Raw genomic sequence first — 260,116 nt, 5'->3', positions numbered from 1 at the left:
CCTGGGGAAACAAAATTAAAATGAATCTTGTGATGCTAAATGTGAATACAGGCCCTATTAACGTCATTATTAAGGCAAAACAACGTGAAATGGGAGAACATTAAACAGGAACTTACTGCAGAGACAAACCAATTCTCTGATGCAGGAGTCCAGACTTAAGGGACAAAGCCTTCAAATTATAGCTAGACAATTCAGATGTGAAAAATGTCCGTTGTGATCTCGCTGATGGTAATACTGGACAGACCAGATTCCAACATGAAACCTGGTTTGTTAGACACCTTTGTTGCTTGTTTACCACAATGGGCAGTCACTGAACATATTCACAAAGTACTTTTAAGAAAATAAACATAAAAAATGAACTATATTACACTATGCAAGGACTACTTGATATAGTCTTACTACTAATATCAGAAATAAAAATGAACTCTATAGCCATCAATAGTAATCTTCCAGATATTCAAACCTCAGTGATGGGTCATCCTGACCCCAACTTAAAATTCCTTAGTCAATTGAAACAGCCCTATTTGATTTCTGGAGCTTTCTTATTGCCAAATTCTAAACCATTCAAGTTTGTTTTCTGCTGCCCTGACTATTTTGGAGACTGCCAAACAGCTCTGCACCTGTTCACAGGCCTTTTCTCACTGAATGACCTGCATCTTTTTGAAATCACCCTGTACCACCTTTCCAAATTAACTGGTTTCTGCTCCTGTTTCCATTTATCATCAGACATCCTTGGTTCTAGGCAACAGCCATTTGTTCTCGCGAACATAATTGTTTCTAATGCACTTAAAAATGCATGTATCAATAAATCTTAGACAACCCTTCAGACAACAAAAAATAAATCTAAAACAAGACTAAACTAATGTCCTCTCCTCTTAACATCATAGAATATAGAAGCAGAATTAGGGCATTTGGCCCAATGAGTTTGTTCTGCCAATCGATCATAGTTGATATTTTTTCTCAATTCCATTCTCTTGCCTTCTCCCCAACTCTTGACCCCCTTACTAATCAAGAAGCCATCTTGGTCTTAAATACAATCAGAGACTTGGACTCCACAGCTTTCTGTGGCAATGTGTTCCACAGATTCACCACCCTCTGACTGAAGAAATTCCTCTCAACTCAGCTCTAAAGGGTCATCCCTTCACTCTGAGGCTCTCCCCTGGGGTCCTATTCTCTCCTACTGGTGGAAACATCTTCTTCACATTCAATCTATCCAGGCTTCTCAATATTCTGTAAATTTCAATGAAATCACCCCCTCATTTGTCTAGACTCCTTCAAGTACAAAGCCAAAGTCTTCAACCACTCATCTTATGTCAAGCCTTTCATCCCCGGGATTATTCTCGTGAACCTCCTCAGGACACTCTCCAACACCAGCACATCTCTCCATTGATACAAGGCCCAAAATTGCTCACAATATTCCAAATGTGGTCTGAGCAGACCCTTATACTACCTCATCAGTACATTCTTGCTCTTGTATTCGGGTCCCCTTGAAATGAATGCTAGCACAGCATTTGCCTTCCTAACTGCCAACTAAACCTGCACGTTGACCTTATGATAATCCTGAATTAGGACTCCTAAGTCTCTTTATGCTTCAATTTCTGAAGCCTTTCCTCATTTAGAATGTGCCACTATTCTTCCTACCAAAGTGCATAACCTCACACTTCTGCACATTGCGTTTCATTTATCATTTGTTTGCCCGTTCTTCTAGCCTGTCCAAGTTCTTTGTAGCCTCACCACTTCCTCAAGACTGCCTATCCCTCCATCTATCTTTGTGTCAACTGGAAACTTAGCAACAATACCCTTGGTTCCTTTATCCAGATTATTAATGTATAATATTACAATATAAAACACACAATACAGAATACAGATCAAATCTAAAGCTATATCTGGTTTTTCAACATTCAAACCCAAATTTCCAAATAATAATACCAATATATCGTATATACTCATGTAAAAGTCAAGTTTTTTGGGCTATCTTTAAGGGTTCATGGGCACTAGCTTTGAGGGGCTGAAATTCATGCTGCAGTTCAAAATACCATATTATTAGCAGAAGTCGATTTGATTGCTCAACTAATCCCGAGTAACGAAGAAAAACACAATGAATTACAGTAAAAGTAATTACCAGATAAAACCAAGAGAAACAGGAATGAATTACTGCGAGTAAATTTTATTTATACATACCGACACAAAAATTTAACATGTCAAAAATTCATTGAAATCCTGCAAAATCACACTGTTTAGCATAGTCATGGCTTGATATAATGGCACACTTAAAATGAAACACTTATTAAGTTCTGAACGTAAAAGTGTCTTGAACTTTCTCACCAAATTCTTCTGTTTCCCTTCCATTTACTCTTGTATGTAATGAACCTCAACAACATTAACAAACCTGTCAAAGAATTAAAGATATATGTTGCAAATATATCTCACTTTTATTCAGATATAATAACACGATTAAAATAATTAACTTTTTAACAATACTAATTTTTGGATGTAGAGTGAACAAAGTGCGATATATACCGATAGACTTAGTCCTGGTCTGAATGAATGAATAAATCAAAGCGTGCTGTAGTAAATCGAGTGGGCTAAGTAGAGTTATGAATGAATAAATGAGTGAATGAATACAGATGCAATATAGTAAACAAAGAACGATGAGTAGAGTTACTGGTATGAATGAATGCGATTTCGTTTAAGTGGGTTAATGGGAACATGCAGTTTCCTTTGTAAGAGTTTATAATGTGATATAGTATAGTCGACTTCGACATTGGATATAGAGAAAATACAAGCTTTTTTGGCCAAAAATAAGGGGTTGACTTTTACACGAGATCAACTTTTACACAAGTAAATATGGTATTATTAACATTTATCACAATTATTTCACACAAAGATAAGGTTAAATTTATATCTCTCACCCCACTAAAATGCTGCTGACGTTAGGTCATTTGAAAACTAAAATTGGAATATGTAATTTTTTGCCACATGAAAACATTAAAGGTTAAGAAATCAAAGCAGGTATATGGGAGTTTGTATTGCTGAAGTAAGATTTTATCAAATCCTTCCATTTTGTACTCATCAGGACAATGCAAAAGAAATACCCAAACAATGGGATAACCACATTTATACCATATGAGAACAAAATGCTGACTGGTTAGTAAGTGAACATTGATTAGCAGAGGCATTACCATGGAGTGTGCATTAGTTAATGATGACTGACAATCAACTGCCAAGCTTTGTTTACATTTTGGACAAAATAAATTGACTCTGATTGGGCAAGGCTTTAGCCTGAGAAATGAACCAGAGAATGGGTGCCACTTATTTTGTTGAAATGGAGCAGTTTCAATGTCTACATGTCCTTTCTGTCTGAAAAGTACAAGATTCTGTACATCAATATATGTACCTTTCAATACACACAAATACAACTACCCTGAGAGCCCAAAATCAACTAGGAGAAAGTGAGGACTGCAGATGCTGGAATCAGAATTGAGAGTGTGGTGCCTGAAAAGCACAGCAAGTCAGGCAGCATCCGAGGAGCAGGAGAATCAGGCATAAGCCTCATCTTCTGTCTTGGAACCCTCCTACCATATGGCTTCAATGTGGATTTCACGAGTTTCCTCATTTCCCCTCCCCCCACCTTATCCCAGTCCCAAGCTTCCAACTCGGCACCACTCTCTTGACCTGTCCATCTTCTTTCCCACGTATCCGCTCCACCCTCCTTTCTGACATATCACATTCAACCCCACCTTCATTTACCTATCACATTGTCAGCTACCTTCCCCCCACCCCCCTCCCATTTGTCTCTCAGCCCCACTGGCCCAGAAGCCTCATTCCTGATGAAGGGCTTAGGACTGAAACATTGATTCTCCTGCTCCCTGGATGCTGCCTGACCTATGCTGAGAGCCCAACATATAATCCTAAATTAGTTATCAGCATAATTATTTGTGTATTCTGGATTATTAGAGATATTGCCCAATTACAGAATCATATCTAATGTTTTATACTGTGTTGCTAATTTTGTAAACATGAGCTAATTGTGTATGGTAAAACTCTTGCTTATTGCAAACAATTGAATGGATCTGCTGTTTGATTGCAATGAAAGCAAGCATGCAGGTACAGCAGGCAGTGAAGAAAGCTAATAGCATGCTGGCCTTCATAACAAGAGGAATTGAGTATAGAAGCAAAGAGGTCCTTCTGCAGCTGTACAGGGCCCTGGTGAGATCGCACCTGGAATATTGTGTGCAGTTTTGGTCTCCAAATTTGAGGAAAGATATTCTGGCTATTGAGGGAGTACAGCGTAGGTTCACGAGGTCAATTCCTGGAATGGCGGGACTATCTTACGCTGAAAGATTGGAGCGGCTGGGCTTGTATACCCTTGAGTTTAGAAGGCTGAGAGGGCATCTGATTGAGACATATAAGATTATTAAAGGATTGGACACTCTAGAGGCCGGAAGCATGTTTCCGCTGATGGGTGAGTCCCGAACCAGAGGACACTGTTTAAAAATAAGGGGTAGGCCACTTAGAACAGAGTTGAGGAGAAACTTCTTCACCCAGAGAGTGGTGAGTGTATGGAATGCTCTGCCCCAGAAGGCTGTGGAGGCCAAATCGCTGGATACTTTCAAGAAAGAATTGGATTGAGCTCTTAAGGATAGTGGAATCAAGGGTTATGGGGATAAGGCAGGAACAGGATACTGATTGAGGATGATCAGCCATGATCATAATGAATGGTGGTGCTAGCTCGAAGGGCAGGATGGCCTACTCCTGCACCAATTGTTTATTGTCTATTGATTGAATTTGTTAATATTTAGTCTACATACTTACCATCAGACTGGCACTAAATTTCACATATCACATTCTTTTTTGGTGTATCAGGTAGAATGTCTTTTTGCTTGATGGTAGCAGCCTACTGATGGCGAACACCAATTCATGTTGCTCCTGCATAGTAGCGGCATCAAACAACTAGTTTCATCTGTTGCTAACATACACGGTAGCAATGAGATACAAGTTATACTGGCGTGATGACATTGTTACAGAATATAAGGAAGGTCAGACGATAGATCTTACTCCATTCAGACCCTAAGTTGTCTTCCTGCAAAGTCCACATAATGTCATCATGAAGACATTCCTCAATAGTAGCTCCTCCAGACCCTTACACCCTAGACAAGACTGAGTATGATTAATTTTAAAACACTGCGTGGAGGCATTTGTTACTTAATATCTCAGGGTAAATCTTTAGGACACAGGCAGGAATAGAGACAAGCAGAGAATGTTATGCCATTGACCATGTGCCAACTCCCCAAGTCCATCCCACCCTCAGGCCATTTTGCTGGAGGCAGAATGGGGAATACTGCAGGAAACAGGTAACTAATTCACCAATTAATGGCCATTTAGGCATATTGTTCATGTCCCTGGAAGCGTTGGGGAATCGGGCAGGTGACTGGACATGGGCTCCGAATGGTGGACCATGGGATCTGCACAGAGACAAGCTTAAGGACCCCTCCCTGTCTGCCTGACCACAGCTGAAGCCATAGGCTACTATGAAGAGGTTCACCCAACAGCAAAATGGCTGAAAAGGGTTTTTCCATTAAAAAGTTAAAGGCATTGGAGAGAGGGTAACATTCTCTATCCCCTAACTTAAAAGGCATACTACTTCTTCTTCTTCTGAAAGCTCATGCACCGTCTTTCACCGGAAAACAGTTGGCCAATTTGAGGAGCATTACAGATGAGTCACTGTTCCCCACACAAGGTAGGCTTCTAATCCTATTTGAAGCTAAAATGCAATCCTAAACACTGCCTGAGAATCTTGCCCTCCAAGTCTATGCCATAAACCTTGGATTATTTCAAAGCTGAGTAATGTGGGCATGAGTCTTCTCATTTGTTGACTCTTTAGAAGTCCCACTCATCTCATTCATTCAGTACTGATTTTTTGGGGAAAATGGTGACATCATATTTGACATATTGACATAATAAGTAATAATACTAAATAAATGAAAACAGTGATGCTAATATGACATGACTGAACTAACTAGGACACTGCAAATACATGAACAAAGTGCAGACTGTGTTGTAACCAAAGCAGAAATATTTTAAAATTGATCACAATTAAATTAACCAATATTTAAATCTCATTCTTCAGCAGCTGTTAAATACCAATTAGTTTAACTATCAATTTTGCACTAATTTACTATTGAATTTAATTCAGCACTATAAAGAGTATATTACAATCCAGCTGTCCTTTTCATGTGCTAACTTGCATTCTTGGCAAAAAAAAGAGCTTTCTCAGAAAAGAAAAATTATGTATCAGTTACATCAGTTATAGATTAAGGTTTATAATGGGTTGACGACAGTGGCTTTCAATGGCCACTAATTTGACTCTTCTTTATAGCTTTTATCATTGATTTAGCTGGATAAGCTTCATTAAGTAAAATCCAGTTGTGTGAACATTTAAGTAGTTCCCATTAATGGTTACAACTGTAGTCATTACTTTCATTCTCAGCATCACTATGTAGTGCTGGGCCATGGTAACCTCATTAGAATATGTGTAACATAGTGAAAACTTGATATCACACCAGGAATAATAATCTTGACATATCGGTATGTTATCAAAAAAAATCTGATTTTATGCTGTGACCATCAATAACAGGAAATAAAAAAGCTAAAAATGCTTTTAATGACCAATTCTCAAGATTTTCATAGCATTTTAATAAACCAATCATTGAGGCAGCTCCTCTAGATACAAAGGCCTCACTGATATTCAAAAGATGGAGTCTGATGCATCATTCAGAATCTGGCTGCCATGTTTGTGATTAATGTCAATCTTACTGGAAGTATGAGGCACAAAGCAGGAGAAAAACCACAAGATATTCTGAAAATAGGCTGAGTTTCCCTTCCTTGCATGACCAACTAACCCACTAATGCTTATCCATCTCTAGTGGGCATATCTGATAAGAGATTGCCCTTTGACATTCAGTGGCATTACTGTCACTAAAACACATATTATCAACATCCTGCGGCTTACCATTGACCAGAAACTTGCTGGTCTTGAAATATACACAAAGTGCTCACAAACAGCACATCAGAGGCTAGGAATACTGTGGCGAGTATTTCAACTCCTGACTCCCCAAAGCCTGTCTACCACCTGCAAGGCACAACTCAGGAGTGTAATGGAATATTCCTCATTTGTCTAAATGAATGCAGCCTTCAGCAACACTCATGAAGCATATTTAATTGGCACCACATCCATAAGCAACCACTCTATCCACCATCTGACACTGACTTACAGTGTGTACTATCTACACGAGGCACTGGAGAAATTCACCAAAGATCCTTAGACATACCTTCTAAACCCACAACCACTTCTATCTAGGAAAAGGGCAGCAGATATATGGGAACACTACCACTTGGAAATTCCATTCCCAATCACTCACCATCCTGATTGGAAATATATTGCCGTTCCTTCACTATCGCTGGAATTCCCTCCCAATGCATTGTGGGTCTCCATCGTTCGCATACACAGCAACGATTCAAGAGGCAGATCACTATCACCTTCTCAAAAGCAACTAGGAATGGGCAATAAATGCTTGCCAGCCAGTAATACCCATGTCCCATGAGTGAATAAAGAATGCCAACTTATCCCAGATATGTTTTGGTGCAGCAGGAAAATTTTAGCTTAGAAGATTGCTTAAATTACTTGATGTTGAGGACATTTTAACTCATCACTGCATTATGGGAACGTAAAATACTGTGTGGCAATTTATAATGTGACCAAAGTCATTTATTCATCTCCAATCATAATAAACATGCCATAGTTCAGCTTGAAGTAGCTCTTTTCAACACTAAGTTCGAGGTGTATCCACTACCTTCTACTGATAACAAATAAATTCAGTGGAAGAAAAGCAACTTTGAATGAATCTCAGATTAAGAGATGGTAATACTCTGACCTGTTTGGTTATCAGTTTCAAGTCATTCAACAGGTCTGGTGTTATGCCATACTGAGCTCTTTTATCAGCTTACGATTGATGATATGTCACAGCCCTAGGAGTGTGAGATGCTTAGCATTTGCAGAGAGGTCAAGCCCAGTTATACATCAGAAACTAAGGTACCCAACAAACAACTATTTGTTCTAAGGGAAAAGTAAGCTGCTTCTTCTTTCCTACACCAAAGCACGACTGATATGCTGAATGGAGGACGTCAGGTTTACATCACTGAAATGTATTTGACCTTAGAATTGAAGTAGCAGATACAGGATGACAACCCTCAATGGTATGAAAGCCAGTGTGTGTGCTTACGTTCATGACTCGCAGACTCAGTTGATTGGAACTTTCAAAATTAGAGAATGTGAGAAATCTTTCAAAATCTGACCAGCCCAGGAGTTTACTGCATTCTGCAGTTATTTAGGATCTAGCTCTATGCCAATTAGGTTTGGTAATGGGTAGTTGGCATGCAAGTCTGGTTGCATGTCCAGGCAATAATTTGAAAACATACTCCTCCACATAATGATTTAAAAAATTACTTGATAATTCATCTCGCTGCATTGTGTACAGATATACAACTCAACACTAAAAATCTCGCATGTTTTTACACAACCTGCCAACATAATCATAAAGTCATACAGCATGGAAACAAACCCTTCGGTCTAACTTGTCTGCACTGACCACAGGTCCCAATCTGACCTAATCCCATTTGCCAGCATTTGGTCCCTATCCCTCTAAATCCCTCGTATTCATATTCCCAGCCAGGTGCCTTATTTATGTCGGAATTGGACCAGTCTCCACCATTTCCCCTGGCAGCTCATTCCACATATGCGCAACCCTCTATGCGAAAATGTTACCCCTCATTTTACTAACAATCAGCTAAGCGTTAATTTTGTGAGCTTCATGGAGGATTTCTCTCTGTGAGTTCATCTCATACAATTCTCCATTATGTGTCCACCAAGCCTTCATGGCATTGTGCTACTGTGCACTCACCAAGGGTAGGAGTTCACATCCCTGCTAAGACCTTCTGGGATTTGCCTCACTGTTCGAAATATAAAGATCAGTTATGCACCAGATCAATCACAGCCAGCCAGGAATAGTTCATCACAGTAGACATAGTAGGTGGGAAAAGAAAATGAATGGCTTCTGAAGAAATATAGGTAGCATTAATGACACTTCATTGGAAATAGAATCTCACACTTGTAAATGTATTGTCACTTTATAACAGCATCTGTCTGATTGACTTCATTGTAACTGCAGCTACATCATGAATGTAGCTGCAAATGCTAACCATTCTTAGTTCAGTACCTTGAAGTGGGGGGTCTATAATTTCTCTGACCCCCACATAGCATCACATCTTGTCATTGTTGAATCTAGGAGCATAATGTGTTTTAAAGAATTCAAACAGTTGTTAATGTTGGCTGAATTTTAACAGAAACCTATGGAGTATGAGTTTCATTTGAGGAGGGTTTCTGTCAGTGAGCCCCAGCATGTTAACTCATGCAATTCTCCACTGATCACCTTACTGCTTATGCACTACGTCTCTAAAATGCTCCTCTCATCTGATACTAGCCAGATTCTTGTCACTGCCAGGATATTTTGACCCCCATCCACGCATCCGGTAAAGTGCTGGAATACTGGAGTTGACATTCATTGTTAACCTAGTAGCACAGTTGTCACAAACCAAACACATCATATCGGTGGCATGGCTGACACTTCCTTGCTCACATAACTTCACATTCATAGGCCAGTCACTGCTTAAGCATGAGGCCACACAGTTTACCTTTCCTTAGCCATACCCATCTTACAATTCCCTCTCTAAGTCAACATTATTCTTTCCCCAGTGCACACTGTAGTCTAGCCTTTGTTTTCATTGCTTAATGTGGGTCATTCACATACTAGGGAGGATTCATATAGTTCAAAACATTTACCTTTATTCACCAACAGCAAAGAGAACAGAAATTAAACAAACCGAAGTTCCATTTGACTCTTGGGACAGAAGCAAACTGCCTGTATGTTCAGCACCAACAGTTTTCCAGTTAACAAACGGTCATTGCACTCAGTTCTTACCTACTGGAACTGGGTATCTATTAAGACCTGCCTGGCCTGTTGTACATGATGCTGCTGTGCTCAATTATACTGAAGGTTATATTCTTCAAGCTCAAAGTCCTCCTTGAAAGATTGCTACCAGTCTCCCAGCTCTTCAGCATCCATCACATGTGCAGAAAACAGCATGCTACGATGATATAATACTCGATGGTCAACCCCCTCACAGGCTAAACAATCAGTGGAAAGCTCATTCTCAAGAGGCCTAACATTTGCTTTGGCCATGGTCAAAACATGCACAATATTGTATCTATGTTCTACTTCAATCAGGAGATGATATAACAGAGTCATCAGCCATGACTGCAGTGGGTAGCCCCTGTATCTGGTAACCATCCTTGTAAGCTATCTTGTCCCTCAAACACAGCAGGAATATATGAGTTATCAAGGTTATATACATCATGACAATCCCAAGGTACTGAGCGCAAACTTCTAAGTAGTAGTACCAATGATACAGATCACTTGCACATGGATGGAATGAAATCCCTCCTCGTTGTTGAATTCAGCACAATGTGTATGCACTTCATGATGCTCTGCACATGAGGGACACCGGCTAAGTTGCTGACACCTACTGCCTGGGCTGCAACACTGACTGTGTCCCAGGGAAACAAGATGAAGAACTGTGATTTGGGACAAAAAGCATCGGGCTTAATACATTTGGTTGATTTGAGGCAGGGCGGTGGATGTTGTCTATATAGACTTTAGCAAGGCCTTTGACAAGGTCTCTCATGTCAGGCTGATACAAAAGGTGAAATCACATGGGATCCATGGTGAGCTGATCAGATGGATGTAGAACCAGCTTTTTAATAGAAGACAGACAGCAGGAGTGTAAGGATATTTTTCTGACTAGGGATCTGTGGTCACCGGTGATTTGCAGGATCAGTGCTGGGATCCATGTTGTTTGTAATACATATATAAAAGATTTGGAGAAAAATGCAAGTTGTCTGATTACTAAGTTTGTAGATGACGCAAAGATTGGATGAGATACAACTAGTGCAGAGGATTTCTAGAAGCTACAGCAGAATATAGATAGACTGGAGACTTGGGTAGAAAAATGGCAGATGGTGTTAAATCTGGACAAATGCTAGGTGATACGTTTTGGAAGATCTAATGCAGGAAGAAAGGATAGGACAGATTAGAAACCTTAGTAGCATCAACATACACTGGGATCTGGGCATACAGGTCCATACTTCCCTGAAAGTGGCAACACAAGTGGATAAAGTGGTCAAGAAGGCATATGAAATGCTTGTTTTCGTAGGTCAGGGAACACAGAGTATAAAATTAGCAAGCCATGCTGCTGTACAGAACTTTGGTTAGACCACATTTGGAATGTTGCATAAATTCTGGACACAACACTACCAGAAGGATATGGAGGCTTTGGAGCGGTACAGAAACAATTTTCCAGGATGGTGTTTCATGTGGAGGGTATTAGCTGTGAGCAGAGTTTGGACAAACTTGGCTTGTTTTCACGTGAGCATTGAAGGATGAGGGGCAACCTGGTCAAAGTTTACAAAATTGACAGGCATGGAGAGAGTGCATTATCTGAGACTTTTTTCCAAGGGTAGAAATGTCATTATTAGGCGATATAGGTTTAAGGAAAAAGGGGCTAAGTTTAAAGGAGATATGAGAGACAGGTTTTTTTTACACAGGGTGGGGCAAGTCCTTGGAGTGTGCTGCCAGAGGAGATGGTGGAGGCAGATACAATAGCAATGTTTAAGAGGTATCTTGATAGATATATAAATAGGCAGGGAATAGAGGGAAATGGACAGCATAGAGGCAAAAAGTTTTTAGTTTAGAAAGGCATCATATGTCAGTGCAGTTAAAGTGGGCTGAAGGGCCTGTTCCTGTGTTGTATTGTTCTCCTTCATTTGGAGGTGAATGTTTGAGAGCTAAACATTGGCCTCAGCAGCTCTTTCAGAGGAGCCAGTCACATAAATTTCAATAATGAAAATGTAAAATGAAAACGTGGAACTCAAAAGGTCCAGCAGCATCTGTGAAGAGAGAAACATATTGAGTCCAACGACACTTCTTTGGAAGTGTGCAGCGGGACATGGAGCACTCTGATACTCCGCCTGACACCCCACCAGAGTCCAATCCAAGCATTGGAATCTTACCTTCAGGAAGTCAAAGCTACACTCCATAATATTCCTAATGAAGCAATGAACCATATTTTATCTGCACGGCCTCACAACAGGGGTTGAGCAATGAAATCATCAGGCTTAGTTGCATAGAGTAGTCCTTGTCCCGCAAGTAACCACCCTTGAACAACACCCAGCACTTGAAATGAAACAGGAACCTGAGAGTTCTCAAGGATATGGGCAGCATGGCAGCTTCCAGGATATCTGCTGCAGACATCTAAGATGTGATTTTTATGATCACAGATGACTCATACTTTGATGGAATGGAACCCTTGTTGTTGAAGCCAGCTGTGTTGTGACATGGCACCCCACTGCATTGTGTGGACAATCTGTAGCATCCTTCGCCCATGGAAAACCAGCTGTGTTGTTAAGGCTTACTAGCTGGGCTGCAGCTAAGATTTCGACACGAGGAAATAAGGTGAAGCAGTGATCTGATACAAATGGCACCAGTAACAGTCTTGAGGCATTTGTAGGTTAAAGATTGAAAGATCCTACACAGGTCTCCATTGGATCCTTGAAAGCAGGAGAAAGTGAGGACTGCAGATGCTGAAGACCAGAGTTGAGAGTGTGGTGCTGGAAAAGCACAGCAGGTCAGGCAGCATCCTAGGAGCAGGAGAATCACGTTTTGGACATAATGAAGGGCTTATGCACAAGGTCGATTCTCCTGCTCCTCGGATGCTGCCTGACCTGCTGTGCTTTTCCAGCACCACACTCTTGATCCTTGAAAGCAGCCAGTTGCATAAAAATTAGCAGTTGCTGTCACCTTGGTGGCCTCCAGGATGGTATTATTTTTTCCTGTCTGAGGAAGCAGGCTGTACTTGTGAGCAATGTGAAGCCGTTCAAGAGGCATTTATATTAATCAGGCACTTACTCAGTATAAGTTACAGATCACATGTCCTACTCCAAAAGATGACAGAGTCCTGTGACAATGTCTTAGGAACTCCTCCATCTGTGATAACACTACTGCCACTCATCTGGAGGAAATGACTTTGAAGTTGTTTGACTTTGAACCTCCTGTACCTCCTAGAAATTCTGAGGGCAATCTTCAGTTGCAATACCTTCATGTGGAGGCTGTTCAGGTTGTGGCTGATCCTATACCTGTTGGTGCATTTGCTCCTCCACAATTTCTCTCTGTCTTCATTGTCACTACAGTCACTTCTTAATAATCTCTGCTGTGACTGGATCTATTGGTCACAGGCCAATGAATCCATATGGAAAATAATCAGAGACAAAATATTTCCTTGTGAATGTGAGCAGTAGTGTTGTGCACACCACATGTGACTTGAGAGTTTACCATGGTTCTCAGACAGTGGACAAGGAGGATTCTAACAAATAGGATCATGGAATGCCTCTCCACGGACCCTTAACACATGGATCTTATTCTAATGTATGTAACACAGGCTACATCTGACAAATACTGCAGAGTATTGTAAATTCCAGTAAGATTATTGAAATCTTGAGTCTCCAACCCCAACCCTCCCACTTCCCCATTCTCCACCCTCCCTCACATAATCACCCAAGAAAGGCAATATTGCACAGACAATCGTGTTTTTAAATACTTAAAAGTTCAAGATGAGAGGAAATCCACTCTACACCCATGTGCAGCCTTGGAGACCTTGGAGTATTTTCATGAATTGCGACCAGTAGGTGCTACTTTTAAAGGCACCTGTGATTATTTCTGTTTTGCAGAGATAATGATCAATGTATAATGACCAATGACATGGTCAAGATCATTTGTGCCCAGAATTTGTATTTGACATAGTTAGTATGTGGTTCACATGCAAAGTTCTGTGATTGTAGGTATCATTAACCTGTAGTATGTAAGCGCCTGATTAATACAAATGCCTCTTTATTGAATTCACATTGCTCAGAAGCACAGCTCGCTTCCTAAGACAGGAAACAATAAATACGTTCTTCACCTACCCTGGGTATTGGAACTGTAATTTATTCATTTCCACTGCATCTTTGGGATTTGGATAAAAGTGGAAGGAAACAGAAGTAGCTCTTCACAGAATAATACACAACCTTAGTCTATCAATTGAGATAACCCCCAATTCTTTTCCATTTTTTTCTTCCTTGCATTGCCATCAGATGAATTTCCCAAACATTCCTACCCAATTAATTCAGGCAAGTCTTCATCTCACCACTTTAGCCCTATTCTCATCTCATTATTAAAATCTTGGGTGGATAATCACATTTTCTCCCTTGATGTTGAAACTCTAACTTTTCTATTCTCACCAAGTTTTACCAATGGATTCGCCAGTGCTTATCTCATTCAGGGCTTGGCAAATTCTGTCCATTTATAATGGAAACTATCATTCTGGCTCTCAAATTACACTCATTTCATAGTTGGAGTCCTTATGTGTCATCACTGGTATAACAATGGAATTTAGTGCAACAATTTACTTCATTGGCTCAAAACCAGATAAGGACTTATTACAGGAAGATAAATAGTAATAAAAATAAAATCAAAAGATATAATGCAATACTTTAAAATGAGGACTGAATTACATTTAGTTAAATTATCACCAATTTGTTTATCATTATAGAATGGTAAAACTGAAGGGGACATCATGTCTTTAGATTTGCGCCTGGACATACACTCCAAAGATGGGAAACTGTCTGGAGTGGTGCAATTGTCTGGGAGGGATGGAATAGACCTGTGCTATAGAGCCAGGGCCAGTGCCTCCAGAAGGAGATCAAACCAAGTGCCAAAGTGGGCTGTTGTAATGGCTTGACTCTGGGACTTTTTCCAGCTTTCATGCCACAACCCCACACTCATATTCCTCTGTCAGCACCTCACATGCCCCCACATAATTGCAGCCACCCTCCGTGTCTCTTCTAGCCGCAATGCCAACCAATATCCTGACCCATCAACCTATGCCCTTTCAGCCTCCATGGCAATCTACTCAGTATCCATGAGTGAACTTCAGAAGCCCTGCTGAGGTGAACAAAATAGCTCTACATACCTTCAATGTGAGAATCGAAATTAGTTACTGCTAACAGCACTCATCACACAATGTGTTTATAGTTTTCCAGATACTCAGTTAATTTTCAGACATACAGAGACTATAATTGCTGAATGTCTTACACAATATGATTCACATTAATTATACAAGAGTTTTGCAAGAATGAATCAAAAGAAATGCACATTACGAATGTCCTTTTTTATTCCAAAATTATGCGCAGTCCATTTATACACCCATAATTTTACTTGTTAGAAATAAAAAGATACAAAAGTTAAAAGTCATCACAGTGTTAACAGCTTTATTCACAACAAAATTCTGCAGAACAGCCATGTGTAAAGATATTTTGATCTTCTGCATCATTTGCCACAAACAAAATTTTTGGTTTATCTTCAGTACAATGTAATTAAAATCTGGTGTGTTTTTTTAAGGTCTTCTTCAAATTAAATTTCCTCTTCAGTGCTATCATATGGAATACATTTTACATAATAAGAATGTGCCTTTAGAATTCATGGCATGTTGCTAAGAGTGTGAAAGGAATTCACATTTCAGATTACAAAACACATTCTTGTGGAAATTTCAAAACAATGTTTAATTTGTGTTATACTTTTTAAAACAAAATCATAAGTTGTAAATGTACTTATTGACTTGCATTTCTGTTTAGAATCCTATAAATATCAGCAGCCTGACCTTTGATTTACCACTACTTTTCTGATGAGATGTTGTTTTAATGTGCACTAATGCAAATGCAGTAGCAGAATTAACTTGACTCATGAGAAAACTGGAAGTCCAGAGCTGTGCAAACTTCATGAATTAACTCGAGTTGAAAAATTTCCTGCAAATTTTCAAAAACTATTTCTGAATGAGTTTAATGTTAAACGGAAATGAATGGTCCACATTTTTAACAGTAAATGTTGTGATGAGAAAGGCTAATTCTGCAATTTTTAATACAATGACAACACAAAATTGTGTGCGCCAAAAAAGGAAATAAACATAAAGAATAAACGACTTTTCAATACACCATCTAGTGGAATATAAATTTAATACCTTCTCTAACTCAAATAATTCTGGTGAGTTATAAGCTTAAGCTGAATTATTTCAGGTCAGTTATTAGTAGATATTGTATTACATGAATCACAGAAGTACACAGACACACATCCATTGTGACCAGACTTAAACAATCCTATGTCCACTACACTTTATGTTTTCAAAATCATTTGTGTTGCTCAAAAGACCAGTACTTTGTGATACAATCCTTCAAATTGCTTTACTCTACCACTGAAACTAAATGCTTATATTTCACAAACTTGCTTTTCTCATCCACAATCTTATGGTCAGGATAATAGTAAGTAACGTGACTCATGAAGAAAGGGATGTATCTCCTGATTAAGAAGTAACTAGTGTGGCCTAGATGTATTTGTAAGTCATAGGGGTGTTACAGGAATAATGTTTGAGAGCTTGATCAGGCAGTAGAAGACGTCCTCTACAGGGATATTCTCCATAGAAACCAAACAGCGAAGTTTGAGTATATAAGAATTCAGCATTTGTCACCTCCACCAAATCCCATCCCACTGGAGAACAAGGCTATGGCCTCTATCCCACAGATTCTATTAAGTGTATTGTGCTACATAAATTATTACATATGAATAAAAGTACAGTGTAAAATATTTTGCCATATGAAGCTTGTAGTGTTGGGAAGGAATTAGTTTAACTTTTCATGCTCTAGGGAAATGGAGTAGAAGAGCAGTTCAATTGCAGTTATTCTATTTTCTGCTTTGTTCCCACCAATCCCTGATTTTACCATTACCAATAATGATGCTGAAAGAGGTATATATTGGATTCAGACAGAAACTACCTGTATAAATAATAACCAGGGTCTTATAAGGTGAGCAAGATTCTGAAGGCATTTAAAGTGTGGCTTATGTAAGGAAGCAGCTTTCACAGCAAGTGGAAGCCCCAGAAGGGCAGTTATGATTTTCAAAGTTCATGTTTTAAGTCCAGTGACCCTTCTTCAGACTTGGTCCTCTCCAAAGATGCTGCAGACCTGCTAAATTTTTCTAGCAATTTGTTTTTTTTTCAGCTTTCCAGCAACAGCAGTTCTTTGTTTTACATTATCATGGTTTTCAAAGTTGCCGTCTCTGCCCTCTTCCTTTCCGTAGACCTTAATGGAATCACCTTGTTGCTGTATACCTGCAAACATTTCTGTATCTGACAGCAGCCTAATCTTCTAATGCATCCAACATCCATCCCACCATATCTTCCAAATTTTTCACATATTTATTATCTCTTTCCTGCACTTAAAGATGCAATGTGTTTGCCAATGTTATTCGAATTTGCAGAACAAATTGAGTCAATAAGCACATGTAACCTCAGGCAAGTAAAATTAGCATAACAAAAGTGTACACTAAGAGAATGACACTTTGCAATTTTAACAGAAAATCTCAAAGAAAATTGAGTGAGAAATTAGTCGGTCAACCAGAGCACAATCCGTGTGTGAACAAAATGTACTGGAACCGTTTGGCCCAAAGATTGTGAATCTTGGGCCTCATTTAATTGTTGTGCCAAGGTTAAATGCCTGACAAGCCTCCAGACACAGTAAACTGGTCACTGTACGGAAAGTTTGGGTCTCCAGTGAACCTTTCGAATGGAAGAAGACAATGCAAGAGTAAGTTTAAAATGATTGACCTAACTTTTTGCCAATAGTCTCCAGCAGTACCTTTAATGGCCAATGGTTAAACGCATGAGAGAATTTCCAGCAGAACTGGCCCAATTTTTGAATTGTTGAATGGTGACAGGTTTCATGGAAATGTGCATGAAATAGTTTGTGGGTATCTCACCAGAACAGTCAAGGAGCGAACACATTTTAAAATTCAAAATAATATTTCTGGGTCTCACAGAAAGCTGTGCCCCAAAATGATTTTTATTTGCCCACAAAAGCTGCCTGGATGACAGGACAGACCTCTCCCTCAATAAGTTGTTGTGACATGAAACAGTTTTTACAATTCAGTTTTGGATTTTGCCAACTTATGAAAACACACATTGGGCAGATGAAATTGTATTTCTCACCACCTGTCTACCTCCACATTGATCAGTGCTGAACATGTGGCAAGTGACAACCCAACACAACCCGACCGTGAAGTCACGATCAATCTTTTAAACGTTTGCTGAATTGAGAATTTCCTAGATATTGATATTCTCAGTGAGGTGGGTCAGATTGTGAGCCTTTGTAAAACAAATTAGATCAGTTCGGTTGAGTGTCTTAGAGAAGCCCGTGGTGAAGTTGGGAACCATTTGATAATATGTTCAACAGCTTTTGACAACTTCAAATGTACTAATGTAATGATGCATGAAATGTATGTATATTTTTATTGCAGTGATTTTTCCTAGGGCTCTCTCTTTAATGGGGATGTGACAGCATTCAGATGTTTTCAAGCAAATTGTCCAGTAACTAGAATACCCTTTTACAGTCAAAATTACTGGAAATTGGATTTTAATGTGTCATCTGGACAATGTGCTATATATTTATATTGACTTAAAGTTGAGACATTTGTTGAGTATTTGAAATAGGTGAACAGACTTCTTTGATTGGAACATTGAAGCGTTTGAAAAAAAATGAGTAAATCACTGGCATCTGCTCAGGTGACTTCAAAGAACCAACTGTTTTGAGCTGTGGAATTTTTGTTTATTCAGTTGTCCAATAGAATCTCAATATGGCTGAGCTCCAATCCATAGTAAATAGACTTAGGCTCAGCAGAAGTTGTTTACATAGCTGTGAAGAGGGCTTGGGACTTTTTTTAACTGACAATTTTTGGACAGATTAAAAAAAAAGCTTTCAAAAATATTTATGCCAACAGATTCATCAGCATTTTAGAGTAGAGAGTATTTTCAGGACAAATTATAATTCCTGTTTAGAGTCTGAATGGATTTTCTTTCGAATTTCATAATCATTTTAAAGACTTTCCAGTGTTATTAGAAGGCTTATCGGTTGTGTCAATAGTAGAAACAGTGGGAGCATGAAGCAGGCATGAGAGATATTGGAGGGTGCATGAAGTGTTGGTGAGAGTGGATGGTGAGCAAAGGCTGTAACGCCTTTTGGGTGTCCATAGATTGAGCTAATATTCAGTGAATGAAGATGACCTTTGATTATGTCTCTGTCCCTACCCAGGACTGCAAAGGATTGCAGTGGTCCTGACTCCAGTCCTCATCCAACTCGTCCCCAACTCCACAGGAAGAAATAATAGATGTGAGGACATTCACTTAGACTTCAGGAACACAATATCAGCAAACTGCTGAACATGATTCCAAAGCCAATGACAAAAATCTAGCCCATTAAGCCAGAAAAATCAGTAACTCCTTGTAAACCTACTATTATACATTATACTTGCATCAATTCCATCCAAAGTTTATGAAAGAAGAATTGAAGATTAGGAGGTGGGACACATGAATAAGTACGGTCTTCTTTGATAAACCCCATTTTGGCATGAGAAAACTGTTGATTACAAAATGAAAAATTTGAAGCCATTGGGTTATCAAAGTTGTGCAATAAACAAATAGCTGAAACGGACAGTGCAAATGGTTTATATTATATCAAAACTCATCTTCCAGGAGTATAATGGAGAGAACTTATTTCCCAAAGAAAATGCCCTTCAAACAAAATCCTTAAGACATTTTTAAAGTTACTTTACAATCACCTTGGCACAGATATATACTCTCCCTCTTCACAAGCAGGATGGAGGATAAATGTTGCACAATGATCCATTATTCCATACTGCATTAACTCATTTGTTGAAATATAAAAGATTTTAAAGTTTATCAAAATTTACACTGAATATAAAGATGTTATATTTGAATAATTTACTAAAATAATGCAATAATCAGATTGCTGTGAAATACAATGGCCAAAAGAAAAGATGTTGAGACAGAAGTCACAGAATTTCATGCACTTTGTATGTTCAACAGGATAAAGCCCAAATAATGCAAAGAAAAGTCCCGCAACAAGCTTTGAGTTAGCAGTTGTATCAGCAACAGAAATTCTTGCTTTCTCCTTTAGCCAATTTAGGGAGCAAGACTCACAAGCCCCCTCCACTGCGGTGCACAGGAATAGGCTCTTCATTAACCAGATTCTCTTCCGCAGCTTTCATCAAAATATCCAACCTGTTTCCAGATATTGCGCCATTCTGGATTGCACTCATCAACTAAAACAAAAAGGAATTGAGGGAAATCTTTTAACAAAAATTCAAATTACTGATCACATAGTTTATTAATTTATTAACTGATAAGGTATGCAAACACAAAATCTTGTATTCTTGCTGAAATTAAGTTGAATTGTTAGGACTGCATTCTTTGGTAATAAATCCATATTTGTTAATAGAACCAGACATTTGGCCCATTTATCCTTCCCTGCCATTAAATAAGATGGTAATTTAGTTCTGACCTTAACTCCACTCTTGTGTCCATCCACATCAATAATCTTTGATTCTCTTGTACATCAAAAGTCTGTCTAACCCAGTATGCATATATTCATTGATGTTGCCTTTACAGCCCTCAACAGAAGAAAAACCCCAAGACTAATGTCACTGAGAGAAAAAAACTTCCTCATCTTTGTCTTACATGAGAAACTACTTATTTTTCAAACTATATTCTTAGTTCTTGACTCCCCAAAGAGAACAAACATCCTCTCAGCATCTACCTCATCAAGTCCCCTTTGAATCTTATCTTTCACTAGATCACCTCACAATTTTCTATGAATACAGACCCAACTAGCTCACCATTTCTCATAGGAAACCGTTCATCAATGGAATCAGTCTAGTGAACCTTCCAAAATGTTTCTTTAAGATTTATTCTTTTTAGACAAAGGTATAGTGCCGTAAGACGATCTCTGGTATGCAGACATCATGCTTAACAGCAAGGAATCTTACTTTAAATTTGATTCAGGGATATATTTGTCCATTCTTTTGGACTCTACACTGATTAAGGTCTGTCTCCCATTCAACTTCAGGGTGGAGGAGGTATTCAAATTAGAGTGGGAGGGAAAATGCAAGCTTTTTCTCAGCAAAATGGGAGCGAGATCATTGATACTTTGTATGGTACTAATAATCAATACTCTCCTTTATCAAACAGAAATGCTTGTGTTGTTTGGAATCTTTTCATGGTGTGCTGAATGAATTGCTACTGCAGAAACTTTATCCCTAGGACCACAAGATGATCATGCAGATCCTTCATTTCTCTTATAAATGACCAGAAGCAGTGGGGCAAAATGCCACCAAGAATGAAGGTGACTTACCTTAGGAGAATATTCTTAGGAGAGCAAACTCCTTGGGTCGTCAGTCATGCATGAAAGAGGTCTCAGAGCTTTGAAGACTCATGAGCATTAACTGTTTGGGTCGTATGGATAATCTCCTATCTCTACTGGCAGAAATTAACTAAAGCTTACAGCAATGAACAAGGAACATCAAGATCAACTTGACACTTTCAAAGAAAATCCTCAAACTGTGTAAACATTCCATTGAAAGGTACCTCAACAACTGAAAGCAGCTAATGAAAGCTATCCAAGGAGAATGAGATTAATTCAAAAGTGGATCAAGTCAATTTTTAAAGGTCAGAGGTTATTTATCTGTAGAAATGTAAACTGCAGTCTAGAAATGAGTAAAGAATAAGATGCCAAAACTGCAGAACTTGTAGATTTGAGGAGTGGCTTATAAAAATGTAAAGTTGTGCATCAAAGGAGCCCAAAAGTAGTAAACTTAAACAAGAGTTGGAGAAATGTCATTACTTCAAAGAGACTGCTGAACGAAAAAACTATGTACTGGCAGTCACACAATTCTATAAAGACACACAGAGGGATTCACACATTGAAACTGGTACAACAAAAGACAGTGAGACCATGTTACCATAAGGTGATAAGAAATAGGAGTAGGCCATTCAGCCCTTTGAGCCTGCTCTACCATTCAATAGGATCATGGCTGATCTAACATTCCTTGCATTCACTTTTGTGCCTTTTCTCCATAACTCTTGATTCCCCAACTTAAGGCATCTCAGCCTTAAATATATACAAGGTCTCTGTTCCACAGCTCTGTATAGCAAGGAGTTCCAAAGACACCCACTCCTTGAATAAAATAAATTCCTCCTCATCTCAGTCTTAAATTGGTGTCCCTTTATTCTGAAACTCTGTCCTCTAGTCAAAATCTTTCTGATGAGGGAAAACATCCTCTCAGCATTTACCCTGTCAAGTCCCTTAAGAATCCCAAACTTCAGTGAGTAGTGTCCTAAACTTAGCCTTTGTTCATAAGACAATCTCTCCATACAGGGACCATCCTTGTGAACCTTCTCTGAACTGCGAGATTAAATGATATCTTTTTTTGAATAAGGGGACCAAAACTATGCACAGTATTTGAGATGTGTTCTCACCGGATTGTTGTATAGCTGTAGTACAAGAATGCACATTTACTATACCACATCTGGCAAATGTGAATTAGAATCCCTACTGTGTGGGAACAGGCTCTTCGGCCCAACAAGTCCACACCGATCCTCTGAAGAGTATCCCACCCAAACCCATTCCCCTATATTTATCCCTGACTCATGCACCTAACCTATACATCCCTGAACACTATGGGCAATTTAGCACAGCTAATTCACCTAACTTCCACATCTTTGGATTGTGGGAAGAAACCCACAGAGACACAGGGAGAATATGTAAACTCCACGCAGTCATCCGAGGCTGAAATCGAATCTGGGTCCCTGGTGCTATGAGGCAGCAGTGCTAACTACTGAGCCACCATGCGGCTCCAAAGGGTGGATACAGATCAACTACCATATATACTCGTATATAGGTCAAACTTTGAAGACCATGTTTTTAAACTGAAATTAGGGGGTCAACTAATAGACAAGGTATTGTAGTTGAGGGGACGAAATTCATGCTTGGTATGAGTCAAAACATTGACAAACAAGTGCCAGATCTTTATATAAAATAATAAACAGCAAAAGGAAAAAAAATGGTCATTATTGAATATTTATCTACAAAATAACTGTCTCCATTTTGCCTGCTATGGTAGAATGGTACTGTCATACCATATTCCAGTTACTAATACCGTAAAGTGCATGTAGGTCTACACATATGTACATACATTAATAGGCAAACCAACACGTGGTCAGGCCATCTACTGGGGGTATTTGTACAACACACAATTCATGACATAAAAGAGGAGCAGTAAAAACAACAAAAAAGACTGATAGCATCTTAATGAAAAAACTGCATGAAACTGTTAAGATACGGTAAAAACTACATCAAAAACTGTTATTCACAGCAAAAATCTCTTCTCACTATATATCAATTATTATGGGATAGCTGCTTAAAATAAAAGTTAAATGCAAAAGTCCATTAGGATCCTTCAAATTCACTGTCCTCATCAGTTGCACTACTGAATAATTAATTCCACTCGTCTGGGTCAAGCATATTGCCGTATGGATCATCCTCATCTGCAGTCTCAAGGGGATCATCAATTGATTTGTCATCACTTCCATCTGACCATAAACAGTCATCCTCTGTACCATCTGAAGCATTAGAAATTCCACATTTTTGAAGGCTTTCACAATAATTTCAGTTTTCATCTCCTTCTAGGACTGAACAATCCACTTACATACAGTTGCAAGTAATGGCGCATACATGTTGCCACCCTTTGTGAAGCTTTTTTCTCCTTCTTGCATCCAAATGTCCCAATTCTTCCGTACTGAGTCCTTAAAAGGTTTATTGATGCTAACATCTAGTGGCTGCATTATGCTTGTACAGCCTCCAGGAATCATTGCAATGTCAGTATTGTTAGCTCAAAGTTCACTGACAACACTTTTCACTATGTGTGATCTGAACACATCCCAAACCAGAAAGCTTTTTTTCCTTTCTAAGTTCACCTGGTCGCATATTCTAGCCCTCCCTAATCCAATTAATGCAGCCACCTTCATCCATCCGCCCTTTTTCATCGATGAGGACAACAATGCCTTTTGGAAATTTCTGTTTGGGCAGATTTTCTGCTTAAATATCACCATTGGCTTTAACTTTGTTCCATCTGCCATACAACCAAGTACCAAAGTGAATTGACTCCTTTCATGACCAGTAGTCTTAACCAAAATTGTTTTTGCTCCAATCTTGTCCACAGTTCTGTTCCCTGGTGTATCAAAGTTCATTGAGGTTTTGTCCATATTGCCAACGCATGCGAACCTTTACCCATTTTTCTTCCAGCTTCTGGATCGATGACTCAGAGATCGGTGTTGGGACTACAATTATTTACAATTTATATACATGATTTGGAGTTGGGGACCACGAGTACAGTGTCAAAATTTGCCGATGACACTAAGATGAGTGGCAGAGCAAAGTATGCACTGTGAAACTTTGCAGAGGAACATATATACATTGAGTGAGTGGGCAAAGGTCTGGCAGATGGAAGACAATGTTAGTAAATGTAAAGTCACACATTTTGGTAGGAATAACAGCAAAATAGATTACATGAATGGTAAAAAGTTGCAGCATGCTGATTTGCAGAAGGACCTGGGTATCCTTGTGCATGAATCATAGAAGGTTGGTCTGCAGGTACAACAAGTAATTAGGAAGGCAAATGGAATTTTGTCCTTCATTGCAAAAGAGGTTGAGGTTAAAAGCAGAGAGTAATGTTACAGCTATACAAGGTGCTGGTGAGGCCACACCTGGAGGACTGTGTGTAGATTTGGTCTCCTTACTAAAGAAAAGGATATACTGGCACTGGATTGGGTGCAGAGGAGGTTCATTAGTTGATTCTGGAGTTAAGGGGGTTGGCTTATGAGGAGAGACTGAGTAGATTGGGATTACATTCAATGGAATTCAGAAGAATGGGGGTGGACATTATAGAAACATATAAACATATGAAGAGAATCCATAAAATGGAAATAGATAGGATATTTCCACTGGTGGGCGAGACTAAGACAAGAGGGCATGGCCTCAAGATTAGAGGAAGCAGGTTTAGAATTGAACTGAGAAGGAATTTCTTCACCCAGAGGATTGTTACTCAATGGAATTCCTTGGCCAGGGAAGTAGTTGATGCTACTTCAGTAATCGCTTTTAAAGCTAAGGGAGATACTTTTTTGAAAAATAAAGGAATTAAGGGATATAGTCAGAATGTGGGTAAGTGGAGCTGAGTCCACAAAAAGATTGGCCATGATCTTATTGAATGGCAGTGCAGACCCGAAGGGCCAAACTGCTTACTCCTGCTTCTGGTTCTTCTGTTCTTATGTTCTGATTACAAAGCGTTGGAACTCTATTGACTTGTCATTACATTCTAATGGTAGACATTGAGCAATCTTGGCTTTCTGTCTAAGCACTAAATCATACCTTTTCGTAAACCTACTGTGCCATCCAGCACTTGCTTTGAAATCAATGAATCCATTTTTTTTGCTTCTTTTCTGGTGCACATACTTATACATTGTCAAGTCACTATGCTCCCGTTCTGACGATACTGAATTTCCCAGTCAGCAAACCTTGTGGCCACTTGTTCAACTTTCCTCAGTTGGCATACTTCTGTTTTGGCATAGCCTTTAACTGTGTAGCTTTTTTCCTCCAATTTTGAACAAGTTTTCTAGAAACAAAGAACTCCCTTGTAGCCACGCTATTGTTGTTCTTCTCTGCACCTTCAATAACTTTTAGTTTAAAGTGCGCTGTTTACTTGTTTCTTCATGATGCTACTTTATCAGAAAAAAATTGGGGGAGTTTTACAATAACTTCACAGCACAACTGTACGTGACATCTACTTTTAAGAAAGTGAGGAAACAGCAGGAAGACAAGGTTGAAGGCTGCCATAAGGTACCGTAGATATTTGCGTTTGCAGGTCAAATATATGTACGTAAATATTACATAAATAAATATATACTTATCGACATTCAATTTAACGATTTGAAAATCACGTTGCACAAATATACTGGTGCGTATAACATGTGATGACACAGGTATTGCATTTGAATCAAAAAATGTGCAAATCATGCCCTTTAAGGCTACATACATGGTCAGGAAGAGAGCCCTGAAAACTAGGGTCAATTTATACATGAGGTATATGAAAAATACAAGTTTTTTTGGCCAAAAAGGAATTGATTTATTTAAGAGATCAACCTATACACGAGTATATATGGTATCCGAAGAATTACTTACAATAGCTATTTCTTCCCATTGCCAAAGGGACTTCTCTAAAGAAACTGCCAGATGCTAATGCTGAACTTGTAAGCAAGTCTGCAGATCTTTATGGATTACTCCAGAAACCATATTCACTCCCTTAAAGTAAAACCCCATTGTACTGTTTGTTTGAATCCAAAACTTTGTACAACCATGAAGAAAAATGAGGATAATGCGAGATTATCATCAGCACTGTGTAGGAAATAAAGACAGAGTGAATGTGAGACATTTGCGAAGCATTAACACTTATGAACTATAACTACATACAGAAATGTGACAGAGCAGGTATCAATCTGTGTGATCATAGCTCCTTATGTACATTCTCAGTAGCTATTGTCAGAGTATTGCTTCAGTTTACCCTTTGTTCTACATCTCCCCGCACGTTTGATCTTCCCACAAATCGTTCAACACGATCTATTTTCAGCTTCCATCTAATTCCTACAATCCACTCCTACCATTTCTTTCACACAATAGAATCAATCTCCACAGTCTTCTGGAGGACATGTAGCAAGTATGTTCTCCCTGATCATCTATTCAGAAGGAAAAACAGTGGTTTCACTGGGATAGCAGCTTCACAAAACAGCTGGATCCTATGCAGTGACACTGAGGATGACCTGCTTGCAAGGATAATGAAAATCAATTTAGGAAAGTTAGTTCTAGAGATGAATCTGCAGGACTCAAACAATTACAATCTCATGAAGAGAAAGCCAACAAAGCAAAATGCTCATTCACATGTTCTTCCACGCTGCACACTGGGGAAGGGTTAAAGCATTAGCTTGAGAAAATAAAACTCGTATCAAGAACCTTGCCTTGACAATGAAAAAGCTATTCAAAACCATCTCCAGGAATAAATCAGTTGATGAAAAGATCACGAAAGGAGATAAAGAGATGAGTTCTTTACTTAGTTTAGAGCAAGGAATTCTCTTTCTATAGGTAGTGCTAATATTGCCATATTTGCATTAGCTTATGGCTTCTCCTTTGTTGACAATTACATCCCCAGGAACTTCATCAGAAAATAGGATTGTACCATCATTACCAGCTGAACAAGCTTGAAGATTTGAGGGCAGTAGGACCCTTATGGATGCCTGTAAAAGGTTTGGGACATGTAGAAAGTTGGTGCATCCTACTTTGCTGATTCCTACTGACAATGATGACTGTGTGTGTGTGCACTAAAGAGCATATCAATACAGCAATACTGATAGTCTCTGGCTCTGGCTGAAATGCCAATGTGTTGACATGCACAGCAAGGCAATGAAGGAAGGCTGTAAACACACAGTAGGTGCTAAGTGAGTGAGCAGGAAGAGAGCAAGTGAGCATCCCTGAGATTTCACATGGTCCAATAGAGGAGCTGGGTGCCTGTACCTGAGCAAAGTGTCTGTTGCAACCTTTCAATGCTAGATGCTACAGCACCATATAATACAGATCTGGGTTTCCTAAGCAGCCTGCAAGTGAATTGAAGAGATGCCATGCTAATCATGAGGGACTGGCAAATGCCAGGTGCCAATGTCTGTGGATGAGGATTGAAAACAGAAACCAACTAACGAAGAAGAAATACTTGCAGAACACAACGGGGTGGTACGCTGTTTCTGGAAACAGCAATCTCTGTGTGTGCAGAACATAAGAAACCAGTTTTCGCAGGATTGTTTTGTACACATCATCCAGACTAACAAAATTGCTGACAGGGGCAAAAGGGGCAGACAGTGTGAGATGCTAGTGGACATGGGAGCCTCCATATCTATTAATGACCTACTCCTGCCCACAACTAAAAAAAATGATTTTTGTGAAGGGGATTAATGGACAATGAACCCCTGCGTACTTGAGTGAGACCACTCTTGTAAAAATAATAAAGGAACTATTATGGGAAATGATTGAATGAAGGAGTACAAAGTTCTTATAGATTTTGGAAAGGGTGAATTAATCTGGCCTTGACCCGATGGGAGAAAGGAAAAAATGGGGACTTATGTGAGCCACTTGAGCACTGTCCAAGCTGCCTCCTCTATGGGACACGATTGGCAGCTAGACAATAATAGCTTTGGTGCCATGTACACCTCTGTCCCAGGGGAATGGGCGAAGACTAAGTTAGATACAGGCTTGATTAAAATCTACCCCATGGCCGTGGAGGGTCCAGAACACAAACTGCACCACCAATACCCCATAAAACCTTAAGCCAGAAGGGCGGTTGTGGAAATTGTGAAAAGATTAGTGGACAGGGGAATTCTGCAAGACACTACGAGCATTACTAATTCCCCCACATGGCCGGTCAGTAAACCTGACAGAAGTTACCACCTCACAATTGGTTATACAGCCCTAAACAGGGTCGTTCCAAAATTACACCATGGCATTTCCCATATGGGGCGTGATGTTATGATAACCAGCATCAGGAAGGAATGGTGATGGAAGGGCACGAACAAAGACATAGCTTGATTCTGTCACCGCTGTGTGACATGTCCCCAGCAGAACCCAGGCAGGCCGATTAAAATTAGAATGGGGCACCAGCCACACCCAAAGGAGCCCGAGGAACATGTACAGATAGATTTTATGGGACCTCTTCCCCAAACACATGGGAAGACATATAGCTTTGTGATTACTGACCAAATCACCACATGGGTTAAGGCCTACTCTACCCAGAACAGCTCAGCTAACACTGTGGCAAGGATTTTAGCTGAGGAGGTGATTCCCAGGTGGGGCGTGCCATCCCAGATTGACTCTGACCAGGGGACCATTATACTGGATGAGTTGGAAAAACCATATGTCAACTGATGGGCATTAAACAGAAATTCCACATTCTGGCATGGTGGAGCAAATGAACAGAACTCTTAAACCTTCCTTGCTAAGGCCATGCAGGACTCTGACAAACACCAGACTGTGGTTCTGCCTGCTATACTCATGCAACTCTAGTCCACCACCAGCTGGGCGTCTGGTTTGACCCCTTATGAGTCGATGACAGGAACGGCAACGTAACTGCCCAGGTCCATCATCATGGGGGATGCCGATGTTGACCCTCACCTTGATAGCAACATATTCTATGTGCTCGAACTGAGCACCCAGTTGAAGGAAATGCAGAAAACAGGGACAAACAGGAGGGGCAGGATGAACACAGGCAATTGGAGGATTGTCCAGAGGTCCTGTCGGTGGACAGTAAAGTTATGGTTAAGACTCTACCCATTAAACCTGGCTTCATCCCTAAGTGGAATACTCCCTGTGAAGTTATCATTAGCGGTGACACATGCACCTGTATTGACACACGGGGGTCAGGGGTCTGGAAACACTGGTCACAACTGAAGAAATATACAGACATTGTTTGATGATCCTCACCCTTTGCTTTCATTTCAGCCTGACTCCTCTTGAGGCCTGCTGACATTGTTTGTGTGCGCGCGGTTGTTGTGAATGGACCAAGAGTGTGGGCTGTTGCATGCGGACGGTACAGCCTTTGGACTATTGTATAGCTCCATTCGGTAAGCTCCAAGATGTTTCTGTTCATTTTTGCCTGTGCCTAGTACCCACTGGGGCAGAGCACTGAAGGAATTGTGCGACCTAGGTACTGTTCACCGGAGTAGGTACAGGTTACATGTTAATACTTACCTATATGCACACGCAGCAAAATAATATCTCTAAATGATGGGTCTGTACTTGAATCCCCTCACACTCTAGTCGGGGGATTCCCCTGAGACCCTTTCCGTTTAATAAATTAGGAATGGTGGTTAGACCAGGACCAATCCTCACAATTATCCATTTGTTGGGGGGGTCTGACAGAGAATCTCACAAGTCATTCGTGCAAGACCCTGACCATTTAGGCCAATGATAAGGTCACCTGGGAGACTGTAGGTTATAACATGCAAAACTATAAAGCCTGGTTCCTGCCTCACTACAACCTTTCACATACACCCCCAGCTCTGTCCTTCACAAACATCACAAGTGAACGAATGCCCACGGGGACTATTTGTTTTAAATGTAATCATACATCAGGGTGGAATGCTGGACCCGGTAAATGTTCCCATTCCCTGCTCCTTACCATGTCCGGCCACCGATCATTTCTTTCTGGAAGGATTCTGAGCCTTGAAGTTGCCAATATGACAACAGGTAAAATTACCTGAGGACTTACAATGGTACTTATTTTGTCCGTTTGATCTCAAGGCCTACCCTTGCCTCCCTCCAAATTGGTCTGCATACCTTGCTATCTGGTCCCTTTTGTTCTCCATTACAGTTCCCTTCGCCTTCATGACCAATATACACCTACTTCAATCCAAATGGTCCATCACTGAGACTGAGCAATTCTTTATGATCACCTTCCCGCCTGTGGGACTGCTAAGGCTGCTAGGGAACTGATCAATATGGCCTCGACCTTGGAAAGGCTGGCTAATGAGATTGCCAATGGCTTTGCAGCTGTTAGCATGGCCATCTCCGAAGTGTCGGCTGAGGTTATTGCCACCCATACTGTTGTCTTGCAGAACCGTTTGGCCTTTGACAATTTGTTAACTGCACAAGGTGGCACCTGTGCTGTTATTAGCCCTGAGTGCTGCACGTACATTCTGGACACCTTGGACAAAATAACTAACTGAGTGGATCACATCTGCCTAGGAGCTGAAAAAATCCAGAAGGAAGGGAAACAGTTTCATGATTATGATCCCCCAGAGTGGCTGGGATGGCTACAAGGCGGATCTTGGGGCTCGTACCTTTTGCATGCCTTCATCATGTTCATTGTTATTGTAATCGTTTGTTGTGTGGTTATGGCTGTTTTTAACTCATGTTGTAAAGTTTTGACAGCGAGAATTATGCTGGGTGCTAGCCTCCACGTTGAGTTGCCTGGGAATTACCCTCTTTCTGGTCCCACTGATAATTACTGGATGTAGGTGATCTGATCATTATGCTTCCGCATGTCTCAGACCGCAAGGGGGGACTGAAAACAGAAACTAACTAAAGAAGAAATACTTGCAGAACACCATTCCCGGAAACAGTAATCTCTGTGTGCGTATGTGCACGCACAGAACACACGTTTCTGGAAATAGCAATCACTGCATGCGTATGCGCATGCGCAGAATACAATGGCGTAGTACGCCATTCCTGGAAACAGCAATCATTGTGTGCACATGCGCAAAACACAAGAAACCAACTTGTGCAGGCTTTTTTTGTACACGTCATCCAGACTATAAAAACTGCTGTTCCTGTTGTTCTGGGAGAGACAGTGCGGTCAAGTCCCGCGGTTAGGCTCAGAAACATGCTGCCCCTCCCAAAAGCTTTTGATCTAATAAATTTGATTGACTTGCTTCTAAATTTGAGTTTTATTAATTTTACTGCAACAAGGATTGAATCGTGTTAGTGCCCATCGATCTTGGCCTGAGATGCATTTTGATCAGATACTACATGGAAGTCCTTAGGGTGGAGCAGTGAGCTGAATCTGCCAGGTACCCACTCTGACTTCCACGCAAGTTTTCTCAACATCAGTTTGGTTGGCACATTTGGTAAGAACTGAAAATGTGTTGCTGGAAAAGCGCAGCAGGTCAGGCAGCATCCAAGGAGCAGGAGAATCGATGTTTCGAGCCCTTCTTCAGGAATGAGGAAGGTATGCCAAGCAGGCTAAGATAAAAGGTAGGGAGGAGGGACTTGGGGGAGGGGCGTTGGAAATGCGATAGGTGGAAGGAGGTAAAGGTGAGGGTGATAGGCCGGAGTGGGGGTGGGGGCGGAGAGGTCAGGAAGAAGATTGCAGGTTAGGAAGGTAGCGCTGAGTTCGAGGTTTGGGACTGAGACAAGGTGGGGGAAGGGGAAATGAGGAAACTGGAGAAATCTGAGCTCATCCCTTGTGGTTGGAGGGTTCCTAGGCGGAAGATGAGGCGCTCTTCCTCCAGCCGTCATGTGAGCAGTCATCTTACATTTGGTAAGGAAAGAATGCTGAATATTACTAAGGAAAGTTGGGCTGTTAACAAGGGCTTTAAGAAACGATAATTCCCTTTAAGATGCAAATCATTGCTACCTAGCAAGAAACTGACTGCGCCGCATATCAAGAGGATAAAAGATGGAGTGATATTCTCCAGATGTAGAGAAGGGCCTGTCTGGACCTCTTATCCAATTCTGCCACAAATCCTGCTCATCACTTAGACCCACATTAAATTCCACCTTCTGTTCTAAAGTATCTATTAAGACAACTACAATCGTAGCATTACACAACTTCCATTGCAGAAGGATATTGATGTTGCTATCAGTGAATTAAAACATCAAACGTTAAGTCTCATCAACAATGAGGAGATTTAAAGTTAAATATTCTGTTTCTAGACTTTTAATGTGTAGGTTTTAATTTTTTGACCACTAAACTTAAATTAGTGTTTGAATTGGACAAATAATTAATAACTATGTTTATCCTGAACATTAATATTCTGATTTTAACACATGGACATCATCATCACATTCCTGTGCACATCAATTTCTATTTATTGAAACTACAATTTAATGATTACATTCTATAATCTGTATAACTGCCTGGCAGAAGAAATAAATTACAACAGTTTATTTACACATTTGAGATACTCACTATTATTACATTCAAATAAACATTAATTAAAAAATCAGGCTGGATGCAAAAGGTAAAATATCTGCAGTGTTCTACCACAATGCCGTTATCTACAACTCATCTGAAGAAGGACAATTACCATTTCCTTTGCCTTGATCTTGTTTGTTTAAATTGACACAGCGAAGAAAGACCTGACATTGATCAAAATCCCTTGCAATAATTTATCTTATGTTCTGCATTCATCACTGTCACCATAAAGGAAAGACCTGGCAGATATTTGAAATACCTATCCAGGACAAGATCTACAAAAATAAACTCTACTTTCAGAGGAAAAATAAACTCAAATGCTCGAGGACAAAGTTAAATAAGCAGACCGAGAATCTCAATTTTATCTTCCACACAAAATAAATTAATGCCAAAAAAAAACTGAACAGTCCTCTTTATTCAAAGGGGAAATCTTGGTAAATAATCTAAGCAATTTAAATGATTTCCAAATTACACCATCATTCCCTTTAAGGTTTATGGGAAAGATAGATACCAACCTGTAAGAATTCAATTAGTTCTACCTGCCCATTCTTATTTATGTCAACTTCATGTAAGATTTCATAGAGAGTCTGTTCATGCACCTGATAACCAATACTCTAGATAAAAGACAAACAAAAATCAAATAGTTTGTTATTTTAAATTGCATCATTGTTACCAAAGTATAAACTACTTTGCTGTGAATATAAAGGGTTTATCTCATTGTTGCATGAGCTTTTCTGCTATGCAGTGATAACAGTTTCTACTGGGATTAAATATTTATTGTAAGAGGTCTGTTATAACAGTTTGAAGTTACATATTATTTTTCGTTACTTAATTAAGTGGAACAGTTAAAAATGTGCTGAAATAAATGATGAAATATGACTGCTTTCATAATTTCTGTAAATAATTCTACTTGGAAAAAAAGTGCGAGACTAACTTTTAATTACAACAGTGGTGGTTAAGAATTGCCTTACCTCTAATACACGTTGAACATCAGGCATTGTGATAAAACCCTTCTGACCCTCATCAAATTTCTGAAACCTTTTTGTGTACCTGGAAAAGCAAGTACACCAACTTGAAGAAGCCAACATTTAAAAACAAAAACTCAAGTAGCAGAACGAGGACAGTGTGGAGGAGAAAAAGTAAAATGTAAAGAAAATATATTTTACTTATCCACTTCTAAAGGTGACAGGCTTATTTCTGTGTTTTTTAGTTGATCAAATCGAGCCTTGTAGCCCATTTCATGGTACAGAAAGTCTTGAACAGCCGCCAATTCATCCTAAATATTTGCAATGAGAACTAAGTTCAGTGTGTTAGAAATAAACAATATAATAGAATAATAAATAGGACTTAAATTATAAAAGAAGTCATATTTATCACTTTATATGATGAAAAGTTCAAATCAAATCAAATCTATACCATGTAACTTAAATATTGTTTAAAATCCATGGTGCAATTTAATGAGTAGTTAACAATTATAAAAGGAAGCTTTTTGAAAAACCTACAGACAGGTCTTAAACAAGCACTGTTTAAGTGATATTATGTGAGAAAATAGAACTGCAAATGAATATTAATTTAGCAAGATATCTGTATTTCCTTAGTTTGTTTTCCCATTAAAAGAAATCCTGTATCTTCAGTATAATTCAAGAATAAATCCATTAAACAAACATTTTCTGCAGATAATAGAACCATTATTTCCATAGTAGTCAGGTCAATTTCAATGAAGAAAAGTCCAGTCAGTCAATTCCTAACTTTTGCAACCCAGCACTGAAATTCCCACTTGGTTCATTTGATTCAATGGATTTAGACCTACTTTGAATAAAACTATTATTAAAAGTGTATTGATACAGGCTCTTCTATTTATTTTCAAATCCATAATTCATTCAATAAAACAAGGGCTTCTTTACAGCAAATGTTCAGAAGGGCAGATATTTGGTTTGTGTGGATGCAGTTATTATATTCAGCTTGCTGTAAAAAATGAAGGAACAATGCAAAAGAAATCTATGGGTGTCATCTGAAATTATTAGCATTTTGTTTGGCTACAGTCATCTAATAATATAGAATTTACAAATTAAAATATGAAGTAGTTTACCTGCATCCGTTTCTCACTCCAGTTTAATTCTGCAGCCATTATTTCTATGATCCGTGGAAGGGCCTCTTCAGCAGCCTGCACATTCACAAATGCAAGACGTGTACGGCGGGCGAGGATATCAATAGCTGTACATGCATACTCTTTCAGAGCATATTTGACCTACACAGAAGGCACTGAATTTTATTTTAGATTCGAGAGACATTAAAACTTTTCCGACATCTCCACCTGGCATTCTATTGATGACCTTACACTGCTGGTTTGGGAAAGTGGCAGGGAGAACGGTAAGGTAAGCCTTGATGCATGCTGAACTCCAGTAGAAAAGCCTGTTGATGAAAATCCTCTTTATCCTTCCTGTTCATTAATCAATCCTCTCTCTGAGCTAATATTTCACCGAAGCCCTCATCTTTTGTGTTGCTGGTTCGTACAGTATTTTGTTAAATGCCTTTTGGAAATCCCAAGTACATTATTAGTTCCATTTATCTATCCTGTTGGTTAGATTCCCTTCACAGATTGCCATTGAAGGAGCTGAATTAGTTTCTTTAAGTTAAGTGTTAATTTTTTATGCAGAGATGTAAAATGTAATGTTTTTCAGTAAAAGCGATTGGACAAAATTGAAGAACCGAAAAGGTACACACAGCAGAGCAAGGCCAGGAATGTAGGGCGCTGCACTATCAAAAAAGACAAACACAACCTTTGATGGAATAAAAACAATGCCATGCATAGCTGTGTGTATGATCAATTGGTTGAAGGTGGGTTGTCAGTTTCCATCTGGAGAGGAAGTCCTGTCTCAGAAAGCTGCTGCCAATCTGACTGGTTGGCAATTCTCAAAGACCCCCTCCACCACTGAGATTGGTGGGCTGCCACCCATTTTTCATCCAAGGCCCAAGCAGATTTAACTTGTCAGGCACACTCAAACTGTGACCACCTCCTCATGACCTAAATATTGTGGCTGGGTGGGAAGTGGTCGTTAGTTAGCCAAGTAGGGTAAGAATGGGAGGACTGCCCTAGGTCTCACCTGTCTGCTTCTTACAGTCATTGCCAGGGCAGGGTAGGCAGATAAATGAGAGCAAGTACATCCTCATAATGTTATGGGGCGCCAAAGCCTGCAATCCAAGCAAAGGACCTAAAACTATTCTTTTGAGATTTTGGGGAGCCTTCAATCAGGGTCTACTGTGTTGGGTATATTGTCCTTGAGCATAGGGCACTCTGATCGAAGACCCACACAAAAAGTACGTCTAAAATCCATGGTCATGCCATTCTATCTCCTGACAACACGTGAAAATGGTGAAAAGCAGTTTCTTAATTGTTCCTGATTCCATAGATGGCAACATTTTTTCCAGTTGTTTCAAAGTCAGTACTTCAACAAAACCTGAACTTTGAAGTCTGTGAACTCAACTGTGTTCTAATTTGGCAAATGATGCAACCCTAACCAAGCTAGAGTGCAAGCCTGATGTAACTGCTAAACATTTTGCCACACTGTGTCAATCATCTTGATGTACCACTTTGGGGGTGTGTGTGTCTTTTGCGACAGTCAATTCCATTGGACGACATTGGATGTTTAGAATGACATGCCCCTGATGAATGCTCCAATTTCTGGTCTGCTCAGAACTTCACTGCTTCAATGAGAAAACTACTCGAGATTTTACATACCTCAGTAATCACATCCCTAAATAAGAGCTCTCTCTTAATTAGAATCGTAAAATCATAGAATCCCCACAGTGTGGAAACAGGCCCTTCGGCCCAACAAGTCCACATTGACCCTCCGAAGAGCAACCCACCCTGACCCATTGCCCCACCCTATATTTACCCCCAACTAATGCACCTAACCTATATATCCCTAAACACTATGGGCAATTTAGCATGGCCAATTCACCTAACCTGGACACCTTTGTGATTGTGGGAGAAAACTGGAGCACCCGGAGGAAACCCATGCAGAAAAAGAGACAGTGTGCAGTCATGGGGTGATTGTTGTACAGTTATCAAGGGTTATTTCAAATCTATTCATTAATCAATGTGAACATTAGCAAAATAATATTTCATACCTCTGCTTCAATATATGGGAACTCAGCCACCAAACGCTTGCCAACTATAGGCCACCTCTTTCCAGTAACTTGAGCCAATCTGGCAACCTGAAATGCTTTGTCCCCATAAGTAGAAGCAAGATGTTGAGCAACCTAAAGAATGAGAGCGTTATTTTAAAAAACAGTTAAAATGTACAATGTATTTTTGTGTTAAGTGCCTTTTGTTCACAAAATTCTTTCATATGCACACAATTATCTGGGACATTCTACTTAATGCTATGTGGTTCTGGAGCTTTCTTTTCCCTTAGGTTCTGATTCTAGATAAATAACAAACATACATACTTGTGAACAATGTTTTGTGGGAGCATATGGAGTATGTGAGTGACAATGTGAGATTGTGAATGAGATTGGGTGTGGGAATTTGTGAAAGATTGTGAGGAATTGCACATGAGACTGAGTGAGATTGTAAGTCAAAATGTGACTTAAAATGTGTCATAGGGAAAGAGAATGAACGTGAGAAAAACTTGAGAGTAAGAGAGAGTGAGTGAGTGACAGGGTCAAAGAGTATAAAAGAAAAAGAAAAGTGCTCGTTTGAGAAACTATATGAGAAAGGGGAGGGAGAAAGAGAATATATGAATGGAACACCATATAGGAGAGGGATTGAATGAGTATACTTGAGAGAAAGAGAGATAGAGAGAAAAGAGAGTATGTTATGAGAGAGATTATGATGGAGATTTCAAGCTACAATCAAATATCCATAGGCATTTAAGGAACTTTTTCTTTGTAGAGGTTTATGAGAAATATGTGGAGTGGGACTAATTAAAAGTAGTTAATTGAGGGGACAGATATGTTGCTGCTTTGTGATTGTACAATAATTTTACTGAAACATTTTTGTCCTGCTGGACAATTACAGTGGAAATTATTGCTTATATAAATTTTCTTCTCTCCACACACATGCACGCTTCAACCAGCTTTTCTATATTATATATATGTGTGCATGCGTGTGGAGGATATGACAAAGAGACAAAAAAATGAAAAGCTCTGCCTCTGATAAAATTTAAGAATTTAACAAGAAGCAATGTTTCTTGGAGATGAACTAGGATGTGCAAACATTTTCTAATGGACCTCTGGATTTACATGATTTATGTAATATTTAACTTAACTATTTTTTTAAATAACAGCTTGAATAGTGTCTCTTTGCTGACTTTCATGATTGCACACATTATGCTGATGCACAAGGTTCCAGTTCTGTCTGGACAAGGTGTGCCACACCATCCCAATGATTGTGCTCTGCACAATTGGAGTAGGCAATGAGACTATGTACTGGATGCAGAAAATCTGGGGCAACGGCAGCAGTCTTTGACGATGAGGACGAGGACTCTGGGGTGAAAAGAAAGTTGCCGTTGTCCATGACAGAATTCAGATGTGCCCAGGACTATGAGCCAGAGAAAATTCAACTGTATGCAACTTACAATCTTTCTCTGTTATTCTGTCATGATGACCAAATCTGGTTGCCATTATGGGGCAAAGTTCAAAATCTGTTAGCTTCATTTCAATTCCTTTTTCTTTTCTGTAAATAAAGGCTCACATTTGTTTTGTGAACAGTGTGATTGTTTTCCTGTGTGATGCTCCCCCTCACCTGGCTTTCGAATACACAAGTAGGGATGTCTTGCTGCAAATGTGCAGGGCCTAGGTAAGTCCACACCTAGAATATTGTGTACTTTGGTTGCTTTATCTGAGGAAGGATGGTCTGGCTATGGAAGGAGTGAAACAAATGTCTATCAGACTGATTTCTGCGATGGGAGGACGATGTATGAAGAGAGATTGGATGAGTTGTAACTATATTCACGAGAGTTTAGAAGAATAAGGGGAGGATCTCATAGAAACTTTAAAAATTTGAACAGGACTACACAGAATAAGTGTAGGAAGGATGTTTCTGGTGATGATGGGGTCCAGAGCTGGGATCACAGTCTAAGGATACAGGGTAAGTTATTTAGGAATGACATATGGAGAAATTTCTTACCCAGAGAGTGGTGGGTCAGTGGAAGTTTGTACCAAATTGAGGTCAAAGCATTGCATATTTTCAAGGAGGAGTTAGATATTAGTCTTAGAAAGTGGAAAGAGGGTTTGGAATTGCATGATCAACCATGATCATATTGAATGGCAATGCAGGCTCGAAGGGCCAAATGGCCTACTCCAGTTCCTATTTTCTATGTTTCTATGAATGATGTCAAACTACAGGGCTACAGAGGATAATGGGAAAAAGTAACAGTGACTCAGAGGGTATTCGTATGGGATACAGTTATTGACAGATAAAGTGATGACCTGGTATTTAAACAGTGACAAGGGTGAAGTACAGCATTCTATGTGCAAAGTAGTAACACCCATTTTGCCTACATGCCATGGGCAGCATGGCTTTGTGGCAGTTGTGTGATTACATTGCTAGTGAGGAACAACACCAGATTGTAACACTTGTCCAATTGCACTGTGGTCTTTCAAAACTGATGTTGGCAGAAGGGATGACATTGTTTCAGCAGATAATTACTGAGTGGCGAATTATTGTGGGAAGGACGCATGGTAAGATGAGGTCAAATCGGATGAGAGATACATCATAGGACAGGGTAGGTAATTAATGAGTCAAGTTTAGTAAGATACGGTGAAAACACTTGCTAGGTTTAGCAGCAAGAAGCCTCCTATAAACTCTAAGCAACTTAGATTTAGCCAAAGAAAAGGATTCAGCTCTACGACTCCATCTGAGATGCATCAGACAGCTGAAATAGATGGATTAGCAAATTATTCAAGAATTCCAAATGACACTACTTAAGAAAAGTTTACTTTACCCTTCAGTGCTGCATTTTGTAAAGTCAGCAGAAAAGGGTCTTTTGTTTAAAACCAACTAAGTTGTTAATCCATTAACCACTTGACATTGCTTACCTCAGATCCTAGACCATAGTATTGTACCAAAGCAATGTAAAGAGTAGGAGTCCACTTATGGGATCCTTCTAGTAGAAGTCCAACTGTCTTGCATGGTTCTGCAAAATCCAGGTTACAAGCTTTGACAGCAACATCTATCGTGTCTTCTGCCATTTTACGATAAGTGGTCCATTTACCACCTATAAAATACATTTGTGGAGCTGTAACTCCATTTTGTCAGAGACAACAGGATTGCTACTTTTCTCACTAAGAAGGTCATCAGGTATTAGCTGGCAGCATCCTTCTCATCTTTTTTGTGTGATCATTAGACATCTATCATTTCTCCTTTTCCTGTACTCACTAGTATACATTATGCTGCTAACCACTCTTCCTTATTCCTGATTAAACCCAAGCCAATTTCCATACACGAAGATCTCTATATTTATTTCACACTATTCCATACATTCCCTTTGTCTATAACTTGAAACATATGGCAATTCATAAAATGAAATGTTCTTTGCTAATAAAAAGGAGTAAACAAAAGAGAAACAATGCATTGAAAAATATGAAGATTGATATGTCACATGTCAGATAAATGTAAGGGGAAGCTAAATGTAAATGAAGAAAGGAATTGTGCAATTCAACAATTTCAAAACTGGCTTGAAAAATTCATATTTATTGACTTCAACCAATAATAAAATCAAAGTACCGTGGATTCAAATAATACCTGCAATAGTCACCAGTCTGCTGTCAGTCACTGTCACAACATGATTGCGAGAGATAGACTGGGTATTCTTTGAGTTGGGATCAGATACCAGCGGACGAATGCCACTCCAAGCTGCAAGTACATCTCCTCTTCTTACTGTGCATAGCAACAGATCATGACCAAAGGTTATTATGTAGTGACCATTCTCTATCAAGACTTTTTTTTTTGTAAGGAAGTTGTGAGAAACTTCAAGGAAGACAGACAAATCCAGTATACAATATAATTCCCTGTCTTAGAATGAAAATGCCTCAGTCTGGATGCCATCTCTGCTTCAGAAACTGAATGCATTGATTTGCACCGTTACACATTTTGTACTGGGACATAAAATATTTTGATTACCTTCATCAACCTTTAACAGTTTAAGATAATTTTAGGGAGGCACAATGAATCTCTCTCCTCAGTTTCGTACGGGCATGGATACTAGTGTCCTTGATGACTCAATAATTATGTACCTAGATCAACTTCCTTGATGACAAACTCTCATTAATTGGGAAACTGAATTCAATAAATCTGGTACTTTAATGAATTAAACTCTTGGGAAATCAAAGTCATTGTCTTCACTTCTTGCCATAAACTCTACTGATTTCAGGCTGAAGACAGATAGTTTGCAAACTCTGTAACAAATTTGGACTGATCCCGTAGCTATTTCACCCCATTTTAAAATTACCAAAATACTTTTCAATTTAAGCTCAAACTTGGAGCAGAACTCTACTATTTAGAGAATGCACTACATCAACTTACCAAGGCTCCTTCAATGGAGCCTACCAAACCAACACCGTCCACCACCTAGATGCACAAGGGCTGCAGATGCACAGGACTACCACCAACTCCGAGTTTCCATTCAAGCCACACACCATCCTGACTTGAAGTTATAATTGTTCCTTCAGTATTGTTGGATCAAAGTCCTGGAACTCACTTTCTAACATTACTGGCAGTGTCTCTCAAGCACATGGACTGCAGCAGTTCACAGACAGTGCCATCACCTACTGTGGGGAAACAGACCCTTCGGCCCAACAAGTCCACACCGACCCTCCGAAGAGTATCCCACCCAGACCCATTCCTCTTTATTTACCCCTGACTCATGCACCTATACATCCCTGAACACTGTGGGCAATTTAGCATGGCTAATTCACCCAACCTGCACATTTTTGGATTGTAGAAGGAAACCGGAGCACCTGGAGGAAACCCACACAGACATGGGGAGAATGTGCAAGCTCCACACAGACAGAAAGTCACCTGAGGCTGGAATCGAACCCAGGTCCCTGGTACTGTGAGGCAGCAGTGCTAACCGTTGAGTCACGTGCTACCCCAAAGGACAATTAAGGATGTACAGCAACTGCTACTGGCTTAGCCATCAGTGCTCACATACTGTGAAGTATTTTTTAAAAAATCAGCCCTCATATTCTTTACTTGACCATACCAATAGTCACCAGTGCCACCCTTTTCTGAACATTCCATTTGCATATTAATTCAGCAATACAACATTCTCCTATAATACAAACTCCAAAATAAGTACAAGCTATCACTTTCTATCATTATATCTTCCTTCAATTCATAGAGCTTTACATTGCTAGAGGTGGCCAGTTCTTACTTTTCCAAAATTCTTGTAGAACTGAGGTGATCCTTTTTGTTGTGGCATTTCTCCAGGAGGCAGCTGTTGCTGACTAGCGCTCTGGAGCCAATGTCAAACAGCCTGGCATCATTGCCAAAGTTTTTTAATTTGATCTTGGAATGTAAGCACTTCTTGCCTTCCTAGCATTTGTTCCCAATCCCCAACTCGCCTTGAGAAGTTTGTGTGAGCCAGCTTGTTGAATATATTCCTTTTCCCACAGAGGACAGGCTCCTGAATAGAAATACATGAAGCTTCTAACTAGCATAAATAAGCCTCACTGCAAGTCTCACTAATAGCAAGTCTCACTGATAATCTTAAATTGGTTGTTTCTGTAATTGTTGTTTGACAGCAAGTGCTGTCCAGGTGCAAATCAAATCGAACGCTATCCTTTATATTTTCAGTTTTGAAGATATGAGCTTGCTGCCTTAGAACTTTGTCTATTGTGAACAGATGTGGGGAAGTGCTATATCCTCCATCTCTCAGTGTTATGTTTATCTGTTATACCTACATTTCAGGGCATTTGTAATAGGATTAGGGTTAGAGTTAGGCTCAAAGCCTAGAGTGCTCAAGGAATAAAAGGAATAATGGTCGCTGTGCTACCTTGTAGCTTTGTCAGATTAATGAAGATCTTGATTTGCTGATTTGTAGTTCTGGAGTGAGAGGGTGTCATATAATACTAGCTGCCTACAGTGGACAGAGAAACATTTCTTTGAGGTTCCTCTCCCTATGACATAAACTGAGCAGTCAAATTCACCTCTCTTCAAACTCAAGGAGTTCTTCTGCTCCTCCCGAAAGAGATTTATTGTTTCTTCTATCAACAATCGAGTGTTTTTTACCAATAGTGAACTCAAGTGGCCCAAATACTTTCTGGTTTACTTGTTGCACCAGTCTCAAAGAAAAAAAGTGAGATTGAATGCTTCTAAAGGGCATTCTCCAATATTTTGGTATCCCATCACATTATTCTCTTTTTACATGGAATTGACAACTGGATATCCTTTAATGGCCCAGGAAATTACAGCTAATAAAGCACTGATTACTAGACAAAGCCCCAGCTCTGTTGGTAAATCCAGGGTAACTCACTTTAGAGACTTCCAGCTGCCATGTCACAATAAAATTTTCTTGAATTAGCAATGTCACAGTTCAGTGAGAAGGTAGTATCTAATATGCTCTCAACAGCAATCAACCAGAACACTCAGCTGCGTTAGAATATTCCTTACTGCATTAGAATAGTATTTTCATATGCCAAATCAGCCAGCACAATGCATTATGGTTTCTCTAAGTTAAGATGATAAACTGGTTCCAAGAACTCAAGTCTTCTATCCTGCATTTAAGAATCGCCAAAAAACCCCATGATATTATATTTTTAATTGTTCATGCAAACATTTCCTTTGAAAACAAACTCTGTTAATAGTGTTTTTCATGCTGTTAGATGACAGCATAAAGAGAGTTTTTAATTTTTCCACAGTCCCTTGTAGATTAAGCATTTCCTACTGCACACAGCGCTGAATGGAAGAACAGACTGGATTTCAATGATGGCTACAAAAACATTAGTTGAAATGTATTAAATATTTATAACTTAAATCTTTGCATTCTAAACTTGCAGATGAGTGTGAGAATCAAATTTCAAGACATATTCTGAAAAAGAAACCAGAAACGGGCAGAAAATAAGATGAAAGAATAATAACATAAAAAGAAAAATAAAGCATGATATAAATTATTACAAATTTTCCCCAAAAATGAAAACAATGTATCACAAACCATGACAAAAAATTCAAATGCTTGACTTTTATCAAATTGCCCGTCATGGAACTTCAGGAATTGCCTTACGCTAAGACAAACAAATGCTGCAAAGCCAGTCAAATTTAACAAACAAAACATTACTGGCGCTGGAAGCTGTTCAAAAGAGATTCATTAAGCAGATTCTTTGGATGAAGGGGTTGACTTACTGAGAATAGCTAAATAAGTTAGGCTTTTATTCCTTAGGTGTTAGAAGAATGAGAAATTATCTGATTGAACCATAAAAATTTGAGGGGTCATGACAGGGTAGATGCTATGATGCTTTCACTAGTGGGGGAATTTCGACTCAGAGGACATAGTTACGGAATAAGAGACATTCATTTAAAATTGAAATGCAGTCTCTACCCGAGACAGCTGTGGAGGCTAGATCACTAAGTATTTACAGAGGAGGCAAATAGATCTTTGAAATGTCACTGAGTTGAGGGCCATGCAGAGCTGGCATGAAAGAGGAGTTTAGGCCGGGGGTAGACCAGCCACGATCGTGTTAAATGGCAGCACAGACTTGAGGAGCCAAATGGCATACTCCTGCTCCTGTTACTCATGGTTTAGTAAGAAAGTTTGAAATGGAAATGCAGATACAAAGCTTATCTCAGTAAACAAATGCACAGAATATATTATGTTGCAATATTTTAGTAGCATAATGCTACAAGGAAATGGAAAGCACAGATTATGCACAAACGTTTATCTGCTGAAAAAATGATCACATCTCATTTTGTAGTTGGCTAGGTTACTAAACTGCTTCTGCATTCCAAATCAAATTTTACAAGCTTTGTTGAGCTATCAACATTTATATTCTGCTATATGAAGCAAACTATCTAAAAACTGTTGATGTTTTTATAAAATTGGAATATTACATTTTTGAATATTTTAGAAAAGAAAATTCAAAGTTTTCAACAACCTTGATTTTAGATCACAACACCCACAAATCATGCATAAAGTCAGCTACATTTTGCTTTCATTGCATGAAAGTAAGTCTTGGAGCACTCGTAACTGACAGATCCTGACATCCACTTGTATTCCAAATACAATTACTCTATTTACCCATAAATAAAGGTAAAACTTCCAAATAGTATGTTTCCAAATTCTTTACATGGTTTAACTGAGAAACAGTCAAGAAACACTACCCCCAACTTTTGCAACTAGAGAAAATCTAAAATGAACAGAGGTGCCACTCGACAACTGATATATATTGCTAAAAAGAGATATATTGTCAAAGCTTTTCATCTTGCATTCGTCAATGCAAATTTAACAATGTCAAATTTCACAATTTAAACTTTAAGAGAAAAGGGTGTTAACTGGACAGCAAATTGACTCTGATTGGCCATGGGGAAAGCAGTGGAAAACTATGGTTACAAAGCTCTCTTGTAATTCAAATAGGTACAAGGCTTAAATACATTCATTTTCTTTGCACGAAAGGCTTAAACGAATGTAGGTCGTTTCTAGCAAGTGTAATTAGCCATGCTATGAGTTTGACTGATTACCTTAAAATTGATTTGTAGTGTAGCGATTAGAGCACTTGGGATCACTCAGAACCTTTTAATCCATTGTTTAAATTATAGTGCCGTTTTTAAAGTTTGGTATTCTTGAAGGTTTGTCATGAATACAAGCCAAACAACTCTGTCAAGATATCTCTCTTTTCAACAAGCTTTAAGTTTGTATGACCAAAAAGAGCAAGAAATCAATGTGATTTTACATTGAGACAGAGTACAAAAAGGATGGAGTAGTTTCCAAACCAATTGGCTTTTAATGGAGGCTTTTAAAAATGAAAAGAGGATGAGTAGGGAGCTTAAGGGCAAGAATTATAAGGTAGTAGGGGGTGGCACTGAGCAAGCGATAGCCAAAGGTCCTGCACAAACAAAGGACCAGAGTTACAATACTGCAATGCATGCGGCAAGTAATTCCACAGATAGGAAGAAGCACAGGACATGGAATAATTTGATGACTAGGAAATCAACACCAAGTGGGGAATTGATTGAAATGGGCAAATACAGCAAAATAGATGGACGGGAATTTTTGTTGTCAAGTGGTACTGGAATTGGCAAAGTTTATACTGAGTTGAGATTGAGAGCTTTGCAAAGTGGGCACTGTCTACGAGTGATGAAGGCATAACTGTTTCCAAACAGAGGAAGTGAGTTACACAGGGAATGTTGCTGTGAATATGAAATAAGACAAATCTGGTAAAAAGCTGGATACAAAGTTGAAAGACTAGGCTCAAAACAAGCATTACATTTATAATGAAAGGTCTATAATATAGCTTCATTATCATTTTTGGAATTTGTATTTCAAAATAGAGACATATAAGTATGAACAGTGACTAAATCTACCATTTATCAGAAAGTAGGTCAATGCAGACCCATTGTCTTAATGATGGAAAGAAGTTTATACTTCTGGGTTTATGGCAGGTTTCTTTTTAAAAGATTCTAGGATTGAACAAGTTTTTGTGTTGTTCAGTTAGCTGACAGTTCAGGTGAGAAGCAAGTCAGTTTCTCTTCCAAGACTTCAGGGAACAAGTCTGCTCAACAAAAAGGTTAAATTGGTGAAACTTCCAAAAGGGTTTGGTTAGAAATCAGCAGGTTATTAGCACTGAGAAATCGCAGGTTCTTAGGATTGTGGAAAGTTCATGTCGGCAGACTTGGAAAGGGCTCACCACCAAATTGCAGAGACAAAAACTGTAAGGAGTCAGTTTAACAAGAAACCAAAAGCAGTGAGATAGGGGTGTTGTTTGAACATGAGTTTCTGTAACAAATAGTAGGAAAAAAAGAATGTCTAGGACTTGTCTAGAACTACAATCAGTTGGCATTATAACTCAGTGAAGTTGCATACTATCAGTGTGAACAAGAGAAAATCATTAATGGAAGTAAGGGCTAGATGTGGAATTTCTCACAGGCACTGAGCTAGATAACAACGTCTTGCTACTGTTGAACTACAAGCATTTCTTGATCACCTATTACTGAATAATGATGAGACAGTTGGACAGCGTGACACAAATTTTGAAATCAAAAATGGATAATAAAGGTTGGTATGGCCAGCATGTACATGAAAGTTGTTCTTTCGTTTGTGGGTAATGCCACTGTGGGGCAATATACAGATAAAGAGGGAAATTTAGGATGGCATCTTCAGTCACCTTTCAGATGGCCATCTGTGGTCACTGGAGAAGAGATGATTCCTGAAGGTGCGCTAGCTATACTGCGACAAAAATGACAAAAATGACTAGAAACATTGATAAGCTAATGCTAGAGAAATGTTGTTAATCACTTTGTTATTGGTGGAAAGGGAGGGTATAATAAAAAAAAGTATGATATTTTAAGCAGAAAGTAACAAAGTCGAAACTGATGCTATGCCAACAGCAGCTACAGTGCTAGTAAAAAGACCATGGTCAAAGTGATGTCATTTGTAATTAGACATAAAATAAAAAAGATATTTATATTCAGTTCATTAGTGATTAATGATTCACCAGATCATATGTTTGGATGGACTAATGCAGCAACATTGGTGTACACTCCAAATCTTTTTTTGTTGGATGATGTGACACATCAGATTACGTTTATTTAATGTGATATGAAATGATCAGTCACTTTTTAAAAATGTACAGTCGGACAGATGTAAGCAAGTTGTATTGTGAGATAATGGGATAAGAGGATTAATTCCACATGGAATGACATATTAGGCAACATTGACACATTTGAAGTAACAAGTTCTATGTTTGATTTGATTTGATTTATCACTGTCGCATGTACTGAGTTACAGTGAAAAGTGTTGTCTTCCATGCTTTACAGGCAGATCATACTATGCAAATGCATCAGGGTAACAGAACAGAGTGCAGGATACAATGTTCCAGTGGTTGAAAATGCAGAGAGAGATCAACATTAACATCAAAGAGGTCCATTCAAAAGTCTAATGATAGCTGGGAAGAAGCTGTTCTTAAATCTGTTTGTACCAGTATACAAACTTTTATATTATATTTCCTGCCAAATGGAAGAGGGTGTAAGAGAATATAAGGGTGGTGGGGTGGGGGGGGGGGGGGGGGGGGGGGGGGTGGAAGGGGCCTTTGATTACATTAGTTGCTTTCCCAATGCAATGGGAAGTATCCATGAAGTCAATGGATGGGAAATTGGTTTGCAACAATACTAGTTTCTTTCGGTCTTGGAAAGAGCAGTTGCCATACCATGTGAATTATTAACATCAACTAAGGAAATAATTTTCATAGATACAAATAAATGATACACAAAAAACATTCATGTGAACCTTTCTGAACTCAATTCTTTTCGGTTATATTTGTTTCATATTTAATAAGAAAGCATTGCTAGTAATGTATTTGTATCAGGAACTAGTGATTTATTGCAGAGTCAATAAATTGAATTGGAAAGCATAAAAGACAATATGCTTTTACATAGCTCCTTATCACATTAAAACATCTCAAAGTGCTCTTCACAATGAATTACTTCTGACATTGTTATGTAGGCACATTTGATCCAGAAGACAAACTAAAAACTGTCAAGCTAACATGATTTACAGCACCACTATTTTAAACCTGACATTATTAACAGGTTGCTAAGTTGAATAACAAATGCTGACTTTGTTGAGACACACTTAAATGCTTAAGTGATTCCTAATTCAAAACAATAAGAGGGATGCAGATTGAATAGTCACAGAAGATGAATTCTTTCTCGTTTACAAAGGCAATAAAAGGGAAATCGTCATGATCTGAATAACTTCATGGAGGTATATTTTTCGTGTATTTGAAAGTTCTCAACTGTTGGTTAAACTAATGACCCACAACTTGGATTCCATGCAGGTCAGTTGGTCGCGTACAAAAAAGGAAATTTTGGCACGATTGTTGGGTTGGATTTATATGCTAACGTACACAAGTGTGCCAAAGTCCAGGAAGATCAACATTTAAAAATGTCACACTTAAAAGATATTCCATTTTTCTATTCTTATTACCAAAGTACACAATAACTCACATAATACTCCATCTGCTACGTGTTACCCACTCACTTAATCTGCCATTGACAGCCATATTGAAACAGTGTGCAAGCTTTACAGCAACTGAAGAATAAGTAGAAGTGTCCAGGGTAGGGTCATTTTTCATTTCACAAATGCAGGTCTTGCCATGCAAATAGAGGCTGTTGAAGAAAGAAGGGAGATTCTCTTTCTGGAAGATGATAGGAGGAGACCATCCATCCAAACAAAAGTAGTTGAAAATGCAAGCAGCAAAAGTATAATTCAGAGGAACTGGATGCGTGCCACAAGATGTTTAATGACCTTCTGTGCTCTGGTAAAGTGACTTAAATCTGAGAGCCTGATGACAAGGCTCTCTGTATACAACCTCGAGCAGACAAACTAGCTGAAGAGTCTGAGGACGCATGTTGCTACTGAACAGGAGAAAAGTGAACCCATCGAACTTACTGACCTCTCAACAATGCTCACAGCCTCAGCTCTATTGAGAATCTGACAGCTCTGATGTATGCAGTTTATGTTAATTAGTCACTGGCTTTTATCAGAAAGGTCAGCATCTCTCTTTGATTTATCGTAACTCTTGAGGGAGGGTTCGTACTGAGAGATTGGCTGACATGGAGGAAACAGCGACAGTTCGCCACACTGCAGATCAAAGTGAAGGACAGAGAGACAGGAACATATGGAGGAGATGGTAAAAAAGATGCTGAAAACTGTACATGAAGGAGTCAGTGTGCTCTCCTTCCTATCTGAAAGTGCTAAAATCTCTGCTACACTGGGCAGTCCCAGCCCTGCAGAATGTGCAACAACCACCAGCTAATTCTCAACATCTGCTTCTTGTGCAGTCCACAGAGTCAATCATGGATGATAAATGGCTAAGCACAGCGACGTCACTAGAGGCAGCATTGCCACATCATAAAGCGCTCCCTTTACCAGTGTATAAACTCACATCAACAGGACTTTGTGTACTGTATACTTATATCAAGTGACACTGGGTGAACAGTGCGGCACTAGTGAAAAGGAAGAAATGAGAGATGCTGAAGAAGCTGTGTCCATTTCCCCTCTAATCACCAGGAAAAGACATAGAGTTGCTCAGCTGAGCAAAGAGTCTTTGGAGTCACAAGGCCATAAGACCATAAGAAATAGGAGCAGGACTAGGCTGTGCGGCCCCTTGAGCCTGTTCGGCCATTCAATAGGATCATGGCTGATCTAACATTCCTCACTTAAACTGGTTTGTTTTTTAACCTGTTCCCAGTAATCCTTGATTCTACTATTGATCAGGAAACTAACACAGCCTTAAGTATACTCTGTCCCCACAGCTCTCTGGGGCAAGTAGTTCCAAAGACTCTCAAACCCCAATGAAGAAATTCCTCCATATCTCAGTCTTAAATTTTCCTTTTATTCTGAGATTATGCCCTCCAGTCCAAGACTCTTCCTTGACGGGAAACATTCTCTCAGCATTTACCCTGTCAAGCTCCCTTAAGAATTTCTATGTTTCAATAAGATCACTTCTCCTTCTTCTAAATTCAAGTGAGGTCAATCCCAACCTGTTTAGCCTTTGCTCATTCAGGCATTTTCTTCCATACCAGGGATCAACCTAGTGAACCTTTTCTGAACTGTGTCCAACAAAAGTTACCTTACTTTGACCAGCAATGACAGATGTACTGATACAGGAAGTGTCGAGAGTGTGGTGCTGGAAAAGCACAGCACGTCAGGTAGCATCCGAGGAGCAGGACAATCAATGTTTCGGACATAAGCCCTTCATCATGAAGCAAGGGCTTCCTGATGAAGGGCTTATGCACAAAATGTCGATTCACCTGCTCCTCAGATGCTGCCTGACCTGCTGTGCTTTTTCAGCACCACACTCTCGACTCTATCTCCAGCACCTGCAGTCCTCACTTTTTCCCGATATAGGCAGTGGTTGCAATGTAGTCAGGAAAAACATTACAGCCTCAGCAAGCAGTCCGTAGCCTGATAAATGAAGGGCCCTCCCACCCTGTTAAAGATTCTGGGCTGTGGGATCTTGTTTCTACAGTCAGAGGGTCAACCACAGGAGAAACTGGAGGCAAAATGCTACACTTTTCTTTTATAAGGATATGTTTAGATTTACTTATTCTAACAGTGATTTAATTTATCAATGTAAGATTTTAGTAATTTAAAATGCTGACGACACAGGTATAATGTTGTAATGCTTTTCTCTGCTAGGTAAGGCACTATTGAACTTAGCTCCAGTTTTAACATTGATTCTGATGGGACCAATGCAAACACTAAATCCTGTTCCCAGCAGCCTAATGGTGTGCTTGATGGTGGCCCTGGAGAGCCAATGGCTTTGCTTGCACTGCCTGTATGACTCTTGTAAAAATTGTGTCTTTTCATTCTTGTGTTTTTTAAAGCAAGGACTAAAACAAGAGTGAACTGTTTTGAAACCCAAGGAGTTGCAAGGATGACTGCATTTATTGAAATCAAGGCTTTTGCTACATTTTTGCAAACCTGTTAGTGTAGCTGCAGGTTCCAGCAATGTACAGGCAAACTGGATCTAAGGAGCTGTTTACAAGTGAACCTGATTGATTCATAGACCAGTTATGGATAATAAAGGTCTTTTGTCTGCCAACAACCCCATGTAATTGGTTGTTAGGAAGTTGAATAGTTTGGACTATGAATGAGACAGAGAGAAGCTTGTCAGGCCAGAAATCACCAGGTCTGCAGCAGCCAAATAACTCTGTCTTACAGTTCTCAGCAGTAAACCACTTTAAACCAGCAGAAAACCAACTTATCTTTCCTTTAGCTAATTATTTAATTACCTCTGATAAATAGTGATTCTCAATATGTACAATACAGAAACCTAGTCTGTGCTTTCTATCAACATTTCTCTAATAATTGGGTAGTTTAGGATTTTATATATTTCTTTAAAGAAAAACTTTAAGTTGTGTGATGATTCCACAAATAGTGAGAACTGGTTTCCAATGCACTACCCCAGTGGGTCACGACTCTCTGTCTTGGCTCTTTTAAAGGTGAGAGTAGCCATTTCTTCAAGGGATATCCCAAATTCTTTCATGAAATCTGGGTTTTCAGATAAAGAATTGTGACAATCTGGGCTGGTAAAAGATGAAGGCATCATGTTAGGTGCCAGGACATTAAGTTGTTACAGATCAGCTAAGCATTAAAAGAGTAAAAGCCTTTTCAGTTGAAGATTCTGACTAGCCACTCACTCAATGCCCGAGATGGTCATGTGGTTGCAAATGAAAGTATCCCACACATTTGAGGATCCATCAGAGGAGTTGTTCCCTGTGCCTTCTGCTTTAAATTGTTTATACTACTCACTCACACACTTTACCTGCATGGTAACATGGTGTGCTTCTGTTTGTAACACTCTAGCAAGGTCCACTGCTGATTCTTAGAAGGGACCAGAGGTGAAGATGTCAATGCCACTGTGACTTTGACAGCCCAATGTCCTAGTAAGCAGGATTATGAACAAGGGAAGACACTTGAAGGTCTTCTGCACCAAGGACACAAATCTCAGTTCCAATTTGCCTAGATTTTCACAGTCTTCTGCAGTACAGATTCAGAATCATGTCTCTTCTTCTTTGGCAGTTACCCACAATGCTGGAGGAATGTCTTCAGTTGTCATCCTGACCTATGACCTGCTCTTTTTCCTACTTCATGCCCAAGTCTTGGCTTCTGTGCCTGAGGATGGTGATACTCATCATTATTCAGTTAAATCTCTGAAAAACTTAATCCTGTGTTCGGCCATTGCCTTGCACAGCACTCAGTTGTATTGTCCCACAATCCTTGGAGGATTACAACCCTTCTAATGAATGAGCACATGGACAGTACTTGCTCTGATATCACTGCTGGCCAGCCAGGTTTCCCTTTAATGAGCCCACCTAATTTCTGGCTCCCTGTGCTGCCACATCCTTGCAGCTGTGGTGTCCATAATGTATTATATAACCTGCCTCTGATAACATTAGAAATTGAGTTTTGATGAGTTGACAAGCTTGTTATCAAGCTCAACTTTCCACTCCTCCGAAACAGATCTACTGCTGGAACTCATCCTTCTGTCCTGAGAAAACTGTTGACAGCAGAAACAACATGTCAAACTGGCTGGTAATGCTAATTTTCATATCCATCTCCGTCCTCCCAACCCCATCCAGACCTAAAAACCTAGCATGGCATATCCCAGGGATTTGTCCTCCAGTCTTAATCTTTCATCATATCTTTGTTAAAGGTTGATGAAGGACAAAGAGTTGTAAGACAGAGCTGTATGTTAAATTTTGCACTTATATAAAGCTAGGAGGCTCTGTAGGTTGTGCTGATGAGAATAAAAAGTTACGAAGGGAATAGACAGGCTCACAGGGCAAAACTATGGCAGACAAACTTCAACATGAATGAGTAAATTATTTGTTTACTTCTGAGCAAGTTAAATCAGAACGCTTCTTTTTAACTATTCCAGACTAAGCAGGAGCAAAGGGACCTAGGTACACAAATCACAAAATATGGTCCAAAACACAATCAAAAAGGTTAATGCAAGGTTCACTTCCATCTAAAGATGACAATAGTTCAAAATTGTAAGAGTGAGCTCGGTTCTAATCTCAGAATGCCGTTGATGCCTATTACTGGAAGCGTCTGATTTGGGCACGAAGGAATTTAGGCTCTATAATCCTGTCAGTTCTCTCTGTGGCTGATGCTGTCTGACCTCCTGATTAAAAGCTTATTTCTAAAGTCAAAAACACTATGAATTTCACATTTGCTCCATTAAGTCATAAAATTGAGCTACAAATTCTAACTTGTACATTTAGAGAGGTAGAACATTAACTGTATATGCTACAGCTGCATTTTTAATTAAAACTATTCACATCACTCCACCTTCTATGAAGTGGGAATATGAAAATGACAGTAGGTCATTCAATGAACATTTACAACATATTGATTTATGTTTTTAATGTCCTGTTCAATATAAATACCACAGCACATACTGTTAGAAAAACTTGGACTACATTTCAAATGCAACTGGTCAGTCTACCTAAAATGAGGCATTTATCATATCATGAGAGTACTGAACTCCATTTATAAACCATGCCACCAGAAATAGCAGCTCTTGTCATACTATAATTAAACAGCTGGAATGTGTCCAAGTCTCCAGAAGTGGATATGCCTAGAATAAACATTTGCAGAATCTGAAGCAGATTGATATGACCAGCAGAGTTTGTTGAAATAATATACGCCTATTTATAAATGTTGTTAATTGCTGAGGCTTAAACACTCTTGACTGTCCGAAAAGACTCTTACAATGCAGAACCTTTGACTCCATAGCAAATTCAGACACTACCCCACTCATGTTTGAAACTTTCAAGTGAACCTCAGATGTGAAAACTCTGAAAAGTGTCATCCAGCAATAACTAATTGATACTTTGATAGGGTTTTCTGTTACTTACAACATGCTGTACCCAGGATAACACATCACCAATGACCATATCAATCATCACTTGCATTGCTCTTGCTATTGAGGCGAGACACTGATCAATTACAACCAGCTTCAGTTCGCACAGAAAATATGAACACCGATCATCCTTTCAGGCTGACTGGAGGCAGTCAACAAATGCTGACCTTGCTAGTGATTTCCAAACGCAGATTAAAAAATAAAAGTGCCTGCACTCAGAATTCGAATACATGGAGGACACACTGACATGCTTAGTCCCAATATTATCCTGAAAATAATATCCCAAAACTCAAGAGTTCAACCAAAGAGTAGAGTGAGACTTGTGCTTGCAGCAAGGGCAGAACCTGTGCAAGCGGTAGCATGAGACAGAAGGACCCTTTCCATCCTTTGCTTCCCCCACTTGCAATGTCCAAATGGAACCTGGTAATGGGGCTTAACTAAGGATCTTTTGCAAAGCAAATCCTGTTAATGTGCTCGAATGTTAATCAACTGGGTAACAAACACTTGTTCAAAATAAGACTGTAAATATGCAATCTACTGTTAGAAAATTTCATTCTAATTTTTTGACAAAATTTGCTTTTGAATGCATTGATATTGCATTTATTATCAATGCCGTTTGTTTTTTTAATTTAGAAATTATAAGATTGTTTAAATACACAAAATTACCTTCAACGTCAGAGCTCAGATAATTCCGTATTTCTCGAAGAATAAAATTAATCTCCTCCTCATGGGGTATGGGCTTAGATGTAATCTCTGTCGGAGTGTCAGTGGTTCCTGCAATGACCACTTTCTCCCATGGTAAGAAAAATATAACTCTGCCATCACTAGTTGCTGGGTCAAGCAGTCCCATGGCTTCAGGGCTGTAAGGGTAAAAGTTACATTTATTTTCATAATCTACTGCCCGCAATCAACTTACTCAATATATGCACTGTGAAAAGCATTGGGTCTAATTAGCTCTCAAACAGCACAATAAAAACTAAAAATGCAACCAACTGGCAACTTTTACGAAACTGTTCAGAAAATAATTAAATCAGAGAGTCAGCTGCCTTACAGACAGATATTATTGTTCAAGGGCAACAATTTTCATTTTTTAGAACATAGTTCTTTTCCCCTTTCTTTTCCACTTTCGTTTTTGCATAACAACAAATGTCCAAGAAATACATACACTACAACACAACCAAATTATGCTTATCTTAATTAAGTAGCAAGTCGCTTCCAGTACTAAGGAAAACATCATCTCCTCATTACTTGGAGATGCCGGTGTTGGACTGGGGTGTACAAAGTTAAAAAATCACACAACACCAGGTTATAGTGCAACAGGTTTAAGTGGAAGCTCCAGCTTTCGGAGCACCGCTCCTTCATCAGGTAGTTGTCCACAACCACCTGATGAAGGAGCAGCGCTCCGAAAGATAGTGTGCTTCCAATTAAACTTGTTGGACTATAACCTGGTGTTGTGTGATTTTTAACTCTCCTTATTACAGCATTCAGCTTCTTCTTAAATGATTTTCCTGCCTTCAACCACCCTTTCTATACCCATTCTGGTTGTTATTCACCTGCTGCATAAATAAATATTTCCTGATTGCCATCTTAAACTTTCTCAATCCTGAACCTCTGTCCTCTTAAAAAAAACTAATTCTCAAAAAGAGCAGTGAATCACTAATTATCTGACATTACTATCATTCTAGTAGATTTTAATGGAGAATTTTCAGACATATTGCATTACACCATAGCGGTAAAGATTCGATGGCTCTATTGCCCTGTATGATCCTACGATTCTATAATTCTGAGTTGTGGCAAGATTTGATTAAAATCCAAAGCCACTCATTTTGTTTCCCATCATTACTATATAACTACAGCAGCAAATTGTTACATATCTCATTAGATAAACTGAATGCTTGAATATAAGATATGAAAATGACAGATTTTGTACAAACTGCTTTTATAACATAAATTGTTCAGTATTGTCTCATGCACCTCTTTCAATAATGTTTGACAGTTACATCTCAAATTAAAATTAAGATAACAATATGAAATAATTAACGTAGAGTCATAGAGATGTACAACACAGAAACAGACCCTTCGGTCCAACCCGTCCATGCCGAACAGATATCCCAACCCAATCTAGTCCCACCTGCCAGCACCCAGCCCATAACCCTCCAAACCCTTCCTACTCATATACCCATCCAAATGCCTTTTAAATGTTACAACTATACCAGCCTCCACCACTTCCTCTGGCAGCTCATTCCATACAAGTATGACGCTCTGGGTGAAAAAGTTGCCCCTTAGGTCTCTTTTATATCTTTCCACCCTAAACCTATGCCCTCTAGTTCTGGACTCCCCGACCCCAGGGATAAGTCTTTGTCTATTTATCCTATCCATGCCTCTCATAATTTTGTAAACCTCTATAAGGTCACCCCTCAGCCTCCAACACTCCAAGGAAAACAGCCCCAGCCTATTCAGATTCTCTTTATAACTCAAATCCTCCAACCCTGGCAACATCCGTGTAAATCTTTTCTGAACCCTTTCAAGTTTCACAATGTCTTTCCGATAGGAAGGAGACCAGAACTGCACACAATATTCCAACAGTGGCCTAACCAATGTCCTGTACAGCTGCAACGTGACCTCCCACCTCCTGTATTCAATACATTACCTTTAATAAATCAGTTACTTTCAACTGAATGTTCCTTGAAGGTTTTTGCTACAAAACATTTTACGTATTCCTGTATAAATTTCTAAGGAGAAATGGAACAAAACTTGAAAAGCTGCAAGTTGATTGCTATAAGTTAGGTAAAATCAATGGGATTTATTTCATAGATGAAACCTGAAAATAAACTGAATTACACTACCTAAAAATAACAAAGTAAGCCATTTCAACCACACAGTAATTATCTTTGTGAACATTACTTTTATTTAGATTAAATGATTAACCACTTTATGCACTGTTAGATGATTTCTACATTCTAAATCTTCCATGTCCATCTCCACAATAAACACTGATGCAAAATACTTATTTAGTATCTCCCCCATCTCCTGTGGTTCCATACATAGGCTGCCTTGCTGATCTTTGAGGGGCCCTATCTCTCCCGATTTATCCATTTTGGGGCTTTGACAATTAGCTTTTTAGTTGCCTCTAGTAATGTATTTAGTTACCTATAATAACCAGGCAAGACAATATGCACTCCAGAACTAGGCTGACAAATTTTTTCCACGTTCTCATCATCCATTTTACGCAATGAATCTGTGAAAGGTCCTGTAGCATTGATAACACATTTGGCTTTCACATCAAACAGTTCCCCTGCAATAGAAAAGAATATTAATGAGGGAAGTATCTGTCCTGTCAAACTCATAGTTCTGGATTTTTAACTTCATGGTGAACAAATCTTCACAATGAAGTGGAAAAATGTGTGACTTACTAGCTTATTTACCAACTCACCAGTCAAGGAAGCTATAGACATTTATTCTGCAGCTCCATATCATGACAACCTAGATACACCACCTTTGTGTCAATTGGTATTCATTGACGTTATGACAGTTTGTAACAGTTGTGTTTAGCCTTAATAACAACATGTATAGACAGTGCCACCATGGGATCCCTACTCCACTGAGTTCTGGGAAACATCATTTTTGGGTTCCATGAAAACGTATCCTTGATAGAATGACACCTTAATTCCCACCCCTTATATATTATTTAAAATGCAGGTGACACATGGACTAGATTTGAATCGAACGTGTAAGAAATTCCTTCCATGTCTTAATGGGTCCCATCTTGTGCTAAACTTCACCACTGTAATGAAGCAGTCAAACTAACTCCTCTTTCTTGAAGTCCTGCTTGAGAAATCAGCAAACCCATGAATGAGCAGTTTACCCCAGACTGAAGGATAAGTAACTCAAAGGTTTGAGCAATAGCTGAAGCCAGCTGTTTCACTATGTTATTATGTAGTAGAAACACAAGTGATGAACGCCTCTAACAGGATGCTACCATCAAGCTAAAAGACAGTTCACCAATCACCTAAATGAGTAATGTGGTCTAAGAATTTCAGTGCCTGTGTGATACATGGTTTGTAAGAAGAATAGAAAGACTGGCAGATCATATCAGACAGCATATGTTTTGACTATTTGCAACAAGCAAGGTACTGACTCCACCCAGCCAGCCCATGCTTAGAGAACTCAAAACAGCGTCCAACATTAGATGTGATTATGTGATTGGAAAGCATTTGCTAAATAATTAACCAATAACGGCCTGACAACCAGGGTTCGCAATGTAGTGCAATTACCAGTTCATTAATTATTACATCGGGCCTTGCTCCTTCTGTCACAAAGTACATGTGTACACATTGTGCCTGCTTCAACTTATAAAATAGTTGACAACCATTTTCCAGGGTAATGTGTTGACCAACCAGAGTCAGAGTCAATCTGCTTGGTTTAAAATTTAATCAAAGCAATTAACTGGAATAATCGAACCAGGAAGTTCTCCATGGAAACCGCTATCCAGAGACCATTGGCTAACCTATCATAACTCACTTTACATATAATGTAAAACATTGTTTTGCCCTTACAATGGTATTCTTGTGAAATTGCTCTGATGACGGCTAGGTGAAAAGCTTCACAAAATGTGTCTTTTTTCAGCAATACAGAACTTCTGTACCAGCAAACAACTATTTAAAACTGTTGAAGAATCATGTCCAAGTATTGAATTGATTACTGGCGACTGTATCTTGAGATGCTGAACTTCATGAATAATCAGTAAATATATCCTATAACCCTTAGAGATTTTTATACTAATGATATAACCATAAAGTTACTGAAGCAATCTCCAACCGTGCATTATTAATAATATTTTATTAATAATCAACCTCAGGCTATCAACATGTATTCAGGCAACTAGGTAGTTCCCATAGCTTTGTCAGAGTTGTGCTATTCAAGTGGCTGGGCAAAAATGTCAGCGTCAAGGGCAAATTTCCACGTAAATATTAATCTGAATTTAACAAGCAGCACTGCAAAATCTCAGAGCAAGGTGATTGAGTGACTGAAGAAAGTCAATCTGCCCATCTGGAAAATTTACTTTGTGGGTTGTTCTATTTAGTGTAGAGATCAACAACATTTATAGAGAAATTTGAACTTCCAGTTTGAGCTGAAAGAATGACATCAAGATTTTACATTTTCAAACATTTACTGTAACAAATGACTAAAGACACTGTTATCACTGGAAGCTCATACACACGGGGAAAGCTTGCAACCGTGGAGAATCCTACTGCCTTGGTTTCTTGATGCTCTTTGACACAGGAAAAGGATGGGACAATGAGGTTGTGAAACCCATCAGCCATGATTGAATGGCAGAGCAGAATCGATGGGTTGAATGGCCTAATTTCTGCTCTTATGTCTTATGGCTTTATGTAATCTAGAAAACTGGAAAACCATGCTTCAGAGTTGCCACATGCGCATGCAAGTAAGCAAGTACGCCCTGAACGTTTATGCATCAGCTATTTTCAAGGGCAACCAAGTGTGGAATCTCCCAATCTTCGATCCACGAATGCATCTAGGATGTCATTGATGCCATTTTCTCTAGATTACATCTCTTCCTGTGACAAGAAATCTGGGCAGTGGTATTCTTCATCATCACTGGCTTCCCCTATGTGCAGACTGCTACAGACTGCTTTGAGATTGCCCAACCACAATCTTGCAGAATTCTTCAAAAGAAAATACTTCCAGTCCATTACGTTCAACTTACCTGTGAACACTGCTACCAGATTTTGGAGGTCTGTGTCAAGTATCCTGGGAGCTGCCAGCATGCATGCATACTAGAGAACTCACAGGTTCCTATCTCCTTCCAATGTCCTCATGCAACATAGGGATGGCTGCTGGTAGACAAGGGCTACTCCTCACAACAGCTCATGACACCTTCATGAAATATCAGTGTGATGCAGCATGAAGACACAATGGTGCTTAAGCTTCCTTCAGAGCCACAGTAGAACAGACCATAGGTTCTCTTAAGAGGGGTTTTGATGTCTGGGTTGCTCTGGCAGACCCGTGCAGTATAGCCCCGAAAGGGGGTGCCACATGATTGTGGCATACTGTGCCCTTCATAACTGGAGCTGTCAAATTGAATGGAGAGGGGGTGGATGCAGAGATAATGGGAGATCAACATCAAACTTCTGAGAATGAAGATGAGGATCAGGACATTGATTGGGCAGGACATCCAAAAGAGCAATGCATTATTGAGTGCAAAAAGCTGGAGAGATCCTAATTGACTCAGCTACGTTTCAACTTCCTTTAACTGTGAAACTTTGTTGGTTATTTGGCATGTAGTCCCTTCTCAGTATAAAGGACACATGGACTCAGTTATTTTCACAGTCCTTGATCTTTAATGTTGTTGTTCACTTTAGAGGTCCTGTAAAGGTTAAAGCAGCAGTCAGTAAGACAGGGCACTAACATTATGTGGCACTAAAGCAATGCAGATTTTAAGGCTTCAGTTAGCACATGTGATATCCTCATGCTATGCAGTGAAGTCTCTTGTGATAGACAGCAGATTGAGAAGAATCCTGAGGCACCTTCTATTGACCATTCTATCATTGGTTAGCGTTCAATGTTTCATGAGTTGCTGGAAAAGCTCAGCAGGTCTGACAGCATCTGTGAAGAGAAATCAGAGTTAATGTTTTGAGTCTGGAGACCCTTCCTCAGAACCGTGAAGTATAGCCCAGAAAGGGTGTGCCACATGATTGAGGAAGCTCTGTGGAAGGGTCACTGGACCCAAAATGGTAACTGATTTCTCTTCACAGAAGCTGTCAGATTTGCTGAGCTTTTCCAGCAACTTCTATTCAGTTTCTGATTTACAGCATCTGCAGTTCTTTCAGTCTTAATTTTGTATTCAACATTTCAGAGTTTGTGCAGATTGCTAAGTTGTCCTGAAATAATTAAGTATTTTTTAGGACAAAGTTTAACCGGAGAGAGGCAGTAGTTTGTGTAGCTTCTGTCGGCTGACTATTATATCATGAGGGAGAATGGAAATGTGAACCATCCACTGCACACCTCCCAGCTTTGAATGGCAGTGTGTCCCCTTGAGAAGCTTCTAGATAGAAGAACCTTTGGCTCTTGAAACGCATGTAATCTTCACTGATCCTGTGCACTCATTCACAAGGTGAATTTAACTGTGGAAGGTATTGCAGCCCCTTTTAGCCTTGGTGTTGTCCAAATTAAAGCACAATATTTCAGTTGTCGTTACCAACGCAACAGTTTCAGGATCTGTGATGTCTGATGGTATCTGCAGTCAAGGAATTGTCTGTTTGTGAGAGATAGGCAGTGATTGGTCATTACAAAGTCTTTCATCTTAGGATGTCTGAACTTGTCAAATGAGAGCAACTTCATTAGATCTGACAAAGACACTACAGCAAGATTTTTATGGGTATAAGTGTGCATATACTAGCAAAATTGCAAGAGACTTTTCAATATGTTACCCATGGCACCAATGTGCCCTTAGTTTTTTCCTTCTGTTCATTTCTACTACCTCTATGTACCATTCCAATGCCCACAGTTGGAATGGTGAGAGGCTGCCCTGTCATTGACTGTGTTGGTCCTGAAGACTTGGCCAGTCATCCCAGAAGGCATTTGGACCTACAAAGTCAGGACTTCGAGAGTGTCTTGTCCACATGAAAGGCTAACCCTCCTTGGCTTGGCCATTTGGCTTCATGGGTAAGGTGGAGGTGGAAGGGGTGGAAATGACAGAAAGCTTCTGGGGGTCCTCTGTGTAGCTTACCCTCCCTCTGGGTCCCTGTCTCCCAGAAGGGAGGCACCTGCAGGGAAGTCAAGGTCTCTCATCCCTCTGCTGTTTAATCACTGATAGTTAGATGAAGGAGTGCATGTCCATGAGCATATCCAGTAGATGGTGAGTGTACTGGATCAGAGTCTCCACAGCAGAAGCCATCCTGTGCATGGAGGCAGCCAGATGCACACATGCTGAAGGTTAAAATCAACTCGGCGAAAATGAGTACTGCAGATGCTGGAGATTATCTCTCCACCCAAGGCTCCCAGCCTCATTCCTGATGAAGGGCTTTTCCCCAAAATGTCGAATTTCCTGCTCCTCGGATGCTGCCTGACCTGCTGTGCTTTTCCAGCACCACTCTAATCTTGGCACACATGCTGAAGTCTGCACAGTATTGATAACATTGGTTGACTCCTCCATCCTTCAGTCCAGATTACCAATCGCCTCTGACAAACCTGCCACCTATTCCTGTGGCTTTATTTCAGGTTGTCAAAGCCATTAATGGCCAAAAACATAGGAAAGTCCTCTGCCTGGGGATGAGAAAGCATCTGGTCTCTGTCAGTGCTGTGTGTCTGAGGTCTGTGGCATTTCTTTCTCAACAGCTATGGAGGCATCAGCGACGTGCTCACCAGAGCGTTCTCAAGTCTAATCTAGAAAGTGTACTCACTGTAGAAAAAGTCTCTCAGCTGCTACATTATACAGATGGAAGCCTTGCCTGGGAATCTGCTGATGGCCCAGTGGTTGCTTCCTCAGAGATGGAGATGGAGCTGAGGTTCACTGAGTGTCATTAGTGCCTGCATAGTTGTGTATAAGGGATAAATAATTGTACAGGTTGAGAAAATGGGAGAACAGCTCCTCACAGCACAATGGAGCTCTTCACCTTTCTAAATGAATGCATGTGTTCTTGTTCAGCTAAATCAAACATCTTTTCTTTCTATGGCATGGGGACCCTTATGTCCATCACCCACTGTGTGTTTGCACTCTCTCAGGACAGTTCCGAAATATTTTTCTTGCAGTGACACAAAGACAGGGTTGAGTACAATCAAAGTGTATGGGTGAGTCATTAGTACTGATGCAGGGGCAGCAGAAGTGGTGAGGTTTGCCCAGTGAGTAGGAAGCACAGAGGGCAGGAAAGGTGAGTGGTTGAGGAGAACAAGAGGGTGGGAACCTGTGCAATAATAAGAGAGACTAGGGCAGAAGGGCACAGCATCAGAGTGAAGGGAGAACACTTTACGACAGATGAGAAGGAATTTTTTCAGACAGAGGGTGGTTAATCTGTGGAACGCATTGCCACAGACAGCTATGGAGGCTGTCATTGAGTGTGTTTAAAACAGAGATAGATAGAGTCTTGATTAGTAAGGTGAACAAGGGTGACAGAGAAAAGACAGTTGAAGTTGAAAAACATATCAGCTATGATCAAATGACAGAGCAGTCTCAATGGACTGAATGTCCTAATTCTGTTCCTATATCTATGTTCTTATATAATAATGAGAGTTGTTGATATGAGCCTCGGAGAGGTGCATGTGCAGTGGCAGAGTTAGACTGTGTGGTGGCTCTGACAGTGTGAGTTAACACAGAGAAGATATGGCACTTAATATTGTGATCAATATCATGCAGATCAATATTGTCCTTCCCATTGTGCCATCCAATGTGCTTCATCTGGGACACTGCTCTGACCCGGGCCACTATCTTAATCCACACTTGCTGAATCTATTGGTGTGGCATCCTTTGCCAGTCAGCCAGAAAAACACTGCCTTCCTTCTCACCACCCTAGCCATTAGCACCTCCATGTCCCTGCTGGTGAAGTGAGAAGTTACTTTCTCCTTGTGAACCTTTTCCTTCAGGATAATGGTGCAGGAATACAGTGTAAATGATAAGTCCTGCCTTGCAGTATCTTCGCTCGGTGCTTACGGTGTGAAGACACCAATTCCCAGCAGTGGTGAGCAATTTCACTTCACCTGCTCCACCATTCCAGGAAACAGCTGAAGAGACTGGCTGCAGAATCAATGAGATGAACAGCAGATGACTGCATCAGAAAAAAAAGTCACCAGGGGCCATGGACAACTGGCCACCACAATCTTGATTGAAAAACGTTCTGTTGAAAAATGGGCAAACTCAGCCCAAAATCATGAATCAAACAGTCTTTTCTAGGGTAACTGTGCCAAGCACTTAGCACTAATCAAGGAATGAAGGCTTCATTCTCTTGGGTATGTGCACAGTTTAGAAGGTGATGGCATCCCCAGAGACATGGCATATTGGAAGACAGCCCATGCCAAGAGACTATCAGGACCTCCAAAGCTCCAATACAACAATGATGTCAAAAGAGACATGAAAGCCCTCAACATTGTGATGAAAGGTGAGACAATCCTTTCAATGTAAATCGCAACATGAACTGTGGGGCAGGAGCTCGCCACCACAATGGCACCAAGCTTCAGAAACTTTAAAGCAGCCAGCATCCTTGCAAACAAATTGTCAGCAAAAATTGCCCTCCCTAGCCTACACCTGTTAGTTAAAAGTCTATTAAACTTTGAGGTAAGCAGCCTCATTAATACAACTAAATTAGCAAGTTTTGAGAAGATTTATAGCTCAGGTTGAGGTTCTGGATATAAGTTTGCTCACTGAGCTAGAAGGTTCATTTTCAGATGTTTTGTCCGCATACTAGGTTAACATCTTCAGTGAGCCTCTGGACGAAGCACTGCTGATAGTTCCTGCTTTTTATTTATATGTTTGGGTTTCTTTGGTTGGTGATGTCATTTCCTGTCGCAGTGGCTAGTAAATGGGGTACAAATCAATGTGTTTGTTAATGGAGTTCTGGTTCAAATGCTATGCTTCCATGAATTCTCATGCATGTCTCTGTTTGACTTGTCCTAGGATGGCTGTGTTGTCCCAGTCGAAGTGGTGTCCTTCCTCATCGGTCTGTAAAGATATTAGTGAGAGAGGCTCATGTCATTTCGTGGCTAGTTGATGTTCATGTATCCTGGTAGCGAGTTTTCTGCCTGTTTGTCCAATGTAGTGTTTGTTACAGTTCTTGCACAGTATTTTGTAAATGACGTTAGTTTTGTTTGTTGTCTGTATAGGGTCTTTCAAGTTCATTAGCTGCTGTTTTAGTGTGTTGGTGGGTTTGTGGGCTACAATGATGTCAAAGGGTCTGGCAGTCATTTCAGAGACATCATTGATGTAGGGGAGAGTGCTAGGGTTTTTGGACGCGTTTTGTCTGCTTGTTTGAGTTTGTTGCTGAGAAATCGGCGGACTGTGTTCATTGGGTACCCATTCTTTATGGTACCCAAAAAATGACATCACCAACCCAAAGAAACCCAAACATATAAATAGAGAGCAGGAACTATCAGCAGTCCTTCATCTGGAGGCCTACCTAGTATGGTGATGAAATGTCTGAAAATGAACCTTCCAGCTCAGCAAACAAACCTACATCCACAACTAAATTATCAGCTAGCCATATCTTGAGAGCAAGCATCCATCTGCATAAAACACCTTTGATATAAACTGGAATTATCCAAATGGAGGCAAGTTTGAGTTTCCCCCTCACCCCACCCCAATAGTTGATGTGGTTTTGAAAACAACACTGTTCAAAATACGTAGAATATGTAGTGGGTTGGATGGATCTAATATGCTACACAGGTGAAATAGGTAAAAATGGATCAGAATTCATCCTAACAGTCCAGGATTTCTGAATGGCACCTGAAATAGAGGGTTTATCTTTTCACCATGACAATTACATAACATTAGACTTTACTCACTTTACACTCACAGTGAGGAAACCTCATTAATCTTTTCTGACGTTTCAGCAAAGATGTAATTAAGTTTAATGGTTATCGATTTATTCTGCCAGCTTTCCTTCCTCCCATCGCTCCTGAACCATCAGTCTCTGGGTCATGCTTCCCTAGGTACCCTGAGGTACTTTGCCCAAGTGTCCACTCTAAATATCCAAAGCAAATGTGTGAGCATATGACGATGAAGAACTTTGTTACCAAACTGGGTTCTCATCACAGTCAATACCACTCGTCTACGCTATTCGGCTAAGGTTGCTGGATAGCAATCAGAAGTAGGAACCAGGGTGCTTCTGCTATCACCAAGTATACAAGTGGCAAAACTTAGACATGGTATATTAACTCTCCCACTGAGGCAGGAACAGAAAGGACAAGTGGTGAAAACAGCACAGTTCCATTTCCCACACTGTTGCTGCCCAAGACCAGCACACCAGTGTTGGAGCCAGATAAGGTACATCCTCGATTCAGCCAAGAGGTTCATGTACAATTCTAATCAGGGTTCTATGATATCAACAGGACCTTGACAGTATTTTAACTGGGTCCCACATTAGGAAGCCACCATGGCTTTCATTTCAGACTGAAATTAATTTGTAGACAATAGAAGGACAAGTGAAACAAACATCCTTTGTGGGATCAATAGGATCAATAACTTAATTTCTTGGATACAAAATAACTTGATACTTGAAGTGTTTTACAAAGACAAATTCTTTCTATGTATACACCTATTGTCATGTTTACAACACAATTCAAATTGGATAGCTCTTTTTTACCTCCCAAGTAGTAATGTCATACTTGAATAGAGCTCCAATTTCAGACAAACATTTCTGCCAGGGCAAGTTCAAATTTTAGTGAGAATGAAAATAGCAACTTGTGCAATAAATCATTTACAGTTTTAAATGCCTTCATCTATGGAGTGCATTTGGATTAAATGGACGAAATAAAACTTGAATTAACTGCACTTAAAATTACCCCTCTATATCAAAAAGTAAAGTAACAATACTGGCATTGAAGCAATTAATATTCTTTAAGGTGACACATACGTACCTGTTTCAACATTCCTGCACCTAGCTCCACATACGTACTCTTTATCGGTGTCTGGGTCTCTGGTTTTCAGTAGGCTCACAGCTTCAACGTAATTGGCTATGGCAGCACCGTACCTGGCAGCAGTCAGAGCGATAGTAAGGTTCATTCGTGCATCGTTGTGTTGTCCTGCAGCAGTGGACAGATTCCGAGAGAGGACATGAGTCACCTCAAGCCACTGACTTGTGGTATAGAATAGTGTCAGAACAGATCTGTCACATCTGTCCCTGTCATTTTTAATATGTCTCATTTTTAACTAAGACCTAGAATAATAATTTTAAGACTAATTTACAGCACTCACTACTTTAAAGGCCCCAACAGTGTCAATTAATATTCCCTGTAAGCTACACAACATGAAAGGATTTTGCTAAGAAGTATTTTGGTGCTGTGATTCATGTATAATTCCTTAAACTGTTTTAGAAAACTAGATGTGATCTATCTTCTAAGTCAAAGGTCATAAGTGCTTTAAATTGAAGAAAAGAATTTGAGAAGATGGAAATGAACAAAGCCTAATTAAATTAGCCAGTCATTCTTATGTATATCATTAAAGATTTAGTTCAGAAAATTCCCTGGCATAAGAAAAGGGAGAACAGAGATGATTAATCACATTTAATGTCGGTGTCTTGGGGGATATCTTCTATTTATTATTACGACTAAATTTAAAATCATGAATGTTGTGCTGTGAGCAAAATTGTTCTGCATTGCAGGGGTACAGACTCGGTGTGCCCTGAATTGATAATAACTAGGGGCAAGGTAACTGGTAGTAAGGTTAATGTTACCACAAGTGAACAGAATATTTACCAACCATCTCATGAAAGATATTGGGCAGTTTTTGTAATCACTGCCAGCAATACTGAATTTTGCCCATATTTGGTTAGCATGCAGCGCATTGTATTATTTGCATGATTACTAATTCAGAACAGAAAGAAATATTTAATTGGACTACACATATTTTGCATGACCCAATTTTTCTGTTAAACCAGTTGCAATTTGTTGGACAATTTTTCTCATGTTCACTCAAGTTATTCATAACCCTTTCTGCTACAAAGGAGAGAAGGCATATGTGTGAACTAAATGTAAGACAACATATGTGTGCTGTTAAACCTTCTTAACATCTGCTCAGTGAAACAATTACTGTAAAGTCACTTTATTCTTCAATGCTGAAATTGCAAGCATGCTCAGTAACTCATAAGCGATTCTCACTCATACTATTGAAATAAAATCACAACTATTTCTTTCTCATTTTACACTTCCACCCAATTAAAATAATAAACTTTGAAGCCTGTGTACTTTGTTGTTTTTTAGAAAATACAAATTGTTAACCTCTGATCATACTTCAAATTCTAACTATTCGAATAAGTAATCTTGTTAAATAAATAAAGCTAAGGATATTTTAAAGGTTCAGCACACCAGATAACAAAGATTTCTCGGGTAGCATTCTAACAAAATATATAATGCAGTTATGCACATAACCATCAAGTCAGTGAGCAAAGCCAATTTAATCTGTGGCTCCCCCTGAGGTAAGTATAGTACAGTGTCCTGCCCCCACCCCAACCTCAGCCATAATCCCTATTTCCTTAAGGAAGAGTGTGCATTGAAGTGAAGAAAATTCTTCACTGGAATAAAACGATCTAAAATGACAGGGACAATAATGACAATGAATTTCATGTCTCCAAGTCATGAGTTTGCAATGCTTGACTGGGCTGACTTGTCCAATTAAATTGTTGCAGGTACAGCGGGAGACACTGTTATCATCTGCATGCTTGTGGGGATGGCTCCTCTGGGCTAGTGAACTGTTGTGGAATGCAAAGCGCTCCTGCTTTCTTACAAGAAGACAACCTAAAGACCTGAATGCACATATCTAAGCACAGGAATATACTTCCTGACAAACACAAGAAGACTGTCTTGTAAGATTGTTTAAGCTCCGCATCATACAATGCGTAAATAACTGATCCACCAAGAAAAGCGCATCCAAATACCAGGAAACCTTGCCATGGCTTCCAAACAATGTGTCTTCTTCAATATTTCTTCAGCTACATGAATGATTCTGACAGATCACTGCTCAGATTTCAGTCACATTCCATAAAAAAAATATGTTGCCTTTTTGCCTTCCAAGAGAATCCAGATATCAACAAATGCTAAATGAAGTCTGACAAGTACCCCAAAGAAACAACGTAGTAAGTTTGCGGCTACAGCGGAAACCTTGAATAAATGGGACATGCTGTATACACCCAGGCTAACAACTAACATATGCTTTGCTTTTCTTATGCCAATATAGAGCACATCTACCCTGCAGTAAAGTAGATTCTTTCATTACTCTCTAGCCTGTGAATGTTGCAGCTTGAATGTGAAATTTTCAATGAAAGCTTGAATAAATCCAGGTGCTATAGATTAGCTATTGGTTCTTCACGCCTGGTACTGGAGTTCAAATCTAGTTGGGACTAAAATGGTGGTGGAGGGAATTTCTTCCAGGCACCATGAATCACTAGGGCACATTAGACAATTGGGTTGGTCAGAACACACACCTAAAATGGCATCTATCCAATTTTGTTTCCTCTGTTTTTATCCATAACCTGTCTGACTTTTTGTTCGCTGCTGCTCTTAGGAAATCCTGGGTGCAAGTGTAATAGATAAGAGCCCATGCAGATAGAGGTAGAATATTAGCACAGGTAGAAGATTGGCTAACAAATAGAAAACCAAAAAAAACCAAAATAGCTGTCGATGCTGGAAATCTAAAACAAAAACAGAAATCTCAGCAGGTCTCCAAAGAAGGGTCATTGGACATGAAACGTTAACTCTGATGCGCTGATGTTGGAAGGAGTGCAGAGAAGGCTCACTAGATTGATCCTTGGTATAGAGGGACTGTCTTATGAGGAGAGTTTCAGGAGGTTAGACATGTACTCGATATCTAAAAGTATGAGAGACGACATTATTGAAACATACAAAGTTCTTAAGGACTTGACAGTGCAGATACAGAAAGGTTGTTTCCCCTTGTGGGACAGTCTGTGACCAGAGGGCAGAATTTCAAAGAAAGTGGTTGCCAATTTAAGATGGAGATGAAGATGAATGTCTTCTCTCACAGGGTAATGAATCTCTAGAGTTTGTTACTAAAAAGGGCTGTCGACATTCAGTACTCGATCTGTAGAACTTCCGCCCAAATAAATTCTGGCAAGAGTGTGACCATGATCGTCAGCTTCTGCTCCTGACTCAGATTCCCAGCTGCAGGTACCATTTTTCTTGCTGATGCACAACTAAAAGCCTCAAGGTAAGCTACTAATCACATATCCACACCAAGACCACCTATTTCCACCTCTGAAATATTGCATGATGTTATTTCAGCTTCACCTCATCCCCTACTATTGAATTTTTTTCTTGTCTCTTGACTTAATTATTCAAGCATATGCATGACCCCTCTTCTCCATTCTGGTCTCAGTAAATTTGGGGTCATGCAAAGCTCTGCTACCTGTCTCCTTATTGCACCAAGTCCCATTCTCCTTGCCCCTATGATCTCTGACTTACTTAAGTTAAGCAGTGCATTGATTTTAACCTTCTCAGCTTTGTTTCCAAAAGCTTCCAAGGCTTTGGTTTTCTTATCTCTAATATCCTCCACCCTACAAGCTAACCAGACATAACAGCTAAATATAAAGGAACAGAAATAGGCCATTTGCCCATTGAGTCAGCACCACCAGTCAATGAGATCATAGCTCATCTGATAAATCGCAACTCCATTTGGCTGCCTTATCCTCATAATGCTTGTTCCCCTTACCAATTAGAAATCTGTCTATCTCCGCCTTGAACATAGCTCAAATATAACTTAATAACTCAGTCTCTACAGTCCTCTGCAGCAAAAGAATTCCACAGATTCATGACTCAGATTTTTAAAAATGCTCCTCTTGGTCATAAATGGATGACCTCTTCTCAGCGATGATGTTGTCTAGTCCTAGACTCCCCCACAAGGGGAAATAACCTTTTTGCATCTATGTTGTCAAGTCTCTTAAGAATATGACATATTCAAATGAGTACAAGCTCAATCTACCCATTAGAAAATCCCTCCATACCCAGAATCAATTCAGTGAATCTCAATGGATTCTTCTAATACCAGTATTTCTTTTCTTAGATAAGGGGCTCAAAACTATTCATAGTATTCCATTTGTAGTCTGCCTACTCTTTGTATAATTTTAGCTGCTTTTATTTTATACTTCATTCCCTTTGAAATATAGGCCAACAGTTAATTTGCCTTTCCTATAACCTGCTGAACTTGTGTGCATGATTTTTGTGGTTAATGCACAAAGTCTACAGATTAAATTACTTACAGTGTGGACACAGGCCCTTCGGCCCAACAAGTCCACACCGACCCACAACCCACACAGACCCAATCACTTAACACTACGGGCAATTTAGCATGGCCAGTTCACCTAACCTGCACATTTTTGGATTGTGGGAGGAAACCGGAGGAAACCCACGCAGAATATGCAAACTCCACACAGAGTCGCCTGAGGCAGGAATTGAACCTGGGTCTCTTGCGCTGTGAGGCAGCAGTGCCACCGGGCTGCCCACTCTTTGAGTATCTTTGAGTAGCTTTGATTATCTTTATTTAAATGATATTCAGCTCTCTATTTTTGCAGGTAATGTGCATAACCTCACATTTTCCCACATTCTACTTCATCTGCCAAGATTCTGCCCAGTCACTTAATCTATGACATCTCTGTGAGTCATCCCTACAATTCACCTTCCCACTTATTTTTTATGTCATCTGCAAACTTGGTGATGGTACTTCAGTAAGGTCTTTGACAAGAGCCCCTGGGATCCAAGGCAAGTTAACAAACTGGATCCAATATTGACTTCCAGCTAGGAGGTAAAGGGTGATGGTGGAGGATTGGTTTTGTGATTGGGAGCCTGTAATCAGCAGTGTGTCACAGGGATCGATGTGGAGACCCTTGCAGTTTGTCACTTACAATAAAAACTTGGATGTGAATGTAGAATGTATAAATAGTGAGCTTGCAGATAATACAAACGGTGGCGTTCTTGAGAGTGAGGAAGAACGTGTCAAACTACAGTCTGATCTGTATTGACTGGTAAATTATAAGAGCAATGGCAGATAGAATTTACTCTTGATAAGTGCAAGGTGATGTATTTTGGAAGATCTAATCAGGAAATGATATACACGATGAATGGTTGTACCCTAGGGAGTATGGAAGAACAAAAGGACTTTGATGTACAAGTTTATAAATCCCTGATGGTGTCCATGAAGGTGGACAGGGTGGTGGAGAGATATGGGATGCTTGCCTTCATTAGCCAAGGTATAAAATACAGGTGCAAGAAAGTCTTGTTACAACTTTATAAACAATTTGTTAGGCCACAGCTAGAATTCTGTCTGGAGTTTTGGTAACAGCACCAACAGGAGCGTGTGATCGCATTGGAGATGGTGTAGAAGAGATTCACCAGGAGTCTCAATTATGAGGAGAAATTTGATAGGCTGGGTTTAGTTTACTTAGAGCAGAAGATGCTGAGGGAGATCTGACTGCAGCATACAAAATGAGGGTGCAGACAGGATAGATCGTGAGAATCTTTTCCTCATGGCAGACCATTTAAGGTGAGCAGTAAGTAGTTAGGAGGAGATCTGAGGAAAATGTTTTTATCCAAAGGGTGGTAGGATTTTTTGATTCAGTATGTGGATGTAACTATCAGAAAAGGAGCAAAACCTGACCTACTCTTGGGAAATAAGGCAGGGCAAGTGACTGATGTGTCAGTGGGGGAGCACTTTGGGGCAAGTGATCATAATTCTATTAGTTTTGAGATGGTAATGGAAGACGATAGACCTGATCTAAAAGTTAAAATTTGAAATTGGAGGAAGGCCAATGTTGACAGTATTAGGCAAGAAATTTCAAAAATTGACTGGGGGCATATGTTCGCAGGTAAAGGAACAGCTGGAAAGAGGGAAGCCTTCAGGAATAAGATAATGAGAGTCCAGATATGGTGTGTTCCTGTTAGGGTGAAGGGCAAGGCTGCTAGGTGTAGAGAATGCTGGATGATTAGAGAACTTGAGTTCAAGAGAAAGGAAACTTATGTCAGGTTTAAACAGCAGGGATCAGGTGAATCCCTAGAGGAGTATAAGGGTAGTAGGAGTATAATTAAGAGGGTAATCAGGAGGGCAAAAATGGGACAAGAGATGGCTTTGGAAAATAGGGTTAAGGAGAATCAAAAGAATTTTACAAATACAATAATGACAAAAGAGTAACTAGGGAAGAGAATAGGACCCTTGAAAGATTAGCAAAGCCAACTATGTGTGGAACCACAGGAGATGGATGAGATAATAAATGAGTATTTGCATCAGTGTTTAATCTAGAGAAGAATAAGGAAGCTAGAGAACTTGAGGAAATAAATAGTGATATCTTGAAAAGTGTCCATATTACAAAGGAGGAGGTGGTGAACGTTTTAAAATCAATAAAGGTGGATAAATCTCTGGGACCAAATCAGGTGTAGCCTAGAATTTTGTGGAAAGCTAAGGAAGTGATTGCTGGACCCCTTGCTGAGATATTTGTATCATTGATAACCACAGGTGAGGTGCTAGAAGACTGGAGTTGCTAATGTGGTGCCACTATTTAAGAAAGGTGGTAAGGAAAAGCCAGGGAACTATCGACCGATGAGCCTGAAATCAATGGTGGGCAAGTTTTAGGAGGTGATTCTGAGGGACAGGATTTATATGTATTTAGACTGATTAGCCATAGTCAACATGGCTTTGTGCAAGAGAAATCGTGTCTCACTAACTTAATTGAGTTTTTTGAAGAAGTGATGAAAAGGATTGATTAAGGCATAATGATGGAGATTGTCAACATGGACTTCAGTAAAGTGTTTAACAAGGTTCTGCATGGTTTAACAAGGTTAGATTACATGGAATACAGGGAGAGCTAGGAATTTAGATACAAAATTGGCTCGAATGTAGAAGGCAGAGGGTGGTGGTGGAGGGTTGCTTTTCAGACTGGAGGCCTGTGCCACAAGGATCTATGCTGGGTCCTTTGTTTTATGTCATTTATATAAACGATTCGGATGTGAACATAGGAACTATGGTTACTGAGTTTGCAGATGACACCAAAATTGTTGGTTTAGTGGACAGCAAAGATGGTTCCCTCAGAGTACAATGGGACCTCGATTAGATGGGCCAATGAGTAGCAGATGAAGCTTAATTTAGATAGACATGAGGTGCTACATTTTGGTAGGGCAATTCAGGTCAGGACTTAAATGGTAAAGACCTGGGGAGTGTTGCTGAACAAAAAGACCTTGGAGTGCAGGTTCATAGTTCCTTGAAAGTAAGTCGCAGGTAGATAGGATAGTGAAGAAGGTGCTTGGTAAGTTTGGCTTTGTCACTCAGTGCATTGAGTATAGGAGTTGGGAAGTCACGTTGCAGCTGTACAGGATGGTGGTTAGGCCACTTTTGGAATATTGCGTTCAATTCTGGTCTCCTTATTATTGGAAAGATCTTGTGAAACTTAAAAGGGTTGAGAAAAGATTAGCAAGGATGTGTTTATCCAAAGATGTGCAGGTTAGGTGAATTGGCCATACTAAATTGCCCATAGTCTTCAGGGATGTGTTAGTTAGGGGTAAATGTAGAGTAATAGGGTAGGGAAATGGGTTTGTGTGGGGTACTCATCAGAGGTTTGATGTGTACTTGTTGGGCTGAAGGGCCTGTTTCCACACTGTAGGGCAAGATTTAAAAGAGACCTAAGCAGCAACATTTTCATGCAGAGGGTGTTTTGTATATGGAATGAGCTGCCAGAAGAAGTGGTGGAGACTGGAAAAAAATAAAAAGGCATCTGGAAGGGTAAATGCACATGAAGGGTTGAGAGGAATATGGGCCAAATGGTGGCAAATGGGACTAGGATATCTGGTCGGCATGGACAATTTTGGATTGAAGGGTCTATTCTGTGTTGTAATGTCTTTATGACTCTATTTATGGAACGCACAGCTTGAAAAGGTGGTGAAGACAAGTTCTCTCACGATATCTGAGAAGCATCTGGATGAGCACTTAAAATGCCTGGGCAGAGTAGGCTATGGGACCAACTGAAGATAAATCAGATTAGTTTTGTTTGATGTTTGTTGGTTGGCATAGATATGGTGGGCCAAAGGGTCTATTTCAATGCTGTATGATTATTATTGGAGGAATGTTTAAATAGGGTAGACTACTGGACAAGGCAGAAACATTCCTGGCTCTTCTAACCCATGGTCAGCACTTCTCATCTCCCTATGGTTCCCCAAGACTATGGAAACATGGCTAACGAGTATAAAATTGCTTTTGTGACAGCTAAGATTCAGCGCTGAGAGTTTACACATTCTGCTGGGTATTTGTATCCTTTCATGTCTTGAACACAGAAAAATGATTCTTTCACATACTTTTCAGGGCCAATGGATTTTAACATAGATTAACTGGAGGACCTGAAAGTATTTGCCTTGAGCATTTCAAAATGAATAGATAATTTTAAAAGGTATCTCAGCTATGCAAAGAGAGTCCAGATTGATTCTCTGTCTTACTTTTAAAATTATTCACACAGAAGAAATTTAAAATAGTTACCATCATAGTAAACAATAGCTCCTATAAGCTTATCTTTTTTCAGCATGGGGAAAAGTTCCAGAGCTCTCGACTTGGTAAGGACATAACTGTTTGTCAAACATTGACGTCCAGCCACAAAATCATACATCTTTATCCCAGCCCAGTAATAAGGAAGCTGCCACCACCTATTAGAGAAAAACAAAGACAGTGTGATGAGTTAGAGTTCAAATGTTTTAAGCATACAAATTTTAATGTACATTGTAAAAATACTATTGCACTGCTTCAATGGTTCAGTGCCTGCTGAAACAAAACATATCCATATGATCAAAACTAGTATAGAGATATCATGTTTCTCAGTCTTTTTGTAACATTAAAAGTTTAGAAAATTTCCTTCCATCTTCAGAATTGCTTTTTAAGTAAAGGCAGATTTCTTTCAGTATAAAATTATGTAAGGTGAGTGATTTAACAGATTTGTTTTATAGATTAGTTTACACCATAGTAATAAACTGGGTCGCTCTATGCCTTGATGGTGGTATAACACACCAGATCATCAACGCCACACTCACAGGAATCCGATTCACTAGAGAGGAAGAAAAGGACAACCAACTCCCATTCCTAGACGTGATGGTACAGAGAACACCGAACGGAGAATTCACCACAAAGGTTTACAGGAAAGCCACACACACAGACTAAGTCCTAAACTATGAAAGCAACCATCCCAACACACACAAACGAAGTTGCATCAGGACACTATTCAAAAAGGGCCACAACACACTGCAGCACAGCAGAACTACAAAAAGAGGAAGAGGAACACCTATACAAGGTATTCGCCAAAAACGGATACCCTCGCAATTTCATCAACAGATGCCTAAGGGAGAGACAACGGAACGAGGACATGCCGCAACCCAAAGGACTAGCCACACTACCATACATCAAGAACATTTCTGAACTGACAGCCAGACTACTGTGACCACTAGGACTCATAACAGCACACAAACCAACAGCCACGCTCAGACAACAACTCACCAGAACGAAGGACCCAATACCTAACATGAGCAAAACTAATGTAGTGTACAAAATCCCATGCAAGGACTGCACAAAACACTACATCGGACAAACAGGAAGACAGATAACGATCCGTATACATGAACACCAACTAGCCACGAAACGACACGACCAGCTATCCTTAGTAGCCACACACACAGATGACAAGCAACATGAATTCGACTACGACAACACTACCATTATAGGACAAGCCAAACAGAGAACAGCCAGGGAATTCCTAGAGGCATGGCACTCATTCACAGACTCTATCAACAAACACATCGACCTGGACCCAATATAGCGGCCACTACAGCGGACAGCTCGAACTGACAACCGGAAGCGGCAGAGACAGGCCACTATAAATGCCGGAGGAAACAGCACAGAAGCGCTTCACAGGAGACTCCCAAGCACTGAGGATGTCACCTAGACAGGGGACGAAACGTTTGCAAGACAAATTCCCAGCTCGGCGAACAGAACCACAACAACGAGCACTCGAGCTACAAATCTTCTCCCAAACTTTGAATAACACAAATAGGCACCAGAAATAAACCAGAAACAAATTGATTTCATATACATATGCAGCATCATGTGATTATTCTTCCTGTAGTTAAGGATCATGGTTATTCAATTCTTTTGCTTACATTCCATTTCCATTCACGTAAACACAAATTAATTTTAAAGGTTTATAATGGAACAACACCAATAGAAGGAGTTCACTTCCTGCACTGGCTGAAGTTACCATGAAGGTTTTCTCAACCTCATCTTTTGACAGAGGTGAGGTGACCTTCAGGTTAAAACCCCTCAACAGTCATCTCTCCCTAATGAGACAGCAGTCCTATCGCCCTCTCGGACTATGGTGACTTGGCGTAATTTAAAATGCATTTATTGGAATCAATCCCTAGTGTGACATATGTGGCCTAAAGATATCTGGCCTCACTGCTTGAATTCCAAGACCTCAAATTAATTCAGCGAGTGTTTCCCAGAATTCATATTTATTACATATTCTAATATAATAAAATGAGCAAATATATCATCACCTCCAATTCAAATCTTCCACTTACTGTTAGAATTTATTTTTAAAATCTACAACAAACTTTCTGTCGACCTTACATTACCTATGCAGTAAAAATGCAAGGCCATTTAAGCACTGTGAACTACAGCATCAGCACTATTGCAGAAAAATCAGCAAACCAGCAGCTATCTGACCTCTCCTAGTTAGTGATATTACGAAATAAAATTAATGAAAGATCAAGATTAGGCAGTAGCTGAATACATTTTTAAACTACATATCAGTTCTGCAAAATGTTCATAAAAAAAGCAAATAGTTTAAAAAGCCTATACACTAAAAGGCCCTGCAAGTTTCCACCAATTCTTGAGCTAGTCCAGTTAGTTAGTGGAAGGCAGACCACACAGAGGGAAGAAAAATTTCTTGTGCGAGCCTCAACTCCAGCAAGTCACGGGGCTGCTCAGATTTCTTACAGGACTGAATTTATGCAAACAGATCAGCGGGCTAAACTTTTTATCCCACAATAATCAGAAATCTAGATTTTCCGATCAAGATTACAGCAAATCTGGTGTTAATCAGTTTCAAATAATTAATGTAGCTGTCAAGGCATTCTCAACTCGAAAATTAATATTTAACATTCCACTAGCTATGCAAGTCCATCTTTATTAAATATATATGTATACTGTACAAATTAGGGACTGCCTATTCTATTAGCATGAGAAAACAAAGCCTAAGGAGCAGGTTTCATCACAGAATGAATATAACATGGTACAGTCTAGTAACCAATTTTGAAGCAACATATCTGCTATATCCATGTGAGTGAAGTCAACACAGACATCAGTGCGCATGCTCCACTGAAATATAAATCTAGACTAGACTTACTAACATTAGTTTGGGAACATGTTCAGAGACTCAACAGCTTACAGAAAATAGGCACATGCTCAGATATAAAACAGGAAGAAAATTTTGTAATTAAATCACATTCTGTTTGCTTGCATTTTACACTTAGAATTGAAAAGGTTTGATTACCACCTTACCATTGAAATATGTGCAGATTTTTTTCAAATAATAAATTACCATATAAATAAATCAGATTTATTTAAGACAATATTTCCATTTCCTTTTGTTATAATATATAAGGTTTTAACACAGTTCTAATGAAAGGTCGTCTACCTAAAATACTTTTTTTTTCCACAGATGCAACCTGACTTGCTGAGTACTTCCAGAATTTTCTATTTTTATTTCAGATTGTCGGCATCCACAAGCACTTTAGTTTTAAAAAATTAAATCTTCACTGTGTCATGTTAACCTATCTTACACTCTCCTGTTCAAAATGGAAATTTAAGATAGCCTCTAGAGCAGATATAATATTTACATTGTTTCATCACTGTGTTCCACTCAACATGCTTTTGAGATTAGTCTACAGTCTACATCCATCTCAATACCTTAAAGTTTCAGAAGGTAATAGTGCCTAAGACAACTCCCTGAAGCAGCACTCATCTTTTACTGAGAAAGTTCCTTTAGGCTTCTGCACTTGAGCCAGCTTTGGTGTCATTTATTGGTTTTGAAATCCCATCTGTGCCAAAATGAAGGACAAGTAATTGCTGTTTTCTTGGAAGAAATAAATGTCAATGCTGTTGAAGTCATTCACATACGTGACAATGGCAAAGAGAAAAATCATAGCTATTCATTGATGGGACTGAGTTTTGCCAGTCACTGTTCTAGACTGAAATAAGGTGCCCAAGGCTAAACTATTATGAAAATCAATAAAAAATGAGAAGTAACTAGTATAAGGAAGGAAAACCATTAGATTTTGACATTATGAATAGCTATTTCAAATATTCCTCTTCATAATAAGTATCTAGAGAGCACATGCAAAATATGGAAAGGTGCTGGTGTGATTGTGCTGACCTGGATAAGTCCTGTTACAATTGAGTTTTATATTAATACAACCAATCTATATGATACTTTATTCAGGCAAACCACCAAAAATTGGGCTACAACAGATGAAAAACACACTCATCGAGATTCTATTCAATTGTGCTTTTTTATTCAGCACTATTTCCCCAATATCAATCTACCCAGTCCAAAGACTGCATTAACAGAAGCTGTAATGACATTGTCAACTAGAAAGTTAATGTTTAATGTTTCACCAGCTACACAAGTCCACCTTTAGAGTAAATTATCATTAACCTTATGCACAACATGAGTTTCTATCAACTTTTCTGATAGTCTTAAAGGCATCAGGTTAGAACCATAGGTAATTGCTACTAATTGTGCACTTTTGCAGGCTTTTGAAGAGGGTTTGAAATTAAGCTGGAACTTCTAAGTTCAATAACAACAATGCATTGACATTGGTAAAGGCGAAACCATCTCTGTAAAGACCATCTCTGTAAAGAGTCACGAACTAATGACATGAGCACACTGACTGTGGCAAGGCTTACACAACATAATAAGCGAAGTCGAATAGAATCACTGAAAACAGTGCATGCCTCCCTGATGGGCTTAATGTATTTTATGCTTGTTTTGAACAGAAGTCAGTGAAATGATGTCACTCGCCCAGACAGCCTTGTGTGTACCTGTACCTACAGTCATCACTGCAGAAATAAGTTCGACATTCTTGACAGTGAACTCACGGAAAGCAACTGGACCAGATGGAGTCCCCGGCTGTGCACTCATTTCCTGTGCGGACCAGCTGGCGAGAGTATTTGCAGACATCTTTAACCTCTCCTTACCACAATGTTGTCTTTCCTTGTCAGTTGGGAGATGAGCCACAGTTAGTCCTGGGGCTCTGATCACTGAAAGGCAAGGATGGGGACATCATCAGGGGCCACTGACGTGCTGGGTAAGTTGGGGCAAGTCAATTGTGGGGATTTGAGGCAGCATGCTGGATTACAGAGAGGTTAGTAATTGAGAACAGGGCCATATCATCATAAGAAGGGAGACATTGGGAGGACAGAAGGGCAAGGGGTACTGAGGGAGGAGGATCATTGATCGTCCCAACCACAGTTGATTCATTGGGTGGGACAATTCAAAATTATGTTTGTTATAACTAAGCTGTATGCCTGGGGCTCAGTAAGTCAAGAGGGGAAAATGAGCAATTAAATAATAAAGATTTGGATGGGATTGAAGGGAAGATCGAAACTGATCGGGTTGGCAAGGGATTCAAATCATGACAAACCTTCATACTAGTATGGGTGCTTGGAAAGAATGGCTATCGTTCAGACAGGGTGGCATTAAGGATGGCTAGTCTCTCCTCCTTCATCCTTGTAGCTGCAGCTAAAATTAATTGCAGAGTTGATGATACAAACTGAACATATATTTAAAAATATGATGACACAATTAGGATCAAGTTTCAGTTGTACCATTTGTGTCCTCAGGTTTTCTTTTATCTTTCCTTCCCACTGTTAAGATGCAGTCCTAGGGTCTGCAGCTAAGCTGGAGGATGCCTGCCCTGTTGGCCTTGGAGTTTGGGGTGGCAGATTCTCAGGGCTATTTTGGGCAGAGGGCCCAATCATGTCAAAAATGTCCTGGCCAGATGTAGGTTCACCCTTCACACAGTTTGGATTCCCACTGGGTTGGAGATTGTAAACGAGGTGGAAGAGACTTCTGGAGGGCCTGTATGAGGTGCTTTCTCCTACTGTTCACCCTGTCTCACAGTGAGGAAGGGACATTTTGAGTGAGATCAAGGACCTTCATTTCCCTGTCACCTTGCTGTTGGCTGAAAAATGTGTTGCTGGAAAAGCACAGCAGGTCGGGCAGCATCCAAGGAGCAGGAGAATCGCTCCTTTTGGGCATAAGCCCTTCTTCAGGAATGAGGAGGGTGTGCCAAGCAGGCTAACATAAAAGGTAGGGAGGAGGGACTTGGGGGAGGGGCGTTGGGAATGCGATAGGTGGAACGCTTTTCCAGCAAAACATTTTTCAGCTCTGTTCTCCAGCATCTGCAGTCCTCACTTTCACCTTGCTGTTGGTGCTGACCAAGTGCAGTTCTTCACATTTATCAAGTAGATATCGAGTGTGCTGGACCTGGGACTCCATGGCAGTATCCAACGTGTCCAGAGAAAAGGACAATCCACATATGCCTGAGCTAGCACCTTGCAGATAGTGTTGATTGACTCCTCTAAGTGTCTCTGAAAAGCTTGCTTGCTGTTCCTGTGCCTGCTTGTGCATTTATGTGAAGTTATGCCCACCCAGCACCTTGAGGTCTTCCTCTCCATGGGTCTGAGCAGGTGGCCTGGTCTCCCACAGTCCTGAGATCTTCAATCTTCACCTGAGTTCGAAATTATGTATCACAATGTTCTCCAATCCTTCAATGGAAACCTTAAAGTTCCATCCCCTTATCTTTGTCATCCTTCAGTGCTCACTTGAACTGGAAATAACACACATTTTAATACCCATTTGTTTTTCATACCTCCTAACATTGATAGCAGTATTAGAATACCGTCAGGCCTTACAGCACTAATACAAGGTACACTCTGAGACAATCCTGACTAACTTAGAATTAAAGATAAAAGAAGGCTGACTTTGGAGGCGCCTTAAAGGCATGATGTGGTGGCTAGAGCAGTTCAGGATTCAGTGCTACACAGCTGGACACTAATAATGTTCCCTCTCATTTCCTTCTGTTGTGTGTTGCCCACTCCTTGCTCATTGTAAAAGTTATGGGAGGTCTTATTGTCCACTGTGTAGGCTGTAAGGGAATGTTGGTTAGCTGGACAGCACCCTGGCAGAATTTGAGAAAAGTCTTCAGCTTCATGTGGTTTCTCTTCGAGACATAATCATGAACCAGCCATAGGCAGAATTGCTTTCTGAATGCACGCATTAATATTCTCATCAATCATGGCATCCTTAGAAAGAACACAAACCAAGGTATGCAAACTTGAGACTGATGATGTCAACCAATTATATCTGTGTTTCACAGTGTGTGCCAGGTGCTGACTGAAAGATAACTTCAGTTTCAAGGAAGGGAAAACATATTGGCTGCACTTCAGGATTTGGATATCACTGTGAAGATGTCTTCCTTGTTGTGAGCAGCCAGGGCATAAGATCAGCCATCATTACACCTGTAGACCTGTCTCTAATTGCAGTCTTAAGCAAAAGAATGGCAAATTATGGCAAAGAAGAGATTCAAGAGCTGGGGAACAATGACATTTCATTGATTTAAGGACATTACGCTAAAGACAATGAATATCTCACCACAAGCTCAAATACATTGAACTATGTCATTATCCAGTAGGTACAGGCTTTTGGCAAACATGTTTATACAGCATAGCTGGGACAGCAAGTTGCATGGATCACATCTCCTCACACTGCCAAAGAGGTACTTCATTCTGTGAACAAGAAGAGTAAATCTTGATGTGGCCCTCAGCATTATTCTTTGTAGCTTCAAATAGCATATGTGAGTGTCTTTTCTCCAACTGAAAGATGACTTACTCCTTGGTAATTATTGTATATATTTTAGATCCTTTCTGCTCCCAGATACTGACAATGTTAGCTTCCAGGTTTGTAAAGTAACTCTATTGTGCTTCCAAATCTCTGATGGAATGCTGTCTGGGCCAGTGTTTATTTGTTCATCTTTATCACCTTTCCAGTGAAACGAGGAAGTGGCATGCTTTCTTTCTTAGGCAGCTGCTGAATTTGATGTAGAGAACCTGCTGAGGTGAGAGTCTGTTGAGGAGTTCAGTGAAATTCTCACACCATTTCAGCAATCTATTACAACTGCCTTCCCAGAGATCAATTTATTTCCATCAGCTATTAGTTAGACGCCAAGGTTGTGGTGGTGGGCCATATACAGTTTTCAGCATGCAGTAAAAATATGGTTCATGCTTTTCAGCAAGATCTTGCAACTCATCAGCCTTTACAGTCCACCAGTCATTCTGTATTTTGCTTAAAGCATCCTTCATGGTCTCAAGAGTCACATTCCTGGGTCACTAAACAGATGGTGATAGTCTCCACCAAATACAGGGGGGAGAAGGTTGATGAGATTTTGAGAACAAAACGACCAGAAAATAAAGAATAAAAATTAGAACACTGGTCAGCATGGTTGTATAGTATTCTAAACTCATCACAGATGTTGTCAATGTATTTACCCCATTGTATCAACTGCTCAAAGATGAATTTGGTAAGGAGTGATCTGCAGGGTGACAGGAAGCAATTGAAGAAGAAAGAAAGGATTGTCTGGTGATACTGTTTCAGTTCACTATGTTCGGAAGAAGCACCCATTTTAATGTATGATGCCTCATCGTAAATGGTGTAATGAGCTAGACAAGTACAATATCTGAGAGGAAATTAGGCTTATCATCAAGATTAACCTCTATATAACACAGGTTAACGGTCATAAATATTTGACTGTTTTCTACTGTAAGTTGAAGAAAGTATTTGAATAGTGAAGCATTAATAGATCTATCACATGCTATTTCAAATATATTAAGAGATGCTTACCTATAAAGAGGGAGCATGATCGGTAACTGTTTTGCAATATGTGGGGCAATCTCGAGTAGGTTGGCACGTTCCACGAGTGCTTCCTTTACTAGTTTATACTATAAAAGGAAAACAGTTGGAAGCTTTAATTATTATGATACTGAAACTTATTGATGACTTAAGTGGTTCTGGAAAAGACATAGGCAGCTAATAACTCACAACTGTGTTTATCGGCACATGCATTCAATAATTATTCAGGACAATACAAGCAGGAAGTAACACACATTCTTGAAAAGCAGACAATGCCAAGCATATTTATTCACAAGAATGCTTATTATTTACACCTGTTCAAAATCTAAGTTCATGAATGCTTTCTGTAGGTATCGCACTCCTCCATGGATAAGCTTGGTGCTTTTGCTACTGGTCCCAGAAGAAAAGTCCTCTCTCTCTATTAGTGCAGTTTTGAGACCTAGGCAAAAACAAAAAGTATTCTCTATAGATTGTCCTAAGTTACGTACTTGTATAATTTTTCACATTTCATTTAAAGTTAAAACATTTTCCTTCACTTGAAGATACTTGAAGATAGAGGTGCCTCTTTCTCTCAATGTTTTGAATTTTATTAAGATTAGAGTAGAAAACCATCAGCCAGGTTACCATTGAAATGAAGAATCCTCCCTATAAAGATGTTACTCAAATCAGTCAGGCAGGAGGGCTGTATTCAGCTGCCTGGAGTAGTGCCCTCCTTGGCTTGCTACCAAATGTTTGTTTCCAGGGTGCTAAACTGGTTCCTTTCTTTCATTCTTTTACAAGACACAGGCATTATGTGCTAGGCCAGCATTTCTCAATCCTCCTTAGTTGCTCTGGAGAAGGTGGTGGGAAGTCACCTTCTTGAGTCACTGCAATCCATGTAAGTGGATCCACAACGCTGTTCATCTCTGAGAATCCAGAAGCTAAGTGGGAAATTCCTTTAGTTGGTCTCAGACAGATTGCTAGCCGCCCTGATCAGCCAGCTGCTCCATCTGGTGTGTTGCCTAATGCTGCCTCCACACAAATAGACCAGCAATCAATAGTCACGAGACTGGCATACCAGGCAGCAGGGATGTTCTTAACTCCACTCCTCCCTCAGCGGGCGTGGAAAATCCAACTGATATTGCATTTCTTATATTTTTATCCAGTTGGAACGTTACAAAATTTATTGGGAAATTAAGTAAATTCTTTAGATGCTGATTTGGTCAAATAATATCTGGTTTCAAACTATTCCAAATTATTAACTACATGCCTCAAGAAGGAATGGAGTTTGATCTTTTATTAGTTTGTTCTTGGGATAAGCATGATTTTGGAAAGGCTATAACTATTGACCACTGTAGATGCCTGGGAAAAGATTGTGGTCGGCCTTCTTTTTGAACCACCTGTGAACCTTGTTTTGACAATTCACAACTTGAACAGATTTTTTTTGTGATTGCGTCTAATACACATTTTGTTTCAAGGGACTATATTCTCAGCTGTATGGAAGTAGCAACGTCACTTATCAGTCTAACAGATAGAACCTAAATTGCCAATATAAATATAGGCAGCCCAAAAATTACATTGAAATCTTTGAATCATTAGATGTGACACCTTTTCTTTGCACATTAGATGAGAAGGACAACTGATCTAAAGGAAAATCTAATCAACTGGGTGATCTTAATTAAAATATGTTATCTAGTGAACTACAGCTAACATTGAGGCACACTCGGACAGCAAATAAAATGATGCAACAGTTTTAAAATCCACTTGTGGGACCTGGGTGTTGCTGGCTGGGCCAGCATTTATTGTCTCTCCCTTGTTGTCCTTGAGAAGGCGATGGCGAGCTGCAGCTTTTATTTGCTGCTGTCCACATGCTGCAGGTTGACACACAATGCCCTTAAACAGGGTATTCCAGGATTTTCACCCAGCAACAGTAAAGCAATGGTGGTATATTTCCAAATCAGGATAGTGAGTGGCTTTGAGGGGAACTTCCAGGTGGTGGTGTGCTCCCATGCTGACCTCATCCTTCCAGAAATAAGGGGTTGTGGATTTGGAAGGTGCTGTTTAGGGAACTTCAGGGGAATTCCTGCAATGGATTGTAGATAGTACACATTGCTGCTAAAAGTAGTATCAGCGGTGAAGGAAGTAGATATTTATTGATCAGGTACCAATCAAACAGGCTGCTTTGGCCAGGATGTTGTCAAGCTTCTTAAGTGTTACTGAAGCTGCACCTTTCCAGGCAAGTGGGGAGTATTCCGTCATACTCCTGAGCACAGTGTGGGAAGGCTGTGCATGAAGCAGCATGGGAGATGAGCAATACAAGGAAACAACTGCAAACATTCCTGACTTGTGCCTTGTAGATTGTAGACAGACTTTGGGGAGTCAGGGGGTGAGTTACTCACCGCAGTATTCCTAGCCTCTGACCTGCTCTTCTAGCCTCTGTGTTTATATGGCAGATCTAGTTAGGTTTCTGGTCAATGGTAACCCCAGGATGTTGATAGTGGGGGATTCAGTGATGGCATCACCACTGAATATCAAGGCATGGTGGGAGTAGATAGGAAATATAATTAAAATGGTGTGGAGTCAAGAAAATTGTTTCATTTGATCATGACTCTGATCAATGTGATATAATTAAGAGCTATTCATTTCAAGTTAAGCATTACATTGAAAACATGGATAATACACCATTAGATAGCAAACAAACAAGAGAGTGGACAGCGGCAAATTAATGCATATCTGCTTGTGATTATAAAGATCACTTGGCCAATCATATGTATTGTACAGGCTTATAAATATAAACTAAATCAGCACTTTATATATTTACCATAAATATCAGACTTAATTCATATTCAGAAAAATTTAAATTCGAAGTTGTTTCAATGGAAGTTCGCTCCTTGCAAGTAAACCCGGACATTGTGTTTAGTTTAGTCAGTGCACAATTATGAGAATAAAACATGGAATGACAGAGAGGGAGCAGTATGAGGACAAAGCAGCGAGTGAGACAAGGAGCAGTGTGAGGATAAAACAGCGAGTATGAGAGAGGGAGCAGCATAGGGAATAAAAAAGCACGTCTGAGGGAGCAAAGTGAGAGCAGAGAGAGGATAAAAGTGTGAGTTAGAGAGGCCAAGCTGCAATGCAACAAAAAGCAAGGGTGCAGTGCAAACGCAGTGAGAGGACAAAAGGCCAACACTGAAAGGATGAGGTGAGACTGCAACTGGTGATGAGAAATGAGGGCATAAATGTTTGAGAGGTTGCTTTTGTGTGAGAGTGATTAACATTGCTTTAGGTTTAGGTAAATAATGAGGGAGGAGCAAGGAACAATCTCTTTTTGGATCTTCTAAATGGAAAGAGACTAACTTAAATACAATGAAATTGAGGCTTGGGTGATCTTTCAGAAATCACTAGGGTCAGGGATGGTCTAATGGTCTAAAATGGCTAATGTAACACACCTCTTTAAGGAGGGAGGGAGGCAGAAGAACAGGAAATTATAGGTCAGTCAGCCTGACCTTGGTCATTGGTAAGATTTTAAAGAGTCCATCATTAAGAACGAGATTGCAGAGTATTTGGAAGTGCATAGTAAAAAAGAGCTGAGTCAGCAAAACTTCATCAACGGGAGGTCATGCCTGACAAATCTGCTTGAATTCTTTGAGGAGGTGAACAAGTTAAACAAAGGACAACCACTGGACATGATCCATTTGGACTTCTAGAAGGCCTTTGACAAGGGGCTATACAGAAGGCTGCTAAATAAGACAAGAGCCCAGTGGTGTTAGAGGCAAGTGGATGGACAGTGGATTGGCTGAATGGCAGAAAGCAGAGAGTGGGGATAAAAGGAAACTTTTTTCAGGAAGAATAGAGGCATAAACTATTTTCTAAGGGGAAAAGCTTCAGAAATCTGAAGCACAAAGGGACTCGGGCATCCTAGTTCAGGATTCTCTTAAGGTTAACATGCAGGTTCTGTTGGCAGTTAGGAAGGCAAATCCAATGTTAGCATTCATTTCAAGAAGACTAGAATACAAGAGCAGAGATGCACTGCTGAGGCTGTATAAGGCTCTGGTCAGACTGCATTTGGAATATGGTGACTAGTTTTGGGTACTGTATCAAAGGAACGAAATGCTGGTATTGGAGGGGTTCCAGAGGAGGTTCACGAGAATGATCCCAGAGATGAAACGCTTGTCGTATGAGGAGTAGTTGAGGATTCTGGGTCTATACACGACAGAGTTTAAAAGGATGAAGGGGGAGAATGTCATTGAAATTTTCAGAATACTAAGAGGACTGAATAAATGTGGAGAAGATGTTTCCACTATGAGAAGAGACTAGGAGCTTAGGGCACAATCTGAATGAAGAGATGACCCTTTAGAACTGAGATGAGGAGGTATTTCTTCAGCCAGATGGTGTTGAATCTGTGGGACAGAAGGTTGTGGAGGCCAAATCATTGAGTGTACTTAAGGTAGGTTCTTGATTGGTAAGGGAATCAAAGATTTTGGAGAAAGCAAGAGAGTAGGATTAAGAAACATATCAGCATGATCGAATGGTGGAGCAGTCTCACTGGGCCAAAGGCCTAATTCTGCTCTGCTCTCTTAGGACTTTATCATTCATATCAGTGTACAATGTTATAGCCAATATCACTGAACAGTTGTTTTAATATGAGGACTGTGGTTGAAACCATTTCAAAATTCAGTACCAGAAATCTTCTGACATCAGTTATCTTAAACAACTACAAAATCAAAGTTTGAATACATCTTCAAACCATATAATACTCAAAGACAACTGAGAGGGAAAGGCATCACATGATCAATGACCTGTTCTTTTTGAAAATAAAGAGCTTTCTAACATCCTAGTTTTCAACTACACTCAAACTTCTAGCTTACAAGTCCACATATGAGACCCTAATACACAAAATGATAAGAACATTTTAAATTAGGAAGTACTTACCCCGAGTAACAGCATCTAGGGCACATCCAGATCCGGTTGCCCCTCCCCCAATAACAAGGATATCAAATTCCTTCACTGTCTTTAAGGTGTACAGTTGAACATCTCTTGATGGTATGTGATATTGAATATATTTTCCATTCAATTGTTCTGATGCTTGAACACAAGAAAGGCGAGCCTATGCAATTAAAATAGAATGGCAATGAATGAAGACTTCAGTGAAGTTTCCATTTTGGCCTAATTAAAGATACTGAGATGAGAGTATATTTTTGACAAGATTCTTTCAGCAGATATAAAACATGTTCATTAAATGAAACAATTACTTTATATTCAACATTCTTACCTTTTAAAAGTCACTTTCCATTTTATTTTACACTTGTGTTATCTTCAAAATTTCCAGTATGAATTACAATAAAGGTAGCACACCCACATCAATTGCACATCAGAGTAGTTGGATGGTTCATTTGAACTTTTCACCATAAACAAAATAATGAGCTAGAATTTACTTTAAAACAAAAGATTTCAGTGATGCACGTGATTATTTTGAATTTGTCATGCAGAAGGAACATCCCGTAAGTTACAAATCAATGCATAGTACTGGACAATTTATGTTGCTTTGTGAAATACAGCATCTTTAATTTCCCCAAGAGTATCATTAACTTCCTGCGTATACACAGTAATTGCCCATTAAATTTGACACAAAGTTTAATCTAGCAATTAATAGATTAAGTATCTTTTTAATGTTGTGATAATTATTAATGACTTCCAATCAACTTCTCTGGCCCAGAAAGTGACCAATTAAAAATGGAGTCTTGTTCTTTCATGCAGTGAATTCCATTTGGAGATTATAGAAAATCAAGTTCTTTAAATCTTTTCTTCATACTTTCCCTTTGCACTTTTTCTCTAGCTTAATTCAATTGTGTTCTGACCGCTCCTTTCTATGTACTCAATTTTCAGTATTGAATTGTTCAGCACTAATTCACCCACCATCTCAGTGCTTCCTCCAGTATTTCCAAATTACTTTATCTCAGTGACTGAAAAGATACACAGTTGCCCTTACTGCATCATTTTAGCTTATATTTACAGATCAAAAAGAAAGTTGAAGGGCGCAAAAAAGATCTTACTAGCTGAGTATTCCGCAACAATGTCAAACTTCAGCAAATTTTAGGCTAAGAGAGCATCACCTTCAGAGCGATTCTCTTATTTATGAATTTAGTAAAGAGTTAGATGCAGAAAGCTACATTTACACAAATCACTGAAATATGAAAAGGGTCCAAACTCTCTCCAACAGTATTGTCTACATTTCATTTTACACCTAATCATTTTATAGGACCACGATAATGTTTATAACAATATATGTTCCCACGAAACTCATACTCCAGTAAATTATGCAAAACAACGAACTAAGTGACCAGCCATTCTATATTTTAAAGAATCATCCTGTAATTTAACTATTTGCCCCTTATCCAATATTACAAGTGTCCTGTCTTCCTACAATGTCATTTGTTTACTGAATTTCTTGGAAATTGTGCAGAAAACTTACTGGCATATCCTCTTGCTGACTGTGCTGTCTTTACTTTAAGTGCAACTTACTGGGCACCGACCTTTCACCCAAAAGTGAATATAGGGCCATGGGAGAGCAACCAAATAGTTATGTATTCTACATATTTCTTTTACTTAGAGAATTGTTAGAGAAGACCCCAGCACTCACTATGACCTCTTACTTGCATGGTTGAAGTGTCGCTTATTTTATGGCCAAAGAATTGGTCCCCTATCGCAGAAAGCAACCATTTAGTCCTTTACGTCTGTATCATCTTTTTGAGTCAAGCAATTATAGTCATAGTCATAGAGATGTACAGCATGGTCCAACTCGTCCATGCCTACCAGATATCCCAACCTAACCTAGTCCCATTTGCCAGCACTTGGCCCATATCCCTCTAAACCCTTCCTATTCATATACCCATCCAGATGTCCTTTAAATGTTACAACTGCACCAGCCTCCACCTAAGTCCTCTGGCAGCTCATTCCATAGAGTGCTTCCATGTCTTTAACTGCACACTGTGCCTTCGCATATTCGCTGCATTTTTTTACCGTTTGCTCTCCCCTTCTCTAAATAATTCTGTTTCTGTGATACTTTGTTCTTTAGTAGTTCAACAATTGATTTACCTTCCCTATCGCTAGCCGCACACTGTGCTGTGGGCCTTCTCCTGCACTTCCTCCAGTTTATGTGCAAGCTTTCCCATATCATAGTACATTGCCTTAGATATGTCCTCATCGCTCACCAGTTTCTATCACTGCTGGTCTTTGGGTATTTTCCCCACCTCTGGGTTTGAATTGCTGCGCTAGCCTAGTGTTTCACTGTCACTGGCTTATAAACTAATTTCAACTTGCTCCTCCATTCATTCCTTTCCCCTCCCCACATTTCTTTTATCCATTTAAAAAGTAACATGTAAAACAAAATACAGAATCTTCAAAATACTTCCTTGTACTATCTCCAATTTTTCGTTGAACATCTTAAATCTGTTGTCTAGTTGCCAACCTTTCTGTCAGTAAGGGGAAACGAATACCCTAGCTGTCCAAAATATGGCAACACCATCCTTCAGAATGTGATCGTGTCAATTAGGTATTTTCTTTCCATTCTACTATCAGTATTTCATTGCATTCAAATCATGGTCATTTATTTCCAAGTTGACCAAACTGTTTAAATAATTCCACTTAATTAACAGTTGGCATTATCTTAAAATTATGACAATTTAAGAAAAATAGAAAATGTGGGTGTGCCTAAAAATTCCACAATTGGTTTGTATTTTCAACAGCAAGCTTGTTAACTCTGATACGTAGGTACATATAATTATAACAAAAAGAGGGTTCGAAAGCCATATTAATGAACAGTTCACTTTGGTTAATTTCCTACACAAAACCTTTCACTCCAAGGGAAAAGAAATAAGTTTAATGATGACTAAATGTTTTATTCAAATCTGCACACAGAACTCATACTGAATGATTATATCAATTTTGCTCCTGCTGGAACACAATTAGACTTGCAAATTCTTCAACGTACAGTATCAAGACATTTGCAATTTGGAGCTTAACAGCAAACGAGACCTATTAATTATCATCTACTTCCAAAAAAGTGCATATTTAAAGACTGCAGGCAATTAACAGCCAGGTTGTCCTGTAATCACAGTTTCAGCTTAATGCAAGACTTCATGCAAATTACTGTTATAGACAGGGATTTCATTTGTTTTCTCATTGGGGTTACTTTCAGATCATGTTCTCTTATTAAAGTCTCCTGTATTTTAAAAATGCACGAGACTGCAACAAATTTAATAAAGAATACATTCTCGAACACAAACCACTGTTAATTTGATGGTCGTACACAACCACACATTCAAAATTCAAATACAATGAAAGAATGACAAAATTTACTTTTTTGTATGATAGTTAAATATATTTAATGCTCTTGCACTATGTAATAGTAATCAATATTGAACTAACAGAAGCACTGATTTTTAACTTCCCACAATCAATTACAAAGCTGACCATGTATGGGATAGGGGCAGATGTCAATTAAAATGAAGACAACGATTTACCCATTTAAGAATGCTGCTTTTCCAGTGTAAATCTGTTCTCCTGAGATCAGAACAACCTGCCCTAAGCAAGAAGTACCTTATGAAAATGTGCAGGGTGGGGCCCAGTAACATAAATAGGAGCCATTTTGCAATATTAGTCACAGAGCAGGAGAGCAGTGAGGTCAGGACAAACCTAACACTCCCCAATGGGGTCGATGGGCTTTGCTTTACCATTACACGCCACAGTTGCATTCAGAAATGCACTGACCAGACTGCAGTGAACTCATCCTGCAGGTGGCCCTGGTTTTCATGTTCCTGGCTAGCTAATTGATCCAGTTAGGTAAGGATCAAAGTCCCAAAACATTTAGAGTATTTCTTTATCTTTTATCCTTTCATGTTAGCTGGCAGGAAAACCAATTGTTACACATCCTGAATAGCCCTTGGACTGAGTGGATTATTCAACCAATGGGAGGGCACTTAAGTGGATCTGGAGGCACTTGTAAGCCACAGAATTACTGAGACTAGTTTTCAATTCCAAATTTATTCATTCAAATGCTGTGATGGGGTTTGAATTCACATCCCATAGCATTATACTTGCATGGACTTCTGGATTACCAGCCCAATGACGTTACCGCCACACCACTATCTTCCTCATAGAGGCAGGAATCAGGAACCAGAATTGGTTTTTGGCCCAGCTTTAGGGTAAACCGCTATCGTAACTTAATCCCAATATTCAACATCCTGAAGATCAACAGCAACTGGAAACTGAACTGGACCAGCCAAGTAAAACTGTGGCTACAACAGCAATCAGGAGCCAGGAATTCTGTCCAGTGTATGTCATCTCCTATCTCCTCAATGCCTGACTACCAACTATAAGGCAAAAGTCAGCATTGTTATGGAATATTCTCAAACTTATCTGGATAGGTATAGCTCCTAAATACTCAAGATGTTTAACTCCTTTCAGGTCAAAGGCTGCCTGTTTGAATGGCACCCTGATCATAAACTTCAATATTCACTCCTTTCACAACTGACACATGGGGGTAGCAGTTTGTACTATCGACAAGACACACTGCAGTACCTCAGCAAAGCTACTTCAACAGTATCTTACAAATCCACAACTTATATCACCAAGAAATCAAAGGTGATAGAAGCATGAGAACACCACCATCTTTTCACTCCAAGTTCCTAACTTGCAACTTTATCTCCATTCCCTCACTGTCACTGGGTCATAATCTTGGAGGTCCCTTCCTAACAGCACTGTGGATGTCTCTATACTCCAAGTACTGTTGCATTTCAAGAAGTCAGCTCACCACCACTTTCAGCACAGCAATAAGTGGTACATAAATAGGCTTCCTGTCGACTTAATGGGATTATTCACACAGAGGGAGATCAGACGAAGTATGGGACTCATTTCAACTCACAAGCCAGCCATTACTGAGGCTGCAAGTTATCTTGCGGGAGAGAGATGTGATTTGAGCCAATACGTCTACTTTTCCAGAGGAAAGTAAGAAATCACAGGGAACCAGAAACCCAGCACCCAGGGACGGGAAGAGCCTGCTTCACTAAATGCTGAACCAGATCTAATGCTTGACCCCATAAAAAGGGCGAGCAGGAAGGTTATCTTCCCAGCAGGTGGATAGAGGAGACCACCCCTAAAACCAGTTTGGGCTCCTCTGTTCTGTTTCATCTCTCTCTGCTTCCCTTTCCTCTCCAGATAAGTTGTCTTCTTACAAAGCTTCACTCTACTCAAAGTTCACACCTCTTTGGAAGGTCTTGCATGCAGAAGACCATTACACTGCTGTGACCCTTGCAGGAGAGTACAGGAGGTCACTAGCTTACCAGCCCAGGCACCAACACTACATCCATACCCTAATTGCTGTCTTGAGCAGATGGCATTGAAGGGGCTTTGCTCTTCTGTCTGTAGTCCCACAATGGTATCACCAACTAAGTCATTAAGGGAATTCCCTTAACCCTTTAAATCCACCCTCAAGTTTTGAGGATGGAATGGATATTTTGGGCAACCTGGTCTGGCCAAGGATGAATGAGTCAGGATAGCTCAAGGAAAGCAAGCTGGTGGAAATTCTTATTGTGATCATTGACCAGTTGGTCATTGATAGAGTGCAGCTCTTCATTTGATGGATCTCACTGGCTGACCATTAGGTGCTTTGTTAATGACATCAATGTAATTAATGATGGCCTGCACAGGGGGAATCCAGCACTGGAAGTGGAAACCATTGCCCTCTGTCCCTCTGAGGCCTTGCACATCAAATTAAACTGCTGCCCAGTTCTGCCAAAGATGATATCATTGGCCAGTGAGATGCAATGGTTCACCAAGTTATTGGTATGATTTCAAGGGTACCAACTTAGAGTCGATTCCAATATCAAACTAAAATATTATTCTTCATATTCAGCTGAGTGTCAACTTGTCATCAAACTATGGAACACATCACTTGCAAGCTCAGTGGCAATCTCACTTGTATATCTGCATGTTTTCAGAACAGCAATCAAAAATAGGGCAACCAGTATATTTTCCCATCTCTGTCCCAGAGGGGTGAGACCAATTTTAGCAAAACACCCCTATCGATATTTCAGCTTAATTAGCATAGACTGTATCTGATCTTTCTTGTCTATATGGAACACCTAGTCAGAGTAGTTGCATTTTTTTTTCATATGAATATTTTATCTCAGTATTTTTGGTGACAAAGACATCTTAAATATGTCTGTGGCTTTGAAATATAAACACAGCCCTTCCAAATACAAGTGCTGGAAGTAGAATGTAGTAGTTTCTTTCTGGAAACCAGTACTAATGAGGTTTTAGTCTCAGGAACTGAACAGTTTGACATTGTCAAGTCAGGAAGAGTGCATCTTGGAAAATAATGTCAACCCCTGTGCCATGCTCCTGTAATAAGAAAGCCCTTTCTAGATCACAATTAATACTAGCATTTTTGGATTATGTCCAAGCGTACCAAAAGGTCAACATTTCTCATTTCATTTAGAAAACATGCTGTTAAGGATGCAATATCCCCCAGGCTATTTATATTCTGGTCACAGAACAAAATATTATAAAATCTTCCATTTATCAGTTTCCATATTCGAAAGAAATGTAATATACTTTTCATATAATTGTACTTCGAATTTAAAAGCAGCTCTTAAATATTCTGTCAACTGCACACAAAATTCCATCTTTTATATTTATTCAAAAATGCGAGTTCAATAATGCCTATTTTACTTCTATAATATGAAGGAATAAAAAAGGTAAATTATCTACATAGTAAGATAAATATTTGTTGAAAAATTCACATCCAAAATACACTGTAGGTGTACTGTCTTTTGTGACAGTGACTACAGTTGTGAAATTATTTGTAACTGTGGTCATCCCCCCGAACCTAAAGGACCACCTTGAATGAGCAACCAGGGCAATATTAACCTAGACCTGACAGACTTTGATGAGCAGGCACTAGGCATAACTGACCAGATCTCTGACCACTGTCTTTGCAGCTTCCCAACTGAAATTATTCAATTCCCCTGACTGTGCTGGTCCCACAGGACTGACCATTGCCCACTCCCTGGACTGTGCTAAGTTAGACCCCAACCAAGAATGTTCCAAGCGTACAGTATCTGTAGCCAAGCCCCAGAATCGATGTGGACTGTGCCCAAGACTGACAGTATTATGACACCCCCCCCCAGTAGGCAGCAATACTTCTTTGTCTAGACTGAGAACTAAACTCCATTTTCTGACGTAATTATTTGATTGAATAAATGTGCAGTGTGTTTGCCATGCAAGTAGCTGGCATATACTGTAGACATTGGACTAAAATTGCAGTGTGTTGCACAGGAAGATATTGCAACCCCCTCAGACAGCCCTGTTGATGAGCAGCTGGTCCATGTGTTTGGACTAAAGAGCACCTCAACATGATAATATGGATAGCTTCTGGCTCTAGCTGAAATGCCAATGTGCCAACAGGCATGGTAAAGCATAAACATACATGGTTGCCGGGAGCATGCAGATAGGTGCTAAGTGAACAAGCATTAAGAGAGGTAGAGAGCAGCCTGAGATGTAGTCCGAACTAATCCACAAACTGTCCCTGAGTGCAATGTGTCCCAGCTGTAGTCTTTCAATGTTATTTGCTAGGGCACCCTGCAATACATCTCTGTACACCCTAAGCCAGTGTACTGGAGAATTGCCAGGATGGTCACAGTTGGTTGACAAATGCTGATGTCAACGTGTGGGAATGAGGAATGCACGTGGCCAGTGCCCATGCATCTTGCCCGGAGATGCTGTCCAGTTGTATGCAACATGGAGCTCATTCACAGTGAGTGGCGAGCTTAATCTGACAGGTACATGATCTGATTTCCATGTTGAATTGTATCAACTAACTTGTGAGGATTGTTTGGTAACATAGAAAGCTGAATACAAAGGAGGAGTGTTGATCCATTAACAAAGCTGCTTATTGGGATTTCTCATCCAATCCAATTCTGCCAGAAATCTAACCATAGCCCACCTCACTCAGACTCCTTTGAGATTCTGAAGTAGTCACCCAGATGCTACAGGTAGACAAGCAGTTTCCATCATGCAAAAATCCAGGATCGATGCTGATGCTAAACTTCAACTAAGAGTTCATTCCTAATTCTCGCTGCAAAGAATAGGGAGCCGGCAGAGGAGGGCGGGGGGGGCGGGGGGAGGGGGGGGGGAGGTGTGTGTATAAAAAACATTATTCTGGAAGATTATACTGGTAAATAAATCTATCTTGTTACTTCGTTTCCTATCTCCACACATCACTGAAACATAGCAAAACAGATCAAAGTTAGCATGGAGAGGAGCCTGTAAGGCAGAGCAGTCATAATGCTAGAGGTCAGTAATCATTTGGCATTGGCCTGTTGTCATTAAAACAAAACAGTAGCCCTGAGGAATTAAACATGTGCCAACAGTATTTCAGTGCTTCAAAAGATGCCTTGGAAGCACATTGGATCACGATTTTGAGGAGTATATTTAAAAGTTTAGTTTAAAAAAGAACTTGCAACTTAACTGTTTTGTGGAGAAACCTATGCCAAGATAAGAGACAAAAGGAAGAACATTAATTTACATTTAATCCTTATTTGGTATGATTAGTTTGTACAGATGTTGTAAGTGAAATTTAAAATATCTGCTGTTGAGTGCCAAATTCACACTTAATGACCACATTTTCCTTCCATAAGCTGAGATCATGCAAAATATTGATGCTTTAGGCTTAACTTGTAGCAGGTTCCATTCACCCATCATAGCTGTACTTGCTGGGCTACACTGGCTTCCAGTTAAGAGTAATGTCTTCCGATTTTAAAATGTTCAATATTGTTTTCAAATCTCTCCACGGCCTTGCCACCTCTCTGGGATGAATACTCACTTGCAGGTCAAGATCCCAACATGAGGGCTTCTGGCAGGACCCAGACATGAGGTCTTGGGCAAAGGAGTGGCAAGCTCTGGGCCCAAGGGGTGAGAGCTAGGGGTTGGAGTGGGGAACAGAGCTTCAACCGGGGAGTTGGCCTTGGAGCAGGAGAGCCACTAGGAGGCACTGTTAGCCCAGGATGTAGGACCTTCTGCTGTGGCTGCCTTTTGCCCAAGGATGGAAAGACCTTTTGTTGGATTTCTTAGTGATTTTAACAAAAACAGCATGGTAGCTCAACAGGTAGTGGACAAATGGTAACCATATAATATCAATACAGTTTAGGGAATTTGTACTGAGGAACTGTAGGAACATTTTCACCTGCAGCACGACTATCAACCAATGATTGATTGCAAAAATAGAATGAGATGCACTATGGTTGTGTCAGTCTGTAGACAATGCAAGATCAAAATCACAACCATGGTAAAGAAAATAATCAATTAATAGTTATCAAACAGAAATCTACCAATCTTGTGAGTTCAAAGAGAATGGATTCCTAAAGAATTGCGAAGCCTCCAGACTGTCTGAATGCGAAGCCAGAGACTTGGGGGAAGATGGGGTAGTGGTAAAATTAAATCTTACATGAATATATAAATGTATACTACGAGGTGGAAAATGCTTGGGTGAAATGTGTAAGTTAGTGCTTCCAAAAGGGTTAATATTGAAGATTGCGATAACCTCTACCCAATGTGCATGTGTCATACTGGCTTGGGTGGGATTAAGGCCTGAAGACCTCATGAAGTGTAGACACACATCCAGATGTTTCCTCAGTCTTATTGACAATGTCTAACGAATGCAACTTGCACCTGATTGCATCCTCACTTTGTCTAACTCAGTCCAAGGAAGATTCTAATTCCACAAATAAATTTTGTTGTAATGGTGAGGAAACCTGGGGCAATCAAGTAGTGAACTTAGTTGTTAGTAACAAGCATAATTGATACCAGACCTCAAAGTGAAGGTGCACTTAGGTGGCAGTGTTAATGACATTATTACATGCAAAGACAAAACAATGCCTCTAAAAATATATTACTAGTGCTAACGTTCAAGTGGACATGTGAATTAGACTGACAGGCAGTTTAACTAGGCTTAGAAATTAGCAAAGTAGAAAAATGGAATACCTCCAAAGTTATCTGTAAGAAAAAACAGGTGTGTCAACTTAAACCAACACTTGACACAACAAAGCCTATAAATCAGGTTTCAGCAGGTTTTTTTCAAAAAGGCAAATGAAAAGGTGTCAACAAAACCTAACAGAGTAACCAAAAGGATATGAGAGGAAGAGAATAGATTGTCATTCAGAAATACAATAACTTTTTGTAGTTTAGGATTCAAGGTCCATTAATGGAGCCAGTGAAGAATTTCTCAGGGCAGATCTGCATTGCTTCCTCGGATGCAAAAGAAGTTTTTTATTCTGTAACCTTCACTGCTGGTTATGATGCAGGTTTAGCAATAATAATATTCAATGACTAATGCTAAAGTGAAAAATGACTGAGTGGTTGCAGATATAAATCCATGCTAAAAGTGACCTTGAAATGGATTAAACAGACATCATTCACTCAAGGGTGTTCAGAACAATGGGATCTGTGATTTGTAAGCCATTGGCTCAGGATCTTTAACAACTCACTAGATCTAGAGGGGAGAGACAAAGGGATAATCAATCACAAATGAGAAAATAGGGCAACTAGCTTTACTCTGGATGTAGGTTTGTTCACTGAGCTGGAAGGTTCATTTCCAGACGGTTCGTCACTCTACTAGGTAACATCTTCAGTGGACCTCCGGATGAAGCACTGCTGATAATTCCTGCTTTTTATTTATATGTTTGGGTTTCTTTGGATTGGTGATGTCATTTCCTGTGTGGATGTCATTTCCAGTTCTTTTTCTCAGGGAGTGGTAGATGGGATCTAACTCAATGTGTTTGTTGATAGAGTTCCAGTTGGAATGCTATGCTTCCAGGAATTCTCGTGCGTGTCTCTGTTTGGCTTGTCCTAAGATGGATGTGTTGTACCAGTCAAAGTGGTGTCCTTCCTTATCTGTATGTAAGGACACTAGTGAGAGAGGGTCATGTCGTTTTGTGGCTAGTTGATGTTCATATATCCTGGTGGCTAGTTTTCTGCCTGTTTGTCCAATGCAGTGTTTGTTACAGTTCTTGCACAGTATTTTGTAAATGACATTAGTTTTGCTTGTTGTCTGTATAGGGTCTTTCAAGTTCATTAGCTGCTGTTTTAGTGTGTTGGTGGGTTTGTGTGCTACCATGATGTCAAGGGGTCTGAGTGGTCTGGCAGTCATTTCCAAGATGTCTTTGATGTAGGGGATAGTGGCTAGGGTTTCTGGATGCGCTTTGTCTGCTTGTTGGGGTTTGTTGCTGAGAAATTGGCAGACTGTGTTCGTTTTGAATACACAGTATAGGTGATTTTCCTCTGCTCTGAGTAGTTCCTCTGTGCTGCAGTGTGTGTTGGCTCATTGAAATAATGTTCTAATGCATGCTTCGTTTGTGGGTGTTGGGATGATTGCTTCTGTAATTCAATATTTGGTCTGTATGTGTTGTTCTCCTGTAGACGCTGGTTTGAAGTTCCCCATTGGCTGTTCGCTCTACTGCGACATCTAGGAATGGCAGTTTGTTGTTGTTTTCCTCCTCTTTAGTGAATTTTATGCCAGTAAGGGTCTTGAAGACTTCCTCTAATTTGTTTCGTTTAGTGAAGACAAAGGTGTCATCCACGTAGCAGCCCCAAAGTGTGGGTTGGGTGGTTGGCAGAGCTGTTTGTTCGAGTCTCTGCATTATTACCTCTTCTAAGAACCCTGATATCGGAGATCCCATGGGTGTTCCATTGGTTTGTCCGTAGGTTTTGTTGTTGTAGGTGAAGTGAATGGTAAGGCATAGCTCTACTAGCTTGACAATACTGTCCTTGCTGATGAAGTTAGTAAAGAATACTTTAGAATGCTGTTTCCAGTTTTGGTCCTTTACTGGTCCAGATCCTGGAAATTTACAGAATGGATACATAGTGGGCTGATATCTACTTTAAAGGACCTCAGTTACAATGACAAGCTTGCAATGAATCAAATAGGAGGAGATTCTTAGCAGGTATCTCTGCCTGAGTTGAAGGCTGGCCCTCACTTATATATAAAAGTTGACTGTTAAAAGGTGTGAAACAATGCAAATGTATGGTGCTTGGCCAGCACCAGCCCAGAGACTGAATTGAACAAGAAAACAAACAGGTTTAGAGAGAGATTTGGGATCACAGAGGGAGCCTAGAATGATGCAGGCCCATCTTGTTCTGATAAAGCTTTTGAAAAGAAGAGACAAAATAAAACTAACAGCACAATTTGATATGAAGTGAGGAAAGACACTTGGGAAGAAAAGGCTGTTAAATATTACACATGTTGGCATCCACATCACAGAAATGCTAAATGAAAATGGTAAACATTACAGGAATCCAGGCAAAGCAGCTAGCACATGGTCAGCTCAGTAAGTAAATGAGGAAGAATATTTATCTGAAGTTACAATGTATTTCCATTAGGCATGAGTGGAAAATTATACAGCAGCATGTCTTCCTTTTTCTAATCTCAGAAGGGGAAAAATGTGGCAAAACTATTGTTGTTCACTATCTAAGGCATCTTGTTTATTGAACCATTACAGTTCTTATATTGATTACTGGGTTACATAAAAATTGTTTGTAAACAAATGGTTTTTCCTGAGAATGATGACTTATCCAATAACCAATCAGATTTGACAGTTATTTTGACAAGCTTGCAATGAATCAAACAGGAGTTATTTTGAATGGAGCTAAATTACTAGATTCATGAAACTGTATTCAAAATTTAGAATAAGTGTTATAGTGGACTCAAAGCTTTAACTCTGTTTCTCTCTCCACCAATGCTGTCAGACCTCTCCAGCATTTTCTGAGTTTGTATCATGTCTGACAGGTAAAATTGGGTTTTTTGATGAGGTGATTAAACGTGGAGATTTGGGTAATGCAGTTGATATAGCCTACATGAACCTCAGTAAGACATTTGGCAAGAAAATGCACTAGAAACTGTTCAAGATGATAACAGCTCATGGGACCAGGGCAATTAGTGCATTAGCTATATTAGAGATGCTAAAGGCTGATGGTGAAAGGGTGTTTTTGTGACTGGAAGCTTGAGTCGAGTGGGAAATTCCAGGTTCAGTAATGGATTGCTTGCTATTTTGTTTCACATATCAACAGTCCAAAGATGAATGTCAGAGGTTTGATCAGTAAATTTGTGTATTTGGCATAAAATCCAACTGTATTGGAGAAACTGAGATCTGGCAGCATCTGTGGAGCCAAAAACATATAATATTTAGGAGTCCAGCGACCCTTCACCAGAACTGAAAGCAGCTAGGAAATGGTGGCATTAGTGCTGATGATGGGAGGAATGCTGAGAGTCAGACAGAACATGATAAAAAACTGGAATGCAGACAGAGGAATTGCTGATGATAAGTTGGGAGAGGAATAAATGCTGAACGGATGTTAACAGGAAGTGAGAATAGTTGAAAACAAGTTATCTGTACTGGGAATATACAGAGCAGGATCTGGGAGTGTGGGGTGGGTCACAAACATGGACTTGGCAGTGTGGTAAATAGCGAGAGGAAAGCCTCAGACTTCAGGATGATATGGGAAGGCTAGTCAGATGGGCAGTACAGTGGCAAATGTAATTTAATCATGAAGATAATGAGGATGCATTTGCAAGGACTAACAAGGCAAGAGAGTGTAGGATTCTAGGAAGTTCAGAGGGTCAGAGGGACCTTGGTGTACAGATCCTTGAAGGCAATAGGAAAGATGGATTAAGTGGTTAAGAAAGCAAACAGAAAAATTGCCTTTATTAGTCAAGACACTGAATACAAGGGTAAGGAGATTATGATGGACCTGTACAAAATGTTCATAGGTTACAGCTAAAGTACTGTGTGCAGTTCAGGTCACTGCACTTCCACAAGAATATGACTACACTAAAGAGGGTGCACAGGAGATTCACCATGATGTTGCCTGAGCTGGAGCATTTCAACTACAAAGCACAACCAGATAGGCTGGGGTTATTGTCCTTACAGCAATGAAAGCTGAAGGGGGACTTGAGTGAAGTGTAACAATTATAAAGGGGCACTGATAGGGCAGACAGGAAGAAACATTACTCAGTACAGGGGTCAGTGATCAGGGGTTGGAGGTTTAGAGGGGGTTTATGGAAGATTTTCTTTACCCAGAGAATGATGGGCAACTGGAACTCACTGCCTGAGAAGGGTAGTTGAGGCAGGAACCATCACAACATTGAAATAGTTTTTGGATCAACAACTGAAATGCCATAGCATAAAGTCTAAGGTCATGTAATGGAAAACGGGACTAGAATAGATAGGCACTGATGCAATGGGCCAAAGGACCCCTTCTGTGTTGTAAATCTGTTTGGTTCTAAGCTGCCTGCCTCACCCTCTCTGCTAAAAGGGAATGCAAGCAACTAAGGTTGGGAGCCTTCAAGTAAATGCAAAGTGAGTGGTCAGTAAGAAAGCAAGTTTACACCATAGGATGCATCCTATACAAATGCATAGGATGCAGGGCTCCTCCTGCATGCAAAGCAACCTGACAAAAACATGCAAGTCACAGATGCTCCTGTGCTCCAAAGTCAAGTGTTCAAGGGCTGAAGTGGTGGGAGAATTGGTCCAAGAGTAGTCACAAAGATGTGCGAAGGCCAGTGATTTACCAATGCTGACTTTATATGGGTGAAAGATCAAGGAGAATAATGGCCATGAAGCATGCAGGGACAATGTGCTGTTTCCACAATCGGACAGTTGCCAGCACAAGCAAACAGCAAGCTGCAGTTGCCAGGTATCTGATCTAATTTTCATGTTAGGAAACTGTGATGACTTTTTTTTTCAGCAAGGACAGAATTGGATGTGGCATATAAAATGAGTCTCAGCGTAAAGCTGTGCCAATCTAAGGCTGAGATGAAGAGGGATTTCTTCTCTCAGAGGGTTGCATGACTTTGGAACTCCTTGTCACAGCATGTGGGGGCAGAGTCCTTGTTTATGTTTAAGGCTGAGATAGGTAGAATCTTGATCAGTAGAGGAATCAACGGTTATAGGGAAAGGGCAGGAGAGTGGATATGAGGAATGTCCGATCAAGTATGATCCTATTGAATTGTACGGCAGGCTCAAGGGGCCAAACCGCCTCCACCCTTTCCTGTTTTTCCATGGTAGTAATTCTATATCTCTCACATGTTGTAAATTGAAGGCAGATATCCTGCCAAGCTGTTGTGTGTACCATTGTGTCTCCTACGGTTCAAATACATGTCTTACAATATTTTCCTTCTACACTGTATTAAAATTATGATTCACTGCATTTGGGTCACATTACAGCCTTGTTTCTGTCAAGGCTGTCAAACCATACACGTTTATTTCTCTTTGTGCCGTAAATTCAACTACCTTGATACTCATACTGAGTATATTCAGACAAAGAGCGGCACGGTGGCACAGTGGCACAGTGGTTAGCACTGCTGCCTCACAGCGCCAGAGATCCGGGTTCAATTCCCGCCTCAGGCGACTGACTGTGTGGAGTTTGCACATTCTCCCCGTGTCTGCGTGGGTTTCCTCCCACACTCCAAAGATGTGCAGGTCAGGTGAATTGGCCATGCTAAATTGCCCATAGTATTAGGTAAGGGGTAGATGTCGATGTAGGGGTATGGATGGGTTGCGCTTCGGCGGGGCGGTGTGGACTTGTTGGGCTGAAGGGCCTGTTTCCACACTGTAAGTAATCTAATCTAAAAGAGCCTGTAATTTAATTTTTTTTAGTATTTTTCCCTAATCTGACCCTAATTACTGGTAGAAGCTTTATCTGTATGCTCTATTACTCTCAGTCACCCTCCGGCTAACATTAGCCACATGGCTATCTTATACCACCCTGACTTCCTACCCACCCCTACGATTTAATTTTCAGGCCCCATCTACAGTCCTTGCTGTTTGATTCAACACGACACTCGTCCCAGCATGGTTCCAAAGACACCTGTTCCAAAACAACAGTTCCCCAGTTCCTCAGTACTGGGGTCAGCTCACCAGATTTGGAGACCTTTTAACTACACCACTCTCTACCCTTCAGCAATGAACAGGTGAAAATGCTAAAATGACCGTATTTCTCAGTAGCTCAGCTGTTTATGGCTGTCAAACAACTTCTAAGAAATTAACATGTCATTACTGGCAGAAACTTTGGTCTCCCAGCTCATCCTTACAAAGGTAGCCTGGACCAAAAAAGCCAATAAAACAGAGATAAACATTACTACTTCAGAAGTTTATAAATATTATCTGCCTGTGGATGATAATTGGTTACGCCAACAATGGTACATATCTAAACAACCAGTTGGCGAATATCCTTTTTGTTTCTGCAGATGAAATGTCATTCAATAAATTCAACTTTGAAGATCATAATGCGGCATAGAACACTGGATCTTCAGTGACTTTATCACGGATTTTAACTCAGAAATCAAATGAGGATGAGGGTTTTGTGTTTGAACACAGGCAACATCCTTCCCACCTGTTGCTACTGTACTCAAATCCACTAGTTTAATTGGAGTCTAACAAGTAGCATGAGTTCCATCACAGGCAAGCAATGGCCTCAATACAAAAATAATGTCTAAATCTAAGTAAACAACAATTCGATGCAATTTTAATATTGGTTATCAGATTCACTGGTGCTGATTCAGCTAGAGGCCGGTAAGAGCGAGTGAGACAAAGTAAGGCTAAGGTGACTCTATGACTCAATAAGAATGATAAAAAGCTATGTTTTTAAGATTTTTTTTATTGCAGACTAGAAGAAAGAAGAATTTCAATAATCTGCTCAGTCACAAAAGTTTAAAAATTTATCTTGCTGAGAACATAGAGTTTAGTACTGGATGAGGAGCACAGGACTGGTAAACTGCAAAGCAGGTGGACATGTCATAAGTATAAAGTGTTGCATATGGATAAGCAAGTAGACTCTTTGGCAGACCATGAAAGCTGTATTAACAGCTGAAGATGCACTAAAAGAAAATTACGAGACTTAGCTTTAATTTTAATACACCTCTCTGGAGGGGGAGGTCAGATGCCAATTTTATAACCTGTTGGAATTAGTTCAGCACTAATTTAATATGCCACACTAACTCTGACTGTTGGTATTGGTATTGAGCAGCCTAACCAGCATTTCTTTAAAAGATTTCAAAAAGCTTTTCAAAAACATGCAAGTTACACATGTAAGGGTATTTGCATTAAGATATTATGTGTATAAACACAACTTAATTGAAATGTATTATGTATGCATATTAAGACACACACTGACCACAGCTCATTGCAACCCATCCTTTCTCATTAACAGTGCTAGTTGACATCTAGCTACTGTCCGGGAGTTTCATAGGTCTCTGCAATCAACACGCTGTTCAATGTATGCAAGCAAATCATTCAAGTACAGAAATAAAGACCAAGCACAAATAATTTCCAGGCCTTGAAAGGCCCATATCACACCTGAGAGAATTGACACAAGCTTTTGAAGCCAAAATGGAAACCTTACCTGATATGACCAGTAGTCTATTATGTGGGAGGCACCTAAAATTGTCAGGGTACCACCCCCAAGAAAAATTGCTCCTCCAACAATCTTACGAAATGCCATTTCTTTTTCTGTAATAAGATTACAAAAATAAGTTCCATCAAAGTTCTTTTACAAGTAGACAAATTTTACAGAAGTTAATATAACCTGTTTATAAATAGGAAAATTGAGAAACAAAATATGTCTGTAACAAAAATTATTAAAACTTATCATAAAGGTACATGTTACAGACATTTTCTATATAGGAAGTAAACCAAGTAATGAAAGGTTACAACTAAATATATTGTACATATATAACTAGAAATGGGGTCTATTAAATCAACTCCTGGTATGATAAGAAATAGCGATCTCAAAATTAAAACTTACATCAACTAATAGTTGTTTTCCCTTTGTATATTATAATACATTCATGTGCATACATTATTATGCAGTCTTTTTTTTGTATATGAGATACATACTAAGTTTCATCCAATTATAGCCATTCACCTTGGAGGACATGTTATTTTCAAACAAATACAAAACAGCAGGATCTTGTATTCTGGAGGACATTTAAGACCACTGACACATGCAGTTGTATTATATGAAGTTTTCAAAGGTCATTCCTACAAAGATTAATATATATTTATACAATTTGATTGACTTGTGATATTTATAAAGTTGCACTTTATGGACCAGTACACTATATATGTACAATCTACTTTTATATTACCTTAACAATTTTAGTTACCACAGATGCTTGGAATATAATTGGATTAAAAATGTCATTACATGTAGCATTCATGAGTATTTACTTGCCTAACTGAAAAAATACAGAACAGGGAATAACGAGAAGGCAAGCTCTATTAAACATTACCTGTCCAACTGTAGAAACACAGCACCTGCTTCTCATTTTAACACCTTAAGCTCCATGCACCAGAAATTAAATTCCAAGACTTCTAGAGTAAGATTTTACTTGTCCTGCTAATGAACCAGTCTTCAACGTAAATTCAATTTTCAAAATTACTGAAGTTTAATCTAAAGTACATAAATTTTGACAGAATATTAACTGGATTGATTTTAGAAACTGTCACATAATAACAGCTTAAACCACATTCCAAAGTTAAATTGGAGAATATAAAAGTGCATATATACACATTTAAATTGCTGGATAAGGTTTTAGTTAATTTGTTTGGATGGAGAGAGGCAGGAAAAGATAGGAGAGAAAAAAGAACAAACAAAGATATTCTCTTTCTATCCGAACGAGCAGCTATGATTGGTTATTAATAATGCACTCGTGTGTGCTCCATGTTATGGAATTGAAAATGGTCTTGATAATTGATTATCCCAGCATGGAGTCTCCCCTTCAAATTTCTCAACTCATCATTCATTCTACTTCATCCTCAAGTCCTTAGCAGAATAATTGGTTGAATGGTATCATCTTAGTTAGGTCAATGAAGGAAGCAAAATTAGATGAATTATTATAGTTAACTTTGATCAAAAGAAAACAGAAGAAGTGAAAAAGGTACCATGTTAGTAGATACAATAAGTATCAGGTCTATCAATAGCAAATATCCTTAAAAATGTTAAGTTCACCAGCACTTTATTAAGGGAAACAAAATCAAATGTTTTTTTTGTGCAAACTCTGAAATACAAAATACACATGAAGCAAAGCAGAAAAATAAGCTTGATTTCTGATCTGGCTTCTCACCAGGTGGCTTGTAGTTGATTGTGGACTGTCTTACATCCCGTCCACTGAAGTTATCGAAATTAAAAACAGACAGGTTGTAAAGATGAAAATATATCGATGCCAGAATTTATTTTCAAACACGTCTGCAATGAAGGAAGATGTAAAATGCAAAACTGGATTAATAAGACTCAATATGTTACAATGAAATCCTTAAACCTTTCATGTATATTAAAAGAATATTTAAATCATATGTCTGGTCGAAATAATTGTTCATAAGATGATCTAAGTTAGTATTAGGGATAAATTTTATTTCCCTTGTCAGTAATTCTACTGGCCACTCTCTTAGGCTGAACCAACTAACCTATTATCTTGCCAGCTACCTGGAGCCCATGTTGAACTTTAAACCCTGCATCCATCATTAACAAGCCCAACAACATACATTTTATTCCAATGCCCAGTTCAGATTTTTCTTTGCCCCTCTGTTACTGAAATTCTTATCCTTGTCCTTCTAACATTATCATCCCATCTTTCACTCTCCTATTACAAATTAGAGATTTAAAAGATTTTTATGTTTTGGAACAATGTCTTTAACTTAGGGTAAAATGGAGAAAAGTACGGCTCATGTGACTGGTTCTGAAATTTGCCCAACAATAAGCTTGGATAACTTAGTTATTAAGTGTTGGAGAACAAGCTAAGTCATTTTAATGGAAAGAAGGTGCAAGATGTTCACATCTGTAGATAATGGAAAGGGCATCTGTGATGATCACGAGTTGACTGTTGGACTCCAAGACTCCCAGAAAGATGGTAAGAATTGTTCATTTTATAAATGGTTACGTATTAAACTTACCTATTTAGCTTTAAGGTAGAACAGAGCTGGGTGTTTGGAGATAGAAATTTTAATTAACTGTCAGTGCAGTTCACACTGCTATGGAGATGAGACTTTGAGAAGACAAGAGTTCTTAGCAATTACCTGTTGTCTTAGAGGTTTCTTAAAATATTCCTGGTCCTGACAGATAGGTTTTTGCAGATTGACCTGACAGAAAGACAGAGCTGGGAGATAAAGACAATCAGTCTATCATTCCCTGTGCAGAATGCAAACTTGTGCGGAGTTTGAAGAAACAAAGCTTATAAGAAAGATTCATCTAGCATTGGACAGAGGAATCACCAGAGTACCTGCGTCATGAAAGTCAGCTTAGGAGTTAGAAACAACCGGATAGAAAAGGAAAACAAAGAGAGAAAGCCATGAGAATAGCTTGAGACTTTATGCTGGAGAATGAAGTTTCATTGACGGACAGATATGGTATAACTGTGGAATAGAATTCAGTCAAATCTCAAACAGGGAAATTTTCTTTGTGGTTGATAGAATAAGTTGCCAATAAACAAATCTAACAACTTCACTGTTATCTATGAGAAACATGTCTCAATAGAATGACACCAAACCTACTACCCCTTAGGTATTTTTGATACTTCAGTGACCCATCTGTCGCTGCATCTAAGAGTTTCCTTACAAGCGTTAACGGGCTCCATCCTGCACTCAAGTTCACCCTGAACACAAGCAGTCAAGCAAGTGCTTTCCTCAACTTGCTAGTTGGGAAATCCATGAATGGGCTCTCTACTATAACATAGAGTCATAGAGCTGTACAACACAGAAACAGACCCTTCAGTCCAAATTGTTCATGTCGACCACATGTCCTAAATTAATCTAGTCCCATTTGACACATTTCACCCAAATCCCTCTAAACCCTTCCGATTCATGTACCCATCCAGATGACTTTTAAATGCTGTAATTGTACCAGCCTCCACCACTTCCTCCAGCAGCTCATTCCATATACGCACCACCCTCTGCCTGAAAAAGTTGCCTCTTAGGTCCCTTTTAAATTTTTCCCCCTCTTCTTAAACCTATACCCTCTAGCTTTGGACTCCCCAACCATGGGAAAAAGACCTTGGCTATTCACCATATCTATGCCTCTCATCGATTTCATAAACCTCTTTTAGGTCATCCCTCAGACTCCGAAACTCCGCGAATAATAGTCCCAGCCTATTCAGCCTCTCCCTATAGCTCAAAGTCCCAACCCTGCAGGGCTACCTTCACTGATCAACATATTTATTGAGTCTCTTCCAAGCACCATAAGATTGTCCGAGTCATTTGTTCACCATTCAAACTTGATTCCAAAATAGAGTGTATCAAAGCCATCTTGTTACTCCAGATTGTTGCTCTCTAATGTCATACAAACTTATGAATGGACTTAACATCACCACTTTCCTCCTGAAAAGTGCTCAGTCAACCTCCAAGTTACTCTGGAGGGGTAAAGTGTCTCAAAATTTGAACAACAGGTAAAACTAACTACTGCATGCTGCTGCTGTGCAGTAGCAACATACAAAGTGTTCTCAATTAAAAATATGCTACTATGTAACTAAAAAGACATTCTGTCTACCATAAAAATGAGCAATGTGGTATTTGAAATTTCAGTGCCACAGGGGTGCCAAGTAAGTAGGCTCTACATTGCAACCACTGATGGATCATTTCAAATAGCACACCAATTGGACTTTTCACAAGAGACAATGTATTGTCAACTAGACCGTGCTTGCAAAATTTAGAACATTGCTCAACAATTGCCATATCCTATCTAATTGGGCAATCTCAATTGTGTTAAGAACTACACTAACAACCAACCTAAGATGGTTTGTCAAGCTCACAATGTGGGTCACTTGCACATGCTAGAGCTGCATGCATTTGCATGGAAGGTCCTGTCTTTTGTAAACAGAAAGAATACATCCACACATTGCGTTTTTCAGAACTAAATAAAAATCTTGGGGACAGCCATTTCCTGCTGGGTGGCAATGCCTTGACCATTCAGATTTGAATTGCCTACTTTGAATTTAAACAGAAGCTTGGCAGCTAACATCTCCCTGGTGATTTCTCTATGGCAATGCTTCTACCAGAGTCCACTTACCAACCAAACAACACCCACTTTTCAAGCAATAAATTGATATTCCTTTTGAGATGTTGTATTCTTCCAATTTTGTTCTGATAAGTGCAGGACAAAAGATTTAACAGCTGGTCTCCTTTTTTATACAATGATCTTTTCATTTACTTTATTAATTTACACAGAATATCTTAACATTATATGAAATAGTTTTCCACATTCAAGGTATGGTCTATGCAATGGAGATAATTTTGGTACAATTTCAATAAGTGAAATATGTCCACAGCACTCAGGTTTGGGGTAAGTGCAGTATCTCAAGGAAGGAAGCACTGAACAACTTAGAAGCACCACAAGCATCAACAATTCATAGATAACTCATATACGTATTTCTAAGCTCAAACCATCTGTGTATATCATTTTATGATTCTGTAATATGAAAGCTCTACATTCAATGATTTAAAAAAAGTGAAGAAGGAATAGGGACAATAATATTGTAATCGAAGAGTCTCCCAACGTCAAAGTATTGTTAAAATTCTCTGAAAAGGTAAACAGTGAATTGAGTTTATCAGTGACAACAATCTTGTGAAATTATGTGAAAATTTTAATCTGTCTAGTGATTGAGGTCACATGGGAATGCTGTAATTTAAGATGTTTGTGTACATAACTGGTTATTTATTGTTCTGAGTTTGAAATTTTAAGTGAGTGACAAGTGATACTCTACTAAATTTTTGAATTTAAACCACATCTGACGCATTCAATTTATTGCGTATAGTAATCTGTGTCTTGTCCAACTCAGTTGTAATAAACTTCTGAATTTGCAGTTTATTGTAACATATTAAACAGAGTCTGAATTCCAGGTGCCTGATATTCCAGAGTAAAAACTCTATTGGTGAACATTAGCATTGATCTGAGATGTTCACTTCATTATTCTTTGCCAACATAAATTTACATTTTGATATCCCCATGCTGAATTGTCACCCACTGTAACAATAATTTTAATGTTACCAAGAGTGTTTCATTGCAACACTGCCATACATTTCCACAAAATAGATTGCTCAATTGCTAACACCATTTGAAAGATATTCACCAAACGTTTGGATAGTAGTTGACTAAATTTTACATAGTAAATTGTTAGCTAAACCTTTGGAATGTATTTTTGTAACTGCCGTGACATATTTCCATGTGATATAGTATTGAAACTCTTTCATTGATGATTACAAATATCATATGAGATTCATAACTTTGCTTTAAAGAAAGGGTCTTGTATCATGTCCCCAGAATGTTAGATTGGACTAACCAAGTGACATTCTAACTACATAACTCCCCTGCAGTTTTTATTTCGAATTCGTTCATGGGATGTGGGCGTCACTAGCTGGGTCATCATTTATTGCCCATTATTAGTTGCCCTTGAGAAGGTGGGGACGAGCTAGCTGTCTTCTTGAACTGTTGCAGTCCATTTGGTGCAGGTAAACCTACAATGTTGTCAAGAGAGGTAGTTCTAGAATTTGTGACCCAATGTAGGAAAGGCAATATATTTCCAAGTCAGAATGGCGAGTTGTTTGAAGGGGAACTCGCAGGTGGTGATGTTCCAATTATATCTGCTGCCCTAAACTTTCCAGATAATAGTGGCCGTGGATTTCAAAAGTGCTATCTAAGGAGCCATGAAGACTTTTTGCTCATCTTGTAAATAGTACAGACCGCCAGTTCTGAGTGAAGGTTGCAGATCAAGCAAGCTGCTGGTTAGCCAAGATTCTTCCTGGTTGGTGGAGCTCCACTCATCCAGGAGGTGCACACTGTATTTCTTGGCTTCTGCCACCTTCCAATGCTGGAAGCACTGGTTTGCTTAAATTATCCTGCTGACTAATACACTGAAGTTCACTTCTAATGATGAAATCTGAGTAGGTAGAAATCCTGACAGTTTAATTATTGTTACATCTGAAGGTGGAAACTGAGCAATTCAAACAGCAAAATGGCAATTTAAACAGCTGATCAGTGAAGAGTTCTTGTACAACTCAAACTGCTGACAGAGCAATCAAAACACTTGCTCACGGAACAGATCAACTTTAGTGAATTAAAGTTTACCGATTTAAAAAGTGGATTTTAAGATGTTAGAGAATGTCTAAAACTCAAATTCAAATGTATAAATTGCCAGCAATCCACTGCACAACGGAAGAGCTAGACAGCGGCAATGAAGCAAGCAATCATATCATTCTTCTTTCTCCCCTTTGACAAAATGATGCTTCCTGTCTCCCAATACACACTAAGCAAACACACTCCACAAATTTAGCACGAGTGAGAAGCCAAAACAGTTTTCCACTGACACTACACTTGCAGTGTGAATTTGATGCAAAGCACCAAAAAGACACCAAAACAGATTCAACCTGACATGTGGAGGTAGTTAAGACCCATCCAGGAGTCACACTTAGCTTTGTTCTGATGTCAGATTGAAGCTGCTTAACACTGAATCAATGGCTGTAAAACTGATGGAATAAAAGCATGAATGTGTTTTGACAAAGTTTAATCCATACATCTCTGACTTTAATTTTATTCATTCATGGGATGTAGTTGGTTTGAACTCGGCCAGCATTTACTGCCTATCCCTAATCACCCTTGAGGCGGTGGTGAGCTGCCTTCTAAAAACTATAGTGCTGTTGGGGAGGGAGCTTTAGAATTTATAACCCAACGACAGTGAAGGAATAGTGATTATTAGTTCCAAATGTGTGGCTTGGAGAGGAACTCACAGATGGTTGTGGTAGTTCAATGTATCTGCTGCCCTCTACCCTGCTAGGAGATAGAGGTCATGGATTTGGAAGCTGCTGTCAAAGGAAACTTTGGGAGTTACTGCAATGCAGATGTCTTGCAGATTCTACATACTGTTGCTACTGTGCATTATGCTGAAGGGAGTGAATGCTGAGGGTGATGAATAGGGTGCAAATCAAGTGGATTGCTTTTCCTGAATAATGTCAAATTGTGTTGTTGGAGTTTCCAGGCAAGTGCACAGTATTTTCTCACACACCTGAGCTGTAGTTTGTATATAGTGGACAAGCACCAGGGAGACAGAATACAATTGATTCATCACATAATTCCTAGCCTCTGACCTGGTTTTATAAAACACATTATTTATATGGCTGGTCCAGCTCAGTTTCTGTTCAATGGTAACCCCCATGTTGTTGACAGTCAGAGAGATTCACTGATGGTAATGCCACTAAATGTCATGAGGAGATTGTTTGATTCTTACTTGTCACGTCACATCTGCATTACTTAGCACCGACCAATACTGTCATAGACAGATGCACCTGTAGAATTATGAGGACAAAGTAAACTGTTTTTTATTCTTGTTCCTTGAACAGCTGCTGCAGACTAGTTTAGCAGTCATGTGCTTTAGGACTCCTCTAACTCTGTCAATAGTGTTGCTAAAGAGCCACTCTGTGATGAACATCCAAGTCCCTGATCACGAGTACATTCTGTGCCCTTGTCACCCTTACTGTTCCTCTGTTTTGCCCATGTTTTGATTCCAGCTGATGTTAATATAGGACAAACATGTATCATATTAAAATCTGGCTTGATTTTATTATGTCTTTATTTAACAAAGTGGGCTTTCAATGAAATGCAATACTGTAGATTTGGCTTTAACAAGAAATGAAAAGATAAAAAAAGGGATTGATATATATCAATGTTGAAAATTTAAAAACACTGTAAAAATGCAATCCCATTATCCTAACACTATCATATAGAGTACTACAGAGTGCATCATTCTACCATATCAATGTTTAGCTTAAGAGTTGGGTAGCCTCTTGCTTGATTTGTTACATAACTGAGCTTAGACTTCCTAAGCTTGGATCGACCCCTTCAAGGTTCGAACCAAATACTTCTCAACTTCAACTTTCAAATTAAAACCCTTACAGTGAGATAACTTATTTCCTGGATTTTCTGAACTAACTTGTTCTCTAGGAGAAATTGATTCATACATCTAACTTCAAATCAGAACTTCTACAAGCTGAAGTCAAAAGCTTTTTCCCCTGCCCATACAAAGAAAAAAAAAATCAATTCCTGATTCTGATAGCGAGATAATGTTCTTCAATGTTTCTTGTGTCCACTCCCAAAACTTTCCCCACTATCACCCCAGATATACACACTCTCATTGTAGAAAGTGAGGACTGCAGATGCTGGAGATCAGAGTCGACAGTGTGATGCTGGGAAAGCACAGCTAGTCAGGCAGCATCCAAAGAATCTGATGAAGGGCTTGTGCCCGAAATGTCGATTTTCCTGCTGCCTGACCTACTGTGCTTTTCCAGCACCACATTCTTGACACACACTCTCATACTGATTTTAGAAAAAAGAAAAGAAATCATGGCCCCAGAAAAACTGACAAGTTAATCACTAAACTTCCTCATACAGAGACCAAAACCCATATGCCACTAATTCAAAATCTAACTGTAAAATAATGTTGAATATATTAATATAAATTATACAACTTACACCACATATCCAAGTGGTGTTCAACATGGTTCAGTACTGATTCATTAGCTAAAAGGGATAGTAGGTTGTTTTCTTGCCCATGCCTGATCTGATGTCTTGAGATCTCTTAGGGGTTTTGAATCAATGTTGAGGGCTTCCATTGCAACATAGATGCTGCCACTAATGGTGAGTTTGTTTTACTGACAGACATCAGGGGTGGTGGCTAGAATTTTGTATGATTTCATTCTGTAAGTAGGACTATGGCAGCTGTTATTTGACTACTCTGTGTGGCAGCACTCAGAATTTAGGCATAAATGGCATAGATGATTTTGAAGGCTTGATAGGGCTGGGTTTGCTGTTGGCATTCCCAGTCCCCAGGTCAGTGTCATGTTTGTCTGTCTAGTTTCATTCCTTTTCTTGGGTGTTTTAGCAAAATTGTACGTTGTAGTTAAATGTAACTAAGTGGTTTGATAGGCCACTTCAGACTCAGCGACATTGCTCATGGGTCTGGAATCACAGGTAAGCCAGAACAATCAAGGATGGCAGTTTAGTGAATGAGATGTTTTTACACCAATTATTAAATGACTACCATTTAATCAAATGCAGCTTCCATTAAATACCAATGTTGGGTATTAAAACAATTTCCCCAAAACATTTGTCTTTGCCCCTGCATGATTAGTCCATAAACATTAATCACTATACTATACCAGCATCTTCACCTACCGATCTTTATGCGCGATGACTGACAATAAACAAAACAGATTACTACAGATGTCACAATATTTCAATGCAATACAGAAACTGCATTAAAACAAAGCACTTTCTAACTAGGCAATGAAGTGCTAATCCCACAGGACATCCAGTTTTCTCAAACAATGAGAGGACCCTACTGCAAGATTCATATTTTGTACATCCACTCTCCCAACTTACCTTCACAACTTTATTCCACAGAATATTGGTTTTGGAATACAAAATCTTTCACATCCTGCACATTTTTAATTAATATTCCTCTTCTAGCCTCAGACCTTGATTAAACAGGAGGTACAGTTCTAATCACAGATATCCCAACAGACTATGGCATAAACTGAACCAAGAGACATTTTTAATCAGAATGGAACAAAAAGGTATGAGGAAGAACAATTTTCCACTTTAACCATCCTTCCGAGTAAGGAATTGCCAATTGGTTTCCCCTCACAAATCGCGCTCAGGCCAAAATTGGAACTGTCTTTCAACATAAAAACAAAACTAGCCCTTGACCATCCCTGGACAAGGCTACATCTCAAGATGGGTCGCTTCTCCCATCATGTTCAATTACTTAGCGCCTACCTGCATGTTTGCAGAATTTCTGCCTTTCCAGGCCTGTTAGTAAAGGCTCTTCATACTGCCATACTGTTGTGCTCTTTAATATAGACACACAAACAGGCTGCTTGCCATCATTGTCTGTCAAAACCTGTCTGACATATTGATGTACAGCACACCAAGATGTCAATCTAACACCTACAGCAGGTGCCAGCTGCCTGTGCAGCAAATACACTGTGTGTTTATTAACCAAATGGCTTTATTACAAACTGGTGGGTCTAGTCCTCAGTCAAGTCAACGGGAGCCATTATCGTCAATCACCAGCACACTTCACAACAATACAGGGCCGTGACATGGTCAGCCACCCACTTGGGATGCTCACCATCAGGGGATCTGTCCATCTACAGTGCAGACAGCAGGTAATGATCAGACCTATCAGGCTACCATAAGCAGTCAGGGGTGACACAAATCAAGATCTGATGTTATAGCAGTTAGGGGTCTGGTAAGGTTTAGGGGCTGCTTGTCAAAATTAGGCACGGGTCTGAGGTGAATACAGTCCTGGAGGAGTGGGGTGGGCATTATTACGATGTATGTCTAGGCTCAAGAGGCAGGGAGGAAAAGTACAGTTGGAGGAAAAGTTCAATATGGTGGGTCTCCATGTGGGGAGTAAAAGGAAATGAGTGGAAATAGGTTGTTGGGAATATGGAGACTCTGGGGATACCTGGCGCAGTCCCATATTAATGGTGTCCTCTGTATGCTGCATTCCCTGCGTTCTCAAGATGAGAAATGCAGCTGGGCAATGTCACAAACACCACCCAGGATGGGCACAGTCTGGTCAGTTTGATAGATGAAAGCATAGGTTCCATGTGTGCTGGCACTAGCACACAGAAGGGGCAAACACAAGAAACAGCCAGCTCAGCTACATTTATTTTGCACTAATTTTGTTACCCATGTGTGGTGCAGAGTGAAGAAGCTTAGGATCAGACACTGTTCAAGGGTGATGTGCACCATGCCATCGGTGTTTGTAAACTGAACTTTGGCATCTCAATGACATCAAAGATAGCAGCAATGCCATTACAGAAGACTAATGCTGACAGAAGATAAACTATTAATTGAGCAACTTCTAAGAGTTTTCTGGAAAGTATATAATCTGTCAAGAAATGAGAAATTGAACCATCGATCTATGTCTGATACAGAAAGTGTTTGGAGCACAGCAAGCGGTCCCTTTTTGATATAATATGTTGGGCACTCAGCTACCATGGCAGCTTAACCAAGTTGGTGCACTGGCTGAGGCTGAAGCTGGATGAATGATGGAGAAATGGTTCTTATTATCAAAATGCTGCATATCACACTGTGTGGAAGAGTGTATGAACAGTCCTCTTCTGCAAATTATGCCACCAGTCTCTCTTCTGCAATCTAAGAAACTTTTTTGTTTCTTGTATTCCCACTGGGCAGTGATGGGCAACAGAGACTGGTAGGATGTTGGTCGCTGTGGCACATGCAGGAGGACCAAGGTCAGTAGTAGGGCCAGACATGGCAGCAGGATACAGAGGACAAGGTTCACCCAGCTCAGGGGGAGGTCACAACTGCAGGGCCTCAGGATGTGTGAAGTCTGCAGGAGGCCCAGTGCTTTCCAGCCCTGACTCTATTTCCTGAGAATAAGAGAAGTGTGGTGCCAACACTGGCTCCACATGACAGACTTGCAGACATTTTCCAGGAATTTCTGTTTTTGTTTCAGATTTCCAGCATCTGCTGTTCTTTCAGTTTTTTGTCTACTGGCTCCACGTGTCCCAGGAGACTGTAATAGAACTGTATCAGATGCTCGAGTGGGACCTGAGAGCTCCAGGAATGAGAGACTACCTTCTCCAGTGGCTGTGAAAGCAACAGTCTCTCTGAACATCCTTGTGACCAGACGTTCCAGGGAGTGACAGGTGACCTGTGTGTGATCTCAGTTGTGGAGTTTTAGCCATAGAGTCTTACAGCATGGAATCAGACCCTTCAGACCAACCTGTCTATACCAACCATAATCCCAAACTAAACTAGTCCCACTTCCCTGCGCTTGGCCCATAGCCCTCAAAATATTTCTTATTCATGTATTTATTCAAATGTTTTTTAAATGTTGTGACTGCACCTGCACCCACCACTTCCTCTGAAAGTTCAATCTACACACGAACCACTCTGTGTAAGTGAAATTGCCTCTCAGGTCTTTTTTAAAAGCTTTCTCCTCTCACCTTAAAAAATGTGCCCCTTAGTCTTGAAATTCCCCATCCCAGGGAAAATACATCTGCCATTCATCTTACCTATACCCCTCATGATTTTATAAACCTCTAAAAGGTCACCCCTCCACCTCTTTGCTCCAGTGAAAAAAATTTCCAGCCTATCCAGCCTCTCCTTCTAACTCAAGCCTTTCATTCCCAGTAACATCCTGGTCAATCTTTTCTGAATTCTCTTCAGCTTACTAATATCCTGACTATAACAGGGCAGCCAGAACTGCACACAAAAGGCCTCACCAATGCCCTCTACAACCTCAACCTGACATCACAACTTTTACATTCAAAGGTCTGAGCAATAAAGGCAAGTGTGCTGAACACCTTCTTAAACATCTTGTCTACATGTAATGCAAACTTCAAAGAATTATGTACCTGAACCCCAGGTCTCTGATGTACAACATTACCCAACCCTCCTTTAGTTGTATAAGTCCTGCCCTTGTTTGTTCAACCAAAATGCAATACCTCACATTTATCCAAATTAAATTATATTTGCCACACCTCAGCCCATTGTACCCCCACAAATGTATCAGGACAGTGACCAATGCCACATGATCACACCAGATTTGTGCAAGGCTACTTTGCTCCCCCATGATCGTGCCAGTGCTGCAGCCTGGGCAGTAGGTTTTGGGAAGATAGCTGGCATTACCCAGGAGCATTACCATGAACTATACACACACGGCACTGATAGGGCCATATCACGACACTGTGGAATTCCAGTTGTCAGTTTGCTCACTGAGCTGGTGGATTTGTTTTCAGACGTTTTGTCAACATGCCAGTGAGCCTCCAGAGAGGTATTGGTGTTCTTTCCCACTTGATGTTTATGTGTCTTGGTTTGTTATGGTGAGCAATATCATTTCCGGTTCTGTTACTGAGAGGTTGATAAATGGGGTCCAAATGTACGTTTTTAATGAAGTTCTGGTTTGAATGCCAGGCTTCTAGGAATTTCCACACATGCCTTTGTTTGGCCAGTCCTAAGACGGATGTATTGTCCCAGTCAAACTGGTGTCCCTCTTCATCTGTGTGCATGGATATCAGTGATTCACATCAATAAACATCACCCTAGGTAAAGAAACACTGGCCTCACTGCTAGACAAACCAGGGACACAAACACCTGACAGTGCCAACTCCATCAGCCAAAAAAAAACATCCTCAAACTACTGGACCTGTGTCTCATGACCCACTTCATCTTCAACGACAAGATATACAAATAAATCAACAGAACAGCTATGAGACCACCAATATCGGGACTTATAGCAGAAGCACTTACGCAGAGATTAGAATGAACAGCCCTTCCCATGATCCAGCCCAAGCTTTGGATCCATTCTGTGAATGACACCTTTATCATCATGAAACACAACAAACTAGAAAAACCCCACCAACACACATACACCAGCCTCACCAGTTTAAAGTTCAAAGAGGCAGTGAGCAATAACCAACTCCCCTTCTTGGTAATCATGGTAGAATGGAAAGCCAATGGAGAACTGCAGACCAGCATTTACAGGAAAGCCACACGCATACTGACAAGATAGTTAACTGCAGAAGCAACCATTCCAACACACACAAACAGAGCTGTATCAGGACACTATTGAAACAAGCCACAACACACTGGCAGCACCCGGCACTATGAGAGGCCGAGGTGAAACACTTGTACAACATATTCAGGAACAATAGCTACCAGATAAGCATATTCTACCAATTCCTGCACAACAGACCTAAACAGAAAGACACAACACACCTGTAGACTTTAGTCACCCTGCCATACAAAGACATTTAAGAGAAGACTACCAGACTACTCTGGACCCTAGGCATCATGGTAGCCCACAAACCTACTACTGCACTAAAACAACTACTGATGAATTTAAAGGACCCAATACACACAGCCAGCAGAATGAATGTCATATACATAATACCCTGCAAGGACTGCAACAAACATTACATTGGACAAACCGGCAGGAAACTAGCCACCAGGATACATGAGCACCAACTTGCCACTAAAAGACATGACCATCTATCATTGATATCCATACACACAGACAAAGAGTGACACCAGTTTGATTGAGACAATGCAGCCACCCTGGGACAGGCCAAACAAAGACATACGCGGGAATTCCCAAAGGTCTGGCATTCAAACCAGAACTCCACTAACAAATATAGATTTGGACCGCATTTACAATCCTCTCAGAAACAAAACTATGAATGATATCACCCACCACAAAAGACCAAGACACATAAATAGCAAGTGAGAATACCAATGCTTCACTGGAGGCTCACTGATAATGTTACCTAGCATGGTGTTGAAATGTTTGAAAGCATACCCACCAGCTCAGTGAACAAACCAATACCCTGACCCACAATCTGAGTTACAAATCTTCTCCAAGATCTCAAACACTGGAATTCATTCACATGGGACACTCCCATGTACTTTGGCTTTGGAGAATCCAGGAATCTTACCAGACTATTTACAGGATGGGAATGCTGCCTCCTACAACTGAAGCTGATGGCATCATTGCATAACCCCCTAACTGATACAGAGCACAGATACGATGCTGCTCATGCTTTGACCAAGGCTGTGCTGGAGCATTCAATAGAACTGTTGAGGGTGTAGTTCCGCTGCTTGAACCAGTCTGAGTGGGCCCTCCAGTATAGTCTGGACAGAGTGTGCTGCATCATTCTGGTGTGCTGTGCTCTGTATGTTTGGAACAAGCAATGAGGGGATGTGCTGGATGCTGAAGATCTGGAAGTATGGGAGCAATCTTCCGAAGAGGACACATGGACAGTGGGGAGCTGGAAGCTGTCCTTATTTACAATTGAGTGCTAGATAGTACAAGCCAATTGACATCTGTTTCCCACAGAGAAGAGGTGGGTACAGCAGATGATCATGCACTATCAAATCATTCTCATGATGTCAGCAGGTCATCTGCACTGTAGGTGAAATTTCAGCATCTACTGGTTTTATCTGTGTTCCCTTTTGCTGGTTGTAGATTGGAATTGTTTGCTGGTTGTAGATTGGAATTTTCCAATTGTTTGGTGGTATGTAATGTTAACCAACTGAGCAATAACCAGCTATTAGAGTGGTGCTGGAAAAGGTAAGGCAGCATCTGAGGAGCAGGAAAATTGACGTTTCGAGCAAAAGCCCTTCATCAGGAATGAGGCAGGGAGCGTCCGGGGTGGAGAGATAAATGGGAGAAGGGGTGGGGCTGGGGAGAAGGTACTAAGAGTAAAATACATGGATTGAGGTCAGGATGGTGATAGGTCAGAGAGGAGGGTGGAGCGGATAGATGGGAAGGAAGATTGGCAGGTAGGACAGGTCATGAGGATGGTGCTGAGCTGGCAGTAGTCACTGGGGACACTAATGGTGGCTTAGAGAAGGTTTTTAGGTAAGATGTAGCTATAGACAGCTAAAGTGTGTGACCTGCTGGTTAAACAGCAATTAGGGAAAGAGAATGGGATTTTGTGTGCAGTGGGCAGTGTGACTTTGTGGCTGGAGTATCATTATGCTGCCAATAAAGGGCTACATTGGACTGCAAATGTCTGTTCAGTTGTCTTTCAAAGGTGGTGAAGGTGCGAGGGATGCCAGGTTTTCAGAGCCATCAGCTGATTGCAAAGTAGTTCTGGGAACAGTGCATAGGAAAATGGGGCAAGAATTAGATGTGATTGATGCCACAGGGGCAGTGTACACAGTTAATAAGAAGTTTGGTAATATCTTGGTGAGAAAACATGCTGAGCCTCACAGCCAACAACCCTCCAAAACCACCTAGACAAAAAATGGTAAGCTTCAGTAATTTGCTAGTTGTTCAGTAAAATTAGCCTGTAGGTTTTGCCTCCATAAAAACACACATGTATACACATTTGAGGCCACAGTGGACCTCTATGATCCCTTTACAGTCTGAACCATTTCCCACTTTCTGAAAAACTTGCATGCTATGAACAGTTTTGAGCTCAAAGCTGCCTCATTTGCAGATCAACTGAAAATTTCATCAACTGTGCCTTAGGCACCCTGGCTGCTCATTTTTCATTCAAATAATTGGTTATTTAATTGAAAATCATTTCCTAAGTATCCACGAGTCACTGAAGGGAGCTGGTTATTCAGAAGGGACTATAGATTCTGAACACCATTTTTCTCCTCAAAAATATAATAAAACATGTGTCATACCTTTTACTTCATTAACTTGTTTACTTTTTCCACGATCACATATAATTCATCTTACTTCAAACTACAAAATGTAAATTGCAATATTTTAGCTTCCAGCTCCAGGCCTCAAGCTTCTCAAGTCTTTGTTCATGAGAGATTTACAAATTAACCTGACTCACTAGTAAGACATGATCCACTATATTCCAGTTATTTAATAAAATGTAATCTGTATTAACTACATTGGTTAAATATAATTGTTTTTAGTTTGCTATTATACTCAAAATTTGAAAACAAATTAACAGATTTTGTTTAAAATTAAGCACTTAAGATCAGAGATGTTCAAATAGAAGTAGGATTCAGTCCACCAACTCTGCTCCACCATTCAATTAGATTGAGTCATACAGTTATACAGCACGGAAACATGGCTGATCTGATAATCCCCAACTTCACCTTCATATCTTAACCCTTGGTTCCCTTACTGATTAAAAATATCAGTCTTGAATATACTTAATGACTCAGCCTCAACAGCCCTCTGTGGCAAAGAATTTCACAGGTAAACTATGAGAAGGCTAAAGCATTCACAGTAATCTTCAACCAGAAGTGCTGAGTGGATGACTCATCTCAGCCTCCCTCACTGATCCCCATAATTACAGATACCAGTCTTCAGCCAATTCAATGCACTCAACGTGCTATCAAGAAATGGTTGGACACACTGGATACTGCAAAGGCTATAGGCCCTGACAACATTTTGGCAAAGGTTGTGAAGACTTGTGCTCCAGAACTTACCATTTCTCTAGACAAGTTCTTCCAGTACACTTACAACACTGGATCTATCCAAATATGTGGAAAATTGCGCAGCTATGTCCTGGACAAAAAAAGCAGGACACATTCAATATAACCGATTACTGCCCCATCAATCAGTAAAGTGATGGAAAGTGTCATCAACCGTATTATCAAGCAGCACTTGCTCAGCAATAACCTGCTCAGTGACGCCCAGTTAGGGTTCCACCAGGGCCACTCAGCTCCTGACCTCATTATAGCTTTGGTTCAATCATGGTTTCCAGAGGTGAGATGAGAGTGATAGCTCTTGACATCAAGGCTACATTCAATGGAGTGTGGCAACAAGAAGCCCAAGCAAAACTGGAATCAATCGGTATCGGGGGAAACTCTGTGCTGGCTAGGGTCATACTCGACACATAAGAAGATGGTCATGGTTGTTGGAGGTCAGTCATCTCAGCTCCAGGACATCTCTGCAGGAGTTCCTCAGGGTAGTGTGCTAGGCCCAACCATCTTCAGCTGCTTCATCAATGACATTCCCTCTATCATAAGATCAGAAGTGGGGATATTTGCCAATGATTGCACAATGTTTAGCACCTTTCGTGACTCATCAGATACTGAAGCAGTCCATGTTCAAATGCAACAAGATCTGGACAATATTCAGGCTTAGGCTGATAAATGGCCAATCAAATACCAGGATATAACCATCACCAATCAGAGACAAATCTAACCACTGCCCCTTAACATTCAATGGTGTTACCATCACCAAATCCCTCAGTATCAACATGCTGGGGGTTACCATTGACCGGAAACTCATAAACACAGTGGCTATAAGAGCAGGTCAGAAGCTGGGAATACTGAAGCGAGTAACTCATCTCCTGACTCCCCAAAGTCAGTCTATCATCTACAAGGCACAAGTCAGGAGTGTGATTGAATACTCCCCATTTGCCTGGATGGATGCAGCTCCAACAACACTCAGGAAGCTTGACACCATCCAGAACAGAGCAGCCCGCTTCATTGGCACTACATCGACAAGCATCGATGCTCAGTAGCAGCAGTGTTTACAATCTACAAATTCACCCAAGATCCTCAGACAGCACCTTCCAAACCCATGACCACTTCCATCTAAAAACGACAAAGACAACAAATATATGGGAACATCACCACCTTCAAATTCCCCTCCAAGCTACTCACCATCCTGACTTGGAAACAGATCACCATCCCGTCAGTGCAACTGGGTCAAAATCGTGGAATTTTCTCCCTAATATGGATCAACCTACAGCAGCTGGACTGTAGCATTTCAAGAAGGCAGCTCACTACCACCTTCTCAAAGACAACTAGGGACGGGCAATAAATAATGGCCAGCCAGCAGCACCCACATGCCATGAATTAATAAAAAGAATTCACTACTCTCTGACAGAACAAAATTCCTCTTCATCTGTCATAAATGGGAGACCCCGCAGTCTGAGATTATGCTCCACCTTGTCTAAACTATTGTGCAAGAGGGAACAACCTCTCAGTCTACTCTAGCCATCCCCTAGAACATTATTATATGTTTCAATAAGGTCACATCATATTCTTCTAAACTCGAATGAGTAAAAGCCCAATATACTTAACCTCTCCTCTGACTCGCACCTTGTATAATTTTTTTGCAAGATCTCCCCGCTGTCAATATTCTACTCCCCTTGAAATAAACACAATCAGTCCGTATGCCTTCCCCATTAGCTGCTGAACTTGAATGCTCACTTGTAGTGATTCATGCACGAGGGCTTCCTAATCCCTCAGTCCTGCAGTTTTCTGCAGTCTCTCTCTATTCGGTTCTCATGGCAAAAAGGATACCGATAAAGAGTACAGAAGTTCAGACAGACAATCAATTTCCTAGAGAAGAAATTGCAAAAGCAGCAAGGCAGAATTTTAGCTCACTCTGAGCAGAAGCTATGCAAGTTATTTCTCATTCCAGATAATATCAGGAAATGGCAGGAATCCTGATTCTCAAAATTGAAATCAATCACCCTCCAATGAACAGGGGGTGGGGAAGGGTGCATAGGGACGCTAATCCCTGATATCATGGAAGAAACTGACTTGATGCCTGATGGGGGTATGGAAATTCCATGGTGAGGAAGAATGTATGCTTGTCGAGACAGTAAGGAAAACGTTGGCTTATTTGCCTTCATTGCTCAGACCTAGATTAGAGTGGTGCTGGAAAAGCACAGTAGGCCAGGCAGCATCTGAGGAGCAGGAAAATCGATGTTTCGGGCAAAAGCCCTTCAGAAAGAATGAAGGCAGGGAGCCTCCAGAAAGATAAATGGGAGGGGAGTGGGGCTGAGGAGAAGGTAGCAAAGAGTATAATAGGTGAATGGGGGTGGGGATGGAGGTGATAGGTCAGAGAGGAGGGTGGAGCGGATGGGCCAGAAGGAAGATTGGCAGGTAAGACAGGTCATGAGGATGGTGCTGAGCTGGAAGGTTAGAACTGGGGTAAGATGGTGGGAGGGGAAATGAAGAAACTGGTGAAGTCCACATTGATGCCCTGGGGTTGAATTGTTCCGAGGTGGAAGATGAGGGCGTTCTTCCTCCAGGCATTGGGTGGTGAGGGAGCGGCGGTGGAGGAGACCCAGGACCTGCTTGTCCTCAGTAGAGTGACAGGGGGAGTTGAAATGTTGGTGCGGGTGTCCCGGAGATGTTCCTTAAAGCACTCTGCGAGATCTCTGGGACACCCGCACCAATCAACCCCACTGCCCCGTGGCGGAAGAACGCCCTCATCTTCCACCTCGGAACACTTCAACACCAGGACATCAATGTGGACTTCACCAATTTCCTCATTTCCCCTCCCCCGACCTTACCTGAGCTCCAACTTTCCAGCTCAGCACCATCCCCATGACCTGTCCTACCTGCTAATCTTCCTTCCCACCTATCCGCTCCACCCTCCTCTCTGACCTATCACCTCCATCCCCACCCCCAATCACCCATTGTAGTCTTTGCTACCTTCTCCCCAGCCCCATCCCTCTCTCATTTATCTCTCCACCCCGGAGGCTCCCTGTCTTCATTCCCGATGAAGGGCTTTTGCCAAAACATCGATTTTCCAGCTCCTCGGATGCTGCCTGACCTGCTGTGTCTTTCCAGCTCCACTCTAATCTAAACTCTGATTTCCAGCATCTGTAGTCTCACTTTTGCCCTTCGTTGCTCAGACCACTGAGTACATGAGTTGGTCCATCATGTTGAGTTTTGCAGGATGTTAAGGCCATTTTTGGAGTGCTATGCACAGCTTCTGTCGCCCTGCTTTGGGATGATACTATTAAGTTGGAGAGGGCGCAGAAAAGATTTACAAGGATGTTAACAAGACTGGAGGGTTTGAGTTATAAGAAGAGGCTGGACGGGCTGAGACTTTTTACATTGGAGTAGGTTGAGAGATAACCTTTTAGAGGTTTATAAAATAATGAGAAGCATAGATAAAGTGAATGGCAAAAGTCTTTTTCCTAGGGTAGGGAAATTCAAAACTAGACAGCATATTTTTAAGGTGAGAGGGGAAATGTTTTAAAAAGGCCTTAGGAGTAACTTTTTCACACAGAAGATGGTTCGTATGAACTGCCTGAGGTAGTGGTAGATGCAGTACAGTTATAACATTTAAAAGGGAAGGTTTAGAAAGATATGGGCCAAACACAGGTAAATAGGACTAGTTCAGTTGGGAAACCAGGTCAGCATAGTCGAGTTGCCGCTTCTTTTGAACCATAAGCAGGGCTGTAAAAGCTCATTTCCTTCCAAAGAGCAATCCTCGCATCCCTTTACTGAAAGATTACCCCTGGAAGATAAATCAAGACTGCAGCATGCTCAGCCCACCTTGGGGAGTATGTTAGCCACCCAGCCCCATTGACAGAGTTTCTTTGCATTTAAATTTTTACAGCTCTCCCCACCCATTTGATTGAAGTGTGCAAGCAAAAAATTCCATCAAGTTTAATATTTATGACATCAGTCCAAGCAATACTACTGGATTCATCTGAAGATGAACACCAGCAACAGCCCTGGTTACTAAATGCCACCATTTTTACCAAGCCCCTTCAATAATGTGCAGGGTTAAATCATAGAATCCCTACAGTGCAAAAAGAAGCCATTTGGCCCATCGGGCCTGCACCGAGCCTCTGAAGAGCATCCAAACAAAACCCAGCCCCCTCCATCCCTGTAACCCCACATTTCGCATGGTCAAACCATCTAACTTGCACATCATTGAACTGTGTGCGAAACCAGAACTCCCAGCAAAACCCCATGCAGGGAGAATGTGCAAACTTCACACAGATAGTTACCTAAGGTTGGATTTGAACCCTGTGAGACAGCAGTGCTAACCGCTGAGCCACCATGCCACCCCTAAACAGGGTTTAATGTTACCCCAATGGTTGTAACAAATGGGTCACCCATTTATAATACAAAAACAAAGTGGTAGAGAAATTCAGCAGATCTGGCAGTGTGAATATATTAGACACTCAGATAACATGAAACTATATTTCAAAGCAATTCCTTTTGCAAATGAGATATTATAAATTATATAAATGCAATTTTTTGTCTGGAATGTTCTATGCTTTTTTTTAGAAATTTAACTTTAGTATTAGTTAGATTTTGTATCATTATGCTGGTGTGAGCTTTCATTGTGCTGTAAAGTCCATCAAAACTATAGGGATGGAGGGTGGCTAATGTTGTGCCTTTATTTAAGAAAGGCTGGAAGGAGAAGCCTGGTAACAACAGACCTATGAGCCTGACATTGGTGATGGATAAGATTAGACTAGATTACAGTGTGGAAACAGGCCCTTCGGCCTAACAAGTCTACACCGACCCACCACCCACAACTACATTTACCCCTTACCTAACACTACGGGCAATTTAGCATGGCCAATTGACCTGACCTGCATATCTTTGGACTGTGGGAGGAAACCCACGCAGACACGGGGAGAACGTGCAAACTCCACACAGTCAGTCGCCTGAGGCGGGAATTGAACCCAGGTCTCAGGCACTGTGAGGCAGCAGTGCTAACCACTGTGCCACCGTGCCGCCCAAGTTGTTAGAGGTGATTCGGAAAGATGGGACTTCCAACCATTTGGAGTGGCAAGGACCGATTAGGAATTTTCAGCATGGTTTTGTACAAGGGGAATAGTGTCTCACAAACTTGACTGAGTTATTTGAAGAAGTAACCAAGAAGATTGATGAGGGTAGAGCGATAGACGTGGTTTACAGTGACAAAAAGTGTGACACTCGAAAAGCATAGTTCCATCAGGACTTTCATCAGGAAAGTGAGGGGAAGGGGGCTGATGAAGGGCTTATGCCTGAAACATTGACTCTCCTGCTCCTCGGATGCTGCCTGACCTGCTGTGCTTTTCCAGCGCCATACTTTTCAACTCTGACTCTTCGGCATCTGCAGTCCTCATTTTCTCCCAGTTGTGTACAGGGAATTTAGTAAAACCTTTCACAAATTTCCACATGGTAGGCTATTAAGTAAAGATAGATTACAAAGGATTCAAGAAGAACTTTCCAATTGGACACAAACTTGGGGGAGTTGTTTTTTGGACTGGAGGCCTGTGACCAGCAGTGTTCCACAGGGATCGGTACTGGGTCTACTTTTGTTTGTTATTTTTTTTTAAATGGTCATGATGAGAAAATAGGAGGCATAGTTAATAAGTTTGCAAATGACACCAAAATTGGAGCTATTGTGGACAATGGGAAAGGTTATCTCAGTGTGTAAAGAGATTTTGATCAGTTGGGTCAATGTGGTGAGCAGTGGCAGATGGAGTTTAATTTAGATAAATGCGAGATATTGCTTTTTGGTAAAACGAACAAAGGCCGGACTTATACAATTGATGGTAGGGCCCTAAATAGTGTTGTAAGACAGAGACAGCTAAGGGTTCAGGTACATAATTCTTTGAAATTTGCAACACAGGTAAACAGGGGGGTTAAAGAGGCATTTGGCATGCTTGCCTTCATTCCTCAGACTTTTGAGGATAAGAGTTGGGAAGTCATGTTGAGGTTGTACAGCATGTTGGTGAGGCCTCTTCTGCAGTGCTGTGTGCAGTTCTGGTTTCCCAGCTGTGGGAATGGTATTATAAAATTGGATAGGATTCAGAAAAGATTTACCAGGATGTTGCCTGGAATGGAGGGTTTGAGTTATAAAAATAGGTTGGATAAGCTGGGACTTTGTTCACTGTAGCAGAGGAGGTTCAGACTGACCTTATAGTGGTTTATAAAATAAAGAGAGACAGAAATAAAGTGAATAGCAAAAAGGACACTTTCCCTAGGGTAGGCGGAGTTCAAAACTAGGGGACATATTTTCAGGTGAGTGGAGTAAGTTTTAAAAAGGACATGAAGAGCAACTTTTATTTTTAACAGAGGATGGTTCATGTGTGAAATGAACTGCCAGAGGAAGTGATGGATATTGGCACAGTTAAAAGACATTTGGATAAGTACATGAATAGGAAGGGTTTGGAGGACTAAACGCAGGCAGGTGGGACTAGCTTAGTTTGGGAACATGGTCAGTGTGGACAAGTTGGACCGAAGGGTCTATTTCCATGCTCTGCGACTCTATAAAAAAGCTAAACAAGTAGGATTACACATTGTAGCTCGGAGTTCTGAGAGTGCAGCATGAAAAAGTTACATACCAATCAAACTCACTTAGCTGACGTCAAGTTTCAGACACGTTTCCACCTAACTTCAATAGAAATGGGTGCAACTCAGCAATTATTGACGGTAACAACAAGGATGGCCCAAGGAAGGTAATGAATCCACAATATATATTTTGTCTGTAAGTATCAAAATTCCAGTTTCAATTTATTGATCCACATTCATGCAGTGCCTTTTCAGAATATCCAGAAATTCTGTTTAATATGATGGATTGATATTTATAGTATGTTTTAATGTATATTTATAATGCTCAAAAATTTACAGTAAAAACAAATTCAGCTACACCTGAAAATTTGGTTTCAATATTCTGAGATCTTGAAAAAAGCCTAACTGGGAATGCTAATTTCAGATTTAAGAGACAAGTTTTACAGGGGTAAAGAGTTTAATGGGTTGCCATAAAAGATCAAGGAGACTTGGACATACAGCAGTTATCTAAGAAATTACCTTACATACTCATGCAAAAGTCAACCCCTTATTTTTGGCCAAAAAATCTGGAATTTTCTATATATCTTGTGTAAAAGTCGACCCTAGTTATTCACAGCTAAGAGATCAACATGAGTCAATGTATTATCCAGTACGTAAACGTTACAATGAGGAAATGAATTTTTTTGTGCTATTGTGTGTTTTGGCACAATTCACACCAATTTGGCATGTAGGTTTAAGACTATTAGTTCAGAGACAACCTTCCTTTTTGTGCAGCTCAACTGAGCTCAGTTCCCCTGTAGCATTCATGGAATACAGTCATTATACCTAGTTGAGGTTTTGAAATGTCTTCATCTTGTGTAAAATTGCATTCAGCACCATTTAAACTAAAAGTTATTGAAGTTGCAGAGAAGACAAAAAACCGCAGCAGCAGGGTGGCTCAGTGGTTAGTACTGCAGCAGCACAGTGCCAGGGATCCAGGTTCAATTCCAGCCTTGGGCAACTATCTGTGTGGAGTTTGCATATTCTCCCCGTGTCTGTGTGGGTTTCCTCTGGGTGCACCGATTTCCTCTGTCAGTCCAAAGATGTGCAGGCTAGGTGAATTAGCCATGATAAATTGCCCATAGTGTTCAGGGATGTGTTAGTTAGGGGTAAAATGTACAGTAATGGGTTTGGGTGGGATACTCTTCGGAGGATCAGTGTGGACTTGGTGGGCCGAAGGGCCTGTTTCCAGTATTTTCAGTAGAGAATTAAGATTGTACAAAAGCTGCCTAATGAATTCGAAGAAATTATATTACAGTTTCACCAATTTGTAATCAGAAATCAGCAGAAGGAAGGCTACAAGTGCTGGAGAATCAAACTGTGAACCAAAAATAAGAAAAATAGTGTTGGTGAAGAGGATTGGCCATGAGAAAAGTAGTTTATTTTAGTTCTTTCTCGTATCACTGATGGCCCTTAGTTAAAACCAATGGTTGTTTTTAAGAGAAAAATATTGCAAAAGGAGAAATTTCCAAAAGGAATCCACAAGGCTGGATGAATGAAGGTGGATGTAGAAAATGGATAAAGGAAGTTTGGAATTTATGACCTGGCAGGCTAGGCAAGGAAAAGAGTTTGCTCGTCTGGGACCAGTTTAGATCACATCTAATGAAGAATGTTATTGGTAACATAGCTGTAACTCCCAGCAGACTTACAAGCATTTTGCAACCAATAGATGTTGGTATCAGTAAGCCATTTAAGGACATGATGAAAATGAAGTAGAATAACCGGATGCGTAATGGAGAAAAACACATACAAGAAAGGTAGCCAGTAAGCAGGCTCCATCACTGATCATTGATTCATGGAAGGAAGTAAAAGCTGACACTATTTTCAAATCATTCAAGAAATATGGAGTTTCAAATGCATTAGTCGGTTCAAAGGACGATAGTCTTTGGGATGACATAGACAAAGAAGAAAAAGCGGATGATGTCCTACCGCTAACTATGGACAGTAAAGATGAAGAGAATCCATATGATAAAATTCATCCTACTGATTATGAAGTTTTATTCAGTGCTAAAGATGTTGAACAGTATGATTTTTACAGGATTTTAATGCACTTTTATATTTGATATGTTTAAGATGTACCATGTAATTGTAACTTAAAGCCTTAATTATATTTCTACTTCACTTTTTATATGTATAAATAAAAGATCAATTCATTTTTGTTTCTATTGTCTTTATCTGGCAATTACTGCTATTTGTTGCATTATTTTTCCTTTATTCATTTAGAGATCAATTGAGCTTCTGCTAATGTATGATATTTCATTTTGGGCTGTAGCATGAATTTCAGCCCCTTAAAAGTAGTATCCATGTAATAGCCGACCCCATAAATTTAACCTTAAAAAATCTAAAAAAAAAGACTTTTACATAAATATAAATGGTAATTAACATCAAATTTTGCAATCTATTAAGCCACTTCATTGGTTTGCATCCAGATTAAGTATATCTCTGGGTGCAAATGCAAATTCCAAGTCTGAAGTCTTAAATAAAACATCGCAAGGCTTTTCACAGAATCTCAATAATCATAGTGTGCAGGGAGGCCATTTAACTCAACATGTATGCACCAGCTCTCCAACTGAGCAATTTTTTAAAATGCAATTCTCCTCTTCTTCTCTGTAATCCTGCACAATCTTATTTTCCAGATAACAGGATAACTCCCTTCTGAATGTTTCAATGGAACCTGCCTTCATTATCCACCGAGCAGTGAATTCTCTACTGTCCAAGAGCTGAAAAAAGATTTTCCTTACATCATGTGTTTACTTTTCAATCACTTTACATCTGTGCCACCTCATTTGCAATACTCAGACATATAAACAGTTTCTATCTAATTTGTCCACACTAGTGATGATTTTGAATACCTCTATAAATTGCTTCTCAACTTTATTTTCTCTAAGGAAAATAATCCTAACTCCTCCAATCTATCTTCACTATTGAAGTTCTGTATCCCTGGAACCACTCTTGTAAACCTCTTTTGCACTGTGTCCAATTCTTCACGTCCTTCATAAAGTGAGGCAGCTAGAACTGAGTGCAACACTCCAATTGAAGCTGTACTAGTGTCCTGAACAAGTTCAACATGTTCCTTACTCCACTATGCCTCTACTGATAAAGCCTAGCATTCTGTACTCTTTATTATCCTGCCCTGCCAACTTCAATTATCTTTGCACATTTCCACATAGATGTCCCTCTGCTCCTGAATCCCTTTTAGAGTTTGCCTCTCCATCGTCTTCCCGGCAAAATTAATTATTTCACATTTTGCCTTTATGAACTTCAGATTCCATTTGTCTGCCCATTCCACCAACCAATGACGTTTTTTAAAGTGTGATAAAAAAAAATGACAGAAGCCACAGAAGGAAATACTAGATGAAACAACCAAATGCTTGGTCAAGCAGGCAGGATTCAAGGAATCCTGGAGGAAAAGGAGGAATGTGAGCTTGAGAGGCAGAGGTTTTGAAAAGGAATTCCTGAATGCAAAGTCCAGACAATTAAACTGCAGCGAAAGTGAGGACTGCAATGCTAGAGATTAGAGTTGAGAGTATGGTGCTGGAAAGTACAGCAGGTCCGGCAGCATCCGAGGAGCAGGAGAATCATGGTTTCATCAGGAATCCTTACTCTGATGAAGGGCTTTTGCCCGAAACTTCTATTCGCCTGCTTCTCGGATGCTGCCTGACCTGCGGTACTTTTCCAGCACCATACTCTCGACAACTAAACTGCAGCGATGAATGATGGAACAACTAAACTGGGAGGATGCAGGACAGGCCAGAACTGCAGGAATGCAAATATATCGTAAAGCTGACAAACTGTGGAAACTACAGAGGGTGGTGAAGACATGATTTTAAAAAGAGGGATCAGATGTAAGTATTAAATAGAATGGTGCTAACACATGAAGCAATCGAAAGCAGGATTCTCTGGCATTTCAAGTCACCAAACACAGTCCCACCAAAAAGATTAGTCAAGTTGTTCTCAGCTACACACTTGGAATTTGTTGTGACTCCTTCATGACCTGTCAATCACCAGGTTGTGGGAGGTGATGGTGTTGTCGGCCTTTTGGCTCGGAACACGTGTAGTTCCTGAGGACCAGAGGAAGAGATTCTGCTCGAGTGCTGCAGGTTCGGCGCAGCAGATGTGTGCTGGCAGGGGAGATACCACGAAGGTCGTGTTGCGAGTCGTCGGAGCTGCTGGACATCATCACTGGATCGTGATAGGACGTTGAAAGTTCGTTTGGTTGTGCTGACCTGCTCTTGGTGGATCTTCATGCTGGCTTCGGCCTAACGGCAATTCAGGTACCAGCCAACCTCAGAGCTATGGCCTCAGCAGCCGCTCACAGCCCAGGCCATTCGCAACACAGTAAGGGTGACTGTGAAGAAGGTGGAGGAGCACACACCAATCGATCTGACGGTGTTTGTCAAGAAGATTCTGTTGGAGTGCTGCAGGTTCGACGCAGCAGACGTGTACTGCCTGCAGGATTCCCTGGGGCAGGCTATTTCGACGTGACCTTCAGGAGCTGCTCGCAATTCTTCACGCTCCTTCAAGGAGCAGGGGAACCTCTTTTCTCCAACTTGTCGGTGGTCCCATTGTGTGTGCTTCCTACGCAGAGGAGTCGGGTTGTTACAATCCACATATACAAACCCCACGTCCCAGCAGCGGATGTCCTAACCTTCCTGAGAAAATACATCTAGGTCAAGGGAGAAAGCACTGATGTGGTCGATCCTTTCGGGATCTGGACCAGCAAGCAGCAGGTCAGGGTAATCCTGAGGGTCGATGCCAGTGGGAACATCCTCCACCCACCCTCCAGCTTTGCCATCGGAGGAAGCAGAGGTTACCTGACATACGCAGGGCAGCCGAAAGTGTGCCGGACCTGCGGGAGGTCAGGCTACATGGCGGCGGATTGTAAGGTGACCGTCTGTCGAAACTGCAGGCAGGAAGGCCACCCGACCAAAGAATGTAAGGAGGCCAAGAACTGTAATCTGTGCAGAGAGGCAGGCCATATGTACAAGGCCTGCCCAAGACGAGGGGCTGCCACCTATGCACAGATGGCCAGAGGTGGCAACACGAGCCGTGGACCGCATAAGACCAGCAAGGTACCACAAACCAGCACGGGAACGGTGTCTGGAGACACCCAGAAGGAAGGGCAGGCTGTAGCGGAGCAGACGGCAGACAGCGGGGAGATGCAGTAGCCGATCCAAGCTCCTTCAAGACAGACTGAGGAAATGGAAGAGGAGGGAACAAAGGAGGCAGAGGATTGGATTACTGTCAAAAACAGGAAGAGGAAACCTCACAAGAGCCCCAAAGCTACCCAGCAAAGGGGGAAATGACACCTACACGACGAGGATACAGGCAGCTCTTCGGATGGTGAGGATGGGCGCAAGGAGGGTCGTCACCAGAGGAAGAGACAGAGCACCGCAGGGAAAAAGGTGGGCAGCACCGCCCAAACAGGGAAAGACGATCCCTCTGAGGGGATGGGTAAAGACTACCCCCCACCCAGTGAGAACCAAGGAGGTACCCACCGCCCTACAGCTCCACAGACCTGGACTGTGCAGACCCTGGGCCCGACCCGAAGACACCAGAGCGGGGAAATGGCCCCAACATGGAGCCGGACAGCTACCTCAGCCCTGGGAGGGCACAGCAGTTTGCCGTCACCATGGGGATGCATACAGCTACCCCAGAGAGGCAAGACCAGCAGCAAATGGACACTGGTAACCTTGTAAACTGTTAAAATGGGGATAAGAATTGCCAGTGTCAATGTGCGTAGCATCAAATCTGCTACACGATGTGTTTCTACGATGGCCTTTCTGGCCAACATTAAAGCTGACGTCCTGTTTCTGCAGGAGTGTGGGATACCGCACCTCAGCAGCTACAGGAGATGGTCGAGCTTGTGGGCCCATGGACTATCAGTTTGGTCGGGGAGCAACGATAGCCGTGCCTCCGGCTGGGTATCCTGTTGTGAGGAGGCAACTTCACCATCTCCGAGGTTATGGAGGTGGTGGGCGGGCGCCTCCTTGTCACCGATGTCATGTACAGGAATGCTCCCCTGAGACTGATTAATGTGTACGCCCCAGTGGGTAAGAGTGAACCGTTGGCCGTCCTGCAGCAGCTTCCACTGTGGCTGGCTACGTCCAAGCTGGTCATTCTGGCCGATGACTTCAACTGTATTATTGATGCAGATGGACGATCCAGCAGGGGGAACAGTAAACTGAATGCCACGGCCAGAGTCCTGATGGAAACGGACAAAGATGCCAAGCTACACAACGTCTTCAACATCCCTGCAGACGGAGCACAGCTTGGATACACCTGGTCACAGGCAGATTGGTCTATCCGCTCGAGGATAGATTACCTGTTTGTGTCCCAAACACTCTCGGTCAGATCCACCAACGTCAAGCCGGTGTTCTTCTCTGACCACTACCTCCTGCTGGCCGACTGTCACCTACAGGATGAGCAGCGGACTGGTAAGGGAACATGGAAGCTGAACACAAAGCTGTTGACCCTGGGAAACAATGAGGAGCTCAAGAGGGACTACGCAGGTTAGAGAACCGTGAAGCCCCTCTTTGAATCCCCAGCAGACTGGTGGGAAAAAGTAAAAGGGAACATCAAGAGGTTCTTCATCCTCAAAGGTGTTCAGGAGGCAAGAGAGAGGCGGGGAAAACTGTCCCAGCTCCAGGAAAGTATGCAGAACCTGCTCCTGCTGCAGACGTTGGGGGTCGATGTCACAGAGGACCTCAAGGAGGTGAAGGGCCAGCAAGCCTCGCTCTTTACCTCGGAGGCCTCCAAGATAAACTTCCGGTCCAGGGTCCGCTCGGTGGAGCAGGGCGAGACGTGCTCACGTTTCTTCTTCCAGAAGGTGCACAAAGAGAGCTCCATGCTCAGCAGCCTGAAGGAAGAAGATGGCTCGATAATGTCATCTCAGGCTGACGTCATGAGGATTAGCAAATCCTTCTATGCCAGTCTGTATGACTCTAAGCCAACCGACAGCGCAGCCTCCCAGTCATTCCTGTCCTCTATCACGGAGGTCTTAGACGACAGAACACAGGAGAGGCTGGACCAGCCGCTCTCTCTAGATGAGCTGACCAAGGCCCTCAAGTCCTTCGAAAAGAAAAAACTCCCAGAAGTAACGGCTTACTGGTCGAGCTCTATTCTGCTCTGTGGGACCTGATTGGCCAGGACCTGCTGGAGGTGTATGTCAGTATGCTTCTGGCAGGTACCATGAGTGAATCCATGAGGAAAGGCATCACTACCCTCATCTTCAAGTGGAAGGGGAGAGGGAGGAAATCAGAAATTGGAGACCAATCTCACTATTGAATACGGATTACAAAATTTTGTCAAAGGTTATTGCCAACCGGGTCAGGTCTGCTCTGGGCTCGGTGATTCACCCCGAATAACCTGTGCTGTACGGGCAGGAAGGTCACTGAGAGTCTCGCACTCCTCAGGGATACGATCGCCTACGTGCAGGACAGAGGGTTGGACACTTGCCTGATCAGTCTGGGCCAGGAGAAAGCCTTTGACAGGATATCACAGATGTTCTCTCCAAAGTGGGCTTTGGAGAGGGAATCTGCAATTGGATCACACTGCTGTACACCAACATTGTCAGTGCAGTCTCAATCAATGGCTGGGAATCAACTAGCTTCCCAGTCCGATCTGGAGTCAGGCAGCCCTGCCTTCTCTCTCTTGCCTTGTTTGTGTGCTGCATAGAGCCATTTGCTGAGTCCATCAGGAAGGATGCGAGCCTGAGAGGGGTGACTATTCCTGGCAGCAAGGGCCTACAAGTTAAAGCCTCCCTGTACATGGATGACATCGCCGTTTTCTGCACGGATCCGCTATCTGTGCACAGACTCATGTGTATATGTGACCAGTTCAAACGGGCCTCGGGGGCCAAGGTAAACCGAGGCAAGAGTGAGGCCATGCTCTTCGGGAACTGGGCCGAACAATCCTCGATCCCCTTCACCGCCAGGACCGACTATCTGAAGGTGCTGGGTATTTGATACGGGGGTGCTGGGGCGTGCGCCAAGTCTTGGGGGGAGCGTATCAAGAAAGTGAGGCAGAAACTGGGCAGATGGAAGCTACGGTCGCTCTCCATCGCAGGTAAAAATCTGGTCATCAGGTGTGAGGCACTGTAATTGCTGTTATATGTGGCACAGGTCTGGCCTATTCCTAGAACCTGAGCCGCTGCAGTCACCCGAGCCATCTTCCATTTTATATGGAGATCAAAGATGGACTGGGTCCGAAGGGACTCGATGTATAAAGATCTGGGCAACGGGGGAAAAAATACACCCAATGCCTCCCTCACCCTGATGGCCAGCTTTCTGTGTGGCTGTATCAAGCTGTGCGTGGATCCTCGGTACGCAAACACCAAGTGTCATTATGTACTGAGGCTCTACCTGTCCCCGGTGTTGCGAAGGATGGGCCTGGCCTCACTGCCGCGGAACGCTCCGAGTAGTTGGACCGTTCCATATCACCTGTCCTTCATGGAGAAGTTTATGAAGAAAAACACCTTTGACCACAAGTCCATCAGGAAGTGGTCAGCACGTAGTGTCCTTGAGACCCTTCGGGAAAAGGAGAGGGCGGATCCTATCGAGCGGTTCCCTGAGCAGACTGTCAAAGCCATTTGGCAGAATGCCTCGTCGTCAGAACTTTCCAACAAGCACCAAGACATGGCTTGGCTGGTGATGAGAAGGGCTGTGAGATCCTTTATGCACGCCTGGACTCTCTGCCACACCGCACGCTGCCCTCGAAGTGGCTGCAGAGGGCACAAGACTGTCACACACCTCCTTCTGGAATGTGCCTCTGCAGAAGAAGTCTGGAGAGGAATGCAGTGGTGTTTGTCGAGGTTCGTCCCGAGCAGTGCCGTCACGCGGGAATCTGTGCTCTATGGTCTGTTCCCCGGGACGCACACCGAGACGAACATCAACTGTGCCTGGAGGATCAGACCCCAACTGAGTGTTGCGGACTGGCACATTCCAATGTCCAGGACTATGTGTTGAGGGACGGCGCTGAAGCTTGGGGCAGCTGCCGCCAAGGTGCAGTGGGGAAAGACCACTGTGTAATGTCTGCCTGCCAAAGAACAGGGGGCCAACCCAGTCACTTGGGCTCCGTTGATGCCTCAGCAGAACAGCTGGATAGTAAATGGACAGACTTGTATATAGGAAAATTACATTTCGATGTCTGTATGTAAAGCAATGTAATGTGTACACAAGAATGGCATGACCAATTGTATAGAGATCCAAATAATTTTATAAATAAAGTATATTTTTTTTAATTTAAAAAAAGTGATGGTGTTGTCACCTCCAGACTGACACCACTTCTTGGCACTCTGAAGTTCAAGATTTCAGGGCCCCCCTGTCCTGGGCGGGATCTACACTTTGTTCAGCAGCGGGCGGGGTACAAGAGAAACGGGAAGTAGGAAAACAACCGCTGAGGGCGGCCTTTACAGAACTTGTGCATGTTCACAGAAAGACAGAAAGTCCCTAATAATTGCACGTACGAAACGGGTGGTGCTGCATATGGTAAAAACTGGATGTGAAAGCTCGGTGAGCAGAAAACAACATCCCTGTGCCTCACTGGCCTTACCTGTGGCTAGATGTCGATCCTCGCTGCCCGGACGCGGTATCAGTGCAGCAGGATGTTAAACCTACTGTATCATTTCTCATCACCCCGCCTATCAGCCCCACCGTTAACAATGTAGGTGCTCACCAAATCCTAGTGTCGGTCTCCTTCCTCGCTGCTTGTAAATTCCATCATCGGCAGCTCTGTAGAACAGGCTTCGTTTCACACAACGTTCCCACTTTGAGGACCATGACCTTACTCAGAGATTGACAGCTCAAGCTGCCCAACGGGACTGCGGCGATGCAGGCAATGTAGGCTGGCTTTCATCTTTATTGTACCAATCAGAGGCAGATAGGGAGTTTAATTAGACGTTATCTCAGCCCTGCCCCTTGTGTAATTCTGTACTGTATGTGGTCGGGTAAAGGCACTATTGCTGATCACGGCATAATCATTTCTTTTATATCTTTATTGAAACCAATGGCTTGGTTACGCCGCACCTCTTTATTTGATGGAATATAATTATCTGAAGAGTGCAATCCAAAACGTAGATCGCTTTGAGCCTGGAAGCTGTTCTCCATGTTTTAAGTCCCTTCAAATCAAATGACAGGGGCGTTTACATTAATTACTCCTGTCTCAAATTGGATGCATACTGTGCCAAATTCCTAGACCTAGAACAGCTAACCTAATACCTTTGGGAAGCAACTGGCCAGAGCCCTCCATGTATCTCCCACTCCCTGCCCATCGTTATGTTTTGCAGCACGGTCATCAAGCCTCTATTTACCCTATTCATATGTTCCACAATAGTCTTGATAGATACTTGTAATCAACCTGAAGAGAGATGTTATCACTGGACTTTCATTTCTGGGGCAGGTGGGAATTTGAACCTGGGACTTCTGACCCACAGATAGGGCGCTACTGTTGTGCCAATCTTTGAAATAAAGGCCAATTCAATTAGCCTTCCTGATTACCTGTATTCGAGCTTTGTGTTTCATGCACGAGTACTGTCAAGTTCCTTTGTGTTGCAGTTTTCTCATTTAAGTAATATTCTGTTCCTTTGTTCTCCCTTTCAAAGTGAACAACTTCACAACTTCCCACATTATACTCCATTTGCCATCTTTTTGCCCATTTAGTTAACCGCTGTAAACTGTGCCTATTTTTGTGACTGCAAATTTGCCACACTTCTTTCCTCCAGGTCATGAATATATATTGTAAACAGTTGTGGTACCACCACTGATCCCTGTAGAACCCTACTGATTACCTGAACCGTTACCCACACATGCTGTTTCCTGCCCATCAGCCAATTTTCTGTCCCTAACAATATACTACATCCAACACCATGGGCTCTTATGACTTAACCTTTTGTTAGGTATCTTGTTGAATACCTTTTGTAAGTCCAAGTACAACACATCTGTTGGTTGACACTTGCTTGAAACACTCTAATAAATTAGTCAGACATGATTTTCCTTTCATGAAGCCATGTTGACTCTGCTTGATTAGAATATGATTTTACCAATATTCTGCTATTACTTCCCTAATAACTAGTTCCAACGTTATTCCAACAATAGATATGAGGCCAATCAACCTACAGTTTCCAACTTTTTGCCTCCCTCCCTTCTTAAATAGGGTGTCACATAAGCAGTTCTCCTTGTGCTCTGGTACATCTCCAGAATCTAACGACTTTGGAAAATTACAATCAATGCACCCACTATTTCTGTAGCTACCTCTTTTAGGATCCTAGGATACAAACTTTCAGGACCAGGGGACCTCTCTGTCTTCAGTCCTATTAGTTTGTCTATTACTATTTCTCTAGTGATGGTGATGGTACTTAATTCCTTCTCCGTATTCTTTAGTATTAGTGGGATGTTCCACCATAATGACTGATGCAAAACTAAAAGACTCTCTCCTGTTGCTTCTGGAAAGTTTTAGGTTAGGTTGTCTAACTTCAGATATTTGACACAGTATTAACCCAAACTGATACAGGAGAAACTAATTATACAGGTGCCATTGTCATTTGATTTGGAGGGTCTTAGACATGGAATTTCCAGGCTCAGCACAAATAGAAGAGTAGAATCTACCTTTTGGATTCCACTCCTCAGATAATTACAAAACAGGAGGTACCATGAAACCAGGACAACAGGTTTTAATAAAGGTATAAAAATGATGATTATGCTGTGATCAGCAACAATAGTCACTCAACCACATACAGTTCAGACTTACTCATGGGGCAGGGATAAGATAACATACAATTAAGGAAAACTTCCTATCTGCCTTTGGTGCAGTAAAGATAAAAGCCAGCAACTCATAACCTCCCTGTTCTTGGATTCATGTCTCGTTGTCTCCAAGGATCTGTGTGCATACACACCAAAGTCCCTCTGATCCTCTGTCCGTTTTAGGATCCTACTAGCTGATGATATTACCAATATTCAAGAAACAAAAGGAATACTGCACGAGTTTGGCCAGTTAAAATCATGTCGATTATGTATGGTACTGGTATGGCTTGTATTGTTTGGCTAAAAAAAAAATGATTTTGGACTCAAAATGTAAGGAAAAAAAATCTTTCAGATTTTCAATGAGTCAGACGACTACAGAAGCATCAACAATGTGGCTACTCTGTGTCAGATATCGGATCAACTCCATTCTTACATCCCACTATCAGATATCATCCTAGAGCCAACACAATTCAGTGAACCAAAACAAACATATAGAAAATGAAACTGATTGGTGTTGAATAAACAGAAGAAAGATGGAGGCTATTAGATTTAACATAACTGTGCAGATCTGCTTAATTTAATTGAATGAAATAATCAAGAATCAATAAAACTTGTGGAGTCATAGGGTCATAGAGATGTACAGCACAGAAACAGACTCTTCAGTCCAACTTGTCTATGCTGACCAGATATCCAAAGCAAATTTAGTCCCATTTGTCAGCATTTGGCCCATTTCCCTGTAAACCCTTCCTAAACCAATACCCATCTAGGTGCCTTTTAAATGTTGTAATGTTGTAATTGTTCCAGCCTCCACCACTTCCTCTGGCTGCTCATTTCATATATACACCACACTTTGTGTGAAAAGGTTGCTCCTTAGGTCCCTTTTAAATCTTTCCCTTCTCATCTTAAACCTCAGCCCTCTAGTTTTGGACTCCCCCACCCCAGTGAAAAGACCTTTCCTATTTCCCGTATCCATGCCCATCATGATTATACAAACCTCTACAAGGTCACCCTTCAGCACCCAACACTCCAGGGAAAATAGCCCCAGTTTATTCAACCTCTCCCCACAGCTCAAACCCTTCAACCCTGGCAACTTCCTTGTAAATCCTTTCAGAAATCTTTCAGGTTTCACAACATCCTTCCTGTAGGAGGGAGACTAGAATTGCACACAGTATTCCAATAGTGACTCATCACTGTCCCGTACAGCCGCATAATGACCTCCCAACTCCTATAATCTATGCACAGGCCAATAAAGGCAAGCATACCCAACTAAGATATTTTCAGGAAGTAAAGCAGAGCTGATGGCAAAAGTGTAATGTTTGTGAAAAAGTCCATGGCTCCATAATTTCCAAAGTTTAAATCAGGAAATTATTGCTCTTCCCAACGCAAAAGATAAGGTTTCACTCTTGAAAAACATCAATATGTGAAATGCCTTGAGAATACAATGGCAAGTGGTTGCCTCTATATTCAAAATTAGAATAAACACAAGTAACCATGCTGGCAAGGCCTTGTGCATCTATTGTGTTGACCTACAATTTGTTTCATCAAGGTTCTTGGATACCAGAACCTCCTTAGCTTTGCCAAGTTTCATGGCTCCATCTATTCCTGTACCCACCCACAATCTTCCACCAACAACATTCACCTCGGTCTCATTGGAGTTCTTCATACAATCTCTGAGATTGATATCATTATGCTTCTACTTGCCTCACTGAAACATAACTAAATACAGTCCTAGAGAATTGCTGAAAATGACACTGTCAAAATTTTCATTTTTTAGTCATAAATACTCACAAGAATACAAAGTCAAGGGTAAAACCAATATTTATACCGCATTTCTCCTGACTGATGGAGGCTTCACCATAGAGAATGCGCCCATTAATGCTTATTGACAGTGAACAGTCAGGCTTTGTTCAAATTTTAAACCAAGCAGGTTGATAGATTGTTCAGGGCAATGTTCTAATAAATGAACCAGCAAATGGCTGTCACTTATTTTGTTGAGTTGAACCAGGCACAGTGCATATAAATGTTCTTTCTGTCTGCAAATAAGGCAGCCCTCTGTATTAATATATGTAACTTCTAGTATCCGCAAGTGTTCCACATTGTGAGAGCAACTTGCAATCCTAAATCATATCAGACTCAAAACCTTATTCTGTTTCTGTTTCCAAACATGCAACTAGACTTGCTAAATCTCTTCAACACTTTGATTTAATTTCAGATATCCTGTATCCAGCGTTTTCCTTCTATTTGAGATAATGCTTATCCAGAGTACACCTGATATCCACAATAATTCATTCAAGTGGTGATCAAAATGGAGGAGTGGTGCCTTATCAGTTGAGAATGGGTTGTAGGCTGTAAGACTGCAGAAAGTTTCCATGTTCATGTTTTATCCTATGCTTTTAAGCTTCATAGGGTCAGAAGTCAATGTGAAGGACCAGCAGGGCAATTCCTACCTGACTATATATAACGCTGCAGCCATCTATGGTGGGTCTCTCATGTTTGTGATTCGGACATACTCCAATATGGTAATAACTGTACAATTTGATTTGATAAATATAATTATGTCAGGCTATTACTTAACAAGTCTGAGGGACAGCTGACCGAATTTTGCCACATCCCCAGATGTTATTGTAGTGTCGACTGAGCAAAGTTTTCATCTAGCTTTTGTTGATGGTAGGTTGACAGTCTATTTTTGCTCTCATTTAGCTTCTCTGTATCAGATTGATAACAACTGGGTGGCTTGCTCAGCCATTTCAGTGAGTGGTTAAGAGTCAAAACTTTGCTCAGGCGACATTACTGTGGGTTAGGAGTCAGGGTTTGAGTAGATAAAAGGAAGATAGGAGATACATAGCCATGCAAATTAATTTTAAGAAGGTGTTGCTAAATTTTGATAAAGTGTTTCAATATTGAAAAATTGAAACATTAGGTAAAAAGGGAAATATAGCAGTATGATTAGAAAGTTGGTTGAAGGACAAAAAACAGAGTTTAGGGTAATAGATGTTACATAAATGCGGGAAGATTTGAGACTGTTGTAACTCAGAAATCAGTCTGATATTACAATGTAGATGATCAAGACAGGGTGTGGAGTACACAATATAGGGATTCATGCTTAATGATTTGGCTTTTTATATATGTTCACAAGATGGGCATCATGGCTGCTCAGTGGTTAGCACTGCTGCCTCACAGCACGGGGACCTGGGTTTAATTCCAGCCTCGGGTGACTGTCCGTGTGAAGTTTGCACATTCTCCCTGTGTCTGCGTGGGTTTCCTCTGGGTGCTCCAGTTTCCTCCCACAATCCAAAGATTTGCAGATTATGTGAATTGGCCATGGGAAAGTGTTCAGGGATGTATAAGGTGCATTAGTCAGGGGTAAGTATAGAGTAGGGGAATGGGTCTGGGTGGTTACTCTTCGGAGAGTTGGTATAGACTTGTTGAACTGAAAGGCCTGTTTCCACACTATATGGATTCTATTTATTGCCCAACCTTAAATGCTCAAAGGACAATTAAGATTCAACAACATTGCTGTGGTTCTGGGATTACATGTAGGCCAGACCAAGTAAGGATGGCAGATTTCCTTCCCTAAAAGGATATTAGTGCATTAGATGGGTTTTTGCAGCAACCAACATTGTCACCATTAGGCCAGCTCCAGATTTTTAGGACTGGTTTGGACTGAAAAGCTACAAGTAAAATTTGCACCCCCCCTCCCCCCCCACTAAGGCAATATCCATCTCCAATGTGTACAATATAACCAATGTTCCTGGACTTTCAGTGGTATTTTCATCACTGAAACCCCTACTATCAATGTTCTGGTCTAGCCATAAAATTCTTCTAAACTCCAGTGATTATAGCCTTGACTGATATGGTCTGTCTTCATATGTAAGACTTGCCATTCCAGGTATCAGTCTGGTAAACCTTTGTTGCACTCCCTACATAGTCTGAATATCCTTCCTCATATAAGGAGACCAAAACTGTGCACAATAATCTACATTGATCTCACCAAGTCCCTGTACAATTGCAGCAAGACATCCCTGGTCCTGTAAGCAAATCCTCTTGCAATGATGGCCAACATTTGTCTAATTCAACACCTCCTGCACCTGCACACTTACTTTCAGGGACTAATGCACGAGGATACCCAGGTCTCAAACTTTTCCCTCTCTCAATTTACAGCTGTTCAAATAATAATCTGCCTTTCTACTTTTGCTAACAAAGTGGATAACCTCACATTTATTCACATTATACAGCATTTTCCATGCATTTTCCAACTCACTTAGCCTGTTCAATCACACTGCAACATCTTCAAATCCTCCTCACAAACAGCCCGTCCACCCAGTTTTGTGTCATCTGCAATTTTGAGTTATTACATTCAGTTCCTTCATCTAAATTTTTAACATATATTGTGACTTGCTGAGGTCTGAGTACCTGTGGTATCCCACTGATCACTGGCTGTCATTCAGAAAATGACCCATTCACTGCTATTCTTTATTCCTCTGTGCTAACCAAGTTTCTATCTATATCAGTACATTACCCAAATCCAATGTGCTTTAACTTTGCATCCTAACCTCTTATGTCGGACCTTATCAAACATCTGCTGAAAGTGCAAGTAAACTACACCCACTGGTTACCTCATATCTACTTTATATGTTACATCCTCGAAAAATTCCAATAGATGTATCAAGCACAATGTCCCTTTGTAAATTCATGCTAACACTGCCCAGTCCAGTCTCTCTTTTCCGAGTACTCTACTGTGAAATTGTTTATAATGGATGCGAGCATTTGCCCTATTAATGATGGCATGCTAGCTGGTCCATAATTCCCTGTTTTTTCTATAGCTCCTTTTTTTAAGTTTGGATTACATTAGTTACAGAATTTGACAAATAGCAATTAACACATCCAATATTTTAGGGCCACTTCCTTGAGTATTCTTGAAGTATTCCAGAGTATTCTATTTGATCCTAGAGATTTGCCAGCCGAAATCCCATCACATTTTCCAACACCATTTCCCTACTAATACTGATTTCCTTTAGTTTCTTTCTCACTGGACCATTTGTTGCCCAACATTTTTCGAATGTCATCAGTGTCCTCTGTGAAGACTGAACCAAAATATGTTTAATTGGCCAGCAACCTATTTTCCTCATTATAGCCACCACTATATCTGATTGTAAAGGACCTATGTTTGCCTTCACTGGTCTTTTCGCTTTACGTGCATAAAGAAGCTCTTGCAATCAGTTTGTACAATACCCACAAGCCCACTCTCATACTCTATTTTCTCCTCTTAAATCAATCCCTTTGTCCTCCTTTGCTGAAATCTGAACTGCTTCCAAACCTCAGCTCTGCTGCTTTTTTTCACCAATTTGAATGCCTCTTCCTCGGATGTACAGGGGGGTCTCCATTTTACAAACATCGTACTTTTAAATGCTCATACTTACTGATATGATCTCATACAGGGGTGAAATTCTAAAGATCCGGTATGTGAACATTTCCTGTACTTACAAACTGAATTTTTATTTTCAAGGATTTTATAGCAGAGCACTTGGGATAGGAACGGGACAAGAGTTGCCAGGAGGCATTTAACTGCCTAAAGGAAGAACTGCAAACTGCATTCATGTTCAGAGTAACAAACAGGAATGTGGAAGCCATTTTGTGACCTTATCTGTGGCTGCCCTTGAGGAAATCATTTCGCAGAACTTTTGCTGGAGTTTTTTACTAACTTCCGTTATTGCATGGCCTTGCAGCTGTGCTGGTGTAACAACCCCTCACCCATAGATTAGCTCTGTTCTCTATAAGACAGCATTGTTAAACCACGCCTCCTGCTTGTCTGCTTGTAACTTCTGTCGACAGTATGCTATTTGTCCAGTGACTGTCTTGTGTAATTACAGGAACTCCCCACATACGTTCAAGACAGTACCCATGCCCTCCACCTTCTCCAAGACTTCGGTTTCCCCGGCCCCCAACGCCTCATCTTCACCATGGATATCCAATCCCTCTGCACTGCCCTCCGACATGACCAGGGTCTCCAAGCCCTCCATTTCTTCCTCTCCCGATGTCCCCAACAGTACCCTTCCACCAACACTCTCATTCGTTTCGCTGAACCCTTAACAATTTCTCCTTCGAATCCTCCCACTTCCTCCAGACCAAAAGGGTAGCCATGGGCACCCATATGGGCCCCAGCTATGCCTGACTCTTTGTTGGCTACGTAGAACAGTCCATCTTCAATAGTTACACCGGCACCACTCCCCACCTCTTCCTCCGCTACATTGATGACTGCATTGGCGCCACCTCATGCTCCCGCGAGGAGGTTGAGCAATTCATCAACTTCACCAACACATTCCACCCCGACCTTAAATTTACCTGGACCATCTCTGACACCTCCCTTCCCTTCCTGGAACTCTCTATCTCAATTAATGATGACCGATTTGACACTGACATTTTTTACAAACTCACCGCCTCCCACAGCTACCTGGATTACACCTCTTCCCACCCTACCTCCTGCAAAAATGCCATCCTGTATTCCCAATTCCTCCGCCTCTACTGTATCTGCTCCCAGGAGGACCAGTTCCAGCATAGAACACACCAAATGGCCTCCTTCTTTAGAGACCACAATTTCTCTTCCCATGTGTTAAAGATGCCCTCCAACACATCTCGTCCACATCCCGCACCTCCGCCCTCAGACCCCACCCCTCCAACCATAACAAGGACAGAACATCCCTGGTGCTCACCTTCCATCCTACCAAGCTTCGCATAAACCAAATCATCCGACGATATTTCCACCACCTCCAAACGGACCCCACCACCAGGGATATATTTCCCTCCCCACCCCTTTCCACCTTCCGCAAAGACCATTCCCGCTGTAACTACCTGATCAGGTCCACGTCTCCGCAAAACCCACCCTCCCATCCTTGAACCTTCCCCTGCCACCGAAGGAATTGGAAAGCCTGCGCCCACACCTCCTCCCTCACCTCCATCCAAGGCCCCAAAGGAGCCTTCCACGTCCATCAAAGGTTTACCTGCACATCCACCAATATCATTTATCGTATCCGTTGCTCCCGATGGGGTCTCCTCTACATTGGGGAGACTGGATGCCTCCTAGCAGAGCGCTTTAGGGAACATCTCTAGGACACCCGCCCTGTGGCCCAACATTTTAACTTCCCCCTCCCACTCAGCTGAGGAAATGGAGGTGCTCGGCCTGCTTCACCGCCGCTCCCTCACCACCCGATATCTGGAGGAAGAACGCCTCATCTTCCGTCTCGGAAAACTTCAACCCCAGGGCATCAATGTGGACTTCACCAGTTTCCTCATTTCCCCCTCACCCCACCTTCCCCAAGTTCCAAACTTCCAGCTCAGCACTGTCCCCATGACTTGTCCTACCTGCCTATCTTCCTTTCCACCTATCCACTCCATCCTTCTCTCTGACCTATCACCTCCATCCCCACCCCATTCACCTATTATATTCTATGCTACTTTCTCCCCACCTCCACCCTCCTCTCAATTATCTCTCCACCCTGCAGGCACTCTGCCTCTCCTCCTGATGAAGGGCTTTTGCCCGAAATGTCGATTTTCCTGCTCCTCAGATGCTGTCTGAACTGCTGTGCTTTTCCAGCACCACTCTAATTTAGACTCTGGTTCAAGCATCTGCAGTCCTTGTTTTTAACGGATGTAATTAACTGTCTGTCGAGCATTTGTAACAGTATATAAACACCACAGTTCTATGACTCTTCGGAGATAGTCCTCTCAATTCTTGATGGGTGGTCTCTGTTTGTCTCCCCATGGTATATCATGAAACAAACTTGATCAATATTCAAGGTCATGGACAGGAATTTCTTCAACAATCTGGCATAGTCGGCAGGATCTCTTATTCACATCAGGATCCGGAGCAAACCTAAATTATAACGTTGGTTTATTGCAAATCCTGACCTGAGTTGGCAGGCTGACCTGAGTTGGCAGGAACAGACACTGTGACAAGAAAGAAGACAGAAAGACCACTGTTCTAAACTACAGACTCGGCTGCCTGTGTGATCCTAACCTGAGCCAAGAGGCTGATCCCAAGTGGGGAAAGATGCGGAGCCAAGAAGGGCTGGAAAGGTTGCTGTGAAATAGATTGCATTTAAAGGAGACCTTGAGAAATTGACAATGGCACCAGTGTTTGTCATTGTTTGTTTTGATTTGTTCTTTGTTAATATGTCTACAAGGAGAAAGTGAGGACTGCAGATGCTGGAGATCAGAGCTGAAAATGTGTTGCTGGAAAAGCGCAGCAGGTCAGGCAGCATCCAAGGAACAGGAGAATCGACGTTTCGGGCATAAGCCCTTCTTCAGGAATGAGGAAAGTGTGTCCAGCAGGCTAAGATAAAAGGTAGGGAGGAGGGACTTGGGGGAGGGGCGTTGGAAATGCGATAGGTGGAAGGAGGTCAAGGTGAGGGTGATAGGCCGGAGTGGGGTGGGGGCGGAGAGGTCAGGAAGAAGATTGCAGGTTAGGAAGGCGGTGCTGAGTTCGAGGGATTTGACTGAGACAAGATGGGGGGAAGGGAAATGAGGAAACTGGAGAAATCTGAGTTCATCCCTTGTGGTTGGAGGGTTCCTAGGCGGAAGATGAGGCGTTCTTCCTCCAACCGTTGTGTTACTATGATCTGGCGATGAAGGAGTCCAAGGACCTGCATGTCCTTGGTGGATGGGAGGGGGAGTTGAAGTGTTGAGCTACGGGGTGGTTGGGTTGGTTGGTCCGGGTGTCCCAGAGGTGTTCTCTGAAACATTCCGCAAGTAGGCGGCCTGTCTCCCCAATATAGAGGAGGCCACATCGGGTGCAGCAGATGCAATAGACGATGTGTGGACGACAGAGACAGTGTTATTCCCGATAGCCGCGGAGGCCGCGAATCTGTCGGCGATGGTCTTCCTGGCGATCGTGGAGGCGGTTGTCTGGGCGGCGATCGCGGAGGCTGCGAGGTCGGTGGGGGCGGAAGTGATGTCATGGTCCGCAATGGCAGTTGTTGCCGCGGGCGCTGGAGCAGCCGCGTGGTTAATGGCGCTGGACTGATTTCGGAAGCCGATGGAAGTTTCTGGAACAGTTGAGGAATTCAGAGTGTGGGGGTAAGTACATGAAAGTTTTTGGTACTTACTGTCTTTAATGTCCGATATGGCTAGGAACGCCCCTCCCCCAACGCCCCTCCCCCAAGTCCCTCCTCCCTACCTTTTATCTTAGCCTGCTGGACACACTTTCCTCATTCCTGAAGAAGCGCTGATGCCCGAAATGTCGATTCTTCTGTTCCTTGGATGCTGCCTGACCTGCTGCACTTTTCCAGCAACACATTTTCAGCTCTAATTTGTCTACAGGTCAATGGTGTCGCTGAACTCTAAGTGTATGAACAAAGGGATGCCCTCAGGGACAAGCGAACCTTGTCCCCCCCGAGAAGGGTGGCCTGCATCCATTTGTCCCCTTGAAGAAGATGCAGAAGCACCATGATAAATGCTTTCAGTGTAAGAGTAAGGTAGGAGAACCCCTGGTGCCACCAGGGTCACTCGCCAATATTGTTTGGAAAGAAACAGGTTATAACAGATATGTTATTCCCTTTACCTCTCATCTATATGGGTAGTCCCATGGCACTGGCCTTATAGATGCTCATTTAAATTGGAAAAGACTGATTACTGAAAGATAAACATTGAGGGTGGGCATGGCAACCTCTCTTGGGATACTAATTACACGCTCCAATGTTTAAATAAATTTAAAAGAAGTTGCAAAAGACCATCAGCCCCTTAAAATAAAGATCACCATCAGCCGCTCAAATGTAAGAAAGATGGGGGAATGAAAACTTGGGTTCTGGATTAGTGGTGCTGGAAGAGCGCAGCAGTTCAGGCAGCATCCGAGGAGCAGGAAAATCGACGTTTCGGGCAAAAGCCTTTCATCAGGAATAAAGGCAGACAGCCTGAAGGGTGGAGAGATAAGTTAGAGGAGGGTGGGGGTGGGGAGAAACATAGCATAAGAGTACAATGGGTGAATGGGGGAGGGGCTGAAGGTGATAGGTCAGGGAGGAGGGTGGAGTGGATAGGTGGAAAAGAAGCTAGGAAGGTAGGTCAAGTCATGGGGACAGTGCTGAGCTGGAAGTTTGGAACTAGGGTGAGGTGGGGGAAGGGGAAATGAGGAAACTGTTTAAGTCCACATTGATGCCCTGGGGTTGAAGTGTTCCAAGGCGGAAGATGAGGTATTCTTCCTCCAGTTATGGGTGGTGAGGGAGCGGCGGTGAAGGAGGCCCAGGACCTCCATGTCCTCAGCAGAGTGGGAGGGGAAGTTGAAATGTTGGGCCACAGGGCGGTGTGATTGATTGGTGCGGGTGTCCCGGAGATGTTCCCTAAAGCGCTCTGCTAGGAGGCGTCCAGTCTCCCCAATGGAGAGGAGACCGCATCGGGAGCAACGGATACAATAAATGATATTGGTGGATGTGCAGGTAAAAATGAAAACCTGGAGACAACTGGAATGGCTGATGCGCACTTAGATAGAAAGTCTTTGGTTAGTGTCTATGTGTCACAGCCAAGATTTATGAAGCTAAACTCACTAATTTTGACTGTTCTTAAATGTGAATGTCTCATTACCTTTGTGAACAAGGAATAAACAAAAAGCTAAAAACTGAGATAGAAAACGTTCATAAGTCAGAGAGAGAGAGAGACCAGCTTAAGTGTTAACTCTTTGTGATCTGTTTTGAATGTACTTTTGTTTATTGGTGGTTACCTACGGTCCTGTTTTTTTTTGCCCCCTGGAACTCAAGATCTGGGAATGTTTTGATTTAAGTCTACATTCTGGAAACCCATGGTGATTTGAAAATGTAGTCTGTGCCTTTTATCAGTATGGATCATGCATGGTTAATGTAATGTTCTTTTGAGGGACTATCAGTACCAATATAAAGCAAAATCTGCCAGGAAATGTTGATTTAAAAATTAGGTTGTAAAGACTGGTAAAAATTCTCTCTTGGAATTGGAATTTATCAAGTTTGGAATTTCATTTTCTGGCCAGAGTGAACTTCCAAATACTGTTTTAATGGGTAAGCTAATCTTTAAATCCAGATGATATAATTTTCTCATTGTAAATGTACTTTGTGAAAATTGAAAGTTTGGAAATGCAATCCTGTTTGAACTAAATTTTGGTGAAATGTTCTAAAGTCTGAGAAAACTGATGAAGATGTAGGGGTGACAGTGAACGATATTCGGGTATTGAAGTTGAAGTGCTATTGTAGATCTATAATCAGTGATGCTAGCATAATAAAAATTTCTCTCGAGGCTATTCTTGAAAAAAAACTCTCCCTTCTCTGGAAAGAAAAGGTAGTCTACTGCTTTGGAATTAAGATGTGGGCATTTCAACCAGTATACATAGTTATGGAGAGTGATTACTTCTTGACCATTTCAGATAGGTTCACGTGCAAATGCAACATTTACTCAGAACATTTAATGAAGACGATTTTGGTAGCCAAAGAAGCAGTCATTTACATTTTATTGCTATAAGTATACAATAGAATTACTAGAATGGACAGATTGACATGATAATTCTAATCATAATCTGTTTAGTTACTGATTAGTTGGAGAATTAACAGTGAAATGTCTCAGCCACTAGTTCAGTTTCTCTCTCTCAATAAGAGAATAGGGTTAATATAATTTAAACCATTTGTATTAGTCCTGAAATACAAAATCAGAATTAATTGGCAAGTTTGATTAGATTACTTACAGTGTGGAAACAGGCCCTTCGGCCCAACAAGTCCACACCGCCCCGCCGAAGCGTAACCCACCCATACCCCTAACCTAACACTACGTGCAATTTTAGCATGGCCCATTAACCTGACCTGCACATCTTTGGACTGTGGGAGGAAACCGGAGCACCTGGAGGAAACCCACACAGACACAGGGAGAACGTGTGAACCCCACACAGTTAGTCGCCTGAGGCGGGAATTGAACCCGGATCTCTGGCGCTGTGAGGCAGCAGTGCTAACCACTGTGCCACCGTGCCACCGTGTTTTTTATATCTTTATACATTGTCAGTGATCTGTGTCATTGCCTCATGGTTACTTTGAGGCATAGCTGTAATGATTAATATTCACCTGGACCATCCCTTAAAACAAACTGAGCATTGTACATACAATTGGCAATAGAAGTAAAGGCAATACGAGGGAAAGTGTCTGAAGCAGAGTGAGAGAAGAAACGTTAAGGGAGAGTGAGACTTGCTGTGTTCTTCATGCAAAGAACTGGCACTGAAACAACTGGTTGAATAACCGTCTGTGCTGTAGCCATTTTGATTTTGTGTTATATGATAAGCGTGCTTAAGAGTATGAAAATCTAATTGTTGGAGTTTTTAATGAAATTCTTGATTATACAGCTATTTCTGGATAGTATGGAGGCATGAATTCTCTTGGATGTTCAATTTGAATGTATTAACGTCAGCACAAAGAAAGGAGATTTTAAAGAATTGAAAGCAAAAGTTGCAAAAGTAAGGTCACTCTTGGGGAAATTGCAACATTGTTCATGAACAAACAGATCAGCAGCCAAAATAGCTGATGCAGTGGGTACATTTAAAATTTTAGGACAGAACTATAGTTAATCAACTATTTTAAAATTTCGGAAATTCAAAATGGAAGTGCTAGTGACTGTAAATTTATTATTTAAACACTTCATTATACTGTGTATATGACATTTAAATCTTGATTCTGTGCCCTCTGTAGAGGTCAGGAAAGTAGGGGCCTAAGATGAGGCGTCTTGTGAACAGGCAGTAAACCTAATTTAAAAGAAAATTGTGAGAAAATGTGTAAAATATTAATTAAAGAATGGAAGGATAAATGGAAAGATATCTTTCTGGCCAGTGGGAGGAATACTGCATGTGATAGGGGGATAGAGGTATGTACACCAGATGGAACTCCCAAAAGCTGGGAAATGCTAAAAGCTGAGTGTGAATGGGTAGATGGGAAAAAAGGGAACAGGAGAAACAGTGTAGGGACACTAAGGCGGAGGAAAATTTTTTAACAAGTGTTGAGGCAACAGCACTGTAAAAAGAGTGTAAGTTCTACTTGGGATCCTGAGCTTTTGTCTGGTATACTGACACTATTTGAGGATGGGGACTTTATCCCAAGGTACACACTGAGCCCCAAATATCTCCTGACGGTCCCCAGCACACCCCCTGATTCTAGACCTCCCCTTACTCTGAAGGTGAAGCTTCCAGTATTGATCACCAGCTTCATAGCAGACTTCATGGGGATGAGTGGCCTGGACCATCCTCAACCAAGGGAAGCAGAGTAATGTTAATGAACCAAGCCCCTGACCGCAAGGAGAAACCAGCCCAATTTATTCAATATGTTTGAAGGACAATACAGATATATAATGCCACTCCTCAAGACTAGTTTGCTCTTTGCTGTATGATCCTGTCTCCTGAAGAAGTTACCAAGTGGCAAAGACAGATGGGCCAGGATTGTGCAGTGCCTGTCCGCAGTTATGAGACTTGAAGGAGAGATTCCCCAACAATAGTACCTAGGCGGACCACTTAATCCAGTTGTTAGAATGAGCCTTACAACAACCTGTAAACATTAGTGACGGACTGGAATGCAAACCCAAACCTGGGGAGTCAGGAGGTGATTGTTGGGAACAGATTGTTGCCTGTTACGGAACATTTGCAGGTGAGCGAGCCTTTAATTGAGAAGCTGACTCACCTTTGTTTAATGCTAATGTATTCCTTCTGGTGTCGCTGACATGATCCGGACAAACAATATGAATTGGTCCAAGAATTCCTGGTCGCTAATGAGGTGAACGGTGGTCTTCTACTGGGATGGCCAGAACGAACCCAAACTACGATCCAAGTTACAGGTAAAAACTGAATATGTCCAGCGACCTCACGATCCCTATACCCCATGTGTCAACCCCAATGAGGTTGATTGGTACCAGGATACTCAATGGGGGTGGAACCTATCTCTGATGCCTGCCCAGCAATCAGCTGAGTAAGTAGGACCCTGGAAAGGGGGAACAGACAGGCCCCAGTGCTACACATTTAGGACTGGGAACAAGGCAGTGAAACTCCCCGGGGACTAATGGCAGGCCCTCATTTTAACTGTGGGAGATATGGCCGCTGTAGGGCAAAATGTCCTTCTCGTTACCTTGAAATGACAGTAGGGATCGACAGGTTTGCATAAGGGAAGAAGCAGTAAATATATATATTGATTCTTGTTAAGCTTTTGGCGTGGCCCATGATTATGGAGCCTTGTGGGAACGTAGAGGATTTTTCACTTCCACGGAATGGCATATTGGTCATGCGGTTTTTGTCCAAGCAATCTAGCAGTCACCAAATGTTTGGCTCACAATGGTGCAACTGATACAGTCTCCAAAGGAAATGAGCTAGTAGTTGCTGCTGCTAAGCAGGCAGTCTTACATCCCAAACTTCTGGTCCCATTGGGTTCCCAGCAAAACCTGGTTAGACACAGTATAAGGATGGGTATGCCAGATCTGGGTGAGATACAGAAATTACAGGGGGAAGCCTGAAGAGCACAACTATGGACTCAACTGGGTGCTCCCTCAATATTCAAACCAAGCTGTGGGTTACCCCTACATGACAAGTTTGTGTTCCTTCTTTGCTCCTACCTATCTTAATTGGTTATATGCATAATTGTATACACTTGGGCAAGGAGGGAATGGTTAATACTTTAATCTGGAACTACCCCCTTGCCTGGTGGGACTGTTAAGTCTTTCATCTTTTAAAATGGGTTGCAGGTTTCGGTTTATTAATATGTAAGTCCCAGAACTTCTTTCAAGTCGCATTCTAAAAGATGAAAGACTTAACAGCAATCTGGGTTTGTTCAATATATCACATCAGTTGTATGACACTATGATCTTCTGCTGTACATTCTGTATCCTATGATCCTGCACCTCCAGCTACCTAATGAAGGAGCAGGTTCTGAAAGCTTGTACTTCCAAATAAACATGTTAGACTATAACCTGGTGTTGTGTATTTGACGAAGTGTTACATCAAGGAGCACTACTAAAACTGGAGCCAATGGGAATGAGGGAGGAAACACTCCGCTGGTTAGAAATGTACCTGGCAGAAAGGAAGATGGCTGTAATCATTGAAGAGTTAGTCATCTCAGGTCCAGAACATTTCTGCTGAAGGTCCTCAGAGATGTGGCGTTGATCCAAACATATTCATGTGCTTCATCTTCTTTGCAGGGAAAAAATATGAAAACACTTGTTTCACTGCGGAGTCAGCTAGCCTAAGAGATCATCTGATCAATGTCTGGAAATTGAGATGGAACAGGCTGATCACCTGTTCTGGTCTGATCTTCGGACAAACCCATGTAAATGGGTTGGGATTGTAAGTATTATATGGGTAAGATTTTTGTTGTATTTTTTGTAGTGTACTTTGCTTTAATAAAGAACATTGAGTAAATGTCATTACTTGATATCCAGAGTAAACTCTATGAATCTGGGAAAGTGGGAATCAAAACCTACACAACGGTTACATCAAGCTTCATGACAAAAGGAATAAACTGCCCACTCACACTCAGTTTTCATTTCCACCAAAGTCACTAGGCTTTTAACCTCATTACAGCCTTTGTCTAAACACAGACAAAACAGCTTAGCTCAAGAGATGAGGTGAGATCACTACCTTGCCACCATATGACTGTGTGTCAATGAATTCCTGTAAAACTGAATTCAATGGGAATCAGCGGAAAGTTCTCCACTGTTTGAAGTCATATCTATCATAAAGAAAGATGGTTGTCGTTATTGGAGGTCAGTCATCTCAACTACAGGACATCTCTGCTGGAGTTCCTCAGGGTACTATCCTAGTTCCAATTATCTTCAGCTGCTTCATTAATGACCTTCCCTTCATTGTAAGGTCAGACATGGGGATGTTTGCTGATGACTGTGCCATGTTCAGCACCATCTGCAACGCCTCGGATACTAAATCAGTTCATAGCCACATGCAGCAACACTCGGCAACAACCAGGCTGATCAGTGTCAAGCAATGCTCACGCTGCATAAGTGCTAGGAAATAACCACCTCCAGCTGCAGAGAATCTAACCATCCCCCTGACCTTCAATGTCATTTATCATCAGTGAATCACCTAGAATTAACATCCTAGGAGATGCCATTGACCAGAAACTGAACTGGACTGGCCATATAAATTAGGTGTCTAACTGAACATGTCAGAGACTAGAAATTCTGAGCCAAATCATTTAACCCCCATCTTGCCGATGCCTGTCTACAAGGCACAAGTCAAGATTTGTGATTGAATACTCTGTGCTTCTGTAGATGAGTGCAGGTCTAACAACGCTCAAGAAGCTTGACACCATTCAAGATAAACAACTACTTGATTGGCATCACATCCACCCATGTCAACATTCATTGTCTTTATCACCCACAGTCAGTGGCAATAATGTATACAATCTGCAAAATGAATTGCACTAATTTACCAATGCTCCTTCGACAGCACCTTCCAAACCTGCAACCACTACCACCAAGAATGACAAGGACAGAAGGTACATGAGATTACCATGACCTGCATGTTTCCCTTCAAGCCATACGCCATCCTGATTTGGAAATATATCACCATTCCTTCAAAATCCCGGAACTCCCTTCCTATAGCACTCTGGGTACCCCTACAATGCAAGGACCACAAAGGTCAAGAAGGTTACGCATCATCACCAGGGTGTTTAGGGATGGATGAGAAATGTTGGCCCAGACCCTCCATCCTATGAATATCTGAAGAAAAGAGCCAGGACCTTCTCTAGACCCAGTCCCATAGCCAACACTAGTCATGACTAACTGTATGGATGTTCATAAGTTTCAGTCAAATGATAAATGTCTTGTACAGTGGTTTTGGTGATACGATAGGCTATCAAATGTAAGGTGAGCCAAACCCTATTTTTCATATGGGGTTTGTTCTTGTAATTCCAAAGTCCAAGACTCACTGTAAGGAGGCAAGGAACAAAAACTGTTCCAGATATTGGTGTTCAGCAGAATTAAAAGGTCTTAAATAAATAGCAAACAAGGTCAAGTATAAAAACTCTCAATGGAGTAGTAAATGGGCAGTTGTCAGTGACTTGTGCAAGAATTCTTTCTAAGGACAGACGCATAAGAGAATGGGATAAGTAGATATGAGTAATGCTGGGAGGTGATAAGAGACACCAAGAATTGGATATCTTGTCTCTGATTAAGATGTTGGCAAAAGGAGAGGAAAATGGATGGTAAAATTGAAATGTGGCTAGAAATGGGGAAGCATTTATATTACAGGTGAGATTATCAGGACAAGAAGGCATTGAATTTAAAGGAGAAAGCCCAAGGAAATTAAAGTTAAAGTCACTAAAAGGCTTAAGTGAAGGCAAGAGAATATCTGTTAAAATCTCAGAATAATTCTTTGGACCTAGTATGCAAAAGGGGTGTTAAAAGGGGCAAAAGCTGAGGTCATAAAAGAAGGAGAAGATGTTGGAGGAATACAGGGCATTATTATTGAGATCTGATTAAATGTTAAGGGCCACATCAACAATGCATTGCTTCATCAGTCAGAATTTGGAACAAAATTCTTTTTGAGTATTGCACTGAGTAAGACTAAAGCATAGTTTATTGCGGGCAGCGATTATTGAACTAACTTTATTTACACCTCTTGAACATAGACACCAAAGAGTCAAAATAACACGTGCTCATTTGTGTAACATATAATAGCGCCTTAGAGAGTAGCATTGAAAGGTGATATTATAATAATGAAGGATGGAGACAGGAGAGAAATGAACAAGTAATGCTTGGAGGCAAAAAGAGGGATAAGTTAAAGGTCTGAATCATAAAATACATGCGAGAGTGGACACAAAAAGAATTCAATTTACATAAATATAACAAAGATCAGAAAGTCAAACGAACCTTTGTCCTTACTCTACATCATATGTTCGATGAATCAAAATTTATTCAAGGCAGTACACTTGGTACTTTAATGTTACAATAAAGTATTACATATTTAATTTACCAACTGTCAGTCTGCAGATGTAAAAAAAAATCTCGATTAACAATTTAGGCAAACAAGGAAGCACTCTGCAAAGTAACTCACAAGTTCAAAATAAATTGTCCTTTTTCACAGAGTCTCCTTGTGGGAATTCCATGGATAAAGGTGCCAATATCTGGTCTGTCATCAAAGCTTATTAAATTTTTAAGAATGTGGACACCAAGCTTTGCTCTTGAAATATTTATTGCCCGATTTATCAGCCTTACTTACATATCAACATATCACACAAAACCAACAACATAATCAAGTCCAGTTCACCTTACTACGATTAGAGATTATACTTTAATTCTGGCTGACTTCAACTTACATCAGGAGAGAAAAAAAATCTATGTGGTTCCTCTCAAAAAGAACATTTTTACCACTAATTGATAAGAGTCTATGTTTTGAAAAAGCGTCAGGAATCCAGAGTACATCCCAAATCTTTCAAGATAGTTCCTACAATTGCCATTCCTGAAGCTGGGCTTAACTTCCTCTTTGATGATTACGGCTTCCCTCTGTCTCTCTCAGCAGCCTCTAAAGGACTTATCAAACAGTTAATGCTGATGCACCTCAACTGCATCATCCACTAGCTTGTTAACCTTCCACTCAGTTCACTCACTGGGAACTAATTTTGCCAATTGCTTAGTCCAACTTAGCCCTCCCAAGGTTGACTTTGTGGACTCTGCCAATCAGTTCTTATTTACCTTGTCTAGAATGTCTGTTCACTAAGTAAAAACATTTGTCATCTATGAAATTCTTGTGGATGACTGTATCAACATTACAGTCTTAACTGAAGCTTGCATGAAGGGAGATGGCATCTTCCTCCTTAATGAAGTCTCCCACATGACCACATCTTTCATCGTTCACTCCATCAAGACCATTGCAGTGGCGTTATGGCCTTCTGACTAGTTCACACCAAAACCTCATTTCCTAAACCTCCAGCACTTTGTCCTCATCTGAACATCACATTCTGTTCCACTTTTCACCCCCATTGAAATTCATTGTTCGCTATCACCGTCTAAGTATAATTAAAGCTTTTTCATCAAAATATCTTCATTGAATTTCTTTCAACACCTCTGCGCTGATAGACTTACTTTGTTGCTATTTTTCATCTCCATCTCAACTCATCATGTTTTTTCTCCTGTGATTTCAATGCCATCTCACCCTCCTTAAATCTCATCCCCCTTGTAAATTACCCAATCCCTATTCATAGCCAATCCCTGGACCTTGTTATTTTGAGCCATACAGCTATATAGCTCAGAAACAGACCCGTCAGTCCAATTTATCCACGCAGACCAGGTATCCTAATTTAATCTAGTCCCATTTGCCGGTATTTGGCCCTTCATATACCTTCCTATTCATACACCCATCCAGATACCTTTTAAAATGTTGTAATTGTACCAGCCTTCACCACCTCCTCTGACAGTTCATTCCACACATGCATCACCTTCTACGTGAAAACATTGCTCCCTAGGTCACTTTTAAATCTTTCCCTTCTCACCTTAAGCCTATGTCCTTGAGTTTTGGACTCCTCTACCTTGGGGGAAAGACCTTGTCTATTCACTCTATCCATGCTCTCATGATTTTATAAACTTCTCTAAGGTTGCTCCTCAGTCTACGATAATCCAAGGAAAAGAGCCCCACCCTATTCATCCTCTCCCTATAGCTTAAACCCTCCAACCCTGGCAACATCCTTGTAAATCTTTTCTGAACCTTTTCAAATTTAACAACATCTTTCCATTTCACCTAGTCTTGTTGGTGTTGGAATGTCAATTGCATAGAAGGCCATCCATAATCACATATACAATCCTAGAATCACCTTCCACCCATTACCCCCTTCCACATCCTAATCCTGTCTCATTCTGTATCCATTTCACTGGGTACCACCTTCATCATATACTTAAGCAATCAGTCCCTCCAAATGGCAGACTATGGCTCTAATTACAGTGTTATAATCTCTAAGAGGTATTGCCGCAACTAAGATTCCTTAAAAGCACCTCCCATACCAACAACCTCTACTAACTAGGAGGACAAGAGTATCAGATGCTTGGGATCACCACATCTTGGAAATTCCTCATCAAGTCACACAACATTCTGGCTTTGAAAGATATCACTATTCATTCATAATCCCTGCCTCAAAATCCTGGAACTCCTTCCAACATCCCTGTGAGACTACCTTCACCAGATCAAGTTTAGCGACTCAACAACAGAGGTCACAATTATATTCTTAGGGAAAGTTGTAATAGATATTAAATACTGGCCTTCAAATTCTGAAGACAAATACAAATAATAATGGTCTTTTTTAAACAGGAAGAGATAGGAATGTTAGCACCCTGCTTAATTAAGTAAATAGACAGCATCCAGTTGACAGTAAATATTGTTGCCAATATTATTTTCAGCCTATTTCCATTCTTAAACAGCATGGATAAGTCTTAATTGAACAAAGGTGTTGGATGATTTAATATAATCAGTAGTTTTAGAACATACAAGACCTATTTTAATGGAGATTACATGCTAGATTTTCCTCTTAAATGGAATTACTATCAGAATTGCACCAGAACTGTCCCTCATTCTGCAAGCTGACAACACCCCATTTTCCCTGAGACCTGAACAAAACAGCTGGACAGATTTAGACAGATGTATTTAAATCAGATTTTCCACATTGTATAATACTATTCAATGACCATCGTTGGATGTGTATATCTGGCTATAAAATGAGTACTAAATACTTTCAGCTTATTATCCCTCACTCCATTTGGGTGAGATGTTGAACGTTATTGGAAGTGTACTTTAACAAAAGGGTTGAATTTAACAAGTAAAGCTGAATTTGCACTTACTTGGTTGAAAACAGGAAGCGACCCTGCTTTGACCAGCAATAGGTCCAAAGGAGGCATATTCCTGGTGGCGACCAATCAAGGGGGGCATTGGTGTCACCATCCCTTATAAGAATGTTGGCCTACCTTCTAGAGTTGTTGACTGGGGCACAGGGCCAGGAATTCAGTAACACCACCTGTGGTGTGACCATTGCTGAGGTTGCAACTGCAGGCAAAACTTGTTTCAAACACCAAGGCAGCCTTGAAGAATGTGAGGAAGGATTGTGTTGCTGGGGCCAGTCAGGCCAGAATTTAAGACAGGAAGGTCAATTGGTGCTGTTGTCATGAAACTAGTTCTGTGGTCCTAGATTCAATGGATGGTTTCTCTATGAGTACAAAATTGCCCAAACACCCCCCCAAAAAAAGACAATGCTGATGGAAATGGGAAGAAGCCATTAATTCACCACTTAAGTGGTTCACTTGAGTTCTGGTGGACAGCAGTTTCGCCAAATTTCTCATCACTGGCAAAATAGCACTACAGCAAAATGACATCGGGCACAAACCTCACCCCCATATCTTCTAAAATCAATTTGTCAGCCTTTCCAGTTCCCAGCCCAACTTCAAGGGACCATTAAAATCCAACAAGTAAGCTTGAGGGGAAACAGGATGGAGTGTCCAGAAAATTAAACAGAAACACATGATAGCATATCGACACATAAATTCAATGTAACATGAAACGTTACGTATTAGAATCTTTACGTCTGACTTGGGTGGTTTTATTTACCTGATCCAAAGCAGGAAATGCATTAATGATGGTATGTAGGAAGTGTAAAACTGTATGTAGGAAGTAAAACTGATACAATAAAAACAATCACAAATATTCCTGTCAGCATATATTGGTCCTAGGAGAACACTTTGATGTCACAATCACCATGTGAAAAGAATGTTTTGACAGTTACTGTGTCATTTTGTTTTGCATAGCTGTTTTATTTCCATCTGTGATGTCACAAATCTGCAACTAGATTTGCTCTTGATATTTATTTGATTTAGGTTTTGATTCAAATTTCCAAATATTTGATGTGGATATCTTTACTGGATGCAGTACTGCAGATGCTATCCCTCATATAATATGGAACTAGGTATGGATAAAAAAAATCCAAAGATGTTTATCACAGTTGGCTATTATATACAATTATTACATTCACAGACACGTGTCAGAGCTAGTAGTAGGCTATCTAAATATAGCAGAAAAACAAGCTTTTAGCTATGTGTCATACTTCAAATGATTCCAGTTAAGAAGGTGGCTGAGGTTTTATGCCTTTAAGTAACATGCTATGATACAATGATGATATTATGAGCATGTTTCTTAATGGTACTGACATATTGTGTCTCCAAGATAGTATACAAATATACTGACAGGTATATTTGTGATGAGAAATAACACAATAATGCTGTCAATTTTTTTTACTGGAATTTAGATTATTCCAGCAACAATATTAAAATATACTTGCCCCAGAAAATCTGTAAAGTACTGTTGTGTCAGTCATGTACTGCTGCCAATTCCAGTGCAGCTAATCATGTTGATGTTAGTCCAATTGTAATTGTTTTTCCTGCACCACAACTTTCGGCCCAGGGACCAGTATCCTAACAGGCCCAGTGGAAGCAGTGGTCCAGGAAATTGTCCAACTTGCTACTGTGCAAAGGCCTCCAAAGGAGAAAACCGCAGCAGATAAGCAAAGCTAGGCACTATCATGCCAACGCAATTCATCAGCCAGGGATGACATTTCACCAAATACCAAAGTGCCAAAGGTGACTGAGTCACTCCAGAGCCAGCCACATGACTGTGACTGACAGTTGAGTGATTGTTGTCAATTATACTGATGGGCCCCAGATGTCTACAGCCATGAAGATCATGAGGTCCTGATTTTTTTGCCTCAGTAACCTTCCAGGCATCACCAAGAAACCTCTGAGACAATGCAGCCAGTAGCCCATCACCAGAGAGTTATTTACAAATGCTATATTCAGATATGCCATGAGTTCATTTTATTTAGCAGACTGTGAAGTCAATACCAATTATGCAGAAAGACCCAGCCTCCACCATTTCCTCTGGCAGCATTACACACACACACACACACCACCCACTGCATGAAAAGGTTGACCCTCAGGTCCCTTTTTCTCTCACCTTAAACCTATGCCCTCTGGTTTTGGACTCTCCTATCCCCTGGGAAAAAGACCTTCGCTATTCACCCAATCCATGCCCCTCATGATTTAATAAACTTCTATAAAAGGTCACCCTTCAGCCTCCGGTGCTCCTGGGAAAACAGCCCCAGCCTATTCAGCCTTTCTCTATAGCTCAAACCCTCCAATCCTGGCAACATCCTTGTAAATCTTTTCTGAACCCTTTCAAGCTTCACAATATCCTTCTTTTAGCAGGGAGACCAGAATTGCATGCAGTTTTCCAAAAGTGGCCTAACTAATATATTACAGCAGCACAAGATGACTTCCCAACTCCTGTACTCAATGCATTGACCATTGACAATTGTGCTAAATGTCTTCCTCCCTGTACGCCTAGGTCTCTGGCAATACTCCGCAGGACCCTACCATTGATTGAATAAGTCCTGCCCTGATTTGCCTTACCAAAAAGCAAAACACCACACATGTATCTAAATTAAACTCCAGCTGCCACTCCTTTGCCCATCAGCCCATCTGATCAAGGTCCTTTTGTACTCTTGAGATAAGCTTCTTCACTGTCCACCATACCACCAATTTTGGTGTTATCTGCAATCTTACTAATCATTCCTCCTATATTCACATCATATTATTTATATGAATGACAAAAAGCAGTGGACCTAGCACAGAATCTTGTGGTACGCTGCTAGTCACAGGTCTCCAATCCAAAAAACAACTGTTTACCATCACCCTCTGTCCCCTACCTTCAAGCCATTACACTATTCACCTAAATAGGGGATACACACAGTTCGAACCCCACAGCAGGCAGTCAATTGCTTTTCATTTGAGAGCTCTCCTTGAGATTTTCTCAAGGACCCACTGCTTTTTTTTTGTTTTCAATCACTAATTTCATTATCACCAAAGCCTTTATTGGGTGATAAGTCAAGTCATAATATTACCTTCTGTATTTATGTTGACATGTGGGGCATTGGAATCAAGAGAAGCAGAATCAGAAGAATTCATCAATATTCTTAATAATCATCCTGCCTGCACACCCTGGCCTAGTAATTCGGGATTCTCTGACCCCAGCAGCTACCCCTCACTGCTGTCACCTTCTTGATGGTCCTATAATCACAGGCTGTTTCTGTCTTATGCTTTCTGCTGATAAGCTCACCAGTGAACTTAGCAGCAAAAAAAGTGCAGGAGAGAAACAGCGGGTAATTGGAGGTGCAACTTCTCAGAGATCCTGACAGGTATTTCTCACCTATTTGTTTCTGTTATGATTGAATTTTCCCAGGTATTGTGGGGACTTTCAGAGGAATTTTCACCTACCACTTCCATGTATTCCATGTGAGCGTCACCCACAAAGTCACCCTTAAGTTAGGGCCGATAGTCTGGACTTGGTGTATTCATAAGACCATACTGGACCAGAATTAGGCTATTCAGCCCATTAAGTCTGCTCTATCATTCGATCATGGCTAGTATGTTTCTCAATGTCATTCTCCTGCCTGCTCCCAGTAGCCCTTGATCCCCTTACTAATCAAGAGCCAAACTATCTTCAGGTTCCAGTCAAGTTCTTGGTTGTTGAATTGGATTTCTGCTTTAACAGTAGAATGGCTGAAAATTTATGGGGCCAATCTATTGTTCTGCTGTTGACATTATAGTCATTTATTATTATTATTACGGTGAGAAGTAAAAACATTTTGTATGTAGTGTAACAAAACCTGCATTAAACTGGTCAGTTATGCTGGATAGTTTTTGTTTTCTATAATACAGAAATATACAGTTCAAAAATATATCAGAAGATATAATAAGATGTATAAAAAATTTAGGAATGAGAATACTATTCACAAGATCTACAATCAATAAACTTGAATTAAATAGACAAAACAGAAGCAGTGTTGAAAATATTACAGTTAGCAAACTGTACAAATGGAAAATTTAAACAATACAGTTCACAAGCACTAATTAGCACAATATAGCTAAAAACCTCACTATCATCACATCACATACGTAAGAATCCTACTCATTGAAGGCTGAACTGTAGTCAACACTATTATCCCCTCGCGACTGATTATTAAACTTAGTGATCTCGGCCTAAGCCTCAGTCTCTGCAATTGGATTCTTAGTTTCCTGACCACAAGCCACAATCAGTGAAGATTGGGGACAATAGTTCATCCTCACTAACACTCAACACTGGAGCCCCCCCAGAGGTATGTACTCAGCAGCCCCCCACCCCCGCCCACTGTAATCACTGTAAATCCATGACTGCATCGCCAAATACCAGACTAATGCAATTTACAAGTTCGCTGATGACATAGTCGATCGAATCTCAGATGGCAACGAAATAGACTACAGACAGGAGGTGGAAGACCTGGAAAAATGGTGCACTGAGAACAATCCAGCTCTCAATGCCAGCAAAACCAAGGAATTCATTCTTGACTTTCAGTGGGATGTTGCTCATGCCCCCCTACGCATTAACAGCACAGAGGTGGAACGAATGGAGAGTGTCAAGCTCCTGGGCGTGGTCATCCACAACAAGCTTTCTTGGACTCTTCATGTAGACGCACTGGTTACAAAGGCCCAACAACATCTCTTTTTCCTCAGGCAGCAGAGGAAATTTGGCATGATGGCGAATACCCTTGCCAACATTTATAGGTGCACCATCGAAAGCATTCTGTCTGGATGTATCACTACTTGGTATGGCAGCTGCACCATTCAAGATCAGAGACGGTTACAGAGAGTGGTGAACTCGGCCTGGACAATCACAAAGGCCAACCTCCCATCTAGAGAATCTATCTATCAGGCACACTGTCAACAAAAGGCTGCCAGCAACCTTAAAGATCCATCCTATCTGGCAATGTTTTTCTACAACCTCTTCCATTGGGGAGAAGGTACAGAAGCCTGAACACACGGAATAGTTTCTACCCTACTGTTGTTAGAATACAGAATGGACAACTCTTACCATTCGCCTGTACCTGTGCTTTGTTTTTGCCATTGTTCACCTATTATTTACTATCTATGCTACTTAACTATGGGATCTGCATGTATTGCTCGCAAGACAAAGCTTTTCACTGTGCCTTGGTACACGTGATAATAAATTCAATTTAATTCAGTAACAGAGGCTCAGACTCTAACTTAGGACTTTCATCTAATCGCTTTCATGCAGTCTATTTCCATTTCATCTTATAAGATCCATCTTATCTCATCTTTGACATGCACAGGTACCACTAATTTCCTCTGTGTCTATTCAAGTGTAAATTTTGGCATCTGTCTCGACCTATATTCATTATTTCCATATTTCTAAATTTTCATTTGCTCTTTTTGGTTTCTTGTCTCTCTTTCTTGCCCTTTCTGTCACTTAGTCATGCTAATTTTCTTTCTTCCCTCTCAAGCACTCTGCACCCTATCAATCCCTACCCGCAAGCATTACTCTCTTTTTTTTAAAGTATATGCACTCAGTGGACATCAGAAATGCTTTTGAAACAAAATTGGATGGACATTTGAGTGAAATGAGTCTTTAGAGCTGGGATCAAGCTGGACAATGGACTGAACTGAATCACTCCATAGAAAACCAGTAAAGACTCCAAAGGCCAAATAATTGCCCTCCTTTGCCATATAAGACTCTATGGGTCAGATGTTTGCACCTGGGTTGAATGTATGAAGTCAGGAGAATTCTTGGCTCCACAATCCTGACTTTTAAAAATGCCTGCCTGAACTTGCAATTTTTAGGGCAGATTCAATGTCAAGTCAGCTGCCACTGAGAATAGTGTAACCTCAGTGGCAGGCCGGATATGTTGGGTGACACAAAAACGTTCCCTTTTGAAAGGGTTGTTTGAGAAGTTGGTTTGCTTGAACAAACTTAGCAATCTCACATACATGGGTAAACTGGATATTGATTCTGTTGTTTGAAGACCTGATCCAGGACTGCTCAGCAGACAGATGTGTTAAAAGATTCAGCAACATTATTAGAAGTAGTATGTAAGTTAACTCATTGAGCTTGAAGAATTGTTTTCAGACGTTTTGTCACCACACTAGATAACATCATCAGTGAAAGTCTCCAGTGAAGTGCTGCTGGTGGTATGTCCCACCTCTCTATTTAGAGGTCTTGGTTTCTTAAGGTGGGTGATGTCATTTCCAGTTCTTTTTCTCAAGGTAAATTGATGTGCTTATTGATGGAGTTCTGCTTAGAATGCCATGCCTCTAAGAATTCTCCTGTGTGTCTTTGTTTCACCTGTCTTAGGATGTATGTGTTGCCCCAGTCAAAGTGGTGTCCCTCTTTGTCTGTATGCATAGAAACTAGTGACAGTGGGTCATGTCTTTTGGTGGCCAGTTGATGCTAATGTATCCTGGTGGCAAGTTTCCTGTTAGAAGGAAGCACCACTGCATTATTTCAAATCTCACACTGTAATCTAGACTCTGCAGTAGCTACAAATTGCATATTCAATGACCTGGTTATGTATTTGCTCCTAAAGTGTTATCACACAGTTGGTCCTCAAACTGTATGATTCCTGGGCATAGGAGAAGATATCTTTGGATTATCGGGTAAGTGGCAAAGCTATAAATGTTGACCAATTGTCAGCTCACAATAAAAACGTGAAACGTATTCTGTGGGACTTTATTTTTGGATCACTGGAATCTATTTTGGGGTAGAAGTGACCTGGACAAGAAGGACGGATTGCACCTAAATTGAAATGGGACTAATATTTTATTTAAATTCTGAATTGGTTGTGAAATATGCTCATCTTGGATTCTACATGAGTTGGCATCGTTGATGTAAGGGCAAAGTAGCAGTGCTGAAACATTGGTTGCCAAGAGTTTGAATAGGTACTATAATGGGTCATAGGTGTGGCTAAAAGGTAGAGGGAATTGTTTGGACTGAAGAATATGAGAAGTCACGGTTAACATGAAGATCATTAGTAGCCATTCAGAAAGATAAAGCTGTATGGATTGGCAAGGCAGGAATAAGGGTCACTCAGGCTTGGTACAGGAACATAGGATGACACACAGGAACATAGGTTGGCACAGAGTTGATGAAAAGCCACAGGGTTGTGTGATGACGCTGCTTCTTTAACAACATTATGTTGCGTTTGGTTTTTTTCCTTCCACCAGAGGGTTCATAAATGCAGAGACTCCTTGAGGTCTAGGCTTAAAAGGTTTTAGGACTAGTTTGATTATAGCTAACAGATACTGCCTCAGGCAAAAAGCTTTCAAGTTTAAAGAAACATTTGTACAATGTCATGTACCGCTGGGCATCGGTGTGCGTCTGGGAAAATTAGCAAACAGTGAAATTCACAACTGATCTTGGAGGAACCTGTTTGGGTGAAGTTCACAGCACAGAATCAGATAAGTGTATTGTTTAAGTGTGGCCTACAGAAAGTCTGCAATAGTGAATAGAGTGGTTCTTTCTTGATTATAGTTTGTTTTGTGATATGTCTCTTGATTAAACTTAAAATATAAGCCATAACTATTAATTTAACTTGGGGCAGTGTTTTGTAGAGGCATAAAGTGTTACTTTCTGGGTGTGTAAATTGTGAAGGAGCAAAAATGGCCCTTAGTAGAGTAATATGTGCTTCTTGTCAGATGTAGGAGTTTAAAGAGAGTTTAAGGGTTACTGCGGATTGTATCTACAATAAATGCTGTTGCTTGCGAATCTTATCAGATTGAATGGATCAGCTGGAGAGACAGTTAGAATCAATGAGGAATTTGCAACAGCAACAGAATGTGATGGATGGCAGTTATGGTGGGGGGGGGGGGGGTGGGGGGGGGGGGAGGGGGGGGGGGGAGTCTCAGATACAGTCACATAGATGGGTTAATTCCAGGAAAGGTAAGAGGGGTAGGCAGCTTGTGCAGGAGTCTTCTGTGGCTATACCCATTTCAAACCAGTATGCCGATATGGAAACTGTAGTGGGTGATGGATTCTCAGGAGAACATAGCACGAATAGCCAAGTTTCTGGTATTGAGACCGGCTCTAATGCAACGAGGGGACATCGAATTCCAAGAGATCAATTGTGTTAGGGGACTCTGCAGTCCGAGGTACAGACAGATGTTTCTGTGGCCAGCAGAGAAAAAGCAGAATGGTGTGTTGCTTCCCTGGTGCCAGGATCAAGGATGTCTCAGAGAGGGTGCAAAATGTTCTCAAAGGGGAGAGGGACCAGCAAGAGGTCATTGTACACATTGGAAACAATGATATAGGAAGGGAAAAGGTTGAGATTCTGAAGGGAGATTACAGAGAGTTAGGCAGGAATTTAAAAAGGAGGTCTTTGAGAGTGGCAATATTTGCTATGAGCTAGTGAGGGCAAGAATAGGAGGAGAGAGCAGACGAATGCATGGATGAGATGCTGGTGTATGGGAGAAGGATTCACATTTTTGGATCACTGGAATCTATTTTGGGGTAGAAGTGACCTGGACAAGAAGAACGGATTGCACCTAAATTGAAAGGGGACTACTGGCAGGGAAATTTGCTGGAGCTGCTCGGGAGGATTTAAACTAGTGAGGTGGGCGGGGGGTGGGACCCAGGGAGATAGTGAGGAAAGAGATCAATCAGAAACTGGCACAGTTGAGAACAGAAGCAAATCAAACAGTCAGGGCAGGCAGGGACAAGGTAGGACTGATAAATTAAACTGCATTTATTTCAATACAAGGGGCCTACCAGGGAAAGCAGATGAACTCAGGGCATGGTTAGGAACATGGGGCTGGGATATCACAGCAATTACAGCAACATGGCTCAGGGATGGGCAGGACTGGCAGCTTAATGTTCCAGGATACAAATGCTACAGGAAGGATAGAAAGGGAGGCAAGAGAGGAGGGGAAGTGGTGTTTTTGATAAGCAATAGCATTACAGGGAGGATATTCCTGGAAATACATCCAGGGAAGTTATTTGGGTGGAACTGAGAAATAAGAAAGGGATGATCACCTTATTGGGATTGTATTATAGACCCCCGAAGAGTCAGAGGGAAATTGGGAAACAAATTTGTAAGGAAATCTCAGCTATCTGTAAGAATAATACGATGGTTATGGTAGGGGATTTTAACTTTCCAAACATATTTGTTAAGTGTGTACATGAAAATTTTCTGATTCAGTATGTGGATGTACCTACTAGAGAAGGTGCAAAACTTGACCTACTCTTAGGAAATAAGGCAGGGCAGGTGACTGAGGTGTCAGTGGGGGAGCATTTTGGGGCCAGTGACCATAATTCTATTAGATTTAAAATAGTGATGGAAAACGATAGACCAGATCTAAAAGCTGAAGTTCTAAATTGGAGAAAGGCCAATTTTGACGGTATTAGGCAAGAACTTTCAAAAGCTGATTGGGGGCAGATGTTCGCAGGTAAAGGGATGGCTGGAAAATGGGAAGCCTTCAGAAGTGAAATAACGAGAATCCAGAGAAAGTATATTCATGTTAGGGTGAACAGAAATGCTGGTAGGTATAGGGAATGCTGGATGACTAAAGAAATCGAGGGTTTGGTTAAGAAAAAGAAGGAAGCATATGTAAGGTATAGACAGGATGGATCAAGTGAATCCATAGAAGAGTATAAAGGCAGTAGGAGTATACTAAAGAGGGAAATCAGGAGGGCAAAAAGGGGACATGAGATAATGTTGGCAAATAGAATTAAGAAGAATCCAAAGGGTTTTTACAAATACATTAGGGACAAAAGGGTAACAAGGGAGACAATAGGACCTCTCAAAGGTAAACAAGGCGGCCTTTGTGTGGAGCCGCAGAAAATGGGGGAGTTACTAAACAAGTATTTTGCATCAGTATTTACTGTGGAAAAGGATATGAAAGATATATAATGTAGGGAAATAGATGGTGACACCTTGCAAAATGTCCATATTACAGAGGACGAAGTGCTAGATGTGTTGAAACGCATAAAGGTGGATAAATCCCCAGGACCTGATCAAGTGTACCCTAGAACTCTGTGGGAAGCTAGAGAAGTGATTGCTGGGCCTCCTGCTGAGATATTTGTATCATTGATAGTCACAGGTGAGGTGCCAGAAGACTGGAGGTTGGCTAACATGATGCTACTGTTTAAGAATGCTACTGTTAAGGACGAGCCAGGGAACTATAGACCGGTGAGCTTGACGTCGGTATTGGACAAGTTGTTGGAGGGAATCCTGAATAGATGTACATGTATTTGGAAAGGCAAGGACTGATTAGGGATAGTCAACATGGCTTTGTGTGTGAGAAATCATGTTTCACAAACTTGATTGAGTTTTTTGAAGAAGTAACAAAGAGGATTGATGAGGGCAAAGTGGGGGACATGATCTATGTGGACTTCAGTAAGGCGTTCAACAAGGTTCCCCATGGGAGATTGATTAGCAAGGTTGGATTTCATGGAATACAGGGACAACTAGTCATTTGGATACAAAACTGGCTCAAAGGTAGAAGACAGAGGGTGGTGGTGGAGGGTTGTTTTTCAGACTGGAGGCCTGTGACCAGTGGAATGCCACAAGGATCAGTGCTGGGTCTCCACATTTTGTCATTTACACAAACGATTTGTTTGGGAGCATAAGAGGTACAGTTAGTAAGTTTGTAAATGACACCAAAATTGGAGGTGTAGTGGACAGCGAAGAAGATTACTTCAGATTAGAACAGGATCTTGGTCAGATGGGCCAATAGGCTGAGAAGTGGCAGATGGAGTTTAATTCAGATAAATGTGAGGTGCTGCATTTTGGGAAAGCAAATCTTAGCAGGACTTCTACACTTCATGGTAAGGTACTAGGGAGTGTTGCTGAACAAAGAGACCTTGGAGTGCAGGTTCATAGCTCCTTGAAAGTGGAGTTGCAGGCAGATAGGATAGTGAAGAAGGCGTTTGGGATGCTTTCTTTTATTGGTCAGAGTATTGAGTACAGGAGTTGGGAGGTCATGTTGCAGATGTACAGGATATTGGTTACACCACTGTTGGAATACTGTGTGCAATTCTGGTCTCCTTCCTATCGGAAAGATGTTGTGAAACTTGAAAGGGTTCAGAAAAGATTTACAAGGATGTTGCCTGGGTTGGAGGATTTCAACTATAGGGAGAGGCTGAGGAGGCTGGGGCTGTTTTCCCTGGAGCGTTGAAGGCTGAGGGATGATCCTATAGAGGTTTACAAAATTATGAGGGGCATGGATAGGATAAATAGTCAAAGTTTTTTCCCTGGGGTTGAGGAGTCCAGAACTAGAGGGCATAGGTTTAGGGTGAGGAGGGAAAGATATAAAAGAGACCTAAGGGCAACATTTTCACACAGAGAGTGGTATATGTATGGAATGAGCTGCCAGAGAAAGTGGTGGAGGCTGGTACAATTGCAGCATTTAATAGGCATTTGGATGGGTACATGAATAGGAAGGGTTTGGAGGGATATGGACCGGGTGTTGGCAGGTGGGACTAGATTGGGTTGGATATCTGGTTGGCATGGATGAGTTGGACTGAAGGGTCTGTTTCCATGCTGTACATCTCTATGACTCTATGAAAGAGACCCAATTCTCCCAGCTCAGCATTTCTCTGGTTTTAAGAGGCAGTGCTGGACCCAAAGAAGCAGGTCCATTCTGATCCTCCCTCTCTCTGACACCTCTCCTGTAAGAACCTGTGTTGAATTTTTACTTTTTTTTGCAAAGAGGTGTTTGTGGGGTTGTTGTAGGAATTTGGAACAGCATCATTAAGTTGGGATAATCATTTGGGTTTTCGGATCGGTTACATTATTCTGTTCTCATTTCATTTGGTAATCTTGCAAATAAATTATAACAGGGTATATCACAGAATCCCTACAGTATGTAAACAGGCCATTCAGACCAACGGGTCCACACCCTTTGAACAGCATCCCACCCAGACCCATTTCCAATTCCCTACCTCATCCCTTGTAACCCTGCATTTCCCATGGCTCAGGCTCTTAACATACGCAGTCCTGGACACTACAAGGTAATTTAGCTTAGCCAGTCTACCTAACTTGCACATTATTTGGACTGTGAGAGGAAACTGGAGCACACAGAGGATCGGATTTGTTTAAAACTAAGTGTTTGGGCCAGCTGCATCATTCCTGGAATATCCACTTTCCACCCACTTGAAACAACTGGCAAAGTTAGGGTCCAGACTACTTTTTTGAAATGTTTTGAGGGGGTCTGGCCTGGTCCATAAAAGTTGGGTATAGGTTCATGGCATGAAGGGTATAATGGGTGATGGGACATTGATAAACATAGGCAGTATCTTGAAGTGCAGGGGTTGACATGAACATACCATGGGCATAGCATCAGGGTAAGCGAATGGGAGAAGTGAGATCTGAAGGGATGCTTCATATTTCGTTTTTTTTAAAAAACATGTGGACCGAGCTAGAGCCCCTAGGTTGGCATTCCAGCCAGCCTGCCTCCACACCTGACCTCCTCACAACATCCTAAGTCATCCACCTCAACTACTAATGTAGCCTATTCCCCCAGACAAAAATACAGGCTGCCGTCTTGAAATGTTAAGTTACTGAAGCCAAGAATTATCTGTCCATCCAATTCATAAATAAAAATCCAGACCATAGATCCACTGAAAGTATCATTAGGATTGTGTGCGTCCACACCTCCAAAATGAATAATTAATTTTTTTTAGACTAGATTACTTACAGTGTGGAAACAGGCCCTTCGGCCCAACAAGTCCACACCGACATGCAACCCACCCAGACCCATTCCCTTATATTTACCCCTTCACCTAACACTATGGGCAATTTAGCATGGCCAATTCACCTAACCTGCACATCTTCATTGATAATGTATTGCAGGTCACGAAGAACATGGCGTAATGTTCTTCGTGACCTGCAACACATTATCAATGAGGATGAGCACCTCACCAAGACCTTCCCCACACCTCCACTACTTGCCTTTAAACAACCGCCAAACCTCAAACAGGTCATTGTTCGTAGCGAACTATCCGGCTCTCAGGACAACTCCATACAACCCTGTCACGGTGGACGCTGCAAGACGTATCAGATTGTGGACATAGATACCACTATTACGCGTGGGAACACCTCCCACCTTGTACATGGCAGGTACTCATGTGACTCAGCCAACGTTGTCTATCTTATACGTTGCAGGCAAGGATGCCCGGAGGCATGGTACATTGGGGAAACCGAGCAAAGGCTATGACAACGGATGAACGGGCACCGCACAACAATCAACAGACAGGAGTGTTCCCTCCCAGTTGGGGAACACTTCAGTGGTCCAGGACATTCAGCCTCGGACCTTCGGGTGACCATCCTCCAAGGCGGACTTTGGGACAGGCAGCAGAGGAAAGTGGCCGAGCAGAGGCTGACAGCTAAGTTCAGTACTCAAAGGGAGGGCCTCAATCGGGGACCTTGGGTTCATGTCACATTACAGGTGATCACCATTGCACTACACACACACGCACAGATATTCCTACACACACACACACACTCACCTACACAAGGACACAGGTACACACAGACGCGCACACAGACACCCACACACACCCTTATAGACACACACACTCCCATACTCACACATGCACCCCCTCACAGACTTAAGACACTCTGCACTCACTACACACACACACATACACACACTTTCTCACACTCACAACCCCCACCCCAGACAGACACACACACACAGACAGACAAAGACCCACATGCACACACATATTTTGTGGGGTGAATTTGTACTTGCAGAGTTACATTGCACTTTGCTCAAAAACTGCATGCATTCATGTAGAACTCTGAGCTCAAAAACTGCATGAATTTATGTAAAACTCTGTTATCTCACCTTTTAGATTAGAATCAATCTAAACATCAGGTCATAGACAGAGAACACAGGGGGCTAACCCATTCAACATATTGTCTAGCTATCACCATTGTTAACAGCTAACCCGAGAATGCAACTTTTAAAAAAAAGGTTTTGTGATTTGCACATTAAAGAAGTGAAACTATCACTGTATTCTAACAGATGAAAGGCTTAACAGACAATCAATTCTTCAATGTATAATTTCAGGTACATCACACTGCATATTTTTGCTATAAATTCTGTGTTACGATTGAGCCCTCCACTATCACCTGATGAAGGAGCGTCGCTCCGAAAGCTATTGTGCTTCCAATTAAACCTGTTGGACTATAACCTGGTGTTGTGTGATTTTTAACTAAGAATCTATTGAGAGAGAGAAAGAGAGAGAGAGAAAGAAAGTGAGAGGGAGAGAAAGAGAGAAAGAATTTACTCTATACTAACAGGTGATTCTTTATTTTGGATCAGTGACCCCAAATTCTAGATCGTTACACAAGTGGAAACATCCTTTCCACATGTACCCTGTTAACAACCTTCATGCTTTTCAGTCAAAATGCCTCTTGTTTCTACATTCCAGCAGACATAAGCCAAGCCTGTCCAACCTTTCTTCACAGGATAACCCACCCATTCCTGGCATTAATCCAGTAAACTTTCTTTGAACGGCTTCCAAAATATTGAAATCCTCTAAATAAGGAAACAAATAGTGTATGTGGTACTCTATATGTGATCTCACCAATGTCCTGTATAACTAGAACATAATAGTCTTAATTTTCTATTCAATTCCTTTTGTAATGAACAACAAATTTTGAGGGTCCTATATTAATCCCTCTGGCACACTACTTCTTACATTTTCCAACTATAAAAAGACACAATTATACCTACTCTATTTTTCCTGCTGAGTCGGCAATCTTCTATTGATGCAATAGGTAGTCACTTCACCATGAAGTTTTATTTTACATGCTAATCTTTGATATGGTATCTCATCTAATGTCTTCTAAAAACAAATACATGTTCTTTGGTTCCACTTTATCTAAAGTATATGTACATTCTTCATTGGTCAAATATGATTTCCCTCTCATAATATCATGTTAACTCTTCCAGGTAGAAGGTAAACAAATGTATTTTTTTACAATCAACAATATTACATTTGCATAAGTTTTAAAGTTTCACATGTGCCTTTTCCCTACAGGTTACAGATTTTCTGTGTTATAATTTTAGGACCGTGTTATGTCAATATTATAACAAAGAACTTGACTATTAAAATTTATGAAAAACATTGAATGATGGAATCTACAGTACAGTAGGGGAGTCTTAAAAGAGTTACTCAGCTAGTCTAAAATGCATCAGATTCAAATGTGTATCCAGCTCTCTTTTTAAATCTCCTATGGAATCTGCCTCCATCTCTCTCCCAAGCAGTGCATTCAAAAGCCTAATGTCTCTCTGAGTAAAGACATTTCTCCTCATCTCACTCCTAGATATCTTGCTGAAATTGTGATCCCTAGTTACTGACATTCCAACAGTTGATACAGAATATCCTTTTTTATTCTGTAAATTTTGAAAGCTCAATAAGGCCACCTCTTAATCTTCCCTGCTCCAAGGAAAATCAGCCCAATTCTATAATCGTTCTCTTCTTCGAAAATCTCTCACTCCTGGCACCATTCTGGTAAATCTCCATTGTTCTGTCTCCCAAGCTTTAATATCCTTCCTTAAATAAGGTGCCCAAAATTCAACATAATGTTCCAATGTGGTCTGATCAATGATTTGTAGAAGTGTAGCACCACTTCCTTGCTTTTATACTCTATGCCATTATTTATAAACGTAAGGATCGTGTAAGCCTTGCCAACAAATGTTTCAACTTGCCTGACCAGCTTCAGAGAATTATGCACTGGAATCCAGAAGTCTCTCTACTCCTGCACTCCCCTCAAAGTTGTATCATTGACCATGTATCGTCGCTCTGTTCCTTCTATAGAAATGCATTATGTCACATTTCTTTGCAATGAAATTCATCTGCCAGGTGTCTGCCCATTTCGCTAACTTGTCAATGTCCCTCTGAAATTGCTCAACATCATCTTCACAATTCACTATTTTCTCTAGCTTGGTATCATCTGTAAATTTAGAGATTTTACCCTCAACACCCAGTTCCAAAACATTGATTGAAATCAGAAAAAGCAAGGATCCCAACACTGACTCCTGGAGAACAACACTTGCAACTTGTCTTCGATCTAAGATATGCCCATCTACACCAATCCTCTGTTTCTTATATTTTAGCCAACATCTAATTCATACAGCCAAGGACCCAGCTATCCCAAACATTTCACATTTACTAACTTATATGCCATGTGGCACCATATCAAATGCTTGCTGAAAATCCAAATATACAACATCCACAGTATTATGATCATCCACTGCTTGTGTCATCATGTCAAAGAACTCAAATAAATTTGTCAGATGCGCCTTGCTCTTGACAGAGCCTTGCTGACTGCCAATTATTAACTTATTTTCCTCTAAGTATAGTTTTACCTTATCCTACATTCCATCCCGGACTAGCAACTTCTCTACCTGGAGTGCTGCCAGCCTTTTTAGCTATTACTACACTGCTCAGTTACTCAACACCCACATTTCAACTGGGCCATTGTTATCATTTTCTAATTTGGTAAAGACAGAAGCAAAGTACTCATTTATTACCTCTGCCAAACTTTATGCTCAGTGAGTCGCTTACTCTGCCTATTCCTATGGGCCTCATTCTATTCATTACTTATCTTTTTCCATTAATATATTTGAAGAACATATTATTATTTGTTTAAGCGCATCCTGTCATCTTTTCCTCATGCATCCTCTTAGCCTTCCTTATTCCAGCCTCAGCCTTTTTCCTGTATTTGAAACCCTCTTGCAGACTTATATTGCTATTAATATCCTGCTTTCCTTTTCTTCCTTAGTTTATCAACAATATCGCGAGTCATCCAAGGTTCTCTATTTATTTTTCATAGGTATGTACTTAGCTTGCACCCTATTCATCACTCTTGAAATTCTCCTATTTTTCATTCACTGTTTTGTCAGTCAAAATGCATTTCCAGTAAACCTGCTCCAAGTCAACTTTGAGATACATGGAATCTGCCCTTTTTCCCCCAGTCCGGATTCTTAATCATTCACTGATTTTTATCTTTATCCAAATAAATATTGAACTTTATTATATTATGATCACTATTTCTCAAAAAGTCCCCTACTCTGAATTTCTCCACATTTCCTAGGACCAGATCTAGCACAGTTTCCTCCCTCGTAGGACTGTTCCAGAAAGTTCTCCTACACACATTGTAGGAATTTCTCCCCTTCTGTGCCCTACACCCTACATTTTTCCCAGTATACCCTTAGGTATTGGAAGTCACCGATTATCACAACCCCATTTATCCTGCAAAATTCCGTAACCTGCTGACAAATGCTGTCTTCTATTTCCTCCCCATTATTTGGAGCTGTATTACAAATATGCAACAAGATTATCACTCCTTTCCTGTTTCTTACCTCCAACAACAGACTAACTTAGAAACCGCACTTGTTCAAGGGCAATGGTACTATCTTTGACCAAAACTGCTACACTTTCCTATTTTTATCCATCCTGTTGCTGCTAAAAGCCTCAGATTGCAGGATATTAAGTATCCAGTCCAATTTTGCCTTGAGCCACATGTCTGTCAAGTCCACTATGTCAAATCACCCTAGAGCAATTTCAGCTTCCAGCCCCACAATTTTGTCCACTTTACTCCTTGTATTCACATACATACTCTGCCCTTATATCTTTCTTGCCAGTTAGAAAGCGACCATTTTGTTGCTCATTGTTAACACTCAAGCCTCCCCTCACTTCCTTTTTTGCATTTGCCACCTTCTCTCTTTTCCCCCCTCTGGTACAGCAAACCTGTTTTAACCAGCCCCTTATGAGCTGGCACTCTTGATAAACCAGTGAGTTATAAACATCAAATATCAGAAGTTTACTGTATTATTGTGATTTCTGTGATGTCTGAGAAGTCAGTTGAAGATGCGAATGAGAAGGCTCTCTTATTTAAGGCAAAGTTGCATTATTATTTCAGTGCTTTATGCTGTAAATAATGTATAACAGTGATGTGTATACCCTGTGCATTACACTTCTATTACTTAGTGTGTGTTTTTACATTGATTATGTAGAGCTCTTCATCAAATTGAATATTTTATCAACTGGCACACTCCTGGGCCCTTAGGGGCTGCTTAATAAAAGGTTTGCTGTACTTCCAAAACTAGATCCCTTAGTCAACCCACATTGCACCTTACAAGTTTAAATCCACCCCCACTATACAATTTACTCTCTCAGCCAGAAGATAAATTCCATTTTTGCTCAAGTGAAGCCCATCTCTTTTGAACAGCTTTCCTTTTCCCAAAAGTGATCGCAATGATCCAAATACTCTTGTCTTTCAGGTTTAATTAGAAGCACACTAGCTTTCGGAGCGCCACTCCTTCATCACCTGATAAACCAACTGATGAGGGAGCGGTACTCCAAAAGCCAGTGTACTTCCAATTAAACCTGTGGGACTATAAGCTGGTGTTGTGTGATTTTCAACTTTGTACACCCCAGTCCAACACTGGCATCTCCAAATCATGACTCTTGTCTTTGGTTCACATCTTCCATATTAGAATGTTTGTCTTTAAGATAATGTTAATATTTTTTGACAATGAAATAAATAAAGCAAAATAAAGTTACATTTATGCCTTTAGCTCTGCGACTTTAATTGCATTGTATTTTACACTACACAAATAGTTCTCCTTTGATGTTTTATTTATTGCCAGTCAGAGGAGTTTACAGACTGCTTGAAACATGGGGTTATTTGCTGACTATCTATTTATTTACTTATTTAAATTTGTGGGGGGGGTGGGAGGTGTTTGTGGGAAAACAATACATTAAAAGAACAACAGAAATCACAGTTTCAAAATAATATGAAATAAATTAAAAGATCTCAGTCTATAGCAAGTAACAAACCTTAGTGAAAATAAAATGGGTGAAACTGGTTAAATATACTCAGGTTTGTTAAATGCTTGTAGGTAATGGAAATCACTGCACTTGGGCTGAAATTAGTAAAACTCAAGCTTTTCCTTTTTTTCATAAGCAGAAGCTACTGAACTTTGTGTGAAATTAACTAAATTCTGCCTTTTGGCCTGCAGCATTCTTTTAAATGAATATGAATGATAAATTAATTAAACAAAATTAGGTTTGTTGCCTTTTGCTGTAAGTCAATTCCAACAATAAATTAATTACATAAATATAGGCATCATGAATTAAGAGAGGTATTAGAGAAAATCAGGTGGAATAAATTAAATAAACAGGGGCACTCAAGTAGGCAATAGATAAAAGCCAGCCACACAGAAGAGATTAAGGAAATTGGCAATGAGGTAATAATTAAATAAACTCCGCAATGGTGTAAGGTTCTCCGGAAGTAATTAAATAAAAGCGGTATTTTGGACAGCTGCAAATAAACAAATATAAAGGAAAAGGAAAAGGGATTTTATATTAAAACACTATGTACCTGGAATCCTGAAGAAGCTCCTAAATTGGAAAGCTGGATTAAATATAGGGATAGATGGAAAGTACAAGATAAAACAGATCAAGTGAATATATGTAGCACAAAGGGAATAAGTATGAGAGGTTAGCCAATGAACCAGCTAGAGGCAACACTTAAATCCTTAATTTCCTGATGGGTTTCACTGAGGAATTTTATTTTTTGAGCACTATCAACTCTAACACATTTGACCATTTATGAAACTCATTGTTTGTATAGTATTGTAATATGGGTGGAAGCTATTCAATCAACTGTGTGCACACTGGCTCTCCAAATGGTCATTTCACTTTGTGGCCTTTTCCTCTTTTCTCCCCATAACCCTGCACATTATTACTTATCAAATCACTATCTAATTCCCTTTTGAATACCTTGATTATACCTGCCTTCACTCTCAGACAGTGCATTCTAGACTCTAAATAGTCACTGCATGAAAAAGCTTTCCCTTCTATTAATTTTGCTTCTTTTACTAGTTGTGTTAAATCTGTACTCTCTCAGTCTTGATTCTTTCAAGAGTGAGTACATTTACTGTTTACTGTGTACAGATCTCTCATTATTTGAATACTTAAATCGGATTTCCTCTCAGCCTTATCTTCTCCAAAAAAAAGCAGTCCCTACTTCCTCAATCTATCTTCATCACTGAAATTTTTCATCACTTGAACCATTCTTGGAAACTTATTCTGCATTCTCTTCAATGCCTTCATATCCTGAGAAAAGTGCAGCAAACAGAACAAGATGCAATACTTCAGCTGGGGTCAATCAATTATAAGTTCAACATAACCTCCTTGATCTTGTACTCTGTGCCCATATGTACTGATTTGTCAGCAAATACAGCCACCTTTAATGATTTATAGATATATATTTTATGTATGTGTGCATATACATATTACAATTTTTCTGCTCCTACATCCCATTTAGAGTTGGACCCTTTATAGTATATTGTACTGTTTTGCTAGATTCTGCCTACAAAACCCATCAACCGATACTTCTCTATATTGAACTTTACCTGCCATCTAGCTGCCCACTCCAACAAATTGTCTTTCCCCTTCTAAAATACAAAGTTTATAACAATTTGAAGTTTTGAAGCATTGCAAGGTTAAGATTGTTAATATAAAGACTGAAAAGCAAGAGTTCCAACACTGACCCTTGGGGAACTCCATTAAAAGCATTTCCCCAGGCTGACAAATATCCATTTGTTATTATTCTTTATTCCTGTCACTCAATCAATTTTGCATCTAAAGTCAGAAAATTTAAGGTAATCTAAAACATTGAAGCTCATATCTTAAATCACACAAAATGATTGGGATAAAGAGAGCATTTTTAAAATGCAGCCAATAATGAATGGAAATCAATGTTGGGACCACAATATTTTTTAATGATTTGGACAAAGCAAGTAAAAGTACTTCAATCAGGTCTGCAGTGGGCACAAAACTAGTTAAGAAGGCAAGTGGTGAGGATGACACAGGGCCCACAGAGGGCTAGAGACTGGTTAAATGAGTAGGCACTCTTCAGGGATACCCTTCATTACTGATCAACCTACATTGGCTCCTGGTCCAAAAGTTCTTAATGTTGAAATTTCTGTACAGCCATATCTCCAACTTCTCCAGCCGTTTAATCTCTGAGGTATTCCGCAGTCTCCCAATCCTGACCTTCTACAAAATCTCAATTTCTTTCCACTTCCATTGTTGGTGGTATCTTCATGTTTCTTGGATGGACTCTGTGCAATTCAGTCCTCAAATGCTCCACTTCTTTACCTCTCACTCTTCCTTTAAGACATTTCTTAAAATCTTACATTTTTGCCCAAGGATTTGGTCTCCTGCCATAATGCCTTCTCAGGCTATTTCGAGTGAAATATTGGTTAGTAATGATCCAGAGAAGAGCCTCGAAATAAAATCAGAAATGGCTGGAGAAACTCAACATTTCTGGCTGCATCTGTGGAGAAAAAAAAACAGAGTTAGCATTTCAAGGCCGGTACTACTCTTACGCAGAAACTAAACTATCATTCTGAAGAGTGCAACCAAGGCATTGAAGTTTAATGTGACAAAGTGGAGGCTGAATACTATGTGCAAGGAACATGCTAGTGCCTGGCCTGTACACATCATTCTATATTTACACCTACTTATCATGAGAGTACTGAATTAGTGATATTCCACATCACAGACCATGCTGTTACACAGTGTACAAATCTAACAATTGTAAAGCATCGTCTTCCAGTACTTATTCTGGAAACTTCTTATCTCGGTCTTAAATAACTTCTGGGCACAGACTCTCCTAGAGGGGGAAATAACCTCTCTGCATCTATCCTAACAAGTCTCTTATTGTATGGTTCAATAAGGTCACCTCTCATTCTGCTAACTTGCAATGAGTACAGGCCCATCCTATTCAACCTCTCTTTACAAGACAGTACCATCATAACCAGGTCCAGCCTAGTGAATATTTTCTTGTCTGCCTCCAATACCAGTATTTTTTTTAGTTAAGGTGCCCAAACCTGTTCACAGTATTTCGGCTGTGCTCTGACTAGTGCCTTGCATAATTTTAACAAGACCTCCCTTTTCTATACTCCATTCCTTTTAAATTAAAGACCAACATTCAATTTGCCTTCCATGTTATCTGCTGAGTTTGGACACTGGCTTTTTGTGGTTTATGCACAAGGACTTCTGCAGTCTTTCTCCATTTAAATAATATTCAGTTTTCCTATTCTTCTGACCAAAAGTGCCATGACCTCACAATATATTTTATCCACTCGAAGATGTGCCTACTCATTTAACCAGTCTCTAGCCCTCTGTGGGCCCTGTGTCATCCTCACTACTTACCTTCTTACCTAGTTTTGTGCCCACTGTAGACCTGATTGAAGGACATTTACTTTCTTTGTCCAAATCATAAAAATAATAATTGTGACCCCTCTGCTTTCCATTAGTTACTGTTTGCAATCTATAAATGCTGTCTGTATCCCAATTAGAGTCATAGAGATGTCCAGCGTGGAAACAGACTCTTCGGTCCAACCCGTCCATTCCGACCAGATGTCCCAACCCAATCTAGTCCCACCTGCCAGCACCCGGCCCTTATCTCTCCAAACACTTCTTATTCATATACCCATCCAAATGCCTCTTAAATGTTGCAATTGTACCAGCCTCCACCACTTCCTCTGGCAGCCCATTCCATACCCGAACCACCCTCTGTGTGAAAAAGTTGCCTTTTAGGTCTCTTTTATATCTTTCTCCTCTCACCCTAAACCTATGCCCTCTAGTTCTGGACTCCCCAACCCCAGAGAGAAGACTTTGTCTATTTACCCTATTCAGTCCCCTCATAATTTTGTAAACCTCTATAAGGTCACCCCTCAGTCTCCAACACTCCAGGAAAAACAACCCCAGCCTATTCAGCCTCTCCCTATAGCTCAATTCCTCCAACCCTGGCAACATCCTTGTAAATCTTTTCTGAACCCTTTCAAGTTTCACAACATCTTTCCGATAGGAAGGAGACCAGAATTGCATGCAATATTTCAACAGTGGCCTAACCAATGTCCTGTACAGCCACAACATGACCTCCCAACTCCTGTACTCAATACTCTGACCAATAAAGGAAAGCATACCAAACGCCTTCTTCACTATCCTATCTACCTGTGACTCCACTTTCAAGGAGCTATGAACCTGCACTCCAAGGTCTCTTTGTTCAGCAACACTCCCTAGGACCTTACCATTAAGTGTATAAGTCCTGCTAAGATTTGCTTTCCCAAAATGCAACACTTCACATTTATCTGAATTAAACTCCATCTGCCATTTCTTAGCCCATTGGGCCCATCTGGTCCAGATCCTGTTGTAATCTGAGGTAACCTTCTTCGTTGTCTACTACACCTCCAATTTTGGTGTCATCTGCAAACTTACTAACTGTACCTCTTATGCTCCCATCCAAATCAGTTGTGTAAACGACAAGAAGTAGAGAACCCAGCATCGATCCTTGTGGCACTCCACTGGTCACAGGCCTCCAGTCTGAAAAACAACCCTCCACCACCACTCTCTGTCTTCTACCTTTAAGCCAGTTCTGTATCCAAATGACGAGTTCTCCCTGTATTCCGTGAGGTCTTACCTTGCTAATCAGTCTCCCATGGGGAACCTTGTCGAACGCCTTACTGAAGTCCATATAGATCACATCTGCCCTCATCAATCCTCTTTGTAACTTCTTCAAATTCTCTGACTTCTATTAGTTAGCCAATCCTCTGTCTGTGTTAACATGCCACCAACAACATGGGCTCCTTTTGCCCCTTGTTTATTTTGTAACTTTGGAATCCTATTAGTGTCTCCTACTGTTAAGATTGATTCAAAGAGCTGATTCAACTTCCTGTCAGCAGGTCATAACAAGGGATCGAGATCAGGAACAGTGGATTCAAAACATAAAAGGATGAACTTCAGGTGAAATTCACATGGGATGAATCTGAGCTAGAGGCAGTTATTGAGAAATGCACTGTGGTTGGGAAAACAAGTTTTGACCAATACCTTGTCAAACACCAGGAGCGACAAAAATAATGACGGTGAACTAGAAAAAAAGATTAGAATGGAAATCCTGGTGGACAGAGGAGCAGTATTTGTCGGTGAGCATATCTGAAACAGATGTGGCAGAGAGTCAAATACTACACAAAAAAAAACTTAAAGGACTGCAGATGCTGGAAATCAGCTGACAGAGATATCGGTTGTGGAGCCATGGTTCAATTTCCCTCGGTGCTGTGGAAGATCAATTGTATTCATGAGGCCATGAAAGCTTGTCATAGAAGTCAGGCTCCATTATGAACAGAAAGGACTTTAATTTGCTAAGTGCTCATGGTGCACGTGACCATAATTAGCATTCATTACAGTTTTCTGGAAGTCACTATAACCTGAAAATCCTCAGGCAGTGCCAGTTACCTCAGTTCTTCTGGCTCATCTGGCTTCAACATACAATTTTTTGTACCTGTGACCTATGGCTTTTTTTAAAAGGTTGTAAGTTTATCCACATTGCTCCAAAACAAAATAATTGGCTATAATTAAATCTCAAATCCTATTCAAAGATCACAACATCATGTACCAGGTTTGAACGTCTGCCTGGAAGCAACACAGTTTTAAAAGTACCTCCTTGGTCAAGCATACATCATGAAATGTCATCTATACTCTTCCTGCCTCTCTGGCTGGACATGAATTTATCTTATAGAAAGAGGGCAGTCACTTCAGTCAATGTTTACAGACTCTTTTCCAAAATAATCTAAGTAATTATCTTACTCCAGACTCTTCACTAGTACTGTACTTTTCTCTGCATCAAATATTCCTGTGTGCAACGAAGTTTCACCTAACTAACCTCTTCACGATTTAAATGACAATTCGAATTTAATGATCCCTCCTCAGAGGCTCTCCAACCAGTGGAAATATTTGCTTTATGCACTTGGAGTCATACAGCATGGAAACAGACCCTTTAGTCCAACCAGCCCATGCTGAAAATTATCTCAAGCTAAACTAGTCCCAGCTGCCTGCTCTTGACCCATATCCCTCCAAACTTACTGATCCAAACTAAATATTTTATTTATTCACTTCTTCAAAGGTAAAATTTATGAAATCTCTTTCAGCCTTTTCTGTTTCAGTAGAAATAATTCTAATATCTCAGCTGCTTCACATGGCTGCTGTTCCTCATCCTGATGAATCTATAACTTTGTATGCTGCTTATGTCCTTTCTACAAGAAGCAATCCAAAACCATATACAATGCTCTAACTATGCTTTGATAACTGTTTTAAGTACATTTCATCCTATAATTTTTAATTTTTGCATTTTTATTTTATTCTCAACAGTGCCTGGATTCCAGGCATCTCAGAGTTTCCCTGCTATTGGGTCAAGACCTTGGTCTGTTGGTGTAGAACAACCACCCCAGATTAAAAGAACCGATACATCAGTATCTTCCACCTCAACCTTCCCCACCAACAAATGATAAATTGACTAAAAGAAAAATCTGTGGAGGACTTCCCTCATCAATTGTATTGTGGTGAAAGTTCCTGTAAAACAACAAACAGGAATGCACTTCCACAAAGTAAGTAAAAGAAAAATTTGTGAACCCCCATCCTGCTGTCCTCCTTTCTCCACTAGATTGGTTTGTTACTATATTATTTTGAGATATTTTCTTAACCAATCTGTTCAGAGATATTACTGCACACTTCTGGAGCAGGTGGAATTTGAACCTAGGCCTCCTGCCTCAGAGGTAGGCACACTGTAATTGCACCATAGAGGCCTTCCATTACTATCATTTTGTTTTGTATAAGTGTTCTTATACACAACTGAAGTTTTTCATCCTACTACAAAATCACCTGTGGCACTTTCACCTATTACATACCACCACAAATCACCCAGCCATTGCTACTTTGCAAACTGCTCAAGACAGTATTCATCAGTAGGCATTTACGTTTTATGGTACATTGGTGCCTATTAACAACAGTAGTCATGATTTGGAGATGCCGGTGTTGGACTGGGGTGTACAAAGTTAAAAATCACACAGCACCAGGTTATAGTCCAACAGGTTTAATTGGAAGCACACTAGCTTTCGGAGCGACGCTCCTTCATCAGGTGATGAAGGACCGTCGCTCTGAAAGCTAGTGCTTCCAATTAAACCTGTTGGACTATAACCTGGTGTTGGGTGATTTTTAACTATTAACAACAGAGTTGACTCTTGCCTGACAGAGACAGTGTATTTCAAAGGATGCTCATAATACATGATCTTTGCCTTTTGTGTACCAAATGTCTTGAGTAGTTTTTCAGAAGCAAGTTAAACTGCATTTTACAATTTTTATCCAGTGAAAACTGTTCAGCGTTCCTATCAGAAGATTCATCACTGTGGTTTCCCACAGTGATTCATCGTTACTGCTGTCCAAATTTCAGTTTTTTTTCCAGCCTTGTCATTTGAGGGCATGAAAATCAACTGACCTTCTAAAACTAATCTTAGTCAGCTCTAATTGCCAATGATGATTTTCTCTGATCCTTTCATAAACTCTAACTGTACCAATAAAAGCATTCTAGCTGCAAAGTTACATTGCTGTAACAGGTGACCATCAATATTTTTACTGACTAAGTTTAAAAAAACATGACGAATGGATGTCTCTGAACAATCTCAAGATGTTACACCACTTCCATTCCCTATTTGTCTTGCTGTCACTGAAGCGTATAAAACAGATGATTTGGGAATAGTTTATTTTCTGGAAAATCCAGTATGCTTGGCTGAACAAGTGAAAGCTGAGATCAATCATGATCAAACAGAAAGGACTGGGAAACCCAGCAACAGATAGACAATAGCCGCCACAAATGAAGACCAGCCAAATATTTGGGGTTAGTGTATACCATGAGATGTTGGCTGGCCACTACTAATTTTGCTAGGTTTGGTCTTGCCCATCTCCAATTAGACATGGATTTGGGATTGTTTAAAATGATTTTCACATCTTGCAAAGATAGCTTCCATCCTTTCAAAGTTTCCTCTTTTGGATCAGCACTTCAATTAATTGTGAATATATTGAAACCATTTAGAGTCATAGAGATGTATAGCATGGAAAAAGACCCTTTGGTCCAACCCGTCCATGCCGACCAAATAGCCCAACCCAATTTAGTCTCACCTGCCAGCACCCGGCCCATATCCCGCCAAACCCTTCCTATTCATATACCCATCCAAATGCCTGTTAAATGTTGCAATTGTATCAGCCTCCATCACTTCCTCTGGCAGCTCATTCCATCCTCCAAGATCAGTTGTGAATTTCACTTTTTGTTAATTTTTAAAAATTTTTAAATTTTGAAAAATCATTATCAGAGATCATGCTACCAAATGTCCAAATAAACCTGAATATGAGCTAATCAAGACTGGGAGAGGCACAGAGTAATCAATTCTGTAAAGTGTCAAATATAGAAGCCGTAGTGGTGGACACTACTGCATAGCTTGAGCTCACAGTTATTTTATCTTGAGGAAAACATTTAATCATTGGAATTCTTAGTACAGCACAACCATAATTTGCAAAAGTAACACAATTTTTAACAACTGAGGGAAGAAATAAATGTCCCTATATTCATGCCTCACTGGAGTAGCACACTGGAAAACCAATCCCTGTTATTCCCAGAATCATCACAAAAGTTAAAGATTTTAAGAAGTATGCAGATTGAATCAGCAACTTTGTAAACAGCACTGACAATCAATGTTCCCTATAAGTTGAGTGGCTGTGCATGTGCACAGCAAATGGTCTTGTTATACTGATTGTGGCACTGACTTCTGGTTCTATACATAGACCTTGGAGGCCTGGAAAGAAAATTTGAAGGAATGCTGATTACAACAAATGTCAAAAAACTGCAGTAATCCATCAACAATCCTTGGTTTTTAGAACAATTCTTTTCCCAGTTCAGACCACAATCAAAAATGCAGGAAATTAAAAAGGCATGGTCTTTACATTATATTTTCTTCAAACTTCTGTGAAAAGTAAATTCATGGTAATGGATGTAAGAGTGCAATGTGATTCCTCTTTGAAAAGGAGGCAGGAATACAAAATTTAAGGCCATTGGTCCGACTTAAATCTTGCTAATTAACCATGTTGAAAACCAAAAAATAATTAAAGCTAGTTAGCATAAATTGCAATTGGCTCATTGATCAATGAAGTTCAATTTTATGAAGAAATAACACAGAAAGGAAATGCAGTGAATTATCAGGTTTAGATGATTTTTTAAAAATGATCTGTTTAATGGAAAATACTTTTACGGCAAAATAAAACATGGAATAATGAAGGGTGGATAAATGAAATTCTCAGTATTGCTGAAGCAAAGTGCAGTACTTTTTAAATAGTAATTTAGATAGTTAGGAAAAAATGAATATTAATAGCTCCGGGGAAAGAGCAGGAACAAAATAGAGCAACGATAAACATAAGGACACATTGACAAAATTTAAGATGGTCCACTGTGCTCATACTAAAGGGACAAAAGCTGGAATAGCTTCAATCCTGGAAAGTAAAGGCCTTTCAACCATGCACCCATACTCAATGATGGAGAAGCCCACCACAGGGCTGATGAGGTTGCATTCATCCTCAGCAAGGAGTACCTATTGGATAATCCATTTTGACTTCCTCCTTCAATCCACATGACATCAAAAAAAGACTGAAGACAATTTGATGCTGCACAGGTTTTAAGCTATGGCAACACCCCGGCAATAGTACTGAAGACTTGTATTCCAAAACAACTGCAACCCGAACCAGGCTATTCCATTATAGCTACAACATTGGCATCAACACAGCAATGTGGAAAATGTCTAGATAAATCCTGTCCACAAAAAGATGTAAAAGCTCAAACCAGTCAATTACCATTGCATTGTACACTCTCTGCAAGATTTACTGCTGCTTGTCCCAAAACTCCTTCAATAGGATCTTAGAAACCCATTGACACTACCACCTAGAACAAAAAAGGCAGAAAATGTACGGGACCATCATCTGGTGCGAGTTCTCCTCCAAATTTCACATAATCCAGTCTTGGAATATCACTGTTTCTACGCTGTTAATAGAGCAAAAACCTGGAATTACTGTCCTAACAGCACACTGACAGTGTCTGTACCACATGAACCACTGGTGTTCAAGCAGGTGCTCACCACCACCATCTCAAATACAAAGAAATGTGTTATTTTCTGAGAAGCAGATTTCATGAAAGAGTATACAAAGAATAAGTGTCTTAGGAACCAATTACGAGACGCAAAGAATTTGATCAAAAGTTAAAAAATGAGCATGAGTAAATTAGCAATAATAGTTTTTTTAAAAGGTTTTTTCATGTTTATAGAAAGGAGAATAGTTAAAGTAAACATTGGTTTTTTGGAGGTATAGACAGGGGAAGCTGACATGAGGAATGAGGAAATGGTAAATACATTGAAAAATAATTGAGCTGATTTTCATCCTTGATGCAGGTGTCAGGAGCCAGGAAAGGCTCCATGTACCTGCCACTGGAGAAAGTGCATCAAAGTGCACAATGTTTATTGAAAGAAGCAGGTATGGGTTGCGGTTGAGCCAGCTAATCCTAGTAATAAGTTGGAGACTGAAGCAGGCCCAAATGAAGACCTCAGCTTTTCACATCTGAGGCACTATGTAAAGGACCATCCCAGAAGATAAAGGAATATGTGAAGGATTCAAAAGGCTGTAAGCACAGCAGGAAAGTTCAGGACGCTGTCATGTGGGTAAAAGTTGTAAATGGTGAACAATTGGCTATTAATGCCAGAAGAGATGGTCCACCATGTGTTTCCACAAGAAATAATAGATTGTGAAATCTGTCTTTTGCAAACATGTAAGGAATGTTCACCGTTGGAAAAGATCCAACACACCCAATCATGTAGATATCTGCATCTTGATCTGCAGGTTTTGACACGAACAGCGAGTGAAATATATTGTGCCTCGGGGACTGGTCTTAGAATCCAAAATACATATCCTTAATGTCCCACCACATATCCCAACATCTGTCACAATTTCAATTGTGGACACCCAAATACCACAGAACAAAACTATATATTCATATCTGTGCTGTATTCATTCTCATAGGACAATATCTCAGAGGAATCAGATAAGTAAGTCATATGGTGTCATACCAGCCAGGGGCCGGAGATCTTTATTTGGGAGACTGAAGGCTGGAGACCTTACATCCAGCAGGGAGAAGGAACCTTCTGGCTTTAATGAAGATAGCACTGCAGGAAATAATAGCGATGGTGAGCTCATCAGGTGACTCTGGAAGATTGGGGGTGTGGTACCACAAGTGGTTCCATGACCAGTTGTGCTCAGGTAAGCTGTGTTATTTGACAGCAATATTCATTTCACTTTGGCAACTGACTGAGACATCAGATGGACACAATTGACGCACACTTCCCCTTAATTGAGGATGACTGAATGTACATGACACTCTCGTATGACCAAACATTAATGGGGTGGCATCTGAATGCCGACTGGGAGACTTCTGAATTGTTGAGATTCATGCGTGGATGCTGGTTTCAATGGCAATACATTTGTCGTTATTGATTGCTTGCTGGAGAAAAAAAGTCAAATCACCAAGGAGATGGTCTGGAATGGGGGTGAACATGCAAATCCACTTAGTGGATGAGAGCACCATGCAGATTTTGTGTGTTCATTTGCAAGCTAGGATAATGTGTCCCTACACCACTCGGGTTCTAATGGCAGCCCACCATCACCTACCGAAGGAAAATTAGGGATTGGCATTCAATGCTGATCTAGTCAGTGAAATCTACGTCTTCTTTTAATTTTGTTTTAAGAAGTACAGGAGAAGTGGAGCAAGCATAATGGTAATTTGCTGCACGGTTGAGCATCAAGAAAGGATTATGGGTCAAGGGGTCAACTCATTCTTCCCTTTTACACTTGGCACCCTATCCAATAGCCATGTTACCCTTTACATAGTTGCCACACTACCCCTTCACACATCCACTCACCACACTACCCACCTAGCAACCTATCTCTTCATCTGCTCACCTTCCACCATACCCTCCGATTCATCTGCTAATCTAGTTCTTCACACATTTGTGACCTTGTTTTCTTACCAATCAGTCATTCTATCTCAGCATGTACTTTCCTGCTATCCTACCCTTCACCTATGTGCCCTCTTTACCATCCTGGCATCTTATCCCCTCACTCTCTTGGCACCATACCCCCTTTCCCATCTGGCACCCTACTAAAGCCTGGGCTGAGTATATAATATTCCTGGATATTGAGGAAAGGTAAGAAACAATGAAAAGGAGTCATTGTACTGATGTAAGATAACATTGTGCTGCTGGAGAGAAACAATGTCCCAGAGGAACAAATACAGAATTAATTAGTATAGAGCTACAGAATAAAAAAGCACAGTTATATTGCTCAGTATAAACTATGGTCTACTAACCAGAGGAAGGGATGTAAAAGTAAAATTTGCAAGGTAATTACAGGCAATTGCAGATATTATAAAGTTTTTATACAGTAAGGGACTTTAATTATCTGAATATAGACTGGTATAGTGGTAGACTAAGAAATAGTGGGGCAAATTACTGGTTTATGTTCTAGAGAATTTTCTACAGTTGTATGAGTCCAGTTCAATAAGAAAGGAATGCACTGTTAGATTGTATGCTGACGAAGAGTTAGGCCAAGTAGATCAAGTGTCAGTAGGGAAACAGTTTGGGCCCTTTGATCATTGTCTCATAAAGAGGGGAAATGCAGCTGAACAATGGGCTACCTTCAAAGAAGAAATGGTCCAGGCACTGCCAAGGTCTGTTCCCTCACAAAGGAAAAGTAAGGAAAACAAATTCAGAGCTCCCTGAATGAGAAGGCATATAGAATACAAAGTAGACAGAATGTGGCTGAGCAAATTTGATCTTTTATTTAAAACAAATGAGAGATCATCTCATTGAAATATACAAGAGTCACCGGGATCTGACAGACTGGGAAGTTATTTCCAATGTCTGAGAAGTTAAAACATGAGAGCACAGTCACAGGATTATGGGCTGATCATTTAAGATCAAGTCAAAGTGAAATTTCTTCACTCAAATGTTATGTATCTGCAATATCTACTCCAGAAAGTTGTGAGTGCTTCATTGATTTTTTTTTAAGGCTGAGATGGACAGATTTTTGCACTCTCAGAGAATCATTGGATAAGAGAGGCGTGTAAGAAAGTGAAGCAGACAGGAGATCAATAATGATTACACTGAATGGTGGAACAGGTTCCAAAGGCCAAATAGTCTACTCCTGCTTTTTAGGTTTTATAATTAGATAATCAATGCTGAGTCTACAGAAATAGTGTGTAGCCTTATCTGGTGCCATCTGTTTCTGCCATTGCTCCATTTTGAAGAAAGTTCACTGGACCTGAAACATTAACTCTGTTTTCTCGTCACAGATGCTGCCAGACCTGCTGAGTTTTCCAGCAATTTCTATTTTTGATGTTGATTTCAAGCATCCATAGTTCTTTGATGTTTATTGCTTCTTTGTTCCTATTCAATTTCTGGATATTTGACCAAATAAATTTAGAGTTAATTGAAATTCCTTTCATTTACAAGATTGAGACAGTTGAGAAAAATGCAAATTCTGCTGTTAAAGCTCAGTTCCCAAAAACATAACTGCTTTTAATGCTTTCTTGAAGAGAACAAGATTTGCATTTTACATCTGTGCAAACAAGATCAGGAAATTTGTAGACTTCCTATTTAAATTCGTGATATTCAGTTGCAGATTAGCACTGCTAGTAAAGGTATTGTCTGTATGGGAGTGTTCAGCAGGAAACCAGTATAGGCATTTTAAATGCGACATGGCAAGGAAGCAAGTTCAGCAACTTGTTTTCTGGCCCCTGCACGTACTTGACACTGACAGGAAGTTGCAATTCACCTTGTATGGGAGTTAAATCATGTTTTTTTTTAACTTCAGAAATGAAAACTCAGAAGATTTAAAATAAGCAAGCAGAAAGAAGCATGAAGAGGACATATAAAAGGCACAATGGGGAAGAACATTAATAGTTTTAAATCCAAAGTAATGTAGACTTAAATGTTATAAAGGTTAATGTTCTGTCAGTTAAATTAGGTTTGGCAACCATGCTATTAACACATTCAGTTCACTCTTACTCGTGTCCAGCAGCAGTAACCATGATTGGTAAAAGGGAAGATGTGGTTTCAAACTGATGAAGTAGGCAGTAAAAGATATAGAAAATCACTTTGTTATTGCTTGAATTGATATGACTGACAATAACACTTTAAAAGAGCTGAAGCATTACTGTGAAATTGGATCTTGCTACAGTTTCTTGCTTGCTCACTAGTAATAAACTGTTAAATGTAAATACAATGTAAGCAGAGTATCCAAGCTGGCCTATGCAGTTTATCAGCTGTGCAATCACAAGAACCCTGAGCAAAATTCAGCCAATATTGTCCAAGTGAGTTGAACAAGACATAATAACACTATAATAGCACTGATGGAAACAGTTACACATTAAAGTGCAATTTAAAACAAAAGGTTTCACAGATGGCCACAGGATTCTGGTTAACACATTATATTTCGGTGTGAGGAGTTTGGATCTCAGGCTCATCTTTGGGAATGGTCCCAAGCAACTACTAAATACTTCACCCTGGAATGGTAGGTAAATGGAGAGGTAATTAAATCTTAGTAAATCATTACAATTCTTCTCCCAGTGAAAGAAGAAATCGCAATGGTGGCAAGCCTAAGACATTGCTTATCTAATGCCCAGGTTTTCAGTCCAAGAATGGCTTATGATGGAGAGTAATTTAATGTTAAGAAATAAATAATAAACCGGGACATAAATGTTCCTGAAATTTACTTATTAAATTTTAATCCCCACGACAAGTTCGGGACAATAAATTGGTTTTAGTGTGAAATTTTGCCTCAACTTACTGCAAATGCATTTACTTCTGACTTAACTGTTTTATTTATTTTACTGAAATAACTCACATGAGAGTGAAGGGTCAGTAACTATCATAATTAAACAATGCTCTGATTTTGTAAGCTTTGGGAGATCAAATATAATCTTCCTTTTCCTTTTCACCACTTAATATTTTGTCATTTAATCTTTCCTGATCATAAACCTTGCTTTTTATTTTTTCCTTAAGAGCGCAAAATGCAGAGCATTCGAGATCCTAAAATATCACCGCATAGAAGTTTCTCTTTTTGTCATGTTACTTACTTTATTAATTACCTAAAATTGATTCTCGATCCTTCTGCCACCATTAAGAGATTCTTCCCACCTACTCAGCCTCATCATTTTGAACATTTCTATCAAATATTGTTTTAATCTTCTTGTCGCCTAGAATAACAGCCTCGGTTTCTCCAATCTATCATGGATTGAAGATAATAAAAGCAGAAAATGCTGGAGAAACTCAGCACATCTGGCAGAATTTGGTGAGAGATAAACAGAGTTAATGAGCATGTCAGTTTTATTGAATTTAACAGAGGGTTTTCACTATGAGGTCTACCAAGATCTCTCACCATATCTTATCCAAATTTGTTTGATTAACTAACTATCTCTCCTCAAAAGTGTGCCTTTCTTGACTGATTCTAGCCCCACCTTACCCTATCTGTTCTCAAAACAACTCATCACTGCCAGGATGTCCTGGAATTGACTGACATCCTTTGTGCCAATGCTATATTTATAAGGCCACGGGTGCACCTGGACACGCAGTGTCAGTCCTGCATTTGTCCTAACCTTTGTCCCAGACACGGAAGTTTGGTTAACTGCTTTGTGGACAGGATGTCCTACTAAATGGGATGGTGCAAGGATGGGACACCCTTTCCTCCAGGACCACAAGAGGAGGCCATGACACCAGACCATTCTCAGCCATCTATGCTCTAAAGAAAAAAACACAAGTTTTTCTCACCTCTCCTCAAAGCTGAAATGCTCTATCCTGGGCAAGATCCTGGTGAATCTTCTCTGCACCTCAGTGCAATCACGTTTTTCCTAAAGTGCAGTGACCAAATCTATACACAATACTCCAACAATAGCCCAACCAAAATAATGTCCAGCTCCAACATAACTTCCCTGACCTTATCATCTATACCACGACTGATAAAGGCAGCTGTCCTGAATGCCTCCTTAATGACCCTATTAACCTTTCCTGACACCTTCAAGGATATGTGAGCATGCACCTAAGCTTCCCGGCCTTTGGATCAATTATCTGACTTACTATTTATGCAGGAAAAAATTCATATGAAATAATTAATGTTGAATAATGCACATCATAGTCAGCAAAGGAGAAAAATAGTTTCTCTCTCAAATATAACATGACATTTGGAAGGAGGTACACTGCAGAGTTGCATTTTCCATTAAAATTATTTCAAAGGAAACAATGCCTCTGGGTATACATTGCTGGATGTCCAATTTTATAGTAAAAGCTATTGCAATATTATTATTGCATCGAATTTATGTGGAAAGAACATCCATCTGCAATGTGCTTTTGAGAAACAATAGATATTTGAAATGGTGCAATTTGTGTCATATGATAGACTGATAGGTTAGTGAAGGTTGAGCCCATGGCACATAAGAGGACTCCTTGAAACAGATGATTCCAGAATCTCCTCAACTGCAGTATTGCCAAGTCAAAACTTGACCAGATAACATACTGAAATATAGAAGCTTATCATGATCAATGAAGAAGAGAAAAATCTAAACTTTATTGAGAGAAAATATGTTTGATTTAACACGCAACATTCTTTTAACTCAACTGAATTTATCAATCTAAAGAATATTCTTCAGATGTATTAAATTGTGTAAATGCCAAGTAAGCAGAAACAAGAGATGGATATACAGAAAAATTAGGATAAGTTGAATTGCAGGGAACCCACCCACAAATTCATGTTAAGTGGAGCTTTGAAATAAGTAAGTAAGCTCCACAGAACCCATTTGTCTCAATTGTCTTGGTGTCAAAAAAAACTAAAATACAGTAAATATGTGAAAAATGTCTTTAATTTTCAATTTGTGATAAAAGGTGTGTGATTTATTCCTATCATACACCTTTGTTTTGAGGTTGGATTTCACACTGGTGGTATATCAGTGTTGGTCTACTTTTGTGAAGGGGGTTGAAAAATGAACATGGTCAGTCTTTTTAGAACAATAATTTTAAATCAATTTGTGCTTTGGAGTATTCATGGAAATCCATTTATATTCTGGGATTTACAGCAGGAGAAAGAAAACATTGAAAGACATTAGTTTGCTTTTGGGTTTAGAATATTCAAGGATTGATTTTAGCTTCAAAAAACTGTAGATTGGAAAGCTATTGGGAAGCTCAATGGAAACCTGACTAAATTCAAATGCACGTATGGTCACTCCTAGAAAAAGGACTTTGTTCTGATCAATTAAGGAAATATGTTTCTGTGCTGTATGATTATGACTTTATGACTCTAAATGAAAGGGTGTACATAGTGAAACTTCCAAACTTGGAATATTTGGTGAGAACTCTGCAAATTACTAAAAGGCTGAGGAAGTCGAAACTCTCAGTTGTGTAAGTGATCAAGGGTAAAGGCCTCATTTCTCATGGAACTAGAACTGAGAAGAAGCATTTAAGTCAACATTTTTGATAGGGAAGGGAAATGACTCTGGGTTTTGAACACCTGGATGGTGATTTGTTTTTGCTATGTGCTTTGAAATCTTTCAAACTATTATCTTTAAACTGCTCGGTTTAGTTTATTTTAATAAACTATTTTACTGTTAAAACCAAATTTGTAGCCTTGTGTGCTTATGTTTCAGGAAAGAATGATCACATTAAGTAAAACAACAACAGAAACATATCTATCAAGACAGATTTCATTCTGGGATCTGAGTTGTCTAGTAAGAATATCAGCTGGGATCATAACAAATTACATGTTATAGTGGCCTGACCTCATACAGAAACAGGCATTGAGTGAGAAATGTTGGTAGTTAGAATCATAGAATCCCTGCAGTGTGGACACAGGCCATTCAGCCCATTAAGTCCATTCCAACCCTCCGAACAGCATTCCACCCAGACCCACCCTGCTACTCTATCGCTCAGCATTTTCCATAGCTAATCTATGGTAGCCTGCATAATCATGGACAATTTAGCGTCGCCAATCCACCTACCCTCCTTATCTTTTAGACTGTGGGAGGAAACCCAGAGAAGGTGCAAACTCCACACAGACAGTTGCCTGAGGGTAGACGCAAACCCAAGTCTCTGGCACTGTGAGGTAGCAATGCTGACCACTGAGCCACCATGCCACGACAACATCAGTTAACTCTGGAAGAGCTTAGTAACAATTTTCTGGTTGGTGTGCTGCTTTCAAATGAATCTGCCGTACTGTCTATATAGTCAAACATTTTTTCTACATTTCATGCTGTAGTGTGAAATCTCAGAGCACTTCTACAGCCTTTGTGGTTTTAGCTAAGAAGTAGACTGGTGAGCAGGCTGGCATTTATCAAACTCTTCAGAATCACCAAGACGATAACTTTCCTTTCCTTCTGTTGATATATTGTGTCTGCTTTCCAGATCCACAGGGGCATTGACAATTGACATGCGTATTTTCTTTGTTCGTGGGGTATGTCCATGTCACTGGCTATACCAACATTTATTATTTATCCCCAATTGCTCTGGAGAAGGTAGAGATTAACAGCCTAAACAGCTGCAGTCCTCGGGTTGCAGGTGCGTCCATAATTCTTTAAAGAAAGGAGGTTCAGGACGTTGACACGGTGACAGTTAAGGAAGAGTGAAAGAGTTCCAAGTTAGGATGGTGCGTGGCCTGGAGGAAATTTGCAGGTGGTTGTGTTCCCATGCATTTGTCATCCTTGTTTCTGCTAGGTTATAGAGGTTGTGGGCTTGAAAGGTGCTGTTGAAGCAGCCTTGGTGAATTACTGCAGTGCATCTTGTAGATGGTACAGACTGCTACCACTCTACTTTGTTCTGAAAGGAATGGATATTGAAGATGGTGGAGAGAGTGCCAATAAAGTGTGCTGCTTTGCCAGGATGGTGACAAGCTTCTTCAGTGTGGTTGGAGATGCACTCATCCATGTGTATTCCACCACACTCCTGACCTCTGTCCATATCTCACAGATGATGGACACCTACTATGGACACAGGAAGTAAGTTATTTGCTGCAGAATTTCTATCTTCTAACCTGCTTTTATAACTCAGTATTTATATGGTTGGCCAAGTTTAGTATCTGGTCAATGGTAACCCCCAAGATGTTGATAGTGGAAGATTCAGTGATGGTGATGTTGTTGAATGTCAAAAAAGAATGGTAAGATTTCTGTCTTATGGAGATGGTTATTGCCTCGCATTTGTGTTGCATAAATGTCAGTTGCCATTTATCAGCCCAAGACTGGATGTTATATCCTTGCTGCATATGTAGAGCTCCACATCAGAATTCGTGATTGGTGCTGAACATTGTGAAATCATCAGAAAAGTCCACATTTCTGATGGAGGGATGGTCTTTGATGAAGCAGCCATTTCAGACAGCAGTTAGGAGTCAACCTGCGTCTGCAGCCATTTGAAGACCAAACCAAGAAGGATTGCAGATATCCTTCCACAAAGGGAATTAGTGAACCAGATGGGATTTTTTAATGATTGGCAATGGTTATTTGGTCACCATTTGGCTAATTTTAATTCCGGATGTTATTGAATTCAAATTTCCCATCAGCCATGTTTGGATTTGGGCCCATGTCCCTAGAATGGTAGGTAGGACCTTGGATTACCCTATCCAATGCGATTGCCACTACTCCACCACCTCCCCTACAGATTACTTTCCAACAAAAGAGGTCATTATGAATTGCCTCATTCATATGACCAAGAAATTCAAGGAATGACTACATGAGCAGAGGCCACTGGTAAAAATTGTCTGCCTGTGCCAAAGCTGCACACTCTAATAATTTTCCATGACAACATGCTGGGTAATGTCAATTAAGGCAGGGGCAGTCTGAAAACCTGTGGAATCGTACAGGGTTATATTCTGCTATTGATACACACTTTAACATATTCTTCTTTTTGTTGCTGAAATAGGCCTTCAGGTAATCTACACAATGTGTCTACCTACAAACCAGAACTGACAGAAAGTTGATCAACCTGCTCACCTAAGATCTAAGACAAAGTTATGCTAAGTCCTTATCAGAGAACTGCTCAACACTGACAATGCTGCCCGAACATTCTATAATTAGGGAACATCTGCAGCAGGAGATGGATAGACTTTCTCTCACCTGCAAAGCATTTGGTTTGAGTTTCAGCATAAGAAAGACACATGTAACGGCCCTGGATGTTGCTATACTGCCATCTATCAGCATTGACAATGTGACAGTGGGTATTGTTGATTGTTTTACATATCTTGGTGTCACCAGCAATCACCAGCAATCTGTCACTTTATGCTGTAATTAACACTTGAATCATAAAAACTACAACTCTGACCGCAGGCTGAGTAAAAGGGTACGGAACAATGGCAGTCTGAGTGAGTATACCTAAATGAGTCTACATCCTCATTGGACTCATCAGTGTTAAGACTGAGGTAACATATTCTAAGCAGGAGAAATGCTGAACAGCTTGCACCTTCACAGTCTCATACATATCCTTGCCATCTCCGGACCAAGTCTCCAACTCAGAGCGCCTAGAACATGCTAATTCTATCAGTACTCATGACTAAGACAAAAATGTTATCCTGGGTCAGCCATGTTCACTGGACAGATGAAAATCATATTTACAAAGACCTTTTGTACAGTGAACTGGTCACTGGGTCACAACATCTTAATATTTCCCTGACATGGACACCTGTAAGCAAGGTATGAATGTGATGGATATTGTGACACTGACAATTAAGTGATTGTCACTGACAACTATAATCTCTGGATGCTGACTATTTGGAAAGCTATTGGAAGAGGCAAGCAGAATCAAAAAGTCAGCTGGCTGAGAAGAGGATGCATAAAAAACAAAGGCCAATGTCATTCTCTGTAGCAAAGATATCAGATTGGTAAGTCAGAGTGGAGCTCCTCAGGGGCACTAGTCAATGCTTAATGTACAGCTGATTAGTGTGACGGAAACCATCAAGATGGAAGGCTGCGATAGACAATATTGTTAAAAGGTAGAGTAATTGTTTATTTAATTTGAATGAAGACATTCCATTTTAACACATAAAGTTTACATTTAATTTTTAAAAATATCTGTGAAAACGTTATCCAAAGCCCTGCTCCATCCAGTAAAGTAATAACTTTCACTGATCTTTTCTCTGTCAAAATCTCAGTAGTTTTACAGGAATTGCAACTCGGACAACAGATAATATTGTGGAAAAAAGGACTGCATTCTTTCATCCCTTAAGTAAAATTGGTTGAGTTCAGGTATGATTCAACAAAGCAATAAAGGTTGTTAAAGCAATAAAAGTACAGCCAATCCAGACCAGCATGTACTTTGAAGTCAAGATTTCTAATGTGAGGATCATTTGAGAAATAGATTAGAATAATCAACAGTTTTAAGTATTACTGCTGCTATATTTCTAGAGTGCTGCAAACTATAAACATCTTTAGAATTGGAATAGCAAAATAGTCCTTTATTCATGTTCATTCATGTTTCCTGCTGCTCACTTGTCAGTGCAGTACATACCATAACAAATAAAGAAGAATTATGTAAAAATTAGGAAAATACAGAGCAGAAGTAATGTTTAATTCATTCCCCTGTATTGTTCATTACCAATTTAAACAAATCTTTGGTTGACTAAGGAGTATATAGCAACTACTCTATAAATACCACGACTGTTGAGATTCATATTTATGGCATTAAACATTATTTTAATTATATTAATTGTAAAGTACTTAATTTCTTGAACTTCAAACTCAAAAGTATTGGAGTTTGGTTGAATAAGTTCTTCAAATTCTTTCAAATTATTGTGGTACAGGGGATAAATCATAACAAACAACCAAATGCATGATTCAGTAATGCTCTCCTGTCAACCTATATGACAAAGAAGAAAGAAAAAGAAGCTTTACAAGCTAAAAGGTCACCTAATTACAAGGATAAGCATATTTTGCCATTTGCATTAGACCTTACTTTATTATTTATAGTATTGCAATAGAGACTATGACAAGAGTCAGGTATTGTAAAGCAAAACTACAAACAGGGCCATCCTTAGACATATACCTACCTTAAATTTATGGTTATTTACAGGACATTGCATGGATGGAGTAGATTTGAATCCTTGGGCCAAACCATGGCAAGAGTTTGGCCAAGATCCAGGTTTGAGGCACTTATGATAATGTGCTCGCCTAGATGTCCCAGTGACTTGGTAACCTGATCTGTTCTCTCTGTGAAAATGCTGACTATTATGGGTGCATTAATAAAACATGGTTGGAGACAGTCTTGTTGTAATACATAAATATGGATAAGGGGAGTTCAGCATAAGGGTTAAAGGAATAACATAGATCAGAGTCACAAGGCTAATTAGGCTCTATTTGTTTATGTGGGTTCAATAGCTCAAATTACATTAGCTGGAATAAAGTATTTCAAGCAGTATCATCATGCTTTTACTCAAGGATTGGAGGTGAGAGGTTTACAATGAGTTGTAAATACATTGTAAATACATTATTCCAACTAATCGGGATTAGAAGCTAATCTGTCCCTGGTTTAAAGCCTTAGCAGTTGCCAGTTATATGTTTTGTTCTTTGAGTTGTTGCCTCTTGAAGATGAACCATGAGTAGTTGGTTTATTTTGAAGAATTACTGCATAATAGAGAGGACTGACATGCTAGAAACCAAACAGAAAGGGAGCATTCATTTGTACAGCATAAGAATAACGTGCTGTTTGGGTGGACTACAGTTTGCATGGAGATACTATGAACTGAAATCTTACTTCACTCATTAAGTTCAGACTAGGCTCCGAGTGTTACCATGGGGAATGCAGCAAGGATTGGCAGCTTTCACAAACATTTCTGAATCGAAAAAGGTGCAATATATGGAGAAATTCCTTTTGTTTCCAGACAACAGGGTCCTGTACGTGAATAGATAACTTCCAGCATAGACAAATTAATCACACTGCAAGCCCATATAAGAATTTTTAATTGATTTCCTATTTAATTCTTAGCACAGTCAGGATTGTTTAGTAAATAGTATCCAAGCAGAATCACATCTGAAGTTGGACACTTGTTTTGAACTTTGCAAGCATAGACTGGTTGAACACAGTCAGCACATTGCTCACAGTCAAAGGGAAGTGTTTTTTTATAAGATTTGCCAATATGGTATACACACCTTGTATCATACTAGCACTAAAACTAATATACCACATGACAAAATTTTGTTGCATTTTTTTTGGTTTGATGGTAGCAGTTTGATTTTAGAAAATACTACTTGTATGTTTACTGCAAAGGAGCAACTTTAGACGGTTAGCTTTTCTTGTTACTCAAATATTTGATCTCATAGCATTTGGAACTGTCACAATCACAACATGTATATTGACTACTGAATGTAAGTTTATGGTCAATAGTAGTAAAGAACACTTTGACAGACTTCTCAACTAACACAGTGTTGAATCACAGAAAGCTTGTGGCACAAAAAGAGGCCATTTGCCCAACATGTTTGTGCCCATCAAAAAGCAACCCACCCAGACTAATCCCACTTTTCAGTACTTGGTCAGCGGCCCTGCAAGTTTTCAGAATGCAGGTGCATATGCAGACACCTTGTAAATGAGAGTTTCTGCCTCTCACAAGCAGTGAGTTCCATATTCCTAAATGAAAAAAAATGTCCTAATCTTTCTATCAATCACTTTAAACCTATATCCCCTAATCTTTAACCTCTCTGCTAAGGTAAATAGACTCTTCCCATCTATTCAATTCAGGCCTGCCCCAATTTTGTGCATCTTAATCAAATCTCCCTCCCAGGATTGCTGTGAAAACAGAACTGTGCTAGCCTATCCAATCATTCATCAGAGCTGTATTTTTCCAGTCCAGGCAACATTACTGTAAACCTCCTCTTTTCTATAATGACATGAGCAAAACTGTGCATACTACTCAAATTGTGGCCCAACTATTGATTTATACAGTTCCAGCAAAACCACCCATTTGAAAAGGAATAGGACAAAGAAATTTCTATCTGCCTACCAAAACAATGGAAAAGTCTTCCATGGGCCAGTGTGAAAATTTTGAGAAAGATATTAAGAGCTTAGATATCAAGCACGGCCCATCTCAAAGTTCAAATTAAAAAATCACATTTTCGAACCAAGTCTTGCATGTTGCAACAAGATTCTTGCTAGTGAGCAGCAAGAGGCCAATTAACATGGATTATGGCTCATTGCCACACTTATTACCACCTAAATTCACCTATTAATATGCATTTTCCCATTCTCCTGCCTGCTGATAGAAAACCAGAGGTTGGAATGCCCAACGTAGCGGGTACCTGCTAACTCACCATTTGCTCCTCTGAACCTTCAGCATGAACACCCAGCAATAACATCTTAGGGCACAGTCCAGGGGAATGGCTACATTCACCCCATGTCTTTGGCTGTTGGTTTCTAATAGGTACCATGGTCTCTGCATCATCATGGCATATTTCTGATCAACTTACAGTATACATCTACTTCACTGCTGCATTTTAGAGTGCACCAGCATCTGCCATTGAAATGCTGCTGCAAGGAAACTATGGGCAGGCACCCAGCTCCCAGAGTGGACCAGCCCATTCCTAGCAGAATTCGGAGAAGATACAGTCACTAAACCTTTCCTAGTTACCTCAAACCTACTGGAAAGGATCCATGTGGGAGAGTGACAGGAAACTAAGCATGGGAGAAAGTGAAATTCTGGAAGCCCTCCTCAGGCCAAATTGAACAAGTATAAGAGGCTAGCTGTACTCACATGTGACACATTGTTTTAAGATCTACCTTCATTGTGCTACTTGTGTACAACACCAGACTTCCGAAATTAGAATTTTCAAAGATGCCTGCACAGACAAGAATTCTTAAAGAAGACCACAAGTGAATAATGCACATTCCCACAATAAATATATGCACTGGCTCCAGAAAAAGGAAAGCTGTTTGTTTCTTTGAAGGTTACAAATCATTGACTGATTCTAAACATGCACAGACAATCACTGTGATATTGAAATCTTTGTGTATACTTGCATAATGGAAGTCACCAACACTTTGCTTGCCAAAATCAGCAACTGAATTAATTTTCTTTTGGAAGGTAGCCATCAACAGGAAAAAGCCTACAACTCATAATGTGTAGCTAGATTCCTGACAGCACAATAGTAAATACGAAACTCCTAAATCCATATGTGACTCTGTTCCCAATACATTCATTTCATTACATTGCCCATTCATGAACAAAACAAACTGGTGATGACCCAGTTGGAATTGGAATATTGGAATTAATATTCTATTAATTCAGCTATTGGAATTAATTATACGCCATTGCCTATTACTCTTGCTATCCCATGATTTATTCATTGACAATGGAAGTACAGTATTATTTGAAGGATCAAAAAGACTTAAAGGTGAAGTGGAGAAAGATATACATTGAAGCATAGCTATTGACAAAACCATCACCGAAATATAAGATTAATGAAGGGATACAAAATGGTAGAAGTGCATACACCAAAGGGATCTTCAAGCAGATATCCTGTTGCTTGAATAATTCAGCTTAGGCCTCTGAGATAACTGTGGCTTGCTATGTCACAAAGCGTTGCGCGACAAAAGAGAAGTTTCACAGGGTGACAAAAGACAACAGTCGTTCAGAGACTCTCAATTACATGGTAATGGTACAGCAGCAGTTCTCAATCTTACGTTTTGCACCCCATTTGGGGGACACAGACACACGATGCAGATAGAAATTCCTGATTTTGTAATAATTTTTGCCAAAATAAATAAAACAGTCAGGTCGAATTTGGATTTCGGACCATGGATCAAATTCTGACTAAATTCTCAAGTCATTGATTATGATTTGTAATCAGGGCAGACCTTAAACACTTAATGGAAGGGTCCTAGGGAGTGTGGCCGAACAGATGAACTTTGGTTGCAGGTTCATGGTTCCTTGAAAGTGGAGTCTCGAGTAGTTAGGGTAATGAAGAGAGAATTTAGCACCCTTGCTTTTATTGGTCAGTGCATTGAGTAAAGGAGCTAGGAGGTCACATTGCACCTGTACAGGATATTTGTTTGGCCACTTTTGGAATACTGTATGCAATTCTGGTGTCTCTTCTATCGGAATGATGTTGCTAAATTTGAAAAGATGTACAAGGATGTTGCCAGAGTTGGAAGGTTTGAGGCATAGGAATAGGCTGGGGCTATTTTCCCTGTAGTGTCAGAGGCTGAGGGATGGTATGATATAAAAGTTTATAAAATCAAGAGGAGCATGGATAAAGCGAATAGCCAAGTTCTTTTCCGAGGGTAGGGGAGTCCAAAGCCAGAGGGCATAAGTTTAAGGTGAGACAAGAAAGATTTAAAAGGTACACAAGGGACAACATTTTCATGTAGAGGGTGGTGCATGTTTGGAATGAGCTGGCCGAGGAGGTGGTGGAGGCTGGTAAAATTACAACATTTAAAAGGCATCTGGATGGGTACAAGAATAGGAACAGTTTGGAGGGATATGGGCCAAAAGCTGGCAAATGGGACTAGATTACTTTAGGATAGGCATGACAAGTTGGACCGAAGGGTCTGTTTGCAAGCTGTACAACTCCATGACTCTAAATACTGATGAATGTCATGTAAGGCCCATCTTACAGAATATAATATTGCCCTGTTTTTCTCTGTTTGTTGTCTATACTTTATATACTGCCATCTAAAATATTTTCATTTTTTCCCTATAAATTGCAAACTACGCTCAACTAATTCGGTTATGTAATTTAGTATTTTTTTGCTATGTAAAGGGCTACAACTGATTTTTGCCTGCATGCATTCATTCTACAAATATAAATCTCCAGGATTTACATGTTTTTAAAATCAGCTATATATTTACTTTGTTAATTGCTGCTCCACTGTGTCAATAGTTCAAGTGTGAAGTCTAATAAAACCCCAGGTTGCTCAGCTTCATTCTCAGTTATATTTTAATGTTGCTCATTTATGTAATTTTACGTTGTTCCACTACCTCTGGTTTGTAAAACTGCTTCTCTGACATTCAGTATTGGATGAGCAGAAATTTCCTCCAAATGACGAATGGAATGATAAAAAGCAATTGTCCTTGGTCCCCATCACACATTCTGTTTCCTGGACACTGACCCCATCACTCCCTAAACTACTGTTTGGAGCAGATTAGATTAGTTACAGTGTGGAAACAGGCCCTTCGGCCCAACAAGTCCACACTGACCCACCGAAGCGCAACCCACCCATACCCACTCCACTACATTTACCCCTTCACCTAACATTATGGGCAATTAGCATGGCCAATTCACCTAACCTGCACATCTTTGGACTGTTTACATGATATCCTATTTGGCCCTCAGGTGAGCTGCTGACTCTATAACCACACCATCAACCAGACAACCCAATTCCATGTGTTTAACATTGACCATTTTTGCTCCTGTTTGAGCACATCTGCTGCTGGTAACCTTCTGCACACACGGTAACGTTGAACTCATCCCAAACCTGTATCACAACTTGCACCAAGTCCAGTTCAGCTTTCAGCCCTTCACACCCTTACTTTGGCCTCCCGTCCCCCCAAGATATCTCTACATTAGCTGCAGGTTTTCTCCACTGGGTATCGTGAGCGTGGTGAGTTTTATTTTCCCCTGTTTTGTTTATGTGTCACCAGAACCAACCTGACCATTCCAGTCGTGTTGCTGTCTTGCAGGATCTGTTGACCCATACAATGCATGATCAGCTGCAAAGAATGTTTTACAGAGTGGACTGACGAGCAAAATGCCGATGAAGTTAATCAGCGGAAATCTGAATCCGAATCCCGCACAACCGAACGAAACATAATCATCGGCAGTTGATGGTTGGGCTTTTAAAGGGTCTGCACGCGCTGTGGTCTGTGCATCGGTGGTTCAGTGGTAGAATTCTCGCCTGCCACGCGGGAGGCCCGGGTTCGATTCCCGGCCGATGCAACACCAATTTTACATTTTTTTTTAAACGGCGTTGGTTGTTTATTTTCGTACCTGTCTCAGAGAGACGTGAGAAGCCTCTGAGAAACGTTTACGTTTTTACATGATTTCAGCCGGGATGTCGTGAGCGAGGAAGCAAATTGAGCGAGTAAATCCGACTGAACGCGAGTGTGAGCGGATGGCGTTTCGCTGGTATTGTGCCAATCAACTCAAACAGGCAGAAATCTCCAGCTCAGGAATCAATCTCGCAGCAGAGCTTCCCCAACTGTTTCAGTCAACGTGACACTTAGATCGACTTCAGCCATTATTTAGCGGCATTTTTCGGGCTCGGGGATGTAGCTCAGTGGTAGAGCGCGCGCTTCGCATGTGTGAGGTCCCGGGTTCAATCCCCGGCATCTCCAATAAGCTCCATTTTATTCATTTACTGAGCGAAACCTAAATTATATGTAACAGAAGCGAATGTATAATTAGAGATGAGAAACCTTAAAGTGAGAGGACGAACAATTGTGCGCTAGGAATTACTTTCGGTTTCGCCATTGCTTGAAAACTGACGTAAAATCGTTGAAAATCTTGTCATAAGTCCATAAGCCAACTGCCAATTTTGAACACTTTGTTTTATGGAAAGGCTTTTGGGATTGTTTTTAACAGGTTTATTTTTCATACATTTATAAAAAAAAACCGCAGCTATCGCTGCACCAGAATGTGTATTTAAACTCAGACAATTCCCTCCACAACCAGTTTCAAAACTAATACAAAGATGATCAAACACAGCCTAGCCTTAGCTAGGATGACAATCAGTATTAAACAATTCGATATCTTGTTCCCCGTGGACTTGGGATGCCACCTTGAACTGTCTCCACTCGAAGTAAAGACTCCACAGTAAAGGGCTTTTTTAGAACCTAATTTTTATTTGTGTCATTTTTCAGAGTTTTGGGGTACTGTTGCGACATTAGTATCCATGGTGAGATTGGCACCTCCATCGTCAGGCTTATATTCTAATCATCCCATTCCTGATTTTGATCCTATCGAAACTAGCTTGCTAAATTTCTATACGCCACACTTCTGTTCCATCAAAAAAGATGCTGTTAACATTTTACAAATTTAATACCAATATCATCCAGTATATTACTATCAAAGATATCAAAATTAAGCATTAGTCAGGTATAGACAAGATAGATTGAATGTATCCTTTAAAGAGTATAAAGGCAGTAGGAGTACACTGAAGAGGGAAGTCAGGAGGGCAACGAGTGAGAGAATAGGGCCCCTCAAAGGCAGCCTTTGTGTGGAGCCGCAGGAGATGGGGGAAATACTAAACGAGTATTTTGCATCAGTGTTTACTGTGGAAAAGGACATGGAAGATATAGAATGTAAAAACAACCCTCCACCAGCACCCAACTAGCCACTTGGATATAGAACTAGCTCAAAGGTAGAAGATGGTGGAGGGTTGTTTTTCAGACTGGAGGCCTGTAACCAGTGGAGTGCCATATGGATTGGTGCTGGGTCCACTACTTTTTGTCATTTATATAAATGATTTGGATGTGAGGATAAGAGGTACAGTTAGTAAGTTTACAGATGACACCAAAATTGGAGGTGTAGTGGACAGCGAAGAAGGTTACAACGGGATCTTGATCAGATGGGCCAATGGGCTGAGAACTGGCAGATGGAGTTTAATTCAGATAAATGTGAGGTGCTGCATTTTGGGAAAGCAAATCTTAGCAGGACTTATTCACTTACAGGTAAGGCCCTCGAGAGTGTTGCTGAACAAAGTCAGCTTGGAGTGCAGGTTCATAGCTCCTTGAACTTGGAGTCGCAGGTAGATAGAATAGTGAAGGAGGAGTTTGGTATGCTTTCCTTTATTGATCAGAGTATTGAGTACAGAAGTTAGGAGATCATGTTGCAGCTGTACAGGACATTGGTTAGGCCACTGTTGGAATATTGTGTGCAGTTCTGGTCTTCTTGCTATCAGAAGGATGTTCTGAAACTTGAAAGGGTTCAGAAAAGATTAACAAGGATGTTGCCAGGGTTAGAGGATTTGAGCTAAAGGAGAGATTGAATAGGCTAGGGCTGTTTTCCCTGAAATGTCTGAGGCTAAGGGATGACCTTATAGAGATTTGTAAAATCATGAGGGGCGTGAAAAAGATAAATAGACAAAGTCTCTTCCCTGGGGTGTGGGATTCCAAAACTAGAGGGCTTAGGTTTAGGGTGAGAGGGGCAATGTATAAAAGAGACCTAAGGGGCAACTTTTTTCACACAGAGAGTGGTATGTGTATGAAATGAGCTGCCAGAGAAAGTAGTGGAGGCCAGTACAATATTAACTTTTCACTCTATTGCTTGCCAAGAATCTACTCACCAGCAAAAATATTTTAAATTCTGCTCATGTTCCCTTTTTAGGTAGAAAGTTTCAAAGATGGACCAGAAATAATGGTTTTCAGTTGGAGGACAGCCGATCTATATGAAAAGTAAACTACCCAATCTTTATAAATAGGAACATATAAATAGGAGTAGGCCATTTGGCCCCTTGAGCCTTCTCCACTATTTAACAAGGTCTTAACTGTTCTGACTGCAATTTCAAATCTGTATTCCTACCTACCCCTATATGAATTGGCTTGGGATATCTGGTTGGCATGGATGAGTTGGACCGAAGGGTCTGTTTCCGTGCTGTACATCTCTATGACGCTATGATGAGCAATGCTGTCTCCAAAGCCACCACCTTTAAGAGAAGTAGATTCAATGTGTTTTCCATCTGTATTGACCTGAGTCCTGGATCTGGAGTATATATTAAAGTATATACATTTTCTCCCCTGGCTTCCAGATTCATACTGAGGTGTACATGATGCACTTTGTCTACAGTCTTATGAGGGTGGATGAAGACAATCATTGTAGAGAACTCCACCATCTCAAAAAGTAAACTACCCAATCTTTATAAATAGGAACATATGAACAGGAGTAGGCCATTTGGCCCCTTGAGCCTTCTCCACTATTTAACAAGGTCTTAACTGTTCTGATTGCAATTTCAAATCTGTATTCCTACCAACCCCGATAACCTTTCACTCTATTGCTTGCCAAGAATTTATTTTCCAGCAAAAATATCTTAAATTCTGCTCATGTTGCCTTTTTAGGTAGAAAGTTTCAAAGATAGACCAAAAATAATGGTTTTCAACTGGAGGACAGCCGATTTTAATTTGAAGCAGATTCTGGACAAAGTGGACTGGGAGCAGTTACTTGTAGGAAAATTTGCATTGGAGCAGTGAGAGTCTTTCAAAAAGGAAATAGTGAATTCACAGGGTCAACATGTTCCTGTAACAGTGAAGAGTGAGATGAAAAGTTTCTCATAACCCTGGATACTGAGGAACATAAAAAGGTAAAGTCACCATAGTCCCACTCGCTCATTGGAGAGGGACAACTGGTGGCAGTTTAACCTGAGGTCACCACACCTTAGACAAGGGGAGAGGTTGAGAAGTCAGAAGCATTTATGGTAACCTGAAATGGTACAGGATTTGAACCCAGTTAATGAAGTGTTTCAATTATGAAGGGAAATTAGATTGTGTTGGATTGTTTTTCTCAGAGGAAAGGAGCCTGACGAAACCTGATGGAGGTGCACAAGATTATGAGGTGCATTAATAATGTAGGCAGGAAGGAACTTTTCCTGGGCTACTCAGAATAACTGACAAGGGCCCTGCCTGTGAGATGGAAATATTGCAAGATAATGGAGTCAGTGCCCTGTAAGCAGAGGGTGTGGTTGTTACCACATTTCAATCTTCCATAGGAAACTTTTTCTATCAGAAAGTGCTATTGGGTAGGGGAACTTTGAAATGCCTTGTTGATTTTTTTCCCCCTGAAATAACTAATTGACTTTGTAATGGCAGAATAGCTACCAATGGTATCAGGATATTACAACAGCAGATGGTGTAATGTAGCAATTTTGCGCAATATTCTCACATGGCTATCGAATGAGTACTTCTCAAATCTTTTGAAAGACTCTCACTGCTCCAATGCAAATTTTCCTACAAGTAACTACTCCCAGTCCACTTTGTCCAGAATCTGCCTTAAATTAGAATCGGCTGTCCTCCAACTGAAAATCTAGGATTCTGACCAATTTTTGTCCATTCCCAAACACTCAAATCTACATCTATATGGTTCCAAGCCAATATGTCACATAATCCTCCTTTGTGTTTGGAGTCAGCCATTTCAATAATGATCTGGGAGAGTAACTTTAAAACTTCCTCTATAACTTATCCTTGGAACTCTTTCTGCTTGTAATTGTATGTTCTGTTTCCTGGACTAGGAATTTCAGTCATCCTTGGACCACCTAGGAGTGTTTTCCAATCTAATTATTCTGTACTTAATGGGTGACACAGTAGATAGACATTTAGTGGGTATCTGATACCAGCAGGTGGATAAATTAATGCATAGCATATTATTACATCCAATTAACAACATAAAGATATTATTCTTGACAACATTATCCCTTTAATCCTGACTGCCACACATGTGGTGGCAAATTAGTCCTGGTAACACTTAGAATACTAATGACTAACTGGCAAAGGACTCTCTTCCTTTATGTGGGGTGGCAGTAACATAGCAGTGTGATTACTAGGCAAATACTTCTGAAGCCCAGAAAAATGTTATGAAATCATGGGTTCACAATCCCATCATAGCATCCAGTGGAATTTAAATTCAACCAATAAATTTGGAATTAAAAGCTAGTCTCAGTCATTGTAATCATCAAATAACTATTGTTAAAAAAAGCTAATGCAGACCATGATGCCAATGTGAGACTCCAGATCCACAGCAATGTTGTTGACTCTTAATTACCGTCTGAAATGGCATAGTAAACCAGTCAGTTTAAGGACAATCCAGAATAGGCAACTGTTGTTATTCTGTCATCCCATAAAAGAAAGAACTTCATTCTTCCCCTGTTTTATTGTTTTATATTTCAGTGATTATCACAGCTTTATGAGTACCTGTTGAGGTTTTAACTGTAGATGTACGCAGTGATTTGATCCATCGATGAGGACCTTCTTCTGAGTTCTTTGAATGACGTTGTTATAGGTCCAGGTACTTGGGTTATAACCCAGTTGCAAAGGTGGCTTTCTCAATGTCACTGATAGGACAGCTCGAGTATGGAATTGCACCAGTAATTTGTATTTTCGGATGACATGCCATATTGGTGGTCTGTTTCCTCAGTCACATGCGTTTGTGTTGATGTGGACCAACTCCCAAACTGTGAATGTCTGCCATTGGATGGCAGTTGCTTTGATGACCTTGAAGGCTGTCATTACCCTGGAGATTTATCTGAAACAAAATAGTGAAGAGAATAACTGATTGCTTTCCTATTGACAGATACAGATTGTGAGTTATAAAGTTTCACCTGCAACTAAATGCAACCACCTTCCTTTCCCTGCCTTATCCAGATACATTATCATCATCATCTCATATGGCCTCTGACATCTTGGGACAAACTAGAACTGCCAGAGGATGTCTTTACACTAACCTTCCCTTCTACCTCAGCCACATCCCATAAGCTTTTGCTACCCTCATTCCTTTCCTGGTTCACTATTGCTTGCTGTTCTCTTATCTTAAATCTCAATTTATCTTCAATCTCAACTGTCCACCACATCCAGTTAAACAAATCACTGGAGGAGGTGCTTCACAATGATAGAGGAGGCCGGTATATCAAAACAAAAGATAAGATTTTGCAACAATCTTCAGCCAAAATTTCTCCATTTCCCCTTCTAAAAATATGTCTCTATTTCCACAATATTCTTCAACTTCAACCAATATTTCAGAGTGATGGGCAACATTTCTGACAAGACCTGATCTGTGGCGTTAATCTCTACATCCTGCACTCACCGGACAGACCTGTCTTTGGGAATTAAGACAGCCTTCCAATTGGCTCTCCTGCTGTCTTATCCTGATCTTAGCTTGTCTGTGTTTAACTATTCCATCAAAGTACAACAGGTATGTTGGATGTCTTGCCTGATCACCACTAGTGTTCACAAATTTGCACTGCTCAAGCAGCATAATTCAAGGTTGCCACCTTCCAGGGGAAACCTTGACAAAGTAGAAGGCCTCTGGATATCTTTGACTGCTGTACTATGGCATCATAACTGTACTGCAATAATTTCCATTGTTACTACATCACAGACAGAATGATCTGTCTATGTCTGGCAATCCCAAGGTTGATGTGCTGACCAGAGCCTATTTATCTTTGTGTATTCTCCTTCATGATCTTTCTCAGGTTCTATAAGTTCTAAAGGGGCAGTCAAGTCTTGCCTTCACCAAAGTTTTATGGATTCCACCAGTAAAGGCTAAAATTCTAGCAAAAATTGAAGAGTCCTAAAATGTTCCTGACCCCCCCCCCCAGCCTCATGTTCACAGGTTGGGATGTGCAGATATGGTGCCATGTCAATTGCTTGATGTTGACCAACACTCTTGGCGAACAGTATGTCCCAGATATTGACCACCAATTTCCAAAATGTATCTTGTTAGGGTTAAATTTAATTCTAGGCCCTTGAAGCACCACTAACATGTAGAATACAATGCCATAATGCTTCAATCTTAGATGTTAGCAGAAGATTATTTGCATACTGTGAGACACTACTTTCATAGTTGCCAGGACCCAGATCATCGTAAGGTGAACTGTACATGGACTATTGTGGAATGCATTGCCTCTCCCCCACAATGAAAGCAAATTTCTTCTGTGAATCTGGAGCCAAAGGAATAACCCAGAAGCTGTTGGTGATGTACAAAAATGTGAATGTTCCATAATGTAGGCCTGGTCCATTAAAAATTGTATCAGAATTCTGAAAATAGGATATAATTGCAGGGTTATTTTTTTCAGAGCTGTGTAACCAACTATCATTCCATTATCATCCAATTTCAATACTGATAACATGATGAAGTGGTTGTGGAAGTTGGTCTTCGCAGTACAATTATTTCCACAATCTTTTAAAATATTTCCTCAACTGCTGCCTTTTCTCCTAGTACGACAGGGTATCAGTGGGCCTGGTATTCCTGCCAGGAATCACCATTGATTCTATCTTTACCTTCCTGCAACGGTCCTTTTGTCGAGTCCACACCCTGGTGAATTCAAGAATTAGGGACTCCAATTCCCAAAAGTGTTATGGGTCTCCCTAAACAAAATGGATTGCAGTGGCTCAAAAAGGCTGCTCACTATTACCTTCTCAAGGGCAACCAGAAATGAGCAATAAATGCTGGCCTAGCCAGAACATCTGCATTCCATGCAATGAACGACAAAACAATTTGGCACATGTCAGACTTTCTGCTGCACCTTTTGACCAGGCTTGGATGATAGATTTTGTTGCCACTATCAGGACTCAAGTTATAAGTATAAGCATGTAACCTAATTAAATTTAATGGTTCTCCTCTTTAGCTGGCCAAATGACTTGTTTCCTTCAGAAATCCATAGGTGCCCTTATCTCACTCAAGATTTTGATCCCTAAAATTGATCATTGTATGAACACCCAGAAACGTACAAGGACCTAACTTCAATTGTTGGTGTTTATCTATCTCTAACTTATCTCTACTCTATCTGCCCTCACTCCAGTTACATACAAAAAATCATTTGAGGTCCTGAGAGTCTCAATTAATGTGCAACATTTGAGCATATATTTATAGCACTCCAGTCCCTTCTCCCCACAACATAGCCTCATTATTTCAGAAGTCATTGGCTATCTGACATCACACAATTATTTGTTTAATACTCTGATAACCTAATATTGTCCTCCTACAAAACCTGACAGTCATAGAGTCGTTTTTACAGCATAGTAAAAGGTCCTTTATCCTATCATGTCTTTCTTGACATTATAGGGTGCTATGTCATAAACTATACTCACACTAGCTGTTGACTGTGCAGAAATGCTTTGCATTCTCTACTTTCACCTCACCGTTCTTTTTATAGTATTTTGAAAAAGAACTGCTTACTGAATGACTGGCAAGTACCAGTTTCTATTTGGATTTCACTTCAGCCAAAGTCAAAAAATATAAATAGACATATCAACTTCCATCTAATCTGTTCTGCTCCATGATCTTAAGAATCCAAGCTTAGGCTTCGTGCTCACCTCCATCTATCTTGTATTACAGTTCAGTGCCTTAGTTCATCAATCACTCCAATTTTATGATTATTCCTTTTTAAGACCAACATATGTTTCAAGACAGGTAAGAGCTGCCCTGCAGACGAAGAGGATTGTCGAGATCAATGTCAAAAGTATCTCCTCGGCTAAGCAAGCTAATCTGAAAAGAAAGACGTGCCCATCTTTTTCATAGCACTTAATTTATTCCCATATTGCAAATGTCCCTTATTGGGTGAACTTCAGAAAAGAGAAAAGAAAACCACTGTCGAAGGTTTACACATGAGAAGTTTTCAGATTTTGACGGATCTGCGTGTTTTCAGCATTTTCTAATCTTAAATAGAGGAGTAAGTTCGAAAGATGTATTTCCCAAAATGAATTGGTGCGTGTCACTAATGCTCTCATACTGAGATGAAGCAGTTGCCAGCGACATTTGAAATTTGAAGATCTGCCAATTCTTGTGAAAAAATGCACGTAAATTATATTGCAATTTTACAAATATGGTACACAGTATTTTATTTCAGGCCATGTTTATTTGAAATAATCTGATTAATTTATTAATTATTTTTGTTTTTAGGGTTGCTAGTATCCAAAAAATGACTATTCTTTACTGGACAAAGAAATACCCTTCCAAGATAAAACCAGGTTGAGAACAAAAGACCATTTTAAAACCCATCCACATTAATTATCTTACATGGACAGTCATGGAGAGTTACATCTATAAGTAACATTTACATATAATTTACAATAATACTTGCTTCACAGTTCGTATGACATAGTTCCAATTACATTTCTTCATCAGTCCCTTTTTACTGATGTAGGCTGACATACCTACAGTACACCGTGGTAAACAATCATTTTCAGTGCCACCTCTATAGTAGCAGCACTTTGGAATTTAGTTGATACACTTGTGATGCTATTTGGGGTTTTATGCTAATATGAGGCTAAGTTAAATTCCCTACAGTGATGCATTCAAAGCTGGTGTCAATTTTTTGAGTCTCAGGAACACAAACACTTACGTAAGCAATTTTTCTGTTTGGTGTGACAAGTCATTTCTTGCAGTGTATGCTGTGGGTGGAGTGTTCGTTCCAGAATGAAATAACATGCAAGTAAAATCAAGAGTTGGGGCAGCAATGTAAAGTGTCAGAACTAAAGAGTGGTCACTGAGGGATGAGGACAAGATAAACTGAAGAGAAAGAGTAAGCCTGCTTCAATAAAGTAGTGGAAGAAGAATGTTTCCATGAAAAAGGGTAATAGTGCCTCTTCGAGGAGGTGGGGAGAGTTTTGTGAAAAGATCGTTCAGTGAAAGGGATAATATTACATAACAACATAATAGCTTAAAATGTGAAGCAGTTCAGACTTCTGCAAAACATATTTTCAATGTGTAAACAGCTGCTATTAACTTTTATAAATAGACATATTCAGTTATGAATTACTATATGCCCAGGTCTTAATTGTTCTGGAGGTATGAGTCAAGATTAGAGTGGTGCTGGAAAAGCACAGCAGGTCATGCAGCATCAGAGGAGCAGGAAAATCGACGTTTCGGTCAAAAGCCTGATCTCCAGCATCTGCAGTCCTCACTTTCGCACTGTCTCGGAGATATGTTCACTCTTCAAGTGAGGTGGAACTGGGCCCTCGAAGCCATCAAGTTTGAAAGGATCAGTAACCTGCAAGGGATGGTAAGTCATAGAGTCATAGTCATAGAGTTATACAGCACAGAAATAGACCCTATGGTCCAACTCATCCATGCCGATCAGATATCTTAAACTGATCTTGTCCCATTTACCATCATTTGACCTATATCCCTCTAAACCCATCCTATTCATGTATCCATTCAGATGTCTTTTAAATGTTGTTATTGCACCAACCTCCACCACTTCCTCTGGCAGTTCATTCCATATGAGTACCAACCTCTGCATGAAAAAGTTACCCCTCCAGCTCCTTTTAAATCTTTTCCCTCTCACCCTAAACCTTTAGGTTTGGACTCCTGTACCTTGGCAAAAAGACCTTGGCTATTCACCCTATCCATGTCCCTCATGATTTTATAAACCTCTATAATGTCACCCCTCAGCCTCTGAAACTACAGGGAAAATAGCCCCAGCCTATTCAGCTTCTTCCTATAGCTCAAATCCTCCAACCCCAGCAACAACCTTGCAAATCTTTTCTGAAACCTTTCAAGTTTAACAACATCTTTCCTGTAGGCAATTGTAAGGAGAATGGAATTCCACACAGTATTCCAAAAGTGGCCTAACCAATGTCCTGTACCACCACAACATGACACCCCAACTCCTATACTCATTGCACTGAGCAATAAAGGCAGTCATGCCAAATGACCTGTCTACCTGCAACTCCACTTCTAAAGAACTATGCACCTGCATGCCTTGGTCTCTTTGTTTGACAACATTCTCCAGGGCTCTATCATTAACTATATAAGTCCTGCCTTAGTTTGCCTTTCTAAAATGCAAAACCTTACATTTATCCAAATTAAACTCCATCTGCCTCTTCATGGCCCATTGGCCCATCTGATCAAAGTCCCATTGTACTCTGAGATAAATGTCTTCACTGTCCACTCTACCACCAATTTTGGTGTCATGTGCAAATTTACTAACCCACCTTTTTTATTCACATCCAAATCATTTATATAAATGGCAAACTATAGTGACCCATCACTGATCCTTGTTGCACACTACTCGTCATAGGCCTCCAGTCTGAAAAATAACCATTTACCACTACCCTCCATCTCGTACTGTCAAACCGATTTTATATTCAATTGGCTAGATCCACCTGGATTCCATGTGATCTAACCTGTTGAACGTCTTGCTAAAGTCCATACAGACAATGTCTCGCATTCTGCCTTCATCAATTTTCTATGTCACCTCTTCAAAAAACTCAATCAAGTTAGTGAGTAACTGAGAGGAGACTTCAAGATGGAAATGCTTTCCCATCAGCTTTGTAAAACTTAAATTAAGGTATAAATAGATCAGCTAGGTCATGACTTAATGTTTGTGATGTGGGATGAGAAAGACTGGTGATGAAATTCAGCAACATGGTGCTTGTCATTGCATCTACACCCTGTTGGAATGCCAGTAAGGCTGGTCTTCCAGTCTACCTCCATGGTGCCATCTGCAAACAGTTTCAGGAAAATGTAAGCCCACTGGATAATTTGAGTTTGTCACAACTGTTATTGTTATTAAACTTCATTTTGATATAGTCATATCACCTTCTTGGGGTAAGTAGACGTGCTGACCTCCAAACACCCTCCCTGCTGGTGTTGAGTATAGTCTCAGGGAACTGACATGCTATTCTTCACTGGTATTTTTGGGCCTCATCAACCTCCATTCCACCCTTTTGATGCTGAAATATTAAGCCCATTGCACGCTCAAAGAGCATTTTCTTTTATTCATTCAATGAATGTGGATGCCACTGGCTGGGCCAATATTTGTTGTCCTTGAGAAGATGGAGTTGCTTCGTGAATTGCCACAATTCATTTGATGTAGACGCTGATGTAACAACATAGTTAGGGAGGGAGTTCCAGGACTTTTCCCCAGTGACAGTGAGGATGGTGAGTGTCTACAAAAGGTATTTGAACCTGTAGGTGTTCCAAACTATATGCTATCCTTGTTCTTCCCAACAGTAGTGGTCATGGACTTGGCTATGAAAGGAGCCATCCATTATAGATTCATCAGAAGATAGTGGAATTGGAACACTGAGATTAAATTTGATACCAAAAACAGATTCAAGGATCATTATCGCAATAAGCACACACCTTTTATTCTTTGTTGTCATGAATTCTGTGTCATCCAGTGCTGAACTTTTGTTGATTGATTGAATTCCTGAGTAGGGGGCCAATATTATGCACCTCTTAAAGAGGAGATACAATGTGACTGGAGTAGATCCTGGGAGTTGTGACTGAAGGGAATCTTACCTGAGAAAGACTGTGTCATAGCAAAGAGGAGAAAAGGCTTTTGAACGTTGCACTTGCCTTTTTGGAAGAAAAGATGGCAAAAGGGTGACACATCTTGAATCTGCAGAGGAGAACGAAGCCAACCAGACATATCATCAATAGACAATGGAGAGTGAAGAATGAGGACACCACACTGGAGGTTTGGGGGTGACACCCTAGATTGATTGAACCCATTACTAACAGCCATTCTCCCCTCCTCCACATCTAGCAGTTTGTCATGTTCTGCATGGCCTCCATTCATTCTTCAAGTTTCATGGGGTATGCATACTAATATTATTAATAAATTGCAAATAGATGTTTGATTTTTTCATGGTCACCAATAGATTCTTAATCTCAGATTTTTAAAAAATTAATTCAAATTCCACCATCTGCCATTGGTGGAATTTTAACTGAGGTTGAGTCGGAGACTAAAGTATCATTTTATAGAATGATCAAATGAATAACTGAATCATACAACATGGTGAATTTGGATAATTTACAAAAGATAAAAGCATTGTTCACAGCTTTTTGTTGGTTTTGTGTAACTACTTACATGGAGCACATTTTCTGCTGTGGTCCCTCAATGCTCCCTTTGTGCAATGTTCAATGTGAAGGGGTACCAGTTCTTCAGCGAGTGAGTGGTAATAGTCATACTAAGATAACTTATATGATTTATTTCATATTATTTTCCAGAGTCAATAGTCAACGTTCTCGGTGCCACTCCCATGCAATCTCAATCTCCCTGATTCCAGCACCCAATTTGTCTATTCTGTTGTGGGAAAAAATAGACTCAGGGTAATGAAGAATAAATCTGGAATTGTTGCTTGATAGATATGATTCTGTATGACTGTATCACACCATTACTGTGTGAGAATATTCTGTTAAAAGGGCATTTGCCTCCAGATGCTAATAAGTACCTTAATGGAACATTCAATGTTGAGTGCATCACCTTAGGTATTAAAAAAGAAAGAAGTGGATGGCATAGCTGTTATGTCTTGTGCGGGTGGGGAGGTGTCATGAGTGAGTGAGTAGGCAGCAAGGTTATTGGTGTTGCTAGTTGGGTGTGTGTCAGTGAGTGAGGGAAGATAATAGATAGGCTCTGGGCTAGTAGGAGAATCAAGGGTTATGGGGAAACTGTTGAAAAATGGACATGAAGAAGGTCAGATTAGCTATTGAATAGTAGGGCTTGAGGACAACAGGTCGACTTCTGTACCTATTTTTTATGGTCTTATGTTGTAACCATTAGTGTGAGTGATAGAGCATGAGCCTGAGTTATAATCATCGAAAGTGAAGGCATTCTTATATCCACTCTTCATCCACACATTACACTTTCATCCACCACACACTCCCTTCTGATTTGCAAACTACACATGCTATAAAAATATACTTTTTAATCGCGCCCTACTCAAAACGCAATCTTACCTTTGTAATTTTTTCCATCCTGGTATGCAGGAGATTCAATGTGGAAAGGCGGTAGAACAACAGCAAGAAGGCAGCTCTGTAACTTAACTTCATTCCCATAGTCACCTCAGATACTGATGTTGCATATATTTTACAGAATAAAATAGAGGTGAGATCAGAATCTGTTATAGCCATAAAGAAGGGAGCTAAGATAGCATCATTGTCAATTCACTGGAGGGCATGATCATACACAATCTGAACTGCAAAGGACTTAGCTGATGATTTCAAATAAGGCAAAGCATGCATACTGTATGTCTGTGCAAGGGCTGTGCACCAGTGTTATCAGCCAGGTTGTCAACAAATTGTCTTTGTCATGAGTAATTACCCTCTTCATTGCTCTGAGGCCCTAACTATAGCTGGAAATTCAGGCTGAAATTTTGTCTGATCTATTCTGGAAGCACTAATGTAGCCATATTTACCAAAATACAAGTGGCAATTTTGTGGAAGGAGGTATCTGACTTTGAACCAGAGCACTTGTTTAACTTCTTAGTACATGGCTGCAAGTGAGGAATCAATATGTCGATATCAGAAGGCTTGTGATTTCCTTATTTATGCATCAAATTTTTGTGAAATCCGTTAAGACAGTACAACCTGTTCCATCCTTTCATGTTTGCAACTGCCTCTTCTCATTATGCCCAACTTTCATGACAATCTGTTTGCAAACATGGAGATGGCAGTTGACAAATAGGAATTGTGTGCTCATGTATGGAGGCTAAGATGACTTAATATTAATGATTTAGCTGAATGATCTGGTCATGTATCTAAGTTTGCTGGTGATACATAGGTAGAAATGCAAAGTTTGAATAGAGTACCAACAGACTGCAAAGAGGTGTGGACAAGTTAAGTGAGTGGGCAACAATGTAGCAGTTGGAGATGTGTGAATTCATTCACTTTGTTAATAAGAAGAGAAAAACAGAATATTTTTCATGGTGGTCCTTATTACAAGTATAACAATGGCATGTCATGCTACCATTGGGCAAGACTTTGGTGAGACTGTATTAGGGGTAGTTTTTCTGAGTTTGCTCTCCTTATTAAGGGAAGACACACTTGTATTGGAGGCAGGACAGTGAAAGTTAAGTGGATTGGTCTCTCAGATGAGAGAGTGTTGTTGGATACGAGAGGCTTAGTTAATTGGGTCTAAATTATCTGGAGTTTAGAAGAATGTGATCACATTAACACATACACAAGATCCTGAGGGGATTAATACAGTCGATGCGAGTTGGTTCCTTCCAATGGCCGGGAAAGCTAAAACACAGGTGCACAGTTTGAGGAGAAATTTCTTCATTCAAACAGTTGTGAATCTTTGGGATCCTTTAATAAATTTAATACTGGTTTACAGACTTTTGGGATCCCAGGAAATCGAAGGATTTAGGCAGTGGGCAAAAAGGTGGAGTTGAAGTTTAATGTTCAGCATGATTGTACGGAATGGTAGAGCAGGCGTAACGAGCTTTATGGTCTACCCCGGTCCTCTTTCCTGACTTTGTGTAACTGTTAAAGGGTTTCTCAATGAACTGTTATGGTTATAAAGGCCTATTATACCACAGAGACATCTACAAAATAAAATGCATATTGTGCTGGGACAATGATCACGGAAGTTGTCTTTGTTACAAAAATTCTTTCTCCTTCAATTACATCCGTTAACTCGTTCTCAAACAAAGTTTGTCCTAAGCATTTAAGTACAGATTGTACTAGATCTATCTGTCTCACCTAAGTTTTTACTTTAATTGAACTCTATGAAGGGAGATAGAATGGCTGTTCAGATAATTGTCTTTGGAAAAATGCTAGTTAAAGTCAAATTGTCGAATCTAGAGAGGTTAAAAAAACCCATAAATTTAACTGGAATATTTGAATATTTTCCTCCAATTCCCCTGAAGATAAATGTGAGTTCGTGCGCATTAGAATGGAGTTAGCATTTGGAAGAAATGTTCTAAATTCCAAATTTCCTGTCGACTGTGGGCATTTGGTAGTTTTGGAAAGAGAGGAGGGAACAATGAATTTGTCCTCATGCGTATAAAAGATTCAAATTGTTACTTACAACCTATCTACTGTAAATTAAATATAAATACAGTTATTCTGCGAAAGTGACACGGCCCATAAAAATTCAACAATAGAAGGTATGACACACGTGGGTCCACTTCAAGTTTGTTGTTTGGCTGGAACTCCTGCAAAGAACTTGCAGGGCAGGAACTGCGGCACAACTTATAATATCTCTGAAATGAAAAATTACGAGTTTTACATGTTCTATTTGAAACTTTGCAGCTGCCCGAATTATTTAATCTGTCCATCTACTTCTAATTTGGGACAATGCTTGTCTGATAATATTCGCTATTATCCTGATGCATCATCACACACGCAGTAGAGCTTGTGTTTCCATTGTACTGTGACTTGCGAGGATCCCCTTTCCGTGTGTATGGAGTTTTTTTCTAAATCCGCTGCATGCCGTCAATGGAAAAAGCCATCAGTCAGGCGCTGGGCTGTAATTGAAACAAATGTATCTATTTATAGAATGACGCAGGCAGTGAGCGCGCGGTGGCCGCGTCACGGAGCATGTCTCCATTGACGCTAGTGTGACGTGGTTGTGCAGTTTGTTAGGAGTGCGAGTGGAGGAGCGGCTGCTCACAATGGAGCCTTTATCCCGGAGAGTTCCAGTCGGAATAGGCACGCGGTCGGTGGAGTCAGCTGTTAGTTCAGTCCCGGGCCCGAGCCACTCCACTACCGCAGCTCCTCAAATTGCTTCTAATTCCCCGCTCTGGGTGAGTAGAGCTGCCGCGATTCATTGTTTTATTGTGAGTGGTGTGATTGAAACCCAAGATTGGTGATTTTTGCTGAATGTTCTTTATTAGACTTTTTTTAAAGAAAGGAGTCTGGTTTGGCAAGATGCGAAAAACGATGCGAACTTTACTGAAATTGTGTATTTTCAGTGTTAATATTTCCACGGAATGGATAATATATTTAAATTTCACCCGGTCGCATGCTACTTGGTTCTTCACTGGGAGTATGTTTATCGCTTAGTGTATTTTCTCAATGCTTTTTGGAAAAAGAAATATTTTTAATGTGTATTCTGCAGTAAGATAAGTTTGGAATATAATGTAGCATCACATGCACCGTTCCTATCTGCTGTTTCTAGTGCTGAATTTCAATCGGGAGTTTTCTCAAAAATAACGCCCATTGCATAATTAAGTGCATGCCTCAAAAACATTAATTATATATTATTGTAATAATTAGTTATGTCAATTATGTAATAGTTAACTGAGTAATAGCAGATTTCGATTAGGCATAACAGGATGCACATGGGATACAGATGTTGCTTAATAAATGGTTAAGCATGGATGGGCATGTAAACATATGGAAAGCAACATGTTGCCATATGGTCCATTTAGCCTCTAACCTTCAGTAGAATCAATCATATACAATGTGTGAAATGACAGTGGTATCTCAATGGCAAAGATTAATTTTATGCTGTAGAATATGTGGTGGTACTAGCAAGAGAATTATATTTGCTTCATATTTTGGGTCTTTGTACTGCAATAAGTTACAGTATTGTATAGCTAAATGCTTTCAATATGTGTTGTTTAGAATGAGCAGAGTGGTTTTAACCTATTGTAATGTGGTGAAGGCAAATTAGGTTATATTAGGCTTTAGAATACAGAATGAAAAATTGCAATAAATGTTTAAATGAAATCCAACAAATGGACAAAATCTCTGATAGGGGCAACTTTGTCATATTTAGAGATAATAAATATATAAACTGCTGCATTAAATAGGGAAAGGGGGAAGCTTTGGTATTCTACTGTGAAATTTAGGAATTGGAACAAAGTATAAGCATAAAAACATTTAAATGCAATATTTACACTTTTTATTTTCTACAGATCCAGCCAATGATGACTCATCTATTGACGATAGAGGTTTGGTTTAAATTAAGTAAGTGCTATAAATATGAACTGTTGGTGTTTTAGGTAGGCATGATTCATTTGCTGCTGTAAATCTACACTGTTAATGAGTACTGTGTTTGTGTAAACCATATGTTTTATTTTCCTGCTGCTGTTGCATCTCTGGTGTGTGTTGTTTTTTAATGACATCTATGTCACTCGCCAAGCTAGATGCATCAATAAATTGGATGAAAGTGACTTTTCTCAAAATGTTAACATATTGAAATTGCTTATTTTGTGTTGAAACTAGTTAGATAAATAATATGACCTAAATAATCTTCAGCACGGTAAACTTATTGCAAGCTAGTAGTTTGATGAGAGCAGCATTTGGTGAAAGCAGGAAAGTGAAACTCAAAGAATTTTGAAATAGAGCCAGCAAAGACGTGAAAGACCAAATGGCCTTCCGTGTGGTATGATATTGAAATTCAAAGAATAGTGATGTATGATTTCCCATTAAATCTTACACTAACAATCTTTCATGCTTGGTATTTTTGTCATTTGTGACATTGTTGGAAAATAAATTGTTCTTTTTTTAAGATCTTTTTTCAGTAGTGATTGGTTCTACTGACTATATCCAAAGAACATGCATGTATGCTTTCTTTTGGCATTATCCTTTCTTTGTTATCGGTTTTCTCTGTGACTCTGTTTTGGACAGTGTTAAATACTGTGTCTCAGGCCAGTTGTTATAATGTGTGTAGGTTTTTGTTGAGCTGGAGCTATTACACAGGTGCATGGTACTATTATTAGATGTTAGCTGAGTCATCTTGAGCACTTTTTTTTGTAGACAATATTTAATTTGTCATTAAATTTATTCTATTTCCAAGAATATTAAGAAGAAATTGAATTCCTACTGACATAATGTTTTTGAAGGTTTAAAAGAAGATGTGATGTTTGGAGCAGAGTAAACATCATGTGCTGTACCTAATCAGAAAATGGCTGATACATAAGCCAAGTAACCACATGTAATGTCTCGATACCAGTATCAATGTCCTTTACCTGAACATTTAAATTTTGCCTTCGGATTTAACATTCTGTTCAATGTTTAGTGTGTAAAGTTATAGTTTAATTACAATTTAATTTTGGACATGATCAGATTAACTATACACTATTTGTTTGCAGTAGATATTTCATGTCGTCTTGATGTTTTGTTTTAAAAAAAGCTACGTTATGCATAGAATTTCATTTGCTGGTTTTAATTATCTCTTGGAGTAAAATCTAAAACAGTTCCAGAAACTCTAGTAATTTGCAGGTTCTGATACAATAGTTTGCATTCATGTTGAGGTTTTTGAATAAAACACCAAGTTATTTCACAGGAGCATTACCAGACAAAGTTTAATACCAGGCCATATGAGGCAATACCTTTTTAGAGGTAACTTTTAAAGATTTATAATATTATGATTTTTAGCACTGACCTAAAGTAAGCATTGAAGTCGATTGGTGGTTGATACTATTTTTCTGATCCTGTTCTTGATTTCTTAACCTAACACACACGTTGTAGGCATTTTTTTTTTCAAGCTCAATACGTAAACTGGGTAGTGCAGTTGTCTTAATTATAGATGGTATCATATTCAAGCATTTTTTTTTTCCCACCTAAAGCTTATTCATGTGCAGTTTCCAACCGCTAGCTCGGGGTAATAATTAAAAGCCAGAACTCATTAACTGAATCTGCACAAATGAGTTTTGTAGCTCTAACATAGCATATGAATAATTGTATGATAGCAGAGAATTCCAGTATTGCTACAAAAAGGAAATTCATTTTGTCAGAGTTTTTCATTTTGCACTCATCAGGACAATTTCCTGACAAATACCAATGAAATGGAAAACAAATATTTGTGCTGTGACAGAAGAAATTGCTGATTGGTTGTCATGTGTGTTCTGTTTAGTAAAAGTGTTGCCATAGAGAATGCACCGGTTAGCTGAGTGGTAGTTAACTGCCAGCTTTATTTAAATTTTCAATTCAGTAGATTGACTCTTATGAAGGCATTGTCCTGAGAAATAAATCAGTTAATTTGACTGCTAGTGACTGAGTGCAAAATAAGAAGCTTCAATAAATGTATTTTTCCAGCAATATGATATATAAAAATATGTTACTACTCAAAATTTCAAGGTTATTGCCTCTTATTTTAACTCCAATGTTAAACTTATAATGAATATTTTTAAAACCTAGCAGTAACATTAACACTTTTTTTTTTCTTACAGTGAAGATGCCTCTTTCATTAACCCTGAAGATTGCTGTGCTTAATGCAGTGGATCCATTACAGATAAGTAGAAAGTGATGCTAGGGACTTCATTTGTATCTCTATCTCTAATATTAGATACTTGATTTCATTTAAAAGAAACCTTTAGATTAAACAGCCTGTTGAATTTTGAATTTTCTTCGCAAATTTCTAAATGTAGATATACAGAGTAAGGGTATGTTAAGATTACAAAAGTCAATACTAAACTCGTAAAATCTGCATTAACACTGCATCAAAATATTGTATGATTACCATTAAAACTATATTGTTTCACAGGCAAAATTCAGAAATTCTTCCTTCATTCATAGAACCTCTTCAGCGTGGAAGCAGACCATTTGGCTCACCGAGTCACCCTGATCCTCTGAAGAACAGCCTACTCTGACCCAAACCCCTTACCCAGTCCCTGTAACCCTGCATTTCCCACGGCTAACCCACCCAGCATGTAGACTGTTAGACACTGGGCAATTTAGATGGCTAATCCACCTAATCTGCACATTTTTGGATTCTAGGGAGAAACCCACGCAGACACAAGGAGAATGTGCAAACTCCACACAGACAGTCGCTCCAAGGGTGGAATCAAATGTGAGTCCCTGGTGCAGTGAGGCAGCAGTGCTAACTACTGAGCCACTGTGAATTGTGATAATTCCTTTTTAGCACAAGGTGTATTTAAGATGTACCAAAAAAGAGAGACTTATCACTGGATTTCTCAAAGTGCTTTGCAGCTAGTGAAATATTTCTTGTGTGATGTAAGAAATGGATGAGCGTTTGGTTTAGCTAACAACAGTCCTGTTTGATCAGTGAGAAAGTACTAATTCATGATCAATTCTGCAAAGAAAAGATCCATCTTGTATCCAATTATGCATATTTGTTTTGTGCTGAGTTTTCTTCACATTGATATATCATGTTTCAGCGAAGCAAGGGTAGGTTACATTGATGGGATCACAATGTGGTCTAAGCAAACTGATCTTTAAAATTTGTTTTGGTTTCTTCTTTGTCAGCAAGTCCTTGGCTTCTGCTGTTTGTCATTATACTCTTGCTTCATGACACAGGCAAAAATTATCCTTTTTTTTTGGAGTAAACTTCCATCCTAAAAACCCTACATTGGGAGGTGCAACACAGCTTCCATATTGTGAAGGAAGATTGTAGTCTGTACTTCAAAAGCATGCATTATCCTAGAGGTCTTTTATCTAATTATACAAGCCTTTCTTTTACTAACATGATAACATGTATGTTCACGTTCTTTAATAAAATTGTGCAAGAAAACCTGTTAAACATGAATTCTATTGCAATCCACCACCTCTTACAAAGTTGTAATCTGAAACAGTAAACGTTTTGAGATATCTAGTATTACTGAAAAGGACAGATTACATTCAACATATTGCAAATGACTTCAAAACAAGGGGCAATATAATCTTTTATTTCCTGTCTTCACCAGCAATCACATTTTTGCTAATTTGGCAATTCTATTCTTGGACCACACTGAAATGTTAATGTATAAATACATTTCAAATCCAGTCCAAATTTAGTTTCTGCAGCTATATCTGAAGTTAAAAAATTTGTCATAACTGATTAAATTTCAGATGTTTTAAAAACTTTTCTTCACAATACATTTGGGTTACGTTGCAGTGCTTGTAATTATAAAACTAGATTAGTAGAGACTTATTTCAGTAATCTTACTGATGCACATGCAGCTGTTTGTTTAATTCTCAATCCTGAACATTTAATCACTAGCTGTTTTCTTCTTGTTTTTTGATGCATTGAGTGTATAATACTGAAACCCTAGATTATTAAAAAAAAATTTAGGCAGGCACATAATTTCTAGAATTTTAAAACGTTCCCAAGATCAGCATTAATGCTGATGTGAAGTTGAGTAATATTAATGCTTTTACTCCTATAAGATCACAGCTGTAAACATCTCTGCTTCTATTATTAAGTTCTATTAGTTCATGCTTTGCTGTTCAAGGGTACTTCAATACTAATTGCCTTCCTGTCTGTCCATAGCCCTGTGTTTCTTCATTTAAATTTGACTTAATGCTTATATAATTTTTAAGTTTTTACTAACTTAGGCAACAGAATGTTCTACTTTATAGGGGATCTAAAAACAAGTTGTAAAATCTTTTAATAAAAATCTTAAACTTTGGTTTTAAACTAAATTGAACAGCCCAAATAGATATCCAACAAAATTAAAACTGGGAAATATTGGAGAAATTCAGCAGGTCTGGTAGCATCTGTGGAGAAGACATACTATTCAGAAAAAGACTCTTTAGACTTGAAACATTAACTGTTGCTTCTTTCTCCACAGATACTCCCCAACCTAGAGTTTCTGTAGTGTTTTCCTTTTATTTTGGATTTCCAGCAAGTGCAATATTTTGCTTTTATTCAACATCCAATACAAGTTGATTTTCTTTTAAAAATAAGTCTGAAGGAAATGTGTGAAATATTTTATATAACCATATTTACTTTAATTTTAAACTGTTTTCAGGGATTTTGTAATTATATAGATCATTGTGTGTGTGTGTGTGTGTGTGTGTGTGTGTTAGTGTTATGATTGGACAGTTTTACGGCAGTGTTGAACTCACGACTTAAAAAAAAAACTTAACAGATCAGTTAGCACCTGACTGAGAAGCAGAAGGAATGTTGCAGGTGAAAATTTGCACTGAATGAAGGCCCCATCTTAAAATGTTGACTTGGCTTTTTTTCCACTTTCAGGTATTTTACTAATTTCCTTTTTTATTCAAAAAATGAAAAACTAATGTGGATAGTATTGAACAAACCCAAGATTTGAAAGAAGACCAAATAAATTGGGAAGTGCTGATTTTAACATGTATGGTGCTGTAGACAGAGCAGGAGAGGAAAGTTATATTGATCACTAATGAGGAAAAAACAGACTTATGAAACAAATCAGTTGAAGGCCAAATGTATGAAATTGATCAATGGCACTATATTTATACACTTTAAATGTCCCAGCACATTTCACAGAAGCATTATAAATAAAAAATATGAAGCACATTTTAAAAAAAATGTATTCACTCGATTTGATCATCACTGTGTGGACCAGCATTTATTAGCCATTCTTTTGAATTGACTAAGAGATGCTGACATAGCCAGTGACAGCCATATCCTGTGAACAAATAAATATGAAAATGCCCTGGTATCTTTTGTTTTGTCACGCTCCTCTGAAGTATCTTTTATACATTAAAGACTGTATCACATTAAAGGCTGTATATGGAAATGATAGGGCAGATTACCAAACATTTGGTCAGAGGTGTCTTTAAGAAGCATCTCAAAAGCAAAAAGTGGACATATTTAGGGAGGGAATTCTGGAGTTGAAGCTGAGGCAACTTAAGGGATGACCACTATTGGTGGAACAACATAAAATCAGAGATATTTAAGGCCAGACTTTGAAGATCACTGATGTTTTGTATGGTTTTAGGTCTGGATGAGATTCCAGACACCACGAGGGACAATCATGGAAGAATTTGAAAACAAGGATTAGAACTTTTAAAATTCAGGCATTGCTTAAATGAAATCCAGCATTGATCAGCAAGCTCTCCAAGTAATCAGCCTGACCCACTATGATTTCCGGCATGTTTTGGTTTCAGCCTATGGATAAAAGGTTAAAAATACATGGTGCAATTTGAGATAAAGGTAGGAGAGTTTAAGTGATTACCAGTTCATAAGAGGACTGAACATGGGAAGCTGGTCAGGAGTCTAGCCGAGGTAACTCAGGCAAGGACAAAAAATTTCAGCTTCTCAATGTGCTGAAGTGAGATGGGATTAAGTGGAAGTCGGTGGTATTATTGAAGGCTTGGGTATTCCTCGTGGGTTCAGATACAATAGAGGTAGTTGGCAAGTAGAGGAATCGTGTATTTTGATGTCTGAATCTAATCAATATTTAATAGTTCTGCTCAGTGCTAGAAAAGATCGCAATGTCTGTCTTGGATATGTAACATCTGATCAAAGTTTGAATATTTTTGGCTTGTTAAGAGTCGTGCAGGAATGGGATGAGGGTAGAAAATAATATCTGACATGAAAATTAATCTAAATGTAGCCAATCTAACAACATTGAAGTGACAGTTCCACAAACTCATGATTGTGAAACCACCAATTTTGAAAAAGCTGAAGGAATATTATGGATACAACCTTCTAAGGTACAAGTGGATCATTGTAGAGTTAAAATTGCTAAAGGCATGGGTATACTGTTTCACTCTGTTCGACAAAGAAACAAGGTTTTTAGTCAGCTGTTGACTCACATGGATGTAATGAGGAAGTCATTCAACCACTGCACTGAGTGAACATTTTGGTATGGAGGGATGAGACTGTGTGTAAATGACCTTTTTTTAACACATTTCCTTCACTTTCTGTTTAGATTTCATGGTTCACCATTTTTGATTTTTGTGACTTGATCTGAGAGTCTGTGTTTTAACTAGACCTGGTTGATTTTGGAAAGGATTTAGGGATAAGGGGAATGCTTTTGGATTGTGCACTGAATGTAGTCCATTGTTATATTTTTAAAGTGTCTTTATTCATGCAGTGCCTGTGCCAATTCAGTAACTTTTTTTTTGCTGGACAGGGTGATTATGTTTTCTGATGAGCAGGTGGGACTTGAACCCAGACACCTCTGGTTCAGGGCAGGGACACGGCTACTGCACTCGAGGGCCCACAGAAGGACCCTCAACTAACTGAAGTATTAGTTTCAGCTGACAAATTAGATGTCACATTTTGTAATTAATTTCAAGGCACAAGAATTGTTGCCCTTTTATTTTCCTCAAATACTGTCCAGCTTTTGTTGACTATGTGAGTAGTTTGCCAAATAAGTATGCTTGAATATACTTTGTTTCAATTTTCTATTAATAGTTTTGGAAATGATTTTTACATCAGTTAGAAATTACTAAGAACAATTTGCAGACAAGCTCATGTATAGTACTATCCATTGGGGTTAGTTTATACGGACATTATTATAGGCACTCTTAGTACCATTTAATTTGTTTTCCCATTTTAAAATTTTCAACACTACCTAAACGTTTTCTATGTTAATCACAAACCATAAACAGTCTAAAATAGTCATGTGCATGTGATTCTTTCAATAATTAGTTTATTTTTATCACCAGCATCAGAAATTTGATTATTACCTATGCTGCTGCTGCTGCTGCTAAAAGGATTTGTTTTGTATCACGGAATTAGGAAATAAAATATCCTTGCGTAATTAAATACTAAAGAAAAATAAATGAAAATAACTTTTGCGAGAAGCAAATGAAGACTGGAGTGACAAGGTTCCAAGCAAGTTGCTTTTGATTGACTCTTAGAGTAATTTTACAATTCAGCTGTACTATTTATTTAACAATAAATGTCTTGTTCATTTTTACCGTGTCATGTGTCTCTACTTTTCTCTTTACTTCACCCCTAACAAGCCCTTTACATGCAAAAAAAAATTCCAATTCTAAAGAAACAAGAATAGAAATTGTAAAATATCTTTCAGTTTTGGTCTTTTCTATTGGGCCTGATTTGGAGCAATAGGGTATTAGGTAATTAATGTTTCTACTGCAGATATTTTCTGGAATGATTACAGAATAATTTTAAATCAATTCTACTGCCATCTATCTAGCTAATAACAAACCTCAATACATATTGGCAGCTTATACTTTAGCCAGCTACTCTGTAATGGTGAGCATAAGCTAAATCTGCTGCTGTGCTATTTGGTTTTATATGTAAACTTATTTGAAAAGTATGTATTGTTTTGATGGAATATAATTGAGGGCGACTGCCTCTTTCTGGTTGAAACATGTAACTGCAACAGTTCCGGTTATTTGAAAACTGTTTCCAGCCAAATGAAGAACCTGCAAAGCCGTCAACCACTGGAAATATACCACCTGCCAAGTACATTTCCATTTAGGAACGTAATGGGCGCTTTTGCTTAAATTGTTTTCCTTTTCTTACTTTGAACTGGGGCTTGGGGGTGGAACTCTATTAGAACATAAAAACACTCCAGGGAGGAGAGGAATCAATCTTACTCTCCCTCAACAATTGTTACCTCACATACAGAAGGTGAAGAATAGACTAGTAAATACGGACAGGATAGTGATTAAAGGCGAATCGGTCGGGACACAGTACGACTTGCTTGATTGAGAGTTTGACAAAAGTGGAGTATTGTAAGTACACAAGAAAAAGTCAGCATAAACTAGACAAATAGCATATCCCTGCAAATATATATATATATATATATACGCACAAAACAAACTTGACCCTATTTTAAAAATCCCTCCGCCGAAGTACTAGCTCTAAAAATATCCACAATGTCTTAATTTGGTGTTCTCGAGTTTCCGACGGGGTTTAAAATAGCCGGAATGAGCCCTGCCCCTGTGTGCATCACTTGCAGACTGACAGCGCTTTGCCAGACCTGCTATTTTTGGCCGAGCCGCCTCTCTGCGTCAATGGCAGCGTTCCTGCGTCACGCGGCACTCTGCCGGGCTCGGCGCACAGCCGCTCACATTTTCCTTTCGTTCATTAAATTGTTTCGCCCACGATTCACTGACGCTGCTCTGCAACAGGCCGGATTAATGAGCTCCCTCTGTCCTCTCCTCGCCTTACATCATTAAAGGTAGTCACCAGACTTTTCCCAGAGCAGCCCGTCCTCTCCACTGTATTTCCACCGGAGTATGTATAACATACATGCAATTTTTTGACTTTTATATTTAGTTCTGCAGCAGACTGGCGATTTTAGATATACAATTTCGCAATTTTCAGTGCAGATTTTTTTTTAAAAAATGCGCATTTTACGTATAAAACTGAAACTTGTCCCGCGCATCCAGGAATCCGAGATTATTATACATCCTGATTTTTAAAATTCCACTAACAGGACACTTCCCCTGTCTCTAAAAATAAAGTGATCCTCAAAATACGTGTGTATTAATCGATTAAATGTCAATTGATTAAAGAAAACACGGGAATTTTATTTCAATGCTAGCTATTACACTCACCAATTTCCTTTGCGGGCTCTACCGAATTACTAGAATTGACAGAACAAGTCTTTAATAATGGAATGAATATAGTGGAAATAAAAAAAAACGCAGTTTACCGTGATAAAATACATCCAAAATAAGTGATCAATAAGATCGATAAGCTTTAAGCGGCGAATATTCCAACTACGTGTTGTTTTGGAAATGCTGAAAGAGGAGGTGAAGAGGTTGCTTCAAGTCATGCCCCAACTACCTTAAAAATCCGGAGTGTTAACGTCACCTCGGAAATTTACCAAAGTGAGACTTAGCCAACCGTGTGGTGCGGGCCCAGCCCTCGGGCGCTCATTGGGTTTGGCTACGCTGACGCTAGCTGACGCTCGGAGACTTGGTTACACGCTGCCGGTGGAAGAGAGGAGCTCACATAAACAAAGGCACATTGGAGAGTAGGGCCAGTCCGAGTCTGATCGCCTGCTCAGAGTGCGGAGAACAGCAACCTGTACCTCTGCTGCCGCTACTTAAACCAAACACTGCTACACTTCAAAGTTCATTCTATTTTGAAGTGAGTTTCTACTCACCCTGTGATCTGCAGTATTTAAATGAGAAGTGGAAGTAAACATTTAACAAGTAGGTATTGAATTATTCGAGTAGTCTCACGATGCGTGTTTATGTGAATATGTCCCGATATTGTTCACCGCTGTTGTTCCGGTTGTCATCGCTTAGTTTATCGAGGATATTGTGAACTAGCTGGAGAAGTAGCTAATTCTAGAACTATGGCAACATCTATCGACTTGGAGCTTTTACTGTTCCGACCCTTCCCAGTGCTGTCATTAAGAATGTGAAAGACACATCCCGATAATAATTTAAAATAATGATTGAGTGTCTGCTCTTCCTGTTGGAAGTTGTAGACAATGTGCATGTTGATCCGCGTGGGTTTGTTTTTACCTGTACGTTCCACCTGGTGCTCTACCATAGTTGTTTGGACGGGATCAGCGATAGCGGAATCTCATTCACACGTGCAATTCTTGCGACCAGCAACATGATATACTTAAAAAAAAAGCTACCTCGTCCACCTAGGCGAAGCCCACATTGCAATGTGTACACATCGGTTTGCAGTCCAGAAGATTTACAGGCCGATAGGAGACAGTTTACAGAAAATTAGAAGCGTGCAGTTAGTTATGAAGAACATATTCGCTTTACCTTAGCGGGTATTGTTGATAATTACTCTAAAATCTGCTTGATCTTTTGGAATTATGACAGCTCGCAAATTATCAAGTCGAGCTGCGCGGATATGTTAAGTTCATGTATACACAATTATGATTGTCATTTCAAAAAGTTTTTTTTTACTTTTTAACACTAGATAGTTGTTTGCGCAATACATATCTAACATATATTTCATGTTGCTACAAAGTTATTGTTAAGCCAATGGTTATTACTTTTACTATTTGGTTCAGTCTCTTCTTGGGAATCATAGCATAAAACTACCAAAATGGTTTAGCGAAGGAGCTTTAAATGAATTTTCTTTCGGGAACGTTCACCTATCAGCATATTTCAAAGATTACGTATCTACCTCGTCTCTGACTGTATTCCTCCTATACGTGCAGGACATTAATTTAATTTGCATTAATACTGGACATCTCCCCTTTTCTGTGTCTATCTGGCTGTTTTGTCTATTCATTCATCTATCTGCTTTGTTCGTGAGTATTCTCAATACGGCTATTTGGCGTATAATAATAGACAGAATATTCCACACATTCTATTCCAAAGCTGTAAGTTAACAGTTTGAGCACTTCGTAATGCTAATGCCGCACACTTTCTATAATATTATTTCGAAGCAAACTTCTTTTAGAAGTGCATTTTCTGTCTTGCGCGTTTGTCACAGTCCTTCTGGGCTGGTATATTGGTTTGTTCAGGAAATGTAATCCAGTATACACAGACGGCGAGAATGTTATTAATGTTATCCAATTATAATTAAACTACATTGACAATTCACAAATGTATTTAAGCAAAGGTCCAGAGGATGATAAATGACACAAAGCAAAAAATTAGGGCTAGAAGTTGAGGTCGCAGAAACCTACTGTATTAAAGGGTACATCAATGAGTAATTAAATAAACTTTTGAAATGAAGAGTCGCAAAGAAAATGTTACTTGAAACAGGTAAAATGATACGCTATGTGTCCCATGAAAGTCGCTGGAATACAATTATTGATATTCCATTACAACTAAGAGTTGTCGTGAGAGTCAATGATTATTTGTTTCTATCTGTTTTCAGAAAAGCTTTCATTGTACTGTTATCAGAATTGCGTTTAAGAAAAAGATCCCGAATTCTACTCTTCGGGAATTCAAATCACAACAGTGTCTACTTTCCAATTCTTTCACAACCACTTTGTTGAAGGTACGTTAGGTTAAATACGCTGTTATTGGACGTTATTTTATTAAATTATTCTAATTTAATTGTATTGCTATTTTTCTTCAGTCAATTCGGAAGATTATTTCCCACGTGTTTCATAAATCTTTTGTTTTAAAAGCATAGTTTCAAATTTGATGGGAATCTGTACATTACAAATATTGTGTTCACTTCGAATACTTAGATAACAAAAGGAAATTTGGGCTGAATATTGGAATGAATCATTTTAAAGTGACAAATAACAATGTTACAAAGAAGAATCACAATGTGTGAATGTGTTAAATCGTCTTTAGCTCATATCTTTGACGCATGCCTTGAAAAGTATATCAAAGAGGTTAAACGAAGTGATTTTGAGGCATTTAGTTCAGATTCCTACAGTGCTGCTGGTATGTGTGAAGCAAAATGATATAGTAGTGGTCGTATGCATTTAAATGGTATGAGTACATGTTCAGAACTTTCATTTACAGCCATGCCCTGTGTTCAAGCTCAGTATGGGTCATCGCCACAAGGAGCCAGTCCTGCCTCTCAGAGCTACAGCTACCACAGTGGGGAATACAGCTCTGACTTCTTAACGCCAGAGTTCGTCAAATTCAGCATGGATCTCACCAACACTGAAATCACAGCAACTACATCCCTTCCAAGCTTCAGCACCTTCATGGAGAATTATAGCTCCAATTACGACGTGAAACCCCCTTGCTTGTACCAGATGCCATTGTCCAACCAGCATTCCGCCATCAAGGTTGAAGACATCCAGATGCACGGCTATCATCAACAGAATCACCTGCAGCATCCACCAGAGGAGATGATGCATTCTGGTTCCATGTATTACAAGCCATCTCCACCCCCTACCCCAACAACTCCAGGTTTTCAAGTCCAGCACAGCCCATTGTGGGACGACCCCAGTTCTCTTCACAGCTTTTCCCAAAACTATGTAGCCACCACTCATATGATAGATCAGCGAAAAGCCCCTGTCTCAAGACTATCCCTTTTCTCCTTCAAGCAGTCGCCCCCCAGTACCCCAGTATCCAGCTGTCAAATGAGATTTGATAATCCTCTACATATCTCCATGAATCCTGAGACGGGAGGTGGTCATCACGTAGTGGACAGTCAGAACTTCGCTGTTCCAAATCCTATCAGAAAACAGGCATCCGTCGGATTCCCTGGTCTCCAGATTGGTCATGGGTCTCAACTGATGGACAACCAGGTACCATCACCTCCATCTCGAAACTCTCCATCAAACGAAGGCCTTTGTGCAGTTTGCGGGGATAACGCTGCCTGCCAGCACTATGGGGTCCGCACATGCGAGGGCTGCAAAGGATTTTTCAAGGTGATTGTTTAATTTTAAAATTTGAGTTAAGTTTCCAGCGTCTTTAATCATTAACAATGCTCTGAAGGATTTCATTTTATCAGCCAGGTTAAAAAAAAGGTGCGGTACACAGTATCAGTTATTACAAAGACGTCCACTTAACTTGTATTTCGGGTTAAAGCAGAGATTTTACAATGAGAAGTAATGCAATTTCTGGCTACAGCAACTGGAAGCGTTCGTATGTTTGCCTGAAATATAGATAGGAGAGAGAACCTAGCTAGCGTATGTCACAAAGTCAGACGACTCCTTGAGATTTAAATTGGTAACAACATTAAGCCGTGTCTAAGTTAACCAAGTGGAACAGAATTCCCTATGGTAAAATTAAAGTGATCTCTTTATTTCACCACCGTGATTGAATAATCTTATCATTTTAAATCGAGGGGTCTCGGAGGGATGTAAATAATATGAATGCCCACGAATTTGTATTTACTCAGTGTCTGCTTCTTCTGTTGCTCGCATATCAAATAACAGCGAGAAGCTGGGAAAGAGGCATACGGTTAGAGTTACTCTGAACCCTGTAAATAGCCATCTATTTCATGTGGTGCAAAAAGCTTCAGCTTAAAAATCGCTGGCTTATTTTAAAATCTGTACGTGTTTATATCTCAGACAAGAAGTAAATATTTTTGGTAATTTTACTGACCAACGTTTTCGCATTGTGCTTTTTCCAGCGTACGGTGCAGAAAAACGCTAAGTACGTCTGTTTGGCGAACAAGAACTGTCCAGTTGATAAACGCCGCCGGAACAGGTGCCAGTATTGTCGCTTTCAGAAGTGCCTTGTTGTTGGCATGGTGAAGGAAGGTAAGTTTTGATGCGATTTGTGCCTTTGCACTAACTCGTACTCAAAAATAAAACAATTGTAGATACCTTTAAAAAAATTAATAACCCAGGAAACACAACTTTGAAGTTTAACAATCATTTATTTTCCAGTTGTTCGTACAGATAGCCTGAAGGGTCGCAGGGGACGTCTCCCATCCAAGCCCAAGAGCCCCCAGGAGCCGTCTCCCCCTTCCCCTCCAGTCAGCCTCATCACAGCCTTGGTCAGAGCGCATGTCGACTCCAACCCTGCCATGTCGAACCTTGATTATTCCAGGGTGAGTGCCACAATCGCTTTTCCACCAGATTTCTGGTTCCTACCTGTCTCAACAATTCAACATTTCACCACTGCCAGGTTTATCATTTAGTTAGACAAATTTGCCCACATTTAAAGCTGTAGGACAGACAGACTAAAGCAAACATCTGATTTCTGAACTGCGGCTAAACAGCGAACATTATGCCAGCGTCATGGTTTTTTCCCTGAAGTTATTGTAGTTTAACCATGTGGAATTGAGAGCCGCTTTTCATTAAATTTGTTGCAACTGGCTAGGGTAGTTTGCGAGATTTTAAAAGAAGCCTTAAAAAGTAAACACCAGGGATTATCGTGTTTTAATTGGCCAACACAAGGTAGGATTGTGACCATAATTACCAGGCCTGCTCTTGTGCAAAAGGGGGTGTCATTTCACTCGTTATGTAGCCTAACAGGACTTTATTGATTTTCTTTCTTCCTGAAAATCTAGTTCCAGTCCAATCCCGAGTACCAGCTGAGCGGCGGAGATACAGAACACATCCAGCAGTTTTATGACCTTCTGACAGGATCTATGGAAATCATCCGCGGCTGGGCAGAAAAGATCCCGGGCTATGCTGACCTTCCAAAAGAGGACCAGGAGCTGCTCTTTGAATCGGCTTTTCTGGAGCTGTTCGTCCTGAGGCTGGCCTACCGGTACATTACATTTTTTTTCAGTGCGCCCAGCTTTATTGTTCTTCTCGAATTAAGTCCTGTTTATTATTGAGATGCAATTAATGGTGTTATTATTGTTAATTCCAGGTCTAACCCAGTGGACGGCAAGCTAATATTTTGCAATGGGGTGGTACTGCACAGGCTGCAGTGCGTCCGTGGCTTTGGCGAGTGGATAGATTCAATCATTGAATTCTCCTCCAATCTCCACAGTATGAACATTGAGATTTCAGCCTTCTCCTGTATTGCTGCACTAGCCATGATAACAGGTCAGCGCGTTAATTTTAACTAATTCTCCTTAAATCGCCAACCCCCCCCCCCCCCCCTTTAGCTCTCCGTCGCATTGCCCAACTCCAATCTGGTAACATTCGCATTTGTGTTTCTTATTTATCTTGCTGCAGAGCGACACGGGCTGAAGGAACCCAAGAAAGTGGAAGAACTTCAAAGTAAAATTGTAAACTGTCTCAAAGACCACGTGACTTTCAACGGCGGAAACTTAAATCGTCCAAACTACTTATCCAAACTTTTGGGGAAATTGCCTGAGCTCCGCACCCTGTGCACACAAGGTCTTCAGCGCATCTTCTACCTAAAACTGGAAGACCTGGTCCCACCCCCAACAATAATTGATAAGCTCTTCCTAGACACACTACCCTTTTGAAAGCAAACCTAAGCACTTGAACTGAAAAGAAACCTAATAATAAAGGATGTTAAAATTGCTACAGAAATCGAGCAGACAGTTCTGCAGTGAAACGGAACTTCAGTGCCAAACACATTTGCAAAAAGCCTGAGAACTTTTTGCGCTTGTTAGAACTTTGTATTAACAGTCGTTTACTGACCAGGATTCACAGCAAATAAACTGCAAAACGTGGTATATACAGTTTTTAATTCTCTATTTTGTTTTTTTTATTGACGAGTTGAAGCTTCCCCAAATGGGGATACGTGCATTCCTGTCAAGCTGTGTTCAACTTTTGATAGAACTCATATTGGAAGTGTATACAGTGGAATCTAAACTCCGTATTCGGCAAAGCTTGTGCTCTAAGCAGACCTAATGCCGTATTATATATAACAAAGAATTGGCTTATATATATACAGCAATGATAAGATGATGTGATGCGTTCATAACACCAGTGAAAGCTGCAAATACTTGTAAATTAACAAATTAAGTTTTGCTCTGGTTATTTTTCTGGTTGATTTGAAATGTACGAGTGGAGAAAAAAATGGAGATCTTCTAGTGGTTAGTGCATTATAAAGGCCAAGCATGTGAATGCTGTTGCGGGACTAATCTTCATATTTGTATGTTGGAAATATTATAGGCACTTGGTATCTTCTCGATGGATTATGTCTACAGTATGAAAACCTAAGAAATAGTATTCCAGACACTATGTAGTCTGTTAGATTTTTTTTAAAGACGGATGTAGTATTTGATATCTTGTTAGCAGATGTACAATTCTAGCATTTGGCTACAAGTATAAACCGACTGGCATCTTACAAGGATACATTGTGTTTGTAAATACCGTTCAGCATTCATTGTTTGTAAGTGTTGTATGTATTGTCGATGTTGATAAAAATTTATATCTTTATTATTTTTGTCGTCTAACATGAATTTGCATGCTACTGCTTTCGACGGTTTTCAGAGTGCTTTTAGAGATAACCTCCTGCAACTTACTGAGCACTTTGTCTTACTTTCCAAACGTCTGCAAAAAGGTGACAGTTGTCATTTCATGTTTCAGTGGGATTTTTAAAAGAAAGTATTTACATACATGTAGGTTTTACTTTGTATATTAAAATATATATATGTATGCGGTGCGTATACATTTTGACCTACAATCACTGCCTTTTCTATTGTGTATCTTACATTTAGAAATGCTTAAAAGTATGTTTTCTGAGAATTCTTTCTTTGAGAAAGAAACATTTAATGTTTACACAAATAAAAAAAGATGTCTTCAGATTGTTGTTTCTTAGATTCATCTGTATTCAATCCAAATTTCCATTACATTTGCATATAAAGTCATGTACCATTTCCATTCTAATCATCCATAACAATTCATTTTATGCAAACACCTATTCGTCATAGTCATTCTATTTACTGTGACGCTTCGGAAGAGCAAAATAGTAAATGGCGTTTGTATGAGATTGATCATTTCCCTAGTAGTTTCTTTTGACTAACTTTAGACAAATCTTTATTATGGCATGCAGATGTGTTTTTCACTAAACGGCGCGATTTTTTTTAAAAAAAGGAACTCTACTGATTTAAAAGTATTTATCCAATATCCGCGATAGGTACATGCCCTGCTCTATGGCTGATTTGCATTTTTTTTCTTATTTCATCAGAAATGTCCCATCAGTTTAAGCACATTTCCTAATGAGAAATGCAATTAACGTTTCCAACATCCTATCTGGATAGCATTTGGTTATCGGTTATTCATGTATTCTGTCTTGGGATTCAAATAAATTAAAGGAAATAGCTACCAAGAGAATTTCTCGATTTCATGAATGTCACAAGATTAGCTTCTCTGTCTCCAGATAAGCAATTCAGATTGGTCGCGCAGAGAAACGATATGAGTTGTTCTTCGCGCACTGACTGCTTCGGTGGCCGTGCATGCACAAAGCGCTTTTTTTTAAATGATTACCTTGACGCAGTTATGTTATTCGAAGGTGTGCGCAGTTGGAACCCGCTGTTTCCGCTAATCGACTATTCAATTCCCCAAAGCTATCAATTAAACAATCCACAGTTAGCGATTATGAATATTTCCGATGTTGTTAGTGGCTGAAATCCGGTACGAATTGATATTCGGAATGAAGAAAGTTTCTCACAGCAACACAGAAACTGTCAGGGACTGATAGTCCAGCATTCCTCGAAAAAAATCGCAGTCAGGTGTAGGCAGCTGGAATATCACGACTGAAACAGCGCGTTACTCACAATTAGCGAATTCTCTTTAATATTTAGAGTTAGGAGCCCCAATTCCTAATGTTTGACATAACTGGCAGTCTATTGATTAGAACTTGCCAAGGGCTTTTCTTAACGCTAATCCCGAGTTGTTTTAAAGCATACAGCGCCTGCTTTATTTAGGTTTCTGCTCGTCTCAAATTTCTGCACCTGAATAGAGTGACTTTTCGGAAAGTTTTTTTTAGCCTGACTTACTTATGGTAGAGTCACTTTTACCTTCAAAACTTGGGGCAGAAGAACTAAAAATAATCTAATTTGCACTATATTTTTCCAGAGGGTGTTTTACTTATTGATGTCAATCACCCAGTTTCATATTCAAAGAATGTTTCCAAATTTTCGGGAAGAATGTTTAGAGATTGCGGCTCTTAAATGGTTTGAGAAGCAAGGGTCCTTTCGGTGCGCCTTTGTCGATGTTCTATGGGATTCTTCCACCTCTCACCAATTCTGAACAGTGCTGCATTTCTTTCACAGCACAATATTTATCAACAATTCTTGTATTCATTCTGTGGTTAACAAACATGTGAATCGCCTCCACTGTACACAGTGTCTTCATTTACTAAGTTACCCACAACACACGCCTGAATACAAAATATTGTTCGGTCTGTATTTTGGATAGATGTGAAAAAAGAACATTTATTCGATTATTTCAATATCGCTTATACTTTAGCTTATCAAAGCCGTGTAGTGAGTGTTTCAGCTCCGTGGACGTAAATGACCAAGTATCGACAATAATTTACTTTCTTAGGAACAGCGTGGTTTTGCCTCAGTTATACATTATCTTTTCATTCTTTAAATAGCATTCAGATTTGACCGCAAAATAACGAAGCACTTCAGTTATTTTGGGAAAAAATCATTGAAATGAGACAAAATTGCTTATCTCGCTGTACGGTCATTAAGCATTTTTAACAAGGCTGAACGGTACTGAAGTTGCAAACTGTGTACAATAACTTCACCACAGGGTTTATATCACATCGCGGAGTATTTCGATTGTGAATAATCAGAACGCCTGGAAAGACTGGAAAGAAGAACCTTACTTCACGAGTTTGGGATAAATAGCTAAACATTTCTCCAAGAAATGAACTGTCAAGTCAAAATATATGCATTTGTCATATTAGATAGGTAGATCTGTTTGCCGACAGCTTTAAGATCTGAGTGTGCCAACATACATCATTTGGTAGTATTTGGAGGCAGCCTGTGTGTCTGTTATGGACCGCGCTTTTCTTTGGTTCCACAAAGAGTGATCGGCAGCTGGGGCCGCTACAGAGCTGGAACCAGAGTTTCCACACTTGGAACGGAGAATCAATCGTAGATAGTTCCGCCCGCCAAGTGGGAGAAAGCAGAGAGCCAGCCGCGCCACAAAGCAGCTGGCTGGAGGTGGGGGGGAGCTCAGTCCTGAGCACTGGTGTACAAATGGTACCCAGGACAAAGGGATCACAGAAAGCTGGGAACACAACCTGGACCAGAGACAACACGGCCCGGTCAGGTTTGGGGACATGTCTGGTAATACATTTTTTGGTGCGCCTCGGTTGTGTCTCCCGCAGAACACAATGCCATACACATGTATGCACTCGACATATTTTAAAACTGGTGACAAAGGCGAGCAAATTGAAGGTTGAAGCTGCGGAGCATGTCTGTGCAAATGTGGTGCAGCTTTATGTGTAAGTGTTATTTCCGAATCAATAAACCCTACTCCCCACCCCAACCCCAGCAAATCTCAAAGTGACAACGTGAAATGTGCAGCCAAAGGGCTCTAAAAAACCTTGGGGGAACAAAGCGCCAAGTCGTAGTTTGCAACTGCGAATGTGGATCGCTCTCATTACTGATGTTCGCAGGTGTTGGGAAAGTTGTGCTGTCATGTTCTTCAGGTGTTCTGTAAAGTAAACGGAGGCATTTCGAATAGATTCTAAATTATTTTTCAATCATTTGCTAATGACATCACAGCTGTCAAACCGAAAGTTGTCACCACGTGCAACAGCTAGTGTAGGCAGAAACAGCCCTCAACCATCCACCCCACATGTAACCATATTCCACATCATATGGAGTAACTCCAAAGCAATAATTCTGGGTGGAGATGATGGTTTTAATCCATTACAGCCTTGCATTTGCAGTTTATGATACCATCTGAGCCCATTAATCAGACTAATGCCCTGCAGTCCCCCAGAGGTATTCATTATTCTATTCCTAATTTACATTGTTTCTAAGTATTTACAGCGACTTGGGTGGTTACATCCACCGTTTCCTTGGCCTGTGGTCCTTTGTCGAGTAAATACGCGGCAGTGTAACTTCGATCCTCATCAGCGATGATGGTATGGCTCAGGGACACCGCTATTAATATCAAGCCACTTGAAAGCTGGTGGAAACCGTCTGATTTATGCTGTCATTACGCTGCATTTTTGGTGCTGGGACAATGCCAACGTTTTCATTATGCTGGTGCCAAAAGTATAGCGTAGTACAGCCAGTGCCTGTCTGATCTCAGAAGTTCCGATGTAAGCAAGAAGACCTCCATGAGATCTTTTCACATTGGTTTTTGTCATGATTGGTGAGGAGCCTGCCTTTGATTTTTAAACAAGGTATTGTCCGCACAGAAGGCTTTCTTTCTATTTATTTTAACCGAAAAGAGATTACTATCTCATCAGCTGTATTCAATCAGGAGAAATTTTGCCAGCAGTATTGGACGCTGCTAAATCATAAATGCAAACGTTTGAACACACGTAGCCTCTGTACAAGAGTAAACAGGCAGCATAATCACATATTCTGTACACATGCCAGTCTTGCACTGACATTGCCAATCTAATCACAGCAAATTAGACAACATCTACAAAAATAGTGGTTATATGCAAGGCTTTGTGCTCGTGTGATTCACCTGTTTCCCAGGTATTAGACCAGACCGATTACGTGATTATTGATAATAACATTTTAGTCACATTGATAGCTCATTTTCAGCGTTATTTCATACTTGCACTATTATATTTTTGGTAAGTGAATCTTTAATTTTGCGCCAGATTCCAACTAAATTCGGGAGACATTCTAGTCCCAAAAGTAGTGTAAACTGAGTCTTCTCGTTAACTCTCTAAGTTGTAGTGCAATAGAACCATAAAGCGACGGGAAATGTGCTCCCCACACGCTGTCTTTCCGACTTCAGCCTTGTTGCTGTGAGCAGATCTAGAACAAAGGCAAGTGGTTTTCACCAGTAAGGCAGGGAAAGAATATTTCAGCAATGACTTCGTACTTCAGTTTGGAAAGCTGAGAAGCTTATTGTCCATTTCCTTTTCGGCGAGGGTAGTGCATAATTTGGAGAGCTATAAAAAAACACAGAAAACGTCTTAAAATTGACTTCTCATGGCACTGATACATAACCTGGTTTAAACACTGTTCACAGTAAAGTCAAGCACCAAGAAGGTGTTAGTTTCAAATGCCTAGCCTGCGCTGGGTTAGCCGTTGTCACACACGGTAATGATTGGAGTAATGTAAGAGGCTTCAGTATGTTTGACTTCCAAGGAGCCCTGCATTAGATCATATCCCAAAACAGTTTCCATAGTGGGGGCCTTTCGTAGTGTCACCTTCGCATCATGCCTGATGACGTTCATTACTTAGGCTTACATAATAAGGTGATTGGCTGGGAACCATGCAACCACACTGTAACGTATCTTCTCTGCCTCCAGAAGTGATGGGGGAGAGAATGGAGGAAGGTTAAAATTAGTGGTTTCATCATTGAAAAGAAACGTGGTGCGGATACACATTTTGATTGTCCCCATTACAGCAATGCAATCTATATGAATCTCACCCTCAAAACCTGCTACGCCCCTGGCCAAAATTATGGGAATCTACCAAATCCGTTGGTTTGGGAAGGCTCCTCAAATTGCTCTCCTTTTCCTCGGTGCATGGCACGACTAGGCATATTTTGAAAAGTTTACCCCCAAACAAAGCTACCATGTAGCATACAGCAATAAAACAACATTCAGTGGTTCAGCACAGTTTCATTTAAATGATGTTCAATTATTTAAGATCTGGTTAGACACCAGTACAAGATTGGACATCGTTGTTAAAGATGCATTTTTTTTTGCTCGTAACCCGTTTACAACTGTAATAGTAAATCTGAAATAGGCTCCTAAATGTATCAAGTAATACCGTTTAAGAGGTGGGGGTGGGGGGGGGGGGTGGAGTTGAGAATGTGGTGTTGGAAAAGCACAGAAGGTCAGGCAGCATCCGAGGAGCAGGGGAGGGGAAAGGCTAGCTGGCTCATGGAAGGTTTTACTTTGGGAATTATACAGACGAACTTTCTGGAAACCTTAAAGTCTAAAAAAGGAAAGCACACATTTTTATAGCATATATCAAAATCACAAGATACAGCAAAACACTTTGCAACCAAAGAAGTCCATTTGAAGTACAGTCACAGCTGTAGGAATTGTAGCAGTCAATTTGTACATAACGAGCTCCAACAAAGATAACAACCAATATATTTCGTTTTTGTGATGCTGATTGAGTGATAAATATTTCCCAGGACAGCAGGATAACTCCACTGTTCTTCTTTGATATAATAGCAGGACTATTTTACCCCCACCTGAGAATACAGACAAGGTGTTAGTTTAACATCTCTTCCAAAAGATGTCACCTCTAACAGTGCAGCGCTGGTGTGATAGTCTTTATTTTTGAGTTGAAACCCTGGACTTCTAACAACTGAACCACTACTGATACCTAACCAGCAGAGTTTCAAGTGCATTTCAAGCTTCACAGTTGGAATTTTAAAACGAAAAAAAATCTTTGCTTTGGAACATTAACATAACTTTCAATGTGCAGTCATAGACAAAAGAAACATTTCAAAACTCTCATCAGTTACTGGGACCAAGGACGATAAACCAAAATGTATAAATAAGGGAAATCAATGTATTATTAACTGTCTGCAATACATACACATATAAGAATTGCAGTCAGTAAAGAGAGTGCAGTAATGATCAGTACTATCATATTCCCATCATATGGATGGCGTCACAATTTTGGTTGAACAGGAACCAGACTTCATCTGCTGGTTTATTGAACCATTCTGACCAGGAAAGCCTTAGACTTATTTTATGGTCTGGTTGGAATAACTAACTTCAGCTTGAGTGCTGGTGCAATTGTTAGCCTTAAGTTTTGCCATGTCAATGGAAAATGCCTTCACACAATATTAACCATATCTAAGTAATAAAAAACAAACAGCCAGTATTAGGTCTACAATACAATGTAAATAAACACAATGTAAGTGAACTTTGAATTTTATCATATCATAAAAAAGAGAATGAAGGTAACAATGAGCACAGGCTGGATGGGTCATCTAGAATACACTGCTGTTTGCAGTGGACACACAAAATTGTGTACGTCACAGTGGTATCATCCTGGAATAGAAAGAGTATAGCATGGACCACAATAGCAATGCACAGAATGCATAAGACTGTGCTCAGAAATCAGGAAATACAGCTAAGTACATATAACTTAAGACAGGTACCAGCCAATAACATAGACAGTACATGTCAAAATGCAGTTAATACAGGAAACCTTCCAAAAATAGAGATATAAATTCAGATACAAATCATATAGCCTCTAACCTGGAAGGGTACTAACCAGCTTTTATGACAATGGAAATGGCTGAGAAAAAAAGACAGCTTAGAATGTAGAGACAATAACATAGGAATAAAGACCAGCCTACAGTAACAAATCAGGCAAAACAAAAAAGAATAGAAATCTGGAACACAAAGGAAACAGATCGTACAGAATGAAGGTCAAGATGTTAAAACACATGCAAAAAAAGGGAAGATATTCTTTGTTTCCCGTCCCAACTCTAGTATCATTCCTTGGCAACAAAGTTGCCTAAGCTTGAATCCTGGTGACAGGTGGTAGACACTGCCTTCTGTGTTTGATGTCAGCTGTGACTGAGGAAAGACAACCTCGCTTTGCTGGCTGAAATGAGTTCATAGTAGGGGTGAGTTCACAGAACAAACCTACCCATTATGTCGGAATACTTAGCACAACATGCTCATTGAAATCTCAAGGATTGTCATTGTAGAAAAAGGAAAATGTCACAACGTTGCAGTAATTTTCCTTTGGTCAGCTGAGTGCCTGACATGTGAAAACCCATCACTATGTTTTCGGAGTCTCCAACTATTATGAATCCACGTACATTAAAAAAAATTTGGTTTGCCTGATATGAAATATATACTCTGTCTGCATATGGACACAGCTCACTTACTTAAGTCCAGAAGATTTCGGTGTAGAATGAGGAGTATCACTAATATATCCAGGTGAATAGTTTTTGCCATTACCCTTCCAGCATGGACACACGCATGGTACCTCACCAAATAGTGCTTTGTTGAAGGTGTCAAGCTATGTCAGCAGCAGATTAACCCTTCTTAACCTAACCTTTTGAGTCCCCAAGGTTTATGTTTTGAAAGTGCTCCCATGCCTGATTTCTAGCTAATGTCTTTGAGCTACCTTTTTCTTAAAATTCAGAATTTCATCTATCAGATGACAGACAACTGTCTTCAATAAGAACAATAATTACTGGATGTGGATATATGTGTTAAGAGTTGTAATTAAACATAAATGGAAGGCAAATGAAAGGAGGGGATATCTGGGTTGAGCAAGCAGGTGAGATTTAAAATGAGTCTTAAAGGCACAATATTATTGTATTAGAGACCAAGCAATAGAAACAATCTCCACAGTCCACGAGGAATGGAAGACTAATAAAGGACAACTAATTCCACAAATATTATGGATATCAAAATGTATTTCTTCCGTCTTTGTGCATGAATAGATTCCTATGGCTAAAGGTTTGCAGTTTGGCTTCAGAATTGTTTTGAAGGTTCACATGATACTCTAAATTCATGGTAGGCAAATAAGAAACTTACCTCTCACTTTTAAAGATATGTTCATTGCAGCATGATTGTGAGAGAATGGGGTAAAAATGATGCAGATGTTTCTTCAATCCAAGCCTGGTATTGAATGATTGATGTGCTCCCAAGCAAAAGGCCCAAGGATTATCTAAAACTGCCTGTAACTCCTGCTTGGCAACCTGTCTGTGGAAGAATAACCAGCACAAGGGGTTTGCCAAAGTCAATTTAGAGCCACTAATATCACTTGCAGTAATAGTGCTCAAGTTTGTCCAAGGAGGGGAGGTTGTCATAGGCTATAGTATGGGCTGGGAGTTGGTGATTTCAGTGTCATCAGTGTTGGGTGAAATCTCCCACTCCTTCAGGGTCCATCAGAAGTTCTATAAAAAAAAGCAAAATCCCAAATTTCATTGGATGGCTGTGTGAAAATCAAAGAAGAATTTATTAGGAAATTATTTTGCGAAGCAATAAGTAACAGTCCAAGCATGCCAAAATTAACCTTCACAAATCTTTCAGCTGGATTAGCACATGCACTTTGAATGTAGGCTTTACCCATTTCAATTGTCAGTAATTCCTCCCATTTTAATGTATGATAAATTGGACACTGTGTGCTAATTCCTACATATTTTGATATTGCTTTTGTAAGAATAAAGGGAACACAAAGCATTTTTAATCTTTTTCAATTCATCTTGTCACAGTTATTGTAAAGTTTTATTTTGTTGTTACATGCATGAAGAATCTATTAATCTTTTTCATGAGTTGTATGGGTGTAAAAAAACACATTTATATATATAATTCAAACTTGTACCTTTGCAGAGGAGTTTCACAAGCCTTCAGATGCTGCAAATTTATCTGCTGTATTGGTGATCAGACAGCATGCAACCAAATGGGAGATGATTACATTTTCCAATAGCTAGAATTAAATAACACAATAAACACAAACAATTTCATAACCCAATCATTAATGATTATTAGCTAAATTATACAACAGAACAGAATGGTCCCAAAGTTCCTTGGGACCTGGGGCAGAATGTAAATTTAAATGAGATGCAAAGTGGCAGGCAAGGGCAGGAAATTAGCCAGATCCTGCTAATCCTAATTCTTCATTCTGAAGATCATTTGCTAAGAATTCTTGCTGTGGGTGGATGACTTCCAATCCTACTGAGGATCTTGTGTGTTCTGGTAGCATCAGAAGTCCAAAATGCAGAAGGATTGTGATTTTAGCTCCATGTCAGTCATGCATTCAAGTTATAATATGTTGTTTATTATATCTATGTGTTGCTCAAAATTACAAGTTACAATAATCTCTAATAGTGTACTGGAAAGTATTTACATGTTCACACCTGTATGAATTACACTTGTTTTCTTAAATCTCTGTTTCTGCCACGTTATTCTGTCACAACTAACTTATGATTTCCATAGAGGACTGACAAAGCAAATTGAACTAGATACAAGTTCTATCTTCAAAAATGAAACGTAAGGATTTCCCAGTTAAGATGTTTACTTTAATAAGTGACTAAAAACACTTAACTAAACATTATCCATGTAGGAAACCTATAATTTAAAGCAAAGAATGGAACTTCCTTTCGATTTTATCTTTAGACCAGTTCAGAAATAGATATACTTTCCACTAATGCTCACATAGACATTCAATTCTCCCAGAATCAAATTGATTTGACTCCTAGCTCCTTTCCTTTAAATTCACTTGTAGCTCATGGGTGTTGCTGGCTGGCCAGCATTTATTGCCCATTCCTAGATTTTCTTGAGAAGCTGCTGGTGGGCTGCCTTATCTCAGCATGCTCCTGCCCCACTGAACTCATCTCTATCTACCTCGACACTGTCCTATCCCCCCTAGTCCAGAAACTCCCCACATACCTTTGAGACACCACCCATGCCCTCCACCTCCTCCAAGACTTCCGTTTCCCCGGCCCCCAACGCCTCATCTTCACCATGGATATCCAATCCCTCTACACCTCCATCCACCATGACCAGGGCCTCCAAGCCCTCCGTTTTTTCCTCTCCAGACGTCTCCAACAGTACCCTTCCACTGACACTTTCATTCGTTTGGCCGAACTGGTTCTCACCCTTAACAATTTCTCCTTTGAATCCTCCCACTTCCTCCAGACCAAAGGCCATGAGCACACGTATGGGTCCCAGCTATGCCTATCTCTTTGTTGGCTATGTAGAACAGTTGATCTTCCGTAATTACACCGGCACCACTCCCCACCTCTTCCTTCGCTACATTGATGATTGCATTGGCACCACCTTGTGCTCCCGTGAGGAGGTTGAGGAATTCATCAACTTCACCAACACATTCCACCCTGACCTTAAATTTACCTGGACCATCTCTGACACCTCCCTCCCCTTCCTGGACCTCTCCATCTCCATTGATGACGACCGACTTGACACTGACATTTTTTACAAACCCACCGACTCCCACAGCTACCTGGATTACACCTCTTCCCACCCTATCTCTTGCAAAAATGCCATCCCGTATTCCCAATTTCTCCGCCTCTACCGTATCTGCTCCCAGAAGGACCAGTTCCACCATAGGACACACCAGATGGCCTCCATCTTGAGAGACCGCAATTTCCCTTCCCACGTGGTTAAAGATGCCCTCCAACGCATCTCGTCCACGTCCCACACCTCCACCCTCAGACCCCACCCCTCCAACCGTAACAAGGACAGAACGCCCCTGGTGCTCACCTTCCACCCTACAAACCTTCGCATCAACCAAATCATCCACCGACATTTCCGCCACCTCCAAAAAGACCCCACCACCAGGGATATATTTCCCTCCCCACCCCTTTCCGCCTTCCGCAAAGACCGTTCCCTCCGTGACTACCTGGTCAGGTCCACACCCCCAAACAACCCACCCTCCCATTCTGGCACTTTCCCCTGCCACCGCAGGAACTGTAAAACCTGTGCCCACACCTCCTCCCTCACCTCTATCTAAGGCCCTAAAGGAGCCTTCCACATCCATCAAAGTTTTACCTGCACATCCACTAATATAATTTATTGTATCCGTTGCTCCCGATGTGGTCTCCTCTACATTGGGGAGACTGGGCGCCTCCTAGCAGAGCGCTTTAGGGAACATCTCTGAGACACCCGCACCAATCAACCAAACTGCCCCGTGGCCCAACATTTCAACTCCCCCTCCCACTCTGCCGAGGACATGGAGGTCCTGGGCCTCCTTCACCGCCACTCCCTCACCACCAGATGCCTGGAGGAAGAACGCCTCATCTTCCGCCTCAGAACACTTCAACCCCAGGACATCAATGCGGACTTCAACAGCTTCCTCATTTCCCCTTCCCCCATCTCATCCTAGTTTCTAACTTCCAGCTCAGCACTGTCTCCTTGACTTGTCAGGACTTGTCCTACCTGCCTATCTCCTTTTCCACCTATCCACTCCACCCTCTCCTCCTTGACCTATCACTTTCATCTCCTCCCCCACTCACCTATTGTACTCTATGCTACTCTCTCCCCACCCCCACCCTCCTCTAGCTTATCTCTCCATGTTTCAGGCTCACTGCCTTTATTCCTGATGAAGGGCTTTTGCCCGAAACGTCGATTTTACTGCTCATTGGATGCTGCCTGAACTGCTGTGCTCTTCCAGCACCATTAATCCAGTATTTGCTTTCCAGCATCTGCAGTCATTGTTTTTGCCTTCTTGAACTGCTTCAGTTCACATGCTATAGCTTGACACAACGACCTTAGGGAATGAATTACAAGATTTTGTCACTGCAACAGGGAAGGAATGGAAATATATTTCCAAGTCAGTTTCGTGAGTGGCATGAGGTGAACTTGCAGGTAGTGGTGTTCCCATGTACCTGCTGTCCTTGTTCTTTTACACAGAAGTGGCCATCAGTTTTGAAGCTGCTGTCTGAGGATCTTCGGTGAATTTCTGCAGTGTCTCTTGTAGATAGCACACACCGCTGTTACTGAGCAGCAGTGGTGGAGGTAGTGGATGCTTGTGGATGCAGTGTCAATCATGTGGGCTGCTTTGTCCTGGATAGTGACAAGCTTCTTGAGTGTTGTTGGAGTTGCACCCATCCAAGCAAGTGGGGAGTATTTCATCACACTCTTTATTTGTGTCTTTCAGATGGTGGACAGGATTTGGGAGTCAGAAGGTGCAGTACTTGCTGCAGTGTTCCTAGCTCTGACCTGCTGTTGCAGTTACTGTGTTTATGTGGTTAGTCCAGTTGAATTTCTGGTCAATGGTAATACCCAGGATGTTGATAATGGGGGATTCAATGATAATACCACCGAATGTCAATGGGCGGTCATTGAGATTGCCTCCTATTGGAGACAGTCATTATTTATTATTTGTGTGGTGTGAATATTATTTGCCACTTGTCAACCCAAGCCTGGATATTGTCCAGATCTTGCTGCATTTGAAAAAGGACTGCTTCAATATCTGAGGAGTAGTGAATGATGCTGAACATTGAGCAATCATTGGTGAATGTCCCCACACTTCACCTTATGATGGAGGGAAGGTCATTGATGAAGCAGTTGAAGCAGCAGTGCTAACCACTGAGCCATTAATTAAAGCTATATTTTACTCTATGCCTTAGGCATATATTTGATTCTCCTGAAATCCAGAATACTTTCAGCTTCTGAGAATATGTCTACCTTCTTTTCCTTTACCAGCCAGATATCCAATAAGCTGTGGAATAAAAGCAACAACCTGTGGATGCTGGAGATTTGAAATTAAAACAGAAGCACGGCAGAAACTCAGCCAGTCTGACAGCATTTGTGGAGAGAAAAACAGAGTTAACATTTCAAGTCCAGTTTGTCTCTTCTTCAGGACACAAGAGACATGTTCAATTTGAAACAGTAACTCTGTTTTTCTCTCCACAGATGCTGCCAGACCTGCTCAATTTTTCGAGCACCTACTGCTTTTATTAATTATAATCCCCGAACTTGCTTGTACAGTCAGGGTTAAGATTCCTCTGTATAATCAAAATGGGGTAAATCTTTCAGTCTCATTTAAATTTTTATGAACTCAGTTCTTTTCAATCTGAGTACAAGTTTCTACCAATATTTTTAAATGGTGAACCATGGAGACTTGCTGTTCTCTATTTTTCTACTCTCTGTCTAACTCATTTCTCTTTTACTCAGATCTTGGTAGATTTACACTGCCTCTGAAGTTCACTAATATTTAAATTAAAATTCCATAAGCCAATCATACAATAGCTTCCTATGGACACTCCTCCTCTCAAACCTGGTGTCTCTGGCAAAGTGAATCAGATAGCCTAGTATTCTGTCAGACTTGCTCATCAGCGATCTTTTAAACCCCCAAATTCATTCTACCTTTTAACTAAATAGACAGTGTAAAAACTTGACTTTTCTAACACCCTCCTGGAGATTTTGCTACAAGCAGTCTATCCACAATCAATACAGATATTTGGCCACCATTTACAGCATTCAGTACTCTGCACCTTCTCAATAAAACAATTTGGGTTGAGCTGTTAATCATTAACCTAAAAGACTCAGGCTTGTTGTCAGCATAGTTCAGGATGGGTTATATAACTCTTTCATTGCCTATTTAACCTTAAATTAAAAACGCAGCATCAAAACACAATTTTAGAGAACATTCAATTTGCAACAACTGCCCAAGCATAACAGGAGTTGCAAATTGGCTAATGGATTAAACTCAGTCCATTTTTATTTCCATGAAATTAATGAAATTGATAGTCAGCCAATCTGTACCATTCACCTAGATAGCAAGTTTAAAAAGTTCAAACAATTTAACAATCTGATGCCTAACATTTCTCCTGTTTACTTAATTGAATAAGCTGTTTAAATTAAATATATGCATTATCCTTTAGTTTTTGTGTTCTGCTTACTGTTGGATTTAATGAGAGTGAATAAAATGAAGTTTAAAGCAATATTTTCGGTAGTGGTTCTAATAGGCAAAAGTTTGAAGTTTTTTTCAATAAGAAGTATATTGAAAAGAATTTGTAAAATATGGAATAATATTGTTAAAAGAAACAAGATCAATTTATTTATTTTGAAAAATAAAAATTGCTTGGTAGAAGCAGAAATTGTTAAGCACAGACTATTGGTCTGGTTCTGTTCGCTGAGCTGGGAATTTGTGTAGCAGACGTTTCATGGACACCAACTAGCCACAAAACGACACGACCAGCTCTCCTTAGTAGCCACACACACAGATGACAAGCAACATGAGTTCAACTGGGACAACACTACTATTATAGGACAAGCCAAACAGAGAACAGCCAGGGAATTCCTAGAGGCATGGCACTCATCCACAGATTCAATCAATAAGCACATTGGCCTGGACCCAAAATACCGACCACTGCAAAGGACAGCTGGAACTGACAACTGGAAGTGCAGAGACAAACCACTATAAATGACGGAGGAAATATCACAGAAGTGCTTCACAGGAGGATCCCAAGCACTGAGGATGTCACCCAGACAGGGGACGAAACGTCTGCAACACAAATTCTCAGCTTGGCGAACAGAACCACAACAACGAGCACCCAAGCTACAAATCTTCTCACAAACTTTGAACTATTGGTCTGCATACTACCTGTATCACATGTAGGGACTAGAGAGAATAAATAGTTCAAAAAGAAGGAAGAAAGAAATAATATGTATTGTTTTGAAAAATAGGATGCATTTTATTGGGTGTTGTACACCCAATCCTACTCTCAATGAAAAAGCCATTTGCCTGCCCTCCCATCCAAAACACAGTGCCAAACAATCATTTTATGTTGCGAGCAGCCTTAATTCTTTCAGGGTGCGGCTTCTGCCTCTGTCTGGGAAGAAGTCCTACCTTCAAGAGTTGCCTGCAAACCTCATTGGTCAGCACTACCAGGTTTAAGTACTAGCCAGTGTTGGTACTACAGTCAATCTCTGAGAGGAAACAGTGATGGAACACAGGCCCAGAGCTTTAGACAGGCCCAGCCAGCAGACTCAAATGAAAGGGCTCAGGGGTTGGAGAGCTGACTTGGAAGAGGGTGTAGGGCTCACCCCCTTCCCCCAAAGGCAGTAACCCCTTTCTTTTGCTTGACAGCAGCCCATACATTGAAAGCAGCCAGGCTACCTGCCCGTCCTCTGCCTTTCCCTGCTGCAATCCCACATTGTTATTTGTAACCCTTGAAAATATTATAACTTATTGACAATGATATAGATGAAATTCTCACCAGATGGAGTTGGTAGATGCTCCAGTTAGACTTAATTCATAGTCAGCAGTAAGTTCCCTCGCATTGTTGCTATTTGTAGGATCCAAAAGCTTTGACAAAAACTGCTAAATTTCACAAACTAACCTCACAAATTGAAGATTTGAAGGTTTGCTCCTCCAGCTTAAATTTATGATTTTTTAAAAAACATTCCTCAGATTGATTAACATTAACATCACAATATCTGTGTTCCAGTGAAATCACACAACTTGATCTGTGCCCTAATCTTTCAGCTTTGGATCACTGAAAGCAACCTACCCCTGAAGTGTGTGAATGAAGAACTTTTTTGGATCGAACAATAACTTCTGAAATTGTTTTTGTTAGGCTATAATCAATTCCTGCAAAAGAAGTGGGAAATGGCGAAAAATGGGAAATAAAACTGAACAGAACAAAATAGCATATCATCGGTCAGTGGTGGTACTTCCATCAGTGACTCAAGGATCGGGCAAATTGTCATTAATGCAGGTTCTTGTGATTGCCAGCTCTGGCTGAGAAGTTTGCAGTGCAACCTGGTCAGAACTTGGAGTAACAGACTGCAGTTTTCAGGTTTTCCATGTTCATCTGTGTCTGCCTTATATTGTGGTCAATGTTATGGTCAGTTTTAGAGGGATGATGACAGTACATGTTGATAGCTCATCAAAAAAGAAGTTATCTCCTGTAAAATGCTGCCCAAAGAAGCAAATGAATGTCATTTTATTTACTTGTGTCCAAGTTTGATGA

The 260,116-nt window shown here is 40.2% G+C and overlaps 2 protein-coding genes, 2 long non-coding RNA genes and 2 other non-coding genes across 14 annotated transcripts; 3 read left to right on the top strand and 3 right to left on the bottom strand.

Moving 5' to 3' along the window:
• Window positions 1–19,736: 19,736 nt before the first annotated feature.
• gpd2 (glycerol-3-phosphate dehydrogenase 2 (mitochondrial)) lies at window positions 19,737–140,540 on the bottom strand. 4 transcript variants are annotated; one of them, XM_072579373.1, is made up of 19 exons: window positions 140,429–140,540; window positions 108,294–108,415; window positions 107,460–107,620; window positions 106,571–106,677; window positions 89,051–89,225; window positions 84,457–84,581; window positions 84,134–84,231; window positions 75,667–75,830; window positions 67,065–67,229; window positions 57,630–57,774; window positions 55,146–55,339; window positions 40,639–40,773; window positions 39,933–40,111; window positions 37,020–37,151; window positions 34,978–35,136; window positions 34,055–34,164; window positions 33,860–33,938; window positions 33,404–33,502; window positions 19,737–20,369 (listed from the first exon to the last, which is right to left on the bottom strand). In XM_072579373.1, the coding sequence occupies exons 4-19, from the start codon at window positions 106,667–106,669 to the stop codon at window positions 20,244–20,246; spliced, it is 2,184 nt and encodes a 727-aa protein (XP_072435474.1). In that variant the 5' UTR covers window positions 106,670–106,677; window positions 107,460–107,620; window positions 108,294–108,415; window positions 140,429–140,540; the 3' UTR covers window positions 19,737–20,243. The 4 variants fall into 4 exon arrangements, with proteins under 4 accessions (XP_072435474.1, XP_072435473.1, XP_072435475.1 ...); XM_072579372.1 differs by lacking the exon at window positions 107,460–107,620; XM_072579374.1 differs by lacking the exons at window positions 107,460–107,620; window positions 108,294–108,415.
• Window positions 140,541–184,108: 43,568 nt separating this feature from the next.
• LOC140481795 (uncharacterized) lies at window positions 184,109–210,236 on the bottom strand. The gene is made up of 2 exons (XR_011961607.1): window positions 209,937–210,236; window positions 184,109–184,688 (listed from the first exon to the last, which is right to left on the bottom strand). It is a non-coding gene; the product is annotated as an uncharacterized lncRNA (long non-coding RNA).
• trnag-gcc (transfer RNA glycine (anticodon GCC)) lies at window positions 210,154–210,224 on the top strand. Its single transcript has one exon. It is a non-coding gene; the product is annotated as a tRNA-Gly (tRNA).
• A 314-nt stretch (window positions 210,237–210,550) lies between the features above and the next one.
• Window positions 210,551–210,622, top strand: trnaa-cgc (transfer RNA alanine (anticodon CGC)). Its single transcript has one exon. It is a non-coding gene; the product is annotated as a tRNA-Ala (tRNA).
• An 8,280-nt stretch (window positions 210,623–218,902) lies between these two features.
• Window positions 218,903–237,077, bottom strand: LOC140482240 (uncharacterized). The gene is made up of 3 exons (XR_011961694.1): window positions 236,960–237,077; window positions 223,680–223,792; window positions 218,903–219,981 (listed from the first exon to the last, which is right to left on the bottom strand). It is a non-coding gene; the product is annotated as an uncharacterized lncRNA (long non-coding RNA).
• Window positions 226,249–244,284, top strand: nr4a2a (nuclear receptor subfamily 4, group A, member 2a). 6 transcript variants are annotated; one of them, XM_072579370.1, is made up of 11 exons: window positions 226,260–226,471; window positions 227,588–227,639; window positions 229,847–230,466; window positions 232,487–232,593; window positions 239,110–239,232; window positions 239,730–240,571; window positions 241,279–241,408; window positions 241,538–241,701; window positions 242,164–242,366; window positions 242,472–242,650; window positions 242,783–244,284. In XM_072579370.1, exons 6-11 carry the CDS (start codon window positions 239,840–239,842, stop codon window positions 243,037–243,039), a joined length of 1,665 nt encoding a protein of 554 aa, XP_072435471.1. In that variant the 5' UTR covers window positions 226,260–226,471; window positions 227,588–227,639; window positions 229,847–230,466; window positions 232,487–232,593; window positions 239,110–239,232; window positions 239,730–239,839; the 3' UTR covers window positions 243,040–244,284. The 6 variants fall into 6 exon arrangements, with proteins under 6 accessions (XP_072435468.1, XP_072435472.1, XP_072435469.1 ...); XM_072579366.1 differs by having other exon boundaries at window positions 226,261–226,471; window positions 239,712–240,571; XM_072579367.1 differs by having other exon boundaries at window positions 226,249–226,471; window positions 229,847–232,593; window positions 239,712–240,571.
• Window positions 244,285–260,116: the final 15,832 nt, after the last annotated feature.

This window comes from Chiloscyllium punctatum, chromosome 10 (assembly GCF_047496795.1).
Source record: "Chiloscyllium punctatum isolate Juve2018m chromosome 10, sChiPun1.3, whole genome shotgun sequence".
Taxonomy (NCBI): domain Eukaryota; kingdom Metazoa; phylum Chordata; class Chondrichthyes; order Orectolobiformes; family Hemiscylliidae; genus Chiloscyllium; species Chiloscyllium punctatum.
Note: the sequence above shows the minus strand (reverse complement) of the source record. Positions and strands in the feature narration are given on the sequence as shown.

Coding starts and splice junctions, on each gene's coding strand:
- gpd2 (XM_072579373.1), bottom strand. CDS start 106,669: ATGGCATTTCGTAAGATTGTTGGAGGAGCAATTTTTCTTGGGGGTGGT. Junction 84,232..84,456: donor TGAACTTAGATTTTGAACAG/GTGTAAATAATA, acceptor TTCCTTTTATAG/TATAAACTAGTAAAGGAAGC. Junction 40,774..55,145: donor TCTGAGCTCTGACGTTGAAG/GTAATTTTGTGT, acceptor TGCTATGCACAG/TAAGAAGAGGAGATGTACTT.
- nr4a2a (XM_072579367.1), top strand. CDS start 239,714: ATGCCCTGTGTTCAAGCTCAGTATGGGTCATCGCCACAAGGAGCCAGT. Junction 241,702..242,163: donor CGAACCTTGATTATTCCAGG/GTGAGTGCCACA, acceptor CTGAAAATCTAG/TTCCAGTCCAATCCCGAGTA. Junction 242,651..242,782: donor TGCACTAGCCATGATAACAG/GTCAGCGCGTTA, acceptor ATCTTGCTGCAG/AGCGACACGGGCTGAAGGAA.